The sequence below is a fragment of the Eumetopias jubatus genome, unplaced genomic scaffold (assembly GCF_037043125.1).
Source record: "Eumetopias jubatus isolate StellerSeaLion01/CBP00866 unplaced genomic scaffold, mEumJub1_p1.0 scaffold_5, whole genome shotgun sequence".
Classification (NCBI taxonomy): Eukaryota; Metazoa; Chordata; class Mammalia; order Carnivora; family Otariidae; genus Eumetopias; species Eumetopias jubatus.
The window spans coordinates 17,867,622-18,153,906 of NW_028274811.1; the positions used below are offsets into that span (position 1 = coordinate 17,867,622).

At 41.1% G+C, this 286,285-nt stretch overlaps 3 protein-coding genes and 2 pseudogenes across 6 annotated transcripts; 4 read left to right on the forward strand and 1 right to left on the reverse strand.

Annotated features, from left to right (window-relative positions):
* The first annotated feature begins 805 nt into the window (after positions 1 to 805).
* On the forward strand, positions 806 to 47,330 carry SNX2 (sorting nexin 2). 2 transcript variants are annotated; one of them, XM_028103518.2, is made up of 15 exons: positions 807 to 957; positions 12,981 to 13,098; positions 17,652 to 17,815; positions 19,125 to 19,191; positions 19,532 to 19,575; positions 20,908 to 21,049; positions 25,976 to 26,054; positions 33,150 to 33,225; positions 34,183 to 34,296; positions 34,552 to 34,645; positions 36,275 to 36,480; positions 43,233 to 43,376; positions 44,567 to 44,647; positions 44,739 to 44,810; positions 46,284 to 47,330. In XM_028103518.2, the coding sequence occupies exons 1-15, from the start codon at positions 850 to 852 to the stop codon at positions 46,332 to 46,334; spliced, it is 1,560 nt and encodes a 519-aa protein (XP_027959319.1). In that variant the 5' UTR covers positions 807 to 849; the 3' UTR covers positions 46,335 to 47,330. The 2 variants fall into 2 exon arrangements, with proteins under 2 accessions (XP_087879367.1, XP_027959319.1); XM_088023241.1 differs by lacking the exon at positions 43,233 to 43,376 and having other exon boundaries at positions 806 to 957.
* A 4,710-nt stretch (positions 47,331 to 52,040) lies between these two features.
* Positions 52,041 to 54,063, forward strand: LOC114209587 (protein FAM3D pseudogene; annotated as a pseudogene).
* A 10,390-nt stretch (positions 54,064 to 64,453) lies between these two features.
* SNX24 (sorting nexin 24) lies at positions 64,454 to 217,597 on the forward strand. 3 transcript variants are annotated; one of them, XM_028103697.2, is made up of 7 exons: positions 64,454 to 64,533; positions 143,273 to 143,356; positions 159,400 to 159,504; positions 208,499 to 208,593; positions 209,966 to 209,998; positions 210,538 to 210,602; positions 216,062 to 217,597. In XM_028103697.2, exons 1-7 carry the CDS (start codon positions 64,474 to 64,476, stop codon positions 216,127 to 216,129), a joined length of 510 nt encoding a protein of 169 aa, XP_027959498.1. In that variant the 5' UTR covers positions 64,454 to 64,473; the 3' UTR covers positions 216,130 to 217,597. The 3 variants fall into 3 exon arrangements, with proteins under 3 accessions (XP_027959498.1, XP_027959499.1, XP_087879368.1); XM_028103698.2 differs by having other exon boundaries at positions 210,538 to 210,678; positions 216,062 to 216,143; XM_088023242.1 differs by lacking the exon at positions 64,454 to 64,533 and adding an exon at positions 106,664 to 106,763.
* Positions 66,539 to 66,629, forward strand: LOC148164302 (small nucleolar RNA U3; annotated as a pseudogene).
* Positions 217,598 to 231,029: 13,432 nt separating the features above from the next.
* PPIC (peptidylprolyl isomerase C) lies at positions 231,030 to 244,016 on the reverse strand. Its single transcript, XM_028103643.2, has 5 exons — positions 243,900 to 244,016; positions 237,367 to 237,480; positions 236,751 to 236,844; positions 234,176 to 234,360; positions 231,030 to 231,158 (listed from the first exon to the last, which is right to left on the reverse strand). Exons 1-5 carry the CDS (start codon positions 244,014 to 244,016, stop codon positions 231,030 to 231,032), a joined length of 639 nt encoding a protein of 212 aa, XP_027959444.1.
* Between the last annotated feature and the right edge of the window lie 42,269 nt (positions 244,017 to 286,285).

Below are 286,285 nucleotides of genomic sequence, written 5' to 3' on the forward strand. Positions count from 1 at the left end.
TGAGTGGAGGATTAGTAACATTTCCATTTTGCTACTAAGGAAATTGAAGCCGGAAAGTCAAGAGACCGTCCAATGATGAAGCGCTAGTAATTGGCAGAGGGAATTAAGTATCACGCTCTTAGCAATCATCCACTGATTTTCCTGTTATTTGCTCCGCCTTTCTCTTACTTTATGGAGGAAAAATATTGTGTGGCTCATGAGGAAATTGGAGTAAACCTCAGACAACAAATTATTCAGGGCCTTTTCATTATCTAGAGCTGCCACATGCGGCTAAAATTTAAAACTCAGCTCCTCATTGTAACGTGAAGGGGTCAGTGGTCACACTTGGCCAGCAGTTACTCTACTACTGATACAGAACATTTCTATCACGTCGGAGGGTTCTGTTGGACAGCGTAGAGGCGTCTCTCTTCCACCAGTCCTCAATCTTGCCCTCAGTCTGTGTATAATCCAAGCCCCAAAGACTGGTCCCCAAACTCTTCCACTTCCTAAAGCAGATTGGAAAAGTGGTAATCCCAGTTTTAAACCTGGTAATACCGAGAAATCGTTTGGCCTAGACGTGCTACGAAGGTGAGGGTAAGAAAAGCCCCAAAGCCTTCCACCCAAGTCTGGCCGGCAAGCGGGCGGTGAAAGGCAGCCGAGACCCCAGACGCAGAGGTGGAAGGAGAAGCAAAGGGGCGGAGCTGAGCGCGGCGCGCTCGGGGCGGGTGCCGTCACGAAGCCGGGGGCGGGGCCACGAGGGGCGGGCCCGTGGGCGGGGGGAGCGGGGCGGCCGGCGCGCCAGCACTGCCGTGCGTGCTCACGTGACAGGTCCGCGAGGCCCCGCTCGCGCAGTCGTCTGGACGAACGAAGATGGCGGCCGAGAGGGAGCCTCCTCCGCTGGGAGACGCGAAGCCCACCGACTTTGAGGAGCTGGAGGACGGAGAGGACCTGTTCACCAGCACAGTGTCCACCCTAGAGGTGAGACCGCGTCGCCGTGGGTGCTGCGCTCCGCTACTGCCGCGCGTCTCACCTTTAGGTGCCTTTCCCCTGCCCGGACTTGTCTCTCCCCACCCCCCGGGTTTGCAGGAACCTGCTCGGGGCGACACCTGTGACGCGGGCCCCACCTCAGGTACCTGTCACTGGGCTGGAGCTTGGCCTGGACGGCTAGGCTTCCTCAGGAGACCAGCGCGCGGGCTGGGGGCCGACCTGATCCTCTCTGGGGGGGCAGGGACCGGCCCGAGCATCTCAGCGCCCTTTCCCCGCTCAGCTGGCCTTCCTTGGTGTCACTTGCACCTCTTCTCCAGACCAGGGAAGGGCTTGCCCTGAGTCCTGGTATAAACCTCACCATCCTCCCGGCGACCTCCGCAGTCCCTTTGGAGAGGTGCTTGCTTTTCCCTTCCCAAGAGAGGGTGTGCCCCTGAAAGGAGGGAGCACTGAACTGAGTGTTGAGTGGCCGTGGCTCTGCAGGGAGCGTGTGGATGCACTTTTCCCAGTCATGACCCTTCATGGACTGCTAGTTCCCCTTAAGGGAGGTGCCTCAGTATTCTACTGTTAAATGCATTTAACCGGTTTTGTCGTCTTTAGTTCCTAGACTTTTTAAGAATAAGAGTGTTTATAAAATATTAAGTTGAAGGGTGGGAGTAGTCCAGACAGATGCTGGTTTCGTTGTTGGTTTTGTTTTTTTTTTTTTTTAAGTTACCACGGAGAAGTAAAAACAGATCCTCACTCCCTTTTTCCTCTTTTCTCGCATGGTCAGCGATCTCTGAAGTTGAGTGTTCCTGTTTTTGTCAAAGGAAACACTGTTAACTGTATTGGCCTCCTAGATCCATTTCGGGTTTGAATTGCTTTGCATTTGGTGAGGGCGCCCACACCTCATAGCCCAGTTTTTTGTGTGTATGTGTGTTAAAATGTATGCAAATTGCCTAGAAGATTGTTTACCTTGGGCTGTATTTCCTTATAAAGTGCTCTTTAGTAAGCTTTTTTGGCTTATGCATGTAGCCACCAAAACAATTGGAAATTACTGTAAAATAGCCTTTATTCGAAATTCATTTACTGGGAACTTCCGGGAACCAGTTTCCACACTGACCATACTCTGCAAATTGCGTGTACAGGTTCTCAGTCAAACCCCACCTCTCCTCAGATTATATGCTTCTTGGGGCTGATAGTGCTTTGATCATCTTTGTGTTCCTCCCAGTCTTGAATACTTCCATTTAGTAAATGTTTGCTGGATTTATTGTCTGAACAGCATCCTAAGAATTAGTAAAAATTGTCTTGCATAACAGATCCTTTTAGGTTTAGTATGTTTTTAGCCCTTTATACGTACTGTATAACTATCTTAAAATGTAATGAGCGTTAGTGTCTATGCAGGATTCTAAGACCTGTATTTCCTTGAGGGCTGCAAAGGTTTTCCCCCAGCTAGGATCGAAACAAACTATTGACCTTGTTTAAACTTGACTACTTCGAACACTAACCATCCCTGTTTAATTGAGGTTTTTAGGAGTTGAGTAAAAGGAACTATAATCTGTATTTCCCGTTTGGTTGGGACTTTTTAATAAGGTATTTGACTTTTTTTTTCCAATAAAAGTCTACAGAAGTTTTGAGTATGAATAAATTGAGCTTGGTTAGTGCACTGTGAAAGTTGTAAATAAAGTTGGTTTTGATTGTTTATCTAAACCCCCTTTTTTATAGATTCATTCAGGTTATTAACTTTAGTATAACTGAGATTTGTAAATTCAGAATCTTTTTTGCTTTCCAAACTGTTACAGGAAGGATATGTAGCAGTGTTTTTTAGTATACCAAAAGTGCTCTGAAGGAATGTTCTTTTTTAGTAACTCCACTTTTGTTTTCAAAAGTGCTTCTCAAACCTCACTGGAGAAACCAGGGGATTCACGTTTGAAATGCAGATGTCTCTAGATCAGTGCTTTTCTAACTTTATACATAAGTTACTCAGGGATCTTGTTAAAGTGCAAATTATGATTCTGTAGGGCTGGGATAAGTCTATTATTATGCGTTTTTAACAAACTCCTCATGACTTTGCTTCTGGTCCATAGACAATAATGAGTTGCTAAGCCCCAGATGATTCTGATGCAGATCATCTGCTTTGAATAGTTATTACCTAAGCTGTAAATTGAAAGACATAAATTGATGTCTTTAAGGAAAAAGTAAGTCAGAGTTTTTAAAAATTATTTATGTAGAAACTTTTTCCTTTGAGGGTATGTGGAGGAAAAAATCAATTGAAATCCGTATAGGTAAAAATAAATTTATAGACATTTTCACTGTCATCATTGTTACGCTTGTGATGACCGTACAACTTAGTGTATGAGTATATTTTTAACACAGTATTAGACTCCTTTCCTTTCACAATTAAGAACAGTCACATAAAGCCAAATTCAGTTAATGAAGCATATTTAAAACTCCTTAGTGTTCATTTCTGTTCTGTGAAACAAGACACTGGTAGCCCCTAGCATAGGGGGCTAGGAATAGAGTGAGCAGTAGAAAGAATCTAGTGAAAGCATGTTCTTTTTGGTACCTGAGAGGCAAAGCTTTAAATTGTTTAGGAATACTGCTTTTTACTTAAATGATACAGCCCTAAGCTTAAAAGGTGCTTGCCCTAAAGCAGTATGGAGTAATAAGACAACACCTTAAATAGTAACGGGGCGCCTGGGTGGCTCAGTCGGTTGAGTATCTTCCTTTGACTCAGGTCCTGATCCCAGGTCGTGGGATTCAGCCCCACCTAGGGCTCCCTGCTCAGCGGGGAGTCTGCTCCTCCCTCTGCCTCTCGCCCTGCACGTTCTCTCTCTCTCTCTCTCTCTCATGCTCTCTCAAATAAATAAATTTTTAATAAAAAAATAAAGTCAGGAAATTTATATGTCTTGTTCTCTATTTTAAACAGTTATATTGAGGTATTACATACCATGCAATTCATTCATTTAATGTGTACAATTTGATGGTTTTTAGTGTATTTACAGATATGTGCAATCATGACCACAGTTACAGAACATTTTCATCATCTCAAAATAAAACTATCACCCCCTGCCCCCATCCCCTAAGTCTCTCTGTCCCCAACCTTCAACAACCACTAATTAACTTTCTGTCTCTATGGACTTCTCTTTTCTGGACTTTGTATGAATGAAATCATATAATATGTGATTTTTCATGACTGGCTTCTTTCACTTAGCATAGTGTTTTCAAAGTCCTTTTTACAGAATGGAATGGAATAATATTTCATTGTGTGGCTATACCACATTTTGTTATCCGTTCAGTTGATGGACATACAGATTGTTTCCAGGTTTTGGCTATTGTGAGTAATGCTGCAATAAACATTTGTGTACAAGTAGAATTACTGGGTCCTATGGTACATTTAATCATTTGAATAATTGCCAGACTGGTTTCCCAAAGTGGCCACACCATTTTACATTTCCATCAGCCGTGTGTGAGGGTACCAGTTTTTTCATATGCTCACCAACACCTGTTAATATGACTTTTTTTGGTTCTGTTCATCTTAATGAGTGTGAAGTGCTATCCTAGTGTGGTTTTGATTGCATTTTCTTGGTAACCAAAGATATTGCACCTCTTCATGTGCTTGTTGGCCATTTGTATATCTTCTTTGGAGGAATGTCTATTCAGATCCTTTGCTCATTTTTTAATTGAGTGGTCTATTACTGAGTTATAAGAATTCTTTATATAATTCTAGGTACAAGTACCTTATTAGATACATGATTTGCAGATGTTTTCTCCCATTTTCTGGGTTGTCTTTTCATGTTCTTGATGGTGTCCTTAACAATTTTTAAAATTGTTTGACAAAGTCCAGTTTATTTTTAAAATTTTTTTTCTCATGCTTTCACTATCATATCTAAGAATCCCCTGCCAGATCCAAGGTTATGAAGATTTACATGTTTGTTTTCTTCTAAGAAGTTTTTGGTTTTGGCTCTTACTTTTAGGTCTTTGATCATTTGAGTTAATTTTTGTGTATGGCATGAGGTAGGGTCCACCTTTATTCTTTTGCACATGGCAGTTCAGTTGTCTGAGAACCATTTGTTGAAAAGACTATTCTTTACTCATTTGAACGGTCTTGGCACCCTTGTTGAAGATCGCTTGACCATAGATGTTCACACCTGGTTCTCATACCAACCTCAAATACAAGGGTCAGTTGAAGTTTAGATGGGGGGACAATTGTGTCACATGAAGATGTGATAGAGCATTTCATATTGAATTTCCAGATGGTCTTAAAATTCCTTTTTCTTTAACCCCGTGCTCAGAAGATATCTTACTTCGTTGATTTCAACAAATACTTGGTTATTTACCCTCCGCTCTACTGTTTACATGATAATCAGAGTGCAAATATCAGCCAACCCCTACAAGTCTTTGAGAACAGAATAAAGAGTTGTACAGAAAACTCTGATACAGGTGGTGTTTATATGGTCTGAAAATACATCAGTCTTCACTGAAAGGACCAGTGAAACAGTGGGGAGATTATAATTCCTATCAGTGTTCTTGACACATAGTAGATGAACAGTAAATGCTTCTCTTGGTTGAGAGAAGCTCATTGAAGAGGTAAAAGTTAAGAGAGACCTTGAAGGGGTAATGAAATTTCCAAGTGGGAGAATAGCAAGGGTCACTCAAGGGTCAGTCCATATTCTAGGGAACCATAAAAAATTCTGTGGGTGGCTGAATATAGGATGTACGTTTACTATGTGGTGAGATTGTGAAGGGCTTTGGAATCTGTTATGTAGGTGGGTGAGAGCTATGAAAGATTTTTATGACAGTTAACATGATCACCTGGGAAGATTAATGTGCTAGCAGTCTGAGAGGTAAATTTGAGTGGACGGTATTACTGGAAAGTTAATGAGTTGGAGGCTATTTTAAGCCTGAAGTTAAAGACCTCAAGAAGGAAAGCACAAATAGTAAAGGAGAAAAGGAAATTGATGGAACAGTAGATAAAAAGTTAGACATCTAAAGACATCATTTATGTCTTCCTCTCTTCGGGTGATCCTTTGACAAAGGAATTACAAGTTTCATTTCACTTAGGGATACATTACACCAGTGAAGAGAACATGAAGCGGTTAGAAGTGCTGGATGGGCTAGAAATGTTGATTTAGAAATCTGTCATAAATTTATTGAGTGATTACATTAAACCAGACTGTGGACATCTAGTCCCTGCCCTATGGAGTATATGAAAGGAGTCAATGTAATAAACACAGCTGTGTGAACAGACACCTGCAATACCAGGTGATACACGTGTATTTGAAATACGCACGTGGCACAAAAACGGTATAGAACACTGGAGTGATTTAATTGCATAGAAATGATCTTTGAAATCCTGAAATTGGTTGAAATTATCAAGAGAGAATAAGTAGAGTAAGACAAGGGACTGTTGATACATACTAAATTAGTATGTACTGTGCCTACACAACAGGTAGTAATAGTGTATAAGTTGTTTTCTTAATTCTGTTTTCTGATCTCTGGGTAGACCTCCAACTTTAAATGTACTCATTTTTCTGAAAATTTCAATGTGAGTTACCTTTGTTTCAGAGAAACATTTTGTGATCAGGTGTTTAAAGGAAGTGAGCACTGGAAATCACTAAAAACTTTTATGAAGCAGTAGCACTCAGTTGACCACTTTCCCTTAAAACCATTAAATTTAAGGATTTTAGAATGAACTATTTTTAGTGCCTCTAAAAAATGCTATTAAATGTAGTTGCTTGAGGTAGAGTTACTTTCTTGCAGACTTTTTTCTTAAGAATAAAATTTCCCTTTAATGTCATTTTACAAATACCCACTTTCCTACGAAATGGAATTGTGGTTTTTTTCTTTTTCTTCTGTGATGGTAGTTTTTACTTGGGGCAAAATTAACCTCAATTTAGTAAAATTCACTACCACTTCAATCAAGATACAGAACACTTTCATCACCTAAAAAAATTCTCTCACATAGTTAACACTTCCCACTTCTAATCTCTGGCAGCCACTGATCTGTTAGATGGAATCATGTGGTATGAAACTTTTTGAGTCTAGCTGCTTTAATTTAGCGTAAAGTATCTGAGATTCAAATGTTGTCTGTTATCGGTAGTTCATTACTTTTTTATTGCTGAATTTAGTATTCCATTGCGTGTATGTATCACGGTTGTTGAAGGACTGTTCCGTTGTTTCCAGCTTCTGGCATTAATGAGTAAAGTCAATATAAATATTTATGTGCAGGTTTTTGTATGAACACAGTTCTCATTTCTTTTGGGTGAATACTTAGAAGTGGGATTGCTGGGTTATATGGTATGTTTGGCTTTGTAAGAAACTGCCATACTTGTGCCAGAATGGTCTATGAGAGGTGAAGTCATTTGCTTTTAGTCTCATGAGTTAATGGCTATAGTAATAATACCACTCAGGAACATACCCATTAGGACACTATTCCCCAAGTCTGAGAATCATTAATCTATGGTTTCATGTTCTAAAAAGCACGATGCTTCGATACAAAAGCATGTCACTGTATTTCGTGGTGTCATAAAAGTTATTTTAATACAGAAATTTTACCCTTATTCAGAGAGTTACCCTACGTATTATTGAATGTTTGAATCTTGAAAGCTTGCCCCGGGGAACCTTTTGTGCAGCTAGATTTGTCTATTTTAGTCTCTGGTCAGGTTTCTGTTCATTCCATCTTTGAAATCTAATAAAATTCTAAGAGATTAAAGGAAGGAAGGGAAAGAAAGCAAAGAAAGAAACTGCCAAATTCTTCCAAATCAGATGTATCATTACATTCCCATAGCAATGAATGAGAATACTAGTTGTTGCACATCTTGTGTGCACCTGTTAGTGTCAGTTTTTATTTTAGGTAGTGGTGAGCTTTAGGCTGGTTTATATTGTCTTGAAAGAAGTGATTGTTAAATTGTCAAGAATTTGTAAACTGGTTATTAAACACAGCCATTGTTAAAATTAAGTTACAAACATATTTAAATGAATTCTATTGAAAATGAAGGTGGGGCGCCTGGGTGGCTCAGCTGGTTAAACGGCTTGACTCTTGGATTTTGGCTTAGGTCCTGATCTCCAGGCTCCTGGGATCAAGCCTCGTGTCAGGCTCTGCACTCAGTGGGGAATCAGCTTCAGTATTCTCTCTCTCTCCTTCTGCCCCTCCCTTCACTCACTTGCTCACTCTCTCTAAATAAATAAATCTTTTTTAAAAATGAAGGTAATAAATATTCAAAGCTTGTCACTTACTAATTCCCTTACGGAATTTTATTATTTCTTATGCTCTTGAGGTCATATGTCTATTGTATTTGTATGGTGTTAAGTGCGTATCTTCCCAAGTCCACTTTCAGTGAGGGGTAATCAGCCACAGCAGGCATGTTTATGCCACAAAAATCAGCAGAAGCTGTCAGTCAGAGTCTTCACTCTCAAAGACATGGTTGCTAAACATTTACCAGCACAACAGTGATTTTTAGCCCTTCTAACAGGTTTGTAGTGTTCTCATTGTAGTTTTAATGTACATTCTGTAATGATTAGTGATGTTGAGGTCTTTTCATGTGCATATTCACCATCTGAAAATCATATTTGGTGATGTTCTTTCACATCTATTGCCCATTTAAAAATTTGGATCTCCTTATTGAGTTTTGAGAATTCTTCATGTATTCTCAATACAAATCCTTTGCCAGATGTGTGTTTTGCAAATATTCCTACCCAATCTGTGGCTTGTTGTTTTGTGCTATTAACATTACCTTTCACAGACTGAAAGTTTGTTTTTTGGATGAAGTTTAAGTTATCATTTTGCTGTTGTTGATTGTACTTTAGATGTCACATATGAAATCCTTTCTTAATGAAGTTTTATAATTTTAGCTTTTAAATTTAGGCCTAGGATTCATGTAATTTACATGTGAATTCAAGTTACGGGTTTTTTTGCATATAGATATCCAGTTGTTCCAGCACCAATTATTGAAAAATAATCACACTGTTAAGGTTTGTTTTATGGCTCAAAATATGGTCTTTTATGGTAAATACTATGTTTGCACTTCAAAAGGTTATATATATAGTCAGATGTTGATGGGTGGAGTGGTCTGTAAATGTTATTTCAAGTTGGTTGGTTGTATTTTTCAATATATACATCATCATTGAATCTCATATGCTTTATGCTGAGTTTAGAAGCTAAACTTAAAAGGTTTCTTGATGAGTTATTTTTGCATCTTTTTCAAAGATCACTTGAGCATATATATGTGTATACATCTATTTCTGGACTCCATTCTATTTCACTGATCTACTGACTCCTTTTGCCAGTTGTATGCTGTCTTAGTGTAACTGAGTCTTGAAATTTGTAGTGTGAGTCCATTGACTTTTTTCTTTCCAAAATTGTTTTCGCTTTTTTACTACTTTTGCCTGAAAGTTTAAAATCAGTTTATTGATTTCTACCAAAACTTCCACCTCAGATTTTGATTTGGGATTGTGATGAGTCCATAGATTAGTTTGGGGAGAATTAGCATATTAACAATATTGAGCCTTTAAGCCATAGGTTTGCTATTTCCATTTTTTTGGTTTACTTGATTGATTTTTTTCATCAGTGTTTGTAGTTTTCAGCATACCGCTCTGGCACATATTTTGTTAGTTTATACTTATTTCATGGTTTCTTTTTACATTTGCTCATTGGTGGCATATGGACCCTCTATCCAGCAACTATACTAAACACTCATTAGTTCTAGTTTTTTTGGAGCGTCCATGGGATTTTCATGTATATAATCATACTGTTTGTGATTTGGAGTTTTATTTCTTTGTTTCCAATCTGTGTGCCTTAACGTAGTAGCTAAGACCATCAGTATAATATTGGATAGGAGTGGTGAAAGTGGATATCATTTTCCCTTTTGTGAACTTAGGAGGGAAGTACTCTCTCTACATACGTTGTTATCTGTTTTTTTTTTCTTTTTTTAAGATTTTATTTTTAAGTAATCTCTCCACCCAACATGGGACTTGAACTCACAACCCCAGGATTCCGTGTCGCATGTTCTGCCAACTGAGCCAGCAAGGTGCCCCATAAGTTTTTTTGTAGATGTTCTTCATCAGGTTAAAGAAGTTCTATTCTTAGTTTTCTGAAATTTTGTATTACCGAATTGAGGCTGGTTTTGGCAGATTCTTTTTCTACGTTTAATGAGATAATTATGTAGTTTTTTTCCTAGGTTAATGATAACGTGCATTATATTGATTGATTTTAAAACACTGAATAAACCTTGCATTCCTGGGATAAGCCCGTCACAGTCATAAAACCCTTTTTATATGTTGCTGCATTCAGTTTGATAGTATTTTGTTTAGGTTCTCATGTCTGTTGCAGTAGATATTTGTGTAGTATTTTCTTTTACTTGTAATATCTTTGTCTGGTTTTGGTACCCAAAATACTGGTCTCATTAGAGGAATTGGAGACGAGTATTCCTCTTCTGTATTCTTGAAGAGATTGCGTGGAATTAGTCTTATGTCTTCTTTAAAGGTTGATAGGACTCACTAGTGAAATCATCTGACATGTAGTTTTGTTTTTGGAAGACTTTTAACTTCAAATTCATTATCTTTAATAGATACAGGGTTATTTCTTGTTGAACTTCTGTAGTATGGGTCTTTCAAGGAATTTGTCCATTCAGTCTAAGTTGTGAAATTTATGGACATAAGGTTTTTCATAATACTCTTTTATCCTGTGATCGTGTCTGTGAGTGTTGCCCTTGCCTTTTCATTCCTGGTATTGATAATTTATGTCTTCTATTTAATTATTTATTCATTTGTTTTGGTCTTGCTAGAGAATATCTTGGGATCTTTTCAAAAAATCAACTTTGCTTTCTTTTTTTTCTATTGTTTGTAGAGGCTTGGATCATTGATTTGAAACTTGGCTGTTTTTTGTTTGCTTCGTTTTGTTTTTGAGTATTAATTAGCTGTATATTTCTTTAAAAGCAAAGCTTTAGCTGTATCCCACAAATTTTGATGCTGTGTTTTGTTTTCTTTCAATTTAAACTATGCTCTAGTTTCCCTTCTGACTTACTGTTTAACTTATGGGTTATTTAGAACTATGTTAATTTCCAAAATTTGGGGATTTTCTCAGTATGTCTTTGAAATTAATTTCTAGTTTAATTTGATTATGGTTAGAAAATGTTTTATGATTTTAGTTCTTTTAAATGTGTTAACATTTGTCTCATGGCCCAGAATATGGTTTCTTTTGGCGAATATTCTGTATGTGCTTGAAAAGAATGTATATAATCTGATGTTACTATTGGAGTGTTCTATAAATGTTAAGTCAAGTTGGTTAAAAGTTTTTCCAGGTCTACTCTGTCTTGCCTTGTTACCTATCTATTCTATCAATTACTGTGAGAAGAGTGATGAAGTCTCCAAATATAATTGTAGATTTTTAATTTTTTATACTTTCAGTTCAGTTTTATCTTCATATTGAAGCTCTGTTGTTAGACACAGACTTAGCATTGTTATGATTTCTTGGCAAATTGATGATCCTTTTATCATATGATGTCCCTCTTTATTGCTGATAATACTCTGTCGGAAGTTTATGATGCTAAGGTAGCACTCCATCTCTTTTTTGATTGTTTGCATGACATAGTTTTTCCATTCTTTTACTGTTAAATATCTGTGTTTTTAAAAGTAGTTTTTTTGTAGGCAGCATATTGTTCTGTATTGCTGTTTTTATATCCAGCCTAGCTACTTCTGTTCTCTAATTGGTGTGTTTAATGTAATTATTGGTGTAATTGGATTAGATCTACCATTTTATTTGTTTTCAGTTTTTTTCTGTTTCCCCTTTTCTCCCTTCTTTTGTATTACCGTAATGTCTGTAAGTAATTTTAATTTATCTATTGGGTTTTTTGCTTTATCTTTCCTTCCTCTCTATAAATAGTTTTATAATACATGTATTTTAACGTATATTATATTTACATATGTATGTGGTTGCCCTTATAATCATTTACCTCCCTTCCTTTATGTTATAGTTTTCACCTATTATCTCCATATATTGAAAACCTTACCAGACAGTATTATAATTTTTGCTTTTAGTCATATACATTTTAAATAATGTAAGAGAAGAAAAATAGTCTATTACATTTCTCCAGTAACTGTTTCTGTGATTCTCACTGTATTCCTGAAGATCCAACTTGATGTTACTCACACCAGGTATCTTCAGGCTAACGATTGTCTTTTGGTCCCCCCACCCCAACTTTTTTAAAGAACTGGCCTAGTGATGACAGATTTAACTATTATAAGAAAACTATAATAAAGCTAAAAGATTCACAATCTAGATTCTCTTATGTTACTCATTATACTTTAGGGTTAAGAAATACAGAAACGGTCCCTAAACTCAGTTGAAACGTAAATGTTGGGAAAAGGGCATATTTTTAGGTTTTTTTTTTTTTAAGATTTTATTTATTTATTTGAGAGAGAGAGAGAATGAGAGAGAGCACGAGAGGGAAGAGGGTCAGAGGGAGAAGCAGACTCCCCGCCGAGCAGGGAGCCCGATGTGGGACTCGATCCCCAGACTCCAGCATCATGACCTGAGCCAAAGGCAGTCGCCCAACCAACTGAGCCACCCAGGTGCCTGCGTATTTTTAGTTTAAACCATGAAAATTTTATAATAATTGTAGACTTAATTCAGCTACTGTTAAATTTTTCTGTTAACAGTAAAGGAATACTTTGAACTTATTATACATGCAACATGTTTTCAAGATCTGATTTTTTTACTATTGTAAAATAATCAGTGTTATATATGGCTGTAAAACATTACATTTTTGTTAAATATAACTCAGCATGACAAATGAGTATCTCTAAAGGGATGACTGGAAAAGATTTTTTTAATCTTAAGTGCCCTTTTGTTAAGAAGGAAAATGAATAAAAATGTGGTTTTGGTTTATTCTTACCCTTAGAGGAGGTACTATGAATAGCTGTTCTTGTTCTTTCTTCCCTTTTTATCAAGAGAATGTTCTGTTTCTATAATGTAGAGAGATGTAATTATAACAGTTAAACCTGCTAATCCATCATCTATTATTGTTTTTTTTTAACAGTCAAGTCCATCATCTCCAGAACCAGCTAGTCTTCCTGCAGAAGATGTGAGTCCAGACTCAAATGGTCCAAAACCTGCAGAGGTAGTGCTAGATGACGACAGAGAAGATCTTTTTGCAGGTAATTATGAATATCTTTAATTTTTTTAGTAATAGTCTACTATCTCCTGTTACAAGATATTCTCTAAATACCTGAAAAACTGAAATTTTGTGTAAGGTATAGTGGTAGTTCTTACCAACTTGGAATGATAGGAAATTTCCAGTTAGATCACTTTGTGAAAAATATATAGACTATTGAGAGAAGTAAATATGTAGTCCTTTCTGGTTTTAAGCATTTGAAAATAAATCACATATTATAATTTGATGTTTTGATCAGTACTTACACTCAAAAAACTAATGGTTGTTGAGAAATACCAGTGATTGTAATCTTTGTTACAGGTGTCACAAGCAAAATTAAACTCTGGATTTTAAAGTCAGTTAAAATCTCTTTGTTTTAATAAAATACTTCAGTATTTACCACCTGTTGTATTTTGATTCACTTTTGGGTGAGTAAATTGATGGTTGAGGAATTTATTTTCCTGAGCAGGATTTGGTGTAGTCCTACCTTTAAAAAAAATTGCATTCTCTTCAAAACAGTTATATCTACTTTAACATTAAAACTTGGGTAAAAGTTAATGTTTGGGTATTGAAAGGCAAATCTTTTTTAGAATTAATGACTCAAAAAAGTAAGTAGTGAATCTTGTTTAACAACTTAATTTACCTGAACTGGTCTTCACTGGGTTAAAATTCAATAATGTGTCCTCAGCTTTTATAGTAGTTGCATATTTGAACCATTCTTTATTTTTTGTATAAATATGTTTGAAGATACGATTCTCTATGACAAAGGTCCATGTGAGTTCCTGCTTGATTAGGTTTATGAAAAGTTTTTACTACAGATGAATTCGTGTATTTCATGTCAGAAAAATTAAAATACCATACCAAGTACCAATCATATTTCCCATTCATTTTTTAGTTAGTAGCTACCTAACAACTTACCGTTTAACCAAAGTTGTAATATTCGTTTTTGTTTTCTTTTATGGACTTTTTCCCAGGCAGCCCTTAAAAGTTTTTTTATGGCATTTATGTGTTAAACTAAAAGATGACATGAGTGCTTTCTCTCCTTAGTGGGTACTAATCTAAAATTGTGTGTAATCCTCTAATAGTATAGAGTTATACATAGAAGTTCCAGATTATCCATTTCATAAAAGACCCTTTCACCTTGAAATCTTAGAATTTATACATAAGGAGTGTGCTGAAGCTAACAACAGAACTATGTGAGGGTTTTGTTGTTTTTTTTAACAGTATGCACAACTGATCAGTTTGCCAAGTGAGGACTGTACAAAGATATTTGCCCACTTGACTTGATTAGAAAAATCTTTTTCATAGTTTACTCTACCTAGCAATCTATACTAAATACTGTCTTTCAGTTATGGTTGCCAGCGTTAGTATTTGTTTTAAAAAAGAGAGGGGGACGCCTGGGTGACTCCGTTAAGCATCCAACTCTTGGTTTTGACTCAGGTCATGATCTCAGCATCATGAGATCGAGCCCTGCATCGGGCTCCACACTAAGCAAGGAATCTGCTTAAAGATTTTCTCCCTCTCTCTTTCTACCCTTCCTCCCACTCACGCTCTCTCTCTTTCTCTCACAAATAAACAAATAAAATCTTTTAAAAATAATAAAAAAGACACATGGACTGAAAAATAAACATAGTCATCTGTTTCTATTTCCTTTGCTTTCTACAAACATAGAAACTTTGGGAGTGGGGAGGGCCTCGATCTTACAATGTTAAGATAATGACCTGAGCTGAAGTCAAGATTCAGATACTTAACCTGAGCTACCCCGGCGCCTCTTATGTTTAATCTTTTATCTTAAACTCAGGTGTATTTCAAAATGACATCGTTAGATGTTCTAAGACCTAATCTGGTCGTTTTTATGTGAATGGATTAATACTACACTTGCCTCTTACTTTAATGCCTTTAAGCATGTATGTCATTCCTCCCTGGAGGAGTATGATTCTTAGAAACCATAACAAAGAGTAGCATATGTTATCAGGATGGTGAAGACTACTGTCAGGTAATAATAACATGTGCTTAATTTATTTCCCCTATCTTAGAGGAGAGAATATCAATATTGCTCTAAGGATCTAGCCATTTTGATTTTAGAACCATGAAGAGATTAGATAGTATTGGTACCTTTTGGGTAGCATTTCAGGTACTTTTTTGTTAGACATGGTACCAGAAAATTTGAGTGTGACATACTACTGTTACTGGTTTACTTGGAGAGCCTTCACCAAATAGACTTGACTACACAGCCCCTCCACTATTTGTTACATCCTTCACACTAAGCTTTACCGAACATCAAGAAAGGATCATAGAGGAGTAAGTGAGGGTGAGCAAATTGCCAATGTTGAAATGGTCCTGGACTTTTAAATCTTGTTTCTGCCAGAGTCCTTAGCTTACTTCACTTACACATTTCAGCAAAGGATACAAATTGTAAGTTTAATGAGTATTCCTTTGTTTAAAAAATTCTTTAGTATCTATGTTATGAGTGAAATATTTCTTCCCTGGCATTGACATCATCAGTTTATACTTGTCCTCAAAGTATCTCTTCCCAGGAAAAGTTCATCTTTATACTTAAAACCTGTGGGGCATCTCCTGGAACCTGCAGGTCTGGTTTAAATTAAGATTTGTGAATTTGTAGTATGTTAGTTTACTTAGCTAAAAGTTATGAGAAGACTTTAAGCCGCAGACTGTATTAGGATGCTGAATCTAAATACCCATTTTCATTTTCCTCCTCCAGGTTAGCTACTTAGTTCATATTTAGCTTTTTTTATTTTGAGGTTTCTTATTATTTATGAAACAGCCTATCAGAGTCCTTGCAAAGAACACAAAATCTGTTCTCAGTGAAGTAAAATGTGATTGAAAACTTAAAGTTAAATTTATCTGTCCTGATACATCAATAAAGTTAATATGCCTTTCCCTTTGTCTCTGGGTCTGTTGCCAATAGCAGTGCCTCTTTTAGAGAATTTTAGATTTCTCTTCGTTTACTGCTTGTTGTTTTGCTTGTTTATAGATAATAGATCTCACACCTCCTAGCTTTGATACACTGCTTTCTTATTTTCTTACGTTGCTCTTTGGTTTCATTTTTTTAAAGAACGAATAAATACTAGCCGTCTTAACTGCCTGATGGCTTTTAGTTTTTTACATTAGGGTCATTTATTGTCTAATTGTCTATTTTACATCTATCATCTGTTTTCCTTCTGGTTACCACAGTTGGAAAGATTTCTGGTTTACTATAAAAATATAAAGAGAGTTACGTCAAGTAAGGAACATGAGAAAACCAGTAAGAGTAGATTGATAAAATGTTGACCTGTTTACATTTAAATGTAAATGTTAACATTATTTACCTTATTTCAGGTAAATATGTTGTTACTGCTATACTTTTTGAGGTATTAAAATGGATCACTGACTGCCATTACTACCTTCCCAAACCTCTGGGAATCTAAGAACCTCAGGTTAGAAACCACTGGTCTGATTCTGTTTCCCTTACAGCCCTGCCTTTCTTTTCTTGTTATCAGTTCTATAATCCCGCAGAACTGTGGTTTTCTTCATGGCCACTGAATGTAATTTTCATTTTTCTGGTTTTGCTTTTTATTTGTGCTATTGTTTCATTTTCCTAGAATTCTTTCCTCATATTTTGTCTACCCATTCAGATCCTCTCAGATCAGTTTCATTAACTATTGCTGATTTCACCAGCCTAAAGTATTGTCTCCCGTCTCAAATTGTAGTGTTTGTTCTGTAGTTCATATAGCAATTAAATCTTTTAACATTCTTTTTATTGTTCTCTTGGCTATTATTTGTCTTTTATTATTATTTAACATTCCACATGCTTGTGTCTTATTTCCCAACTAGATTATAAACTCCCTGAGGGCAGGTATGATATTTTACATTTCTTTGTGTTTCTCCATTGCATTTAGCACAATGTTACATAGCTTGTAGACAATCAGTTTATTGATTTGATTTGATTTTAAATATGTTTAATTTTAGAACTTTCAAGTGGATGAGCATTTTAAATTAAAACTTAAACAGCTGTTTGCTTTGTGTCATATTCATGTCTTCAACTAATATTCAGTAATCTTTAGCAGTTAATTGCTTTAGATTGCTAGCTTTGTGGATTTTTGCATAACAGATTTTTAATCCCAGCTGGGATTGTTCTGGGCAGCCTATTGCCATAAAATTTGTGTTTGTATGTATAAAATAATCATGTTAGCCTGAATAAACAATTTTGAAAGGTAAGTTACCCCAGGCATAAGATATATTACAAACCCAGCACAAATGAATGTGGAATTATCCACACCATTGCTTTCCTACTAGCTTTATCCCTACCACTAGTATAGATAATTATGCTGACTTACTATAATTCTTCCTAAAATCAACAGTCACTGTTGGTTTTAAAGTATTGATGAACAACTAAGGAAGGATTCATTAAACTATTTATAACAAGTATTTTTAAATAACTTTATTGTGATTTTTTTGTGGGTAGTCTAAAAATATTTTTCATAACTCATTAACTGCAAATAGACTATTGGGGTTTGTTATCAGTGTCCTAAACTAACTTGTTTAATTTGTATCTAGAAGCCACAGAAGAAGTTTCTCTGGATAGTCCAGAAAGGGAACCTATCCTGTCTTCAGAACCTTCTCCTGCAGTCACACCTGTGACCCCTACTACACTCATTGCTCCCAGAATTGAATCAAAGAGTATGTCTGCTCCTGTGATCTTCGATAGATCCAGGGAGGAGGTATGGGAAAATGTTTGTATTCTAAATTAATATGTAATTAGTAAGCTTTTTGTTCCCCCACCCAGCATCACTCTCCTATTAGTCATCTCTAATCAAAGCCTTTAGACACTTTGGGGAAAAGGTATTGGACTAAAGAAGTCAGCTGATTTGGCTTCTAATTTTATCTTCATCACATTTTAACCCAGTGACTTGGGCACATTACTTTCCTTCTTAAGGATTTTATCATTTGTGATCTCATGATGCTTATTTATGACTCTCAGAGTTTCTGTGTTAGTCAAATGAGAAAATGTATGAAAGTGCCTTAAAAACTTTAATAAGGTGACATTATTTGTTGAATCATGCAGTAAATGTTAGTGGTTATGTTGGCAAGGTACAGGATGGGTTGTGAATGGAGAGGAAGCACAAGAGGGCCTTCCTGTGAATAATGGTGTTTGTGAAAGTTACTGAGCTGTATACTTAGGATTTATATAGTTTATGTTACAATTCAAATAAGGTTTAGTTTCTTAAAAATCTGTACAAGAAAAAGATTATGTACAAAAAGATTATGGTTAGAAAAACTCATTTTCTTTTAGATAGCCTTAGGCTATTAATACTACTCCAGAATAGTTTCAGTATTTAACAATTTCCATGCTCTCTTCTTGAGAATAACAAGACTTCCCTACAGAGCTGCCCCTAGGATTGCTTATTTATAATGGCATTAAAAAGTGCTTCTCTTCAGTCTCACAGGGTTAATTGTTTTTCCTCCTTACTGCTTTCTTCAATGAACTTTATAAATGCTTTCATTGGCTTCAAGAAGAGCATGTGTTTACTAGGTTATTAGAGAAATCATGATGCTAAAGATTCTAAGTGTATTATTTCTACAGATATGTAGCGTTCTACCAGCAAAAGTAATAGCTACCTCCTGGTCATTAAAGAGTAGAGATACAACTTTGAAAAGTGCTAATATTAAAAATAATTAAGGTGTTAGTTTAATGATCTGAATCTGAAGACTCAGTTTAGAGAAGAACAACAAAAAAATTCTGCAGTATTCCTACAGAAGACTAAATCTGAGGAGTTGTGAGAAAACAAGACTTTCTATAACTTCTCCAGATGACCCTTTTGTATATGTGTATTTGTGTGTTTTGTTTTTGTTTAAATATTGTAAAGGAAATGTGAAAGCTTTATTGTTTTTCAGAAACAGAGTGCTGAGTGGCTTTTTAAATTGTTATGACAACGACCCTCATAAAAGATAGATGGTAAAAATTGAAGTTATTAGTGTTATAATAATATAAAGTGGAATCTTTAACATCAAAAAAATTACCTTTTCTAGATTGAAGAAGAAGCAAATGGAGATGTTTTTGATATAGAAATTGGCGTATCAGATCCAGAGAAAGTTGGTGGGTCAATATTTACTATATTTTAAATTTGCTTCTTTTTGATAAGTACCTTGGTTGTTAATATGTTGTTTTTCTTTTTTAAGTGCAGTGTTAAGTATTAAAATGATACTTTTATTTTTAAGCTTGTGGGGCTTTTTTGTTTCTCATTTTATTTTTTTTTTAGCTTTATTGAATTTAAATAATTTTATATATTTAAGATGTACAGTGTGATGATTTAATATATGTACACGTTATGAATTGATAATCACAAGTCAGTCAGCATATTACTTCACATAGTTACCCTTTTGTGTGTGTGGTTAAGCTTATTGTTTTTAATAGTATTGCTTGACTTTTCTTATAGGTGATGGCATGAATGCTTACATGGCTTATAGAGTAACAACAAAGGTGAGTCTTCGCTCCTTTAAAAAAATAGTGAACCCTATATGTAGTATGAGCTTACAACAGGGATTAAGGTTTAAGGATTTCCTGTCTTTACAAAGGTTACCATCCAGTGAGATTTCAAATAAGTAGTTACAGTGAGTTATGAGCAGTTTGTTAAGTGTAATATTCTCTAAAGTAGAGGTAAAGTGTTATATGGCGGTATGCAGGAAGGGACTTAATATAGACAAAAGTAGAGGAAGTGATGGGGGGCAGGACACAGAGAAAGGAGAATGCTTGTTCCAGGCAAAGGGGTTTGCTTTTACAAAGGTGAGGTGTCAAGAAAACAATTGTGCTTTCCAGGATCTGCAGGAAGCGGTGCCTACTGAAAATTGGTGGTAGCCTCCCTATATTATAAACAGCCACATTAAGGAATTTGGGCTTTATCCTTAGTATAATGGAGAGTATTTGAAGAGATTCAGGCAAGCATGTGGCACAATTGGATTTTTGTTTTAGAAAGATCTCACCGACTACTAAATTGGGAGCAAAAAGTAGAGGTCAGGATTTCCAGTGAATTCCTTTGCAGTATCTAAAGGATTGTAGGCCTTAGATCTTAAAACAAGAGAGAGATCTACAGCAGTCCTAGCTGTGAGAAGTGATATTTTATACTAAGGAATTGATTCTGAAGCTAGAATGGTGGCTTCTTGAGTTGTGTAGGAGGAGGTAGAGTCATTAGGGCTTGGATATAAGGACTGAAGGAGAGACGCCTGAGTCACTGACTAGAGGATCTCCATGGTTGTCAGAGGGATCGCAGAGAAAAAGCAGCACAGTTTGGACGGGTGTGAGATTTATTAATTCATTGAAGAAATATTCATTAAACACTTACCATGGGCTCCAGCTCTATTCCAAGCATGGAGGTTTAGTAGGAAACAATACAAACAGGTGCCCTTCTCGCTTGGAGGTTATGTTCCAGCAAGAGATGTGGTGAATTTGAGGTGGCAGCAAGATTTAAGTGCAAGTATCCCTTGGGCATTTTGATATCTTGGACTGAAGCTCAGAGATTTGGGCCAGAGGGAACGATTTAAGAGTCATTAACATAAATAGAGTTGATGAGATGAGTCAAGGATAGAGTCAAGCAAACATTGTGTCTTTTTAAGTTTCTGTAAAAAAAAAAAAAAATGGGTAATGTAGGTTTTTTTTCGGTTAGAAATTTATCAACACATTAGCTACTGTGCATTCTTTTGCAAAGTAAACCAGAGTGTGTGTGTGTGTGTGTGTGTGTGTGTTCAGTTAATGTGATACTAACTTCTAAAAAACTGCTTTGTATCAGAATGTGAAATACCTCTTCTTCACTTGTAGACTTCTCTTTCCATGTTCAGTAAGAGTGAATTTTCAGTGAAAAGAAGATTCAGTGACTTTCTCGGTTTGCATAGCAAATTAGCAAGCAAGTATTTACATGTTGGTTATATTGTACCACCAGCTCCAGAAAAGAGTATAGTAGGTAAGTATGGACTTGTGACTGTTACTGGTTCAGTTGTAACTATACAGATTAGGATATTATGATCGTTCATTATCATGATAACTCATAATGTCCAGTGATACTGAATTTAATAAATATACCATTTATGATAATCATACATCAACTAAGGAATGTGTAAGCTAATAGTTTTATTTTCTAACATCTTAGGATTTTGATTTATATAGGATCAATTTAGGATTTGATTTATATAATCTAATGTTGTTAAATATTGGGTTAGAATTTGCCAAGTTGAAAGCAGTTGAAAACCCTAACATTTTAGGGTCATATTACTGAGTAACGCTCAAAAGATACTTAATATTAATAGCATATTAACATTTTTCTAAGAGATGGGGGTATTTGGCTTTCAGCTATTCATTGTCCAGAAAGGAGATTCCATCCAGTCTGGATCTTCTAAGACCTATCATGTTAGTGTATTTCATGCTTCACTTTAATGCTTAAAAAACATTTCTACCCGTGGGTACCTGGCTGGTTCAGTCAGTTTGAGCATGCGTCTCTTGATCTTGGGGTTGTAAGTTGGAGCCCCACATTGGGTGTAAAGATTGCTTAAAAATAAAATCTCAAAAAAAAAAATTCCTCTTGTACAAGTAATAAAGGCTTAGGTGAGAATATGCAGAAGGGAGCACCTTGTTGGCTCAGTTGGCAGAGCATGCGATTCTTGATCTCAGGGTCGTGAGCTCAAGACCCACACTGGGTGTAGAGCTTACTTTAAAAGTAAGGGAGGGGCACCTGAGAGGCTCAGTCAGTTGAGCTCCGATTCTTGATTTCAACTCAGGTCATGATCTCAAGGTCATGAAATGGAGCCCCTAGTCAGGCTGCATTCTTATTGGGAAGTCTACTTGAGATTCTCTCTCCCTCTCCTTCCTCCCCTCCCCCAGCTTCTGGGTGCATGTGTGCATGCACGCTCTCTAAAAATAAATAAATCTTTTCAGTTTTTTAAAAAAAGCAGAAAATTACAAAAGAGAATGATTTGTTGTCCCATTAACTGTCATCTCTTAAAATTTTGTAGTTTTTCCCAGTGTTTTCAGTTAGGAGTTTTTATTTACCATACTTTGTCTTTGTATGTAAGATTATTCAGAAAATAAAAAAATGAGTCTGATCTTTAAATTGTGGGGTTTGTTTAAACATTTTGTTTGTAAAGCACTTATTGGTATCTTTAATGATTTTGAGACCTGATATATTTAAATGCATTTGTTATATTCTCTGTGATTTTTTTTAATTATAAAAAACTTTTTAGGGGCACCTGGCTGGCTCAGTTGGTGGAGCATGTGACTCTTGATCTTGGCTGTGAGCTCAAGCCCCACATTAGTGGTAGAGTTTCCTTAAATTCATGAAATTTTTAAAAAACTTTTAAAAAAATGTGAAATAGTAGTAAACTCAGTATTTGTAAGACAAAAATAAGTTTAGTGATAAGAGTGGCTTGCTTTATTTTTTGTTTTTACAGTTTTCCAAATCTCATCTCCAGCTTAGTAGGAAATAGTTACGTTCTCCTGTATGTTTCTACATTCTGTTGTGATATAACACACCTTACAACCTTTGTAAAACTCCACTGAACTCTCATGAAAGAGTGAGAGTAAAAAAGACAATAGTTTAATATTATGAAAATAGCCTTTGGTGCACACTTCCCCACAACCATACAAAAAAGGGTCTCAGAAATCTTTCTGGTATTCTCACCATACTTTGAGAACTGCTAACCTAGTAAATCTTATTTCTTTTACCTCTGAACTTTTGCAGTGGTATCTTTTGGCGTCCTTCTGTGTAGGGAACTTAAGTTTCATGTATCACAAATTGTTTATTATTATCTTTCTTCCTTTGACTTTAGTTGTGCAACTATTTTTATATATCAGAGGGAAAAAATTATTTTTCTCATTTTGGTGGCTAACATGCTAATCTAGTCCTTAAACAGTGAGCGCCCCCCCAAAAGAAAATTGAAAAAGTAAATTTTAATGCCCACGTTTATTATGTTTCAGGCTAATATTTTGCCTTAGTTAACCTTCCACACATTATTACAGTATAACAAATAGCATGTGTAAATTTAAAGTAGAAGTGAGAAACTAAATCCTGAGAGCATCCTTTTCTGAAACTGATTCTGACAGCCTTCAAAGGGTTATTAGGGACCAGTCACACAGTTTTGTTTGTATTATCCATATACATGGCCAAGATAGCCTCTTACATTGTAAGGCTATCAGTTAAATTATAGGACTAATTAACATTGAGAGCTTACTGTACTATGGCCCTGTACTAAATAATGTGCTTTCTCTCATTTAATCCTCATAGCAACTTTATGAAGTTAACTTACTGTTGTCCTTATTTAATAGGTGTAAGGAAGCTAAGGTTCATGAAGGTTACGTGACATGTTCCGTGCCATTCAGCTACTAAGAGGCAGAGCTGAGCTTTGAATACAGGCCATCTTACTCTAGAACTTATATTTTTAATCACTATTCTAGTCTGCCTCTAATTTTGGTATTTTTAAATTATTGTTATGGTTTGCTTTTATTTTTTATCCAAAATAAAAAACTTTCCAATTTTAAAAATAATCTAATGCTGTGTTCTTGTAAACTTGTCTAATGTAATTTAAGGTGGATTGAGTTTTTAAAATTATTTATTTATATACCACTTTATTCCAAAAAGGACTTGAGACAACTACATATAATGCAGTTTTTTTAAAAGATCAAAGTAAAGAAATTAGCAAGAAAAATAAATAGTCACATAGTAAGATGAAGTCAAGGTAAACAGTTCCTTCAAAATGTATGCATAAAGTCTGAACAGTCACTAAAGGTGGATAAAAAATTGATCTGTGAACTTCCTGGCAGCCAACCAAATACAGAAGCAGTCATTTTTTCATACTGGCCATCAATTTTTTTAAATAAAAATGAATAGGTTGTCTTAAGAAACTGTTGAAATATGGGAGGCCTTTTTGATTATGTAGGCAGCGGTTTTCAAGTGATGAACACTTAAAGTGAGATAGCAGAAAAGGAACGGTAACTTGCCTTCATTGCTGAAAAGTTGTTAACTACCCCTGAAGGAAGAGGAGTCTTTTCATTAGCCCAAAACTGCTACCCCTTTATAAGATTAGTTAACTCAAAAACACCATTTCACTAAGCTTTTAGAAAAGAACAACAAAGTTGAAAAGTTTTATAAGTTAACTGACTAGAGTGTTTTTTATTTGCTGCTTTGGCCTGTATTGGTTACTTGTAGGAAGTAGCATGAGCACAAGATCCTTAAAGGGAAAGTGATAAGATATTTCAGGGAAACAATATGTTGAATAATTAACATCCCACTTCAGTTGGTCCATTCAGGATAGATAATTTTAGGTGTTTGGGTTTTCTTTTTCAAAGTTGTATTTCAGAAGAACTATGTTAAACAAAACATTATCGGGCGATATGTTTATTTACCAGATGTACCAGCCTGAATAAGAATTACATGGTTTTACATAATCCTATTTTTAATGGCTTTGTTGAGATATAATCCACGTAAGTGGATATAATTCGGGGCATCTGGTTGGCTTAGTTGGTAGAGCATGTGACTCTTGATCTCAGGGTTGTGAGTTCAAGTGCCATGTTGGGTGTAGAGCTTACTTAAAAAAATTATAAAGTGTATGTAATTCAGTGTAGTATATAAGGCTTCTAGTATATTCAGAGTTGTGTACACACCACCACAGTTTTAGAATATTTTTATTACCGCTTAGCCATCATCCTCTAATCCGCAAGCCCCTAACCCCATGCAGCCACTCATTTACTTTCTCTGTAGATATGTCTATTCTGAACATTTCATATAAAGGGAATTAGACAATGAATGGGTCTTCGTGACAAACTTCTTTCACTTAGCATTTTTTTTTTTTTTAGGATTTTATTTGAGAGAGAGAGCACGAGCACAGGGAGGGGCAGAAGAAAAGGGAGAAGACCTCCCACTGAGCAGAGAGCCGGATGTGGGACCCTGAGATCATAACCTGAGCCGAAGGCAGACGCTCAACCAACTGAGCCACCCAGGCGCGCCTCACTTAGCATGTTTTTAAGGTTCATCCATGTTGTAGCCTATGTCAGTACTTCATTTCTACAGAATTGATGTTGAAAGGAAAAAGAACAAGGGAAAAAGAATCTGCAGTCTGATACGGTAGTGTTAAAATTGAAATTGCCATTACAGAAATGATTAACATGATTCTAGTTTTTTAAATTATGAAAGCACTTGTTTCAACTATTACAAAACCAGCTATGATAAACATCATGTTCTCAGACTCTACAGTGGGGAAAATATTTAGCAAATTCATGCATTACACTTATTTTTCTAGTCCCCAAACTAAAGAACCTTAATTATTGCTTATAAGAAATGAAAATATTAATTGAGGGGCACCTGGGTGGCTCAGTCGGTTAAGCGTCTGCCTTCGGCTCAGGTCATGATCTCAGGGTCCTGGGATTGAGCCCCGCATTGGGCTCCCTTCTCAGGGGGAAGCCTGCTTCTCCCTCTCCCGCTCCCCCTGCTCATGTTCTCTCTCTCACTGTGTCTCTCTCTGTCAAATAAAATCTTAAAAAAAAAAAAGAAAAAATATTAATTGAGCTTAAATTTGCTAATGTGAATCTCTTTATGCATATTGAAATGCAAACACATTTTAATTTACCAAGAGTGTAGTATATCAAACAGATGAGGAACCCAAACGGGTAAGAAGACTGCAGACACAGCTCACCTCTGCTCTATCTGGTTTTGTGTTGTACTTGCCAAGTTGAGATGTTAATATAGCATGAGTTTTAAATCCTCAGAAGTATGATACTAGTGATAAATTTAGAGCTTTTGTCAAGTTCAAATTTAAAGTGTATTTTAAATATGCAGAAATGACAAAGAGATGTTTACAATAACATAAAGTTATCATGTGTCTCATTCTATTTTTTTTCAAAGGCATGACCAAGGTCAAAGTGGGTAAAGAAGACTCATCATCCACTGAATTTGTAGAAAAACGGAGAGCAGCTCTTGAAAGGTAATTGTGGACAGCTGTGCATTATTACTCTCATGTTTTTACTTCAGTAATAGGAGTCTAATTCCATTATGTGGCACACTGTATTTTAATGATTAATTTTTTTCACAGTACCATTTCATGACTGTTATACTAAGAGTGTTTTATACTTTTAAGAAAATTCTTTTAACAATACAATACTGTGTTCTGCTTTTATTAATCCTCACAGTGGATTGATATTTAGCAATAGTGTATCTAACAGAATAATACCTATTTTTGTACCCTGTGACATAAGCAGGACTATAAAGGCATGAATTAGTTGGGGATAGAATTAACGTATCTTGGGGCACCTGGCTGGCTCGGTAGAGCACGTGACTCTTGATCTTGGGGTTGTCAGTTCGAGCCCCTGTTGGGTGTAGAGATTATTTAAAATCTTAAGAAAAGAAAAGAATTAATGTGTCATAGCTATAGTCCACATGAGAAGTAAAAAACTGCCAAGCTTGTAAAAAGATACGAAAAGATTGATAAACTTTTGAATTTTTAGTATTTAGTAATATTTAGGTTCTTAGGAAGTTCTACCTGTATTCAAGTTCTGTGTTGCATAATTTGGCTAATTATAGTTCATTTAAAGTAATTTTTCCTTTGAATTATTACGTGGTTAGGAACATTATTAAATACAACAAAAAATTAGGTTTGCGCTTTCTCCTTTAATTTTGTATAATTGATTTTGACTTCAGTGCATAATAGTATTAGTCATTTATTGAGTTGACTGTATACTTAAAGTCTGATGTATTTCCTCTACCCTTTTTTAGAGTACTTGACACATTTCCTGTCGTTTTGAAGACTTGTCTTCAAAGACACAGAGTAAAAAGAGGAATGAATGGGAGGATCCCAATCCTAGAATCTTAACATTTATTCCTTATTTGCTATGCTGAAAATTGAGAAAATGAATTTGAAACTCTCTTAAAGCCCAACTTTTAGAACAGAAGTTGGTAACCACCTAGACATAAAAATTTTCTAACTTCATAGGTTTTTTTGGTTTGTTATTTTAATTGAATTTTGGACTAGTATATTTATCTCCAGGAAACACATTATTTTTTAACCTATTTTTTAAGACACCTTATTTCTGGGTTTTAGTTATAATTTGTTTACATTTTAAGAAAATGCCACAGAAAAAAAGGTTTGAACAATTTACAGTAAGAAAGCTAAAGAATATGCAACTTAATATTAGGGAGGACTTAAAGGATGAGATTATGTCTGTGAGAATTGCAGTTACTCAGGAAAAGGATTTAAACTGCATCAAGAGAAGTTTAGGTTAGGGGCGCCTGGGTGGCTCAGTCGTTAAGCGTCTGCCTTCGGCTCAGGTCCTGATCCCAGGGTCCTGGGATCGAGCCCCGCATCGGGCTCCCTGCTCAGCGGGAAGCCTGCTTCTCCCTCTGACCCTCCCCCTGCTTGTGTTCCCTCTCTCGCTGTGTCTCTCAAATAAATAAATAAAATCTTTAAAAAAAAAAAAAAGAAGTTTAGGTTAGGCATTAGAATTGTTTATGTTATGAAAGAAGTCATAGACTGAATGTTTTTAAGAGTAAAGGGTAGATAATGTTTGGTTTTGATTTTGCTTAGTTCTTCTTGAAAGTGTAACCATGACCCTTTGAGAAACCTTTCAAGTCCTATTTTTCTATGAGTAAATTTGAAATATTTCAGATGGCATCCTTGATAAGGAACTTAATGAAGATTTATTGTACCTAGGGCATATAATTTGATTCTACATTCACCTTTCTTGCAACTTGAGTGCATTGCATAGTACTTACCATAACATTATGCAATATGAAACATTGAGGAGAGTTGTAAAGAAATACTGAGACTTAACCTGCTAGATATTTGAAAGTAGTTTCTTCAGTGATAAATGTTACTTCTTAAATGCTACCTTAGTGGACTTTGCAGGTTAAAAAAAAGGAAACCGTGTAATAGGGAGAAAGTCATTTTGCCTTAAAAATCATGACTAAAGAAAATTTAGGTGTAAAGGTCTAGAAGCAGAGGAATTGGAATGCTTTTTCTAAAGGCAGGTTTCTTAAAATTTAAAAATTAGAGAATAGGCTTATCTGTGGGATACCTAACCTAGTTGAGTCTGGTAGGACAGGGAAGTATTTTTCTTTGTATATACTACGTATATACTATAACTATTTACGTATTTATTTGTTGGTTCCACTCAGAAAATCTAGATGACTGTCTTGAGTGAAAGGATGAACATCTAGTAATAAAATACAGGAAGAGAAAGGGAATGGTTAAGAAAGCTACTCTCCTGGGCACACTCACTAAAGTAAGCAGAAACTGCTTGTAGGAAGAATGTCCCTAAGACTTGAGAGTGCTTCACGTTTTACCTTAAGACCATATTGAGTTTATATCATAGGTAAGGATACAGTTCTGCAAATATAAACAGAAGTATAGAGTTGCATGAAAGGGATTTAGCATCCTTTTTTTGTTGAAGCCTGTACTCCACTACACACTCTATACCATGTGACTTTGGGCAGGTTATTGAACTTAAATACATTTTTACTTACCTTATGATGTGTCAGGATTGTGTTCACTCCAACCACCCAAAAATTCCACTGGCTTGGCCTAAACAGTTAGCATAGGTTAATTAGTCTACTCTTTTGTATCAGGAAGTACTTAGGATTATCCAGTTCATCAGGAAATCTTGTTGCTTCTTTCTGATATCTGTAATACAGCCATTTCTCACCAATACAATACTAGTCCAAATATTGGAATTAACTGCAGTAGGCTCCTAATTGGCCTCTTTGTTTCCATCCTTGAACCTCTACTTTTTTAATACAGCAATAAGAGTCATCCTTTTAAAATATAAATCAGATAATAATGCCCCCTTCCCCATTTCACTCAGTAAAAGCCAGAGTCCTTATAGTGGCCTACAGAACTTCACATGACAGGCACTGCTCACTCTGTTACCTCCTTGATCTCATACGCTCCTTGATCACTCTGTTCCAGACCACGCTGATGTTTTGCTGCTCCTCACAGATCCTAGGCATTTTCCCACCTTAAGAGTTTTTTCACTGGCCTCTCCCATTGCTTGAAAGCTTTTGTCCCCAGGTATCTGCATTGCTAATTCTCTTGTCTCTTTTAAGTTCGTGTGTTCAAGTGTCCTCTTTCCAGTGAAGTCTTTTTCTGATGATTGGCTTCATTCTTACCTGTTCTCTTTGAATTGCCACCAGCCATACCTTATATACTTGATCACATTTGCTCTACTGTTCTATCCTTTCTTTTTCTACAGCATCTGCCAACTTGTTACATAGTATATAATTTATGTGTTTATTGTATTTATAGTTTATTATCAGTCTTCTCTTACTAAAATACAGTTTCTACTGATAGACCGAGTGTTCAGAACAGAAAATGACATTTAGTAAATGCTTAATAAATATTTGCTGAAGGAACAAATGAATGTCATCAAAGATGAGGCTTTTTCTGCCTTTCTGTTCTCTCATTGTTAGCACATGTGTTTAAGTTTCAAGCAAGAGAAATATTTTTAACTTTGTTCCTCTGAATTTTGTATAACCTGCTTTATTTTGTTTTATTTTCAATGAGTAAATAGGAGCTTAAAACCCTCAGTGATTCTTTCCTTGGAGCAAATGTGAAAAACAACTACAGCTGACTACCTCTCGTTGAGTGTGATACTAACTTTTCATCATTTCCTTTATGTCTTCCATTTCTTTCTTCCTTCTAGTGTTTCTCTTCCTCCCCATGCCTCTTTTCATGTTTCTTCCTATATTTTCCTTTTTATTCTGCGTCCATCCTTTATATATCTATAACCTCTCTGACCTTACTACTGAAATGGTGAGTAACAAATACTCATTAATTTAAAATCTATCTTAGGATATGCACCATCACTCATCATCAGGGAATTGCAGATTAAAACTACAGTGAGATATCACCACACCTGTTAGAATGGCTAAAATCAAAAACACAAACAAGTGTGGACAAGAATGTGAAGAAAAAGGAACCCTCTTACACTGTTGGTAGGAATGCAAACTGGTACAGCCACTCTGGAAAACAGTATGAAATTTCCTCCAAAAATTAAAATAGAACTACCCGATGATCCAGGAATTGCACTATTAGGTGTTTACCCAAAGAATACAGACCCTAATTCGGAGGGATGCAAGCACCCCTATGTTTATTGCAGCATTATTTACAATAGTCACATTATGGAATTAGCCCAAGTATCCATGGATAGATGAGTGGATAAAGAAGGGTGGGTGTGTGTGTGTGTGTGTGTGTGTGTGTGTGTGTGTGTGTGTGTGTGTGTGTGTGTTTAAAATGGAATATTACTCTGCCTTTAAAAAGAATGAAATCCTCCATTTGTAGTGATGTGGTTGGAGCCAGAGTGTTATGCTAAGCGAAATTAAGTCAGCCAAAGACAAATACCATATGATTTCACTTTATGTGGAATTTAAGAAACAAAACAAGTAAGGGGGGAGGGAAAAGAGAGAGACAAACCAAGAAACAGACTCTTAACTATAGAGAACAAACCGATGCATACCACGGGGGTGTGGATGGGCTGATGGGTTAAATAAGTGATGGGAATTAAGCAGTGCACTTGTCCTGATGAATATGGAAGTATTGAATCACTGAATTGTACACCTGATACTAATATTACACTCTTTGTTAGCAGAGGTGTGGTAGTTGGGGGAATGGGTGAAATAGGTGATGGGAATTACAGAGGACACTTAACTATGATGAACACTGGGTAATGTAGAGAATTGTTGAATCATTATATTATACACCTGGAAGTATTATAACACTGTATGTAAACTATAATGGAATTAGAATTAAAAACTTAATGAAAAAAGTGAAAAAATAGACATCTTTATGAACATAAGGATTATGAAGATGAAGGATAGTTTCATGGCTCGTAAGAAATACTGAAATTGATAATGGTATTAAGATTGTGAAGGGAGAAAAAAATGCAGATCCGTTCCTTTAATTGTCTGATTTAAAAACACACCACTTACAAAAGGAATTTTCATATAAAATGTGCTATTGAGAAAAACAAAGTAGACATACTAGGTACAACCAATTCGAAGAACAAAGTTCCATTGAATGTGATAGTACTTTGCAAAGCAAAGTAGTGGCCATTGTAATATTAAAAAATAACATTATAGTACATCTATATGATAGAATTTCATGTGGTAAATAAAAATGGCATTAGAGAATAATATTTAATGCTACAGAAAGGTATCTACAACTTACTGTTTTGTGTAAAAGGGTACATGACTACAGGCAGCATAATGGTGTAATATTTTTGTTAAAACCAAAGCCTCTGAGTTTGTGTGTGTACATACTCACACTCTTAGAAAAAACATTAAAAGGTAATTATCTCTGGAACAAAAAATCTTTTATGTTTCTGGTCTTAATTTTAACATTATGTAAATATAGTACTTTTAAAGAGTTGGTTGATTGCTGTTTACTTTTGTGTAACCCTTCAGAAGTAAAGTTTTACTGTCTTTTTCTAGAATACCATTTTCCAAAATGATTCCTCAGAATATTAATTTGTGGTAGGGTGAAAAAAGGAAAATCTGTAGACAGTTGAGTCTTGTTTAACATAAAGTTTAACAAAGTTAAACCAGGTTTATTTCCTGCAAAACTTCTCACAGTATTTAACATGCTGCTGCTGTCCATTATGACCCAGAGGAATATGTATGTAATGTATTACAGACTTTATTGATTGTAAAACCATTCTTTTTCCTAGAATACTGCATGAGACTAGTATTCCACGGAACTCACTTTGGAAAGCTGTTTTAGAATATAAGTGGTATTAGGTAATTACATTTAGGTTTGAAATAATTGGGATGTTCCAAGTTTGGGTATGACATGTTTTGTCTTCTATGACAAACAACTTGCTGCTCTCAGCCGTACACAGTCTACACAAGTAAATAACAGTATTGAAGAACTTGAGTGTTAAAATTGCAAATAAAATTCCGGTGGGAAGATACCAACATTGTCTTTTAACACAGAATTAGTGTTCCTGTTGCATCTCGTTTTTAGCCTGATAATATAGGCAGTATATATATTTTTTAAGCCACGGTGTAGTTGTCTTGCACATATCAAATGCTCTATTTCTGTGGTAATATTTTCTTACTAATCAAGGTTAATGACTTGAAGTTTATTTGAATATATAAAAACAGAAGTTAACATGTAAGCCATGATAAAATAGTCATCTTAACCATTGTATAGAATTTGACTATAGAAAGTTACCAGTGTTTTTCTGAAACTTTAGGCGTATTTTATAATCTTATAATGAGGTTAGAAGAAGTTACTGATTAGATTTGTTCTGCAGAAATAGAATAAAGGTATATTAACTTAAGTAAAATACTGTAATTGAAATGCACATGTAATCATTGGGGAAAGAACAGTTTTTTTGAAAAATGGGATTAGATAAGTAAACAAGAATCATTAAATAGTGGACCTTTTTTCTTTTTATGGATGATGGAAATTTGGGCTTTTCTACTTTCTACTACAGGAAAACAAAGTTGGGCTAATAGTGATTAATAATGGTGTTGTGCTTGTCATTTTTATTTTGTGTGGTGTCATATAAGAAAAACATGATTCAAACTTTTAGCAAAACCTTTTTAAAAATAGAATTTTAAAGAAAATTTAGCCCTTGTCAAATAAGGATCAAAACTGATTTGATAATTTAAATCTGCTGACAAGGAAAAAAATTGGTAGTCTTTTCTCCATTTTGGTAATAATAGGAATAATAAAATAGTTGATTGGAATATATACAGTGATATGTGTGTTGGGACTCTGAAATAATAGCTGGGAACATGGTGACTCCACCAAAAGATAAAATTATTCATCAAATTCATATACCCTTTTACAACTCTTAATACTTTGCAGTGTGAAGTTTGGTAAATTATTCACCCTCTCCTGTATCCCCCACCTCCATGACCTACCATGTCTCTTTTTTTTATAATTATGAATTTGCAAAAGATAAAATGCTTTTTAATCCTTAAGTTGCTTTTAATTAAAAGTATAAATAAATTAATGTGAAGGCAGACTGAGGATATTGTTTTATTACCTAATTTTTATTGTTTTATATTTTCTTAAATCTAGGTATCTTCAAAGAACAGTAAAGCATCCAACTTTACTACAGGATCCTGATTTAAGGCAGTTCCTGGAAAGTTCAGAGGTATTATTTCTACCTTAAATTGTCATATGATATGAATGTTCTCATTATTTATGTTTGTTATTTTAATAACTTTTGTAAAAATATATGTTCCATAAATAGTTGGATTAGTAAATGGAATAAAATGATTTTTTTGGCTTAGTGTTCTACTTAGCTTTAATTATTTAAATTACTAGCACAATACCTTCCTGCATTGATAATTATAGGATGATCAGTTTCTTTTTCAGAAATTTTAAACCACATTTAGAAGAATAACTTACAGGTAGTCTAATTCTCAATGCCCAAGTTGTTGCTTTAGGCATTACGTTGAAATAATTTTATTGGGGCCTCCTTTTAGAGACATTTGAATGCGTTCGTATGTCTACATTCTGATATTCTTACTAAGGTTCTGAAATGCAAATGTGTGTCTTAGAAGAACTTAAATTATGACTGTGCTACTCCTTACATTTGAGATGTTTGGTACATTTGGGGCTCGTCACAGTTTGGAGTTTTAATTACTACCCTTTGAACTTTTTTAAAAAATTTATTTGAATCCCAGAATTTTTGAAAAATACAGAATCACACTGTCCTTAACTGAGCATAAGGAGATTTTTCTCAAGACTTTCTTCTTCTTTCCTTATAAACAAGTTTATTTCTGCAAGCAAACAGGTGGCCAATGTTAAAGTACTTGGCAATTTCTTAATATATTTTGACAAACAGTGTGTTGTTCCATCTAAATGTAAACGTGCAGAAGAAAAGCAAATGGAAAGTCTATTTTTTAAGTTTTCCTTTGAGAGTGTACAAGTAGTGTATTTGAGAAATTAGATCTCACTATTGAAATGTGTGAGAGTGAAGAAAATACGACCTTCTTTTTTTCTTTTTCTTTTTTCTTTTGGTGAGGGGGTGCAGTCCCTTTTGTGCCCAGTTAAACCTCCAGGCTTTTAACCGGTTTGTTTGCCCTTATTTGTCATTCAATCCCAGCTGCCTAGAGCAGTTAACACACAGGCTCTGAGTGGAGCAGGAATATTGAGGATGGTGAACAAGGCTGCCGACGCTGTCAACAAAATGACGATCAAGATGAATGAATCGGATGCAGTAAGAGCTGATTTTTCGACTTGAATAATGAGATGAATTAATGAGCCCAACAATTGCATTTTAAAGCTGTACAAGTAGAAAATAGGGTATTAATTTGCTTATTGAGTTTAGTTCTCAGCCACATCAGTTGACTACCATGGTTATACATGGTTAATTTGTTGCTTTAAAATAAGGAATGTGCCTTGCTATTGGTAACCTAATTTACAGTGGTTTGTTCTTGCTAAATTAGCTCCATTTCTCATTTTTTTTTCTTAGTGGTTTGAAGAAAAGCAGCAGCAATTTGAAAATCTGGATCAGCAACTTAGGAAACTTCATGCTAGTGTTGAAGCCTTGGTCTGTCATAGAAAAGGTGTGTTTGCCATGTTATTTATGTGCTAACACTGTAAGTTAATTCAAATATTTTATTTAAGTTTTATTAAAATGAACATTCTGGGGTTACTATAGAAGAGAGAGAGCAGTAGTTTAAGAGAATGTTTTCTGTTTGAATCTTGTTAATGTTTTTTGTTCCACTTTAGCCTCACTTATAGTTGAGAAGTAGAAAAATCCTGAGCTTATAAAAATATATTTTGAATTTTGGATTAAAACTTGTTCATTTGATTAACTCTTTGTTAAACATACTTATACTTTAGTGAGTGAAGATGTCTTATTAGTAAGTGATATAACTAAAAATATCAGATTAAAAATTTGATATTTGAAATTTATCTTTAAAAAATTTTTTGTGTACCTGTATTTCATAGAAAACTCTGAATTATTTTCTTCATTTTTGAACAACCATATTGAAAAGTCTGGGGAGAGGAAGTTTGTTAAAAATTGATAGAAAAATTAAGTTGTAATTTTTTAATTCTATCATGAGATTTTTATTGTTTTTTTAAGAATACAAGGATTTTAGTGTTAGGTTCTTAAAATACTCAATAAGTAATTTTGTAGGTGCCATTACCAGTAATCCGTTTCATTAAAACAATTACAGAAGTTCACCAATACACTCATTATTGAAAGTAGTTTATAACAGCTTTTGCCATTTGTACTCTACCTCTTAGGCAATGGCTTTATGGTTTCTTAGAGAATTTTATGTAATGTAGAGCAGTTTCTAGGCAATGTGTTATTAGTCAATGACATGTATTCTGTAAACATCTGTTTTTCTTTATTCAAAGTATCTGAAATGATAATGTTCAAAAATCTCTTTTAGAAATTTTTAGTATTTCTACTGAGCATTGTTCAAGCATTGTTGTACACCAAGAAAAGAAAGAATAAGATTTCTATAAATTGTATGTATAATTTTACCTGGCTTTTCTCTTATTAGCTAAGTAATATTTTCATTAAAAATTATAGACATTTTCAATTTCAAATAAATGTATAAAGCCAAAAAATATAGTATAAATTGATTGTAAAAGTGTTCCCATTGCTTTCCATATTAAAAATAAATCTTTTAGGGGCGCCTGGGTGGCTCAGTTGATTAAGCGGCTGCCTTCGGCTCAGGTCATGATCCTGGAGTCCTGGGATCGAGCCCTGCGTCGGGCTCCCTGCTCAGCGGGAAGCCTGCTTCTCCCTCTCCTTCTGCCTGCCACTCTGCCTACTTGTGCTCTCTCTCTCTGTCAAATAAAGAAATAAAATCTGTAAAAAAATAAAAAATAAATCTTTTATCTTTTGCAGGAATACACAAAAGCAGTGAGCACTTTAGGAAGAAAGGGGAGGCTGATTATTATATTAAATTATTAAACATAGTTCCTCCCCTGGGAATATAGGCAGTGGTTCTTCTTAATTTTTCTTTAGTGTTCTTCTTAACTTTCAGTAGAGCTCTGAGCAGTTGGCATTTATGCCAAAGGCATTTTAATGACTGCTTGTTTTATGTTAATTATTTCAGAATAATTATTTGAATGATGCACAAACTGATAAAATTTAGAGGGAAGGTAGAAAAACAATCGCAATATTTAAAAACTTTACTAGTGAACACTAAAAGTGAATCCTTTTTTGTTTTCAGAGCTTTCAGCCAACACAGCTGCCTTTGCTAAAAGTGCCGCCATGTTAGGTAACTCAGAGGACCATACTGCTTTATCTAGAGCTTTGTCTCAGCTTGCGGAGGTGGAGGAGAAGATAGACCAGTTACATCAAGAACAAGCTTTTGCTGACTTTTACATGTTTTCAGAACTGCTTAGTGACTACATTCGTCTTATTGCCGCAGTGAAAGTAAGCTTTATTCTGCAATCTTCTTGAGTTCTTCTCACTTTTGTGGTTTGCTTCTAGAAGAATTTGGTTAGCTATAACCAAAAGCTATAACATGTATTTAGGTGTGTAAGTTCCGTGTTCTACCAGTACATGTAATGGTTTCAAGATGATGATTTGTAGCCTAATATTTTCTTTCCACTATGACTCGGACAATACGGTAGATATAATTGATGTTTTTAAGAGATCTAAGAAATGCTAAATAAGATAAAACCAGTACAGATTTACTTACATATTTACATGTATAAGTTTACAACTAACTGGTAGCACTTATTGTTCGTTCTAGCATGAACTGAAACTAGTCATGGGCTTTGTTATCATTAGTAAAGGTATAACAGGAAGCAGAACAAAACCAGAGCTGATTGTTGCATGAATATGTTTAATGGTGGCTTTTAGCATGCTTTTGGACTATAAGCAGACATTCTGTGCATATACTGAAGTGTGTAGTTACTGTGTATTTATAGATGAAATGGGACTAGATTAGATAATAAGTTGTGTTTATCTAGTGGTAATTTTAAGGATAAACAGCTCAGTTTCTGAGTAGTTGGGAAAGTAATCGAGTTAACTAATGAAAATTGGTATTCTACAGGTATCTCCAATATTCAGACAGTTAAACTGCATGTTATTTTATCTATCCTGTGTTTCATAAGGTACTTTAAGATCTTATGGCGTCTTTCAGTTATTGTTACGAGCATTAATTATCATGGGGCGGAGGAACTGGGAATTTACCTTTTATTGAAAGTTATGAGACCTTGTTCCTCGCTTCCTTATGCAAAAATTTTTTTAGCTAAAGTCTATGATCAAATTAGTATTCATCTGCAGTCAGAACATTGATACACTGCATATTTATGATCCCTGTTCTCAAGCTAATGGTGACAATTATTGCTAGAAGGCTCTTAGCACTTCAGAATGGTGATATCTTGGGTTTGGTAAATTACCAGGTTTTCCTGTATTACTCTTTATATTCCTGGTGGTTAATTTTTCTTTTTAGTTATTTAAAGAAGTTAATATAGGGGTGCCTGGTGGCTCAGTTAAGCCTCTGTCTTTAGCTCAGGTCATGATCCCGGGGTCCTGGGGTCGAGCTCCACATCAGGCTCGTTGCTCAGCGGGGAGTCTGCTTCTCCTTCTCCTTCTGTTGGTCCCCTGCTTGTGCTTCTCTCTCTCTCTCTCTCTCTCTCTGTCAAATAAATAAAATCGTTTTAAAAATAGAAGTTAATATAGGTAGCAGTTATTAGAGTATACTTCATTGTATATCAGCAGCTTGTGATAAACAGAAATCCGGTTCACAAATAATGGTTCCTGCTTCTCTCCTACCCACTCTCAACCTCATTCCAGAATTCCCACTAGCATGAGGGCTGCTGTAAAAAAGTAGAGCACCTTTCAAAATAACTATGGGTCCACAAAGGGAAGCTGGGCAGTGTCTGTGAGAAGGAGTAGTGGCTGAGAAGAGCTATCCTGGGAGGACACTCCCTGGTGGGAATGGCCTGCTAGTGTCCTGGGTGATGAGCCCTTGCCTCACCTGGGCCGGCCTCATGCTGCCTAAATCTTCCTACGTATTTTTACATTTTCCGAAATTACACTTGGATTCATGTTTCCCAGCATAACAGTGACACTAAAAGAGGTGCCACGATCAACTGAGTTTGGGAGATAATATACAGTATCCCTGTCTTACAGGTTCACAGAGCGCTAAAATGCTCAGAGCTGTCTACAAGTAAAAAATAAAACATTTAACTTAGGTTAATCCAGAGACTTCCAAATTGATATGAACAGGAGTTCTTTTCCATTTAATATCTTTTTACATAAATGGAATGGAGTTTGGGAAGAAGTGAATTAGTGACTCACTGACTAAAAGGAAGTTAGAGCTGTGCTCAAGCTATACCTTGAGATAGAAAAGCTCTTTTATGTTGGTTTTGTGTGTTCTGCTGAAAACTAACCCAGGTCATCTGCACCACGGAGTTGAGAAATTACGGAATAGCATGACAGGGAATTTTTGTGCTCTTTACGTTTGGTTTGGTTTTTGTTTTAAACTGATTCATTTGTATTTGAAAAAGTGATAAATGGACATAATAAATCTTAGAGCCCAAAAAGGTCAAGTTCTCTATCCAAGACCGCTAGTCTCTCTTAGTCAAATGCTGTTAGATTCTTGTGTCTTTACAGAGTTAGCTACGCATGTGTATGAAGCTAATTTTCTTTTTTCTTCCCATCTCTCTTTTTCTTTCCTCCTCCCTCCCTCCCTCCGTCTCTTCCTTCTTGAAGAAGGAACACACTATATGCGCTGTTCTTTGCCTACTTTTTTCATCTGTTACAGTTTAGAGAGGCGTCCATGCTAGCATATGTTGATATGTTACATTCTTTTTAATGTTTGCATGGTGTTCTGTTAGATAGCATATAAAAGTACCTTAAATTATTTAATCAGTCTAGTTGTAAATATTGTTCTTTGAAAACAACTCTTTGGGCATATAATACCTAGAAGTAGAACTCTACTTTGGCTTGACCAAACAGTATATGAATTTTAAATTTCAATAGATATTCTCATATTACTGTCCAAAGAGATTATCATCAACATACGTGTTCTTTCTTCCACATATGATGATGAAGGTATTTTTTTTGTATACATTTAAAACTCTTGGTTAGGGGCGCCTGGGTGGCTCAGTCGTTAAGCGTTTGCCTTCGGCTCAGGTCATGGTCCCAGGGTCCTGGGATCGAGCCCTGCATCGGGCTCCCTGCTCAGCGGGAAGCCTGCTTCTCCCTCTCCCACTCCCCTTGCTTGTGTTCCCTCTCTCGCTGTGTCTCTCTCTGTCAAATAAATAAATAAAATCTTTTTTTAAAAAGTAAAACTAAAAAAATAATAAATTTCTTTGGTTAGTGTGAATTTAAGCATCTGTACAGATGATAAGCCATTTGTATTTCTTTTTGTATGTATGTATGTGAACTCTTCATGTCCTTTACCCAATTTTCTCTTGTGTTTTGTCTTATATATTTCTAAAAGCTCTTTAATACTACTTAGCTACATATCGAAATACTACATATCGAAAATACTTTACTTTTTTAAAAAATATTTATTTATTTGAGAGAGCAAGCACGTGCCCAAGCACAGTGGGGGGCGGGGGCAGAGGAAGAGGGAGAGAGAAACTCAAAGCAGACTACTTGCTGAGTGCAGAGCCTGACACAAGACTCGATCTCACGACCCTGAGTTCATGACCTGAGCTGAAACCAAGAGTCGGATGCTCAACCAATTGCACCACCCAGGTGTCTGAAAATACTTTTCTGATGATAAATTTGAAACTAAGAGTACTTTGAGAATTAGATGTAGAGCCAAAGCAGGGAAAGAACTAAGACCAATCGAAATTTGGGCCCTAAAGAAAGATAAATTTCAGCCATTTACAATATTACCTATGCCTGGCCTTATGTTCAGGAAACTCCTGCTTTCCTCTTTGTACAGTGCATGGCCTTTCATTTCCAGGACTCCATATTTTGGCTAGCACTGTTACCTAACATATTAAATAGTAAACTCGTTGCATGCATTCTCATGTATTGGCCTTCTGTGAACCACTAGAGTAGGGTCAGGGGTTGAAGATAATGGTTTTCAATGTGTTTAGCACTAGAACTTTTTTTTTTAAGATTTTATTTATTTGAGAGAGAGAGAGCACAAGTAGGCAGGGTGGCAGGCAGAGGGAGAAGCAGACTCCCCGCTGAGCAGGGAGCCTGATGCGGGGCTCCATCCCAGGCCCCGGGGATCATGACCTGAGCCAAAGGCAGACGCTTAACGGCTGAGCCACTCAGGCACCCCTAGCGCTAGAACTCTTAAAAAGAATTAGGGAATCTAAATTCATAAAATATATCAAATATTTTTTAAACCAGCCCAGTAGATGGGCACCCCAAGGAGTTGAAAAGCCTCGTTGTTTGGCTGCAAGTAATCAGCATCCTTTTAGGATTCCAGGAAGCTGAGCCATATACTTTCAGATTCAGTGAATTGGAATGTGATATTAATTAAAATTAAAATTGCAGTGTCTTGATGGGCCAGGAAAAATGTTCCACAACTGCAGACTTGTCTAAGCTAGACCATTTTGCATACAAATGTATAACATAAATTGGCAGGAGAATGGAGGTCCGTAGTGGGTTGTCATTGTAATAAATCTGTTCCTCTTAGAGGAGTGGCTGGTTCTACTAGAGCAGACTAGCATCTTGACATACAGTTATGATCTTTAAGGTGGCATTTTTAGATAAAGTATGGTTTTGATTCTTGGCGTGTGTGTGTGTGTGTGTGTGTGTGTGTGCGCGCGCGCGTGCGTGTTCCAGGGGTGGGTAGGAAAACAAACGAAAAAAAGTTATTTCTTACAGAACTAAGATTGCTTTTTTCTTCCAGAAATAACCTGACTTCTAGTAGTTTTACCTTTATTTTATAGCTCCTCCATCTTTGCCATAATAAACATGTGATGGTTCTGGAATCTTAGGAGTTAATAAATTGGACAGAGACCAAATGAGTTTAAATTAGTGTGTCACCAAAAAAGCCAATTTATTATATATATTGAGAACTTAAGCAAATACTGAAATTAAAGTGCATTTTGGTTACCTTTTGCCCTGTACTGGTACATATTTTAAGTAATCAAATTGTTATTACAGAGGAGTTTATAAACAAGGAACTGATATGGCCCCTTCCCCAAAAGACTAGGAATATAAATCTTAAAATTATTTTTTGGGGTGTGTGTGTGTGTGTGTGTGTGTGTGTAAAGAGTGAGGGGCGAGGATGTGTTTGTTTTAAATGGTAGTGACTTTCTGAATCTAGTTATGGTAGCTGTATTACTTTTATTTTTGTGGTTTTGTCCCAAGTTAATATGGCTGAGGCAAAATTAATTTATAATAACAAATGTCTTAAGGAAAATGTTGTCTCGTAACTATAAGAAAAGCAAAGGGGACAGTAAGATATACTTAGTAATGTGAGAAGAAAAAGTGGAATTTAAGTACTGGTAGATAAGGTGCTTTGATTTATCAGTTTGCCCAGGACATCTTTTATCCTGGTGAATATGAAATATGTACAGTTTTCGGAAAAAATACTTTGGTTTCTGGTGGATTTGAAGTTTTCAGTGCTATTGTCCACATTTTTAAAATACACAATATGATATGAATGCAATCTGATTATGGTCTTTTTCCATGTTACTAAGTTGTTATTTGCACCTTTAGTAGAAATCTCGAGTTAATCACCTCTAACATGTATGTGTGTGTTTAGAAGTCATCCATAATAGTACCTGCTAATTACTGAACATCTGCTAGGTTCAGTCACTGCTACATATTTTTCATTTTATTTCCAATCCACTAATACAGATCTCATTTTCATCCTTTTGTATTTGGGGAAGCTATGGCTTATAGAAATTAATTTATCCAGGTTCATAGAGTGACAGAGCTAGTATTTGAATACAAATTTGATTTGTTCCAAAGCCTACATTGTTTTTAAAGATTTTTTTTTTTTTGAGAGGAGTGAGCGAGAGAGAGAGAGCGAGAGAGAGAGAGCATGAGTTGGTGGAGGGAGACGGAAAAGCAGAGCCCCCGCGGAGCAGGGAGCCCGACGTGGGGCTCACTCCCAGGACCCTGGGATCATGACCTGAGCTGAAGGCAGACGCCCCAAAAGCCTACATTTTTAAAATAAACTATCTCCATAGTTTTCTCTTCAGCAAGTCCCTGTAAGAACATGTATTTATTTACTGTTTCTTGATCCAAAAAGTTCTTTGTTTGGAATAATGAAAATGACTCTGGTTTAGTGCTTTCTGCTTCTTTACCCCGTTTATTAACGCTTGCCTCACTTGTTCAGTTAGCAAGTACTGACATAATACCCGTGTCCCCAGCATCAGACTAGGAAAGGAATTACTACTGAATTTCCCCCATCCTGTCCATCCCCTTTTCTCCTGGAATTCTGATTGCTCTCATGTTCGTATTTCATTTCTTCCATCAACCTGCTCTTGTTTTGCTAAACCCTGTGAAAGGACTAGTGGATTTGGTTGACCTGGTCTGTTATGGTCTTTTTGTCCAGTTCTTCATTTGGTCCTGCCTCCTAGTCAGGTGGGGGTGTGTTTGTTTACGCACACAGACGCACGCACAAGCACCCCTGCTCCTTTGCCCTGCTCATTTTGTATAGGTCTAGCTCTCCTTTTTTCCTTTTCTTTCTTTCTTTCTTTTTTTTTTTTTGAATTGTGTTATATCTTTACTTTGTTTTATTTGCTGTTGGTCATCTCTTCCACATTTTTCTTCACTTCCTGTTGTCTTACAGGTTTTCTCATTTTATTTTGGCAATTTCTGGCCTGTTTCCAACACTTAAATCTGCTTTCGATATTATTTAGTAGGAAAACTTACAGTGTAGTTATGATACCAGCTTTTTCTTATTGATCTTTCTTCAAAGCATAAAACTCTGTTAGAAATCCTATCATAAGTCAAATATAAAACCCAAAAGGCTAGTAAAATGCATCTTGTATGTGGTTTTTGTTTATTCAGAGCTGTTCTGTTTCATCCGGTCACAGGAGCCTTTTTTAATTCTTGTTTTTAAGCAAATGAAAATGGACGTTTCTTTTATATCGGCATGTTTATTTTCATTATCCCGGTATATGAGAATAGTGTGTAAAATACTTGTTTTTTTGTGTTTGTTTTCAGTTTCACAGCACTTCTAGTATTTTGAAAGTATTTCAGTGTTAACTGTCACTTACTAGCATTATGTCATTCACTTATAGGGTGTGTTTGACCATCGAATGAAGTGCTGGCAGAAATGGGAAGATGCTCAAATTACTTTGCTCAAAAAACGTGAAACTGAGGCAAAAATGATGGTTGCTAATAAACCAGATAAAATACAGCAAGCTAAAAATGAAATAAGAGAGGTGATTAATATAAAATGCTTTACTTATCGCTTTACTCAGATTTTGCATGAGTCATTCATATATACATAATTTTTCATACATTTTTTTCTGAACCATTTAACACTAGCCATTTTTCCATAATTTTATGAACTGTTAGAATTACTTTAACATTTTGATCATCATTAAAATCTCCAGTGCCCTTTGTTATTTCCATGTGATTATGGAACAGATAAAGAAGCACACAAGGAAAAGATTTAAATTAACCTTTAATTTAATAATTACACAGTTCTTTTGAGATGGTCAGTTTGATTTCAGATAATTACTTATTTTGTATCTAAGAATAGTTTTAGAGCATAGATTTGCCCCACATTTAGCTTTCCAAGCAATATTATCCCCCATATATATGTACTATATATGGTATTTTAGTAAATTTGTATAAGTTATAATTATTATAATTTATACACTTTTTTTGCCATGCTTCAATAAGGAAATTGAAGAGGTAGGACAACCTTTATGTTACTAAAAGTAAATGTACCTGCTCTTTGAAGAGTATGTACCACTGTTTTGGTTACATGGTGGGAAAATATCATTTCATTGCTTTAAGTTTCAGTTATTTTATTTTAGCTACTCCATTGGCCACTAATCACAATGTTTTGTTGTTTCTGTACTGAGCTTTATGTTTACCAGTAGGTCTTCAGTAGACCATAATTCCACTTTTTTTTTTAAATCCGAACATTTACTATTAAAAAATGTTTTTAAATGTTTGTCGTATGGTTTTCTTAAAGTATTTCCATGGGCATATAAATTGTGGTGAACATGTATTCTTGAACTTGGCAGAATGTTGATACATTATGGAATACTTAATGATATCAAAAGGAAATGATAAAACTACCCCAACACTGCTAAATTGATAGTGAATTTTATACTCAAAATCTTTTCATCTGTCTTAGTTGTATTTAATTAAGCTGTGGAGATTGTAATTGATTTAATCTTGAGTATATCTGACAGTGAAATATTAATGAAAATTAAGCTGATAGGCATTTCTAGTACTGAAAAGTTAAATAAAAGTTTGAATGATCCTAAATTGGGCTTTGCCATTATTGAGCTTCCTCAGGGTTTACACACATTAAGTCAGTGATTGTGACAGCTAGTTCTATAATATTTTCCTTACAGGAATTAAAAATATGTGCATTTTTGTTTGTTTCTGTTAGTGGGAGGCAAAAGTACAACAAGGAGAAAGAGATTTTGAACAGATCTCTAAAACAATTCGAAAAGAAGTGGGAAGATTTGAGGCGAGTATAATGACGTCATTTTTGCTGTGATTTTGTAGTAAACTCAAATTTAGTTTTGTACTGATAGACTTTCTTCTTTATTGTACTACAGAAAGAACGAGTGAAAGATTTTAAAACTGTTATTATCAAGTACTTAGAATCATTAGTACAAACACAGCAACAGGTAAGCTAATTTTTTTTATAACTTAACAAACTTCTAGAACTTTTTGGTATACTTTTTCATTTTAAAGATGTCAGTGAAAGGAGTTTTTAGGGTGCCTGGGTGTCTCAGTCGGTTGAGCGGCTGCCTTTGGCTCAGGTCATGATCCCAGGGTCCTGGGATCGAGCCCCACATCGGGCTCCCTGCTCCACAGGAAGCCTGCTTCTCCCTCTCCCTCTGCCTGCCGCTCTGCCTGCTTATGCTCTCTCTCTGTCAGGTGAATAAAATATTTTTTAAAAAAAGGAATTTTTAAACTTAACGGAGTAAGAAATGGAGTAAACTGATAAGCACAGAGGAAAACATGGTAGTTAAATTGGAAATTCTCAGGTGGGTTTTGCCTCTGCTCCTGAACTCCAGTTGGGATACATTTTTCCCAGATTATGGCAAGGAGAAACTTGCTGAATAGCGTTTCCCTTTTTCTGTCTTCCTAGTTTTATTTCCCTAGTGATCACACCTGTTTGAGTAAATTCTTCAGTAAGTTCTTGTCCATAACAGAACTTAAATTAAGAACTGGCTTTTTTTTTAAGGCTGGGGTGGGGGTTGTATTCTGATTTTTGTTTTATTTTGTGTATAGTTGATGGTGATGGTATGCTACAGATGGCATTTGTCTCCTTAACTAGAGTACAGAAGACCATGGATTGTAATTAAAGTCTGTAACAAGATAATAGTATGCTTTAATATAAATTTGAGTAATCAAATTATTTAATGTCTTGAATAGAAGAATTTCTTTGGCTTTAAAATATGTGGATTAGGAACTTGCTTATGTAATATATAATACATTGATTTTTAATTGAGAGATGACATTATACCTTCAAATTATATTTAGTCTTTAAATACTTCATTAAAAAATAATTTATATGAATTTGTTTTTAAATGAATTGTTTTAAATGTAACTTTAGTTTATACTTTCGCTAATTCTATGGACTATGGAAGAAACACTGAAGCAAATTCCTTCTACTCTCAAAAGAAGACCACATGTCCCTTTCTTGCAATACTTTTTTTCTCCCACCTTTTTTTTTATTGTTTTTGGCTAGAGTAACATAAAATGTGAATATCCTCTGAATTAGGGTATATTAAAATTTTATATTGGAAAGGTTCGTTGCAATTTTATTATTTAAGATAGTCTCATTTAATTTACATTAACAGTCTGTTTCTATATACAATTTTGCATAAACAAAGAAAATCTTAAGTTATAAGGTTTTTTAAAAATTTTATCGTTTCCATCAAAAACTGAAATAAGCCAGTAGTAATTAATTTATACATGAATTATATTGACAGACTTCAGATAGGGAAATTTAAATGATCCCTCATAGAACTAGACTTTAGTAAATGTTAACCATTGTTAGTTACTCATAGAGACATTTTTATATGCTGGACGGAATATATGCATGTAAATGACAAAAAGGTAATTAGAATATCTTTGGTTATGATCCGCAGCTGATAAAATACTGGGAGGCATTCTTGCCTGAAGCCAAAGCCATTGCCTAGCGAGAAGATTTCTGTTATGAAGATCTTGGATGTTTGTTCCAGTTATGCTGAATTCCACAGTGAAATCATTTAAAACCATCTAAATAAACCACTCTATATTTTATGAATTACATGTGGTTTTTTATATACATATATGTGTATATATACTCTGACATTTTATTACAAGCTGCATGTCCTGACCCTCTCTGAACTAAGCGGACTGTGGCATGACATTCTGCAGTACTTTGCTGAATTGAACACTATTGTGTCTTAAATACTTGCACTAAAAAGTGCACTGCAAGGCCAGAAAATTTTACAGTATTTTTTCTTTACAATACATTCTGTAGTGTGTTCGCCCTCTTTATGAAGTGAATTATCAATGCATTAATGTTCACTTATACATTCCTGTACAGAAATTATGATTTCGTGATTACAGTAATAAAATATTTCTTGTGAAGTATTAGTAACAAATTATTTGGGTATGTAAACATGTTAGAGATCTTTTAACAGCATTTTTAATCACAAGAAATTCTTGTTGCTAGATATACATAGGTGATGCTGTTATCCATTATTTTCTTTTTTAGTTGACAGAAAAAGCTGAACTCTTTCGCTATAAATGACTAAATGAAGGTTAAGTTCTCTTCTGAAATCATCATAAACCAAAGAACATTTATCTTTTGATTCTACTCTGGGAAATGCTCTTGTCTCGAGTAAAGGAGAGAATGAATACTTCCCTTGTTTTACTCTCATCCCTATTACCAGTGTCCAATTTAGGAATTAGGAAAAAATGTATTTTTGTGCTTCTGTTACAAGTCCTGTGATTTTGCTCCTCTTCTATCTTCAAGGTCCTAGACTTGTGTGTATTTAATTTATTCTTTGCCTTTTCTGTTTTTCATTTTAAACTTAAGGTTAGATCATCTATGGTCGTAACTAATAATGAATGGTACCATGCTAAAATTCCCCATGATTTGGTGAATAACCAAGGATAACATAAAGCACATTTGAAGTAAAATGAAATTTGTCTTTGGCACCCTTCTTACTGATACTGTATCTTGTTCAGATGGCTGTTACCTAATCCTTGATGCTAACGAAAGTTTAAGTTATGACTGGCATCAGAGTTTGCATTTTTTGAAGTGTTCTTCAAGATGCCCCTCTTAAGCTTACCAGCTCCACCTCCCAGAGCAGTCACATATGGTTATGTGTAACTGAGTCCTCTCTAGCACTTATTGGATACAACAAATACATCAGTATTCTCAGGATATGTTTGCTTCTGCTTGTTTTAGCTGAAGTGTTAAGCCTACTGTAGGCATTACTGATTTTTAGACTCCTAGAACTCAGAAGAGTACCTAACACATAATAGGTTACTAAGAAAAACTTGATGAACAGGAAAAGAAGATCCGGAAAGATGCAAAATAATATATGCTCCCTCAAGAAGAAGAAACTGGAGCAGAAATAGGACTTCTGTTGCTTCTGTTAGAGATAACTTAGAAACTTTTGAGAAGTGAGCAATTCATAGTAATATATATCACATGCTATCTTGTCCCATTAATACTGAGCAAAACCTACAACGATGTTTTACTATTAACCTCGTTACATTACTTCCAAAGATACAGTTAATACAGTAGATTAATAACTTAGTTATTCCAGTCAAAATCTTCCATTCCTCTCTGGTATGTTCATTAGAATATTCAGCACCTCCAAATAAAATAATAAATATTTCCATTCTTCATCAAGCCAAAGAGAGTAACAGAGGCTGACCCCGTTCCAGTGTTCATTCCTCTTGACAGTCTTCACTGAAAAAGGAATCTGTTGGAAATATCAAGTAAATTATATGAGCCTCTGATACCTACCAACCTTTTTAGTATCTTCAACACTCAGCCCACCTCCACCTATCAATGTTAACATCTATTCATGTTACTGAAATACTTTCACTCCAGTAAATAGAACAAGGGCATTAATGGTGCTGATAACATAGTCTTGTATAGAGCTAAATTTTTTTTTTCTTAAATCAGATAAAGAAGGACTAAGCCTATTACGTGGGACAAGCTGAATCTGGAGTCAGCATACACGCGTTCAGTCTTCTGTCACTTTGTAACTACGTGACTTTGGCCTTATCACATAAAACTCATCTGTAAAACAAGGGTATAAGACTCCTGAAGTGCCTTTCTACTTTAAAATAGTTTGCTTAAAATACCAAACTTCAGTATCAATATTAACTCTATTAGAAAATCAAATTCTAATCAAAATCACCTATTAATAAATCAAAGCTAGAAAAAAAATGTGTGTAAAAATAGGATTTCTAAAACCTAAAAGGATGTTTTCCTGATGGTATTTTTTGACAAGCTATTTTCAACTATCCAGCTCGTTTTATACATGCATATGTATTTATACTGGCCTCAGAATACCCTTGTTTCATTTGTTGCTCTTCTTTAAACTTTTTTATTATCCAGATCTAGTAAAGTTTTACAAGTTCTTGTACAAGTTGTTTCATGAGTGGTTTTTTAAGAAGCCTTTTAACAAAATCCAGTTTTTCTGAAGGAATGAAATGAGATGAATAGAGAAGTAAGACTATATTCTTTTAAAAAATGCTTCTTGATGTCTAAGGGAATTATAAATACTTCCATTCTTCTGTCTTAATGAATATGACTAGTTCTGAGGCTGATGGCTACTTCACTTTCTTTGCTGTAGCTCCCTGCTTGGATAGTCACATGACTCACAAGAGTCAAGGATGGACAGCAGAAATTGAGTAACTACTGATAGGCCGAGCAAAAGTCATCTTGTTTTAAAGGTAGTGAGGAGGAAAGAGAACACGTGTAAAAAGTCCATTCACTGGCTTGGGAACTGTGCGGGCATTTTCATATCCTATTCATTAGTGTGGAAGTGTGTGTATTTCTCCATGTGACATAGTGTCTGTTTCAAGTATTGAAAAAAGACTTTGAATAGAATCACCATCCCCTTCCTTATCCAAAATCCAGAATCTGTTAAGAATCACTGCTAACCCTCACAGTGAAGAATATGGTTTTGAGTAATAAGGTAAATGGTTGGCCAGACAGAATTAGCAAGAAGAGGGGCATTACGGAATGTGAATACTTGCTGACCACTCTGCTTTTTACAATCAGGGCTATGAAGAGAGGTCATAGTAATCTGTGGATAGGGTCCTTCAGAGTTTAGACCAAGAAAAAATGCAATGTGAGCCACATAAGTAATGGTAAGTTTAGCCAAATTTTAACGAATAAAAGAAACATAAAGTTAATTTAAATATTTAAACCCAGTAGCTCCAAAATATTATTTTAACATGTGATCCAGTATACCAAGGATTACTGTGATATTTTACCTTCTGTTTTTCCTGTTAAATCTTTGATAATCCACTGTGTAATTTACACTTACATTACCTCTCCATGCATGCAACCACATTTTAAGTGATTAGTTGTCACATGTGGCTAGTGGCTAGAATACTGGACAGTGCAGGTTTGAACAATGCCTGTGGAGATGGAGGCTAAGTCCCAACAGCTGGTTTATTTACCATCTCACATCCAGTGAAGAATTTGAAGTGAAATAAAAGGGACTAGCTGGTGTTACTCTCAAGGGCAGGTACGATCTAGGTGCAAGACTTTGTAGTTTAGTTCCTTGCAGATAATGGATACTTGGTATCCACTGTGAATAAATTGTAGCACTATGTTGCCAGAAGCCACTTAAAGACTGTAGTACAACTTCTTCCTTTCCCTGAGGAGCAGATCCAGAGCTTAAGTCATTATGATTGAACCGATTTTTCCTGTTTTCCCTCTGTTAACCATCTGTGAACATTCTTCCTTGAAAATGTATGATAAGCTTTTCAAGATTCCTGTTCTAATCATTAACATATATAATTCTAGGAAGTCCTTTGGGATACAGAGAATTCATTTCTTCAAACTGTTAATTCAGAAGGGCCTGAGAAGATTGTACAAAACAGGAAAGCTGTGGCTTGCTGTCCAATTTTTTAACATATGTGAGAAATTAAAAATGATCATCTTCCTTTCTCGTGTCACATACTTTTTTTAAAAATTCTTTAAGGATTGAATAATTCAAAGTATTTTTTTAAATTAACTGGGTCAAATGGAAACTTTGTAATTAAAGTCAATTAAGGTGAAGCTGCCCACTGTTAATACACAGAAAATTATCTTTTATTAAGGCCAGTTAATGAGATATACTGCTTTAAGGGAGTACTTTGAGAAAAAGAAGATTCTATTTTAAATTTATATATATATACACACACCTATGTAACTGTTTAATAAAAACTAAAATCAGACAAAATTTAACAAAACTAAACAATAAATTGCCTTATTACTTCCATAGTCAAGTCTCAAGTTATCTCTTGATTTTAACTTATATTTTCTAGATCTTTATTTCAGATGTTCTCACTATATGAGTGTGTGTGGATTTGTATGTGTGCATAAATATTTGTGTGCATGCATCACAGGCTTTTCAAACAGCTTAGTCTCTAAATTTCAGTTAAAAATGTTTCCCAGCCTCTTGGGAAACAAGTTGAGACATAAAACAAGCTTTTTATGCTGTCGTTTACATTGCTCAAGTACCATTATTTTGCCAAGACCAACTTGAGTTGATTTCTGTTTCTGAATCTCATTCCTACTATTTCTCTCCCAGAGTCTGGATCTTGTGACCAGGTACCAGAACTGTCTTTTAAGTGTCCTACAAAATGCGCATTCTTTCACTCCCCCTGCTCTGTCAGTCCTGCAACAATCTGCTACTAAAATTACCTTTCTAAAGAATTCTTACCATAGTACCATGCACAGAAATTCTCAGTAGACCTCCGTACAAAGTTCCAAATGATAAAAAATCTGGTCTCAAACTACTGCTTTCCTGGTCTTACCCTTTACCTTTGCTTTAATCACGTGATGCCCCCGTCTTGTGAGCATGCTCCAAACTTCCCTGGGTCCGTGCTGTTGTTGATGTTACCTTGTCTGAGTTAACCTTTTCCCTTTTGCCAGCAATCGTTTAAATCCTATCCATTCTTTAGACTTTAAGGCCACATTTAAAAAGTCCACATCTTCCATACATCCTTTTTAGACTCCTAACTAGAAGGACTCTAGTAATAGTTTGTGCCTTTCAGACCATACTGGCAGATGGCTTTGTTGCATTATAGCTGATGGTTTTCTGGCCTTCCTGCTTTGACTAGTATGTATGCCCCTTGAGGAATGACTATGCCCTTGTTAGTTTTCGTAGAACCTAGTATGATACAGCCACAAGATGTATGTGGTTATGCATCTAGCCCACCAGTTTAAACTCTGGCTCAAGAATCTACGTCATTGACTTTGAGCTCATTATTTTCCTATAAAACTTAGTTTCTGTATCTGTAAAATGGAGAGTACTAATAGTACTTGTTTAGGTGCTCCTTAAGGGAATGAAGATAATTGGTGTGAATTTCTCAGCAGTAGCAAGTGCTTAATAAATATTAGCTATTACATATCCAGTAATATCTTAGTAATATCTCCAGCTGAGTGAAATACCTGCATTTTGGTTATTTCACCAGTATTTGGGGCTTCTTGAATAAAATGGGTGTGTGCTTGACTAGATAAATGGGCTTACCAGAAGGGTTTCCTCTCAGAACACCACCCTTGAGATCTGCTCTTGGAGCCCTGTGGCTGAAGGTGAGAAATGGAGTGGGGTTGGGCGGGGGGTGGGGGTGAATCCTTCTAGTTATAATCAGTTTGTATTCAGCCAACAAAAGTTCAGAACTATCCCCACTACAAATGAGTCTTGTCAAGAAATGAGCTAGAGACCTTCAAAGAAGCCCAGGGACAAAGGAAAGAAGGGTGACAGAAATGTGGGACTTGCTTAGGGAGAGAACTTTATTTCCACCCACAAGAAGTTTGTGGAGAACTTTGTATAGAATATGTCCCGTAGACCAAAGGAAGTAGTAAACAATGAAGAAAAAATACAGAGAATAAAAATGTGATAGTGGTTGATGGGTCAGCAGTCAGCCAGGTGATGGTGAGGGTCTGACCACTCAGTGGAAGTAGAAAAGGAGATTGTTCAAGCAAATGGAAATAAAAGTGGGTAAGTTTCATTCAATAAATATTTGTTCATTCTCTGCTTTGTGTCAGGCCCTGAAGCAATGGATTGAGATCAGGAAAATACAAGAAAGTTGTCTAGGATGATGCCCAGAGTTTGGGCTTTGATGACTTCCGATATTGCTGCTTTGCTTAACCGAGATCTTAGAGGGAGATGTAGGTTTGGGGAAAGATGAAATTCTTCGGGGCGTGTTGTCTTTGAGGTACTTTTGGACATCCAACATGAAAATATGAAAACAAGTCAGAACTAGATATTGTATCATCGTGGAAATGTGAACATGCTCTCTCCCTTCAAACCATGATTGTTCATGAAAGCAGCTTCAGAGAACAAACAGAATGAAATTAGTTTGCCGAGGACAAGTCCTGGGTAAAACTAATATCTAAGGTGAAAATGGAAGTTAAGAAGTCCAGTAGATGGAAAGAGTCTCAGTAAAAAGGAGAGATACTTCTGAATGAAAAGAAAGGGAAGGTTGCATGTATTTGGAAATTAAAGACTGAAAGCCCTTTTCTTGGGGAAGCAGGGAAATTAAGCCATCAGGGGGTGATATCAACAGGAAAGTCAAAAGATTGCAGGTCAAGGAAATGATAAGTGTTTAGAAAACAAACAGATGAGTAAGAGGGGTAAAGACTCAAATGAGTCTGGGGGTCCTGGAGCCCAAGGATACTGGAGCTGGAGCTTCCAGAGCACCCACGGGCTGGCAGGGTGAGCCGGTTGGGGACTCGGGAGACAGGAGAGCCCGGCAGGTGCTGAGGGGACAGTCAGGGACTCAGCCAGGAGGGACATGGGGCTGGAAGAGCCCTCACCGCCCCTGCCCCTCCGCACCCTGCTGCCCTGAAGCCAGAGTCCCTGCTTGGCATGGGCAGGACAGTGAGAAGCTAGCCCCTTACCTGGGCTAACGCTGACCCCAAGCCGCTCCTCACCTGGGCAAGATGAGAGTGTCAGGTGTGTTTCACCTCCTGGCCCTCATCTTTGCCCTGGTCGCTGCATGGATCTTTATTCGCAGCTACATCAGCTTCAGCATGAAGACTCTCTGCCCCGCTGGCTGGGTTTGGACTCCGAGGAGATCCAGGTCACAAGGACCAAGGGTGGCCTCAGCAAGCCCTGCCTGGACAACTTCTTTGCCTTTAAAATCAGCAGTGGAGCTGCTAACGTCATGGGCCCCCACCATGTGCTTCGAAAACCCTGTGATCGTGAGTCCTGTGAAAAACAACGTGGGCAGAGGCCTGAACATTGCCCTGGTGAACGGAACCACAGGAACAGTGCTGACAGGAAATGTCTGGAGTAAAATTCCTTAAAAGAAATCCCAGAGGGCACGCTGGTGCTAGGGGCCTCCCATGATGACCCAGGAACCAAAATGAATGATGAGACCAGGAAGCTCCTCTCCAACTTGGGCAGTTCCTATGCAAAGCAGCTGGGCTTCAGAGATAGCTGGGTCTTAGGGGCCAAAGACCTCAAGGATAAAAGCCCTTTTGAGCAGGCTCCCCACCAGAGAGGAGAGGTTTAGACCAGGGGAGCTGTCCCCTTCTAAGCTCCCTGTGGAGAGGATAAATTTGCATCAAGAGGAGGTCACGGGGGCGCCTGGGTGGCTCAGTCGTTAAGCGTCTGCCTTCGGCTCAGGTCGTGGTCTCAGGGTCCAGGGATCGAGCCCCGCATCGGGCTTCCTGCTCGGCAGGAAGCCTGCTTCTCCCTCTCCCACTCCCCCTGCTTGTGTTCCTGCTCTCGCTGTGTCTCTCTCTGTCAAATAAATAAGTAAAATCTTTAAAAAACAAAAACAAAAACAACTCGAATGAGTCTGGAGATCATGAATTTACAGAGAAGCCAACCAAAGAAAGTATCATTTCTCCAGCCATGAGAAAGCAGGACCTCACACAGATGGTTGGATTCATTCAGAACTAGGGATTGTTGCCGGGTGTGAGAGAAAGTCAAGGGGAAAGGGATTTCAAAATAAGAATTTAAAAGACTAATGAGACAGGCACAAATTGAGAGATGTAGATGCAATGATAACACTGAAAGAAGAAAGTAGTCAGAGGAAACCTAAGTTTCAAAAATGATATTGTTAGTGTTGTATGGGCATTTTTTCTTTTTTTAGATTTTATTTGAGTGAGAGACAGAGCATGAGCAGGGGAGAGGGGCAGAGGTCTTTGTGGGGTGCCTGGCTGGCTCAGTTAGTAGAGCATGCGACTCTTGGATCTCAGGGCTGTACATTCAAGCCTCATGTTGGGTGAAGAGATTACTTAAAAATAAAATCTTCAACAAATATGTATAAACCAAATTTTATATATAACGATGAGTGGGGGAAAAAAATAAACTAGCATTGGAAAGGTTAAATGACAAAATAGACTGTTTCTTTGCCCCACATGGCCCCAGTCTCCCAGTCTCTTTCCTGAAAAGATAAACTCTATTTTTAGCTGTTGTTCTACCGTTTATTTCTAAGTAAAGTGCATTTCCTGCTATTTTTTGAGTTGTCAATTTTAGACATCATCTACTTACCTTTTTTATGGCAAATGGACGTTTAGTTCCCTTCCTCTGCCATCTGACTGCCTCACACCCTCATGCCACCCCCCCCTTCAAGTGTAGTTAGGTTAACAATTTCCAGTTAAATCAGTATTTAATACTTGCAATATTGTGCCTATACGAATATTGTTCGTCAAGGAAAGTTGTAGTATATCTAATCATGATTTTCTTTCTTTTTTAAAAAAATAAATTTTTTTGTTTGCTTTGTGGTTTTTTTTGTTTTATTTAAATTCAAGTTAGTTAAAATACAGTGTATTATTAATTTCGGGGTAGAATTTAGTGATTCATCAGTTGCATGTAACACCCAGTGCTCATTACATCAAGTGCCCTCCTTAATGCCCATTCCCCAACGTTACCCCATCCCCCTCCCACCTCCCTAAACTTTATCTTTTAGAACAGTATTAGATTTATGGAATTTTGTGAAGATAATATATAGAGAGTTCCCCTCTACTCTCCATCTCCTTCACCCATTAACATCTTCATTAGTATAGTACATTTGTTAATGTATTAATTACATTGTTATTAACTAGAGTCCATAGTTTATTCACATTTCTTAGCTTTTGCCTTAAGTGTCCTTTTTCTGTTCCAAGATGCAATCCAGGATGCCCCATTACATTTAGTCTTCTTGTCTCCTTCTGTTCCTGTTTGTTGTGACAGCTTCTCAGACTTCCCTTGTTTTCAGTGACTTCCTGCTTTTTTCCTGAGGTAAAACATGCCTTGATTTTTTTCATTTGGTTGGTGCATTTTTTAAAATATATTGCTAATTTTTCCCATGTCTTCACATAGTCTCTTAGTCCATTTTCCCACAAGACCACTCACATCAGGTAATCTAGCCTGACTGTTTTCTGTAAGCAGAGTCTCCTGGGGACTTCTATTTTCTCTGGACCTGTTGTCTTCTTGGATGTCCCCTACTTTTGGCTTTGGAAGTGTCTTTAGCTTTCTCCTGGGGTTTAGTCCCTACGTCCTGGGTCTCATGCCTTCCTCTTTCTTGATTCAGCCCTCATTTTGGTGGATATACAGAGTATCCTGAAAATGGATGCATAGAAGCCATACTTTTGAGACTTCATTTTACCTAATTTTTATCACTTTTAGAGAAAATCACTTTCTCTAAAATTTTGAAGACATTGCCTCATTGTCTTCTAGCTTCCAGTGTTGCTGTTGAGAATTCCAAAGCCATTCTGTTTTGTTTTTTTTTTTAAAGATTTATTTATTTATTTGAGAGAGAGAGAATGAGAGCGATAGAGAGCATGAGAGGGAAGAGGGTCAGAGGGAGAGGCAGACTCCCTGCCGAGCAGGGAGCCCGATGTGGGACTCGATCCCGGGACTCCAGGATCATGACCTGAGCCGAAGGCAGTCGCTTAACCAACTGAGCCACCCAGGCGCCCGCCATTCTGTTTTCTGATCTTTTGTGTATAAGCTGTTTCCCACCCCCACCCTGCCCACCCTCTGGAGTCTGTAGGATCTTCTTTTATCGCCAGCGTTCTGAAATCTTACAGGGATTTGCTGTTGTGTATGTCTGTTTTCATCCAGTGTGGGTGCTTTTAATCTGGAAACATGACATTCAGTTCTGGAAATTTGCTTGAGTTGTTTTGCTCATGATGTCTTCCCTTCTGTATTCGTCTTCTCCTTCTGTAAGACCTATCATGTGGCTATTGGATGTCCTGGACTAGGGCCATTGTTTTTCTTATATTCTATCCCTGTTCCTACTCTCTGAATGTACTTTTTTGTTTTCTGGGCCATTCCTATTTGTAAGTCCTGTATCTCTCTGAGGATATTAGTGACAGTTTGCTTTTAAAATTATATTCTTATCTGTGTCTGTTTCCTCAAAATTATTTTCCTATTTTGGTCTCTCTTCCATGTTAGATGGTTTCCTCGGACATCTGTTAATTTTTGGATAACTCAGGCGCCTGGGTGGCTCAGTCGTTGGGCATCTGCCTTCGGCTTGGGTCGTGGTCCTGGGGTCCTGGGATCGAGCCCCGCATCGGGCTCCCTGCTCCGTGGGAAGCCTGCTTCTCCCTCTACCACTCCCCCTGCTTATGTTTCCTCTCTCGCTGTCTCTCTCTCTCTGTCAAATAAATAAATAAAAATCTTAAAAAAAAATTTTTGGATAACTCTTCCTGTTAGCAGTGGGAAGTGAAAGCTGATTAGATGCTCTGAGCATAGTCATGGGACCTGTGAAATTTGAGTGTCACTGAAGAGTGATATCATTGGGCAGTTTGTAGGGAACTTCTAATGTGGGTGCTTCCAGATTTTTCCTCTTGGGCTGCTCAGATTTCCCAGAGACTACTTTTCCTGTTTCCTGCCTGGAAGGTAAAGGTATAGCTGAAAGACTCTGTAAGTTTTCAACATTCGTCATTCGATACGTGTATCGTCACCAAACCCCAGACCTTAGCTATTTTTTGGTAAAAGTTTTCATGTCCTCAGCCAGTCTATCAACTTCCAATGCAAAGACTCTCTTTTACTCTTTCTTGAGGGCATACCCTCCAGAACAGTGTGGAGGTGGAGGGAGGGGATTAAGGGATTTTCCTGATTGTCAGCTTTCACTCCATCTTCCTTATTTTAGCCAGCTACCTCCCATTCTAGGGGTACCTGCTGTTCCCTCTTCCCTGTTGATGAGTCTTTTGACTTGTGCTGTGTAAATGAGGTTGGTTTTCAGCTTTCCCATTTAAATTTGGCTTTTTCTTGTTTGCTAAAACAGTTACTTCTCATCCATCTGCTTTCTAGCTTACAAAAATCTTGTTGCTGTTCCCTCTCTCCTGTTTTCCCTATTTTTATGGGTTTGAAAAAAAGGAAAAGCTCCTTGTCTTTTATTGGGGCTGGAGGAAGAAGTGAAATTAGTTATGGATGTTCAATTTGCTATCCTAACTCAACAATCTCTACATGGGGTTTTTTAACATTGTATTCATGGTGTAGATACACTAACATATTTTTTAATCCATAATATGATAGAATTTGTTTCCAATTTTTTGCCATCAAATTCTTGTACATACTTTTCCTGCCCTGCACATAGATAACTACTTTCAGAAGTGAAATTTCTTTTTTCTTTATTTTTCTTTTCTTTCTTTCTTTTTTTTATTTGTTGTTGTTGTTGTTGTTGTTAAATGCTAAAATAATGCTGGGCTCCTGAGTGTCTCAGTTGGTTAAACATCCGACTCTCGGTTTCAGTTCAGGTCATGATCTCAGGGTCGTGAGATGGAGCCCTACGTCAGGCTTCACACTCAGCAGGGAGTCTGCTTGAGATTCTCCCTCTCCGTCTGCCCTTCCGCTGGCTAATGCGCACTCTCTCTCTGTCTCTAAATATAAATAAATAAAATCTTTAAATAAATACTAAAATAATGCTTTATCTTTTAATTTTTTTAAGTTTTTATTTAAATTCTAGTTAGTTAAAAAAATAAAAATAAATTTTAGTTAGTTAACACAGAAGTGAGGTTTGTAGACTGACTATGTGCCTTTAGAACTGTAATAGCTCCTGTCAGCTTGTCTTTCAGAGACTTAACAGTTTATGGACTTACCAATAGTACTTATTTCCCCACATCCTTGCCAATACTGGAATAACCTTTGAAATTTTTGCCAATCTAAAAGTTGCAAAGTGATACCTCATTATTTAATTTGCATTGCCTTGATTACCACTGGATTTGAGCATCTCTTCTCAGTTACGGGGTAGCTAGCCTCCACAATGGCTCCATTTAATTCCTGCCTCCTGAGACTTAAGCCATTGTGTAGTCCCCTGCCACATGGAATAAAGTCAACCTGGGTAACCAGTAGCATATTACAGAAACGATGGAGTATGACTTCTGAGGGTAAGCTATAGAAAATCATGGTGACCTCTGCCCTGAGCTCTTGTGGATTTCTTGCCTTGGGGGAAGCCAGCCTCCATGTCTTCAGGACATTTAGAGGGGCTGATAGGGAGGTCCACGTGGTCAGGAGCAGAGGTCTCCCGCCAACAACCAATGTTAACTTGCCAGGCATGTGAGTGAACCAACTTGTGGCCCAGGAAGTAGACTCTGAAGATGACTGAGCCTTTGTGGACGTTTTGACAGTAGCCTAAGCAGCTCCAAGATTCCTGACCCACAGAAACTGTGGGAGAGAATAAGCGTTTATCGCTTTAAGCAGCTAAATTTGGGGGTAATTTGTTATGTGTTCATAGATAATTAATGCAGACTTTTGGGTCCATTTGCAATCTTCTGGGAAATGCCTATTCAAACTGTGTCCATTTCCTATTCTGCCATTTAAAAAATTATGTATTCTTAACATATAAAATACACGTTAATCCTTTGTTATACATGTTGAAATATCTTTCTCATTTTATTAAATGTTTTCTAAACTTTGCGGTCTTTGGTTTACATTGCAGTTGACCTTTGAATAACATGGGTTTGAACTGTGCAAGTCCACTTATATGTGGATTTTTTTTTATAAATACAGTATAGTACTGTATGTATATTTTCTTTTATGATTTTAACGACATTTTCTTTTCTGTAGCTTACTTTATTGTAGGAATACAGTATATAATACATCTAACATACAAAGTGTGTGTTAACTGAAGGTTTGTGTTCTGGGTAAGCCTTCTGGTAATAGTAAGCTATTAGTAGTTAAGTTTTGGGGGAGTCAAAAGTTATACATGGATTTTCAACTGCAAGGGAGGGGTCAGTGCCCCTAACCCCACTTCTATTCAAGGGTCAAGTGTAATTTTAAATCCTTATATAGTCTAAAATATCTTTCCATTAATGCCTTTGACATTTTGTATATTGTAATAAGAAGACTTTGTCCACATTAAGGTTTTATAGCTTTGGTTCTTCATAGAGATTTTTACTATATATGGAATTCATTTTTAAAACCTATTTTATTTTTCTTTCAAATGGATAGCCAGTTATCCATAAACTATATATTATACTTTTTATTTAAACACCATTTATTTTTAACATATAATAAAATTTTACAATTTAAACATTTATGAAAACTATGTAAACACCATATATTTAATTTTTTTTTTTTAACCCCCATGAGTTTGAAATAACACTGTTGTTCCATATTATGTCACCATATATTCAGGGTTATGTTTCTGGACTACTTGGTTCCTTTGATCATTTGTCTCATTCTGTTCCAGGATCACACTGATTTCATTACAGACTGTTCCTGACTTACCATGGTTTAACTCAAGATTTTTTGACCTTATGATGGTGCGAAAGCGATATGAATTCAGTAGAAACTATTCTTCGAATTTTGAATTTGCATCTTCTCTCAGGCTAGGGATGTGCAGTCCAATACTGTTGGGTGATGCTGGGCAGCTGCAGGCAATCACAAGGGTAAACAACTGTTATACTTACAACAATCTTTTTTTTTTTTCACATTCAGTACAGTATTCAATAAATTACATGAGATATTCAACACTTGATTATAAAATAGGCTTTGTGTTTGATGATTTTGCCCAAATGGAGACTAACAGAAGTGTTCTGAGCATGTCTGAGGTTGGCTAGGCTAAGCCACGATGTTCAGTAGGTTAGGTTTATTAAATGCATTTTTAACTTGATGCTATTTTCAGCTTCCAATGGGTTTATTAGGGCATAACCCCATCGTAAATCAAGGAAGATCTGTACTATGGCTTTATATGTTTTGATGTCATATAAATTAACTTATCCCCTCAATCATTTTTCTTCTTGTTCAAACTTGACCTATTCATTCTTTAAATGAATTTTAGAATCTGCTTGTCACTTTCTTAACCTGTTGGGGTTTTAATTGTATTAAATTAATAAATCATGTTGGTGAAAACTCATATCTTTAAAATAAAAAATTGATTCTTCCCATTCAGGAAGATGATATAACTATTTTCAGATCTTCTTTTACATCCTTTAATAAAGTTTTTTAGGTTTCTTCACAAGGTCTTGAATGTTTGTTGTAAAGTTTATCCTTAGACATTATTAGTTTTAAATACTGTTATTAATGAAATCTTTTGGTTTTCCCTATGTTATTTTTTAACTGATTAATGTTGGTGTGTAAGAAAGCTATTTTATAGGAAATCTTTTGAGTAGTATACATTGATTTAGTATATGGCACCTTACAAAACTCTTTTATTAATTCTAATCATTTTTTAGTTGACTCAGTTCTATGTAGATCATTTCATCTACAGACTTAGTTTTCTGTCTTCCTACCCAATATCTGTACCTCTTAAGTCTTTTGCTTGTCCTTTTTCACAGGTGAGGGCCTCCAGCAAAATTTGAAAGAATAGTTGTGATAAAGGGAAGGCTCAGTTGGCTAAGCATCAGACTCTTGATTTTGACTCAGGTCATGATCTCAGGGTGGTGAGATGGAGCCCGCATTGGGCTTAGCACAGAGTCTGCTTGAGAGTCCCTCTCCCTCTGCCCCTGCCCCCTGCTCATGCTCAATCTCTATCTCTAGTAAATAAATAAATAAATAAATAAAATCTTTAAAAAAAATAGTTGTAATGAAATTATTGGCACTGTTAGGACACTCCCTTATATGACGCTGAGTAGGGATATTTGCTGTGGGATTATGGTAGCTAAACTTTATTAACTTAAAAATGTTTCTTGCTATCCCTAGCCTGCTAAGAATTACTAGGAAGAATAACATTGAAATAATATCAATCCCACTTATGGCTGAGCTGATAAACCCTCCAGAACACACCCACATATTGAGAGATATGTAGATTTTCAGCAAGGCAAAATTAAATTATACACTGCTATTAGAATACAACAAATAATGTTAATATTCATATTAATGCATTGTTATATATTATATAATTACATATTATACAATATATATTATAAATATTATATACTATATTTATATTACAATTATATCATATAATATATATTATATAATTATATATTATATAATAATGTAATTAATATTAATATTAGTAGACTCCAAAAATTAGTAGAATACGACAAATAGGCTTCACTTGGACCATCTGTCAGATTTTTTTTTAAGATTTTATTTATTTATTCATAAGAGGCAGAGAGGCAGAGGGAGAAGCAGGCTCCCCGCTGAGCAGGGAGCCCGATGCAGGACTCCATCCCAGGACCCTGGGATCATGACCTGAGCCGAAGGCAGACGCTTAACCATCTGAGCCACCCAGGCACCCCGACCATCTGTCAGATTTTCATGGATCCACACATTTCTGCCTTTTAAGTTCAACAGGTAAATAGGTGAGCCATGCCAGACAAAAAGGTATATGCCAGGCTACTAGCAAGCTTTGGGGAAAGGAAGGTATAGAAAACATTTTAAAAGCTAGATCAGCAGTCTCTAGCGCGAGGACTTTAGGATTACATAGTCCTGGGTTACATTACCCACTGAGACTTTTTTTTTTTAAAGATTTTATGTTTAAGTAATCTCTGTACCAACGTGGGGCTCAAACCCTGAGGCCGAGGTCAAGAGTCACATGCTCTACAGACTGAGCCAGCCAGCACTCCTACAAACTGAGACTTAAACAAGTTGTTTCAACCAATCTGGAAATTGTTTCGGTCTTCTGCCATCAGCAGCCATTATTATTTTGTTTTATTTATTTATTTTTTAAACTTTAAGACTCACAATTTTTTTTTTATTAATTTTTTTTTTTTTAGTAACCTCTACACCCAGTGTGAGACTCAAACTGATGACACGGAGATCAAGAGGTGTATGCTCTTCTGACTGAACCAGCCAGGAGCCTCATCATTATTATTTTAAAAACAATATTCAGAAACACTCATTCTTAGTCTTTAAAGTCCTACTGCACATAACACTTCCTCATGGGGTTATTAAAAAGCTTAGTACTGAGACATGGTATGTAACAGTATCTGCTACAGTACCTGCTGCATTCTACTCTATTTGTAAAGATTGAATATTTAAATGCTTCTATAAGGGCACCTGGGTGGCTCAGTCCTTAAGAGTCTGCCTTCGGCTCAGGTCATGATCCCGGGGTCCTGGATCGAGTCCCGCATAGGGCACCCTGCTCGGCAGGAAGCCTGCTTCTCCCTCTCCCACTCCCCCTGCTTGTGTTCCTGCTCTCGCTATCTCTCTGTCAAATAAATAAATAAAATCTTTAAAAAAATAAATAAATGCTTCTATAAAGCTTTCAAGAACAATGTGCCAGGCAACAGGCCAAGCAGGGGATAAAAAAAAAAACTTTTTTTTTTTTTTTAAGCTACACACCCTAACACCTCCTGGGTCAGGCAGATAAATAAATCACACAGTACATTGTGATAGTCACCAGAGGCTTAAGAGAACCACAAGCCAGGCTCTGAACTCAGACAGCATGGTGTCCATAGAGCTGTTTCCTAGTGAGATGGTGCTGACCCGCAGAAGAGGAAGGGTGGTCTGGTCACAGCACAGCTTTCTGCCGAGGCACGGAGTTCTTGAGTGGCAGATCCTGGAGTTGCAAGTGTGTGGGCGAGGAGGATGGTCTTCAGAGGAGGCTAAGGCAGAAGGCTCCACAGGTCCCCATCAGGTAAGTTCTTGAAGGGCTTGATTCTTCCTCTTCTCCATGACTTAGGGGCTCAGCATCAACTTTAGAGTTTACCAAGTTGCAATGCCCCCTGGCCTCAAGAGCACACTGATTTAGAAGCCTCTGTGCGCCTGCAGCCCCAAAGCTCACTGCCTGAGGTCACTTTTCAGTGACCAGTCACTCCAAGTGAAACAAGTCACCTCCAAGTTTCTATTCTGCTCCATGCTCTGACCTAAGGAAGAAACTCGGAGTTTACGAAGGTAACCTGATAATCAAGTTTCCTTAAGTGGATCACTTCATCTTTTAGATACTTTCAGGTTATTTGGTCCTGGCCCAACAGGCAAATTCCGGCCCTCACCTTTCTTTTCTTTCTTTTTTTTCTTTTTCGTGTGTGTTTGTGTGTGTGTTTTCTCTTACGGTTAAAACACGCAAACAGCTACTCATTTTAAAACTGGAGCAAGAAGCCAGAGTGTGTGTCTCCGTGACCCGCTGACGTTCCGGTTCTATATGATAATACCATTCCCAGCTTTGTCTGCTGAGAACGAGACGTTGACCTTGGACTCAAGGGGAAATACAAAAGTCTTGGTAAAAGTTGGGAGGGTTCACTGCTGTGAATGCCAGCCGAGAGTTAAGACGAAAATGCAAACATCGGGAACAGCATCAAGGACCTCCCTTGCTTTTCAGCTCCACGCAGCCCTGCAATCGCTCAGGGCAGTGTCTGGCGAAATGCAAACGCAGCGCCAGCCAGCGCCCGAAGGGCAGGGAGAGCCCGGGTGCGGCCCGGTCCCCGGCGCCTGGCGCGGAGGCGCGCACACCCCTTTTCTGCAGACTCACAGGTTTTCAGGCCCCGCCTCCTCCGGGCCCAGCTCCGCTCCGCCGCCCTGTGGGCCCGGACCCAGGTCCCCGGAGCCCTGCGCCCTCCGCCGCCCAGCCCCCGGCCCCCGGCCCCCGGCTCCTGGCTCCCGCCCCGAGCCCCCGGGAGCGCGGCGCGCGGCGGGGGCGGAGGCGGCTCCCGGGCCCGGCGGCTCAGCGTCCGGCTCCCGGGGGCGCAGGGCAGGGAGGCGGGGCGCTCGGCCGGGGGCGGAGCTGCGGCCGCGAGCCCGCCCCCCGCTCGCCCTCCGCCGGCCGGCTGGCGCGGCCATGGAGGTCTACATCCCGTCCTTTCGCTACGAGGAGAGCGACCTGGAGCGGGGATACACGGTAGGCGCGGGTCGCGGCCGGACGGGGCCCCCGAGGCGGGACCGCGGCTGCTGAGCGGCGGAGGTGCCCCCGGCCGTCGCCAGCCCTGCGCGGGGGGGGTCCCCCTGGCTGCCCTCCCTTCCCCCGCGCCCCGGGGCCTGAGGCTGGGCTGCGCCCCGGCGCGGTTGTCAGGGAGACGCCCCCCCAGCCCCCCAGGCTCGGCGGCTGCGGGCGCCCGGGGCTCCTCCGGTTCGCTCCCTTCCCCCTCCCGGCCGCGCTCCCGGCCTCGGGGCTGGAGCGGCGGGAGTCAAGCCCTCGCTCGCGGCGCTCGCCATTCTCCCCGCCGCCCGCCCTCTGCAGCCCGGGGTGGGCTGCGTTCGCGTCTGGCACAGCTGCCCGCTCTGCCCAGACCCGAGCGGCTGCGCGGCGCGTCGATGTTGGCTTCCAAGTTCTGTGGGATTCATTCAGATGGAAAGCATGCTAATTAAAAAAAAAAATCATCATTTGTAGCTCTTTATTAGCCAGAGTGAACACGGGCGTTGCTTTCAGATGGCTTCCAAAGTTATTTTTTTCCCCTAGTTCTGGTGGGCCATGAAGTGGCATAATCAGGTACTTACTGCGCACCTGTTCCCTCCCGAAGCCTGATCCCTGAGAACTGAGAAACGGGGCTCCTGATCTCGAGAGTGGCAGAATGGGTCGGGAGGGTGAAGACCAGGGCCTGGGACCTTTGGACGAGTTTAGTTAAGTAAACTGTAGGTGGTGGATTTCCCAACGAACTTAGACACCTTCATCTAGACGGGCATTGCCGGAGGGAGACATGCCTCACGCTCGCTCGACCTTGGAAGAATTTACATCCAGTTGTTAAAGAGCAGGTAGGCAGAGGAGATTGCAGAGGGCAATCTGAAAGGACTGATATATTATTCATTTCTAACTCACTCACTTGCTAAACACCAGTTACAGTAATTTGGCAGAGTATTTTAACCTTCCTCTTCTCTAAATATTCTTGGGTTTTGGTGACAAGCGATTTGGGACCTACTGTGTTTTCATAGGGAGGATTAAATCTCCCTCTCAAGGGAGTTTTTAGAATTAAGAGTAGTGAGTGAAAAAAAAATCCAGGGAGTATGTGGGTTTTTAGGATTAAGTAGACCTCTGGGTTCAAGTGTTCAAGTGTCCCAAAAGAAGTACTGAGTGCCTTCCCTTGGGGAGGAAACTGCGGGGAAGGTGGGGGGGCATCTGAGGTCTGTTTGGCCATTATTTATATAAATAAGCCTTCCCAATGAATTAATATTTGGTTAAATACTCTGCATCTTCCTTAAAAAAAAAGAAGGAAGGAGAAATTGAACTTAAATTTGAACCTGTGCAAGGCCTTTTCCTTAAAGCCTTGAAACCTTGCTTGTCTTTCATTAGTCAAGGTATCACACACACACACACTCCACCCCGCCCCCCCATCAGCAGTCATGGAGGTATCTCTCTCTCTCTCACACACATACACACACACCCATCAGTAGTCATGGAGGGCCTGCCATCTTTGGGGCATTCTTTGGGATCTGAAGATTATAGCCTGCTTGTTTGGTCTTTTGATGTGTTTAGATGAAGGTGGTCTCAGTATTCCAAACTAAAAGTTACTTACCTCCCCAAATAAGGAATTTGAAGTAGATCCAAATTTGAAGTAGATCAAAATTAATGGCTTTTTGACCATTACTGATTTTCTTCTCTTACAGGATCTGTGTTTTCCCATATCTTTTGATTATTCGTATTACGACCGGGCATGTGCCAGGTTGTGACTTAAATTGATTTGGAAGGAGCTCTTTTCTTGGCAAACGTGGCAGTTTGGAGATTGCTTATATGATGAGAGTTTGTGTGCTTTTTAAAAGCTTGCTTTTTAAAAAAAATCCTAACTCATTTAGATTTGATAACCATATTGTTAAGATACCTCTGCAAGTGATTTTTTTCCTATGTGAGTCAATGAAGCAGATACTGGATACTTCTTTCCCTCTGAGCAGCTAGCTGTTTCATAATTGCACAGAAGACTATACTTTCAGGGATCATTTCTATAGTTTGTTATAATTGCACAGCAGTTATTAATTTAGGAAATATTAACTGATTGCCTGCTTGGTGTCTCTATTCTAGGTCCTGGGAATTTAGCAGTGAATAACATTTCATCTTTTATTTATTTATTTATTTTTAAAGATTTTATTTATTTATTTGAGAGAGAATGAGAGATAGAGAGCGCGAGAGGGAAGAGGGTCAGAGGGAGAAGCAGACTCCCCGCTGAGCAGGGAGCCCAATGTGGGACTCGATCCCGGGACTCCAGGATCATGACCTGAGCCGAAGGCAGTCGCTTAACCAACTGAGCCACCCAGGCGCCCCAACATTTCATCTTTTAAAAAACCCTCAGAATTTAAAAACATAATCTCGGTTTCCTGAAATAATGTATACTTCAGAGTAAAAAGCATTTTTTTTACTTAAGAATATTTAAGGAATATTGCATTCAAATAAATTCGGTGATTGGAGGTTTATAGTAAAGAAGTGTGGTTCTTCCTTGCTTCTAGTCCCATGCCCTGGAAACATAAAATGTGGGGGTGCTTTCTTAGAGACTTTTCTGTATGCCATGAAAACATATGTTTTTTTCTTAGAATAAATTGTAAGAATTTGACTATAACTGTCATCCTACAACATGAGTATCTTTCTCTACTGTTATGGATAGGTCTGTCTCCTAGCTACTGGCAAGGGGATCTTCCTCCTAAGGAACACGTCATCATTTGTTTACCCAGATCTCTTGTTGATGGCCGCTGACATTTGCTTCTAATTTTTAGCAACTGTGTCAGATGTTGAAATGAGACATCCCTGTACATGGCTTTTTTTTATGCCTCCTGCTAGGATTTTTGTAGAGTCTTAACTAGAAGTGGTACTTCTGGGCCTTTTGAAGTTTTCATAGATAATGCTCAATTGTTTCTTTTTTTTTTAAGATTTTATTTATTTAGACAGAGACACAGTGAGAGAGGAACACAAGCAGGGGGAGTGGGAGAGGGAGAAGCAGGCTTCCCACCGAGCAGGGAGCCCAATGTGGGGCTCAATCCCAGGACCCTGGGATCATGACCTGAGCCGAAGGCAGACGCTTAAGGACTGAGCCACTCAGGCGCCCCGATAATGCTCAATTGTTATTCAAGAAGTTTATACAAAGTTATGCTCGGATGTACAAGGTAATTTACCTTGAAAGAGTGAATTTTTGCCTTTTGAACCCTTAAACATTGGCTGTGGGCTTGCGTGATGTTAAGTGTGGAATTGAAAGGTAAAGGGATGTTGCTCCTGGCCTTAGGCATTCTCAGCCAGAGGGGCAAGGTAGGGAAGGGCTAGGGTGCCCTGATGTTATCTGGAGTCTTGAGGAGGAAGAGAGCATTTCTGCACTGCCTTAGGGTCATGTGTGGTGTGGGGTTGGGGGTTGCTTAGGAATGCTGACTTTTGACATCTGATTCGGTTTTTGCTGGCATTGTGAATTCTAGAAGGAAGTTCAGCACAAAATCTCATCTCAAGGGAAAGGCATTTTAAACTCCCAGATTCACCAAAACCAAAAAAAAAAAAGAAAGGAAAAAAAGGCGAGGGGGGGACCCTTCTGAGTCATTTTAGTTTACAAAGAATCAGGAGAGGATCTTCTAACAAAATTCACATGAACTCAAATATTACCTGATGGGAAGCCTATTCTCTACCTGTCCTCTGTCCCCATAGCTTAGATGTTTACTGTCTGTTTCTCAGCCAGGCTCTAAACTCCTTGAGACTAGCACAGTGCCAGTTTCTACTGCTGTGCTCTAGCACAGGGCCTATCGCATAGTTAAGAATTCAGTACGTGTGTGATGAATAAATAATGAATGAGTCTTCTAATAGGAGAAGAAAACCAGAAGAGCAGTGATTATGAAGCATGAAACAGCTCAGTGGGTGGAAGGGGGTCAGGGTGCAGACTGGAGTTTCCAGTAGCAGGAGGGATTGTGCAGGGGACACCCGACAGAGAGAGGTGGAGAGAGACCAGCTCGCTAGCCTGAAGAGCTGGAAAGGAGTACGGACTTCAGCCCCAGACAATGGGTTTGAGGAAGGAAGTAACGTGATGAGTTTTGTGTTTAGAAATATGACCCTGGAGTATTAATCATTTAAGGGATGCTAGCAGAAGGACCAGAAAGGAGAGGGAGGATGTGAGCTGGAACTAAGGCAACTGGGAAGGGAAGACAGCAAGAATCTCTAGGACCTGGTGATCAGAAGTGAGGCAGGAATGTGACTCCCCTGGATGCGGGTGCCATTGGCCAACTCAGAGCTGAAGCAAGGAGGAGATTGCATTTGGGGACCTGTTGGCGTTTTTCGTGATTGGTGAGGCTGTTTGATTTTGGAGCTCAGGATAGAGGTCTGGGCTAGAAATTCAGCTCTAGAGGGTCATTCAGCACAAAGGATGAAAAAAGCATAGCAGTTAATGCTATTCCCAGGAAGGGAATGTGGAGTGAAGAAAGTTGGTGGACTTAAGGGTAAAATCCTAGAATTTGCATGAGCAAAGAATTCTCAGCACTGCATCCTGGGGGAGGGGAGAGAAGGAAGTGCAGGGGTGGGAAGTGGGAAGACAGAATGGTAGATGCTTTACAGGAAATAAAGTGCTGGATGTGGCTGAGTGGTCTTGTAAAGTGAGGATGGAGAACAGTCCATTGGATGTGAGGGTGAGCAGGTCCGGGGTGCGAGTATAGGCTGGTATTTTCAATTTTCAGATATGTCATTGGTAAATAACAAAAGTAGAATTAGTACCTAGGCTGCAACATAAGGTTTGAATGTATTAGATTTCATTTTTTTATAGCTGTTAAATTCAAGGCATTGAATTAGATGGTTTTTCAAGTTCATTTTAACTGTCTGTGACTGTGTTATGGTTATACAAATGTATCTTTTTCTTGAATTCTGGTCTCTTTGATTTACTTGATGTATCATGCTTTTCACTACGTAAGGCAGCTTCATATATACATGATCATAATATTGAGACATGCAGGGATCATTGTTTTAATATTTTATGGATTAAAATACAAAATCAGAACAATATAAGGAACCATTTACCGATTCCTCACCTTCAGTATTTTAAATTATTACTTCACTTATCACCCCTTATTCTTCCATTTTTTAAAATTCTGGAATATTTCGAAACAAATCCAGGACATAATTTCACCTGTAACTGTTTCACTTTGAATATCTGACCGGTACAGACTTTTAAAAAAAAAAATAACCAAAATGTCAGTAGTGACACAAAACTAGCCATACCTTAGTATCCTCCCAATTCTTATTTGTTTTTGTTGTTTTTAGCGTGACCACAATGTAGACATTTCTTTGGAATTAACAGTGATCTGCAGGAAGTATTTTTACTGCATTTTGTATTTGTGAGAATGAGAGGTTGAGTAAGGGCAAACCTGCCTACCCAAGAGTAGCCCTCCTCTGTGCTTTCATCCCCAGAGTAGCTTCCATCTGGTGACAGAAAGCTAATAAGTTGCAGATTAAACATGTGTGTGTGTGTGTGTGTGTGTGTGTGTGTGTGTGTGTGTGTGTGTGCGTGTGTGTGTGCGTGTGCGCGCGCGCGCGCGCTACAGCTTGCAGAAGAAGAGAGGGTATTTCTTCAGAGTACGGGCACTGTTTTTCCCCAGGAGCTCTGAACAAATCCATCTCCTTTCATATCTTGTTATCCCCAGTTGGTTTTTCAACCCATCGTGTTGCCAGGGGAATTCTCTGTGGTGATTGGCTGAGGCCGGGGCCATCTGAACCAGTCGCTGTGGCAAGGCTACATTAACTAGATGGAGTTCAGATAATAGGCCTTTCTGGAGCTGGGAGTGAGGTCAGCCTCTTCCTGACACCTAACCCTGTAGGCACGACAGTGAGACCACAATGTCCGCCACAATATCTTCGAGTCACCCATTATAAGCATGTATGATGAAGGAGGCCTTTGTGTGACAAGGACATAGCTGCCCAAGTGCCTCACTCATGGTAAACTGACAGCATAAGCAAGTATTAAATGTGTGTTGCATAATTAAATCAAGTGTAGGGTATGTTCCTTACCCTTAAGGACAGGAAGTACAAGTGTGAAAATATTCTTAAAATCCTTTTTAATTTATTTATTTTAGAGAGAGGGAGAGAGAATGTGTGTGTGTGGGGGGGCATGGCCCTGTGCAAGTGGGGGGAGGCAGAGAGGGAGAGAATCTCAAGCACACTCCCCACTGAGCACGGAGCCCCACGAGGGGCTCCATCTCAGGGCCCATGAGATCAGGACCTGAGCCGAAACCAAGAGTCCCAGCCTTAACCGACTGAGCCACCCAGACTCCCCAAAAGTGAAAATATTCTTGAACATTAGCCAATAGAATGCTACCTTCACCTAAGAACCAAATAGGTACAAGAGGATTGAATTTTGCAAGTATGGTGCTTAGAAATTTGGAGACAAAATTAAGTTTGTTTTCATTGAGCAAGAAATACATTTTCATCTCTTTTTTTTGAATAGTTTTCACTTTGTAATTTATATGTTTTTTAAAATAAACTTTTAATTGTGAAATAATTTTAGATTTGCAGAAAAGTTACAAAGTTAGTAACTGAGAGTTCCTGTATACCCCTCTCCCCACCAGCCAGTTTCCCCTGTTTTAACATCATATATTACCATGGTAATGTCAAAACAAGGAAAGTAGCATTGGTGCATGTCTGTTAACTAAGCTCCAGGCTTTATTTGGATTCCATTAATGTCCAATCCAGGATATCATGTTGCATTTAGTTTTGTCCGACTTGATGTGCAACTAAGTTAGTAGTCCAAATTACAGCACAGTGTCTCAGAAATGAGGCAGGAATGGCATTAGAAATGAAGCCATACAGATCAAATCAGATTTTTTGTATTTTGGATACTTTATGTGTAATTTTTGCCATTTGGCAAAAGCCCACTTAGACTATTCCACAGGTTTAGGACAGAGGCTGACACAGTCTAAGGGCAAAGGCTCAGGCTATAGATTCATGCTGTCTGCATTCAAATTTTGCCTCCAACAAAGTCTGACTTTGGACAAGCCACTTAATCTCCTCTGTTTTTTTCCCCTGATCTGTAAAAAAGGAGAATACTAGTACCTACCTTGTAGAGTGGTTTGAGGATTAAATGACATAATTCTTGCAAAGTGCTAGGAATGAGGTGTCTAGCTATGTTTGTGATTATTCTTATTATTTTGAATAAGGACTGCCTTCAAGTTCTTTTTTTTTAAGCTTTTTAATGTCAGTAATATAAACAAAAGTCCAGGAGAGATACTTATGCTATATAAAATAAATTATTGGCACATACTTTGAAGTACTTCAGAAGTAACAGTTTACATGGAATCAACTGGTATTCTTATTACAACTTTCATTCAGTTCAGGTTTAGTTTTGTAGCCTTATTTACTGCCTGTGTGTGTTTTTTTCCCCTCAGGATGCTGAAGGCTAATATACTTAAATAAGTGAGTAGTGTATATCATAGAGGGCATGGAGATACATGCTTCTCACCTCCTGCCTTCTCTTCCATCCCCCCAGCATCCCTCCAAAACACAGGGGCCATCAGACTCATACCTTGCATTCTTATGATGGCTTTCCAAATACATTCAGATTTTTTAAAATAACTTTTTAAATAGATTTGATTTTATTTATTTGAGAGAGAGAGCATGAGCGGGACACGGGGACAGAGGGAGAGGGAGAAGCAGACTCCCCACCGAGCAGGGAGCCCAACATAAGGCTCGATCCCAGGACCCTGAGATCATGACCCAAGCTGAGGGCAGATGCTCAACCTACTGAGTCACCCAAGTGCCCCTACACATTCAGATTTGTAATGGAATTTTCTGTTATTTTGCTTCATGTCTTTTCTGTTTCAGTTTTCTGTTGTTTTCCTCCTCCCCTCTCTTTTGAAAGTACCTGTTTTGTTGTGGAAAAGGTCAACATACAGAGCAGTGGAGAGACTGACCCCTTTATTTAGCTTTTAAAATGATGAGCTCTTGGGGTTCCCTAGGTGGCACAGTCTGTTGAGATCCAACTCCTGATTTCGGCTCAGATCACGATGTCACTGAGATTGACTGAGCCACCCAGGCATGCCTTCCTATGTCATTATTAACACCTTTTTCAGTTCCTTACGCCATACAGTGGTAGAGGCTTGATCATTTTCAGATTTGTTATGTGATGCTAGCAACCACTGATGAACATTGCCTAGATCTTTACATTCCTTAGTGGTTGCTAAGTATCGATAGTTTAATTTTACCATTCTTTCTTCATTTATTGGCTTGGATACATGTATACAGAGCAACTTTGCCTCGGTAAGTTAGTTACTGTGAGATGTAGTTTTTAATAGGAAAAGCAGGATAAATGCCTGATTCTTTCTTTGATTATATACTTTTCTTTTTTTTTTTTTTAAGATTTTATTTATTTATTTGAGAGAGAGAGAATGAGAGATAGAGAGCACGAGAGGGAAGAGGGTCAGAGGGAGAAGCAGACTCCCTGCTGAGCAGGGAGCCCGATGTGGGACTCGATCCCGGGACTCCAGGATCATGACCTGAGCTGAAGGCAGTCGCTTAACCAACTGAGCCACCCAGGCGCCCTGATTATTTACTTTTCAAAACAATGAGCTGGCTGCCTCCAGAGATCACAAAGATTATCACAGAGGCTGGCTTTTAAAAAAAATCAGTATTGTTAGGGATCTGTGGATATCAGCACATTTGAGGTAGTTGGGTCCCTTGCATTTATCATTCTTATATACTTTATGTCCTTCTTTGGCCATTTTCGTATTTGGCATTTTCAAGTTGGGTTCTGTCCTTGACATAACCTTAGGGGTCTTTGGTAACTCCTTGCTTCCTGGCATAACAAGGTACATCTTTTACATTTCCTGCCCCAGATCTGGAATTAGGTTTTTCTCTAAAGATCCCTGGTTACTTTTAGTGGGAAATGATAGAGACTATGATCTGGACACAATGTATTTGTGAAGGTTTTGAAATCTTTTCAGTGGTTGGAGCAGAAGAATGTTTCTCTTAAGATCAAATACATGATATGTTGAGGACAGCAGGAATTGTTGTCTTGGTCTTTTATCTTCAGCTGTATCTTTCTCCTGCACTGAAAATCTCGATCCTTTAGATGCTGACATTGATGGAATATCAGGTGATTAGCAGTTTACTTTATCTCACATTATACGCATCAGTGTGTCTCCATTATAATACCAGTACTCCATCAACAACATGATTACTGAATACAGCTTAAAACTTTCTTTTTTAAAAAGTTCTTTTGGGGACGCCTGGGTGGCTCAGTCGTTAAGCATCTGCCTTCGGCTCAGGTCATGATCCCAGGGTCCTGGGATCAAGCCCTACGGGGGCTCCCTGCTCAGCAGGAAGCCTGCTTCTTCCTCTCCCACTTCCCCCTGCTTGTGTTCCCTCTCTCGCTGTGTCTCTCTCTGTCAAATAAATAAATAAAGTCTTAAATAAAAAAGTTCTTTTGTTCTTTGATCTATCCCACTAAGAGTGTACAATCAAGTGACTGTTTCAAAATCACTCGGATTGGTTCTTCTCTGCTCATAACTCCCAACGAGCTACCCAGTGTCATTTTCTTTTGTATACTTAGGATAGGAATTTTTTTAGAAGTTGATTTTGTTTTATATTGTGTAAAGTGTATACTGCATTAGGTTTATTTGCTGAAATCTAGCTGCTTTTTATATTCCCTTCATTCTGTTTTCGTCCCCTCCCCTGATGACCATTTAAAAAAAAGTTGTAGTTTATCTTTCCATTTAAAAAAATAGAAACAAGGTGCTCTTGGATGCTCAGTTAGAGGAGCATGCAATCTTGATCTTGGGGTTGTGAGTTTGAGCCCAACGTTGGGTGTAGAGATTCTTTAAATGAAAACTTAGAACAAAAAGAAACAAATACAGGTACATTTGTGCCCTTAGATTAAACAGTAGTCTAAAATTAAACAGTAGTATATGAAAACATTTTCTTCCACCTGTTTTTTGTTTGTTTGGTTTTGACTTCACAGTGTATCCTGTAGTTCACTCCCCAGGGGCATATATCAAGATGCACACTCCTTTTCTATAGCTTAGTTCTTCTTCATTGTTGTCTGTAGTCACTAGCCTTGTGCATATGTTTTTTTGCATTTTTGTCAGGGTATCTTTAGAATAGGTTCTTAGCAGTGGGTTATTGGATCAAAGGGTACATGCATACATACTTAATTTTGCCAGATATTGTCAGATCCCCTTCCTTAGGGATTGTGCTGTTTTGCATTCCCATAGCAGTTTATGAGAGTTGAATTCCTCACAAGCTTGCCAACTGAGTGTGTTGTCAGGCCTTTGGGTTTTTGCCAGTCTGATAAGGTGAGCAGTGGTGTCTCAGTGTAGATCCATTGTAATTTGCTGGCTCATTCTGATGACTAGCTTTGACATTTTTGAAACATGCTAGTGTCCCTTGAAGTTGCTTTTCTTTTTTTTCTTTTAAGATTTTTTTTTTTTTTATTTATTTGACAGAGAGAGACACAGCGAGAGAGGGAACACAAGCAGGGAGTGTGGGAGAGGGAGAAGCAGGCTCCCCACCGAGCAGGGAGCCCGATGTGGGACTCCATCCCAGGACCCTGGGATCATGACCTGAGCTGAAGGCAGACGCTTAACAACTGAGCCACCCAGGCGCACTTACTTGCTCGCTCTTTCTTTCTTTCTTTCTTTCTTTTGGTAGGTGGGTATTTGAAATAAGCTATTGTCCTCTTGTTGATTTTTATTAACAAGGCAAATGACTTAGGTTTTCACCTTATAATTCTTTTTTTTTTAAAGATTTAATTTATTTATTTGAGAGAGAGAATGAGATAGAGAGAGAGCATGAGAGGGGAGAGGGTCAGAGGGAGAAGCAGACTCCCTGCTGAGCAGGGAGCCCGATGTGGGACTCGATCCCGGGACTCCAGGATCATGACCTGAGCTGAAGGCAGTTGCTTAACCAACTGAGCCACCCAGGCGCCCCTCACCTTATAATTCTTACTCGAAGGAAGAACGAATATGTGAGTGGAGTCCTACTGGCCACCTTTCCTTAGCTCTTAGATGAATTTAGGAATTTAGGAATTGTTTTAGAAACTATTAGCTTCTCTCCTTCTTCACCCTCACCTTTCTCTCCACCTTGCTGGTGGATATTCTTCTTACTGTCAAGATTACGTATGGCACGTAGAGCAAGCATTCGTTCTTGTGATTATGTCTTATGGGCTTACCTCTCCCAGGCATTGTACTGGTATTGTGGGCTTGGGGCTGGCTGACATGAAGGCTTGCTCTGGAAGGATGAATGAAAATTTGCCAGTTTGAGAAAGGGAAGATCATTTCATTGATATCCCACAACTTAAATACTTTGATGTAAAAGTTAACAATACTTAAATTCTATGATATAAAGGCAATACCTCTTATGTTACATGATAAGGTGATAAGAGACGAAAGAAAAAAATATTTGCTATATATATGTTAATAGATATGCACATAAGCATACCGAAGACAAAAAAGGAGGGAATACTTTGGACAATTACAGTCCTCATTTCTGTAACTCGTCACATGGTCATGGCTGGTATTTATAACTACCTTCTTTCACTACTCACTGTGTATTCCCTTTGCCTTCAGCAAGCACCTATCTGGTTGTGGATCTATGCCAGGTAAGGAGACTCAAATCTTTATTCCTGGAGTGTCTGAGCCATTAGTAGTCCTCTTTGAATTGGGTTGTTGTAGCTTTCCGTTGACTTTAATCACAGGGCGTCTTATTACTAAGAGACTCCATCAGGGGTCTCTTGTGGTATAGACGATCTTCCTTGCCCCCTCCTCCCCACTGTGCTTTAGCAGTCCACTTTACCCTTGCTACTCGGGATCAGTCACCCCAGCCAGCATGCTCATGCCCTTCCTTGCTTTGTGGATTCAGAGACACAAGGAGTTCAAAGTGACCAGGTGACAATCTTGACTTTGAGTTCATTGGAATTCTTGCTCTTTCTCCTGGTAGAAGCATTCGTCCTTTTGGAAATAAGACCTCTAGACCAACAGAGCATTAAGTCACAGAGACTAGAAGCAAAACTTGTGCCAGTGGGCCACTAGGGTTAATAATGAATGATGTTGCTCCCATTTCCACCCCTTGATTCCTTGATGTGTGAATTCTGGTTGTGGGGACACAGCATCATGTTGCCACCCAGCTGGTAGTATAACTGAGTCTGCAGAAGGCCATTTCACCATTCTGTCAATCCAGCTGCTTGAGGATGGTAGGGAACATGATGAGACCAGTGAATTCCATGGTTATGGACCCACTGCATCGTTTCATTTACTGTGAAGTGAGATGCTTGATCAGAAGCAGTGCTGTGTGGAATACCATGGCAGTGGGTAAGGCATTCCATAAGTCAATGAATGGTAGTTGTAGCAAAGGTATTGCATGCAGGGAAGGCATATCTTTATCCAGAATAAGTATCTGTTCTAGTAAGAATAAAAACTGTCTCTTCCACGATGGAAGTGGTCCAGTGTAATCCACCTGCTTCCTGGTAGCTGGCTAATCACTTCATGGAATGGTGCCATATTGGGGGTTCAGAATTGGTCTCTGCAGATTGGGCCAACAGTCAATGGTGGTCATAGCCAGATGGGCCTCGGTGAGTGAAAGTTTATGTTGCTGAACATCTAAGCATAACCTACTTCCCTTTCACCATGGCCACTTCGTTTGTGAGCCCACTGGGCAATGACAGGAGTAGCTGGGGAAAGAGGCTGACTGGCATCTGCAGAATAGGTCATCCTATCTACTTGATTATCAAAATTGGCATTAGCTGCAGGCACTCTTTAATGAGCATTCACATGAGACACAAATAGCTTCGCTTTCTTCTCCTCCTCCTCCTCCTTTTGTTCAGAGAGGTCTACCGACATAATCCTCACCTTTCCACAGAACCAATTTTCCAATCATGTTCTTTCCATTTCCCCCGACCATCCACCCAAACCATTGACCATAGTTGGTGTCTCAGTATCTAATCTCACATCGGACCACTTCTCCTTTTAAGCAAAGTGAACAAGTAGGTACATTGCTTGAGATCTGCCCCCAGAGAAGATTTCCCTGGACTCTTGTCCTTCACAGCTGTCCCAGAGAGGGACTAGTGTGGTACAGGTGCGCAGTGTTGCAGACTCATCTGTAAACCAGGTCCAAGTCTTCCCTTCCTCTGTCAGCTAATTCTGGGGAATGCCTCATGAGGCCACAGGTGCAGGCTGGAGGAGGTAAGCAGTGTAGCAGGAGTGGGGACCATGGGCATTTGGGCCACTTTTTTTTTTTTTAGAATGTAACTTTTTTTTAATTTAAATTCAACTAGCCAATATACAGTGCATCATTAGTTTCAGATGTAGTGTTCAGTGATTCATCAATTGCGTATAGCACCTAGCGCTCATCACATTGCGTGCCCTCCTTGATTGGGCCACTTCTTCATGTAACTTACTTGTGCCTTCGGGGCCTGCTTGGGCCTGATCGCATATATGCCACTTCCATTTGGTAACCAAGTGTTGCTGTACCCAGCTTTATAGCTTGGTGGGTCAGATAACACCCAGTTCATGATGGGCAGCTCAGGTCACATGGTAACTTGATAGTCTATGGTCAAGCCTCCAGTCCCTGCTAAGGTGCAGTAGCAAGCCAAGAACTCTTCCTTGAAAGTAGCTATCCATGGAGGATGGCAAGGCTTTGCTCCGAAGTCCTAAGGACCTGCACTGTCCTTCACCTGTGGAGGCCAGCCAAAGGCTCAAAACAACATCCCTGTCTGCTTCTGCCACTTCATGCATTATTGGATCTGGTGGATCATAACCCAAGTGGCAAAGCAACTTGGACCTGTTGCAGAGCCTTCTCTTGGTCTGGACCCCACTCAAAAGTAGTAGCTTTTCAGGTCATTTGGTAAAGGGGTTGAAATAACACACCTGAGTAAGTTGCCTTCAGAATCAAAAGAGGCTCACCACATGATGGAGGGCAATCTGCCTTGCTCAGTCTGTAGGTTTAAATATTAATCTCACCCCAAACCATTTCACAGAAACACCCAGCACAATGTTTGACCAAATATCTGGGCACCCCACAGTAAAAATAACCATCGTACGTCCTTCTAAAATTGAAATTCACATTTCATTCTTCAATAAACATTGTGTTTTTCTCCCTTTTGTTTTAGTTCAGATGTAGATTACATGAGAAAATATGTTTTTATATTTTATTATCCGCTATTTACTGTAAACTATGTTTAGTCCTTCTTGCAGTTGGAAGTTGTTTTTTTCCTTCAGATGCATGTCCGTGGAAAGTTTGCATCTCCGTTTTGCAAATGTGATCATGGTGCAGGGAATAAAAGTTTACAGAAAAGGTCTGTTTACCTTGTTTATTATTAGTGGACAATTAGACCTCATTGTCAGTAAAAATTGATGACCGTAGCTTCCAAATTATTGAGCCTGTGCTAATAAATGCAACAGTTGTTCATAATTTGGTGGTAAATGACCTTTAAATGTAGATGTTTACGGAGGTGGTCCCTGGGGAACAATTTAACTTCCAAATGACACCCATGAGCCCTTGTTATCATTTAAATATGCTTCCTTTTGTCAATAACAGAATAACAAATACTGGTTAGATTTCTAATGTTGATTCAGATACCAGGGAACCTGCTGAATAAATTAGTGTACATTTGATTTATATTGACCAAAATTTTTAACATTGCTGTGTTGCAGGTCAAGGTGACATGCATTTAAATGCATTGTAGCGCAGAGGTCACGCTTGACTGACGTGAATGCTTACACTGTTTTTAATTAACTTTTAAATATTATCTTAAAATTCCTTCTCAAATACCAACTAAATTATTAGGGACAGGACTGAAATTAACTTAGTAGAGAGAAACCTTATTTTAAAGTCAATAATCTTGATCTTTCCCATAAAAATTATTGGAGTAAATTGCTACATTTTTATCTTATGATTTGTGAGGAAATCAGATCTGCTTTTTCCATCGTAGACTCTTAATTCATTATCTGTGGGTTTCCCATGGATAATTTTGCAGAAATAACCTGAGATAGTCCTGAAAAAAGATTTGCGAGGTAATCAACAGTCTTACCTAGTGCAGGAAGTACTTTATCAAGGAAATGCATTTTCTTGGTGCTATGAACTTTTTCACTGACGTTGTCGTGTGTATGTGGAAGGGGGTGGTTTGCAGGGTGAAGATGTGAATTAATTTTGTCATCACTCAGTAGTAGTACAAAGTAGTATATGTTTTAGGGAAGCTTTAATCAACACCTCATTTGCCCTTTGAGAGGATATCTTCACAATGAATGCTGCTTCTTTTGCACATAAATATTATTGGGTAAAAAGAATTTTACTATCAAATGTAAAATTTATTTCATGTCTGACCCATGCAGGAAGGTTTACCTAGTTAAAAAGTTTAGAACCGAAATGCACAAAGGTTTTTGTTCCTTTTTTTTTAATTTTAATCATGAAGATCTTTGTAGTTAATCAAAAAGTGTGCTTTGGGAATTCAGGATAACCTTCTGAGCTTTGCTTCTGAAGGAGGTACATGTAATCAAAAGGCAGCACAGAGCTCCTCTCCTTTAAAACTTTGCATCTGTCCAAACTTTTTCATGTAAAGAGAGCTCCCTTCCAAAGCCCGAAAGGACATCCTCCTCAGCCTGCCTGCAGTGAATGGCATCCATCCTGGGATATTGTTTCCTTTTAGCCACAGTGTGGTTCCTTAGCCTGGAGCTTTGTCCCTAGGTTTCTTGTACCCAGAACAGCACTAACCCCAGCTTGTCCAGAAGGGCAAAAGCAGTAACAGTGTGGAAAATACTAATAAGAGAGACAAGGCAGTGGACATTAGAAAATTGAAAGTGGTGAGAGAATGACAAATGTTGCATGTGCGCAGGGGATGAATCATGCTGTAGTAGGAATGCTTCTGAATGACAGAGAGAGAGAGAGAGTAGTAGGAATGCTTCTGAATGACAGAGAGAGAGAGAGAGAGAGAGAGTCATGTAGCATCTCTCCTAAGTGGGCACGCACTGAAGAAGCGATTGATGAATGGAAAGGCTTCTGGGTATCAGCCTGATGCTAAGAAAGGAGGCAGGGAGTTAGAGAAAACAGGCTGACTGTCAATGGGATGATGCCATTGGTGGATGGCACCACTGGTGGATGGGACGTTGGGACTCCATCCAAATGAGGGCGTGGCTTCTTGTGCAAATACCTGGTTGCCCAGGCTATGGTGCCCAGCCTATGCTGCATGCTGGGGATCATTACAGACTGCCAGTGTCTGGGTCCCACCCTTGGCGAGTCTGATGGTTCTTGGGTGTGGATTGGGCATGGGAATTTTTAGAAGGTCCCTGGATGATTCTGATGAGCAGTAGAAATACAGCACTGCCCTAAAAATGTCCCCAAGATGGTTGTGGAGATCATTAAGGTGGGTTACTTGCCCCGATACATCTTAATAGGATACATCATTGGTTCTTGGGAGTGATTAAATATACAGATTTTCAGGCTCTCTGCCCAGAGATTCTCATGTAACTGGGGGCTAAAGCTCTGGTATGGTTTAAAAGCTCTCTAGCTGATTTTATTTTGTAGCCCAGCATGCAAATTATGGAGTAGGTGACTTACCCTGTTTTGAAAAAGACACCCTACAGAGTGCATACTTAGCATGAAGGAGAAACGTCAGTTTTGTTTTAAAGCTTTAAAGGACCAGTTCACATTCTGATTCAGCAGAAGTGCATCTAGGATCTAGACCCTGAACCATGAACCACTCTTGAGTCTTTGGACTCATAAATCAAATGAACTGAAGATTTTCTTTTTGTCTTTCCAAAGATTTTTTTTTTATTATTATTTTTAAGCAATCTCTACACCCAACATGGGGCTCAAACCCCGAGATCAAGAGTCACATGCTCCATTGACCGAGCCAGCCATGTGTCCCTTAAACTTTTCTGACCTCAGTGGGTTTGAGGAACTTCTAAAGAGGGTCATTACTAAGCTTTGGAGCCAGTCAGACCTGGTTCCACATTCTGGGTTTGTTACTCACTAGTGAGGGGACTTGCACAAGTCATAAACCTCCCTGAGTCTCATTTCCCTAAAATGCTTACCTCATTTTTCTCTCAAGCCTCCCTTGTTCCAGGCACATGGTAGGAAGTCACCACATGTGCAGCTCTTGTTATTTCTAGTACTTGTAATTAAGTTTTTGCCAGTACGGATTAATATATCATGATGTATTTTACCTTCCTTTAATAAGAAAATTTTTCTTTCTTTCTCACTTTTGAGTGATTGCACATTTAATTCACTGCTTTAAATGAATTCTTTGAAAAAAGTAATATCAAAAGATCCTTGCAGTGGTTTCACATTAGAGAATGACATTGAAGTGTCCCAATCACCTCATCTGTAAGAACACATGAAGAACGTTGATTATGTGGTGAAGCAACTAATTGTTGAAAACTGCTATTTCTCAATCGCAGAACCCCTAGGGGACATTCCAGCCACTCTTTTTTGCTTTAGATGCTTAACAGTGTTCTCAGGTAAAACTTTAAATTCGTTTTCTACATTCTTCAAATATAAAGTTTTTTTGGAGGGACCAGACAATCAAACTTCTGTTTGTAAGTGTTTTGAGTATATGGCACTAGCTTGGTAGTGGGGGTGAGGCCAGTCCCTACCCAGATTCATTCTTGGTGCTTTGCTCTGAGCAGGAAATAGAACTTTTTTTTTTTTAAGATTTTACTTATTCATGAGAGAGAGACAAAGAGAGCGCGTGTGCACAAGGGAGGGGCAGAGAGAGAGGGAGAAGCAGACTCCCCGCTGAGCAGGGATTCCCCGGTAGGGCTCGATCCCAGGACCCTGAGATCATGACCTGAGCCGAAGGCAGACGCTTAACCGACTGAGCCACCCAGGTGTCCCCAGGAAGTAGAACTTTTGACTTCCGACTTGTCAGCGTTCGGCTTGAGCCAGGTTCAGGTGAGGCCAGTTTTAACGAATGACGTTTTGACGTAGAGTTTTGTTTTTGAAGCTGTGTTTTGCAATCAGGATTTGCTCCTTGAGTGAGCTCTGGGTCTAGGAAAGTTCTGGGGAGCTCATCTTTCTGTGGCCCAGAGGATTTAGCTGGCAGTTGAGTTCCGAGTCGATGTGATCTGCTGGGAACACATTTGCGTCCTGAGGGCCGTGTGTGTGGTCTGCAGAGGGGACTGCCCAGGAGAGCCAGGCAGAAATGCCAGACAGGAGCTCTAAGAGGTGGCGGTGGGTGAGGGCTGGGGAGAGGCAGAGAGGAGTGTGGGACACAATTTTATCAGCCCCAATAATTTACTTACATTCCTTTATTCAGCCAGTGGTTCTTGAAGGCCTGCAGTCTACCAGGCACTGTGCTGGGCCCTGGGGATGCCATCATTTTCCTCATTTTCTCTCCAAGAGCCTCAAGACATCCTGAAACTGTCTTTCAAAGGGATTCTCCCTGTTTATGAACACAGGATTCCCTAGAGCCATAGTAAACGAACCCTGTATTGCTCCACGGAGAGCTGAACATAAAAATACAGTTGTGTTAACAAGCTTTAGTAGGAACAAACTGTTAACCTTCGTTTCCTTACTTTCAAAATGGGTTAACCGTAGTACCTAACCCCGTGGTCTTTGCCGAGGACCCAGCCCACAGGGTCATTGCCAGGATGAAATGGAACAGTGCGTGTGAGATGCCTCCCAAGGAATCTGCCTCAGACGACAGCTTTTCCCAGCAGGCCAGACACTAACACAGTCTGGAAACCCATGTGAAAGACAGGAGGGTGTCTGGGAGAGGGGTCTCTGGACAGCTTTCCCCGCTGTCTAACACACTGGGGAAGCAGGGGTGGAACAATAAGGAGAGGTTGTTCAAGTGGAGAGGAGAGTATCAGCATGGTTTAGTCCATCTGCTGTTGAGCCATATAACATCAGAGAGCCAGCTCTGGTGAACCAGGCAGGAGCTGAGGTTTTGTTTGTTTTGTAAACTTGGCCTCTTTGGGAAGATGTTCTCTGGGAGGGGAAGTAGCATGGTGGTTGAAAAGTGCACTTTGGAGTTGATGACACCTGATCACTCCCTAACCGTGTGTTTAATGGTCACTGGTTGCTTAAAAGCTCCGAGCCTCACACCTTAAAGGGAGATAATAGCATCTGCTTCGTAACCAATAGGGATTGTTGAAGCAAATAAAAGAATATATGTAAAGCCCTTAACACATAGAGTTAGTTCTGTAGTACTTAGTGTTGACATTTGTTTCTAAAAACTGAAATCTTTATGTTGGATTTCTATAGAGAGTTGCCCCAGTGAGGATTGTGTGGGATTTCTGACTTGAGTACCCTTGAAACCATAAATTCATCTCCTGCTCCTTCACTTTTCCGCCAAAACAAAACAGAAACACCAAAAATAATGCCCGCCCAGTAAAAATTTGATAGAAATTTCAGTATGGCAAGGGTTTTGTGGTTCATGAAGTTGAGTCAGAGTTTGGCCCGTGTTGATTTTATCCATAAACTGTCTAGAACTGTTTCTTGTGTCCAGTACACACACCCTATCAAAACTAATTAATGATAGAGTTGTAACAGATGAAAAATACAGTGACATGGAAAGAGACTACCTAGAACACCAGAGAGCTCACGTATTAAAACTTCATTTTTATGGGGGAAAAGTACGTACCACTTTTGGATTGCTCAGGCAAAGCTGCACTTCTAAAGAAGTCTTCTTTGTATTTTTGCCATCCCTTGCCGGAGGCTTATGCAATCCAGGGGGAGCACCGCAGAGCAGAACCTGCCAGTGCTTGACCTGGCTTCTCTCCTTGGCTCATCTTCTCATGCTTCATTCTCCTCATTCATGAGATGGGGGAAAGGGGGCAGTGATAGCACAGAGAGGTGTGAGGATAAAAAAAGTAATGCGGATAGTAAATGACAAGCTCCTCGCACAGGGCAAGGCACGGACTGGAAGGTAGTTGTTGTTACTATCCAGGGCCTGGAACACGGGGAGAACGGTGGGTTCTCTTTACTGCCAGCCGGGCATGAGATTGCTCGTTTAATTTTTCTGGTGTCAGCTCTGTCTTTGGCCTAGGCATCTCTGCTCTGCTCCCTGGCGCCTGTTCCGGGGCCTGCAGTCTCATGGGTTTACGCTGCGTAGGGGGGAGCTGTTGAACCTGCCCGGTGGATTGCCTCTGGTGGACTCTGGGCTTTGGAGACTATAACGCAGCCTGCTGCAATTCTGGTGCTGTGCACAGTTACTCTGGACTGGCAGAGCCAGCAGCCCCATAGACTGGGACTCCAGTAGGACCATCTGGGGACTGAGGGCTCTGGTGTTGCTGGTGTCCGAGTGGTTCTGAGGGGAGGGCCATGCCAGTGCTTGATGGAAGGTGTTCCCAGGCAGGCCAGGAACAGATTCGAAACGTGCCCCCGGTTCACTGGGAGTTAACTTAGGCAATCAGAGAGAGTTTTCCAGTATTGTCATTAAGCTCTAGAGAGGACCTTAAAACAGAAACTCAGTCCTAAGGGTGATCCATGGTACAGTGGGTTTTGGAAATTTGAGAAAGTGTTCTGCAACCTTAAATGTCCAGTAGTGTATAGAGTTAAAATATAGGAAACATTTTCACATAAAAAAATGGATATAGAACCAAAATGCTGAGAACTGGCTCATTAAATAATAATGGCCAAAAAGGATTTTGTGTGGAAATGGACTGTAGCACTTCTCTTGTTTGATTTGCCCATTTTTGCTTCCTTTGGCTGCCCTGGGTCTGTTCAAAAGCACCTCCTTGTATGACGGAGCCCTGTGGGACTATGAACTTGCCTCCCGAACTTTGTGTGTACCATTTTGTATTCAGGTCGTTATAAACAGTTCCACTGGTTTTCTTCAGGTGATATACAGACTTATTAAACGAGTGTGGGTGGACACTGGGTTCTTAAGTTGACTACAGCACTGTCATGGTCATTGTCTTCTTCTTCCTCTTTTCTCTTCCTCTTCTTTTTTTTAAGTAGACTCCATGCCCAGTGTGGAGCCCAGCGCAGGGCTTGAACTCATGACCCTGAGATCAATACCTGAGCTGAGATCAGGAGAGTCAGACACTTAACCAACTGAGCCACCCAGGCACCCCTGAAAGTGTATATTTATTTTACAGGTTTTTTGTTCTGTTTTGGTTTGGTGTGGGTTTTTGTTGTTGTTGTTGTTTTTTGGTTTAGAGGTTTTGTTTTGTTTTTTTTTGAAGCAACATTTGCTTTATGTTACAGATACATTCATTTTTGTTGTCCATTGATAACAGCATCAGGTTATAAAAATGAAGAAATATCAGTCTTTGAAAGCACCATAACATATTTTGAACTGATCGTTTCCTTAATTGATACATTCGTGACATTGTATGATAGTGAATTTTAAGGGAGAGTTCCGTAGGAGACGGATGGGGAATTGTGAATGATCAGTGCCCTGTAACCTCTATGCTTTTAGTCTCAACATACAGTGGAAGCAAAGCCTTTATCTATTATAAAGAAGGATAATTAACAATGCAACTTAGTAGATCAAATATCTGAATGCCTACTTGGTGCCAGCCACCTATATACTGACAACTGTAAGGCCTGATTCCAGCCCTTCAAAGACTTTGCAGTTAAGCACTTGCACCCAGTGACAGTGTTTATGAGGCAGTAATGAATGCTTTTTGGTAACAAATTCGAAACAGTAAATTGCATTGAATGGAGATTTTGCAAATGAGATCAGAGGAGTAAACTACCTTCGAGAAATCATGCTTAAGCTGCATTTTGAAGGCTAAATAGGATTTAGATAAGCAACTGGAAAGGATAGGGCTTATGTGACAGAACACGGCCCCCCTCCACCTGCCCAGTGGGATAACGTAAATGAACATTATATGTTGGGGGTTGGGAAGGGAGCAGTGTCCTCTGTGCAGAAGGCGGTTGTGGGTAGAGACTGAACGTCTTGTGGACACACGGGGCAAAGCCACATGCGGAGGTCCCCGTGGGTGATTGCTTTTGTTCTCTCTGCTCCTGGAGGATAGGCATCGACCAGTGTGGAAGGTGTCAGAATCCTTTCCACTTTTGATAAGGAGTGGGAAGAGGAGGGCACATTCTAGTCGGAGAAATGTCTGCATTGCTTTGAAGGGAGAGGTGCGGGGGAGAGAATGTCCTTCCCTGGCATCAGGTGAGGGTGGGATCGGAAACTCTGAAATCTTTTCCCTTTGTGCAGAAATAAACAGGGCTGCATCACATGTTTCTGAACAGCCAAGCCAAATGGAAGTGAGGCAGTCAGGCTGATTACACTTAGCTTGCTGTTCAGACTGTTCCCAAAGGGGGTTAGTTGGTGTCCCCTCTGGGACTGTTGCTGTGGCCTAGGCCAGGCTGGGGGGAGGGGCAGATGACCCGGATGGAGGTTCGGACGGGCCAGTGGCACAGGGTGGTCATGAAGGATTCTGAAGAGAATGCCAGTGGGCTTCGGAAGCTCTCTGGAATTGGCAGCTAAAAGAAAAAGATAAATAAAAAATAAAATTTAGTGGCATCTGTCTCATCTCTCCTTCCCTCTTCACTTTCCCCCTGACACAGCTGAACTGCACCCCTCCTCCTTCAGTTCCTGGAGGTTCAGGGAGATTATGTTTAGTGAGGGCCAGAAGCCTCTCCCCCTGCCCCCACCCCTGACGTTGATTAGCTTGTGTTTTCCCTTCCAGAACCAGTTCTGGTTTCTCTTACTTCCTCCAGGCAGTGCTGCAATTTTCACTTTTGCCCAAGACCTTTCTTCTTACTTCCTTGTCTTCAAGCCATAAACCAATGAGCCGTGATTCTCCTCGAGAGCCCCCTGGCCATGCTTGAGGCTCCTCTGGGAGTCCAGCTCTTCCTAGATGGGAAGGGCAGGGGGGAGGGAGAGCACACAGCAGAAGCGTGGCCGAGCGGGGAGGGTCCGTGTCCAGCAGAGCTGCAGTGAGCCACGTCTGCCTTGAGCAAGAATTCCCAGATAATGAGAGAACATCCTCCTTTGGACCAGGGATGGGAGAATGGGGTGGGGAAATTGGTGTCTCTTCCAAGAGCCTGGGTGGTATTCAGTGCATGGAAGCACAGGGTAGGTGAGACCACTGTGTGGTCAGGGAGTTCTCGAGAGGGCAGAGCATTGGAACGAGCTGGAGAAGGAACCTGTGGGGGTGATGGGGGACCTTGGAGGAGCAGCAGGAAGGGAGTCAGGGTCAGGTAAAGCCTTTTTCTCACAAGAATGCAGACGGTGAGTGTTTCAAGGTCATGAAGAAGAGGCAGGAGTGTGAGAAAGGAGAAAGGAAAGGGAGTGAGTGGGAACGAGGCTGAGGAGGAGGAGGCCAACGGCAGTTCTTGGAATCGCTTTTCCTGTCCTGGTGCAGATTTGTGTTGAGGATTCAGCCCATGTCAAGTTTGGGTTTCAGGGATGAGTTTAGAGCACCATTGTCCAGTAGAAATACAATGTGAGCCACACAAGGATTTTATATTTTCTGGTAGACATATTTTTTTTAAAGATTTTATTTATTTATTTGAGAGAGAGAGAGAACTCGAGAGAGAGAGAGAGAGAGAGAGAGAGAGAGAGCACGAGCAGGGGGAGGGGCAGAGGGAGAAGCGGACTCCCGGCCGAGCAGGGAGCCCGATGCAGGACTCCATCCCAGGACCCTGGGATCATGATCTGAGCCAAAGGCAGATGCTTAACTGACTGAGCCACCCACGCGCCCTCTGGTAGACATATTTTAAAAGGTAAAAAGAAACAGGTGAAATGAACTGTAGTGATATATTTCATTTAGCCCAACAAATCCAAAGTATTATTTCTACATGTCAGCAGCATAAAAATTACTGATGAGACATTTTACATTATTTTTTTGTAGTAATTCCTTAAATGTGGCGTGTTTTTTACACTTACCAGAACACCTCTCTCGGGACCAGGCACATTTCAGATGCCCAAGGGCAACATGTGGCCAGTGCCACCATATTGGTCAAGATGGATTTAGGGACAAGGAGGGGTCCAGCTCTCAGCAAAGCCTATAGTGAAGCTGGAATAAAGCTGTCTAGTTGGGGGAGCTGAAATCTCAAGTGTTACCTTCTTTAGCTACTGGTGAGAATTTTTTTTTTTTTTTTTTAAGATTTTATTTTGAAGTAATCTCCACACCCAACGCAGGGCTCAAACTTAAAACCCTGAGATCGAGTTGCCTGTTTTATCAGCTGAGCCAGCAGGACACCCCGCTGTTGGTGAGCATTTGTTCTCACTGTATTGTGCCTGTGGTTGAGCTGTACTCAAGTAGGTGGGGAAGCAGTATTGAAGGGGGCTCCAGCCACTCTTGGGGCTCAATTCCCAGCACCAGCTGTGAGTTACTGAGCACATTCAGTACCTTTCTGTGCTTCCGTTTCCTGGTCTCTAAAATGGATAGTAATAACAAACTTTATTGTTGGAAATTCCATACCTACATCAGGGTTGTTACAAGAATTAAATGTGGAGGCAGTTAAGACTTAACAAATAAATTTAAAAAGAAAATGCTTAGATTAATTTATTTGAGTCCACGTTCATCATCATTGTAGATTAAAAAAAACTTTTCTAGGGACTGTAGTGTTATTTGAGGTTGGATTTTATTATTTTTAAATTTAGTTAGCCATTTATTTTTTTATATGACACTTTTTTTTTTTTTTTTAAGATTCCATTCACTTATTTGACAGAGTAAGAGAGAGGGTGCAGGGGGAAAGGGAGAAGCAGGCTCCCGGCTGAGCAGGGAGCCCAGTGTTGTGGGAACTCGATCCCAGGACTCTGGGATCATGACGTGAGCTGAAGGCAGACGCTTAACCGACTGAGCCACCCAGGCGCCCCTGAGGTTGGATTTTAAACAAAAAACTGCCTCCTTTAATCTTGCACTTTACTTCAGAAAAATATGAAGACATGAACTTTCACATCTAGTAAATTAAAATTTATGGAGCAACAACCAACATGTTATTCTTAGGAGCTGCCTTAGGGTGGCTGACCCACTCTTTAAAGTCTCACAAATGGAGTAACACTCTTGAATCCGAGACTCTGGGGTTTTGGAGAAGCACAGCACGGACACAAGGCATCTTGGTTCTCAAGGCATTCCAGGTTGGAAAAACGTTTTCATTAAGAATACCTGATTGAGGGCGCCTGGGTGGCTCAGTTGGTTAAGCGACTGCCTTCGGCTCAGGTCATGATCCTGGAGTCCCGGGATCGAGTCCCACATCGGACTCCCTGCTCAGCGGGGAGTCTGCTTCTCCCTCTGACCCTGCTCTCTCTCTCTCTCTCAAGTAAATAAATAAAATCTTTAAAAAAAAAAAAAAAGAATACCTGATTGAAGAGGCTGGTAGAATGGAGTTGCGGAAGAAGGGGAGGGGAGCAGGGGAATTACTGTAGAAACCTACAGAGCTCCTGCCCACGTGTCCTTTATCTGTCAGTCAATGTCCTGTTTTTTAGATGAGCTTCTACAATAACCACAGAGCTGGAGCACATCCCTACGTGAGGAGGCAGGAACCTGCCTGCCTCCTTGTGTCCAACTCAAGCCTTCCAGCTGAGCCCAAAGTTGACTTTTGCCTGTAAAAAAAGTGGAAAACTGGCCTGATAAAAATGTTTAGTCTGCAGGGCCTCGTTTTATTTATCATATCAGGAAAGAACAATGTTTTGTTGTGTTGTGGTCAACATAGAAGCCAACCTTGCTTGTTCACAAAAGCTCAACTCCTGGAGATAAGGGGGGCAAATAATAGAGTACAATGGAAAGAGTAGAGTGTAATTATTTGTAGCTTGTCAAGTGAAGCCCTTTCAAGGCCCAAGTGATTCAAATCTGGGAACTCTGCTCAGTTCTGTAAACGAACTGCAGCCGGCATCAGAGAAATCTCCCCTGGCCCGCAGACAGCCCTGAAATTGCATCAGTTTGTCATGTACTGAGCATGCCAGCCTCACACAATATCATTTGGTTGCAAATGGGCCTGCCCCCAAAGCCCCAAAACACATTCTCTGGTATCTGACTCTTGGCCTGTGATTTGTCATGTCCCGGCTGCTATCAGTGTCCAGTAATTTTAATAGATTCTGATGGTTTCCTTGTAGAAACACAGGATGCATCTGGTTTGGGCCTGGGACGTGGGAGAGACTCCACTGGCTGAAGACAACAGGGGTGTGTGCAGAAAAACCGGAGATTCATTTTATTTCATTAAAAAACTGGTTTTAGGCTTTAGGGTGGTGTGTTTGGAATCTTAAAAAAAAGTGAATTCCCCGCACAGTTGAATAGCTCCAAAAACACACTGCGTGTTTTTATCTGTAAAGTGGTTACCTCCTTAGGAACGGATTGCTGCATCAGTCTCAGTGTTTAGAAGTCACAGCGGTTAAGTGTGGAATGTGTCGCACATAATGGTTTGTTGAGCCCCTTGCTCCTCAAAATGGGGTCCAAGGCTGAGCAAGCAGTGTTGGGAACTTGTCGGAACGCAGGCTCGCAGGCCCTAGGCCAGACCTACCCGAATCAGCGTTCTCACAAGATCCCTGGGGCATGTGTGTTAAACAAAGTTTGAGAAGATGAGAAACTCAGGCATGGAACACAGGCTTTGGAGTCTGAGGGATCTGTGGTTAAAAAGCCCATCTTTCTGACTTCGTTATGTTTGACTTTGGGGCACTTCTGTCAATTGTTGGTTCTCATCTCAGTGGGGATTGCCTAACTACATCATATGGTTCTTCTGATGATTAAACTGTGAATACAGAGAGATGGAAAGATCTCTTCCTATACCTCTACCTAGTTTTTAAAAAATATTTTATTTATTTATTTGAGTGAGAGAGAGAGCACAAGCAGAGGGGAGGGGCAGAGGCAGAGGGAGAAGCAGACTCCCCGCCGAGCAAGGAGCCTGATGTGGGACTCGGACCCAGGACCCTGGGATCATGACCTGGGCCAAAGGCAGAAGCTTAACCGACTGAGCCACCCAGGTGCCCCTCTCACGATAAATCTCTTAATCTCTGTCTGCAAATGTAAAATTTTCAGCTCACCAACTTTTAAAATTAGGAATGACAACATAAAAATTCCGTTTGTTGAGTCACTCAAAAATAGAGTTTATTTCCATATCTGGAGCAGTTAAGAAATTGGAAGTGGGAGAATATCTATGGAGAAACGGGGGTGGGCCAGGAACTGGGAAAAGCAGGGCTGAGAGACAGAGGGCTGGAGAATAGGAATGGATGTTGCAGATCAAGGGCAAAGGGGAGAGGACAGGAGAAATGGGAGTACAGAGCCTGGGAGTGTACAGGCTGAAAGGAGAACTCAACTCAGTTACTAGGTTTGTTCCGTAAGAATCAATTAGCTCATCAGTGTTTCAAAGGTAGGAGGTAACTCTTCTTCAACACAGGTTCCTCATCTTGAAATTGCATGGGAAATTTTTCTTTTTTTTAATTTTTAATTTTTTTGAAGATATTTATTTATTCATTCATTCATTCATTCATTCATTCAAAAAAGACAGGCAGAGGCAGAGGGAGAAGCAGGCTCCCCATGGAGCAGGGAGTCCCATGCGGGGCTCGATCCCAGGACTCTTGAGATCATGACCTGAGCCGAAGGCAGATGCTTAACCGACTGAGCCACCCAGGCGCCCAGCATGGAAAATCTTGCATAAATATATGTTTCCACGGAGATCCCACATTATCAGATCTGTAACCCCAAAAGGTTTGAGAGTTAGTCCAAATCACCTTCCTGTCAAAGATGAAACTGTTCTCTAAGTTGTATTTCTGTATATTTAAGGGTCTCCTTATTTGATAAGCACTGTTATTATGTAGTACCGTCTTTATTTGCTCATTGGTTAGTATCTGTTAAATCTCCTGATGTGTCTTAAAATGAACAAGTGGCATATTTTCCTGAGTATCATATTTTTTCTTTTCAGATTTTAAGCTAACATGATTAATTGGTTGCTTTAGTGATGGTTAGCTTCTGCCATTACTCTGTGAACTTCTGTTAATGTTTATGCATTGCATTAAAGTGTTAATGCATCCAGTAAGCTTTCAGAACTGTCAGAAATGTATTACTCAGTAATGTCATATCATTGATTCTTATGTTGGAACTTTGCTTGGACGGATTGATAAATATTTTCTGTGGTCATGTCATTGGTTCTGGAGAAGAAGCAAATTTAGTGTCAGAGTGTTAATGAACGCTACTTGATTTATTCAGCTGAATATATAAATGTCCGTTTTAACTTACGAAATTAGAGTTTGGATGTGTTAGATAGGAAACACATTTTCTAACTTTTCCTTGGGTTCCTACAGGAATAAGTTGGTGTGGAATGAATTATGGATTGTCTCTCTACTTATTATTGCTGTATTGAATTACCCTCAGTTGTTTCTTTATCTGACAAAACATGTCAGACAGTTCCTTTCTCTCAGTCAGGTGTGTATTCAGTAATTACAGCCCCAACGGCTCTTGACTCACCTTAAATAATAGAGGATAAGCAACAGAGACTGACTGGGAAGAGTGTCAGGTGAGGATTAAAAAGAAGATTCTGACCGAAGGGTGGAGAGGAGGTCTGAAGTTGAAGAGCAGGTGTCAAGGAGTTGGGGAGCCAAGAGCATCTCCCTGCTGAGAGGTCTGTGTTCGAGTGGAAGGTTTGAATGCAGAGCTAAGGATCTATCCCCAGCTTCTCAGAAAAATGCATCCACTACAGAGAGCAAGATACTTTTGTTCCAACACTTCTGCTACCGACCATGGTAGCAGGTGGACACCACACATCTTACAACTCCATTGGCCATTTCAGAAGCATTTTGACATTTTGCAAGCTATAGATTTTAGAATATTTAATATTTTTTAAAGATTTTTTATTTATCAGAGAGAGAGAGAGCACAAGCAGGAGGGAGCAGTAGGCAGAGGGAGAAGCAGGCTTCCCGCTGAGCAAGGAGCCCCATGCAGGACTCGATCCCTGGACCCCAGGATCATGACCTGAGCCGAAGGCAGGTGCTTAACCGACTGAGCCACCTAGGTGTCCCAGAATACTTAATATTAACAATTTAATATTATCCTTTGTCTTACATATTTCCAATAACATCTAAAATTTCCTATTATTGGGGCACCTTGTTGGCTCAGTTGGTTGATTTCAGCCCAAGTCATGATCTGGGGGTCCTGGGATCGAGCCTACCTTGGGCTCCTCACTCAGCCTGAAGATTCTGTTTCCCTTTGCCCCTAGCCCCACTCACGCTTTTTCTCTCTCTAAAAGAAAGAAATCTTTAAAAGACAAATACCTTGTTTTTCTCCTGAGCAAGGCGAGAACTTTAGCATACCTTAACACCTCTACCCCCGCCCCATCCCATTTCCCTTTATATTGGGGGGGGGAATCTAGAATTTTTGTTCCAGTTTTTTTTTTTTTTGAGATTTTTATTTATTTATTTGAGAGAGAGGAGAGAGAGAGAGAAGAGAAAGCACAAGCAGGGGGGAGGGGCAGAAGGAGAAGCAGGCTCCCCACTGAGCAGGGAGCCTGATGAAGGACTCGATCCCAGGACCCCCAGATCATGACCTGGGCCAAAGGCAGATGCTTAACCAACTGAGCCACCCAGGCGCCAGTCTGTTCCCATTTTTAAACAAAATTATTTTAACAAACATTTTATCGATATCTGTATTCACTCTTCTCTTGCATCGTAGTTTTTCCCTCTGAGTTTACATTTTATTTGCTGTGAAGTGTAGTTCATTTAATTTTCTTTCTGGATGGTACACATTAATAAAACTAAAATAATAAAAAGAGGTCTTAATTTTCCTCATACTCTTGGATAACAGGTTAGCTCCATTCACAAGTCTGAGGTGACTGTCCTATTTTATCTGCACCTTGGATATATTTCTTGGTTATCTTTTGCATCTTTTGTTGCTGATAATGTCTGCAGTCAGCCTAATTGTCATTTAGCTATAAATCTGATTTTCTCTCTAATGGCTTGTGAGACTTATTCCTTATCTTTGCCGCTCAATGTTTTCACTATAGTATGTCCAAAACAGAATTTTTTTTCAGAATTTATTTTTATATATTCTTCTTACACTGCACTTTTTTCATTCTGAGCATTCATGTCTTCACTGAATTCTGGAAAATTTTTTGCACTGGGAACAACTGTTAGATGTCTACAGGGGCTTTTTAGTCTCTCCTTCACACCCTTCTGTTACTCTTTCATACTTTTATGTCATTATCTTTCTGGCTGTGTTCGGATTTCTCTTCCATGTCACCCATTCTCTTTTCATTTTTGCCTAATGTGTTGTTAAGCTGATGCCCTGAGTTCTTAATTTCAGTGACTATGTTTTTCATATCTGAAATTCATATTTGGTCCTTTTACCTGCTCACCTCTATATGTTTGATTTGATGGGCTTTTGTTTTTTAATTCCATTGTGCTTTTGTGTTATAATTTTTTATCTTTTCTAATGGATGTTGATTCTCCCTTTCTTCATTTATCCCATTGAGCATATTAAGTGTTCTTTAAATTTTTTGGGTTGTTCTTTTATTTGCATGCCAATGAAGACATGAATGCTTCAGTTGTCTGGGGCCTGACATCCTGAGTTCAAAACCTGGTACTGGTGATTACTCTTGTATTATCTTAGGGGTATTATTTAACATTTCTGCATCTCAATTCCTCATCTGTCAAATGAGGATACTGTTAGTATCCATGTAAAATGGTCCTCTTGAGGGGAGTATCTGGCACATAGTGAGCGCTCAATAAATGTTCTCATATATTGGGAATATTGGAGATCCAGAGAAAGCCAACAGGATTTTTCCTGGTGGTTTGCTTGACTGCATCAGCTACCTTCTGGTGCCTGGGATATGTAGCTTTGTTTATGCTGTAGCTCTGGGTGACAGTAATAATCTTCAGTTTCAAGCAGCGAGTGATCCTTGTTCCCCAACCCTGTTTTCTCATTATGGGCTTTTGATCCCCGTTACACCACAGGAAATGAACCTCAGCCCCGTATGTCTGCCTCTGCCCTTGGCATTCAGCAGGTCGTAGATATGAGGAGACCAGAGAGGAAATATTTTTAACTGTATTCTGAGATAATTTCAAGTGTACGAAAAAGTTGCAGAATAATACAAAGAATTCTCATTTCTGTGTGACCAGATTCATCAATTTTTTTTTTAAGATTTTATTTATTTGATAGAGAGAGGCACAGCGAGAGAGGGAACACAAGCAGGGGGAGGGGGAGAGGGAGAAGGAGGGGAGTGGCAGAGGGAGAGGGAGAAGCAGGCTCCCTACAGAGCAGGGAGCCCCACGAGGGGCTTGATCCCAGGACGCTGGGATCATGACCTGAGCTGAAGGCAGATGCTTAACGACTGAGCCACCCAGGGGCCCCCAGATTCATCAGTTTTTAACATTCTACTGCTTTTGCATTTTCCTTCTTCTCTCTGCCCTCTGGCATATATGTATGTAATTTATTTCCTGAACCATCTGAGGGTAGGTTGTGTACATTATACTTCTTTAACCCTCATTATTTCGGTTAGTGTATAAGACAAGAATCTTCTCTTCCCTACAGTAAAATTATCAAAACAGGAAATTTAACATTTTGTGGTTTATATCCCAGATTCATCAGTTGTCCCAAATAATATTCTTTATGGCATTTTTTCCCCTCCGGGTATAGGATCCAGGTGCACATTGTATGTAGTTTGTTAGGTCGTTTAGTCCCCTTTGATCTGAGCTGTCATTCTTTCTTTGTCTTACAATGACATAATGATTTTTGTAAAAAGACAGGGCAGTTTTTTCAGACTCTGCTTCAATTTGGCTTTTTCCTATGGCTCCTGGTAGGTAGACTCAGGTAATGGGTTTGGGGCTGGAAAGCTCCATCAGGGTTACTGTGTCCTTCCTAGGGGATCTCATCCAGGGGCACATAGTATCTGTTTGCCTCTAATTGGTGATGCTAATTTTGACCCCTTGGTTAGGTTTTGGTGGTTTTCATTGTTGTATAGTTACTATTTTTTCCTTTTGTAATTGGTAAGTTACATTTGGAGAGACACTGTAAGATGATGTAAATACTCTCTCATTGAATGTTTCCTCCCTGATTCAACATCCATTGACGATTCTTCCTAAGTTTTTACTGTGATGCTGGCCAAGTGGATTTTCGAACTCCATCACACCTTCTCTGTTAAGGAAGTTTCACTTCACAGAGGTTTGGTTTTTTGGTTTTTTGGGTTTTTTTTCCAGAGAGGATATTAAAAGCCTGAGTTCACAGCCCTGTCTTGACCATTGAGCCCCCAGTGTGATCCTTTCTTTGACTATAGTTGCTTATTTTTAAGGAAATGAGCCTTAAATAAGCAGTGAGTTTAATCCTCTTCCTTTTTGTACATATTCAGAAACATTAATTATTAGTTAAAACCTTTATTCCTTCAATAACTTTCTGTAAAAATTAGAAAATAAAACTTAAATAATACAGAAGTTTGTGAAATAAAAACTAAAACTCTCTTTTCTTCCCTTTCTCTTACTTCTTGGGGGTAATAGTTTGGTATATGCCCTTCCAGATAAAAGTGTAGTCATGACATAATTACTATCCTGCAAATTGTTGTTGTTGCTTCTAATTTTTAAAAACATTTATTTATTTATTCGAGACAGAGAGAGCATGAGTGAGAGAGTGTGAGAGCACAAGCAGGGGGCAGCTGCAGAGAGAGAGGGAGAAGCAGACTCCCCACCGAGCAGGGAGCCCAATAGGGGCTCAATCCCAGGACCCTGAGAGCATGACCTGAGCTGAAGGCAGTCGCTTAACCAACTGAGCCACCCAGGCGCCCCCGCAAATAGTTTTTTTAAATGGAGAATTCATTTATCACATATCTTGACTTTAGGGAACTTTGCCCAATAACTTTTTACCTAAAGATATATTTTTCTGGTTAAAATTGTTCTAGAGTGTTGACTTTAAAGTGCTTATTTTATTTATTCTAATATTAACATTTAAAAAAAATACTGATTGGTAGGTAACTTCAAAAACTCTCTAAGACTGGGTGCCTGGATGGCTCAGTCAGTTAAGTGGCTGCCTTTTGTTCAGGTCATGATCTCAGCATCCTCGGATCCAGCCCTGAGTTGAGCTCCCTGCTCAGTCAGGGAGCCTGCTTGTGCTATTTCCCTCTCTCTCTTCTCTCTCAAGTAAATGAAAAAAAAAAATCTTAAAAAACAAAACAAAACAACTGTCTAAGGCAAAACGTTAAATAAAAAAAAGCTGTTACCAAATGCTGTGTACCGTATGAGACTAGTTGTGGGGAAAATTACTGAATCAGCTTTATTTCTGTAGGTGCACACACACCAAGTTGACAGTCTTGGTTGCCTCTAGGGAACATACTATTTTAGGGGAGGGAAAATGTAGGCATTTTAACTTAGTTTTGTTTGCAGTTTTTTAGTGATAATTTATCTATATTAAAAAAATACAGGGGTGCGTGGGTGGCATAGTTGATTAAGCATCTGACTCTTGGTTTCAGCTCAGGTCATGATCTCTGGGTGGTGAAATTGAGCCCCACATTGGGCTCCACGCTCAGCGCAGAGTCTGCTTGAGATTCTCTCCTTCTCCATCTGCCCCGCCCCCCGTTCATGCACACACACTTTCTCTCTCCCTTACTCTCTCTAAAATAAATAAATCTTTAAAAAAAATACAGTCCATTTTTTGAAACTATAAGTTTTGCATTATTATCTGAAATTTTCAGCTGTCTCCTCCCACCCTTATTGGTATTCCAGCAATAATGTGTCTCCCAAAAAAATGCCTCTCATTATTCTGGACGAGTATTACTCTGTCTTCAATTTTATCACATTACATTTGTGGCTCTGAATCATCTGTGTATAAACTGATTTTTTTTTTCAAACTCTTGTCGTTTCATTCAGCAATGTTATTCTCTGAGTAGCCTTTTTGGGCCAGCCAGGAAAATTGTTTCTTTGCAGAAGTGTGTTTTGAGTGTTACATATTGACTTCAGAGCAAACATATAAGAACAAAGTATGTGTGCAAGTTGGAGACTGTCAAGTGACCAAAACTGCACTTCTGTCAGTGAAATAGGAATGCTAAGCGTAGGAACAGAAGTGTGTTGTGAGGTCAGGGGTCTAAGTCTGTGTATCACAGTTAGGTAGTTCTTATAGCAGACTTCTTTTTGTTTTTTCCCCCAGTGATTAATTTTGAAAAAATTTAGATCTACAGGAATATTGAAAGCAGAATACAAGGGGTACGTATATTCACTCAGATTCACCACTTGTCACGTTTTGTCACTTTTGCTTTATATTTTCTCTGTGCCTCTGTCTTTGTCTCTTTTTCTACACACACTCTTTATTTTTCTTGGATGAATCCTTTGAGAGTACTTTCACCCCTATATTACAACATTTCACTCCTTTGACTTATTGGTTAACCAGAGTAATGATCATTGCCTGAATAAGCTACTACTGTTAATAGTTGTAAAATGATGGTTTTCTAATTTTATCATTTTTTCCACATCTTTTATTTGGCATTCTTTTGTCAGGAGGAGCTTCTTCCCTTTCTGCTTCCTCCTTTGTATCTCAAAAAAAAAAAAAAAAAAAGACTCATGGCTTTTTTTTTAAATTAAAAGTGTTTTCTGGTATTGTCATTCTTTTTAATGCTCAAATGGTCACACATTTGTCCCATGGAATCTCCTTCAGTTTGACTCTTGTGTCGTTTTGACATGACCCTGTTCGTCTTTGATCAACATTTCTTTCTGTCCAATGAGATATGGAGGTTCGCTACCTACTTTCCCAATTCTGGACTTTTCCAAGGACCCTGCTCCTTTTTAGTGGGGAATGGTATTTAGAAACCAAGATCTGGATGCTAAGTGTGCTGTGGTTTATCGTTGCTGCTAGATCCTTCCAGTAGATAGAACTGGGAAATAGCTATATTAAAGTGTGAGCATATACACATTTTAAATTAGGACTGCATTTTATGTATGTTTCTTCTTCATACATAAAAGTTTTGGCTTCTTAAGACCAACATTTTTCTAACAGTAAACTTAATAAAATGTGAAATTTTTATGCAAGTCTTTCTGTCTTAGAATATTTCCCGTTGTGTTTGTGTAGGTACTATTTTTATTAGGTATTTATTATACCTCCTGTGTTTCTCTTTTGTACATGCTCACACACTTATCCATAAATATCTCCATCTCTTGTTATATCTCCATTCCCTCTTTTCCCTTCCATAACAGCTAGTAGCATACTATGTATAATCTTTCTTCCATGATTATTTTTTTAGTCAATATATCCTAGAAAACGCTCCATCTGAGTTTGTAAGAAACCTTATTTATAATGGCTGCACGGTACTTCCTTGTGTGGGTGTACCACATTTGATCCAGCCAGTCTCCAATGGTTGTGGATTTGGGCTGTGTTCAGTGTTTTGCTCTTACAGAAAATGCTTCCACAAGCAAATGTTTTGTGAGGAACTGCTGTGGACAAGGCATTGTCTTAGTACTGCTTGGTGACATTAGTGAAGAATAAGGTGCATTTTCTACCCTTGAAGTGCTTACAGTCTTAGTGGAGGGAAGTTGTCTTAAGTGGGCTAGGAGAGGAGTGGGCCTTATTTAATAGTTTAATATAATTCAAATGTTCTCAGTAATTTGGAGTCTCTGCACATGCTCATAGAAGCAGGATGAAACAGATACATGGAAGTACATCTTATGCTGGAATCTGGCTTCCAAGTAAAAATAAAAAGAAGCCTTTTTAAAGTAGGCTCCATGCCCAGCATGGAGCCCAACATGGGGCTTGAACTCATGACCCTGAGATCAAGACCTGAGCTGAGATCAAGAGATTGAATGCTTAACAGACTGAGCCACCCAGGTGCTCCTTATAAAGAAGCCTTTTAAGTTAGGGTAAATAGTCTTCAATAAATCCATGTTGGGGCGCCTGGGTGGCTCAGTCGTTAAGAGTCTGCCTTCGGCTCAGGTCATGGTCCCAGGGTCCTGGAATCGAGCTCCACATCGGGCTCCCTGCTCTGCGGGGAGCCTGCTTCTCCCTCTCCCACTCCCCCTGCTTGTGTTCCCTCTCTCGCTGTGTCTCTCTCTGTCAAATAAATAAAATAAAATAAAAAATAAATCCGTGTTTAATAAGCTAATTTAAGCTCCAAATGCTAGGTTTCATTAAGTCATTTCATTTTAATAGCACTTGCTAAAGGTAAATAGTGTTAGGGAACCTTTTCTCTTACTGGTATTATCCAGCTAAAATACTGTCTGTTTTATCGATTTTGTCTTTTTTTTTTTTTTAACTTTATATCTAACTTTCACTTCTTCACAGTAAAAACAAATATCGTTCCACAACCCATTCATGGTTCTGGGGCACCTAGTTACCCTGGTTTTCAGATGGTTTGTTTGATTTTGTTTTAGAGTCCCCACGTTTATTGCGTACTCCATCAGAATTCCTTTTTCGTTCCATGCATTTATTGTTTGGTATTTCAGAATATTTAATATAGGTGTAGAAACCTGTAAGGAATATGTTGGCATTGTTACATTCATTGCAAATTATGTGTAGTGTGTTATTCATATATGATAATTACCATTTTGGTTTTTGGTTTGTGGTTATACCTGAACTATATATCTGGGTTCAGGAACTTAGAAGTTGAGCACGCAGACCCGCGTGGACTTGATGACAGTTTTCTAGCTGACTTGAGCAGTATTTAGCCTCTCTCTTTTTGAGTTCCCCTGTCTTATTGTGTAGGTTTGGAACTGCCCATTGACTATTCCCACCTTGACATTCATTCTGCAGTGGTCAGCCCCCCAAAACCTATATGTAGTCATTTTCAGAGGAAGTTTCTGATAAATATGTACTATATCTGAAGGACAGTTTTGTAAATTTTAAAAATTTGTTTCAAGGATAGCTTACATTTTATTCTAATTAAGCCCCCAAGTCATTCCACAAACTTTCCAAACCCCACATTATAAAAAAGCTAAGAGTTTATGCAGTTTTTAATAATTGTGCAGAAATGGTCATCTTTTGTTTCATCACATATTAATATGTTTTTCCTTTACTGCTTTCTCATAATTCTTTTCGTAATAGTGTCTTGCCTTTTTGGTGCTTAAGTTTTTAAATGGTTTGTGTAATTGTAAGTCTAGCATACTACTTTGCTTTCCAATACATCTCATTTCAAAATATTGCAAACCCTGCTGATTGGTTTTCAGCTTTTAGAATCATTGTATGGATGAAAGAAAACTTGCTGGTGATGTCAAAATATAAATGTTAAGAATTTTTGAGAATACGAAAGAGCAGCTGTGGATGACAGAAAGAGGTAAGGAGAAGTTCAGGGAAAAGTTTGATAGTACTAATGAGTACTGACAGAGTTATTTAAAGTTGCAAAAGTAACCATCAGAACAACTAAAAATAAAATAACTCTCAGATACTGGGGAGGAATAAGCAAAGTGGGGAGTAATGTACTAAATCCTCATCTTTCATATAGAGGTCATTAGATACTTTTTAAGGTTGACAAATCAAAAAGTAGAAGAATATGCATATTGGTCCACCTCCAGAGGTAACTACCAGATCTAAAAGTAGAAACATTTAAAAGTTGCCTCCTGGCTGGAGCAGGGAGCTGTTGCTTTTCCTTAGAGTGACTGGTCTTACATGTTTGGTGTGTTACTATGTATACCAATTACTTTACTTAAGGTTTAAAAAAATAGGTATTTGTAATAGAAAGGCTCTAAGAAATCTACAGAGGAGAAAATAACCTAGAGGATAGGTTTAGCTACTAACTTAATCGTGATTAACTTATTCCATTTTCATTAATGTTAAGTAAAACATGTTTTCATTTTAACATGATGTCATCTCTAACTAATGGAATATTTTGCACGCAGGCTTAAAGGCCAAGTAATGTGCTGGTGGAGAGTTCAATGCCATTGAGATTTATTTAGGAGTTAGCACTGCTGAGGTGGTTCTCAAGCATCTCATATCCAACATCTTGGGCCAAGGGTGCAGGCACCTTTGGATCCTGGTAATGTGACACCAAGCCCCACCTGCGCTGTGTGGGCTTAAATGCCCTCAGCGGGGGCATCGCCTGTCACTCTGGTAGAGGAGACTTCTGCAGAGTGTGTCTCATGAGCACCCCCAGGCCCTCCCTTTCCGGGTTAGTGTGCTGGCTTCATCCTTGCCACCCTCCCCGTGCCTCTCCAGCCGGCCAAGGAAAATCTCCCCTTCTTATTTCAGCTGAGGTGGGGCTGTTTTCAAAATAAATTTCCCTGAGAAACAAAGGGAAAGGACAAATACACAAGCAAAACATGCAGCAGGATAGAAATGGGTGAGGTTATGAAACACAGTTCTTTGTTTTTAATCTTAGGGTAATGAGGTTACATATCTTTGTCCTTTCCCCTCTCCGTACCCATGACAGACATGGCTAATTGATCCCAGCACTCATTTCTGTTGACTCAGCCTGGGAAACCTTAGCAGTACTGTGGACTGATCCTAGTCAGTCAGATTTGGCATGTGGGATATGTATCCTATTCTTAAGACTTACATTCTCTCAGCAAGTTTGTGTGGAACTTACCAGGCACAGATTCATGGTATTCTGTCTGGGTCCACTGGGTCTACTCTCATACCTTGGTGCCTCCAAGACAACCACCAGTCCGGCACCAAGGTTTCTCCTGTCCTGTCCCAAACCCTTCTCTTTCTGTTTTAAAGTTAGACCACCTATAGTTTACCAGATAATTGATGGGCACGCTACTAACTTGTCCATATTTTTTCCACCTGCTTCATCTTGAGCTTATTTCTTTCCTTATGACCAACAATTGCGCTTACATAGTCAGGAAAAAAAAAAGTCTTACAAGTCTGGTCTTGTTTCTGTGATAGACCACAGCTTATTTATGAAAGGACACAGTTTATTTATAATAGGTCCACCTTGTTTATACAGCAACTAATGCCTCCCAGCTACGATTTTCTTGGTTTACATGATTCTTAAAAATTATCATGTTATGTGATTGCTCTCAACCAAACATACTGACTTTAGTGAGGTCTGAGGTTTAACTCCAACCACCAAAAATAAATGCTTATGGCTTTTGGAAAATGTGGACTGAATGCTGAAGGAAAGCCTCCCAAGGACTGTGTGTGTCCTTCTCATGGTGCAACCTGAAATTGAACACCAGAAATGTGGGCTTTCCTGTAGCTTATTTCCATCTTAGTTCGATACAGTGTTGCAGAATAGTGTACTTAAGTCAATGTCATTTAACAGGAGACCCCTGAACATACATATCTCAGGGACCTCTGCCTGTATGTGAGTTTTCAGATCTTGTCTGCATTGCCTCATCAGTATGCCAGTAGGTGTCACTGTGTTCATTAAATGGAAATCAAAGATGTCATCAGTGCATTTCCAAAACTACGTATCATTACAGGTCTTTCAGAAAGGGAGAACACAAAGCAAGAATGTTTTCTCCCTTCCTGTTTTTATGTTTAAAAATTGCCTTCTTAGGCTATTTTAAGAAAACATGACCGCATTCTTTCTTTGCCCCATCCTGCTACCTTGCTACCTTGCATGAGCTCTTGCATATGTGTAAAAATACCTGTTTGGGATGAATTCATAAGACTCAGATGACAGTATATAGCCATATTAACGGAAAGAGTGAATTGTTTTGCACATGTGTATGTCATTCGTAGAGCTTTATTGCTAGAAACTTTTTTCGCCAGGGAGGGGCAGGATTTCTTCTCCAAATATTTAGGTATAACCATATAAGTTTTCCTGGAAATAGCTGTAGTGATAAATCTTTGTACATGCAAGTACATCCATGTTTGACACCTGAAGATTTTCTTATCAAGTCTTTTTAATACTCTGCAGATTTATTGGGGTTCTCTTCAGATCTCTAAATTTTTCCATAACAGAAAAAACTGTTGCCCCACGATGTCATATAAATTAATGGGACTTAATTAAGTATTTGAGGCTCTCTCATTCTTCTGCTCATCCCTTCAAAAAAGGGAAAGTATTTAACTTTGTGTTTTCTGTTGTTTGGGGGGAAAAAAAGAAAGGTGCTCGTTATTCATTTACAAGTCTTTGATGTTAAGATCAGCAGTATCATAGAATGCATTCTTCATTTCAGTCCTACAGATCGAGACTGTACAAATGTTCTGGAAAGCTCGCATGTGTGCGCACGTGTATATGTGGGGGTGCATGGATGTGAGTACATATGTGTGTGCATGTATTGTGGTCTCTTGTCAGAAATACTTCAGTGTGATTTTTGCATTCTGAAGGAAGTTGGTGTTATTTTCATTCAGTGCCTTAGAGAAGATTCATAGTACTCAGTGTACCTCTGTGAAACTTGAGGGCCTAGGTGTGCTCCTGTAGTGTTAGTCTTAAATTATCTTCAGCCTGATTTTCCCCCATGTACATAATACAGATGGAGGTGTGCTAAACATAATATATATGCATTTAAAACACAGTGGGGCGTCTTAAAAATTCCTTTCCATTTAGAATCTTCTAAATTAATAATTGAAGTCCGAGTGCCTGCAGGCCGTGTGGTGCTGGGCGGAGAGCTGCGTGCAAGGCCCCAGGGGAGTGGGGCTCAGGCCGGTCCACCAGTGCTCCCCTCTGTCTGTTGATGGGCAGAAAAGGGGAACAAGTGTTGTAAAGGTTAAATGTGGGTTGTAGCTGAATCAAGGATACATCGGTTCTTAAAAGACAAAGTGAAATCAAAGTAAATATGGAAAAATATAAACATCTGTTAAATCTTGATAATGGGTAGGTGGATCTCTCCGTATACTGTTTTCTAGCCAGAGACCAGTCTAATCGGTCTGGCTGGGGACGTGGACATTGATCTTTTCAAACCATTCTGCAGGTAACGGGTGTGCAGCCAGGAGGGGGCACGGTTGGTGTCCAGAGCTTGTTATTATTAAGCAGTTCGGCCAGACGTGGTTGGTGGGGCAGTTCCCAAGTCAGAGTCCACGAATTGGAGTCATAGAACCTGTGTTTCGCATCCTTTGGTGGATAGTGCATATTCTTTGTTGGCGAGAGGGTTACGGTGTATATGCATTGGTGGTTGGGGGGCTGTCCTGGCCTTTTTTGAGAGCTGCTTTCTCTGGATGCTGTTGCCCTTGACTTGAAAGGTTTGCTCTTGGCAAAGGAGTAGCTTTTGCTACCTGCTGCCAGCCCACACCCCAACGGCTCTGCCCCACCTGAAGGAGCACAGTCTTCTCCACTCTTGTACTGCTAGTGTTCACCACCCACCTGCTGGGGAGTCCGGTGACTTTGGAGCTAGAGGAGGAAATCCCTTGCCGTTGGTAGGATTCTGGCAACAGAGGTTCTAAGAAGAGGGTGGGCACTGGCTGTAGCAACAGTAGCTTGAGGGAACTTATTGTTGTTGCTATCATAAAGTGAATGGAAATTTACCATTTGCACCAGAAAAAAAAAGTTGTTAACATATAGTCTGTCAGGAATGCTTCTGTTGAATAGTATAAAGTTCCTTCAACACTCACTTGAGCATTGACTCTGCTAGGCACTTCCTACAATGATGAAGGAATTCAGTGAGATCTCAGTTTTCAAGGACAGCATACGCATTTAGGATAGTTGTCTTGGTAGTGGTAGGGGTTCCTTACAACCAATGATTCACTTCCGGGTAGAAAAACCACTGGCCTTAGTAGAAGCAATTTTTTTTAAAAGATTTTATTTATTTATTTGAGAGAGAGAATGAGAGATAGAGAGCACAAGAGGGAAGAGGGTCCCTGCTCAGCAGGGAGCCTGATGTGGGACTCGATCCCGGGACTCCAGGATCATGGCCTGAGCCGAAGGCAGTCGCTTAACCAACTGAGCCACCCAGGCGCCCTAGAAGCAATTCTTAAAATGTGAAATATAAGACCTTGTTTAAAAAATTAAGAGCATGGGGTGCCTGGGTGGGTCAGTTGATAAAGCGTCTGACTTGGTTTTGGCTCAGGTCATGATCTCAGGGTCGTGAGATTGAGCCCCACATTGGGGGGGGGCGGTCCATGCTCAGCGGGGGTCTGCTTGAGATTCTCCCTCCCTCTGCCCCTCCCCTCTCACAGGCATTCTCCCTTTTCCGGGAAATAAAGAAATAAATCTTTAAAAAAATTAAGAGCAGGGAACACGGAAATATATGCCTTCGAAAATATGTTCAATTTCAGTTCTGTATGGCCATATGGAAATGGGTATTGTGTGGTATTAGAAAGTGTAACTGAAGAAAGGTAAAATCTTATCTGTCAAAGACCTGAGAGCCATGCTTTTATTCCTTTACTAATAAAAGTATTGCTCCTTTATTTTTTTAAAAGATTTTATTTATTTATTTGTCAGAGAGAGAGCAAGAGAGAGAGCACACATGTGGGGAGTGCAGCAGGCAGAGGGAGAAGCAGGCTCCCCGCGGAGCAGGGAGCCAGACATGGGACTCGATCCCAGGACCCCAGGATCATGACCTGAGCCGAAGGCAGACGCTTAACCAACAGGTATCCCATATTGCTCCTTTATTAGGGGGGATATGATCTAGATATTTTAAAAAGACAAAATACTGCTAGTGTGTATTATGAGGGACTATTCCATGCTACCTAAGTTTTGGATTGCTTGAAATTGAGCTTTCCTTTTCATTTAGCAAGTATCTCTTAGGTTTTCACTGTATGCCTTGTACTGTGGGTGACACTAAGTTAGGGTGTCAAAGATACGTAAAATGCAGTTTCTTTCCTGCAAAAAAAAAAAATGTTCTTTTGCCTTCTGTATCTGAGTCTAGTCGCCATCGTCTGCTCAGGGGTGCAACATAAAACATAAGGATGATCATTGTCTCTCCCTCATTTGGGCATTCAGCTGTTTACCAGAAATGTCTATGGCCTCTGGCCCCTGCTTCAGTCTCCTGCGCTTTCCCTGTGTCGCTCCCAGAGAGTGTCACCTCGCTCTTCTATAGGGGGCTTTCCTTTGCTTGGTCCCTGCACTTAATGGTAAAATTTGAATATGCCTTTCTGAATATTTCGGCTGCCTCCTGGCCGTCTCCAGTCCAAAGGTGAGACTTGTAGGTACAGTGAAGAAAAGCCCCTTCCCAGTCTTGTCCTACTCTGCCTCTTTCACCTCCTCTGGACCAGTCTCCCTCCCTCCGTTCCCTCCCCCAAGACTCCGCCAAGATTCAACTCATACCAGCTTGTTCATGTTGCACAGATGGATCATGTCGATTCTGGCTCTCCATCTTTGTACTTGTTCCCTAGTCCTGGACTAGCCCTCAGCCTCTCCATTTATAGGGCCCATGTGAGCCCTGTATATGGAGAACCCATTGCCCAGCTCAGAGACTTGCTCCTCTGAATCTCCTGCCTCCCTCCCCCAGATGGAGTTGGTTGCACTCGCCTCTGTGCTTTCCATGTACCCTGCTTATGTCTCTTTTATACCAACTCTTGCACTGTTGTAACAATCACTGAACAAGCCTGTCTGCCACTGGTCTGGGAAGCTGTGACCTGCAGTTTGTGCTTTATGCATCCAGTGATCTCCAGTGTACTGGGCACCTACACAGTTCATCATTGTGGGATAAAACAGGGGCCTCATTGAATGGAATTTTAAAACCTGGAAGGTTTTTGGCCATGTAGTTAATGTTGAATTTTATTTCTTAATGATCCTTAAATTTTGGTGCACCATAGTATATCTGCCCCATGCTCCTATAATTTAAAACAAAATTTTTGGGGCGCCTGGGTGGCTCAGTCGTTAAGCGTCTGCCTTCACCTCAGGTCGTGGTCCTGGGATCGAGCCCCATGTCGGGCTCCCTGCTCGGCGGGAAGCCTGCTTCTCCCTCTCCTGCTCCCCCTGCTTGTGTTCCCTCTCTCGCTCTGTCTCTCTCTGTCAAATAAATAAATAAAATCTTAAAAAAAAAGAAATAAAATAAAATTTTTCTGTGAATCTGTTTGAGAAGAGAATGTTTCTAAATTTTTATGCTTTAGATAACCTTGTACTTTCTACATTTGTGGTGTCATTCCTTTTGGTGGACTCTTGTTTGTAATTAAAATACTCCATTTTCCCTACAGGTATGTTCTGGTTCTCTTCTTTTCCTAGGTATACAGTACTTTCCAGTAACTACATTAAAAGATGTATAAATATAATGTATATTAAAGTTAAAAAGAAAAACTTATGAATATTATATATAGTTGGTCCTAGAGTTAAATGGTATAGTAGGGATAGGAAATACTATGTTTGTTTTTTGCATCCTTTGTAAATTCTTGAGTTATGTGGGTTAAATCTAACATAGTTTTTTTAAGTTTAAGTAAGTTTTGTTTCCATTGTGGGGCTTGAACTCACCACTCTCAGATCAAGAGTCACATGCTCTACTGATGGAGCTAGTCAGGTGCCCCAAGTATAACATAGTTTTGGAAACTAGAGCAAGAAAAGCTTGAGAATGATAGGTTGTTGAAATTACACAGTCACCAAAAGGCATGCCCAGTCTTTAAAAAATATGTGTCTATTTCTTAATTATTTAAGGTTATGACATGTTTTTAAAGGTTTATTTATTTGAGAGAGAGAGAGTGCATGCATGAGTAGGGGGAGGGACAGATGGAGAGAAACTGAAACAGACTGTGTACTGAGCAGAGCCTACTGAGGGCTCAATCTTATGACACTGAGATCATGACCTGAGCCAAAATCCAGTCAGATGCTTAACTGACTGAGACATCCAGGTGCTCCTTTATTTATTTGAGAGAGAGAGAGAGCAGGGGGAGGGGCAGAAGGAGAGAATCTCATGTAGACTCCATGCTGAGCGCAGAGCCCCACATAGGGTTCCATCCCACAACCCTGAGTGGAAACCAAGAGTCAAATGCTCAACCAACTGAGCCACCCAGGAGCCCCAGGTTATGAAATGTTTACATGCCTTTTCATAAATCTAAAATTATATGCTTCTTGGTTTGAAAAAATGATCATAAAATTATGCTTTTGTCTCTATTTTATAGACTCTTAAATTATTAGTGATTTACATAGTCATCAGATAATCCAGCTTCATGTGTTTAATCCAACCCAACATGCTGTTTAAAATGAACTCCGTGGGGTGCCTGGCTGGCTCCATGGGAATAGCATGCAACTCTTGCCCTCGGGGTCGTGAGTTCAAGCCCCACGTTGGGCATAGAGCTTACTTTAAAAATAAAATAAAGTAAAATAAAATAAAATGAACTCTGTGACCAAGGGAACATAATAGAGAATGCTAAATATTTTTTCATCGATAATAAATCAAATTAGTTTTTCGTTTGACTTTGACTTAAACTTCGTGGAGTTTAATTGGAAAAAATGCCTCTGCTTTTGCCGTGGGTGCATGTTGAAGACATCCCGGTGCTCCAGGCATGTTCTGAGTGGCCGTTGGCATCTGCACCCCCCCTCCCCAGCCCTAGCTGTCACACAGCTCCTAGCGGCCTGGGGAAGGTGTTAGTTCCCAGGAGGCATTTTAAGTAAGTGTGGACGAACAGAGATGTTTCAGTTCAGTAAAGTTCTTCCAAGTCCTGAATGTCCTCTGTGGAAGTATATGCTACTATTTATAGCCCCATTCTGGCCCTGTAGATGTAAAACAGGACTGCTGTAGGCGTGTCTGATTTCAGGGTTGTTGTTGTTTTTTTTTTTTAAATAGGCAAGGATCCTGATTTCATCTTGACGTCATCTGCAAGGAGTGGAAAGTGGAGGGAGGTGGGAGACTGGTAGGTCGATGTGCCAGAGGGTTAGTTCCTGACAGTTCATTCTGCCAGTGCCCATGAGAAGCCCGTGATTCCAGATCTTCACTCTGTCGGTTAGGGCTTGCCCTGAATCAACTACTCGTTTAGGAGGTTTGGTAAATACAGGTACTGCTGGTTAACTGCATCCAAAAATCTTTATAATAGAGCATCACAGCTTAGCCCTGCAAACACCTGGTTGGAGATGTGCCCAGATTTTCTGAGCACAAGTTTAATCTTCTCACTTTCCAACTCAGATGTAACTCCTGTCTGTACGATTATGTGTGTAATTATGGTTTTCAGGTTCCAGAACATTCCTTCAGATGTCAAGTTTCAATGAATTTCACCTGACCATTCTTTTTCCCTTGTTAAACTCAGACCTATCAGCTGGTCCACTGAGTTGGGGATGTCTCAGAATTAATCATTCACCCACAATTAAGTACCTACTACGTGGCAAGGCCTCACTTATGCACTGGAGACAATTGGAGTAACGGTTAAGCGTCAGGTAGAGGACATGTGTATAAAGTCAGTTGCATATAAGGCAGTGAACCCCAAAGACAGCATGTATTTACGAAGAACTCTAAGACCACCGAACGTGCATGGGGTGGAGTTCTTCTCCATGGTTGGGGTGACCGCATGACTTATCATCTAAACTGACGTACTTTTGGAAGTAAAAGGTGGCAGCCTTGATCGTTGTGCTGGGATAGTAGTGGTAAGTCTGGGGGGCAGTCGGGGTACATGGTCACTCTCCCCACGTATCACCCCATGCCTGGCTTGCCCTGCTTTCCACCACGCCTGCTGTGTCTATAGTATGTCACCGTCCACCTTACACGATTATATTCCCCAGTTGTTTTGTACTTTATTAATTGCGAGTACAGCAAGGCGGATTTGATTTGAGTCAGTTTTTTGTTTCCATTCAGGCATAGGGCACGATGTGTGTGAAGCGAAAGTGTTTGGAAAATAACACGTGGTCTGTGGTTCAGAAGCTCTGAGTTTACATATGCCCTAAGGCATACGCTTTGGTCTGGGTGATTGAGAAGGAAGATTTTCTTCTCGTGATCTCACAGTACAAAAAAATGCAGCTGAGGCTTTTTATAATGGTGTGATTTGTGAAATGGCAAAACTTAGACTATTTCTTGAAAAATCTAACGTGTTTGAAATAAACACACTTAATACTTTCCTGCTTTTCTGTTGACTGTTTTTCATGATGGAAGCTGGTACTGTAAGTAAAAAGTCACTACGCCGAAAAGTCCCTTGTTCAGACCCCCGTAACCTCCCCGCTGAGGCCTGGCTGGTGCCGGCATGGCGTCGGGCAGGCAGATTGGGCGGTGTGTCGTCATCGAGACAGCTCTGCTGTGTGTGTGCTGGCCGGACCCTGTGCTCGGCCCTGGGGTCCCCACAGGAGACATGGCTTCTGTCTCCAGCCAGTCTCAGGCCTGAGGGGGAGGCCACCGCACAAAGCAGATAACAGCTTGAACGGAGTGTTACTGGAGCCCAGAGGAGAGTAGTGGCCTTCACCTGAAAGAAAAAAGAAAAGGGAAAAGGGAAGGGAGGGAGGAAGGGAGGAGGGAGGGAGGGAGGCGGAAGGAAGGAAGAAGGAAGGAAGGAAGAAGGAAGGAAGGACAGAAGGAAAAAGAAAGAAAGCAAGGAAGGGAGAAAGAGGAAGGAAGGAAGGAAAAAAAGAACTTGGTGACAACGAGAAGCTGTTGCAGTAGGTCTGAAGACCCTCCTGTTGCTCAGACTATTTTTTTCTTGTTAGTCTATAGGATTTTCTTTCCTTTTCTCTCCACTTCTTTCTTTTCTTCCTGTGCCCTATGCCTTGAGTTTCTCCTGCTCTCTACCCTAAAAAAATGTTTTTAACCAAAGTCTCTTTAAGGAGATGGGAAGAAATAAACCATAGTGATTTAACATTTATTAACTACTTCCTTAAGTTCAGATAAGATGCGAGGTACTTTATATGCATGATCTCATTTACTTCTAAAAGCAATTATTTAAGGTTCGTATGCTCTCAGTATTTCCTTTTATAGATGAGAAGTGAGTGGGGTGGTCTGTGGAGGTTATACAACTTGGCGGGGGTCACGCAGTAAGTGGGAGGGACAGAATTCGAACCTACAGCCCGCCGTGGGCACCTGACCATTCTTTGTCCCATAGCTGCATTCCCAGTGTTTGGATACAGGCTGTTGGTGCTGCGGGGCAATATTGGTGGTGCCTGCGCTTTAAATCATACTGATTTGTAAGTGAGAAAGTTATTCCTTCTCGTGTAACTTTTAATCCTATACCATGTCCTCCAGTCCCCTAAAAAACTCTCCGGAAGCTTTAACTTGGCTTTACTTTCGGGCCAGTCTCTCTAAGGAAGAGAGCCGGCTTCAGCCTCAGAACGTTCAGCAAGAAACACACCTTAAAAAAAATGAGTATCTCTTTTCATACTCCCCTTAAAGTTATCTTTAAATTTTACTGAACTAGAAAGGCTATTTAATGAAAAATATTAAGTCCAGAGAGGATGCAAATGTGGCCAGGTTGGGAGGAGCGTGATGTCTGGGAATTCCTAATCTAGGAGACCACTCTCACCTCAAAGGAGGAATTAAAAAGGAAAGATGAAGGCCAGACAACCCTCAGGGTAAAGTTTTCAGATTTTTTTTTTCCTCCTAGAAGTCCGGGAGGGCTGGTAATTTTGTCCCTTGTGGTGTTTTCCTTTTCTTATGTTTGTGGCAAAATATTAGGAGCTTGGCTTAATGACCCCTATTCCAGACATGTACTGATTTAAACTTTACACTCCTCTGTCTTCATTGGCAATGAAAATAGCAAGTGGTTAAAACTGTTCTCTTCAGAACTACACTATGTATGCAGAGGGCCTTCATCTGGTATTTTAGTTCTTAGAAATTCCTATATTCTCCCATTTATAAGTAAATTTTGAGTGTTTTTCAAGTTACCCATTTTTTTTTCCCCTGACAGTGTAACAAGCATCAAAGAAATGCCCATTTAAACTTCTTTACCCAGTGGCGTAAAAGTTTTGAACTGAGCAGTTACAGCTCACTAAGTGGTAATTCCATTTTTCTTTTTGAAAGGACAGCACAATTAGATTTTAGGAAGATTGAGATTTCAGTGTCTCTAGGTGTATTCGTCAGGACAGATTCACAAGTAGTTTGCAAGTGTTCACGAACAAATCAGGTTAGTAATCCATTGATACCAGCACAAATAGATTGTCCTCATCACCACATAGACAAAACAGTCGGGAGATGGGGTTGGGGCCATAAGTACTAGTGGCAGGATATAATGAAGTTGTATTCCATTAAGCTCTTGTGTACGGGGGGCAAAATGTCATCACCTGAATGTGGCTGCATTTCTATGGTACAACCTCATCTGCTCCGTCAACTAGTTTTGCTCTGATCAATAAGCAGTTTTCTGTGGCCTTTCACTGCTGTCAGATGTCATTGAGTGATGTAAATGCACGTCAGAAACTAGAAACCTGACAGCTCACCCAGAGTGGGAAGGGAGGGAGAAGAGGGAAATTGCTGTGGGAGATGTGGTTGACAGCTGACATCTCAGGGTAACTGATTGGATGCTAGCAGCCGGCACTTTTCCCATATAAACACGGAGGAAAATGATCCTGGGACATGTAAAATACAGAACAGATGTTTTAAAATAATTGAGGGGGGAAATTATTATTGTAAACCGTAGCATAGTGCTTGTGTAGATTGTTTATATGAACTATACCAAAAATAATTAGTTGCTGTTAGTTTTTGACTAAGAACAATGAAGTCGAATGAAAATACAGTATTTCTATCCATTTTCTCCATCACCTACTGCCAAAACTATAATTAGGAAAGTTTGTGTCAGTCCAGAAAGAGATGTAGCCAAAAAGACATTTATTATAACAGTATCCATGCAATAGGATATTATGGAACAGTAAAAGGAGGGAAAGGACAGTGTATGTATGTCCTCATGTGGAGAGACTGCCAAGGACCATTGCTAAGTAAAAAAGCAAGAGATAGATGAATGTGTAATGTGGGCCTTTTGTGTAGAAGGGAAGCATGTAAGACTGATTCAGCTCACACATGTACACAGCCAGGCTGGAAGGACTGTTTGTGGTGGGCACCCAAAGGCAGAGCGAGGCGTGTGTTTTGATCAAAGAGTGATCTGGGTTTCAAGGGAGAGGTCACTGTTTATCGTTTCATATCTTTTTTTTTTAAGCTTTTAATATCAAAAGAATGTATTACCTATTCGAAATTCTGATTTATTAAGACATTTATTTAATTCACATTGAAAATTGTCTTCAATACACAAAAAGATACACGGTCATTACCATATTAACAAAGAACACGCTAAGAGCACTCTGGGTAGATCCTTTATTAAAAAAGACATTGGGGTATATTAGAATGAGAGGTCATTAAATACTAGTTTAAATGATTTTAATATCATTGACTAAAATTCAGGGACACATATAATAGGTTATGATGAAAATCATAACCTATTATTTGCTGAGCGCTTACCATATGCTAGACACCATACCATGTACTTTATAAACATTATCTTATTCAAATCCTTACAAGGAAAATACTCTGTATTTAACAGATGAAAAAACGGATGCACAGTGAGCTTAAATAACTTACCGTAGGACACATGGCCAATAAATGGGAAAGGTGGGATTTGAACCCACATATTTGGTCTCACAGGATAAGTGCGGCATGGGTGTCAGAGTGGAGAGAGCTATAAACCACATGGATGTGTGTGTGCTGTGGGGTTGGTTGCCTTAAGCTGGTGCCTGCCCTCACGAATAGAGTGCAGTGTGAAATCTCTGGGTGTCCTTCACTGTCCCAACTAGGCTGGTTTCCCTGTTAAGATGACTTTGGCACCATCTACACTTCCTTCCCGCGCCTACTTCAGCCATCATCTTGTACTTAACAATTGGCTAATCTCTTTCTTTTCTCCGAATTCCATGGCGGAGAGACGGTATCTCTTTTGCTGCCCACTGTGCTCCAGCTCAGAGCCTGGCTCACAAAAATATTTAATAAATACAGTTGACTCTTGAACAGCACAGGGGTTCGGGGTGTCGACTTCCCCCACACAGTTGAAAACCCACGTATAACTTTTGACTCCCCAAAACGTAACTTCTAATTACCTGTTGTTGCCCCGAAGCCTTACCGATAACAGTCAATTAACACATATTTTGTATGTTATATATATACACTATTACAATAATCTAGAGAAAAGAAGACTTTAAAGAAAATCATAAGGAAGAGAAAATAAATGTATTGAAGAAAATCCACATGTAGGTGGACATGTGCAGATCAAACCCCATGTTGTTCCAAGGTCAACCGTACTTGCTAGAGGGATGACTTACATTCAGAGGCAGACCCTGTAGTAATGACAAGATTACACTGGTGTGGTTATCTTTTGCAAGCTACCTAATGGAATAATTCTTTCTAGGGCTTGGTTTTCCCCGAATGAGGAATGCAGCATTGAGGCCAGAGTGGACTGAGAGCTTGTAGGTTCAAGACTGAGAGATAGCAGTTTATTCTATAAATAGTGAACCATCACTTTACTATTAGGAGTAACAGCTGTAAAGGCAGGAGATTAGGAAGTTAAGAAAATCACCAGAGATAAGGTTTACTTTGACAATGGGAAACTTAATTGAAAAAATCCAGTAGAACAAAGTTGCCTTAGGACATTAATCTTGCCATGGTGATGTTCAGGATTTGAGATACTCTGCCTAGTGTCTGAGTGCCTTGAGACCTTCCCCTTCTGGGCTACAGGCCAGGCTGTTCTGTTCGTGTCCACTCCATTTCTCTTCTTGTTTATTTTCATTTTTACTTTTGAAATTCTTTTCCTCTTAATTTCAAGGCCAAGGTTGTAAGAATATGGGAAGAGGTTCAAAATTAGGGCCATCCCCACTACTCCTCCATCCTGGGATCAGACAGGCTTTGATGACTAAGTGGCGGAGGGAAGGGATTCAGGTAGGGGTGGCTCTAGTGAGGATGGAGACAGAGTGGGGAGTCCTGACCATCTCCCCCTGCAATCAGATTTCTGTGGAAGTGGGGGGGAAGGCTGCTAACACATACATGGGAAACGGCTTTTGTTATATTCAGTCTGTTCCCCACCCATCCCCTCTCCTAAGACTGGCCTAAAGAACCTTCAGAGTGCTCAAGGCAGTTTCTACAATGCATGAATAGGCTGCAGGTACATTTACTGAAGCTCCACACCCACGTCACCTTCTCCCACGGGTAGGTACCCGTGGTTGGTACTTCCTGCTTAGGCATCGGAGTCCTGTCACCAGCCTCGTCATTATCATGTAGTTTTGACTGGAACCCAGAGTTGACCATTGTAACATGCAGTCCCAGTCACTAAGAGAATACGTGGCTTTATCCTGATGAACCCTAACCTTGGGGATTGTAGATTATGGCCCAGCTTTATGTAGATCCCTATTACTAGATTCTTAGCCTGTGGAGCTAGTCTGGGGACCTCACCGTGCTCCCCCACAGTATCCTTCATGGGACAACTCAGATAGTTCACCTCATTCACAATTCTGCTCTCTCAGTGGGTTTACAACTCACTGGTGATTCTGGTATTGCTGTATCCATTTACTTTGTTCTCTCGTCCATTTTACGTGAGCGGGCTCCTGACATCACCCTTGTTCCGGCACGGATAGAGCCCTGTGGATGCCTTTGCCCTTCTGGTGAGACCAGCCTTTCTAGTCCCTCTGCCTTTCCTCTTGCTTGTTGGCACTCCCCCACCCCTACTTTTTCTTGAATTGTTTGCTCTGAGAACACCTGTAGACTGCTGAGTTGCATTGCCTTCATCACCCTGGAGGGGGCTCCACACCTAGTGGGTGAGCTGGAGGACCCCTGGCTCCCTCCCCTTCCCTCCTCAGACCAGGGCCCACAGACCTAGAGGGGTTTGCTCTGTCCTTAGAAGCAGAAGAGCAGCCTTCTCTGGGTCTTACATAGATGAGGACAGGAGAAAAGCCTTTTGACGAGAAGGCTCTTAAAACTCCTGGTGACTTCATTTTTAAAATGTCTAGTATCTAGTTTCTTTTCAAACTTTTAAAGGCCCAGTTTTTAAAAAAAAAAAAAAAAGATTTATTTATTTATTTATTCGTTTGTTCATTTATTTATTTATTTGACAGCGAGAGAGACAGAGCACAAGCAGGGGAAGCGGCAGACAGAGGGAGAAGCAGACTCCCCCGCTGAGCAGGGAGCCCGATGCAGGACTCGATCCCAGGACCCTGGGACCATGACCTGAGCTGAAGGCAGGTGCTTAACCAACTGAGCCACCCAGGCGCCCTGAAGGCCCCGTTTTAAACTTGTTATATGACTGAGTCCATTTTTAAGTCAACATGGTATAATTTTTAAGTGCTTACATGAAAAAAAAGTTAAGAAACATGAAATTTCCAATGTGGAACTTTGGAAAAGACATCAACGCCTTCCTACTCCATCTTCCCCACCCACTCTGAACTTCTCAGAATCCATTATTTTGCAGCCAGAAGGACTGTTGTGCACATCTCGAGGCTTTCCCTGCTCCTTTGGTAAAGGCCAGTCAGTCTCCAATGTGGCTCAAGAGGCCCAGCATGGTCTGGCCTCTGCCCACCTACAGGCCACTCTCCATCCTTCCTCCCCTTTAACTGCCATGTCCTCAACTGCTGGTTCCTCAAGTGCATCTTAGGCTTTTGTTAAACAAACCTTCTCCTCAGCCTCAACTCCCCCTTAGGTCTCTGGTCTTCATGGCTTTCTCAGAGACTGAGCCCTAACTGGCCACGCTGTTTGATGCTCTCCTGGCGGTCTGTCCTTGCCCTGGGAACGTTTGTAAGACTGTGCGTTGTGCCGTCAATTCACCGTACCCCCAGCATTGAGCACACGGTGACACACAGAAGTGATCCATACATTTTTACTGAGTAAGTAAACTGCAGTCAAAATTGAGAGCAAATGATGTATTTCATATCCATGGCTACTTAATATTGGAATTAAAACAAAACTCACAGCACTTTCCACTGTCTGGTTTTTGTTTCTTTATTAGTAGTCTGTGTCCACACATGTGACTTGTTCATTCTGATTGCCTGAGGAAAATGTGCTCCTGACATTATTTCCAGGGAGACCTGGATCTCTGTGTCCTGTTTCCAGCTCCTCTGTGGGGTGGGTTCCTTCTGGCACATTCTTTGTATTCTTTTTTTTAGGCTTCATCACCAGAGCTCTGCTTTGCTCTCTTGGTGTTTTAAGGCGAGAAGTTAATTTTTACCCATTTGTCTTAATTCTTTAAAGTGACTATTTCGGATTTCGTGTTTATAATTGTTTGTGCTTTTGTATCTTAGGAGCTTTTACTCTGAGTTCCAGTCTTGGTGCTTCCTTGTAAAATGCTTTTGTTTTGAATAGTAGGCCTGGGGCCTTGACTTTATCCATCTCAAATTCTACGTTAGCTATTTCTATGGCTTAATGACACCCTGCCCTGATTGACTCACTTTAAAGAAAGAGGCTGTTTACTTAACAGTGGCATGTCATCTGTTTTCCCAAAATACAATCTCTGACCAGAAACTGGGTTGAATTGTAATCCCTCCTTACATAAGCTGCCTGGAAACTGTCAGTTCAGCCTTATCTGGTGGGTGATTTGGGATGTGGGCTCGTTATGCTTGCATGGCAAACTCTAAGTCATGATTCTTTTTCTCAGCTCTAGACTGTACAGAAAATTTACTGACTGGCCTTAATTTTGTTATTGGGATCGACAAAACTTCACTGCAGTCCCTTCTCATTTGCTGTACAAATACTTACAGACTGCTCCCCTGGAGTAAACATCGCTCCATGTTCCTCAGATGCCATAGGGATAGTCTTCTGGTCTTGCAGTGGCTTCTCCATGGAAAAGACTCTCCCGTGTGACAATGACATTCTGAAGATGTGGCAGCCAGACCGAGCACAGTACCCCTTTAGAAGGGTGATTCAATACGGACCTGGTATACAGGTTTTCAACTTCATTTTAGAATTAAAGGAGGAAGCGTGTTTGTTTGCCTGCTTGTTTCTCTTTTTAGTTTTTTTCCCTTGGCTTCACACTTGCTTGTCCGACCTTCATGGAGGAGGATTTGAAGAAACCACTACAGGGTGGTTTTCATTTGCAGATAATGGTGGTAGTGATAACGCTCATCATCACTTTCTACTCCTTGATGTAAGGACCCTGTCCAAAATCCATTAGCCTAGATTCTAGAAATCATGAGGGTAAGTTCTTTGCATATCATCTAAATTAAGAGTTAGAATGGTTGCTGTAGCTTTATGGTGTTCAAGGTAAATAAGTGGCACTATTTTGAATGGTGCCAACAAACGAAAATGTTAAGAGCAATGAAGACTTTTCCAGAAAGTGAAAAAGTCACTATGGTCTCATTCAATAATTAATTTTGCAAAAACGCTGCCCATGATCATATTGTGGAGGGAAGGCTGTTGAATGGTTATGAGACTTTTGGAAAATCATTTATTTTTCTGATCCTTAGTCTTTTTATCTGCAAAATGATGACATTCACCTGCTCCTTGTGCCTCTCATGAATTCTTAAATAATATCACCATACTGAGATAAGGATGGTCAACTGTTCAGTGTCTCAGGGGCATGTTGGCTTGGGGATGGTGGTTCCATTCACAGAAACTGTTGTTTGTCCAAGAGCAGTGTTAACTGACCACATAGTGAATGCTCCACTATTTACCGATAGATGGAAAGCCAAAGTCTGTAATTTGGATGACTGCCAAAGAAGTTGTATTCCCCCATTTATATGTACAGCTATTGCTTAAGACATTTTGGAAAGATAATTTGGTTTATATCATTGGGGTAGCACTTTTATATATTGGTTTATTATTATCTTTCTTCTTGACTAAATTTTAAGCCTTGGAAGTTCTGTCCTGTGTGTATTACTGAATTTAGCACAAGTTAGGACTTTAAGAAATATTTCATAGCCTGTAGAACTGAAAGAGTATTTGTTGGCCATTTAGTTTAACATTCTCATATATTTACAGATGGAGGGAAAAAGGAAATCCAGGAAATGAAGTGGTTTACCAAAGTCACAGACCCCTGGAGAAAGAGCAGAAAGACATTTCCGAAAAGTCATTTCCTCCTCATTAGAACTTACAGCACTGCCTTTGAATAAAGTTTAAATGAAGATGAGGACTTGCGTTTTAAGAGAGCACACTTTATATACTATTTTAAATATGTCTCTCCACATATAAATTCAAGGGTGTGTATGTCTAATCTGTTGAAAAATTTATTTTATACTCTGGGTGCAGTTACAACTTTTTGCCACTTATTAAGACTTCAGAGATACAAACCAGTAGCTCAGTAATTGCTTTCTTGAATCTGCCTGTAATAATTACATTTAGTAAAGCTGTATCGAAAATTAGAAAGGCAGAGACTAATGGAAAACTAGATTTTTCACTGAATTAGAAAGCAAGACAATCCATATATTGACAACACTTCAAGTTGAAACAGATCAGGAAAACTGTTTTGGACTGTTTGTGCAAAGTGGCAAACCCGGGCCTGATGGGCAGTGGCATCCGCATTTTATGGAAGCAGAGAAACTCCAGGAGATCTGTAAATCGGCCTGTTGCAAGAAGAGAGTCCAGGTCTGATTTAGATACAAGTCATTTGAATCTTTTAAAGCCTGGAATTTCTCATTGGTACTAACAAAGAAGTAAAAAATGAAGAACTGTGTTAATGAAGTGAGAATACCTTCAAATTAAAAACAGTACAAAACTCACTTGGGGTATCTTGCAATCAGAACGATGCCCAGACAGGAAAATGGTGGATGGGCTTCACGTGGCTTGCTTCTGTGGTGTTTGGTGTAGTGTTTTGACTTCATGGCCAGAAAAACCAGTTATTTTAGTTTTATTGCATTTGAGAAAGCATATTAAAGAGATCCCAACCAGATATTAACTCAGAGTGGTTTAGATATCACGAAAAGAATTAAAACTGAGATACAATGACGTTAACTAAAAAAAGCAAAACAAAATTGATACCTCTTCTTCAGCTGTCAGGCGGACAGTACATTTTTGCACAGTGGCCGAGGCAGGGTCCAAGTCTCGGATGCTCCAACTCCCCTCCTGGCACCAGGCTGGCCACACATTTCACAGGCAGCAGGTCAGTGAGCCCTTATCCTACGGAGGCACAAGGTTATTACAGCTTTAGAAAAATGCCTTTAAACGGGCTTGATGTTACGTGTCACGCTATCATGGATATCCTCGGTGAGTCCTTTTGATAGCAAACATGGCCACATCCATCCCTTCCTGAGAATGAATGCACGTGTTTGTTTGCTCACAGCCTGTGACAGTGGGATGTGTCCCACTAAGATAAGAGGAAACATCTAGAAACTAGAGAATTCAGGTAAATAGTCACATGCAGACTATAGCATTTGCTTTCAGGCCAAGGAAGAGAGAAGGGTGAGCATTGTGCTGAAGAAAAGGTAGCCATTGGGACCTGAAATTGACCAGAAGGCGTGTGGTCTAGTCTTTCTGAAAACCACAGTCTGGTTCAGATCAACCTGGAGCTTACATTTCACAGAGCCCTCTGATTTCAGAGCCAGAAACTGCACACAAGGTAGAGGAGTAGGGGAGGAGCAGGGTTGTCTGCTTTGAGAACTGAGTTTGCTGTTTGGTAAGGGAGAGGTCGTGGAAGGCAATTCACTGAACAGAATCTGATCCTGAAGATAGTGATTTTGAACAGTGAGGTAAGCATGCACGATTAGTTGCAGATGAGTTACGATTTGTTTGCCCTCATCACTGTGTAAAGCATGCACAGAAATAGGCACGTGGCACAGTCTCTACCTTAGAGCAGACTTGGAGAAAAACACCTGTGACAGAGCAATACACAGGTGTCATACATAAGTAAAATAGTAAGATGTCCTAACTGATGAACAGGATTGAGCTGAGAAATGATTTTCCTGTCTCTATGGCTAATAAGTGCCAAAGAGGGACTTGGAACCCGAGATATCTGATTTACAACTTTTTTTTTCATTTTGACTTATTTTTTTTTCATTTCGAACATTTTCACTCAGAATTTTATTTTATTTTTTTAAAGATTTTATTTATTTGTCAGAGAGAGAGCACAAGCAGGGGAAGTGGCAGGCAGAGGGGGGAGACTCCCCACTGAGCAAGGAGCCCAGTGTGGGACTTGATCCCAGAACCCTGGGATCATGACCTGAGCCGTAGGCAGAAGCTTAACCAACTGAGCCACCCAGGCATCCTTTTACTCAGAATTTTAGAGAAGGCTATGAGATACACATCTTCAATAAGGAAAAATTGGTGGGAAAAAAACCCTGAAAAGTGAAGAAGAAAAAAAAACCTTATCTGTTCCTTTAAAACATTTGGGTATTTTTTTCTCCCACCTTTTTTGGGTTTATATGTACATACACTGTTATGATCATGTATTCACCTAATTTTTTAAGTTTTTATTTATTTAAGTAATCCCTACACCCAGTGTGGGGCTTGAACTCACGACCCTGAGATCAAGTCACATGCTGCTCTTACTGAGCCAGCCAAGTGCCCCGATCATGTATTCACTTCAACACAAAATAGTGTACTCCTTTATATGCAACTTATGAATCACTGAACTCTGCCTCTGAAACTAATAATACACTATATGTTAATTAATTGAATTTAAATAAAATAAAATTTAAAAAAAGCATTGTACTCTTTGTGTAGCCTGTGCTTCTGTTTAAAAATTTTAACAAGGTTAACAATACCATTTTATGTTAATAAATCTGAGACATGATATGAATGTGCTATCATTTATCATCCTTCTAATTATTAGGTTGTTTATAGTTGTTTCTAATTATAAATGTGCTTTTTCATTTTTATTTTTATTATTATTATTATTCTTTTAAAGTAATCTCTACACCCAACGTGGGGTTCAAACTCACCACCCTGAAATCAAGAGTCACATGCTCTATCGACTGAGCCAGCCAGGCGCCCCTTACTTTTTCACTTTTAATAAAAGTCGTATTCTGGGGCCCCTGAACTGATGTTGAGCAAATAATTCATATCAGTGTATGTGCATACATTTGTTGAGAAATAGTCTTCCTTGTGCATTTTTTATTCTCTTCCCATTCATATGTATCTTTTCAGATTAGTTTACTTTTGCAGTATAGCTCATGGGAAGTTACTTAATGAAACTAATATAACTCTTCTTTCCTTCTGCCACTTCAGTTGGGTGTACTATTTATCTCTGATGGCCAAGCAGCTCCCCTGTCTGGAAATGTTTTCATGTGTTCAGATTCCACTGCTTTTGTGAATTTTAGTCTGTAAAGGGCTAACCTTGGCAGAGCCATGGCGAGGAGTAATGGAGACTTAGTGAATATTGGTTTGTAGCGAGTGGATATTTGCTTTCTCAAATGAAACTAATGAACTAATCGTGGTTGGAGGTATTCCTTCCCTATCTTGTGTACTTTTTTTTTTCTGTGTCCAGGAAGGGACTTCATCCAAAAGTTGCCTTTAAATCTGTTTGTTGTACCCTGTAGGAAATACCTGGCAGAAGGTTCTCGGTTGCACTGGCTCTGTGCATATGGAAACACTATGTAGAGAGAAGAAAAGTGCTCATTAGTAGGTGATGTGGGTGATTTCATGGTGAATGTCTAATATATTAAACCTTGGCAAGGTAAAGCAGAAAAGCTTTATCCTTGCTACTCTTGAGAGCGGTGTAGGAGTCTTAGATGTCGGCTTCATTAGGTTTAGCTCAGGCTCTTGGGAACGGCAGGAATTAGAGTTAAGCATTTTCAGTTTCTCTGCAGACACCACGTATGTGATATTACTAAGAGAAAATGACCCATACCAACAACAAAAAAAAATCTGCAAAATGTTTATATTTTTCCAAGTCAACACTTTTTCTTCAATCCATTGTTCCTTCTTTAAAGGACTCAGACAAATTAAGTGATTATGATAGATCCTGTAACTAGGAGAATCTCTTTGGGATAAACAAAATCAATATGAGAAGCTCTTGGAATGGCCTTCCCCCACCCCCTCCTCTTCAGCGGCTCCTTGTAAATGGGCTTAGAAATGCTGATTCTACATGGAGAATGTACATGCTGGTACATGCTGAGGCCCAGCCTCGTTAGGCTCCAGACTTCTCCCTGAGTGTCTTTGGTACCCGTGTGTGTTATATAGATTTAGAAAAGATGACGATCGGTTAAGTACAGAAATTTAGTTGTACATTTTTCATTAGGTAGACTTAGTTTGTAAACATTCATGCGTCAGTGCATTTTAAAGAGTGAGTTAAAGATAAACAAGAAATTAAAAAAAAAAGATAAACAAGAAATAAAAGCCAGTACCGAGTTAAGTGCTGTGATAACAACTTTCAAAGTCTTGATTTCCATCTTCTCAGTGAAGCTAACTCTGAGCATTTCCTTTAACATTGTAACTTCCCTGTAGCATTCCCAGTGCTTTTTCCTGGCTCTGCCCCCCTCCCCCATACCAGGTAATCACTTTCTGAAACACACTGTATCTATTGTTTTACATCTATTGCAGCCCGTCTCCCCCTGTCTCCCCCTGCCCCAGCCATCTCCCCTGCCAGAATGTATGTTTCTTGAGGGGAGAGCTCTTTGTCACTTTACTTCACTGGTAGACTTCAGGCACCTTGAACAGGGCTTAGCACACACTAAGTCCTCAATAAATACTTGGGTAAAGAAGTACCATCATCATCATTGTCTTTACAGTGCGATAGTTTTATTATTTTTTAAGCTTTTATTTATTTGAGAGAGAGAGATAGCAAGAGACAGCACAAATGGGGTCAGGGAGAGGGGGAAGCAGGCTCCCTGCTGAGCAAGGAGCTCGATGCGGGACCCAGGACCCTGGGATCATGACCTGAGCCGATGGCAGACACTTAACCAACTGAGCCACCCAGGTGCCCCAAGTGTAACAGTTGTTTTTTTTTTTTAAATAATAATACCTTTTTATTTTTATTTTTTTAAAGATTTTATTTATTTGACAGAGAGAGATAGCAAGAGAGGGAACACAAGCAGGGGGAGTGGGAGAGGGAGAAGCAGGCTTCCCGCCGAGCAGGGAGCCCAATGCAGGGCTCGATCCCAAGACCCTGGGATCTTGACCTGAGCCGAAGGCAGACGCTTAATGACTGAGCCATCCAGGCGCCCACCAAGTGTAACAGTTTTAAACCAAGCTTATATTGGGACAGTAAAACACTTGATAAATATTTTTTCTTAAGAAGGATTGAAATTCTGAGCTTTGAAAGAAGGCTTAGAGTTCTACAGTCTTTAAGAGCTTACTTTCTTCTTGTAGGTGGGCATTTTAAAAATACAGACAGATCCTCTCTAACACCTGTCAGTAGAACAGAAGAAGCTTCTTTGCCCTCAACGGGAACAACGGGGTGTCTTTTTAGGATCTTAAGTTGTAGAATTAACAACATGGTCTGCATCCTTTCATGGGCATAGAGCTTGTCCCTCTCTACCTGCTCTCTGCCCATATTTCAAAACCAAGCAGCCTTCCCTTTCTGAGGTCTAATAAATGTATTGGGAGTATTGCGAGAACACAGGAGGATCTTGGATCTCATCTTCTTGGTCCTATAGAAATATGGAGCCTGACTTATCATGAATGAGGCCAGTAATTCTCAGCCATTCAAGCTTACTCTTTACACCTTTTTGGTTAAAAAAATTGTATCTGCCTACATATCTATCTATATACATAAATGTACATGTACTTGTGTGTATGTATATCTATATAGAGAATGCTTTAAAGTTTTTGATCTTTTGCATGGCTTTTTTGTTGTTAAGAATATGTTTTTTTAAGAAATAAGCCTAGTGCATCATGGTACTTCATGGTGTGTTGGAGAAATAAAGGCAATTAATAGCCTCAGATTCCATTTAGATTTGTAAGAAACCCAGTGGTACTCAGGAAGATACTAGAATGTATGGGGTACCAACCATATGCCAGGCTGGGTGCTAAGTGCTTTATATACCTTGTCTTATTTATTTACTCCATCACCAGCCCCAAACAGTGGGTATTATCTTCTTTATTTTACATATGAGGAGATTAAGGCTCAAAGTGGATAAGCCACATCTGTAAGGAAGCACAAGTAGCAAGTGGCAGATCTGGATGTCAGGTGTGTCTGACTCTGGATTGGTCTATCTGCCATATCGTGTAGCTTCTACAAAATGGTACTAATTATTAAGACTGAGAGTTTCTTTATTTTTTTTTAATTTTTTTTAAGATTTATTTATTTATTTATTGGACAGAGAGAGACACAGAGAGGGAACAGAAGCAGTGGGAGAAGGAGAGGGAGAAGCAGGCTTCCCGCTGAGCAGGGAGCCTGATGTGGGGCTCGATCCCAGGACCCTGAGGTCATGACCTGAGCCGAAGGCAGACGCTTAACGACTGAGCCACCCAGGCGCCCCTCTTTATTTTTTTTTAAGATTTTATTTATTTATTTGACAGAGAGAGACACAGTGAGAGAAGGAACACAAGCAGAGGGAGCGGGAGAGGGAGAAGCTCCTTCCCGCTGAGCAAGGAGCCCGATGTGGGGCTCGATCCCAGGATCCTGGGATCATGACCTGAGCCGAAGGCAGACGCTTAACAACTGAGCCACCCAGGCACTCCAAGACTGATAGTTTCCTTAAAAAGTGAAATACAAACTAGAAAAAAAAAGACTACCAGTTTCTTTTTAATAAAAGAGTTCTATTTCAAAACTATCTTCATCGCTTTCAGGTCCTCATGAACAGTATTCTTTTGACCAACTACAACAGATTTTCTGTATAAGAAACCATCTTATTCTGCACAATCTGCCTCTGTCATGCCTAACTTACTGATTGTTCTTCCTAACAAAAATAACTCATCTTACGTTTTTTGCAATAAGACTGCTGAGCTGACCTGAGGTGCAGTCATGTTCATCCCAGTGTGTTGTCCTCCTGTTAATTACTTGCTCACGTGTTCTTTCTCTCTTTCCTTCCTCATTTACATCGTAGATTCAGCCTGTTCTGTTGCCCGGTGCTGTTGAAGACAGTGGGGCTCTAACAGTGAACAAAATAGGTGAGGTGCCTGTCCTTAGGGAGCTTGGAATTTAGTGGAAGAACAGACAATAAACCAACCAATGTTGTGTGATTGTGCATGTGTGTGTGTGTGTGTGTGTGTGTGTGTGAGACTGCTAACCCATGGTACGTGCAAAGCGGAAAAATAAGGCCAGGTCTGGGGATCAAGAATGGGGAGGACTAGAGTCGCTGATTTAGATGGAGTAGTGTGACCCCTCAGATAAAGTGACTGGGAACAGCAGTTGAACAAAATGAGGGGAAAGCTTTCAGGTAGAAGCACTTCAGATCCTAGAGTTGGGAATGTGCTCCATACCTTTGATAGTCAGCAAGGAGGTTGGCACAGCTGGGCCAGGGGGAGGAAGAGGGGTGTGCTAGAGAAATGGGATGGGCTGTGGAGCTGAGGGGTGTGGGGCCTGGTAGTGCGGGGTAAGGACCTGAATTCTAGGAGTGATGGAAATCCACTGGAAACATGTCAGCAGGGGAGTAGTGTGATCTGATAGAGGATTGCCAAGGGCCGCTTTGACAGAGAAACAGTTGCAGCCATGACTAGATGTTGATAATGACTTCAGCAGGTGACATTCTTGTTTGGATTCCTGCTAAATGCCAGACAGTGGGGCAAATTATTTACATTGATCATCACATTTCATCCTTATGGTAAACCTGTCTGAAAGGTACCTTCAGAAGCTCTGTGTTGTAGCTGAGGAACTTGACATTTAACATTGGGACATGTTAAATAACTTGCCCCAAATCATGGAGTGTTAATAGAGCCCAGTGGAGAGCAAGAGAACACACAGGATTCAAACCCAGGCAGTTTGATTCAAGACCTAGAACTTTTATTTTTATTTATTTATTTATTTTAAAGATTTCATTTATTTATTTGACAGAGAGAGACACAGCGAGAGAGGGAACACAAGCAGGGGGAGTGGGAGAGGGAGAAGCAGGCTTCCCGCTGAGCAGGGACCCCGATGTGGGGCTTGATTTGAGGACCCTGGGATCATGACCTGAGCCGAAGGCAGACGCTTAACAACTGAGCCACCCAGGCACCCAAGATCTAGAACTTTTAACCACTGTGTTACACTGCGAATCTGATGGGCGAAATGATAATGTTAATACTGTAATTTATGCAGATTATGGGCTAACTAGGGGTTTTTTAATGGGTTGGAATCTTTTAGACTTATTCTATGAGAAAATCCTTGCTGAGATTTATACCACTTCAACTATGGACTTTGGAGATGCAATCCATTCATTAATTGGGGAATGCCTGTATTTCCTTACATCTTGGATTCAACATTTTAGAAGAAACAGTGCCAAACTGTGTTTTCTCCAAAGATGGTCATAGTGCAGGACCGGAACAACAGGTCATCTGAAGGACAGCTCTAGGAGCTGGAGAAGTTTAATTTGGAAGAGGAAAGCTTTTTAAAATGCAGCAGAGGCTTCTCATTGCTACAATGTTAAAACCATAAACCCCATTATGATCTCAACACCCCTAAATAAGCATCTCTTCCTACGTGATCAGATCCGGTCTTCTGGCTTTAAATTACATTCACACTCTGATGACTTCCAAATTTATATCTCTGAGACCCAGGGTCTACATTCATTGCTGCTCCATATCTTCCCTTGGTGTCTCACACGCATCTCGGACTTACCATGAGCTCCCTTTAACTGCCATAGATTGGTTGATGCCTAGTCTTCCCAGCTCAGCATGGCACCACCATCCATCTGCTTGCTCAGACCCCAGAGCTCACCGTTATATTTGAGTCCTCATTTTGTAAACAGACTCCACTTTCAGTTACCAGGCTGCCCTCTTGTTTCTGCTTTCACTCACCTCTCCGCACCACTACTCAGACCTCTTTAACTAACCCTCCTCCCTCCTGATCGCTCCAGGCTCACAAACATGTCAGGGATTTGCGTGGAGCCCCTCTGCCCACCCCCAGATATTCTCACTTCCTTCAGGCCTATGGAAAGGGAATAATGGACCTCCAAGGATGTCTGCATCCTGGTCCCCAGACCTGTCACCTTCTGTGCAGAAGGGGCATCATAGATGTGGTTAAGGTTACAGAGCCTGTTTTTGCATTATCTGGCTGTGCCCAGCATCGTCACGTGAGTCCTTAAAAGTGGAAGCAGCAGCAGAAGAGCAGATCAGAGAACACCTGAGAAGGACTGTTGTTGCTGGCTTTGAAGATGGAGAAAGGGGGCCACAAGCCAAAGAATGCAGGCAGCTTCTAGAAGCTGGCAGCTGTGTACTCAGCTGACAGCCAGCAAGGGAACAGGGACCCCAGTCCTGTAACCACAAGGAAGTGGAAACCTTTTCTCCCAGTGACCCCCAAAGGGAACGCAGCCCCACCAGTACCTTGATTTTAGCCCCGTGAGACTTGAAGCAGAGAAGCCAGCCAAGTACACTGGACTTCTCACCCCTACAAATATGAGAGAAGAAATGGAGCGTTGTGTTTGTACAGCAGGAAGAGAAGACTCATACAAGTTCTCTACTCAGATAGGACTTTATCTGTAAGACCTTGCCTGACCACCCCGCGTAACAGCCATTCCCACTCTCCTCCAGGCCCTCTCTGTCCTCATTACCTGGATCTGTTTTCCTTGGTAGCACTTACCAGCCAATCTGCATTTACCTCTGTGATTGTCTGTGTCCCTCTTCCATTTAAATGTAAATAAGCTTTGTTGGGGATCTTAGGGTCTGTCACTGTTGCGTCTCCAGGGACTAGAACGGAGCCTGACGCATGCTAGGTAATTGTCCTTGTCAAGCCATTGAATGGAGCTCACTGTCTTCTGTCCAGCCTCTAACTGATGCTGACCTTCCATGCTGGCTGCACTGCACTCAGCTGCTCCCTCCTGTCACCTGCTGCTTCAGGGCCTTTGCACTTGCTCTGTCTAGTGCGTCCCCTTCCTCTTTGCCTACCTTTACTCTAGGTCTGTTCAGAAACATCAGCTCTTGAAGGAAAGCTTCCCGGATTCCCGAGAGTAAATCCTATTTTCCCTTAATGCACATAGATTTTTAAAAATATATGTTTTATATTGAGTACAGCTCAGAGAGCTTTTTATACCTTGCCTTTATAGTTTGTATCATACATCAGAATTATATATTGTTGGGCGCCTGGGTGACTCAGATGGTTGGGCGTCTGCCTTCGGCTCAGGTCATGATCCCAGGGTCCTGGGATCGAGTCCCGCATCGGGCTCCCTGCTCCTTGGGAGCCTGCTTCTCCTTCTGCTTCTCTCTCTCTCTCTCTCTCTCCCTCTCTTTCTCTCCTCCTCTGTCTCTCATGAATAAATAAATAAAATCTTTAAAAAAAAAAGAATTATATATTGTTTTGGCTACTTTATTAATTGCTTTCTTTCTAGTGTTCAGGCACCTGAACTAGGCTAGGATGAGGGGTTTGCTTGCCACTGTTTCTATAGCTAGTTGATGGTGGACTGTGGAACCAGACTATGTGAGTTTATAAATCCACTCCATGGTTTGGTTTCCTTGCATTTTGAGTGGGAATAATAATAGTACCTACCTCACAGGGTTTCTTATAGGTTAAGCCATTTAATAAATGAAAGTGCCTTAGTGCACAGTACATAGGAAGCACTCAAAAATGTTAGGGGCACCTGGCTGGCTCGGTAGAGCATGCAACTCTTAATCTCGGGGTCTCGAATTGGGCATGGAGCCTCCTGAAAATAAAAATAAATTAATAAAAGAGCAACATTTAAAAAAAATGTTAGTTGCTGCTATTGCTCTTGTTATTAATACAGAGCATAGCAAGGTACTTGGCATATAGAAGATGTCCAGTAAATATCTGAGGAATTACATAAATGAATTTTGTATGATCTTGATGTTTGTGTTAAAAAATGAGTAATTGTTGGGCGCCTGGGTGGCTCAGTTGGTTAAGCGACTGCCTTCGGCTGAGGTCATGATCCTGGAGTCCTGGGATTGAGTCCCGCCTTGGGCTCCCTGCTCAGCGGGGAGTCTGCTTCTCCCTCTGATCCTCTTCCCTCTCGTGCTCTATATCTCTCATTCTCTCTCTCAAATAAATAAATAAAATCTTTAAAAAAAAAAGACAACATTTAAAAAAAATGAGTAATTGTCATTTATTACATTTACTCCAGTAGGACTTCAGAAGGCAGAATTAGATACAATTTAGATAAAATTTTTCTAATTGTAAGAATAATGTATGTGTGCTCTAATGAAAAAATGTAGATTATAGGGAAAATTATAATAATTTGTAATTCTGTCTCTCAGACATCCATTTGACTGATGTCCTTTGTCATCTGTTATGCGTATTTTATATAGTCAACAGCTTTGTATGGATAAAATATTTTCTCCTGCTTTTTCAATTAGTGTATATTATAAATGCTTCCTTATAACAGTGTTGTAGGTTCTTCTTGGTGATTATTTTCTCCTAAAAAAAAGTCCAGTTTATTTGGGGCATATAATACGTATAATATGAAATAGTTGATAGGAATACATTGGCTGAAATTTAAAGAATATGACTGCACTTTAAATAATAAGATTATGCCATTTAGATGATCTGTTTAAGGGGAAGGTATGGAAGACAGTGATGCCTAAAGCTGCAGAAGGCTCTGGAGTAGAGGCTGGATGGACCCTAGGATGGGACTCCTGGGCCTGGAGAGGCTCACTTGTGAGTGGAAGCACTAGGGTAGGTGAGCATGCTCTGTGCAGTTGGTGCCTCGATTAGGGAGGACCTAGGATGGAGTTGTCTGTGATTGGCTACAGGACAGCTTTGGAACACAAGATGGGTTGATGGGTTGGGGCAGATTGTGGAGGATTTTGGAGGCAGATGGAAGAGTTGCTTCTTTTTGTAGAAGCTATGAGCTTGTGATAAGGAGATGCAATTTATAGATAAATAATTTGAGGGAAATATGATGGATTCTTTTTGCTCTTCTATATATGACAAGCTGTTTCAACCACAAGTCTCTTCCTCAGGCAACCCGTGAAGAAGGCGGTCCTCAAATGCTCATGAAGACCATTCTGTGCTTCCTGCTGGACACTTTGTTGCCCCACTTCATAATTAGCAATCATTCCTTCCATTTCCAAGCATCTCAGAAAGCACCAAGCACAATTTATTATCCCACAAACTAATACAGTGTGACATCCTTTTATTATTCTTATTTTATTAATGGAGATATTATGGCTCCAGGATATTTAGAGATTTGCCCAAGTAGTGCAGATAAAATTTATCTCTTTTCCTTCTTTCAAAGCAGGATATAAGAGAGAATAATAGAGCTTACAAAGCATCTGTCTTTCAGAATGCTTGTTTAACATAATATTTGATGTATTGTCACGACAGTTCAGGTAAGCAAAGAACCATCACTATTCACTTTCTACAGAAAGTCTAAGTCAAAGTTATATGATATCAAAACTAATGAAAAACTATGTTAGCCAATCAACATGTATGACCTGGTGTATTTGAGTGCATTTTTCCCCTCACCCTGAAGTGATTGATTGGATTTGTGTCATACAGATACAGCTTAAGAGGAAAAGAAAACTGAAGACTTCATAATCAAATGATCAGTCGGCTGCAGCTAAAATTAGTCAGTACTAGGGTTTAGACTGAAAACCTGTAATTCTATAAATATCACTAAACTCAAAAAAAATTTTCCCTTTATAACCAGAGAGATTTAAAACTAAAACATTTAGCAGAGACAATGTCATTATTAGGATATCTGAAAGCAATGTATATACACATGGAAAAACTTCCCATACTACATAAACATGTAAAAGGAAAGACAACATGTATCTAACACCTTCTAGAGCCACAAGTTAGTTAAATCGTTGCTAATTTGTTTTAAGCACCCAGACTCTAAATAGTATATCCAAAGCTCTGTTTTTTGATGTCTCAGTCTTGGAAAATCTTTAGTGTCCCTCCACGTTGAAATGCAAACTGAGTTTACACACCCCTGTATTATCTCCCCTCCCTACTCAGTTCCCACTATGTATTGATTTCAGTTTCATCAGTAAAAATGAACATCATGACTTTATTACATTGTAACTTGAAGCACTTCCCTCACCAATTTTTAGCAGTATCCTTTGACTACCAGTTATATAAGATGAAAACAATTTGTACCCCATTTGCTTTCTTTCCCCATTCACCTCCTGTTTTCTGCTAGTTACATCATTACCTTTTATATTGACAAAAAAATGTTTACAATCTGTTCTATGAAAAGAATTGTGTTATGTTGTATAGGTTGATTCTAAAAACTGAGTACAATAGTTGGTGTTCCCAATATTATATGTGTTTGTACGTATGTTTATGATATTTTCATTTGTGTAATCAAGTGGAGGATGAAATGTCCCCTTATAAATTACAAAATCTGCTCAGTGGAGACTGTTCCCAGCATTATCTCAAACAGCCACTCTTCTCTGGGCTGTACCAAATCTTGTTACATTTATTTTGCTTTATATTTGGAATTGTATACTGGAATTGTATTTGGAATTGTATCCATTTTGTTTGGTTGGTTTTCTTGGAATTTTTAAGCGGCTTTTTATTTTTTTCCTTCACAGAGGTGAACATCTTGACACCATCACTAGAGGCTTATTATCTATAATTGATATTAATCATACCAATTTTCTTCGGCATGCTTCTTGGAACCCTCTGGCTTCTTACTCTAATTTGAATATTTTTCAGGCTACCAAGCTGCCATTTTAGGATTTTTCCAGCATTTTCATTCTAGGTTAGGGGCACAGTTTTTTGGCTTCTCCTTTAAATTCCATTTTTAAGAAGTAACTTCAAAGAAAATGTCATCAGAGTCTACATAATCTGTAAAATGTTCCTGTGTATCTGAAAAGAGCACTTTACCTTCTCTTTGTGGAAAATTTGCCTGGGTGTGGAATTCTGTGTTAGAGATCATTTACCATCAAACCTTGAAGGCATATGAAACTAAAATTTCAAACCAGGTTTTCTGTGGATTTCTGGAGACTCTTATTTGTCTGTGTACCAAATACTTCAGCCACAAGTGCTTTCTGTGTAGACTCGAGCAACAGAGTAGCCTGTGAGGAAGCTGTGTCCATGTGATCATGGAACCCTTGTGTGCTTCCTACTGGGGGATGTCCTCAGCCTCCTCCTGAGAGTAGGCACTGGATAATGTTGCCTGCCTCTGTATTCATTTTCCGTGTCCCCGCAAAATAGTCTTTAATGGTGACAAAAACAATGGCTAGCCTTTTGTATTATTTTTAATATACTTTTTGATATATACTTTGGTATATATTTATATATATTTATTATTTTATTGTATATCATATTTTAGATATCAAATATGAATTATACATTTAAAATATTAAAATATATTAAATATATTTAAAACTATATAAAGCATAAATATATAAAATAAGTATATATATTAAATATATAAAAATATGTTACTTTTAAATATTTTTGAGTTCTTTGTTGTGCTTCATCTATCCATTGACAATAATTCTACATCTTCAATAATTTTTTGCAAAAAGTTTGTGGGGGGTTGGGGTGTCTGGGTGGCTCAGTTGGGTAAGCAGCCAACTCTTGGTTTTGGCTCAGGTCATGATCTCAGGGTTCTGGGATCAAGCCCCAGGTCCCTCAGCAGGGAGTCTGCTCAAGGATTCTCCCTCTCCTTCTGCCCCTCTCCCCACTCGAATGGACCATGCGTGTGCGCTCTCTCTCTCAAATAAGTAAATTAAAAATCTTAAAAAAAAAAAAAGTACGTGTGGGTTATTCATTTTCTGAGTTTGCCCACAGCCAAGGTGGCCTTTTTGTGCCTTTCCATGTGCATAATAACTTGGATGATTATGAAATAATTCTCTAATAAAACTTTGCTGACACTGGTCCACATTTTGTAGGGGAGGCATTTAGGGTGGCAGAGAGAAAGTTTGGGGTCATCTTAATCTTTGTTCCTGCTTTTTTTATCTGTATTTTGCCAGTGTTTTTTTTTTCTTCATTATTGTAATTAAAAAAAAAAAAAACCCAGAGTAGGTAGATACCTTATTTTTCCCTGTGATACGGTAAATACTTTTGATCTTCCCAGCTTAGGAAACTTAGATTTCTTTTGTCTTTGGTATTTACTCTTGTTCTAAGTTTGTTTTCTTATTATTTTTTGTTCTTTCATCAGAGATTTTTCTTATTTGGGGGGGTTACCCCAAAAGATGTCATGAATTTTCTTTGCAAAGAAGCATTTTAAAAAAATAAACACATTTATTCATGCCCAGTTCTTACAGAGATGTTCTCTAGTGGCAATTACTTATAGAACTGTTCTTTTTCCTTAAGCAGTGGTTTATTTGAAACAGTTTACCTTTTTCTTAAAAACATTTTAAAATTCATGAAATTTACATGTTTTCTAAGACATGAAGAAAGCTATTAGCAGTTTCTCTGCAACCAAATATAATAAAATTAATAATGTCTCTCAGTTGATCAATGTGGCATCTTGGATTAGAGGAAATATGATTTAAGGCTCAGAATAAGAACAAATTAAATTTTTACACTGGTTTTATTGAACTGTATACCTAGTCATTGAATATCATAATAATTTATAATTAGAGGGTTTCTGACGATCTTTCCCTCATAAAAGAACTGTCATGTGGGGCGCCTGGGTGGCTCAGTCGGTTAAGCGACTGCCTTTGGCTCAGGTCATGATCCTGGAGTCCTGGGATTGAGTCCCGCATCGGGCTCTCTGCTCGGCAGGGAGTCTGCTTCTCCCTCTGACCCTCTTCCCTCTCGTGCTCTCTATCTCTCATTCTCTCTCTCTCAAATAAATAAATAAAATCTTTAAAAAAAAAGAACTGTCATGTGAATTCATACCTGCTAAGAGCCTGGCCCACAACAGGCACACAGTAAATGGGTCTTTTAGAGGTATAACTTTTTGTAAGTGAAATAACAACCTTTTAAATTTTATTTTATCTTTCTTGCTTATTCCTAGTCAAGAAAGAGACTATTTCAAGCCCAGAGTTGATTTCAAGCCCAGAGTTAATATTTGGGGCATGTTGTTCTAAATGAGCAAGTATGAAAACATACATAAGAAGAGTCATATTTGAAGCTGGTAGTTGTCCTTTGTGTATGTCTCATGTTCTCAGCATAACAATTTTGTGACCCAAACCACTTGGAGCACTGGACTTTAAGCTTGCTTTATTTATCTATCTATCTATCTATTTATTTATTTATTTTGTATGTGCTTTTTAAAAAGATTTTATTTATTTTTTTGACAGAGAGAGAGAGCATGAGCACAAGCTGGGGGAGTGGCAGACAGGGAGAGGGGGAAGCAGACTCCCCGCTGAGCAAGATGGACATGGGACTCGATCCCAAGGACGCTGGGGTCATGACCTGAGCCAAAGGCAGATTCTTAACTGACTGAGCCACCCAGGCGCCCCAAGCTTTACTTGTATATAGAATCTCCACTGTAGTTGGAAGGCATTTAAATTATTTATTAGATATTTTTAGCCTGTTAAAGGAAAAACTTTGTTTTTGCTTTGATTAGAAGTGAATAACTTTGTGAAGTATGAGCTTCTGAAGTCAGGAGGCCATTCAACTTAGAATATGGGTTAAGTCCTTCTTTAGCTTAAGTTTATTTCTTAAAATATATCCGTGGAAAACTGGGTGTAGACCCAAATTTTGAAATATTTTATCATGGACTTCCAGTTTAATTGCAGAGATACTATCACAAAGGAAAAAAATTGGCTCGAACATGTAATCAAAACTGCACTTAGGAATGGAAATCTTGTCCTTAACATATCTGTTTTCCTTTTCAACTTAAATTTAATGACTTAATAATGTTCCCAGGACTATGGCTAGAATTTAGTCACATGAATAATATAATTTGTGATGTGTGTGTGTGTGTGTGTGGTTTTTTTTTTTTTTAAGCAAACCTAAATGGAAGCCTTAATCTGTCTTTATAGTTACGTGAAGCCTTCCTTGCTTTATACAGAGGGATTTCTGGAAATCTTTGAGGACAAGCCTCATCTCCAAGAATAGACGGTGAGACAGGGAGGTGGGACCTCTGTGTGATTTTATATGAGATAGTCGGAATGGAAATTTACGCCACTCTACACACTGGTTAAAATACATCCAATTAATTCTCATTTCGCTTATCAGCTTCCAAAGTGACTAATATCAAGTGTTGGTTAGGATGGGCCAGGCATTCCATATCCTGTTAGCTGTTGTGTAACTTTGTAGATTTGAGTGGGGGGTAAATTTGGCAAAGTTTTTGGTAATTTATCGTGTGTGTGTGTAAGTAATTACATTTACAGCAACAATAAAATACATAAACATATACAGTTGGCCATGGAACAGTGTGTATTTGAACTGTGTGGGCCCACTTCTTTTTTTTTTTTTAAAGATTTTATTTATTCATTTGAGAGAGAGAATGAGAGAGAGAGAGAGAGAGAGCATATGAGGGGGGGAGGGTCAGAGGGAGAAGCAGACTCCCCACTGAGCAGGGAGCCCGATGCGGGACTCGATCCCGGAACTCCAGGATCATGACCTGAGCCAAAGGCAGTCACTTAACCAACTGAGCCACCCAGGCGCCCTGTGTGGGTCCACTTCTATGTGGATTTTTTTCAATAAATGTAGTATAGTACTGTAAATGTATTTGTTCTTTTTGATTTTTTTCCTTTTTTAAAAAGATTTTATTTGACAGAGAGAGCACAAGCAGGGGGAGCAGCAGGCAGAGGGAGAGGGAGAAGCAGGCTCCCCGTGAGCAGGGAGCCCGATGCGGGACTCGATCCCAGGACTCTGGGATCATGACCTGAGCCAAAGGCAGACACTTAACCGACTGAGCCACCCAGGAGCCCCTCTTTATGATTTTCTTAACATATTCTTCTCTCCAGCTTACTTTATTGTAAGAATACAGTATACAATACATGTAACATATAAATAGTGTTAATCAACTGTTTATGCTATTAGGAAGGCTTCCAGTCAACTGTAGGCTATTGGTAGTTAAGTTTTTGGGGAGTCAAAAGTTATACATGGGTTTTCGATTGCATGGGGGGTTGGTACCCCTAACCCCTGTATTGTTCATGCATCAACTATATAAACATACACATATACATACATATATAAACATATACTTATATATGTATATAAACATACATGAATATGTATGGTACAAAATAGTACAGTGACTTAATATCTACCTTAGTGTCCTGATTAAATAAAGTATGGTAACAATTATACATAGTAGTACTAGGTAGCCATTAAAGAGTTAGGCATTGCAAAATGCGCTGATAAGATGTTCAACATGTACTAAATAAATAAAATAAGGTAAAAAAATTTGTAGAAGAAGTGAGGTATTAGGACTGTATGATGTGGCTACAGTTGTGTAAGAAAGTAACAAATTCTGTATACATGTGTACATACAGAGCTTATATGCATGGAGACAGTTCGTGAAAGGATATTTAAGATCCTTCTTGAGTTGGCACGGACTTATACAAGTCTCTTATATAAGAAACTTATACTTTTAAGTTTACAGTCTTTGGAATTTTTGAAACGTTTTTTGATGAGTACATACTATTTTTTTTTTTTTTAAGCGAAAACCATACAAGCTAACATTTGGAACCACAGTATAAGGAGTTTGAGGGGGCAGTGTGGGCACAGATCCTGACAGGAGGAGGTAATATAAAAAAGTACCCTTCTACTCTACAAAGTTGTATGCTTTTTATAGAGATCGGTGGTCTGGTTCCATTGAAAGGAGCACAGCCTCCAAAGAGTTGAGGGTAAAGACCTCATGACACCACAAGCCCTGTCCTTGCCAAGTGTCTTATGCTCCTGAGAAGCCCATCTAGGGGACAGAACCTCCAGGGAGGAATGAATGGAAGGTGTTGTCCTTACTCCAGAACATTTCCCCCAAGAAATGGGGCTATCTAAAGAACTCTCTCTGTTCATTGGGAGTCAGTCAGTATTGTGCAGGGGTTAGAAGGGCAGGTTCAGGACCAGGTTGCTGGGTTCAAAATGCAGCTCTACTATGGTCAAGTTACTTAATCTTTGCCTCAGTTTCCTGACCTGTAAAATGGAATGCTACCTATTTCATTTGGGGTGGTGAGAACTAAGTGAGTGGTTATTATGAATGAGCAAAGAGCTCGGAGCAGTGCCTGCACATAAAAAGTGCTAGAAAAATCCTTGTTGTCACTCTTGTTATTGCTATTTGACTAGGGAGAAGTACTGAAATGCTTTAAAAATAATGATTAAAACTTTGGCCTTAACTCGTACATTTTATTTTATACATGCTACTTTACATAGAAGATATTACTATGACAGTAAAACATAAGTGGAATATATATGCATTTAATCACTCTTATATGCTTGGTTATTTATGGAAATATTGAAGAAATATGGTATCCAACTTACCTTTCTTTCTTTTCTACTTGATGTCTCTTTTTTTCCCATGGCTGCTTTTCAGATTTTCTCTTTCTTACTGGTTTTAAAGAATTTAGTTATGATTTGCCTTGGATTTTTTTTTCCCCCCATGTTTCTTGTATTTGGATCCATTGGTCTTTTTAGATCTGTGGGGTTATGGTTTCCATCAAATTTGGAAACATTTTGGTCATGATTTCTTTAACTATATTTGTCTTTTCTGCCAGCCCCAGTCTCCTATCTCTGCTCTCCAGTGGGGACTCCAATGATACATATATTCTTCTCTTTCAAGTTGTCCCATAGTTTACTGATGCTCTGTTTAGCTATTTTTTAGCTTTTGTTCCCTTTCTTTCATTTGGGACAGTTTCTGTTGCTGGGTCTTTAAGCTCACCTACCTTTTATCCTGCAGTATCTAGTCTATTATAAATCCCATCCAGTTTATTTTTGTTTTAATCATAGATGTTGTTGATTTCATCAGTGGGACCCAGACTTGCTGTGTGTCTTTTTAGTATCTCCCATGGTCATCGTCACCCTTTCCTCTGGATTTTTGAATATAAGAACCTGCCTTATAATAGTGATTTTAATGCTTTCATCTACTAATTTTATCATCTGTGTCATTTCTGGATCAGTTTCTATTGATTGGTTTTTCTTCTTATTATGAGTTGTATTTTCCTGCGTCTTTTTGATGGGATGCCAGATCCTGTGAATTTTGTCTTGTTAGGTCCTAGATATTTTTAGATTCCTAAAAATATTCTTAAGCTTTGTCCTGGCATATGGTTAAGTTACTTGGAAACAGTTTATACTCTTTAGGTCTTGTTTTAAGATTTTTTACACTGGACTAAAAGAGCCTTTAGTCTACTGTTAAGTTTGCCCCACTACTGAGGCAAGACATTTCTGAGAACTCTAACTAATGTTTCAGGAATTATGAGGTTTTCTACCCTGGCATTTGGTAACAGGCTCTATGCCCAGTTATCTGTGAGCTCTGAGCACTCTTCTCTCTAATGTCTTCCTGTCCTTGGGTAAGTTTACCCAACCCCACGTGTTGACAAGGGTTCGGCTGAACGCTGGCGGGAGACCTCTGGTAGGTCACAGGAGTCCTCTCTGTGTGCAGCTCACTCTTGCCCAATACCCTGTCCTTGGAACTGACTTCCCCTCACTTCCCCTCAGGGCTCCGACTGGGTGACCATAGGGCTCACTCTTCTTCATTTCCTCATGTCTGATGTCTTGAGAGCCACCATTCCCACAGATTTCGAGTTGTTTCTGGTGGGAGGGTAAATCTGCTCCCTGTTACGCCATCTTGACCAGACATGGAAATCACCCTGCTCTAGGCTCTAATTTAAAAAAAAAAAATTTTTTTTTTAAACAGAAATGAAAAAGAAAGCCTTTGTCCACCCACTCCCAATCTGAAATTCCAGAGAAAGCCACATTCAACTTTTCCCTGGTATTTGTGTACAGATGTTGTACCTCTCGCCGCCGCGCTGCCTGGGGAGACCTTTTCTGACGCTGTGCTGTCTGAAACCACACCCTCATTCAGCTCTATGTCATTACCCTGCTGCCTTGTTCTCTACAGGACTTTTTTATTTCCTGACTTCATTGTATTCATTCATGTGTTTATAGTTGGCCTCCCTCACCAGATAGGATATATGCACCTCGAAGCCTGAGCTCTTGCCTCTTTTGTTCACTGCTGAATCCCCAGAGCCTAGAGCAAGTCCTGAGTACGTTGTAGTCGCTCAGTAAATATCTGCTAGATAAATAAATGAATGAATGCCAGATACTGTGCTGCATGCTTTCCCAGCATCTTCTTGTGCTGTCCCTATCTTAGAGGTAGGTAATAGCTGCTCAGAGTTTGCCAGAAGAACAAAGCAGGAAAAAGATTTTCCAGGGAGCGGGACAACATGTATCAGAAACTCTTAAAAAAAAAAAAAACTGCTGTGGAATTCAGGAAAAGAAGATTTATTGAATTGGTTCCATTTCTTGCTTCACACTGTCCTGGAAATTCTGATTAACCAACTTCCTTTCCAAGATATTTTCCCAGAATTTAAGTCTGAACAATGTAAGGTTTATTGTACATTTTAGAATTGGCAACAGGATAAAAATATTAGCATGAAAATGCACCACGCAGGGTGCGTGCGTGTATGTGTACAAACCGCCCCCCTCCCCGCCACCTCCATGAATTGAGTGCCTGAAAAGTAACTGTGGAGCTTGGTAATGGAGCCATCTGGTCGATAGAAGGGATGACATTCCACGAGGCAGCCGCTGTGTAATGTGTCTCATCCCTGGCCTTCAAGAGGGTGACCCGGTAGGTTGAGCCTCTCCGAGTCTTCAGCTTTCTCCTTCTGTGGATTCTGCAGCAAATGTGCCAATTAAAGTGGTGGGTTTTAGGATGTCGCCTCATGTAACGAGACTCGGAGCATAACTTCATTTCTTTCCTGCCTTTCAGCAGATGGAAAGTACTTCTGCTCCCACATTGTCCTGATTTAACTCCAGGGCCTGACACTAAAAAGGGACTCTGTGTCCTATTAACCAAGCCCGTGTGTTGAAGCTGAGCTTCTTTTGTTAGTGTTTCTCAGGGTGTTTTCCTCCTCCCATTCCTGGCAGTGTCTTTGAAGGAGAAGAATTTTCTTTTGTGAATTAGTAAACAGAATATTTTTCTAAAAAATAGTATACATACCTCTGAGACTTTGAAACGTATGGATCTGTTTTTAGAAGAGACTATTTTCACTAATTGACCAAAGAAAAATATTTTTAGGGAGGTTTCTTGAAAAACTAAATGTTAGTATAAGATATTGATTAAACTGGTAAATATTTACCATTTGCTTTAATAAAAGCAGGTTTCTTAAGCTGCATCATACAACACAAGATTTTGTTTCTGATTCAAAGAAGTACAAATCTACAAATACATTTTGTGTTTGATGATACAGTTGTCAAAAAGGTCATACTTACATATGAGGTAGAAATGTAGAGCCGTAGGGGGTCTGTTTTCATAATGACAGTGTGTGCCCATGTGTTTTCATGTGCTAACTTTAGTTTTCTTTAAAGTTAGCATGCTTTTAATACTTTCTCGTGTCCTGTGACCTCAACTCTAGTTTTTTCCAAAAGGGCAACTGAAACAAGAAATTAGGCTTACTAACTCATTGAACAGTATTCCATCATCTTGGCATTGTCCACATCTTGCTCAGCGAAACAGGAGTCAAAGACATACTCTTGAAAATAACAGATCGCCTTCTCTTCCCTTCTTGCTAAGCATCCTGCCCCCACCCCATCTTAACATTGTATTTTCATGAGCATTTCATGATATTTCTCATCCCTTGTTCCCAGTCTTGACCCACTGACCTAAGAACCAAGAAAATGTCATGTTAGTGCTTGCTAATTAGTGCACCCAGAGAGCCTTTTCTTCTGGCCTTTCAACCTTCTGGAGGTGGGAGTGCAAGCTGTCACTGGCATCATGCAGGGAAAATGAGCCTTTACTACATTTTCCTTGTTTTGCAAACAGCAGAATAGGCCCAGCTGAGACTAGAGATGAATATGCAGGTTAGGAAGAAATTAACCTAAAATGCACTGCTGTTTGCCTGATTGTCGTATAGATGACACAGCATGGCCATCATCATAATACCCAGAACAGAATGCTGGGGCCTGCCATTTCTCCCAGGCTCTTGCTGTTGTCGAACACTTTATTTCAATACCATCATGCTCATCTGGCGAAACAATTTTAAAGGAGGAATGTGCTCTGATTAGAAAGTTAAGGAGCCTGTGAATGCGTTTAAGTTTCTGTTGTTTTTAGACACGTTAAGGGGATACTTCAGTTTGTACTAACTAAAGCATTTGGCTTGAGTGCTCATTAATCAGTGCTGTTGGACCAGGGTCTCCTGAGCCTTCTGGGTTTTAGGGGATCAGCTACTGTAATTAAAGGGATGAAATATATCATGGTCACAAACTTACCACATCAGACATTTGAGGGTTTTGAACTGGTGGAATTAATCTTTTTAATTTTTTTTCCTTAGGTATTTAAGATAGAAGTGCTAATGAATGGAAGAAAACATTTTGTTGAAAAAAGGTACAGCGAATTTCATGCCTTGCACAAAAAGGTAACTTTTTTTTTCCTTTTTCCTTATATGGTAGATGCTATAAGGTTAAGACTGCTTTCTCTGTTTTCTGAGAGCATGAATAGTTCTTGGCACAGTAGGATTTCTTTGATCATGAATTAAGTTTTCTTTTAAATTATTCAGTCTCCCGAAGGTGTGCTTTCTGAGGAGGTGGGTTTTCTGTTAAGATCTTTTACATAAATAGATAGGAGGTTGCAAGCTTTTTTGCAGGTGAGAGGCTCACAGAGAATCAGACTCAGACCTCACTCTCTCCATAAAATAGACTTAATGTGCTTTACCAAAAGGAGAGAAAGTAGCAGATGATGATTTTACGGGGAGAAATTTATTAAAAGCAACTTACACTTACATGTTCCTGGAAAAGGTAACATACAGCACATGTATTCATGGACTCTTTGGTGAATGGGTATAAGGAAAACATGTATAATTCTTTTAATTCTTTTGAATTGTAAAGGCCACTTGACAAGATGGGTGTTCGAGTTCTTGGATTCATTTCATTACAAGTCTTAGAGAAAAGACACAAGAATATAGAAGGAATAGCTGAGTTTGGGGAGAAATAGTAAAGAATAGAAGAGTAAATGTTTTTTTTTTATTTTCTACCAAAATTTAATGTTTTACAGGTTAGGAATTGTTATTGGGGTGCTGACATTACCTTAATAACTAGACGTAGCTTGTGAATATATATACAAGTTTATGCGTATATACACACATACATGAATGTACATAAGCGCACACATAACTGTATGCCCTAATTCATTTTCTTCACTTCTGTCACTTTATTAGGTAAGAAGTTAGGTGGGAAGATACTAAGTAAATATATGAAGAAATATGGTCTGTTCTTTTAATTTCATTAAAGACCTCTTAAATTTTCTGGGAACTGTTAGTACATAAATGACAAGACAATGTGCTTATTCTGTATTAAAAGTTCTTTAGTGTTTCTTTAAAAATTAAACGTCCCCACTTTTTTTTTTTTAGTCAGGAGAATGAAATATTGAGTATAAACTTTAACAGGATATTATGGAGAAATTAGTGAAACTCTTTCCCTCTCTATACTCTTCTCTGACGATGGCAAGGAATAATATACATGTCATTCTGCAGTTAAAATTTTGTTAAGTCCAGATTTGCTTCCAAAAGAAACAGTGCAGGTGGATATGGATTTAGACCAGATGTTGCTGTTAGCCTTTACAAAAGCTCCTACCCGGGGGTCTTAAAAAGAACAAACCTGGAGTCTGGGTCTCGATACCTTCTCGAGGGATTCTGTTTTTGCTTTCTTGTGTTTCAAGGAAACAGATTCTAGGGAGATTTCCGCGGGGTACTTCATGAAATAAATTCCTACACTAAGATTAAAACCAGAACTCCAACCCCTGCTCAGCCTTTCATGAGCTGAGGATGGACTAGGGGGCCTGTCACATGCAGGCTGCCTTCCTCACCTCCCAGCTCACCATGACCTCGACACAACCTCGCTGTCCCCACCAGATACCGGGGGACCGGCTCCACACCAGGCACAGCAGGTGACTGCCAATTAGGCCCGCCCTGGACCAGAGGTTCCCATGCCTCTCACCGCTGCAGGGGCATTTCTCCTGCTCTCTAATGTGACTTTATTTTCTCCCCAGTGATGATAGGCAGTTCTCAGATACTCAGAGTCAGAAGAAAGTCCTAGGTTTTCTTGAACTCTTCCCTCAAATTCTGCAGTTCCTGTTAATAATTTTAGCTATTCTGGGGCACCTGGGTGGCTCAGTCGTTGAGCATCTGCCTTCGGCTCAGGTCATGATCCCAGGGTCCTAGGATCAAGCCCTGCATCTGGCTTCCCTGCTCCGTGGAAAGCCTGCTTCTCCCTCTCCCACTCCCCCTGCTTGTGTTTCCTCTCTCGCTATGTCTCTCTCCGTCAAATAAATAAATAAAATATTAAAAAAATAATTTTAGCTATTCTTATAATCATATAATCAGGCCCACTAGAGTTGAGGGTAGAAATTGTCAAATTTCTCAGTTTTGCGTGTTTAAAACATCCCGCCAGGGACATGGAGAATAAAAATGGCTTCGTGAGGCAGAGTTGTAGTTATGTATTGACTGACTTCTATATTGTAGCCCAGAAAGCAGCTCCCAAACGTCTCCTTGCCTTGCCCCAGTGCAATTGTATGTGATTTGGCTAAACGATGACTATAGAAGATAGTTAAGTATAAATCATGGTAGGGTGTGAAAAAAGCAGAAGTCTGTCATCTGGACTGTAAAATTGTGTTAAGGATGGAAATCAGCAAAAAATTTACTCAGAGTGAACGAGTTTTATTGATTGCTCCTGCAGTGTTGTAGAACTTGACCGTTTTAAGACCATTTGGATACCCCCGTTTCCATATTTGAATTTTGTGATGTGTTTTGAGTGTTATGTTTTTATGTAAAATATTTTCCTTTTACATTCAGTCAAATCTCTTACTTAATCTTCTTGAAATACTCACCTGTTTCGGCCGTGTGTGCAATTTGCCATGTTGTCAGTGTCCTGGTTTTTCTGACATTTTACATTGTATTTCTTACTTGTGAAGCGTGTTTGGCCAGTGTCCCCATGTTAATTCTAAGGTGATACACATGAGTTCTTAACCAAGCACTTTGCATCTTTCGAACAATAGGTGCATAGCTCTTCTCCATAGTCTGCAGACAGACAAATACGCCTCCTGGCTTATTGTCAGGCTAATTTTGAGGCAGAAACTAAGACTGTTACCCATTTTACAGTTCTTCTGGTTGTCTAAGGAAAGTTCTTAACGATTATTACTTCTCCCCAATTTTTATAATTGTTGATACTAAAATGCAAAGATAATATCCCAATTGTTTACACATTTCTTAGAATTTCTATTTTTTGTTTATTTTGGTTTTTTTTTTAAGATTTTTATTTTTTATTTATTTGACAGAGAGAGAGAGATAGCAAGAGCAGGAACACAAGCAGGGGGAGTGGGAGAGGGAGAAGCAGGCTCCCCGCTGAGCAGGGAGCCCGATGCGGGGCTCCATCCCAGGACCCCGGGATCATGACCTGAGCCGAAGGCAGACGCTTAACGACTGAGCCACCCAGGCGCCCCAAATTTCTTTCTATTTTTTGGGAACAGTCAAGAGGTGTTTTGTTTTTTTCCCTTCCATTAAATTCCTATTTTCCTCCTTTTCTTGAAATTTTTTTAAGATTTTATTTTTAAGCAATCTCTACACCCAACCCAGGGCTCGAAATTGCAACCCTGAGATTAAGAGTCGATTACTCCACCAACTGAGCCAGCCAGATGCCCCTCTTTTCTTGAATTTTTTTAGTAAAGCGAATGCTTCTATGCTAACCATGTTCCTGCATGGTAGTAATTCTGGTGTAGAAGTTCTGTGTGTAGGCTTTAGAAGCAGAATATTCCCGAGCCTGCCTTTACCTCTGCGTGGCTCTTAAGTCCTGGGAGCAAGTCACATGATCTTTCTGTGTCTCAGGTTCCCCATTTGTAGGATAGGAATAACGACAGTACTAACTTCATAGGATTATTTTATGAACTAAATGAAATTGTGTGCATCACATGGTAAATTTACAATTATTTTTTGAAGATATTTATTTGAGAGAAAGCGAGAGTGAGAGAGCACAAGCCGGGGGAGCGGCAGAGGGCGAGGGAAAAGCAGGGTCCCCGTTGAGCAGGGAGCCTGATGCGGGTCTCCATTCCAGGACCTGTAGATCATGACCTGAGCCGAAGGCAGACACTTACCCGACTGAGCCACCCAGGCTCCGTGGTAAATTTCCAATTATTGATCTAATCTTTTAGATCTGTTCTTTTAGATCTAATTAGACCTAATCTTTTCTGTACTCAAGATGGTTTCCTTATACTAAATTATAAAAAGAAGCATTCTCTATCAAAGCGTTTGGATGTTTTTACAGCCCCTGATGTATGTTGCCAAATTATGTTATGGTTATAATGGGTATAAAATGCAACCAGCACATTTGAAAGTATCACAAAATCTTAACAGGTTTGAATGTTACCCCCCCAGTTATAGTTGTTTACTTAGTAAACAACGTATGTGGCCTTGCTGCTGTTTTCATTGGTAGGTCTTCAGTCTGTTTAGGAGTTGTATTCCCCCTTTTGGAATTGTGTTTCTGCTGCGGTCTCATTTGTTTTTGCCCATTGGTTTGCTTGGCCTGTTAATAAAATATTAGCCAGTTGCTGAAAGTATTTTTCACACAGGACCTTTTGGCTATGCTACTTATTTTAATTTACAAAAGCTTTAAATTGGTACGTTATCTGTTAGGTCAGTTTTTCCCTCTTTCAGATTTTGGGTCACATCCGTCATTTCTCCCAGAGCTATGAGGAGTATTTGATTCCATTTTCTTTTAGCTTTTCCTGATGTGTGCGTTCCATAGTGTGCACTTTGGACCCCCAGAGTCAGCACAGTGTTGACTGAAATGCAGATTCTGGGTGCTACCCAGCCACGCTGAAGCAGAATCTCTGTGATGGAGCCCAGCCATCTGCCTGTTCAACTAGCATCCCACATGGTGAGGCATTCCAGTGCCTCTTGAAGTTTGACAGGTCCTATTGTGTGGTTCTCTTTTTAGATGCATCTCTTTGACAGCCCTTCCCACCCGCCGTCTCCCCGTCACAGGCACTGAAGCCACAAGGTTTGAAACCTTGAGGTGTCTCTCCTGCGTTTCTCTTACCTTCCGTATTTGCAGGGTCATCAAGTCCCATTGGCTGATTCCTCAAAATTTTGTACTACGCACCATTTAACTTACCCCTTTCTCCTCTGCCCTCCCCAGCCAGAGTCTTACTATTTTATAAGTATTGCTTTAACTGTTTCTGATCCTTGTCTTCTGATTCATACTTTGCTACGTATCAGTTTCCCTAAAGCACCACTTCCTTCTTCATTCTTTTGCCGAAATACATTGAAATGGGTCCGTATTGTCAACCATATCATGGACCTTGACCCTCAAGGCCACTAATCTTAAACTCTCTATTAGTTTCCTTTTACTGGTAGGATTTGTTACCACAGACATAGTGGCTTAAAGCAACACACATTTATCTTTTTATTTTTTTTAATTTAATTTAATTTTATTATGTTATGTTAATCACCGTAGATTTCATCATTAGTTTTTGATGTAGTGTTCCACGATTCATTGTTTGTGCATAACACCCAGTGCTCCACGCAGAACGTGCCCTCCTTAATACCCATCACCAGGCTAACTCATCCGCCCACCCCCCTCCCCTCTAGAACCCTCAGTGTGTTTCTCGGAGTCCATTGTCTTTCATGGTTCGTCTCCCGCTCCGATTTCCGCCCCCCTTCAAGCAACACACATTTATTATATGTCGACAGGGCCATGTTCTTCCTGGGAGGCTTCGGGGGAGAGAATCCATTCCCCTGCCTTTTCCAGCTTCTAGAAGCTGTTCACAGTCTGTGGCTTGTGGCCTCTTCCGTCTCCAAAGCCAGCAGTAAGGCCCCTGCAGGTTCTGTTCCTATCATCATCTGTCTGGCCCCCACAATCCCCTCTCTGAGGGTGACACTTCAGCCTCTCCCTGGAGATTACGTTGGCCGTACCTGCATAATCCCAGATAATGTCTCCATCTCAAGGGACTTGATTTAATCCCACCCTTCAGCCACGTAACATGACACAGTCTCAGGTTCCAAGGATCAGGACGTGGACGTCTTTGGGGAGAACCATTATTGTGTCAGCCACAAACCCATTTTCTGGTCGACCTTATTTCTCACTTTCTCATAAGAAAACAGCAGTGGCCACCAAACCAGTCTCCCCATTCACCCCAGTGTATGAAAATCACTTTTTCTGTCTCTTTGCCATGCCGTATGGCCTCCCCTCTGCGTTCTGATCTTTCCAAACCAAAGGAAAACATTGCACGTTCTCCTTTTCTTGTGTGGGTTTCTTTTATTCCCTTGTGTCTTTGTTCTTGGAATTCCTGTTCCTTTATTTTTATGTGTTTTTTTTTAAAGTAATCTCTGTGCCCAACGTGTGCCTCGAACTCACCACCCCAAGATCAAGAGTCGTGTGCTCTACCGACTGAGCCAGCCAGGCACTCCTCCTGTTCCTTTAGAGTAGACGTTTCTACTTAACTTAAAAACATCTAAGACGTCATTAAAATTTAGTTGGCCCTAAGTCTTTTCCCACTAGGAGACACATTTTTTTATAAAAGGGACAGTATCTTATCTTTTCTATCTTCCTCGCCGCCTGCTAGTGTTGGGCTCTTATTGAGCATTAAATAAGTATTTGGCAAATGGGATGTTTGGAGGACATTGTGGAGGAATATTTGGGGTGAAAAAAATGGTGTTTGGGCTCACTGTAATTTCCATCCCAGGTTACACCGGGAAGTCCTTTGTAGCTCTCCAGTCCTAGATGGGAACACCACCACCAACACCACACTGAAACCCAAGCAAGCCTACCCTGTTCTTCTCTGTTCACTTTTCGCATAGTATCCTTTTTAAAAATGAAGTTACACGGTTCCCTCCATGCTGCTCAGGCCCAGACCATGGTGACAGGGAGAGCCTGCAGCTTGCACGTGCTTCCCCTGTGCCCCAGCAGCACCTGCCCGCATCCCCTAGAGACAAGCAAGTTACCACTTTGAATGGTGGTCCTTGAGAACAGCTTTACCTCCTTTACGCCTGCAGTCACGGGAGTGAGTGGGGAGAAAAACCTTCCCTGCATGGCCAGCTGCTGAGTCTATGCCTTCCCAGCTGTTTGCTCTCAGCACCAGCCCAGAGGTTTCATGGAAATAGGGTGCTGGTTCATTACTAAAATTAACTGTCCTCATTCTTGTTATTGCCTCCTTTTGGCTTGAATAAAATATTACATTCTTGTATTTGAATTAACGAAGTACACATTTCAGAGGAACCCCAAAGCTGCCTTATGGGTTAAACCAGGACTACAGCACCACATGTAGTGTTTCTAGAGGGAAGCCCAGGGATGTAGGGATGCCAAGGTGGAGTAAAAGGTTGAATTTTACCCTAAAGGCTCCCCACTTCTTTCCTTAACTTTTTTGTTCCATTTCCGTCTTCTTCTTCATATGCTCTGGAAAAGTATTTGTATTCCTTTCTGTGGAAAATGGTCACTATTGGAGCACCTTGGTGGCTCAGTCGGTTGAGCATCCAGCTCTTGGTTTCGGCTCCAGGTCATGATCTCAGAGTCCTGGGATCCAGCCCCTGAGACCGGCTCCAGGCTCAGCAAGGACTCTGCTTGAGATTCCTTTCCCCTCTCTGTCCTTCTGCTCTTCCCCTGCACTCATGCACATGCTCTCTCTCTCTCTCTCTCAAATAAATAAATATATAAATAAAATCTTTTTTTTTTAAAGATTTTATTTATTTATTCGAGAGAGAGAGTGAGAGAGAGAGAGAGAGCATGAGAGGGGGGAGGGTCAGAAGGAGAAGCAGACTCCCTGCCGAGCAGGGAGCCTGATGTGGGACTCGATCCCGGGACTCCAGGATCATGACCCGAGCCGAAGGCAGCCGCTCAACCGACTGAGCCACCCAGGCGCCCCATAAATAAAATCTTAAACAAAGAAAACAGTCACTGTCACCAGCGTATCTATGACATGTCTGTGTGGAGTTCTGAGTTTACTCTTCTCATGGTATAAAGCGGAAAAGGAGGGGGCACTTGGCTAGCTTAGCCTTGGCTCTTGATCTCGGGGTTGTGAGTTCAAGCCCCGTGTTGGGTTGGGTGTAGAGATTACTTGAAAATAAATAAATAAATAAATAAATAAATAAATAAATAAATAAATAAATAAATAAAATATTTAAAAAAAAAATAAAAAGGAAAGGGAGTGATCACTCCAGGAGAAGGGGACTGTGCTTGCAGCATTGTGGAATCTGGTGGCTACCTGCGTGGATCAGAAAGGCCATGTGGCTGGGTGCAGCATGGCCAGAACAGTTAATCATCTGCTGGAATGGCAGAGGAGTATTTATCTTGTGAGCAGCTGAGCCCTGCTGGAAACATATTGTCTTGGGTTTGTCTCTCCTCATCTAAAGCAATTCATTACTCACCTACAAATGCTGTCACAGATCCCCGCAGCTATGATGATCGGCTTCCTGCACACTTCTGACATAAATAAAAAGGAAAAGTGTTTTCTGTACTGTATCTTCAAGATTTAAAAGAGAGAGAGAGAGACAGATAATGGAGTTGATTTTCTATTTTACAATGTAAGAAACGTCATGATTCGGTAGTTTTAAAGGAAGTTTCTTTAGCTTTAAACTGAAACCGAATAAGCTTATTACCACAGAATAATTTAGCATTTTTTGCTTTGTTCCTGTTTGAGGATTTCCTCAAATGGTGTAGAGGTGAGATATGTATTTATTCCCTTACAGACAGTCATAAATTGTTTCTCTTTCCCTCCCTCCCCCTCCCCTTCCTCAATATTGGATCAGTTTCATCAATAAATGAACATGTCGTAGCATTTCCCATTTAGCACAATAAAACCCGCCTTTGAGTCCATGCTTCCCTCCCGTGTTGCCCCCGTTACTCTCCTTTCTTGGTAGAATTCCTTGACAGAGGAGTCTCTGCTTTCCCACTTCTTACCTGCTCTCTACCCAGTGTTTGACTTTCCCAGGCTCGCTGGGCGCAGTCTGACCATGCCCACTTCTTGGAACACTTTGCTGCCCAAGCACGTGGTTTCAGCCCCTGCTCAGTGAGGGACTGACTGCCTGCTTCTCTGTCCTGCCTCTCAGAGTTGGAGGTCTCAGCCCTTGTATCAGTGCCCTGTTGGAGTGGAACAGATCACCACACACTCAGTAGCATAAAACAAGAGGCTGTATCTGCTTGGAGTTTCTGCGGGTCAGGAGTCTGCACACAGGTTTACTGGGTTCTCAGCTTAGGGTCTCACCATGCCGACATCGGGGTGTCTTCAAGGCTATGGTCCCATCTGGGGCTCAGGTTCCTCTTCCAAGGTCATTTTAGGGAGACTCCGTTTCTTGCTGTCATGGGACTGATCTCCCTTTTTGCTTGCTGACTATTGACCAGACGTAGCTCTCAGCTCCTCGAGGCCACCCCCAAGTCCAAGCCATGTGGCTGTGACATGACAAAGCCAGCAGTCTGCTAGGACTGGGTCTCATAAAAGGTAACCTGATCAAGGGAGTGACTATCCCCCACCATGTTTACAGATGCCATCTGTACCCAAGGGGGAAGGGATTCTGTAGCACATGCACCCGGAGACTCGGGATCTTGGGAGCTGTCTTAGGATTCTGCCATGACAGCAATTATTTTTCTGTCTGTGCTAGTGGAGAAACTCCCACTGTCATCTAGTTCCATGGCTCTAGATTCCACTTAGGTATCTGATGCCCAGATCTACAGACCCCTATCCACTTGCCTATACTTTATATCCATTTGAGTGCCTAGTGGGCCTCTGTGACTTTAAATCCTCAAAACCAAATAGTGGGTTCCTTTTGACAGGATTATTTTTGGTTGGATGTAATAGGCACTTGACTAGGTTTCTTAAACGAGTGAGAGATGATTCTCACACTACAACAAAACTAAAAGCAGGCAGTCCAAGGTGATGTAGCAGCTCCACAGTATCCATGTTCCAAGCTCCTTTTTGTCTTTCTGCTTTACCGTCTTCGTGTTCGCAGGTGCCTTGCCCCCTTCTGGTTACAATATAGCTGCTGTCTCTCCAGTCCTGGCTTCTGCATTTCTGTCAGGAAGAAGGGCCTTTTTCTTTTTTCTTTTCTTTCTGTCTTTCCTTTCCTTTCCTTTTCTTTTCTTTTTTCTCTTCTTTTCTTTTCTTTTCTTTCACTTCCTTTTTCCTTTTCTTTTTTCTCTTTTCTTTCACTTCCTTTCCTTTCCTTTCCTTTCCCTTCCTTTCCCTTCCTTTCCCTTCCTTTCCCTTCCTTTCCCTTCCTTTCCCTTCCTTTCCCTTCCTTTCCCTTCCTTTCTCTCTGAGGAAAACAGGAGCCTTACCCAGTAGACTTAAACTACATTTCATTAACACCTCTGTCACATGGCCATCCTGATTACAAGGGAACTTAGGAAATCAAGATTTTTTGCCCAGCTTGTTGGCACTCTGAATGGCATTGGGTTTTTGGTTTTGGATTTTTGGGGTTTTTTTGCAAGAAGAAGGAAGGAGTGAATATTGGGTAGGCAGCTAACAATATCAGCTGTAAGCCCTACTTATATGAGATTAGACTTTGCTGCAAGTAACTCTAGAGCCAAAATAATGGTGGCATTCACAGATATCTTTCTTTCTTTCTTTCTTTCTTTCTTTCTTTCTTTCTTTCTTTCTTTCTTTCTTTCTTTCTTTCTTTCTTTCTTTCTTTCTTTCTTTCTTCCTTCCTTCCTTCCTTCCTTCCTTCCTTCCTTCCTTCCTTCCTTCCTTCTTTCTTTCTTTCTTTCTAAAAGATTTTATTTGAGAGAGAGAGAGCACGAGCAGGGGGAGGGGCTAAGGGAGAGGGAGAAGGAAACTCCCCACTGAGCAGAGAGCCTGACGCCAGGCTCAGTCCCAGGACCCTGGGATCATAACCTGAGCCGAAGGCAAAGGCTTAGCCACTCACGCGCCCCACAGATATACCTTTATTTTTCTCATGTAAATGTGTAGGACTGGTGTGGCTGTTTCATGATCATCAGAGGCCCAGGCTCTTGTGCCTTTACCATTCTCCAGGGGAGGCTTCTACCTCATGGTTGAAGGTGATGGTCGTGTGTCTCTCTAGCCATTACATGGCCAGGTCAGGCAGCAGGATGGAGGAAAGGAAAGAAGGAAATCGTCCTTCCCTGTAAGAACACCTCCTGAAAGGTGCACATACATGTCTGTTTACCTGCCTTCCACCAGAATTCAGCCATATGGCCACACACAGCTTCAAGGGAATTTGGGAAATGTGTTATTTATTCTGGTCGGTCATGTACTCAACCTGAAAATCCGTTCTGTTCTGTAGAAGGGAGAGACCGTGGATTTGAGGAGATAACTAGTGTTCCCTGCCACTTTCCCTGAACCTGGTTTTCTAACACCCTTGAGTAAACAGTAAGCGAGTCACTCAAACATGACTGCCAGGCAAAGCCACAGACCTGAAACAGCTAGGGACTTGGAGTGGTTCTGAGCATCTCTTCTTTCTACATACCCCTGCAGCTTCTACCTGTCGCCGCTTCCACTGCCAGGACCACAGTCCAAATCACCCTGGTCTCTTGCCTGCATTTCTTCTGTAGAAGCTTCTGAGCAGTCTCCCCACATTGACTCCCGTCCTATTATGGTGCATCTTGCTTATGGAATCTAGCATGACCTCTTTAAAGTAAATTTCTATCAGGTCATTCCCTTGCTGAAGACATTCACTAAGCTTCCCATTTAAAATGAACACAATTTCCTGCATAGCCTCCAAGGCCCTACCGTGTGCGAGGCTGCCACCTGTCTGAACCCGTCTCCTCCTTGCTGTGTTTTGACCACCCATTGCTCCATCTGCTGTAATGTTCCTTCCCCGGCTCCTTACCTGGCTCCCTCCCTGCGTAATTCACATCCCATCCCACACAGGCCCCCAACTCCCACCCCTTTCTGTTACTATCTGCCCCCACCCTGTTTTATTACCTCGTGTACTGTTTCTTGTCTTTGCCTGGTGTATAAGCCCCGTGTGCCCCAGGAGTGTCTTTGGCACTAAATTAACAGATAGGAGAGGCTCAGTGTCTTCTGCTCCATGACCACCTTCAGGGGCTCTTGCTTCCCCCTGGAACTTATCTTTCCTAAAAGACAGAAGATAATCTACTTGAACAAAACCTAAAATGTATTCATCTTCCCCAGGCTATCTACTGCATGGATCAGCCTTCTCCCAGAAGCTCCCTGCTCCAAATCTGCTGTCCCAGAATTCCCTTCCTCACACCGATGGGACAGAGCTGGGAGTCCTGATCCTCCTCTTTCTCTTCTCTGCTTTAAGCTGCTTTCTGGAGTTACATCCTCAACTTCCTTTGTGTAAAAGAAGCCACAGGAGGTAAACTTTTTGAGGTCTTGAATGCCAGAAAATGCTTTTGTCCTCCCACACGTGATTGATGGTATGGCTGGTGATAGAAATCCATGCTCAGGTTACATCTTTGCAGCGCTGATGTCCTGACATCCACCATTGGCGATGAGCAGTCAGCTGCACCTGCCGGTTCCCTTCCTGTGCTCGTCACCCAGTGTTTTCCCTGGGTCTTCCCTCTCTCCTTGTTTTCCTGAGAGCTCACAGATAAATGTCAGTAGCCGTGGGGCTTTTAAAAGTATATTACGCTGGTGCTTAGTGAGTTCTTAATCTGAAGATCTATATGAAGTCACATAATTCTTCTGTCATTCCTTTGAGAATTTCTTTTCTCCTTTATGGAATGCTTACTGAGTTTATATTAAACTTCCTGGATTAATCCTGGTGGTGTTTTTCTTTTCACCTAACTTTGTTCTCACTCTCTTTGTTGGACAGTTTGAGAGACGTCCATGATTTTATATTCTACCTCTTTTAATTTTTTACTTCCGTATCATGTTTTTTAATTTAAAAAAAGCTCATTCTTTTTTCATAGCACTCTCTTCTTGTTTTATAGAAGCAGTATCTTCTCAGATCTCCCTGCAGTTAATAGATAATGTCAAAGATCTCTTCTGTTACTTGTTTTCCTTTGGGGTTCATTGTTGCGCTTGTTTTTCTTGTCCTTTTTCATAGTGCTGTCTTTGCTGGGGTAGCTAGCCTCAGTTGCCCATCCAACAGGATGAATTATTCTTGGTGTTTGTCACTCGTACCTTGCCTCGGGTACGCAAGCCTGGTCCCTCTGTAGGGTGTGTCAGCTGGAGGGCTTCGTCATAGGGAGTGAGAGGAGAGAGCCAGCTGTTAGATCGGGGACCCCACGACAGGATGAATAGAATGGCAGATGCCGTTGTTCCAACCAGATGCCTCATTCATTTTCCTGAGGGACGCTGACCCTTTTTTATGGGGTAGGGGTGTGAGTGCAGCCAGGTTACTAGTCCCCCCCGCTTATGGGGGTAGGGGTAGAGTGTCCATTGGCACGAGCCATGGACTCATGGTCTTATAAGAGGGTCTTACCCTCTTCTTGGTTCCCCCTGCCCTTACACCAGTCCTGAGCACAAAGCTCTCAAGTCTGTTGAGAAGACGGGGGTACCTGCTCTTTGCGATCCTCTCCTGAGGTGGCCTGGCTGGGGGCTTCCTCCTCTCTGTTTTCTTCATTGACATACTCCTGCTTTCTGTCTTGTAGAAAGTTCTTGATCTCTCAGTTGGTAAGTACTTCTCTGCCCCTTTGTTTTCATTCTTCTGTGTCCCATTACCTTTGGCTTTTTGCCTTTTCTTTTCTTTGTGGATGTCTATCTGGATTAAATTCAGGTACATAAAACAGAAAGTCCCAATACCAGTAACCTTTAAGAAAAAAAGGGGGGGATGATTTTTTTTTTCCTCTCAAAACACAAGTCTGGGGGTGGGCAGTCCAGGGCTGTTGAGGCAGCTCCTGAAGGCTCCCAGGCACGCAGCTGCTCCTTCCTTTCTGCTCAGCCATCTGAGCTCCCATCCTCAGAGTTGCCCCATGGTGGCAGATGGGCACTGCAGCTGCAACCATCACGGTTACATTCTAGGCAGGAAGAAGGTGGTGGGGGACGGACGTGGGTGGGGTGCGAGGTACGGTAGAACAGAAGGTGCAAGCCAGCTGAGTCTCTACAGCCAAGTGGGGCTCGAACTCACAACCCCACGATCCAGAGTTGCATGCTCTACCGACTGAGCCAGCCAGGCGCCCTGAGTCTGTTCCATTTTATGAAAAGTCCTCAGTGTCTTCGGATTACTACTGTCTTCCACTCTCTGCAGGGGGGTTTGGGAAATTTAGCATTTTGGCTGAATTTAGCTGAATACATGATTATTTCTAATAATACAGGAGCTCTATTGGTGAGGAAAGCAAGGAGAGTGGATTTGTGGTTTGCAGCTAACACTTTCACATTAGTATTTTAATGGCACTTAAGGTGTGGAGGGACGTGGCAAATCCAGGCTCAGCCTGGTGGCTTGAACTGGAAGTGCTGATCTGGGAAATGTACAAAGACCTCTTCTTTTTCGGTTAATGATAAATATATTCTTCTGTACAGGAAGATGTTTTTATTTCAAGTTTAGCTGCTAGGCTTTAACTGTGTGCATTTTCTTAGTGATTATCATGCTCCTTATGTGCATGTGTAGTGAGGAGTCTGTGATGAGAAAAACTTTTGTTTGTCTGAGTTTTTGGAACTTTGAAAAACAATTTTGATTTTCTGAGCTGCTGTCTAGGCATTTTACAGTATGATAACCCTGCTCACACCCAGAGTCGGAACATTTAGGTGAGGACTCGAATTCAGGATTTCTGCCATAAGTTCTCACTTGGCTTTCCCTGGTACCTTTTAAAATAATCTTTTGGAGTTAAGCCCTCGACAAGTTAGTGACCTCCGTCCTGACCACCTGTAACTGATAGGTGCTTGCTCTCCTGCTCTCTTATCTCCTGTTTGCTCATAACCTGCTACCCCTCCCTTCCTTCTGGGATCTGTAATATGTCTTCTGACTCTATGTCCTTTCCGTGGGGTATAATGAAGCTGTGCCTTCATTCAAAACAAGCCCATGGCGTTCACTTCCCCAGCGTGGGAGCTCAGATGCTCAGGGCTTGTGCTCCTTACTCAGCAGGTCATAATCTGTATATTCTTAACCAGCTCTGACTTGCCACTACACAGTCTCAGTAGGTTTTCCAAGTTTTTAATTAGAATACTAACCTTCATTCCACTTTAGTTAGTGTATCAGCTTCGTATTACTGCTGTAACATATTAGCACAGACTTAGTGGCTTAAAACAAGACAAATTTATTTTTTTAATCCTTCTTGAGGTCAAAAGTCCGAAACGAGTTTCACTGGGCTAAAATCAAGGCATCACGAGGCTGGAAGGGAGCATCCATTCCCTTTCTTTTCCATCTTCTAGAGATCACCTGGGCTCTTGACCCTTCCTCTGGGGTGGAAGCCAGTCATGTAGCATCTTCCAGACTCTCTCTGACTCTGACCCTCCTGCTTTCCTCTTATAAGGAATCTTATTATTACACTGAGCCCACCTGGATAATCTAAGAGAATCACTACATTTTTAAGACCCTTAATTTATCATCTTTGCAAAGTGGCTGGCCATGTAAAATAAAGTAACATTCACAGGTTAGGATGTTAATGTCGTAGACAGGATATACCTACCACAGGCAGCTCTAACTTAAGTTCCAGGAGAATTTTTCTTTTGTATGTGGTTCCTTCAGACTGCTGCCCAGAAAGGCTTAGCTGAGAACCATGATTTTTCTTGAACAGAATTTGGACCTAATTCTTAGGAGCATTGGAAGCATCAGTCTTTCTCTTTTAAAAGCTAAAGTTCATCCTGTTACCTTTTGAGAAACTTTCCAAATGGTGTGGTCTAGTTCATATGGCATTTCCAGTGAGATGGTTATAAACATTGCATTTTATTTTGACTTTTTATGTGAAATAATATGTAGAAAGTCTTTTTCACCAGAAAAATACTTCTTCTGAGCAAAATTTCTTTCTATTAATTGACTTTGGAAATTATAAACTACTTTACCTCCATTATGATGCATTTACTGAACTTTTTTTTTTTTTTGCATTTACTGAACTTACAATTTTTCAGAAAAAAATAATTCTGGTCTGAAATACTAGATGATGTACAACCGTAACAACTACCAAAAACACAAAACTCTTATCCTAAAACCTGAACATTTAGGACAGCTAAGTAAAGAATTTTTTTTAAAGATTTTATTTATTTATTTGAGAGAGAGAGAGAGAGAGCAAGGAGGGGGAGAGAGAGTGAGAATCTCCAGCAGACTCTGCTCTGAGCATGGAGCATGACACGAGGCTTGATCCCAGGCTGCTGAGATCATGACCTGCACTGAAACCAAGAGTCAGACGCTCAACCGACTGAGCCACCCAGGCACCTCTAAGTAAAGAATTTTTTAACAAAATTTCAATATAATTATATTTTCTTCTGCCTTTTTATTGGAGATAGTAGTGGTTCATTTTCTTTTACTGGCTTTTCCCCTCAAAGAATGTCTTTATAACTGAGACATTTTCTGTTTTTGTTTTGTTTTTGTTTTTTTTTCTGTTTCTGTCTTTATAGCTGAAGAAATGTATAAAAACTCCAGAAATCCCTTCTAAACATGTTAGGAACTGGGTCCCAAAAGTCTTGGAACAACGACGACAAGGTTTGGAAACATATTTACAGGTAAGATGTGTTTAGATCCTCAGTTAATATAACGTAGCTTACATAAACTTGTATCTCAATATTTTATTCTCACAATTTTTGAGTGAGATGCAAAATACTTCAAGCAGTCAAACATTCTAGATTAAAATAAAGAAAGTTTAAAATGCTAAATACGTTGTTAGTTGGTTCTTTTAGCTTTAATTAGCTTCTGTTTATCATGTGGATCGAGGAAGTGAGGGTTTTGTGGAAAGGTAAAAACTGATGGAAAGCGGGTCTGTCCATTTTTTAATTCAGCTCTACAGATTGCTTTGTTTTTGTGTTTCATTTTCTCTCCAAGATTTGTTGCTTTCTCCTAGCATTTGCCCAGCCTTTAGGTTTTGGTTGTTGAGGACATAGAGAAACTGAATTTTCGCTGGGCCTGGCTTGTCCGTCTTTGGAATCGCCTTGAGAACGAGTGTATAAAAATTGCCTCAGATGAAGTGCCTACTTCTTTGAAAATTGGGATGTGTGTTTTTGAAGGAATTCGTTTGGATGTTCTTTTCTGCCATTGAGAGGAGCCGGCAGAACTACAGAAGCAGGATTAAATGACACTTGTCCGAAGTAAAAAGGAAAAGCAAAGGAAAGGATGGAACAGTGTCAGCTCTTCTCAGTTTTAAAATACAAAGAGCTAGAGGCCTTTGTACGAATATTCCATGTAGTTGTGGATCCACAGAGTACCACAGAGGGCAGGTGCTGGGATGGCTCAGGCTGGGTGCTCAGCCAGGACACTGAGCACTAGAGAGGCAGATGCGTGAGAGTGATCCAGTGAGTGTGGCTGAGAGGAAGTGAAGAGCTGGACCTCACCCAAGGGTCCATGATCATCTCTCCTCCAAGACATGTGACATTGCAGAAACAACAGCTCATACTGTGCTTTCCATTAATAATACCTCTGACCCCTTTAAGCTTTCACGCTAGGATAGGTTCTGTGTAGGCAGGTAGCTGGAGGCTCTGGGAAGCCCACACACGATGGCGTGTGTGACAGACTTTTTCTGGCTGGTTGTGCCTGATTCACCGTTGGTTAGAAGTTGCAGAGAAGCTGTCCCCACAGGCTTGTACTTGGTGATAAATTCAGATGACTCTCTCCCGATGAAGCCCATTGTCTCTTGGTGGCCTTGTCTAGTTTTCCTGTCTTGACAGCGTTCAGCAAGGAAAGCTGATGTGCTGAAGGCCTTGCGAGCATCTGAGGAGGGCTCTCTGTACTGTTTTTATTCTTCTGCTTTGGGGCATTGTGGACAGACCCTTCCCTGCCTCCCTCTGGAAGCGGGAGATGAAAGGAGACGGGGACCACAGATGACAGGAACGTGTGTGGCTGTGTTCCTTAAGGCTGTGTGTAGGGGGCTGTGAGACTTCCAGAGCTCCTGGCAACACCGGCGGGCAAAACCAAACCAAAAACCGAGACTTTAGTCATTGTATGCAAAGGGTAAGAATTCATGTTCTCTGTAATTAAATGGAATAGGTAAACAATGCATTCTTATAGGCCACACTTTCCACAGATATTGTATATCTTCAGGCTTTCTTTGTGAAGAATGCTCTCTCTTTTTCCTCCCATTGTGTTTGACACATGACTTCCATTACTCCTTAGTGTAAACAGTTTAAGTTGTTTGTACTTTGGATATAAATATGCAGATAAAATCATCTGGCACAGAGAGGAGTTTACAGTGACTCTCAAATTGAGCTTAGAATTTTCTATTCTCAGAAATAGGACTTGAAAGATGTGGTTAGGGACCAAGAGGGCTTGCTTCCTGTCGTGCATTTAATGTTCGTTTTCTTGTCGCTTAGGTCACCAAGGAGGTCCAGGGAGCTCTGTCTTCTCCCTTCTCTACCTGATTCCGTTTGCGGGCAGTGGGAGCTAGATGGAATTTGCAAAGATGAGTGGGAATGCTTTATCAATCCCAAGTGAAATGAAAACCCTGGGTCACATGTCAGTTTTGGATAACTTTTGGTGTTCAAGTCTCTGTAGGAGTAAGACAGTCTCAGCATGCGCTGGATGGGGTGGCTCTGCTCTGGCCCGTAAACCTGAGAAGGTATCCACACACCCCACAGCCATAGCGTCTAAAGCTCACGGTGACATTAGAACGTTTTCCAGTCCAGCCCGCCTCCTGCCCTTCGGTTATGCTCAGGATTATTCTTCTGGCCTCAGTTTCCCACCCATAGAACAGGCAGATTAGCACTTGATAGGGCCACAGAAAAGAACTCTTCCCCTTGTCCAAAGATCAACTGGTAACTTCGGGACCGTGGGTGAGTGTGACAACGTTCCCTAAGGTCGCCCACACTGCTCTTTTATTTTAGTAGTAGAGAAACTGAGGTCTGCTGTGGTTACGAAGCCTGCCTCACTCCCTAGAGTTTATTAAAGACATGGACTGAAATTTTAGTTTCTTAACTCCCTGGAGGCTCTTTTCACTCTGCATTGTAGATTTTCTAATTTCTCAACCTTGACGTAGTTTTACTTAAGGATATATTAATAATCATAAAAGAAAAGTCCTTATAATTATAAACTGTTTATGATTGATAAACAATTAACTATCTATCCCCCAACTCCCTTGATAGATTGATTAGTGATTTTTTATTTTTGTTTTGTTTTATTTTGATTGGTTATTTTTTAAATCTGTAACTTGAATACTTAGAATCCTGTGAAAACTGTCAGCATGCATCTGTTTTCCGTGTTACGTCATCTGCAGAGAAACCCAAATCTTAAGAATATATTACCTGGGGTGTCCCAGACTGATTTGACGCTCAGACGTGGTTTATAGAATACATCCTGTTTTGTTTTTTTTTTAGAGAGATTTTATTTATTTATTTGACAGAGAGAGCACAAGCAGGGGGAGAGAGAGAAACAGGCTCCCTGCTGAGCAAGGAGCCCATTGCAGGGCTCAATTCGGGACCCCTGGGATCATGACCTGAGGCTAAGGCAGACGCTTAACTGGCTGAGCCACACAGGTGCCCCCGAATATATCCTGCTTTGAGATGACTTCCCGTTTTTCTAGAGACCCCTCTTAAATAAAAGTACAAAAACTTCATAAGGAATGAACCTCCACAGTTAAGTATTGGATAGGCGGGGGAAAAGGGGATCATCCGAGGAAGAAAAATTTTTAACAACTTTCGAGAAGATGGAATGTTCTGGAAGTGCACGAATGGATACAACAGAGAGCAGAAGGCAGTAGCCCCGAGAGCCTGCGGTAGAGGCAGGAAGCTACCTGCCTGAGGAGGTAGCTGGAGAATTTCTGGACTCAGCGTCGGCAGGTGAAACTGAAAACCAGTGGGCCCATTCACAGTGCACACATGGGACCAATGTCTCGGCCACTTGTTCTCTATAGAATATAGGCAGCCTGATGTTTATGACTGGGCCAAAACTATTTTTAAAGACTTTTCTCATCAAAACAGAACAATACACCAAGATATTAAATAGAATGACCATGGAGAGCTAAGGCTTCTCATGTAGCTATTAGGGCCCCGAGTTCACAACACCCTTCCCACCAACTGAGCCCAGAGGAGAGTTGACCAGATGGCATCCTCCACCCACGTTTTCTTTCCATGTGGAAGGAGGTCTGACAGAGCCGCAGAGGAAACCCACCCAAGCCCCCCACACTGCTTTTTTCAGTGAGATCTGATAACCAAAGATCGCCTTTGAAGAACAAAAAGACCAAGATGAACTGAAACACTGAATTGTCAGGATAGAGATAATTCACAACACAAAATATGTCCTAAAGATTCGTTTAATAAGTCTAGAGAGCTGCCCAAAGGCATTACATCCAAAAGATGACACTAGGAAACTGTAAGATGAGCAGTCGGGACACACAAGAGTTCTTGGGATTTGTCGAGTCCCCCAGCTGGAAATATTCAGTAGCTGCTGTCCAGTTGGGAAACTGTTCCATAAAGTACAGATACAAAAACTCTCCAGCAAAAGACAAGACACATGGAGGATCTTTCCAGGCCTAACATCCTGGAGTCCTAGAAAGAAAGAAGAGGGGAAAATACAAAAGTAGGGGAGGGAATAATCAAAGGAAAAGTAGTTGACCATTTCCCAAGCTGGAGGCTCTGAGCCTTTACAAAGACAAGGTGCTCCAAGGCAGAGCACCAAGAATGATAGAAACCTGCCAAGGCTGAGACACAGCGGCAAAATTTCAGTGTGTCAGAGATGAAGATCCATCTGTATGCTTCCAGAGAAGAAAAACAAATGGTGGGCAAGGTTGAGGTTCACTTGGGTCTCCATTTCCTTATCTGAGGCTGGCTTAAAAGGCAGGTCCCTCTCTGTTCTTCGGTAGCAACATGAAATTGCCAGCTGGCTTGGTTTTTAGACAGCCATTTTCCTTGGGAAGTTTGCATTCAGCCCTCCTTGCATCTGTTGCAACACTGTGAGATTTATGTTTCTGAGAAAGGGACCCACGTCCTATGTCACTTACTTGAGAACAGCAGAGGTTTATGTTTTCATCTCATTTATAAGGAGGGAACAACAGTTAAATATACAGGGAGGGGCAGCTGGGTGGTTCAGTTGGTTAAGCGTCTGCCTTCAGCTCAGGTCATGATCCCAGGGTCTTGGGATTGAGCTCCATGTTGGGGTTCCCTGCTCAGCGGGGAGTGTGTTTCTCCCTCAGCCTCTCCCCCCTCCCCGCTCATGCTTGCTCTCTCAAATAAATAAAATCTTTAAAAGTATATGTACAGGAAGTGTCGGGAGCTAGAGTGAAGTGGCTCATAGAAATCGTGATTAAGGATAATCTAATCTAAAAGAAAATGCCTTAAAATTCGTTGGTAGAAGACAGTTGCACAGCTGGTGCGGGGTTTTTTATCCAGTGCATGCAGGATGCTGTTTTCAGAAGATCCAATCACCTGACTAGCCTGCCCCTCATGTGTTTTTTAAAATTATGCAAGGCAGTATAATGTTCCATTGAGCCAGGAGTCTGCAGTGGACCAGAGTATTATATTTTTAACTCTGCCAGTAGTACATGAAGCATTTATTAAAATTGACGCTGTGTGCTTGAAAATGTGTACTCGCTAATTCTTGAGTGCAGTGAGCTATATATAACGGGATGAAGTTTGTTAAGCACGCTATTCAATCAGACTTGGCTTTTTGATCTCTAAGCAGAAAGGTGTGTTAAAATGTGTCCCACTTATATTTCTATGATTACTCCTATGATAGAGCTTAGGTCGACCATCCCCGCTTTCTGTTGATCCCTCTCTTTCTGAGTTTTTGCTTTTCTTGCTTGCTTTTGGATTGGTGGCAGATTTTTTTCCCTCTTTTTCTCTTTCCATTTTCTCTCCTCTGTTAGTTTATATCTGTTCTTGTTGTAGTTACCTATTTTCTTCAGTCTCCTCCTGAACATGACAAGGACCTTAGAATGTTTCAAGTCTGATCACTCTAGATATAGGATTCTAGGTTGACAGTCTTTTTTTCAGCACTTGGAAAATATTGTGCTGCTCCCTTCTGGCTTCTAATAAAAAAAAATCCACTGTCATATTATTGTTTTCCCTCTCTATGTAAGACGCTGTTTTAAGATGTCTGTTTTTCAAGATTTTGTCTTTGCCATTAGAAGCTTAATTGTGTTGTGTCACGGTGTGCACTGCTTTGGGTTTTTCTTGTTTGGAGTTTTCTTCTTCCCGATTTCTCCTGTCCCTCCAGGACTATGATAATTGGAATATATGGGTTTTTTTGTTTGTTCGTTTTTTAAGATTGTATTTACTTGACAGAGAGAGACACAGTGAGAGAGGGAACACAAGCAGGGGGAGTGGGAGAGGGAGAAGCAGGCTTCCTGCTGAGCAGGGAGCCCGATGTGGGACTCGATCCCCGGACCCTGGGATCATGACCTGAGCCGAAGGCAGACGCCCAACGACTGAGCCACCCAGGCGCCCCTCAGGAATATATGGTTTTTTTGATCCTCATTGAAGATGTGTATCTCATAGCCTTCTCTAAAATTCTGAGTGAAGGGATGCCTGGGTGGCTCAGTTGGTTAAGCTTCTGCCTTCGGCTCAGGTCATGATCCCAGGATTCTGGGATCAAGTCCTGCGTCGGGCTCCTTGCTCAGTGGGGAGTCTCCCTCTCCCTCTCCCTGCCGCTGCCCCTGTTTGTGCGCTCTCTCTCTCTCTCTCTCTGACAAATAAATAAATAAAATCTTAAAAATATATGTAAACCTCCTGTCTTAGCTGGCCTTCTCTGACACTACTCAGTCCAGGGAAGGTTGGGTTCAGGGGACTCTACCTCCTTTCTGCTGGGTGAAGGTGGAACACGAGATTCCCCACTTGGCCTTCGCTGACCTCTGGGCTGGGAGGGGTGTTCTTCATGACTGCTCAGAGGATGGGAGCTCCAGCTCCCCACCTGGTCTCCACTGACCTTGGAGATCTTGGATAGGGTACATTACTGGCTTGGGGTGGGGGGAACAAGAGTCTTGGCTCCCTACTCAGCATCTCTGATACCACCCTGCATTGAGTGCCTCATTGCAGCCTCATGAGGGTGGAAATCTAGGCTTCCCGGTGGGCTTTGGCTGCCTTGAGTGGAAGTGTTTACCCGACGGAGCCACCCCAGCACCCCCTGGCTTCAGTGGAGGTGGACCAACAGTCTTTTCTGTGGTGTTTGGGTTGAGTAGAGTGGTCAGTGTCTAAAAGTTTTCAGTCTTGCTAGGCTGTCTCTTTTCTGGTCTTTTTGCTAGAGGAAACGGGCTTTTATTGGGGCTTGATTTGTCTGCCTCTCTTGGTATTTCCTGGCTTCCAGCTTTTTCTGCTCCAAGTCGAGATACATGAGGCAAAAGGAAAACCCAGGAAAGAGAAAAACTCACCACTGTGTCATTACTTAGGTGCTGGCAGGTTTCATTTCTTCCCTTAACTTAACTTAGATACAATGTCCAGTATAATGTGTGAGTTGTATTTGGCAGGAGGAAGAGGGAAAAGTGTATCTCTTCCATCTTAATAGAACTGGAAGTCTATCCTGTGACTTTTAAGTTTTAATATCACACTTTTTTTGTTTGAGAAATTCTGTTTGCTCTTTTTGGATTTTGTTTTGTTTTCTAATGATTATTATTTATTTCATTATCTTGGTACACAAACATCATAAAAAGTGAAAAAATAGTGTTCCACATTCTTTTCGCAAAATGAAATGGTCCAAGTTCTTGATGCAAAATAATGTGTGGTGAAGTTCTTCCTATTGAATGAACAGATCCAAAAGAATACTGCATTTCCTTTTTCATCATTTTTCTTTCTTTTTTTTTTAAAGATTTTATTTATTTGAGAGAGAGAGAGAGAGATAGAGAGCATGAGAGGGGGGAGGGTCAGAGGGAGAAGCAGACTCCCCGCTGAGCAGGGAGCTCGATGTGGGACTCGATCCCGGGACTCCAGGATCATGACCTGAGCCCAAGGCAGTCACTTAACCAACTGAGCCACCCAGGCGCCCGTTTTTCATCATTTTTCATCATTGATCCCTAGGTGTGAGAAAATTCATCTATGATGGCATCTGAAGTCTCATGATCTGTGATTTTACCTTTGCAACCAATTTTGCTATATATTATGGAAGCCACTAGTCACATGTGGTTAATGAACATTTGAACATTTGAAATGGAGCTAGTCTGAATGAAGGTGTTCTACAAAATATACACAGATTTCAAAAACTTGGTACAAAAAAAGAATGTAAAATATCTCAGTAGTTTTTATTTTTGAAGTAATATTTTGAAGCAATATTTTGTATTTATTGGGTTAAACAAAATATATTTACTTGTTTCTTTTTACTTTTTTCATGTGGCTACCAGAGAATTTAAATGTTAAATATACATTTAAAATTATTATAAAGTGTGTATGTGGCCTACATTGTACTTCTTATGGAGTCTGTCTCTGTTGTCATTGTCTGGGTCTTCTAATAATCGGAAAACACTTCTCCTCTGTTGATTTTTTTTTTCTTTACTATTTTGAGTAGAAAATTAAAATTTCTGAACATTTAACTGTGTTCATTGAAAACTTTACAAGTAACTTCAAAGATGATGTCTTCAAACTGAACAACAGATGAAAACTCCACGAATAGATAAATATGGTACCAGCTTAGCTTCAACCTATATTCTTATTTATTCTTCCCCAATTTTATACAGTATGTATGCATTTTTCCTTAGCTTCAAAGGAAAGTTGGAAAAAGAAAAATAAAGAGAACTGGGAAGTCTACTGACAAAAAAAAAAAAAAAGATGTCTTCGGGACATCTGGGTGGCTCAGTCAGTTAGGCGTCTGCCTTCAGTTCAGGTCATGATCCCACGGTCCTGAGATTGAGTCGTGTGCTGGGCTCCCTGCTCAGCGGGAGCCTCTCCCCTTGTCCTTCCCCCTGCTCATGCTCTCTCTCTCTGTCAAATGAAAAAAATAAAATCTTAGAAAAAAAAAAGATATCTCTAGACATTGAAAGATGAGTACTTTGGGCAACACAGTAAGAAAGCTAAAGTGTTTTATAATGATTATTATTTATTTCATTATCCTTCCAGTCGATCCCATCATTCTTCAGTTTTCTTATTGTTTCTGTATTATTTTTGTATTTTCTTAGCATAGTTAGGAATAATTGATGAGTAATGATGAAATGATACTTAGGATCATGAAGTAGCAAAGTGTTGCCAAGTATTAAAAAAATAAGATCACTAAGATTCCATAATATATTTTAGAAAAGAATCCAGTAGATGCACATGGTAATCCTAAAATGAAGGAATTTGATTGTCTTCTTTAAAGATACACGAATCTTCTCTGTTTTTGGAAGACATATAAGATATAATAAAAGTCATAGAATACAAATTCTTACAAATAGAAATGCTTAGGGGTACCTGGGTGGCTCAGTCAGTTAAGTGTCTGACTCTTGATCTCAGCTCAGATCTTGATCTCAGGGTCATGGGTTCAGTCCTGGTGTTGGGCTCTATGCTGGGCATGGAGCCTGCTTAAAACAAACATACAAAGAAAAAACAAATAGAAGTGCTTGATTTTCTGCCTTTTAAATGTGATCTGTCATTTTTCTCTTATTCTCTTAGGGTCATCTTTTCATCTTTGATATTCTTCTGTTTTTCATCTTTGGTGTTCTTCTGTTTTGCTATAGAACTTTATTACTATAGTTACTATAGTTATTCTGTATCTAGGTGTAGATTTTTTAAATATATATTTTTGAGTATTTTGTGTGTGTGTATGTGTGTGCACATGCACGCTCTCTTAATCTGCATGTAGGCACCTTTCAACATTTCTGGAAAATGCTCAGATATCATATCTTTGAATGTTGCGTCTTCCCCTTTTATATTCTATTTTTTTAATTCTCAGTTTCATAATTATAATAACTGATGTCTTCATAGGTCTTAGTTGTTTCTGCTGGTTCTTGCTAATGGTGCTTTGTTTCCTCTTAGGTGTGTATGTATGTGTTTTTGTTTGTTTGTTTTTATTTTTAGCTGAGTAATCCATTTCCTTGTACCTTTATCCTTGGGGATTTTTTTTTAAGTCAAGGATTGAATTAAATTTGTACCAGAGAGAATTTTTGCTTGATTTTGCTAATCACCTAGGAACACTATCAACTAGGACTTCTTAGCTTGAAAGTTTTTTGGACTGCACGCAAGGTATCAGTTTAAGTTACAAACCTGTGAAGGGGATTATTTTTTTCCCCTTCCTCCAACTATGTTTCCTTCAGCAGCTTTATTTGGACCTCTTTTAGATCCCCCATGCCCACCTCCCTTAGGCAGACCTTAGGCTTTATCTTCATCTCTTTTTTTTTTTTAAGATTTTATTTATTTATTTATATGACAGAGAGAGACACAGCAAGAGAGGGAACACAAGCAGGGGAAGTGGGAGAGGGAGAAGCAGGCTTCCCGCCGAGCAGGAGCCCAATGCGGGGCTCGATCCCATGACCCTGGGATCATGACCTGAGCCGAAGGCAGACGCTTAACAAGATGGAGCCACCCAGGTGCCCCTTTATCTTCATGTCTTCTGTCCATGCAGCCCCCAAAGTGGATGCTTAAAGTCACAGGGTTCATGATTCACCCATGGAACAGAACCAGCTTTGGTGCTTGCTTATCTGTCAGGATTTCTATTTATATTCAGTTTAAGGATGCTCCTGATTCCTTACTTTCTTACCACCTCAGTGATGCATTTTTAAACATTTCTTATATATATATATATGTGTGTGTGTGTATGTATGCATATATATTTTATAATATATATTTAGATTTTAAAAATAATATATTTGTATTTACTTTATAAATATAAATTATACAAAATATATTTAAATGTACATATTGTGTATATATATATTGCATGTGTGTGCGTGTGTGTGTGTATAACATTTTTAGGATCCTGAGCATTCCTTCCCAAGAAAATATGGCCTAGTGGGGTGTTCAAGTGCTAAATCATTCTTCATGGTTAGCCAATTATTATTACCAGGATTTACGCTGCAGACTTCTCTGTGCAGTGACATACATAATTTCCTATAACACATTCTTCAAACAAGGAGGGGTTTGGAAAACAGGTTTAATTATTTTACTGACTGTAAGATTCTATTTGACAGTGTTTGCTTCCCAAATCAAAATGGATTTCATATCCTGTTCATTCAGGGCTGGGATCATGATTGTGCAGGAGTGTCTGGGAGGGCCCACCAGTGGCAGCACGTGACTGGTCGTGGATGCAGTGCGCTTCACCTCAGGTCGTCCTGGGGCATGTGACTTTATGAGATGCCGTCACTCCTACACCTGTTTTGTAAAATCGACCTTCCACATTCCTACAAGGCAGTTCCCAAAGAGGTTGCATCATGACCTCAACTTGTTTTTCTTTTCCTTTTAAAATTACATGGCCAGTATGTAGATTTAATGTCTTGGGGTTCGTTGAATAATATTTTTTTTTAATCTGCCCTTGGCCCTTTATTCAGCCACCACCCTCCCCACCCCAGTATGCTTAGGAAGATATTTTCTTCCAAAGTACGCTGGCTTCCTGGTTCCACTGGGCGTATTTTCCAGCGTATTGTCTTTCTTTTCCAGGAGCTTCTTTATTCTCTAAAGATTCTGTGGCTAGAATCTTTGTCCCATTCCCCATTTTGCAGTAAGACACTACTGCTGAAATGTTGGAATGGGGTTTTATTTGGGGAATTATTGGGTGAGTGACTGCTTTGCTGCCTCATCACCTGTTGCTACATGAAAATGCTCGAACAAGGTCCCAGTTACCTCCAGAATCACATGGTCATGAAGTGTCTGGTACCGTCATGGGCTTTTCTCAGAAATGTCCTCTTTCATTTAATAAGCATCTTCCATACTAGTTGGAGCATGCCCCTAAACCTTTGTGCATCACATTTTCTGACTTCCACACAGAGTGTATTTGTAGATTTACTTTTTCTTTTTTTAAGATTTGTTTATTTATTTGAGAGAGAGAGACAGAGAGAGTGCACGTACATGAGTGGGGGGTAGGGGCAGAGGGAGAGGGAAAGAATCCCAAGCAGACTCCTGCTGAGTGCAAAGCCAGACACAGGGCTCGATCCCAGGACCCTGAGATCATGACCTGAGCTGAAACTAAGAGTTGGACACTTAACTGACTGAGCCACCCAGGCGCCCCACTTTTTCTTTTTCTGGAGTGAAGTATAGTTGACATACAATGTCATATTGGTTTCAGGCATACAACATAATAAATCGACAATTCTTTACATTATGCAGTGCTCACCACCATAAGTGCATTCACCATCTGTCACCATACAACGTTATTACAATGTTACTGATTATGTTCCCTATACTGTACTTTTTGTTCATGGACTTACTTTTTAACGATGGTAAACCACTTATAAATTGGATGTTTTACTCTTACATTACATAAAATGTCTATTTCATGGCCAAAAGCCATTTTTTAGATACATTTTTTTCACTTTTGGTTCACTTCTTTGACGTGTACTAGCATTAATGTTCTTTTGGGGGAGCCTTTTCTCCATGTACTATGCAGACCCCGAAAGTTTATTTTTAGTTTTTGTTTGAATCACTCTGTGAGAATTGTAGGATAGGCAGAATTGAACTGAGAACAACAGAGTAAATGAAACTGAACTGAGTTTCAGGTCTCATGTTTTCAAGGTTCACTTACCAGAGAGGGGCTTCCTCTTGCTTTATCTCAGCCAAATTGCAAAGCACTACACATCATAAACTACTGGGATTGTGAGTGGTCAGAACTGGAAAGGTAAAGTTTCGAACAGGTTCCTGTTTAAGATCTTAGCGTTATCTTTAAGTCAGTTTTTCTTCGTAAAGCAGTTTTCTCATAATTATTCTCGTTTATGTATTCATCGATATTTAAAAAGGTGAAAATTTTGTTCATAAAATATTTTCATCCTTTCTTATTCTCCACCTTCCTCTTTGGTGCTCTTTTTTTTTTTAAGATTTTATTTATTTATTTGAGAGAGTGAGTGAGAGAGAGAGAGCATGAGCAGGGGGGAGGAACAGAGGGAGAGGGAGAAGCAGACTCCCCGCTGAGCAGGGAGCTGGATGCAGGGCTCCATCCTGGGACTCCAGAATCATTACCTGAGCTGAAGGCAGTTGCTTAACCTGCTGAGCCACCCAGGCGCCACGACTTTGGTGCTTTTAAGTCATACATATGTATATCTCTTCCTAGCCATGCAACTCTGACTGAGGAGTAATTGGAAATTTATCTTTGCATCCACCCCTGACAGGGTAATGTCACTGATGAAGGTGTGTAATGTCAGAGTGTAGCAGGGGAGCCCCATGCCGTGCCCATGGCCACCCCACACCTTACAGCTTAGGTCCTTAGAGTTCTAAGTTTCATTCAGAAATTAAGAAGTGGTATAATGGCAGTTTTGCTTCTTACAAAGGTCTTCCTTTAAAATGCAACTGAAGTAAAGAACAAGATCTTAATGTTTTGGGGGTGTGGGGGGTATGCTCATGAAAGAGGGATGTACAGTTGGAACTTGACAAAATCACCCGAAAAGCCTATAGAAGTAACAGTATCTATGAAGGTCCTGCTTATAACATGAGACACACTGTTCTTTGTTCTCGTTAAAGATTGTGAACGGTGTGTTAAATAATATTAATGGCTAGGACTGTCAGTACTTAACAGTACTTTCCTTGTACAAGTGATTTTATTGATCGATACCGACTCAGTGTAACGGGGGCAGATTATTTTCACTGATTTTATCGAAACCTTAACCAAGTTTGTTAGTGTGCCACATATCTTTAAATAGATCTAGATGGTGATGTAGATTAAGAAAAGCAAACCACCATCCATCTCTTTTTGATCTGTTAATAACTTAAATCCATCATTGCTAGCGAGTGTTTTCAGATTCTCTTTCGCATACATTTCTGTGGTGCCTGCTTAGAAATCCTGGAACCCTGTTTCTGTGGTTGGTTGTTCCTACAGGAAAACCCTAACCACCAGAATTTGGCAGACAGGTTTGTCGTCATAATTGGTGAAATAATTGACAAAACAGGAAGAAGAAAAAAACTTCACAAGTCTGTTCCCTAAATTTCGTTTTTGTCGACAGTGACCTATAGATTCTTAGGTTTTGTGATAGTTCTTTAAGACTTTTTTTGTGCTAAGCTGAAAAAACTATGAAAGCTGTAAATACTTAGCACAGTATGTGGTATTTCTTCTCATATATTTTAAAGATTTGTATTTTAATTATAGAGAATGCTGGTACTTATTCTCAAATGTGTTTTATTTTTCTCTGTGATTTGCTTGCTTCCCATGATCTCAAAATGACATGGACTTCATTTAAAATAATTCTTAGGACAGAGCAGTTTTTGAAATTTTTGAAAGTAGCCATATATATTAATTCTTTAAAGAAAGCAGTACCCTTTCCTTTTGATGAAATAAATTAAACCAGTATTTTTAAAATTCAGATAATACATTCTTGCTTCCTTTGGGTGGGTGAGCCTGGCAGCTTTGACCTATAAAGCTATGGATATAAAGAGCCTTCAGAGGTAATACAGGTCAGTGGAGGTAAGGTCACTAATGGCAATTTGAAAAGCTCTTGGAGGGCGTTTGGGTGGCTCAGTCGGTTAAGCATCTGCCTTTGGCTCAGGTCATGATCTTAGGGTCCTGGGATCGAGTCCCGTGTTGGGCTCCCTGCTTGGTGGGGAGCCTCCTTCTCCCTCTCTCTCTGCCTGCAGCGCCCCCTGCTTGTGCTCTGTCTTCCTGTCTCTCTCTGTCAAATAAATAAACTCTTTAAAAATAAAAAAAGAAAAGCTCTTTGAACCTCAAAAACATCCATGGTTTCATGGAGAGGAATCTGTGTGGAAGAAGGGAATGGATTGGAAATATGCACTCTAATGCTCTGGGGCCCCAAAGCTTGATCAGGGTTAAAACATAAAACTTCGGGAATTTTAAGACTATGAATTATCAAATATTGACCACCTGGTTTATCAGTCTGTACTGATTAAAAACAAACAAATGAACAAAAAACGTCTCAATAGTCATAAAGTTAGGTTTAGTGCCCTCAACTAGAGTCCTGGGTTAATAAGATGAATGTTTTGGGCTCAATCCTCCAGTAGAGCTGTCTGGGCTTGTTGGCAGGCTCATGGCTGCATGCTGTTTCTAGAAAGAGAGAGGGCAGGTGAGATGTGGGGTATTATCACACAGACTTGGACTCATTTCTGGAAAGCCAGCTCAAAGCGCCTTCTAGAAACAAGTAGTCACTAATGTCATTTCATATATATGGACCCAAAGATAGCCACATACTGCTTTTTCTTCACATTCAAACTTACCTGAAAATGTGGATGCTTTTTTTCTGATAAAAACTTAACACCCTGAGCTAGCATTCCGTTTCTGTATTAGTTCTTTTAAGATGGCTGTAGTGGGCTTGAATCCCTCTTCGGTACTACAGTTTTCCATTCGGAGAAGGTTTTAGGAAGGCTGACATTATTTTTGAGATTCTTCTGATTTGTATTTTATCAAATTTGTGTGTGGTGGACTCCTGAGTTTTGAAAGAACTGGCTTTTTTAGTGAGGTTCACTTTTAGCTTGAGGACTCCACCTTAAAGAAAGATCACTACCTATCTGTTCCACAGTAATTTCTTTTCTTTTTTTTTTTTTTAAGATTTTATTTAGAGAGAGAGAATGAGAGACAGAGAGCATGAGAGGGAGGAGGGTCAGAGAGAGAAGCAGACTCCCTGATGAGCAGGGAGCCCGATGCGGGACCCGATCCCGGGACTCCAGGATCATGACCTGAGCCGAAGGCAGTTGCTTAACCAACTGAGCCACCCAGGTGCCCCACAGTAATTTATTTTCTGATATAAATTGTCTGTTTCTTCACAGACATCAAGAGTTCTCTCCTTGCAGATGAATATATTTTTATTATGTCAGTATTTTTGTTATTGTTCTGATTTATACCTGTGTGCCTATTCAAAAACTTTGAAAAACATAAAGAATAAAAATAAAAATAGGGCCACCTGGGTGGTGCAGTTGGTTAAGTATCTGCCTTTGGCTCAGGTCATGATCCCAGGGTCCTGGGATGGAGTCCCGCATCAGGCTCCCTGCTTGGCAGGGAGTCTGCTCCCTCTCCCTCTGCTGCTCCCCCTGCTTATGCTCTCTCGTGTGCGCTCTCTCTTTCTCTCTGTCAAATTAATATAATCTTTAAAAATAAATAATTAAAAAAATAAATGAAATAAAAATAAATTAAAAAATTAAAATAATTGTTTGTAGTTCTTCTCCTTGGACCACTGTTAAGGAACCAGGGGCAATTTTTCCTCACAGAGGACATTAGATGATATGTACAGATGTTTTTGGTTGTCAGAATTTGAGGATGGGGTGCTCATAGCATCTAGTGGGTAGAGGTCAGGGATGCTGTGAGAAATCTTACAATGCACAGGACAGCCCTCAACAAATAGTCATTTGGTCCAGAATATTCATAGTGGCATGGCTGAGAAACCCTGATTTAAACATCTCAAAATCTTGGTGTGCTTCCTTTGCCTTTTTTCTGTGTGTATTTTTAATCTGATATTTGATATGTTACCTCTAATCCTTTATAAGTTCTTCTTTTAATTTAAAAATGTATCACAAATCTGCATTGAGAAAAAAATAGAAACATAAAACCATATCCCAGGCGTTTACCATAACTGTGTTAGGTATTCCCCCAAGACAAGGTTTTTAAAAATATCTTAACTTTTTTATTACGGAAATTCTCAACATATAAAAAATGGAATAATATAATAAAATTCCAGATGCCCATCATCCGTCTTTAATAATTATCAACTCAGGGGCAATCTTACCTATATTCCCAAACATACCCCACCTTCCCATATTATTTTGAAAAAACTCACAGATGTCTTTTATCTATAAATATTTCAGTATGTATCTCTCTAACAGATAAAGGTTCTTTTAAAACACTATTTTAATAAAGGCTCTGTAATATTCTATCCTATGGATGCATTATAATTAAGAGCCTGCTCTTAAGTTTTTGGATTGTCTTTAATTTTCAACCTAGAGTGTTTGGGGGGTTTTTTGTTGTTGTTGCTTTGTTTTGTTTTTGTAGATCTTCATATGGCGTATTCTCCTTGTTCTACAGGTGAAATAGAAAGTGTGCAAACTAAGCAAGGGAAGAATAGGCACGAGACCCTTAATTTCATTAAACACTGTGTAACTGGTAAAGATTAATGTCCATATCTCTTGCTAATTCTTTCCAATTACTTAGTTCATATAAATCCCCAAGCCTGGTTAATTATGCTGAAGTCAGGTAGTAATTTTGAACAGTGTTCCGACAACAGGGAATTTTCCTGGTCTAACCTTGCCCTCTCCCACAGACTCTCAGCAGATTAGGCCCTCAGCCCGGAGTCCATTCATTTTCTGCTCAGGCCTAATTGCTGCCGACTGGCTGCCACAGGTACCCGGAAAGCCTGCGTGTAAGGAGGCAGGGACTTCTGAGAACAAATAAGGAAAGATTAATTGTTTGTTTTGGTTCCTCCCAAGAGAAATGTGGGTGCTTAATCAAGAAAAATAATTTCTTCTGTTGATTTGGCTTATTTGGAGAAAAGATAATTGTGTAAAGGTAGGTGCAAAATGATGCCTTTTCTAAGAGGTATTGCGACTTACCTACACAAGAGACAAGGGTACAGGGAAATAAACGGAAGACACGCATGAAATGGATGAGGGTGGCCCACATTTCTCATAGTAAGTAATCTGGCTGTTGGGCTTTCATTTGGACCAATAGTGCTAGCTAGAATTGTCATTTGTTTTGTCTGGATCTTTGGAAAACTAATCAGGGAGACAATAGTGTAAAAAAAAAAATCAACAGCACTTTTCCAAATTGTTCTTAATTGCTGGAGTACAAAGTGAGCTAAATGCTGTGATGTTTCCAATTAAGGAACTGTTTCAAGCAAGCACTATTAAATCTATCTTCCCCAGTCTGATAAATAAGCGATCAAAGAGTGGAGGAGATTAATTGAGAGCAATTAGTTCCAGATTCTTTAAAATAGGTAATGGGAACCAACATTAGTAATGGTTTCTGGCAATTTTGGGTATGGTAACAGTGTTACTCCTTCTAGCCAATCAAAAAAGGAAATTGATGAAATGTTATCATATTGCTTATTATTTTTAGTATTGAAAACTGTTTGCTTTCCCAAATCTCAAGCTGTGTGAGAAAGACTTTTGATATGTTCTAAATCAAAATTGACCCTTGAATTTAGTGAATGCATTAAAAGAGAAATGTATATTGTCCCTCTGACAGGAAGAAATAGAGTCGTAAACACCAGAGTCTCTACACTAGGCAGGAGTCAGCCTAATTTTTCTCTAAAAGACCAGCTGGTAAATATTTTAAGTTATTCAGGCCATATAGTCTTTGTCACAACTACCCAGCTTTGTCATTGTAGTGCAAAAGCTGCCCTAAGATGTTAATAAAGGGTACTTAACAAAGGAGAGGGCCTGTGTTCTAATAAAACTTTATTTACAAAAGCATGCAGCAGGCCAGATTTGGCCCTCAGGCTATAGCTGATCCTTGCATTTAGAGGCCAGTGCAGATTGGAGCAGATGGCCAACAGGAGAGGGCTGGAATGGAAGAGCAAGGCCTGGCATCAGGGGGATGTGGGTTCAGAGTCCTGAACCTCCCCTCACTGCTGTCTCAGCTGGGGTTGTAACTTAACCTCTTTGGACACTAGTCACCTTTTCTGTAAAGGGGGTAAAAAGGCAGACCTCCTAGAGTTGTTCAGGAGGACCACGGGAGCTAATAGACACAAAGCACCATCTTCAGGATGATGCAGGATGTTGTCACTAGAACGTTCTAGTGGAAATCTTTTATCCATTCACTGACTTACTCATTGATTCATAAACACCTTTGAAGGGCCTGTTCTGGGCCACATACTCTACATGGCGCTTTGCATGTATTCCTTCCTTGTCCTCACCTCCATCCTCTCTCAACAGCATCATCTGGTATTTGAAGTCAGTCTGCCTAAATATGGACCATTTTGTATATGACAACATGCACTAAGCACCTCTGTTTTCCTCAGTAGAGCAAATAGTGTAAAGCACCTCTGTTTTCCTCAGTAGAGCAAATAGTAGCAAGTAAATCAGGTAAGTCAGCTTGAACCTTTTTAAAGAACCTGCTTGTCAGGGGAGACCATTTGAAGAGTACCTGTGTGGGGATCTCATCCCCAAGGGAGCGGTGTGTGCAGCCCTCCTCCCAGCAAGTGTCCAAGGCCAAGTGTGGTCGTGAAACTTGAAATTCTGTGTATTTTTTTTATATGGCAGGGAAGTGAAGTGGGCTTTGTTATTATTGCCGTTCATACGGCTTCCGGCCCTTTCACGAGTCCAGATGTCAGACAGCTTGGAGTCCACCACCAGGGGCCTCTCTCGGGCACACTGGCTTGTGTGTTCACCATAGCCTCTTGCACTCTGAGGTGCCTGATGAGGTTATATTACTTGCTTCCACAAAACCCCATGGGTTGCATGACCTGCTTCGAACGAAACCTCTCTGAAGGTGCGAGTCACTTGAAAAGGATGCCTTGCAAAGGAACTGCAGACTGAAGACAAAACCAGAAATTGCTTCCCAGATGTACCATGAACAGCAGGAAGGGGGCAACCTGGCTGTCCCTGGGAACCCCAAGTAGAAAAGCCAGTGGCTTTTGAAAGAACACAGACCTGGGAGAAAATATTCTGAAAATGGATGTTCGACAAAGTTTCTGTCATTATGGGATTTGGTTGCCAGGATTAATGTGTGTAACGTAAAAATCTCTCTACTTCCCTTAAAACTTGGAAACAGAATTTTCTAGCCTGTTTAGAAACCTTTCACAAGAAGAGTTTTGGTGGGTCTTGGATCCAGAATTTTCTAAATGCTACGTTTTCCCCTTGTTCTCCAAGAACAACTGTGCAGCATCAGGAAAGAAGGGAATTTCGTGGCCGAACCTCTTTAAAATGTCTTTGTGTTATTGGAGGAATGGCACTGGAAGAATTGGTATTATGACTTAGTAAGTGCAGCCGTTGGATCTACCTGTCTTTGTGAGATAACTCTTTTTGACAAAGGCAGTTCTTGACGCCAAATATTTATGAAATAAACAAAATTCTCGAACACAGTGGAGAACAGTCACTGTGTTCCACCTTTAGACAGCACACATTGTTCTCATGTTAAAGTATCATTTGTAATTTTTAATAAAAACATTCTTTCTGTCATTGATAAGCATAATAAAATTTGTTTTAAATCTTATTTCATCTTTATATTACTTTCAATTTTCCTTTCGGGTGTGTTTTACATAGCACATGATTTTTTTTTTTTTTTTTTTTTTTAAGTAGGCTCCATGCCCAGCTTGGAGCCCAATGCAGGGCTTGGACTCATGACCCTGAGATCAACACTTGAGCTGAGAGCAAGAGTCAGACACTTCACTGACTGAGCTTCCCAGGTGCCCCTACATAGCACATAATTAAAGCAGTGATAGCTTTATATGGTGTATGATTAAGTAAACACATGTATTTTAGGGTGAGGGCTGAACTCTTTTTCATTTGAGAGGCGTATGATGAAAGCTGTTTGGGGTATACAGCTCCCTCTTTAGCAGATCCTCTGTTCCATTCATGCCAACGTGTTTTAAGTAAGTAAAATAGTGTCATTACAGTGTGTTTAGAACTTTCAAAATATATATATATTCTTCCTGTAGGACTTACTTATAATTTATTAAACAAAGTCCTGTGTTTCCCAAAATAAAATTTTTTTAAAGGCCTTTCTCTATTCAGAGCTTGGCCAACTCCCATCTTGCTTTTGGACTCTAAGTGGTGGGTTATTTTCGGGCTAGACGAAGAGCTTCACCTCCACATCCCTGAATCCAGAGTGAATTCTAGTTGTGGCAATAACCTTAAAGTCTAAAGAATGTCTAATACTTTCAAAATCATTCCCTAGCTTTGCCTTCTCTCCTTCTCTTGTCCTCGTTCACAGAATGGGCAGTGTCTCGTTTTGTCTTTAATTTTACTTCTTCCACAGAGGATGTTTGCTTCTTCGGCGGGGATTGTGGCTTTTATCCCGTTTTCTGTATTCCCCGGCTCTCATAGTGATCGGAGAAGACTTGTCATTGTGTCCTGCCCCAGAGTGCCTTTCATGTAGCAGATACATAAATAAATTGATTTTTCTCCCTCATCCGCCTGGGCAGGAAGGTAGGGCAGTGACATCTGAGCAGAGGATATGTTGTTGGAACTCTCATTGTCTGTCTCTGTTACTGTTTCAAACCATTCACCGTAGGAGACTCACCCTGGATGCCTTATGCTCTACTGAGGCCTTTTTCCTATTCCATTTATTCTAGATCCACAACTGAATTCAGCACCATCATACCCGGGATGCTCCTTGGGCTTCTTTCCAATATTACTCACCATTGCCTTGTCACTCCCTTGGTGGAGACTTTTCTCTCCAGAGCCTCTCTTGTACTGTTATGGAAACATCTGGGCCATTCTGGGCCATTCTGGGCCATTCATAGGTTCCTTTATAAAATCATTCTTCCCACTAGTAATGTCCCATGACTCTGTGCTGCAGGCTATTTGGGATGAGTCAGAGAAGTACTTTCCTTGGTCCTCATTGCCAACCCATTGTCATTGTTCACAGCTCTCGTCCCTTTCTCCAAGATCCTCATGGTAGTTTCCTCATTAGCTTGGGCTACTCGAGTTCACCCCGAGATGAATATTCCTACTCAACTTCATTTCTGGCCATGATACCCACCTGCCAGACAAGACTTGCTATTCCTGGGCCAGGTGTCCAGAATTCCAGCCTTACTCTGCCTGTCTCTAATGTGCCAGCCACACTGGCTTACTACCTGCCCCTCATCTTGGCCCTCTTGTTTTTCATACCCTGTACCTGGCACATCCCTTTTTCTCATGTCTGTTTACCAGAGCACCCCAGAAAGTTCATTTGCAGTACCCCCTCTTTCAAGGGACCTTTCTCGATTCTCCATATCCCGATGTGATATTCTAAAACCCCCGGGTACTTAGCTGACCGCTATGCGAGCACATCTTACCTTCTGTTGCAGCTCCTAGGGTACTGGTCTTACTTCCCCCTCCCCCGGATTTCCACGCCTGTCTGCCCCCCAGCGGGGCTCCCCCCAGCATCTTCCAGCTTCAGCCCAGTCCACCCTGATTGCTGTCCAACCCTGCCAGAGGGATAGTTTGTTTTAATGATACCTGATACTATTCTAACCCTTTCTTTTGTTATTTTTTTGTCCTTCTCTGATAGTTTAGAACATAATCTTATACTGAAATAAAAGTAGTACCCACTTTCATCATGCAATATTTTATTGCATCATGTTCTCCGAGTTGATAGTGGTATTTCTGTATTATTAGGTATGTGCAACATTTAAAATTGGGCTGTGAGGAAATTTTAAATTGTATACAGCAAAGAAGTCACCACAAATTCAAATGATAAGACAAAATGACTGAAAAAAGTAGGCACAGTACATAGGACAAAAGTCTAATTTCTGTGGTATGCAAAGAGCTTTTACAAATCACTAAGAGGAAGATAATCTAATAGGAAAATGGACAGAATTCATTCATTTAAAAAACTGTAAATGCTCAGGAAACTCGAGAAAAAGATACTTCATTATTAATCACAGGGTACTAAATTAAAATGAGATACTTACTTATGGAACCATCAAGATTAAAACAAAGCATTTGTACTCAGCGTTGGTAAGGAATAAACATTCCCGTATTCTTTAAGGCGACTGCCAGGTACAGCTACCTTTTGGAAAAGCAGTTTGGCAGTTCCCTCTCTATGAACTGATCCTACAGTTATTCTTGCATAATTGGGCTATGCTGTATGTCAGGCATGTATTTCACTGCAATAGAGTTATAAAAATTGCCCGTTAAGGTGGGAATTGGTTAAAAACCTATTGGAATATCCATACATTCGAAAGGTATACAAAATGCCCCATAGCAATGCAAAAAAATGCTGTAATATAGTGACAGGGAAAGATGTCTAAGACTTACGGACTGATAAGAAACAAGGAGGGTTTTCCAGAGACAGAAATTTTTCTAATGCTTTGTCTTAAGATTAGTAACATTCACGATTTAAAGCTCTGTGAAGACCAAAACACAGGGAAATCTTGTCATCGCTGGGAGTTAGCAAAAACAGACAAATGGAAGATCTTATCTTCTTATGACTAAAGTTTGTAAAAGCCTTAGTTAAGTGTAAGAAATCGTGATACTTATTTATTCTTAGAACCACAACTTTCTATTGCTGTTCTTACTGACAAGACAGATCACATGAGCTTCGTATCCTGCCGTATTACCACTAGCCGAGTAGGAAAATTTGCTGTAGATGTGTGAGCCTGACAGTCACTCTTCCAGATAGGTGCTATTTATTTTTCTTTGGCACAGAAAAGGTGGCTGAGCATCGCCTGGTTAGCTTCTGCCGGGCCTTTGCCACGGTAGTTGCATTGTTCCACGTCTTTATCAAGGAATCCCTTGCCAGTAAGTTTTTGGGAGGGACAAGTGTCAAGGATGAGAAGCCACAATGAAGTACTCGAGACTAAGCAAAGATGACACTGCTCAGGTCATTCTACAAAACTTGTCAGTTTGCTGCCCAAATAAATGCCTAGAGTGCATAAAACACGGAGCGGAGTGACCCCAGGAAGAAAAATCAATTGCAATTCATATTTCATATGTCTATAATTGCTTGTGAAAGCATGGCACTGGTCTGTTTGCAAGGCAGCTTTGCCTCTCCTGTTGTTTCTTTCCTCATTTCTAATGGACGTGTCTCTCACATGCTCTGATTTTCAGTGAAGCAAAATTTGGGGCCCTTTTTTTCTCGGTCACATTACCATCCTTATTACTGGCGCCCGGCCCTGCATTTGATCCGTGCACTGAACTGTAGACGGGCACAGCCCATGCACTGGACATGGCTATTTTGATGTGAGGTTCTTGAAGGTTTGGGTGTTTTTATTATTTGTTGATTCCTTTTGCTTTGAGGTCGAGGGGCAGGGGGGAGTGCTGTTGAAGAAATCATCTTTCATTGGGAGAGTTGTTCGTTTATTAGGATTTTAAACATCACAGTTGAATTTTTGTGTGTGTGCTTTGTTATCAGGACAGAGGACCCATGATGCCTGCTAATTTTGAAAATCACCCAGTCTGTCCTATCAACCCTTTCTGGCTCCCGTCTCCCCATCCCCAAATCCTTATCATGGGCTGCTACTTTTGGATTCGTAGCCCTTCCGTGGACTGAGATGTCATAGGCATAGAGAAAATGCTGCTCACTTTATGGATTACTGTTAGGTCAACAGAACTTTGGCAGCATTGATTAACTTGACAGTGAGTACAACAGTACATTTATCACTTATGGCTGTGCTGTAGAAAATCTAATAAGAGGCAAACAATTCCCTTTAGAGCAGTAACAGGTTCACTGTGGCTAACGGTGCATGCACTGGAAATTTCTGCCTTTAAATTACACCCTTGCCGCTGGTTGGGTCATTGACTCAAAGCTACTACACTTCTAGAGTGATGTTGTTGTTATTAATTGCATCACTGTGATCTGACTTAAATAAGTATTTAAATTGTTCTGTATATGTGGTGTTTTGAAAATGAGTGGATGTATTAGATACAGTTCTAGAATGATGATTTTAAAGTAATGGCTGGAAATAGAGAGTTCCATGGTATGAAACTAGGGATATGACAAGGAAAATTACTTCTCACAATCAGTGCTATGTAACTCAGCTTGTTTCATAATGGAGAAATTTGGAGACATGTTAGCCTCACCTAAATAAATACTTTGTAAAGAAAAGTCTTTGTGAAATAGTCTTGGATGTGGATTGACTACAAACATGTACTGACAGAAATTTGGTGGGATTTTTCTTTGTTCTTTTCTTCATGCTAAAGATAGGCCATTAAGACTTTTAATATTTATTTATTTCCCTTCCTTCTCCCTATTAAACAGCATTAGTCATTTTCCTTATATTTCACTTAGATTTTTAACAGTGCACTTTGGTATACATGTGAAAAATAGGACACGATATGTTTATTGGAGAGCACACATTCTGTCCAGGGATGAGGGAGGTATGTGTAAAGTGTGATGAGTTCAGTAGATCACAAGGAGTAAGAAAAGGGTTAGGTTTTTAAACTGTTAGCAGTAGTTATCTGGACAACTGAAGAGTAGTTGATCGATGGGTAACTTGTCACTTTCATGGTACAGTATACAGAAAATCCGAAAACATGGTAAAAACAAAGCCACCTTCTCGGGCAATTCTTATTCACATAACAGTGCTTTTTCTGTCTCTTAAGCTGCCTTTTTAGACTTTCTGGAAAGCTGTCTAATTTATCTTCATTTTTTTTCTTCTTCCCGTGCCATGCTGAAATTCACAATTCAGCTGGAGAGATCTGGTGAAAATGGAAAAAAAAAATCCAGTTTTTTGTTTTGTTTTAGTGCTTTGTATTTTGCTAGCAAACAGTCTTGAATGGAGGGCTTTTATACGGTAGCATCTGTGAGATGATATAGTTTTCTTTGTTGGAAGAAAAATATTCTGCCTGAATCAATTGTCAAGAGGTTTAATATAATAAGGCATCTTGTGGTATAACTAAAAGAAATACCGCGTGCAAGAAATTCCCACAGCAGTTTGTTTTTAGAAGAAAAACTGAGCTCCCCGGAAACATGAATACATTGAAAACCAAGACTTAATAAGACAGACCTTAAGAAGGAGCGGAAAGGGTTGCTGTCCAAAGGTCCGTGTCAGTGATCTCGTCCAATATTTGTCTCTGAGATTCTAAAAGGCATATAAACCCACATTACTTTTTCTTGAGCTTTGAGAAGGCCTGGCTTTGAATCAGTAACATTCAAGCCTGTTGATGTTAGTGTTTTGATTTAATTCCACGAGACCGTGTTCTCCTGTTTAATCTATAGGGTAAATGTAACGTATCTCCCTTCCAAAAACTGCCTTTTCGGGAAGAGCCATGTCTACCGCCGTGGATTTCACAGGTTACAATAGGAGTCCCCCCGCCGCTTGCCCTAGTGAACAGAGGCCGGGTATTGATTAACTATCACGCTGGCATCAGAACTACTCTTAGGATTCAATTTTTTTGTTGTTTTGCATATTTTATTGATCAAAGTGGTAAATGAGCATCAAGCGTGCAAGAAGACGATGAATTGTTTACTTGCATAAAATAACCTTTCAATAAGGGAAGATGCATGGCTTACGCTTTGGTTCTGTTCTGCGGTCCGAAGCAGATGGCATTCAGCTGCTATTGATTTGCTTCCATAGTTAAGGAGCAGCCTGCAACCCTGCATGCCCACTGCATTGTGAAAAGAGGTGTAGATTTGGGGACCAGGATGGAAGCCAAGATGGACTGACTAGCCCTCCCTAAAAGCCGAAGGAGGAAAAAAAAAATCGTATTTGAAAAACCATGAATATCCACTTAAATGGAAACTTGAATTAATGTGATCAGATGTGTGCTGGTGTTTTTAGAGGAGGAACATTTGTGGTCATCACTTATGCAGATGTCTCCAGTGAATAACAAATTGGGGAATAATCAGAGAATACTAATTTTAAGCATGTCGTATCTAAAGAAAACTGAATAAAATCTTTCCTTCTGCCTTTGGGGTAGAATGGGGTGATCTTCAGATAGATCACGTCACATCCACAGCCGGGCCTGCTGACCTTAAACACAAATGTACACATAAGTTGCGCTGACTGTCCCCTTCTTCTTAACACTTATCTCTCTTTCTACAGTAGTCCTCCCAGAGCCTTTGTCAGCAATCACATTTGGTTTTGAAATGTCTTTCTATAATAGGTAGTTACAGATGTTGAATTTCTAAATATTTTCCTTGAAGCTGCATCCAACAATGACTTTACATCTCAAAAACTAAGGATAGGGGCTAACCTACCCAGGGTGGCTTTTTTCCCCCTTCCGGACTTATTAAATAAATACTGAAAACCACTTGTCAAAAACAACTTGAACAAATAGCAAATATGTTTACATAATAAAACACGTATTTGTTATTCAGGGATACACAGATGAGTGAGGTTGAGCTAAATAACTTAATTTTTTTTTGCAATTTATAATTTTAAATATAAGTAAAATACCCGCAAGAAAAATTTATAATGAAGCTGCTCGCCCATTAAAGCAGAACTTTGCAGATTTACTTTGCTGGGTTCTTTCTCATAAGTAAACTGTTATTACAAATGACAGCCCTGAAAGCATTCCCATAACTGTTATCCTTTATCATGGAAACCTTTTCTTATAGGCTGTTTGTGGGGAAAGGGGCAAGTTGGTTTTGTTTGCAGGGAGAGGGGAAGTTCACCTCACTTGGTCCCAGGAAGAGTCTTGAGTGAATGTGAGCTCCGTCTCCTCCAACCTCTCCCCTTACCTTGGCCATAAAGATTTGGGGAGGTGTATTTTATTTATTTGCTTCCATAACAAAGAGCATATATTCTTCACATTTCTTTCTTTTCTCTTTTTCTCGTGTGAGAAAAGCCACCTTGGAGAGCGGGAGAGTTTAGGGGGGAAAGAGGCGTTTGTGCAGTGCTGGTGTGTTGAGTGGGTGGTGTGCCCTGATTGGCCATCAGCACATTTTAGCTACTCCGCGTCCCTTCCACAGTCCAGTGCAAGGCAAGCAGTACCTATTCGGTGCTTTTTCTATGAAAAATCAGATGGCGTTTCCAAGGTAGGGAGAGAAGATGAGTTGGCATCAGATGTATCACAGTAAAAGGAGAGTTGCAGACCAGGAAGTCGAGTGGGACAAGTCTGGGAGAGGAGACTCAGGGCAGCACCTTGGATGTTGGCAGTGCCCATGCCTTGTCTCCCAACAAGCGAGAGCGGTGTCCACGAGGTCAGAAGGTAATCAGGAAGCTGAAGGTGCAGATGATAGTGTAGGGGAGAGAGAAGAATGCTTCAGAACCAAGCTCCCGGCACTCATTTTGCATGGCAGTGTGTCGATTGTGTGAAAAAAATGAACACAAGATTATGAATGTTGGGGGGCGCCTGGATGGCACACTCAGTTAAGCTTCAAATTTTTGGTTTCAGCTCAGGTCGTGACCTCAGGATCATGAAATCGAGCCCCACATCCAGCTCCACGCTTAGCACCCAGTCTGCTTGAGTTTCTCTCTCTCCATCTCCCTTTGCCCCTCCCTCCTGCACACACTCACTCTAAAATAAATAAATAATAAATCTTAAAAAAAAAGAGATTATGAAGGTTAGGATTGATAGACTCTATTAGACAGTAGGTTTTTGAAATCTGCTACAAGTTTCTCATTTTGGACTTGTCCTAATTTGGATAAAACCTGTAATGTGGGCTACTTTAGTATGTTTGTAGTAGGTAAGTACTCTTTCCACCTGACATACAATTATGTATACAAAAAGTGGTGTGTTTGATTAGTCTTTCATTAGAGAGACAGATGCCTCCCTATTCTCTTGGCAACATCTGACACCAGCTATCAGCCATATTTAACAATATTTTTGCTGACCCAAGAATAACTTGGTTAGCATATAGTATCTATTTAGACAAATCAACTGACAGGCACACTCCTGAATGTCACCTGCAGGAAAGTGAAAAGACAGAAAACATGCACTTTTTAATGACTTTACTGAGTGAGGTGTCAACTGCACACTATGAAATACATTCTACGTGGACAGTCATTTTTTAGTAAACTCACAGAGTTGTGTGACCACTAGCACAGTCCATTTCTTAGGACATTTTTCTCACCCCCCTAGATTTCCTTCATGCCCACAAAATCTGTTTTTTTCCTACACAACTTGAGCCACTTTTATTATAAATTTGAAAAATTTAATGCGTGGTAACAGTTGGTGATGCCTCCCTTTTCTCTTTCATTACTCTGTATGCTCAGTGGTCTGCTTCAAGTTCAGAAAGTGACTTATCTTCACAGTGGAGATGGAAGGTGTAGCTGCATCTTGAAATGTAGCTTTTGGAACTTGCACTCCGGGGACAGTTGGGGAAAAGAGACAGAAGGTAGGAAGTGGGGAAAAGGAAAGACAGGAAGAAAAGAGTTGAGCTTTTATTTGTGTCTGGTCATTTCCTGTGGCACACATGTGTCTTTTCCAGGGAAGAATGGCTAGTAGATAGTAGAGACCTCTTCCATGTTTATTTCATTCCTGATTCCCCACCCACCCCCAGTCCCAGACTAGTGGTTTGAGCAGGAAAGGGAAGGGAAACTTAAAATTGGTGAGCCCCTCCTGTGTTTCAAGGACTCCGGTAGCTTCCTACATGTGGTGGGATTGATCTGAAGGAGCCCTTGTGTCATACCCCCTACTCCTTCCCCCCACGCCCCCCACCCGATGAAGATTGCTGTCCCCTTCCTTTTGAGCAGTTGTCTTAGCTCATGTTTGATCATCTTCAGTATAGCATGCCAAATGTAGTGTTCTGCGAGTTAAACTGGTTTATGTATGACAAATCTTTAGAATTATAGACAACCTAATTATTTGTGCTTCTGAAAAAAAAGAAGCCCTAGGGTCATCTAAAATAGAACTGATAACAGAAGCATTGCTCATGGCATGAATTTTGTAGTTAATCAGAATATGTAGCACACCTGTCAACAACTGGGACTAAGTTCCCAGTATTTGGTAGGTATTTATTGAGCACCTACTGTGGGAGCTGCCTGGCACAGAGCAAATTATTAGCACATAATCCTTGACTTTGAGAAGTTTGATTTGGCCATTCAGATATCTAAAGAGATAACTACAATGTAATATGTGTGTTTGGAAGAAATATGTACAGTACTACACAGATACTAAAAGGAGATCATTTTGGTTTCTTTTGTGGGTGGTTCAGAGAAGTTAGTTGGCTTTCAACAAAGCATCTTAATAGAAAAAAGCTGGTATTAAATTTAAAAGTAAGATTAATAAAGAATCAGTCTCTCCTCAGGACATTTTCCTATATTATCCACAATGAGTAATACATTAGGTGTTTGCCTATTCATTAGATGTGTCAATTTGGAAAACTATTAACTTTTTTTTAAAGCTATTTCAAAGTAATAATAGTAGTGGTGATGATGATAATACAGGATATCACCAGTTACTGATCTGCTTCCTCAAAAAGAATTTTGATTATTTACTTCTAAAACTTGACTGTCAGCTTCACTTAGAAATTGAGGAAATCAGACTAAAGGAAGGTTATATTTTCAATAAGTAATATTTTCTTCTCAATCCTTAAAAGAGTCCCAAAGACAGAAGTAAATGAAATTCATATCCGTTCTTAATGAGGAGCTCAAGCGAACGTTGCTGGCATTATTGTGTGGAAGTGCAACAAGTTAGGTTATGTTTTGATCATGCTTTCACTTCCCTTCCCTTTTTTCCTTTTAAATGAAATAGCATTTATTTATTTATTTATTTATTTCAGGGGGAGAGAGAGAGAGAGAGTGGAGGGTGGGGAGAGGGAGAGAGAGAGAATCCTAAGCAGGCTCCATGCCCAGTACGGAGCTTGACCAGGGGCTCAGTCTCATCCCTGAGATCATGACCTGATCCGAAATCAAGAGTTGGTTGCTTAACCAAATGAGCCACCCAGATGCTCCTTAAATAGAATAGCATTTAAATTTTGCCTATTCTGTTGACTTTTGCATAACTAAAAGGCTTCTTACAGTCTTCTCCTTTGATTCCCTTAGGGCAACTAGAACCTGTGATTTTTAAGCATTGTTGAATGTTTGGCTCTACCATATACCATATACATAAAATACAAATGATTTTCTTTAGATTCTGTTTATCTCAGTCAAATAGATTTAAGTCATCAATCAGGGCAGACTTTCAGGCCAAGACCAGGAATTAGCTTATGGCGTTAGCATGACTGGCTACTCAGATTTCATCAAGATTCTTCAAATGCAAGCCAGCAGAGTAATGAGCAATTATGTGACAACTATTTTTATATTGCTTCTGCTTTTATTTTTAGTGAAGTTGATATATTTGAAAGGGGTACTTTTGGGTTTGCCAAATATTCATATTAATTGTGATAGTCATTCATCATATTAGTAACAGAAGGCCACTGAAAAATCATTGAGATCCATTGGTTTGGGATAGCAATCAGCATCACTGTTTTTTTTCCAGAGTAATCCCTGTTTGCATTAATTAGTGAAGAAATGCCTATTCTACCAAAACTGGGTTTACTCGTGGAGACTTTAAATACAGGTGCAGGTCCATCACCCTTCTCTGTCGCCCTTCCCCACTGATGGTCTGTGTGATCCTCACAGCAATCTGTGGAGAGGCTTAACTTGAAAGGTAGTTTTTTTCCCTGAAAATATAATCAGCCAATTTGTTTTTAAGCTCTTAAACGTATCAGAGTGTATTTTAAGAGCAGCGACTGCACACCCCCCACAATTGAATTTTATCATTTTTTATTTCAGTGTATCAGATTGATCCTTCTTTTATCTCTCCACAAATGACACAGTTAGTGGAGTTGGGGATATCTAAGCTTAAAGACGCTCCTAAAAAATGAGAGCATTAACCCCAAGTGCACTGAATTCTCTGAACGTCTTGCATTCTCCTGCTCAGACTTGAAGTGGGCACCTGCTGTTTAATGTAATTAGTTTCAGAGGGAATGTCAGATCAGTCCTCAGGAGTTTACTCTGACCCAAAAACCCTCGTAAGAAAATATCAGTGAGACAAAACCAGAAAAGTTAGCACAGTTGGGAAGCTGCTTCTCACCACATTATTTGTTATTTGGGGGCATGTTTTAAAAGATTCCTATTTGCTGTCTGGCTCAGTTATTTTCTGGTTGCAAAATTGTGCTCAAGATTGCTGTAGCAAGTAGCTGTTTTCCTTCTCCAAAAATGAGGACGTGGTGGGCTGTGTTAAAAAGAAAATTAGAAGATAATTGGAATTACAACTATAGTTTTTTGCACTTGTCATGATAGATTAAAAAATTAAAGACAAATTAAGCTTGTTCATTTTCAACCTACCCTTTCCCATTAAAACGTGTACTGAACAAGACTGTTTCCCATTTCCCTTTTTATCCCTATCAATGTTCAGCTTATAATGAGCTGTAATAAAGGGGTCAGAAGGGTCTCATTTGAGTAGCAGGGTAAATCTGAAACACCAAATGGCAGCATCACTGGTCTGTTTGGCTTATTTTTCACAGATGAGCAGTCGCTTATCTTGTTGGTAGTTTGTAAGGCACCTCATCCAGTCTCAGGACGTTCTTTGTTTATTTCCCTCTGTCATCCTCCTTGGTTGAATCTTGCTTATACATTAAGCCGCACTGTGGCTGTCCTGGGCCCACCTCTAGCCGGAGGTTGAAGGGGGAGCAGCTGACCCTTGAAGGATCAGACAGTTGTGGAAGAAAGAACCGAACCACAAGACCCCTTAAAAGAGAGCACAGCCAGGAGTTAGTGCAAGACCTGGATCCTCGGCTCATCCACCCCCAGGGGCCGACTGTCCACCTTGGAGGATCTGGGCTTGGTGTTGCTGAGAAGGGAAGCAAGCCATTTAACATCTCAGCTTTCTCATCCACAAAATACTTTTGATCTGTCGACCTCAAAGGTGGTAGTGAGGATTAAAGTGACCTAGGATATGTGGAGCCACTTGGCAAGCCATTAAACCTTACGCAAATATTGGATATTGCTGTTTTTTCTCAGCAAATGCCTTATTTAATTTCCTACCTATTGATAAATCCTCGTTGCAACATTCTGTAGCAAGTGGACCTCCAGCTGCTTTTGGTAATATACTTCCCGCAGAGGTACTGGTTACCTCCAGCAAGCACAACATTCCTGGCCGGCTCCTGTGACAAAGTTTCTCTTTATAGTAAGCCAAACTTTGCCTTCTCAGTATTTACCTTTGCTGACTCGTATTGGGCCTCATGCATCCAAAGCCGGGTCCTGGATGTAGAGGTAAAAGGTGAATGAATGAGACAGACCCCTTTGGAGCTGGAGTGGAGTGGTCGAAAGCCAAGTAAACATTTAAATGAAATAATTGCAAGTGCTGTACAGGAAACACCTTAAGGGAGCCAGAAGAAAGTTATCAGAGAGGGAGTGCTTGGGTTTGGGTGGTCCGGGAGCACACCTCCAGGGACACTTCAGACTGAGGAGCTTTGGGGCGCCTGGGTGGTACAGTCAGTTAAGTGTTCACTCATGATTTCAGAGTGGTGGGATCGAGCCCCACTTTGGGCTCCGTGTTCAGTGCAGAGTGCTTGAGACTCTCTGTCTCCCTCTGCCCCCCCCAATAAATAAATAAATCTGTTTTAAAAAAGACTGAGGCTCGTTAATCTTGTTGAGCATGCGCACAGGGCCGAGGGACCAGCCCGGGCAGGGGCTGTGGGCGGAAGGGGTAAAGACACATTTGTGGCTCTAGTGACCCCGGTGGCTGTAGCTTTATGAGTGAGTGGCAGAGGAGCTCCAGATGATGCTAATGAAAGGCTGGATGTGGAGCCAAGGGAAAGGAAGCTTTCAGCTTTGGCAGCTGGGTGGATGGTGCTCCATCCAAATGCTGAGGTGAGGAAGGGGGGGATGGCAGTTGGGGGTGGGGGTGTTCTTTTTTTTTTTTTTTTTTTTTTGGTAAGGAAATACCAAGTTCTGCTTTGGACCTTTTGAATCGAGGATGTCTGTTAAGAAATTCAAGCAAAGATGTTAAGTAGGTATTTAGTTCCAGGAGAGAGGGCCAGCCTGGAGAAGTGAATTTGCACCTCATCTCCATAAGGGTCTTAATATCCGTGGCAGTTGGGACTGCTTGGTTAGGGGGAGAGTGTGGGGAAAACAGAGGCTGCTGGCTAAGCTCTGAAAAATCCCAACATTTTGAGGTCAGGTAGAAAAGGAAGAAGCAACAAAAGAGGATAAAAATAAAATAGGAGAAACACCGGAGGAGTTGCCCAAACAAGAAAAGTGGGTGAGTGGTTGGTGGAGTGCTGGCTGCCCAGAAGTTGAGTGGGGTTGGGACAAAGGTGGCTGTTGAATTTAGCAACGGGGTAGAGATCTGTGATCTTGACAAATGGAGAGTGGTGAAAGCCAAAGCCAGTTTGTAGAGGGTGAAGTAGTGGATGGACCGAGATAAGAAGGGGAAGCAACATCTGCAGAACGTTCTTGAGAACTTTGGCCATGAAAAGAAGCAGAGAAATAAGCTATATCCTCTGAGGGGGGTTTTATGGTTTGTTTTTGTCCTGTTGTTTTAAAATGAGATACTAGAGTATGTTTTACATTCAGATAGGAATGATTCAGCAGAGATGATAGAAGGATGGATAGATGGGTGGATGGATAGAAGGAAGGAAGGAAGGAAGGAAGGGAGGAAGAAAGGAAGGAAGGAAGGAATTAGATCCCAAATATGCAGAGAAGGGCTGTAACTAAAGAAGCAAATGCTTGAGAAAATCAAGAAGTGGGCTGAGAGCCAGAGCATAACTAGAGGAAATGACCTCTCATTTCAGAAGGGGCACCTTTTCCATTAACACAAGGAAGAAAGAGAGTTTGATGGAAGAGAAATGTAGATAGAGTAGGTAGGGTGAAGATAAAGGACATCAACTCTGGTGGCTTCTGAATTCCCATCCAAGCCTGCATGAAGAACGGTTATCAGCTGAGAGGGAGGGTAGAGGAAAGGCTCAGGGAGATTCAAAGAGAAGAGAACATGTGAAATGGGTAAAGGTGGTTCCTCCAGAGCAGTGGTTCTCAAAGTCCTGCTTCCGGTTGGCAGCTTCAGCATCACCTGGGAATGGGGAAGCTTTTTTGAAATGTGAATTCTGAATGCTCACCCCTAAACCTACTGGATCAGAGAGTCTAGAGGTGGGACCCAGCAATCTTTGTTTTAACAAGCCTTTGAGGTGTCTACTGCTGGCTGAAATTTGGGAACCACTGTTCTAGAGAAAGGTAGCAAGACCATATTCTACGGGTAAGAGCTTAAATTTAAAGCGAAAACAACTTGTTGGTATTGTGTGGTTTTCTTGCAGTGTTCAGCAACTGGGTTGAGGCATGGGTAAGAGATGCTAGGATTCAACCAGAACTGTGGTGTCCTGAGTACAACAGAAGGAGGGGGAGTCATGGGGTTGGAGGTGTTTTAGGGAACTGATCATGATGGTAGATCATGGAATCTTAAGCTGGACAAGGAGGGCAGAAAAGTCAGAGGGGGCTGATGGAAGTGAGAAAGTCCAGGTCAATGGATTAGAGGTCCCACACATAGTAGAGGGGCGACTCCATTGCAAGAAAGGGCTCTGTATAGCAGCGCGAGGTCGTGCGTGAGCTTACTGGCCCATAGAGATAATGCTTTGAAGATCTGACTAAATGAGTTCTGCATAGAAATCATAGAAAGTCCTTAGAACAAATACTTGGCCTGTGTGTGTGCATGCATTAAGAGGCCAGGAAGTTACAACATAGTTGGATTACATACAAAGCACAAGCTTTTTAAAATAATAACACAAGTAAAACTGTGTTAGAAAATGTTTCCTTTCTTTAAATCAGTGATTTCAATTATTCGGCTTCTGTAAGTCTTTTAGATTTCCCAGGTCCAATTCCAACAGGGGGGAGGGGGTTCTCACTGCACACACACTAAGCAATTCTCAGATATCAGCAGGTGTCCTGCAATCCAACTCAGTTCTGACACTACCTCCCGAGGGATGCCATCAGATCCCACAGATTCTGTCCTACAAGACTACTCCCCACCCTGTACTTCAGACATCAGTTAAAGCTCTTACCTGTACTCAGTGGCTGGCTACAGATTGGAGGTTCCAAGGACCTCCTCCTTAGGTTCACTTAATTTGCTACAGTGGCTCAGAGAACTCAGGGAAACACTTACTTACATTTCCTAGCTGCTTAGAGGATATGATAAGGGCTACCCATCAACAGTCAGATGAAGAGATATGTAGGGCGAGATCTCAAACAAAGAAGCTTCTGTCCTCTTCAGCTTGGGGCCCAGCTCAGCAGCACATGGAAGTGTTCTGGTACTCCTTTTGGTACTCCCAAAAGGACTGTAAAGCTGTCCTCTTGGGTTTTATGGGGCTTCATTACATAGTCATAATTGACTAAGTCATTGGCCATTGGCTCATTTAATCTCCAGCCTCTCTTCCCTTCCAGGAGATTGAAGGATGGGACTGAAAGTCCCAACCCTCGGATCGTGTGGTTGGTCTTCCCGGCAACTAGCCGCCGACCTTGGGTGGGTCCAAAATTCACCTTCATTAATAACAAGACACCCATTTCAACTTTATGGCTCTGAAGCATTTTCAGGAACTATGGATAAAAACCAAATATATCTAAGAAATATATAGTCATCTAAAGTAGGAGTATGAGATGAATATATATATATATACATTATGTATATATTAAATCTATACTTCTTATAAATCATTATATCACAGTCAGAATGTATATTTCTTATAAATCATTACATCACCAATTGTTTTTGTTTCTCTTATGCTCCTACTCCTACTACTACTAAGGAAAATAATAATAAATACTAATATTTATTAGGTCCTTATGGTATATCAGGTACTGCAGCAGTTTCTTTATGGGCATGAGTCTTATTTCGTCATGACTACAAGGTTTGTGACAGAGACTATCATTGACCCTCTTGAAGTACAGAGAACCCAAGAAACTTGCCTAGTATGAATTTTAAGCAATTTAGGTAGATTACATGTTTAGAAGTGCATACAGTCCTTGTAAACTGAAACTACCTCGCTTTCACTTCTCAGTAGTAACTGTGAAATAATGGGTGCAGTTTTCCCTTGATCATTGGCTGCCCCCCCAGGTGATCACCCCTAGCTGAACCTTGTGGAAACACATCCAAAAGATTTTTTTTTTTTTTTACAGAAAAAACTGGGAGCTTGCCTGTCAGCTGCTCCCAGGTACCTCCCTGGCTCCTTTTCGAGGAAACCTTTGGGACAGGCCAGGGGTGAGGGTTGTGGGGTAGACCACAGCCTGGGAGGGTCGGTCCGGTTGACTAGTGTGCTTAGTGCATAGGACTAAGAAGGTATCTAGGTTGTCTCCATTGGTCCCTCTATTGTGTTTGTGTTCCCCTCCCTACCATTGTGTTTCTCCTCTTGCATCTCTACCTACCCCACTGATGTCTGGCTCCTCAGCAGCCTGTGTATCAGGGACAAGCCATGGGCAGGGAGAAGAAATGAATGCAAAAGTGTTATTTTGGACACCAGAGAAATATCTTTCAAGCTTCTCCTTCCTCTTCTTTTTAGAAAAAATAAAGTAGTGTTTCTCCCTCAAACTTAGCTAAGATCTTGAAGATATACACTGCTTGAAGATGTATATAGTCATTTTAACTTGCTAGAGTATTAGTGTAAACCTTTACTATCTTCCTTTAATTGCTCTTAATAGAAAGCTATTAAAAGATCATAAAATTTGTGATTAAAAGGACCTGTTTAAGTAGAACTGTATTTTCTTCCACCAGCCGATGCTAAATTATTCCCTGTGGCTCATTCTGCAGTGATTTGGACAATCCTTTGTAAAATAAGTTTAATGAAACACTTTCCATTTCCACAGGGATAGTGTCTATGATTTGTTTAATAGACCCAATTTAGTAGGATATTTTTCTGGATAATCAGCTTACATTTTTCTTTGTTTAGTTTCATCTCATTAGGTGTATGCTTGATTTCTTCCATGTTCCATAATATGTGTTCTTGGCACCTGCTGTGTTAGGTGGACAAGTTTTTCATATATTGGTCCTTTTCTTGCTTTTTATAGATTGTGCAATATATGCGTGAGCCTAATTGCTTTTTCATTTTTCATAGGCTATTCTTTATGGTATGGACTTCTCTAAAGTCGTAAGTTAAAAACAGAATATCGGGGTCACTTGGTTGTTTCTCCTCCCTTCTTTCCTTCCTTTTCTACTCAGTACTGGAGTAATAAATTAAAGGTAGAATAGCAGAGTTGGGTTTTTTTTTCTTCTCTTCTCTTTCTCCTTTAAAATAGTCTACCCAGGACTCTGTTCTATGAGCCAAAAATAGGACTTTATGATCAGTAGAAGCAAGAGGTTTATATCAGTAAGGGTTTCTGTTCTACCGCAGATATCAGCCCAAATAAAAGGGCTGAACTAAAAGTGGGGTTTATCTTTCTCAAGCATATTATTTCTGAAGCACCACTAGTGGTAGATAACTGTGGGTTTGGGTTCAGTGGCTCAAGATTATCAGGGGTTGGATCTCTGATTCTTTTGGCCTCTCATGATCGTAAGACGGCAGCTGAGCTCAGAGATCATGGTTGCGTTTCAGGCAAGAAGAGAGTGGGAGCAGGTAGAGAGATGAGCAAAAAGATGAGGGAGAGTCAGCGGAAACTGCCCATTCACTTTTGGGCACCTCTTTGGATCTTTCCCATCCGCAACTTCTACTGACATCTTAGTGGCCATATCTGTGTCTCATGGCAAGGCATTTTGGAAAATGTTGGGGGCAGGGGTGTTGTGATGGTTTGTTCTTATTGTTGTTTGCTTCTATAACCTTGGCCAACCACCCCCCCCCCAACAAAACTGACGTTCCATTAATAAGGAAGAAGGGAAGAATGGATCTTGGGTAGCAACTGACAGTCTGAACCACGGCTTCCATTGGCAGACGACTGAGCAGAGATTTCATGTTTCTGCCTAAGTGTAGAGTAGCTTTCCGTGCAGTCATTCTGTTCCTACTTCCTGGGGATCCCTGGGAGTTTATCAGGAAATGCCTGCTCTAATGTGAAAAATTCCAGGAAGGGGTCCGTGTTCGTTGTTGAGTGTGAGTCCCTAAATAAACATCTGTAACGTAGTTCCAAGATACGGGAGCATTTCTCTCGGTGTTAGATTTAGGAGAAGGGCTAGAATAGATAAGTTCTTTCCGTGGACTCAAGACCGGGGTCTTAACTTGGACGTCCTGTGAATGATTAACAGCCATGTACACATAGGCCTACTTTCTCCTCTTGTTACTGTATTCCGTCCTCCTTGGTGTCGTCCTGCTGGGCTACTGTTAACCCACCCGTGTGGTTTAGGTGAATAGTTGGATTGACAGCATTTTTTGTTGTTGTTGCAGCCAGGAGGTCAAGGGCCAGTTTCCCCCTTTCCTTATTATTTGCTGCCTAGATGTGTTTTTAACTTGAGACCTCGGAACTGTCTCCACAAGGGCCACTTTCCATTGCTTGTGTCATTTCTCCAAGGACTCATTCCTGCATCTTGAAGTGGTCTCTGCCCACTCTCTAGGCTCTTCCTGCTCAGTCCCATGCACCATGCGCTCCGCTCATCCACCGGTCTGAAATTCCCGTAAAATACTCACTGTAACACAATAACTGTAGCATTTAAACAGGAGATTCAATGCAGTATACTGACAATTTGACAAATATAAAATGGTATTAGGGGTCTTCGTGTAAACACACAAACCAAAAAAAGATATTTGCCCGGTACCCTATGTCTTCACTGCTGTGTCGCGAGAACGTGTAGGCCTAGGAATCCCTAATTGATCTGACTATACCACATGAAACCCGCAGTGTACAGTACGTGAAGAAGGAGAATGCTAAATAAATCAGAGGGGTAAACTAGGCGGTGGGAGGGACATTGAAGGGACTTGAGAGAGCAGATTGTTTTCAAGCGCTTTAAACACTTTAAAAACATCAATTCATCAACATGCAGAGGCTATGCTAATTGTAAATCTTTCATTAAAAACCAGTCTCCTGAGGCTGTCTCCAGCCAACATCTTACAGCCACAGTTCTGATTACTATTTCTTCCTTAAATAATAAGATCACCTTTCCATAAGCATATCCTATGATTTGTATTTAAATGAGTGTTGTACCCCCCCACCCCCATTATTTGAATTCCTAAATCAGTTTTGGTTTGCTTTGTAATACACTGTTTTATTCAAATGTGTTCATAACTTTTGTGGTCTTAACTTTTGTCTTAGAGATAAGAAGTTAGTTTATAATTGCTTTTAGAATTTGTTTTATTTGTTTGTTTTATTTTGTTTTTATTGGATCATCAGGGAAATGCCTCATAAACTTCTGGTGTTACCTGTAATCTGTCATTGAGTCACATTGTTATTCAACATATAATTAGGTAATTGGATCAAAAGTACATAAAATGTGGCTTTAAAGTATTTCAACCAGTCAAAAAAGAATGGAGTTGCTCAGAGATTGTCAAATAGGTTTTGAAGTGTTATGAGGCCAGATCCTTTTGGATTATGCTTTTGTTTTTTTCAAGTTTTGTTTGTTTGTTGTTGTTACTGTTGTTTAAATATAGGGCAGAGGGGGCGCCTGGGTGGCTCAGTTGGTTAAGCGACTGCCTTCGGCTCAGGTCATGATCCTGGAGTCCCGGGATCGAGTCCCACATCGGGCTCCCTGCTCAGCAGGGAGTCTGCTTCTCCCTCTGACCCTCTTCCCTCTCATGCTCTCTATCTCTCATTCTCTCTCTCTCAAATAAATAAATAAATAAATCTTTAAAAAAAAATTTTTTTTAAAAGTTAAAAAAAAATAAATATAGGGCAGAGGTTAATGGAATTTATTGCCTTCTTAGAGTTTTTATATACTTAGTTGAGATGTTAAGATACGTGTAAAATCCAAAGAAAATCAGGAATGTATTTTAAGAAAGTCTATTTCATTGGCTCCTTTAAATTTATCTATGGGATAAATTAAATTTATAAATATAGTGAGAAAACATATATTGGGAAAGATTAGGATTCCAGTTGAATTCACTAAGAAAAAAAAAATTCACTAAGAAAAGAACCACACAGTGCTGTTGTACATGCAGTAAATATTTATGGAATGAATGAATGAATGGAGACATCAGTTGAGCAGTAGTTTTGGAGCTGGAGAACTGATCCTGACTGTCCCTCTGCTCTCTGAGAAACCTTGCACAGGTGTTTAGCCTTTGTGAGCCCCTGATTTTTCATCGATAGAATTTGGATAATGGTAGTGTCTCACAGTATTGTGAAAATCAAGTAAGATAGGGAGCTTGGCACAGAGTAGGCATTAAATAAATATTATTGTAGTTTTAAACCACCTTGGAAATTTCCTTATTTGGTAGGTTAAAATTCTTGAAAGTTAATATGACTCAGAACACGATTAATCATCACAGCGCATGAAAGGATTCTGTTTTGTCATAAAGGTAACTTAGTCTGTACTGAGGGTTTGGGGAAAGTTTCCTACGGGAATGCTTGAGCTGAGACTTGAAGGCCAGGTAGGAGTGAGCCAGTTGGAAAGAGGTGGGAAGGGCATTTCCAGTACTGGAGCCACACTCTTAGTGAAAGATAAGCTAAGTAGACTATTTCAAAAGTGGTGTTTGGATAGATTGTTTCTCACCCCCTCTTATATATAGTTAGGGGCAGGTTCCCCTGGCCCAGGATCCTTACCATGAAAAATATTTGAGCATAATGCTCCAGTATATGTACATTTAATAATAACTTACATGCCTGTGCTACTATATGAAAATGTACATCAAAAATTAGAAAGGATAGATTTCTTTATTTTTTAACTTAAAATAAATAGAAATTCTAATACCTGTTTTCCTGAATCATAGTTGGTGATTTTCCTTAATTTCCCATATGCCTCTAACCTACTTTAGAGACCGCTGGCCTAGGAAAAATGTACTGAGCATGGGCAGAAGTTTTCCTCATGCTTCCCAGCCATGTTTTATGGGAGTTTAAGGTTTATATTTTCAGTATCCGCAGGGTCTCATAACTCCTTATCTAAAAGAGTTTACATAATCATTGGCTCACTGCTGACTGTATCCCGGAGATCCTAGTCGGGGATCTGTTTCCTAGGAGCAGAAACAGAACCACTCAGAAAGGATATACCTTGAACCTGGCCTGACCTGTCCCACAGGTAAAGCCCTGCTGAGATGAGCTCATGAACCAAAACCACAGAACACAGAAGAAAATAAACAGCCATGAGTGAGAGTCAATGGACACATAACAGCAGGATTAAACCCCAAGAATTTCAAGGAAAGGACAATTTGATGAAAACCAAAAATAAAAATGGGTGACATAATGGAAGGCACAAGAAAAGAGCGAGCATCAAAGAAAAACAGACCAGGCAGATGTGGAAAAGAACCAGTAGAAATGAAAATATAGTCATTAACATTAACTCGATAGCTTGATTAAGGAGTGGTTTAGAGACAGCAAGAGAGAGAGGATTTAATGCATGGTCACTGGGTGTGAGGGGCAGTATTGCTGTTTCAGTCATAGTCAACATATCAGTCAGATCGTGTCATGTGTACCTAGATCCCCTACCTACCACTTACCGCTAACACTGCTCACTAGACCCCTAAATCCACGGAGGAGAAAGCAAAATCCTTGAAGTGATCCAGAAGCCCCACCCAGCCTCTCCAGCCCAGGTTCATTGTCTTCTAAGGCACAGCCACACTGGCCATGGTATTCTTAATACCACCAATGCTTCTATCTTTGAGCCTCCTGTGCTGTGTGTCTGAAATATCTCATTCCCTCTACCCATCAGCTCATTCTTCCTCCAGCTCCAGTATCACCTTGCCAGGGAAGCAGTCCTTCACCCCAGGGGTTCATAAGGGGGCTTCGTTACTAACAGTTAAAACAGCTGGCTACTTGCCTGCAAAGTCCTGGTTTCAGTTTGTAATCCCACATTCATGGCTGTGATTATTTGAACACCATTCATTTTCCTCACTGGACTATACGTCCTAGGTGGGCAGAACCATGGTTGTTTGGCCAGCCATCGTGCCAGTGGTTGGACATAGTAGGTGTGAGATAAATATTCCAGAAATACCCAGAACATAAATTTTGATATTAAAATAGCTCAAGAGATGGTTGATGTTTCAATTTCTCTTGTTCCACAATCAGTTTTGTCTTTTTAGCTATATTATCAGAAACAGTATTTCTTCTTTCAAATCTGCCTTAAGCCATATTACAGTATTTCTTTTCACAGATTTTTTTTTTTTTTTAAGATTTTATTTATTTATTTGACAGAGAGAGACATAGCGAGAGCAGAAACACAAGCAGGGGGAGTGGGAGAGGGAGAAGCAGGCTTCCCGCAGAGCAAGGAGCCCGATGTGGGACTCAATCCCAGGACCCTGGGATCATGACCTGAGCCGAAGGCAGACGCTTAACGACTGAGCCACCCAGACGAGCCACCCAGGCGCCCTCACAGATTTTTTTTTTTTTCTCTTTAGCATTTTAAAAAGGCCCTTGTCAGCAATCAGCTTTTAGTGCACGTCCTCAGACTCTTGCAAGATAGTCCATAAAGCCCTTTGAAACCATAGCAGTTGAATTCTTTGAATAGTGCAATGTTTTCCAGGCACAGAGTTAGGTGTGTCTTGAGAATGGTGTCATGCCCAAAAGGAAGGATGCGTGGTACGGTGGGTTCTTCCGACGCACATCTGATTTGTAATTTTTAGGTGGTCATCTGACTTTTTTAAAGTGCTCCTTTGATAACCTTACTGTTGTGGCTCATTTTGCGAAATTGTGAGCAAGTGCTGGGGTGTGGGTGAGCAGAAGCCTGAGGACTGCGTAGGTTCTGTGCGCTGGGAGGCTTCCATCCCTGAGGACAGGGACACTGCCGCCCACTTACTGCGGTGAGGACACATTGATTTTTCTCCCTCTCTGTTTTTCGCTGCACCTCTGAAGTAGGTATGCTATGAAGCGTCTTTCCTAGTGGGCAGAGGAAAAACCGTCATGAACTTTGTCACCCCAGCAATTGGGCATTTCAAACCCAACTAGATGGAAGGGGAGAACGGGGCTTTAAAGACTCCTGAAAACCACCCAACTTAGTTCAGCCTCCTGGCTGTTGTGGCTGAGAGGTTCCCTGCAGTTTGTAACAAATCCTGATAGACAATGGGGCAGAAATGTGCGGGGTTTTTTTTCTTTCTTTCTTTACTGTTTTGAGGAGAGAATAAAAGGATCAAATCGGTGAAAACAATGCAGCTTTGTGCAGCAATCTGGGAAGGTTAGCAAAGTGGTCTTGTCCAAGTTTTCAACAAGATGTTCCGTTCCTGTTATAATTGGCTGCTGGGTAGGTTTGGATGTAACTAGAATGCCAGTGTTCGATTTCACCGTGTCCTCGGTGGAGACGTGTCACCGTTTATGCTCGCCTTAGTGACAATTTTCTAAAATGGAAACTCGTGGGAAATCATTACAGTGTTTATATGTCTCCCTTGTCGGACGGCGTTATCCTGTGATATTTTACCAGTGTTTTCCACTGCATGATGGCATCTAGCGAAGGTTAAGGCAGAACAGGTCCCTCTGTAATTTTGTGACCGCATTTTACTTACTGAAGAAGAAAAGATAACTGACAATTAAGTATTTGGGATGTCACAGAAAGAACATGTGCAACTAATCAATGTTATCCTTTGGGAACATGATTTTATAAAGCTGATAAGGTAGAAAAATCGGGATTTTGTGATTTGTGTTACATGATGATAATTGCACCTTTTCAATAAAAAAGACAGATTTCTCGAGTAAACACTGAGCTTTCAGGGGATGCTGGTAGAAATGCTGTTGTTTTTCTGCCCCCATCCAGGCAATTTTTTTTTTAAATGCTTTTGTAGACCAGGAGATTTTTTTTTTCCCCCATTCTTTTAGAGTGATGTTTCTGAAGGAATATCTGGTGTGTTTTAAGGAAAGTCATTTATTATCCTGAAAGCAAGTAACACTGTGTAAAGAATAATAATTATTATTTTTTGCTTCTTACAGTTCCCCAGTTTTAATGTTTATCAGAGTTGAATACAGTAATAGCAGTCTGTTACATAGTATGTCACACACTTGTTACAGTTCTTTATTTAACCCCATTTCTTATGTGCATCTTAATAATAACCTGCTTTTTAGTCTACATTACTTCCAAGTGATAAATTGCATGGAAATTTCTTTGATGCATTCTTCTGTTAATTCTCTAGCTTCTCCCATGTGCATGTGTATCAAAGAGCAACTAAAAGACATTCAGAGCCCAGGCTTTTCTAGAAGCTTTTGCAATGCAGGCTTTTCCCATACATGGGCCACTTTTGCTTGTTGTTTTTTTTTTTTTTTGCACTGGCTTCAATTAGAGGTAGACACCTTCTCTGCTGGTTAGGACAGTCCTTTCTTACTGTTCCAACAGCTTTGAAAATCTCTACCCTCCTTAAAAAAACATAAGTTAGGGACTCCTGGGTGGCTCAGTCCTTAAGCGTCTGCCTTCGGCTCAGGTCATGATCCCAGGGTCCTGGGATCGAGCCCCGCATCGGGCTCCCTGCTCTGCAGGAAACCTGCTTCTCCCTCTCCCACTCCCCCTGCTTGTGTTCCCACTCTCGCTGTCTCTCTCTGTCAAATAAAGAAATAAAATCTTAAAAAAAAAAAAATTTAGTTAACTAAACAATCAGACTCCTGGGCCCTACAACACCTCATTCCATGCTCAGTACCTGCTATTGGGTGACCTTCTGATAGAAACTATTTTGAATCTTCTGTTCATTTTCATTGCTCTCCTGTAGGCCTTTCTGCATTTATTCTTATTTCTCTTTCTTTGGGGGCTAGATAATATTGCATTAAGTGGAGCCAAGAGGATCGCTCAGCTCAGTTTTTTAAACCTTCTGGAAACAACACTTCTTGCTGACCTACCACTTGAAACCAACAGCACTTGTATATAAACAGCTAGTCTTCATCCTACATCTGGGTACTTAATTCTGCCTCATGTAGTATTTGACTCAGTCCTTATACCTGTAAAATTTAATTTAATGGGATTTTTTTCTGATTTTTTTCTCTAATTTGTCATATTCATTATGAATTCTGATGTTTTACTCTATAAATTGGTTGCCCAGCCATGTGTCCAAAGTTGGACCTAGGGTCGGGACTCTACCATCAGAGTTATTAGTTAATTGATTAGATAGTCTGGGACCCATCATAGCCCTCCGTTTCAAAATGCTCCTCTCCTAACAAATGTAGGGTTCTCGTGCCTCCTTGGCTGGACTCTGACCCAGCAGAGTTTAAATAAGAGTTTAAATAATATTTTCCTCCATGTTTTGCTAACTTTGGGAACCATCAACCCTACAGGTTGTTAAATTCTAGAATTTCATATGGGAGGCACAGAAGCCATGAATATGATTGACTGTCTAAATTCAGTGCAGTAGTAGATTTTGACCTACCAGAAAGAATCCTGCAGCCCTGTAGACTCCCTGCCAGACAAATATTCTCAAGCACAGCCCAGAGCTGAAAGCACTAATGAATTCCAATCCCAAGGCAGCACACACTCCGGAGGGGTTGTAATTGACCAAGAGGTAGAAAACTAAAACGGGAAGGCCGGCCCATCCTTTGGGGAGCTGGTATGTGAGGGCTTCAGGCACCAGGCCAAATGAAGACTGTCCCCAGCAGCATCACTGCCACATTGGAGCTAAAAGCATGTGTCCTTGGTGGGGCTGTCAGGGGCCTCAAACCCCCTGCCACTGTCAGCACAATTATATATGGATGCATATTTTTCAGCAAGCGAGATGCTCCGCTTTTATCCATTTTTCAAAGGGATCCATGAATCATAGGGGGTTAAGAAGCCCTGTTTGCTGGATGGACAATAATCCAAACTTCCAAAACCGATAAAATAGGCTGTTGGGGATGGATAGAACGAAGAGATTGTAAGGAAACAGTGAACATTTATTGAATGCTAATTGTGCACCAGAGACTCTTGAGGACATCATCTTACCCTCACACTAACCCCATGAGGTAGCCAGGGGGTGTTGGAACTCAGCCCTGGCTCCAAATCTCCATACTTCCTACCACACGGTCTTGCCTCTAAAAAATGGAAATGACTAACCATTGAAGATTAATCAAAAATCATGGTAAGCAAGCTAAAACAATGGGGAAATATGGATTTGATATTCAAGATGTAATTTATATCTATTTTTATATATTTATATAAAAATTTTTTATTATATGTTTAAATACATTTATTTACTTGTTGAATAAAGTTGGATAGTTAGACCAGACAGGGGTGCCAAGAAGGTGGAATGGACCAGGGCTCAGCTTTAAAAAGGAGGGATCTTCTTGAGTGAAAGCTTCTCAAGAAACAGGAGAAGATGGGGCACCCGGGTGGCTCAGTCGGTTAACCGTCTGCCTTCCGCTCAGGTCATGATCCCAGGGTCCTGGGATCGAGCCCCGTGTCAGTCTCCCTGCTCGGTGGGGAGCCTGCTTCTCCCTCTCCTCCCCGCTCATGCTCTCTGTCACTCTCTCTGTCTCTCTCAAATAAATAAATAAAATCTTAAAAAAAGAAAGAAAGAAAGAAACAGGAGAAGATGTAAATGGAACAGACCCACATCACTTTTGGGTTTCTCAGGGAGTGAGATCATGTGTGTATGAACCAAAAGATTTGACTAAACTAATTTAATTTCTCTTGTACATCTCTGTACTAATCAATGACAGTCATTTCTCTGGTACATAATAAATTAGGTAAATTCTACCATATGACACTCTAGCTCTGGACTTAAGTATGAATGATTTTCTTACAAGCCTTCTTAGCAGAGTTTAGGAAATCTTGCCACATGTAACTGAATGCTTAACTACCCCCCCCACCAACGCCACTTTCTTTTCAACTGTAAGTCCTGAAATCCATATTGGTGACTCTTTTATGAAAAATATTTGAGAATTTTCAGGGAACGTTTAACAAAAATGCTCACAAATTTCTGGAGTTTTCTGTATTCCTTTTTTTTTTTTTTGGCCAGTATATCTTACCTTAAAAAATGTGATCATCCATTTGGAGTGCTCTGTTTGGGGAGGCTGGACAGGATTAATTCCCGTCCTGGTGTTGCAGTGTAAACAGCTTTTTGCCTGTCTTTTGTCATTAATGATCATGCTGTAGCTGTAGCCAGTGCATTGTAAGCCAATCTGTCAAGGCAAATAAACAATTCACCTTGTTAAAATTCCCTAAATCTTGCATTAATAAAACCAAACTAACCCCCTGAACACTCAAGAGATGTCTTCCTCCATACTGCAGTGATGGATGACATGTCTAAAAATCCTGGAAATTAAGTAGTTCAGGTCATTAAAAGTGTCCCACACTTGTTATTGATTTAATTTATTTTAAAAGGTGGGGGTGGAGATAAGAGTGTTAACCCCCACCACCACCGTTTTTGTTTTTTTTTTTTTTTTTTTTAATCTGAAAGCTACCACTTGTACACATAATTAAAACTATTGCCTGGGTGAACAGCTCTGTATTTGTTACAACATCAGGCTTTATTATTTAAATAGGTATTGTGTCATTCTCTTAAACAGATATCTAGAAACATGGAGATAATCATTACAACTTATTTTATGGCAAAAATTCCCTGGAGCTTCATATATACAATGATCCTTACAACCTTTGAGTTCTGGGCACTGAAATAATGACCTTATGGGCACCCCCAAAATTTCCCTGAGTAGATGAAAATTTAGAAGGTCATTGAAAATAGTAGTGAAAGCATGCCTCTGGGAAGAGGAGCTTTTTTCTATTTTATGCATTTTTTGTTTTCCTACTTTCTGTTTACTTTCCTTAAGCCTCAGTGGGTACAAGCAGCTCTGTAAGGAATAGGAAGAGACTAAGGCAGGGCTGGGTTTCCAGAGGCCTCCTCTCGAGGAACTGAACAGCAGGAGGGTTGAGTGCTGGTGTAGCTCAGGGCTCAGCCTGCTTTGCTCATTCCATTCATATGTCCTGAACTGGGTAACTGTTTTAAAACTCTGCTAGAAATGGGACCACTCAGTATGTAAATTAGGACAAAAAGCAATAGGTTATATAGAATTAATATTTCAAAATATACATCATTTGACCTTTTGTCATTTGTGCCTTATGCATCACATTGCATAGCTATTCCTCATCAGCCATGTGGGTGATACTTCACCATCCCTCCTCATTGTTCTTTAAACAACATGTGGGAGGAGGACCATGGTAAATGATAAAAATGACCTTTGAAAATAATTCTCTTACTTTCAGAGATTATCATACAATCTTTGATGTTTTTTCCATGGTCTTTGTAAACAAAAGGAGGGGGGAGGGTGGTGGGAAAGAGGGGCAACTGTTTAATCAGTTCATACACTGTGGCCCTCTTTTTTATAAAAATAGATACCCACGAAAATGCACTCTCTCGTTCTCCATTAGATTTCACCTTGCACTTGCGTAATTTGGATAGCCGAGAAAGGACATGGTTATGCCATTATGCCAGCTCTTTAGCAGAGCTCCCTAAATGGAAGAACCGTATAGATTTTTTTTTTTTTTAGTATATACACTGATTTACACTTAGTGGTAAAGTTGTTACTGACCCTTTAAGTGGAGCTGTCCAAATGGCCATAAATGTCAGTTGATCCTAATGCCGAAAGAGGTGATAGCTGAGGGATCTTGGCTAAATCTTCCAGTTAAAAAAGCCGTGTAGTATTTTCTAAACAGTAGTGGTCTCTTGTAGACACACACATACACACATGCCCAGACCACTTTATCACCCAGTAAGGAAAATTTGATGTACATATCTTAGCGGAATTATTGAGGCTCCCAGGTTTTTAAAATACTCTAATCAGAATCTCCATGAAGGCAAGAGTTCTGTCTACCTGGTGGCCCGCTGTCTGCCCCCCTCGTCAGCATCTGACGTGTCGTAGATGCTCCATAAATGCTGGTTGGGTGAGAGATAGATAAAATGGAGTATTTGGTGACACTGAAGAGCATGCCTGTCCCCTGAATTCTTGGTGGGTGAAATAGGGACCACCCCACCCCTTACAGATTGTGAAGAATGATGCTGGTAAGAACTTAGATGGGCGGTCATGACTTTTTGACGTAGTTCATTTGATTATTGATTGCCTAGTAAATTTCACTTTCTAAGTTCTCTTTTCTCCTTTCGCAGGCTGTCATTTTGGAAAATGAAGAGCTTCCCAAACTCTTCCTTGATTTCCTAAATGTGCGACACTTGCCCTCGCTACCAAAGGCAGAGAGTTGTGGGTAAGGAGTGTTGTTCACCTATCGGACATGTATTTGAAGCTACTCTGCAGTCACTTGTTGGCCTAACCAATAACCCCAGTGGTGCTGGAAGGGTCAGCCTGGCCACACCCATTCTCTGTGCTAGGACAGCACTCACTGGCCCCCTGCATGTGGTCAAAGGAATTCCTCTGCAGTCCTCATCCCTATATTGCGGCCAAATGACCAAGGCTCAGTAACTCAGGTTTAGACTTACGGAATTGCCTTTTTAAAATATGCTGCTTCATGGAGTGATGTTATATCGTGGGAATTATGAATCTAGATAGCCTATTGAGGGACTAACAGATTTATTTGTGGGTACTTGAGCAAAGCTTATATGCCCATGCGTATGCAGTCATATTATCTAAAAGCTGTGAATGACCTTGGAGGTAATTTTAGCCAACTCCCTTATTGTTAACTTGATCAAACTGAGACACAGGAATTAAGTGTCTTTCCCAAAATCTCTCGCCTTGTAGCTGGCAGAGCCCAGGACTTCCCACGTGAGCTCTCTTTCCCTGCTCTCTTGCTGCCTCTCCCACAGGACCTTCTAATGCAGGGCTGTAAATGCCAGTCCCTGTGTACTAAGGAACCAGACATTTGATATCATCAGCAACTGGGAAGTGTTCTTCTGAAGAATGAACTCTGAAGCCACTTGCCCAGCTCTGGGCCCCCGACTTAGGTTGAGCTGGCCTCCAAAGGCCATCAGCAATACCTCTGACATATTAAATCCATTTACAGAGAAACGCATCATTACAAAGTCTCTGCAAACCCACGCAGGAGAAGGGGTTTTGTTCATCCTCTTGTTGCCTCCAGAGCCACCTGAAGGATGCACACTAGCTACAAGACATTCACTCAGACCACACCCAGAGTCGTGTTAAACCCCAGCCATCTTCAGGATGAGAGGCTGCAGATACCAGCTCCCTCACTGGTAGTGTTTGCTCAAGGCCACGCTCCACTCACCCCAGAGAACACAGGTGTTCTCCAAATAATAGGCATTGCCCGTCTGTCCTGTTCTGACTTGAGTGCATTTGCTAGGAGGTTGGGCTCTATACAAGGGTGTTTTTAAGAAGAGATTTTAGGAATGACAGAGTGAAATCTTTTCTCCATTATATAAGCCCAAAAGTAAAACCATAGGGTGTGTAAGTGATCTTCAGGAAAATTGAAGTTCAAGAATATGGTGGTCTTAAGATTCTTTAGAATGAGACATCAGTCATGCTATGACATTGTCAAGACAGCTCTCTCTTCAAAATGTTCCCCAATTCAGAGCTCTAAGAATACTGGCTCTTTTTCCCTTGGTTTGCAGCATCATTTACCCAACTTACATGGTCTTCCTCTTCTTCTTTTAAAAAAATTCTAGATCTTTTGATGAGACGGAATCTGAAGAATCAAGGTAAGAGCTAATACTAGTCAATCAAGAGTTATATAAAACCAAGAATAGGACTATGGTTCTGTTGAGTGTTTAATGACTATGGTATAAGTATATCAAGTCATGATCTTCTTGATAATATTTGTTAGGCAATTAATTTATAAATATTTGATAGGAAGTTAGAGAAGTAACCAGTTGTATCTAGGAATGAAGGGATGAGAACCCTACATTGTTTTGTGCAAGTAATAAGAATACTATTTTATCAATAATTGTGCTGTGAGATTAAAAAAAAAAAACAAACAAACAAAACCCAGCACTTTTCAGCAATGATTTATCGTATAGATTGTATATCTGTTTCAGATTCCACAAAGAAATGTTGAGAAGGTGAGCGCAGTGCTGGTTCGTTTCCTGTAACTCTGCTCGCTATTAGTCACCCACACGGTTAGATACATAAACCTTGAGATGTCCCCACACAGCAGTTTGATCCCCTCAAAGCTAGTTTGTCGTGTTTTCTGTTTACCGTCGTCCCCTGATGCTGACATGCCTGTTCTTGACCTTTCCAGCAAACTGTCCCACCAGCCGGTACTGCTGTTCCTCAGGGATCCATACGTCTTGCCTGCAGCCGGCGGTAATCAAACCTGTCATCGGCTAACAGCTCTTTACTGATCTGACCCTGCACCACATAAACCACGTTTTTAATACAGGTCTAACAGAGTGACATTGGTCCAGGGCTTAATAATCTGCCAATAAACCAGTGCTCTTGGTGTAAGAGACATTCAGAATTTTAATTGGGGCAGGCCTTTCAGCACGAAATGTAATTTTTCTTTCTACCGTACCAGGCAGTTTTGAATTAGAGTAATAAGGAGGAAAGATATTCATTGTCTTTTCTTTGTTTGTTTTTGGTGGTGTTATATTTTGGTCTCTGCTTGTTTTTATCCAGATGCTAAGGTTTGATTCCAAGACTCTGGTTCTTTTTTTTTTTTGAAATGCTTTTCCCCCCAAAGCGGTGTATGTATATTACATGTATATCTTTACTTCCATTTAGGTTATAGCATTTCAGATGGTCAAATGTGTATTTTTAGGAGTTATATCCTTAAATATAATGAATTTATGCATAAGTGTAATCAATATTTTAGCCTTGGTCCTTTCTTTGTGCCAAGAAATTTAAATTCCTCAGAGTCCCTCCCAAAATGGTCTGCTCTACACCTCTTCATGAGTACATTCTCAGACGTTTTCTCATCTAATATTTTTTAACAGCCCCATTTAATAGGCAGGGCAGGTATCCTCATTGGCTAATGAGAGAATAGGGGCCTGAGGAGGTCCCTGAATTGCCCGGTGTCACAGGGCTGATGGGCAGACCCCTTGGTGCCTAATTTCTCCTTGTGTGCTCTTTACGTAGAGTGAATGTTCAGCCCTTGTTCCTGGGAGTAACTAAATAGCATAGCAACTCAATAGCAGTAGATAAATTATCTGTTGAAACCGTTCCTGCATTCTGACAATAAAACCTTATCACCAGCAAGAGGAGGGGACCGTTCTGTGGCAGCAGTGTGTGTCCTGAGATCAGTGACTTAGCTGGCAGAGTAAAGAGGGACGGCCAGGACCCAGCCCGGCTCCATGGAAGGACCACTCCTGGAGCCCTGATCCGAGAGAGCCGCCTTTGCTATATAGGAATATGTTCTTATAGTATTTTCCCTATACAGTCCTTTCAGTGGGGAATGATTGCCTTTGTCTAGCATTTGCTTCGTGTTTTAAAAAAAATGCATATTAGTTGACATTAGGTTAACAAAATGTTACAGTTAACAGATACGCATCATGTAATCTAGGCTAGAGGAAATAGGCAGCGTTCTCTAAAGCATTCTTTTTATCTTCTGAACGTGGTTCTACAAGCACTTTTTCCAGGTATTGTGGATGGTCAGAAATTTCGTGCATTGGACCGATGACACTCCTGTGGATGTGTGGAGAATGGAATGATCGTTGTGATCATAGCCAGGGTGCTTAGTGGAAGAGGGAAGATGTTTTATGATCTGTGCACCTGGTTGGGCAACAAAGAACAGGAGGAACTTTGGCAGGGAAAGAACTTCAGGGGCAAATATCTGGAACTAGAGAGGGTAAAAGTGTGTATTGTTGGTAGAACGTTGGCGTGGACGGATGACTTGTGCAAATGGGAGATTGCCATTTGAAGAGGACACGAAATCACAGGTTTTATGGACAGGATGGTACCAGGTATGGGAGGGCCCATCACCGGATCTGTTTTTGTGCAGTTTGGCCAACCCACCTTCATAAATCGGATCCCCGTTATCTTACAAGTATGAGCTGCTGATAGGCTCTTGCAGATCTTTAGCATTTAAATGAGAGATAAATTTTACTGGCCTCACATTTCTGTGTTATTTAGGCCTCTTAGCAAAAGTGGAGGGTACTCTTCCAGAGGAGTCTGATGGTGGAAATACCGTCACAGGTGAACTGACAGTCAGACATTATCCTTTTATAAAATGCTAATAATCAGTCTTCTCTGAACATGTGCTTGTTGGCCTCTGTTTGGATTTCTCAGGGGAATGCACAAGAGCTCTTGCCCTGGTCCCCAGCATCTGCAGCATGGCTACACTCTGGATGTTTTTTTATCAGCTTTCATCAGACCTTCCATCAGCTTCAGCCACCATCGACCACTCTCCCCTTTCATCCACCGTCTCCCCTGGGCTTTCCCCCTCCCCCACTTTTCTTCCCATCCCCAGCAGCCCACCAGCGGGCTATCATAGACCGTCTTGTCTTTTCCTTTGCTTTCTTTTGGATGATCTCCTTGCTTGTGGTCTAGATGACCTTGTGTATACAGCTGAGACACAGGCTTGGGTTTCCATCCCCACCCTCTCGCTCTGAGCTTTGACCCCTATGAGGCTCTCACGGCCCTCGATGCTCCAGCCCCTGCTCCTGTTTCTAAGAGGAGCCCCTCCCATGCTCTGCCGCATGCACCCTGAATTCTTTCCGGGCCTCCTGGGTGTGCAGTCCATTCCCCCACCCCAGGGCACTGTTGTTCCCCCTCCCATCCCCGGGAGCTCTCTTCTTACCCCCACACAGTGCTGTCTCTGCATCTTCCAGGTGCAGCTTGAGAGAGCCTTTGCCTGCTCTGCTCTCAAAGACCCCTCAGGAGTTCCCCCCTCCACCAACCCCATTGCCTTTTTTTTTTTAAGATCCACAGTAAATGTTCACCAAAAAAATGAGCACCAACAAAAAATGACAAGTAAACCTTTCCTAAATCATCCCCTCTCAATGGGAAACAAAGGTGGGGGCAGCATTCAAGCACTAATGGACATTGAATGAAAATCCTACGTATGATGAAGCCGAAATCCAAAGTGTTGAATGGAGTGGAACCAGGGCGCCTGGGTGGCTCAGTTGTTTGGGCGACTGCCTTCGGCTCAGGTCATGATCCTGGAGTCCCGGGATCGAGTCCCCCATCGGGCTCCCTGCTCAGCGGGGAGTCTGCTTCTCCCTCTGACCCTCTTCCCTCTCGTGCTCTCTCTCTCTCATTCTCTCTCTCTCTCAAATAAATAAATAAAATCTTAAAAAAAAAAAAGAGTGGAACCGGATGAGAAAAAAATGACCTCTGATAATCTCCTCGTTGGTCCCTGGTTGGTGGACCTTGTTATAAAACACCTCTGTTCCATTCACTTTGATCAGAGTCCCCCCGTTTGCTTCCTTTACTGTAGTGATCCCACACACTGTTCCTTTTTCTCTTTCTGTTGTGTTCACCTTCTGAATCTCCAGCCTCTGGCACATGTTCAGCACTTGCTGGACCATGAGCACAGCGCCGTGGCCTGCCATCTTCCCTCTGCTGGGAATGCCCCTCGCCCGGACACCCTGGTGGGTGGCCGCTGCACCCTCATTCCCGTGGTGCCTGCCCGCAGAGGTCTTTCCTCGCCTTCCTGTCCCCTCACCCTCAAGCCCTGTGCCCTACTTCAGTTTTCTCCTTCTCTTGATTTATTTTTTTAAAGATTATTTATTTGGGAGACAGAGGGAAAGAGAGCATGCTGAAGCAGGGGGAGGGGCAGAGGGAGAGGGATAGAGAAAGAATCTCAAGCAGACTCTGTGCTGAGCATGGAGCCCGATGGGGGCCTCCATCTCACAACCTCAGGATCATGACCTGAGCTGTCATCAAGAGTCAGACGCTTAACCGACTGAGCCACCCAGGTGCCCCTCCCCTTGCCTTTAAATCACTGCTTGACCTCTTCAGGTGATGTAGCATTACTCTGAGTAATTAATGGTATTTTCCTTTTTTTGTCCTTTTTGCTGAACTTACTTAAATCCATTTAAGCTGAATATGCTGATGATGGAATTTCACTAACCTTCAAATAAACTTTTATATTTTGGGTGGCAAAGGATAAATGTCCAAATGCTAATAAAGCATGTTGATGTGTTCTGTTTGGGCATTTAATTGAGAATTGATCAATATCTCCATTGATGGCTCTTAGTTTCAGTACACTTCTGTGGGCGGAGAAATACTTTTAGAATTAAAATGAACTTAGCAAAATCATTGCTCTTGTTTGGGTTCAAAATACATAGATTTAAGTCCTATTACAGATTATTAAAGGTATGTTTTATGGAAAATTATGTTATTTCATACTGGATAAAAGCAAACGCTAAGAAATCGAGTGTCATCACCCAAAAGTAATTGAATTGCTCACGTACTGGAGATATTTTTAAAGCGTATTTTGTTGGTGTATTCATTTGCTTGTCTCCCTGACTAGCATGGAAGTTCCCTGGTGTGGGCAGGGACTGTTACTGACTTACATTCCCGGTAATTAGACCATACTTGGTCTAATTACCGTACGTGATGGTAGCCAGTACTTACTGCGTGCCCAGTTCAGGTGCAAGCGCTCTGTTTTACCTCCAGTTTGTACAACAACCTTTCAGGCAGGTACTGTTACGAAATCCCTCGCTCATCACGGGGAACCCACCACCACTTTGAATTTGTCCCCGTGTACCCTGAATGACAGCCAGAGCTATCTTTTCCAAACACGATTCAGTTCTGTGTCACTCTGCTTAAAGTCCTTCAGGAGTTCTCACTACTTTTCAGACAAAGCCAGAATTCCTGGGCTTGCCTGGGCCCTCCGGCCCTCAGGCCTTCCCCTCCCTCCCTGTCTACACTGGCCTCCATTCCAGCCTTTGAACCTTCCTGGCTCCCTCCTCCCGCAGCCTTGCCACCTGGTCCGCTCCTCCAAGAGCCTTTCTGCCCTCCCTTGCGAGTGGCTTTACGTAGTAGGTACTCTATAGAGGTTGGATTAATAAGTGAACATACTAGTTTCTGTCTGAAAGTATTGGACCAACTAATTTCCTTACCTAATAACTATATTTATTGAAAGTGTTGGGCTTTCACGTAAATCCTGGATATAATTATGTGCAGATTGAAGTTGAGAAATTGAACCTCTGGGCCGTGTGATGGATGGGGTCCCCCGTGCAAGGTATCCGTTCATATTTCACCTGCTCTGATAACTGGAATGCTCCACGGCGGATGCACACCTCTGGGTTTCCTTTGTATCTCCTCTAAAAATGTGGCTGATTTTTCCAGTTTGACAGGATGGTTTTTGTCAGGAATGTGCCCTTTTAAGTTAGGAAGACGGTCCCTGTTCCTCCTGCTCCCTGGAAGCTCGTGCAACAAAACGATCATCCTCAAGACAACTTGGACTAAACACTGCTGTAAACCACAATGGAAAAACTGCAGCCAAGTATTCCCAGTAGAAATCTTGGAATCCCTTCAAGTATATTGAGATTTTGCTAGAAATTGAATTGCCAGTGTAATCCATCTTCCTTGTGAGAAAACATTCAGATAAAGAGCTGGGGCCTAGCAGCATTAACCATTAGAACATCCCTTAAATCAATAAGCTACAAATCTGGCCGTGCATTCCTGCAGAGCCTGGTCGTACACTGAAGTGGCTTTCGGCCGAGGCGACATGACAGATAGCGCGTCCTCAACAAGAGCAGGCTGCACGGTGATGCGGGTCCCTAAGTTACGAGGGGCCTCACCTTGTTCAAGTCTGCAAAATGCAGTTGCATTTTATTGCTGTGCCTAAGAAAAGCCGTTTTCCTTTTGTTTTTCAGATTTTCCAAATGTGGTTATTGAAGGAGTCCTCCATGGGATATTTTACCCCCATCTGCAGCCCAGGTAGAAATCCTCCATGGCTAGAAGAAGCTGAAGCCGGTTTCACGGAAATCGATATGTACCAAATTAACCTAAACTCTATGACATAACAGCTCTAGCTAGTGGTAAAATTCACAGTCCCAGCTTAATTCAGGGCAGGGACATTTCCATTAGAATGGTGCTTTTAAAAATAGAAACTGAACCAGGGCGGTGCTGAGGTTAAGGCCAAGTGTTTGAGAAGTAGAAGGTAGCTGCCAATTTCAAAACTATAGAAGATACTGGGAGCAGCAAGGGTAACAAAACAAAAGTTACTCTCTGCTTTAGTTGCACCATTTGCTAATTGAACATCTTATCCTGAATCATACTGAGACTGATCTACTTTGGTAGCTTGTTGTTGTTCAGATTTTAGGAGACACTAATCTTTTCATCATGAGAGTTTCTCGGTCAGTGACAGATACATTCTTCCGTGCTGGCACCGTGGGAGTATCACAGATACATGCAGTGCTAAATGTGAGTCAGAACTAAACTGGAAATTAAACGATGCTGACAGTGTTAGGGCATTTTTAAAAATCTTGTCATTGCTACTCACACTGCAGTGGAGTTGCATCCTACCTAGGGATTAGCTTCTAGTGTCAGGACACAAGATAAAATGGAGTATGGAGATTCCCCTTGACAGCCGTTTCGAAAGGCGCCATATTGGAAATCTGTGCGTCCAACACAACCAGATTTTCCTCTGGTGTTGGAAGAAAGGACTGTTTCTTCCGTTGAAGACCATTTGACGTTGTTGATGTTCGTTTAGGGCAATTTTGTATAGAACCACATACCTTTCAACACTAGAATCACCCTTCGTCCTGCAAGTTGCTTGTCTTCTGAGAGACAGATGTGAACTGACTGTACCCGAGGAGATGCCACAGTGGTAGCACTTGATTTCCTCAAGGTTCTTCAACCCTCATTAGGGTTCACTCATTCATTAAACTGGTGGAATTATCACGGGATTCATTGTTATTTTCCTTATTGTTTCCTTTTCGCTGACCTCCTATATGGAATTAATGTTAAGTTCAGTGAATGATCTAACTCCATTGTACATCTCACTGACATTCATATTTTGAGTAATAAAGGACAAAAGCATATATGCAAACTTTATGTACGTGCTGTATTTGGGCATTTCATTGAAAACTGATTAACAGCTAGCCTGTTTATGGTTATTCATTTTACTAAGCTTCCGTGTGGGAGAAAAATATTTGGATTCAGAATGAATAACTAAATCATGGTTTTTGGTCAGGATCTAAATATACAGGTTTAAAGCCTGCTGCAGACTTTGAGGGATACCTTTATGATAGATGTGTTACTTCATGCTGGAAACAGGCAAGGACTCCGTAATCAAGTGTCATGAACCAAAAATAACTGAATACTCATGTGTGGGAGATATTTTTTAAATGTTTTGTTGTTAGCTATTTTGAGTTAAATAAAAACAAAGAACAAGAAGTATTTGAATTTGTCTTCTAGGATTTTACTGGAAACACAAATTGTGTCTTGTCTCTTTATACACACACACACACACACACACACACACACAAAACTTCTCGCATACTCATAGGCACTTATTTTTTTTAATTTTTTATTGTTATGTTAATCACCATACATTACATCATTAGTTTTTGATGTAGTGTTCCATGATTCATTGTTTGTGTATAACACCCAGTGCTCCATGCAGAGCGTCATAGGCACTTATTTCTAATCTAAGTATTAAATTGCCTCATCTTTAAGCCAACAGGTACTCATTAAATAGGTGATGACTTACAAAGAGGGTAGGAATTTTTAAGATTTTATTTATGTATTTGACAGAGACAGCGGGAGAGGGAACACAAGCAGAGGGAGTGAGAGAGGGAGAAGCAGGCCCCCCGCGGAGCAGGGAGCCCGATGCGGGCGCTCGATCCCAGGACCCTGGGATCATGACCTGAGCCCAAGGAAGATGCTTAACCGACTGAGCAACCCAGGTGCCCAAGAATTTTTTTTAAATATAAAAACCAAGCATTTTTGATGGCGCACTCCTCAAGAAATCTCTTCTGATCATTTTTTTAGTGATGACTTTTATTTATTACTTAATAATTTTTAATATGTAATTTCATATTCCGTTTCAATTCCATTATAGGAAATAGAAGCCACAGTAGGTATTTTAAGGAGAATGGACTAATAAGAAACTGGATGCTCATAGAATCTTTTGGAAGGGTGAGGAGAGTGAACTCCTAGTGGGTAATCCAGGAGTGACTTCCAGAATCCTCCAGCAACATCTGGTACCCACCTGCCAGGGGAGGTACAACCTTTGCATTAAGCAGGAATTCACGTAGTTAGGAGGCTGCTCCTGGAGCTACTGAGGTCAAAAACACCACTGCAGCTGTGATCCAGGTACCGGCAAGTAAGATCAGGAAGTCACTGTGACCACCGTTAAGTGCCTCATAGCAGCACCCAGGAAGCTGGACCCTGGGCTCTGGAACAGTGTCCAGTTGATAACACCTACACTACAATTGCTTCTCAACACCCATGGCCTTGCTTGCCCACAGCTACAGCCCCACGCAGCGGGAAGATGGTCCTCACCCACTTCCATCTTCCACTCTGACTCACGAAAGTACATCCACTTGGCAGAACCTTATTATCGATCCCCAGCTTTGAGGGAGTCGGAAAGGGGCTGGAACTTTCTGGTCACTGCAGTTCAGGAATGGACATTGCAAAGATGACGGAATATATTTCCACAGTTGAAAATGTAGTAACGACACATGAAAGGATATGTAAAAAAGAAGAATCTCCCACCCTCTCCCTGTATTCCCACTGCCCACCCCCACCGCAAACACCCACTGTGCTTAGTGTCCGTGTACACTTGCAGAGAGATTTCATCCACATGCAAGCAAATAGTGGACATTTAGTGTACATATCCCATCCCCCCCCCCCATTTTTTACAAAACATGGATTTTTTTTTTTTAAGCCTGGATTTTTCAAAGCATGGGTTCATAGACAATAGAACAGTAAAGAGTAGAGGAACGGAAACACAGTAAAGAGAAGGAAGAGAAACCCCATTGCCATAGGAGGCAATGCTCCTAGTTGTTGGATTTGCTGGTGTGCCTGGGCCTGGTCTCAGATTTCCCTCAGTTCTTCATGCAGAGCCCCTCTCGGGCCTCGCCTCCACCACGCGGCCATTTCCGGACCAGCACCCCCTCGGTGTCCTTTCTCCCCCACCCCAGGATTTAGACCCCTGGGCATCTATACAACCCCGATAACACTTACCATCCCTACCTGGTAAGTCCTTAGTCATTTCACTTCGAAAAGCACAGAAACCTCATGATCACAGTTTAGAAATAACAAATGGCTGTCACCTCGTTGGTCGCCTTTGATCAAATGGTAATGACTGCCTAACGTGCTCAGCCGGGTGTGCCGGTACAGCCATTAGAGTGGCGACTATCAAAAGCAGCCAATGACAAGTGTCGGCAAGGATGTGGAGACCTTGAAACCCTCATACGTTGCTGGCGAGAATGGAAAATGGTGCAGCCTCTGTGGTCTGGCAGTTCTTCGAAAGATTAAAATTACCATGCGATCTAGCAGCTCCCCCTTCTGGGTGTATACCCAAAAGAAGCCAAGTCAAGGGACTTGAATAGATTATTTGTACACCCCAGTTCTTGGCAGTATTCATGAATACCAACAGGTGGAAGCAACCCAAGTGTCCATCAGTGGATGAATGGATAAACAAATGTGGTCTGTGCATGCCATGGGGATACTTTCAGTGCTAAAAAGGAAGGAAGTTCTGACACATGCTACAGCATGGATGAACCTCAAAGACATGCTAAGTGAAAGGACAACTCCAGTGTGATTCTACTTCTGTGAGGTACCTAGAACAGTCCAGCTCCTAGAAACAGAAAGTAGAATGGTGGTTGTCAGTGGCTGGGGGAGGGGGGGATGAGGAATTAATGTGCACTGGGTTTCAGCTAGGGAAGACGAGAAGGTTCTGGAGTTGGGGGATGGTGATGCACAATAGTGACTGTACTTTATGCCACTGAACTATATACTTTAAAATGGTTAAAATGGTAAATGATGTGTGATGCATGTTTACCAAAAAGTTTTTCAAGTTTTATTTTTTAAAAGATTTTCAGTGAGTATGGATGTAATAATGCTAACCAATGAATGATACTTGCCAGGGAGCAGGAGGGATTTGGGCACACATACTTGGTGCAATGCTCCTATCCCCGACAGCCTCTCAAACAACAGTTCTCCCTTGGGGATACATACACATCACAGTCACCTGGGTCTCTGAATCACTAAATCTGGGCTGGATGGGGCCTCTCTCTGGATTGAAAAACTGCCGAGTTGATGCACCACCACATTGAGGATTAGGTTCCAGCATATGAATTTGGGGGTAGGGGGTGGGACACCGACTTTGAGACAGTAGCAGGACTCTGCAGAAGCAGCGAAGGTGACAGACCCCTGTGAGTCCTGGTCTCATTGATACCCTTTCGGAATATGTATTCAGTTACTCATCCACTCCTTCACTGACATGCATTTGAGTTCTCTCACCGGATTAAGGCACTGGTTAGGCATCTAAAGAATAGAGACATAATCGTTGTCTTCTCTTGGAATTTTTGGCCATTTCCTAGAGAGTGTCTTTCCTTTTAATTGAATTGGTTATAAAGTTCCGGGAATAAGGCTGTCTTCCACAGTCTCTATATACGCAGCTTGGAAGCCAAGCGTCCTTTTCATCTGGGCTTTGTTGTGGTTTTCATCCTTCATCCTTGATGGTAATTACAGATTTTGAATTCAGCAGTGGAAACCCAGGGAAGAAACAGACACTAACTCAAAACTGGTATTTCTGCACCATTTATGTTTTCTGCCCCCACACAGACATCGTGAAAGTCTGGGCTCTGGTGAGGGTGAAGAGGCACTTATTTTTGTGCGAGGGGGAGGAGGGTACGTTAAAATGGTAAACCTCTGGAGTCCATGTAATTATCTAGAGAAGAACTTGGTTTTATATCCTAGGAGTAGAACTGTAAGTCTGACCTCTAAAATGTGACATATTTTCTGTCTCCACGACTCTCCCATCATCAGTCAGAGAGACCTCAACAGTGTCTCCAGCTTTGATATTCTATTTATTTGGATACTTCTGTGTACTGAGCTCCTACTGAGTGCTGCATATTGTTGGATAAGGTTTTTTCAGACCTCATCCCATTATAACTTTACAAACTTTTTATGAGCTTTTATTGAAGAAGAAAGTGAAGATGGGCGGGATTGGTAAGTAGCAAATATGACTGAGCGCCAATTTGGGCGCCGAGAGGTACAAGGCTAAATGCTGTCCCTAGATTGTCCCACTGAAGCCTCACGACATCTTTATGAGATATGTATTCTTACCATTCCACTTAACAGAGAAAAATGAAGGCTACAAAAACAGAACAGCTTGACCAAGGCTACCAGATAATAAGGGAAATCAGAATTTGAAAATTTTATCTCCCAAATTTAGGCTAATGCACTCCCGCAGCATCTTCCCATTACAACTGTTCATATTTGTGGGCCTATTTGAACCACACCACACATGAGTACTCAAATGGGAAAGAGCTAGGCGTGTAACAGTTGCTGATCTTTCTACACGACTTTGCAAGTTATCGGCTGCTTCCCCATCCCACATGATTAAACCAAGCTCTGCGCGTGCAGCTGCAGCCGCCTCCTGCGTCTCTCTGCGTCCGCTTCCACTGCAGTCTGTTCTGCACACCACAGCCAGAGATGTCGTCTTATTGTGTCCCTCAGATCATGTCACTTGCTCACAATCTTCCAGGAGCTTCCATTCCCACATGAAGCTGAAACTCCTGCCACCCTCTCCCAAGTTCCTTTGCTCTCCTCCCGTGGGTATTCATCTAGCTGATGACACTGGCGTTTCAGTCCCCAGGACTTGCCAACCCAGGTCCCTCCTTGGGACCTGCTGGTCTCTGCCTGAAACACCCATTCTCCCCTGAGAAGATGCTCATTCTCACCTGTTAGGTATCAGCTTCAACATCCCCTCCACAAAGAACCCCTCTTTGGTCACCGCACTCTGCACCATGATTTTTAAACATTTTTAGTATTGAAGTACAGTTGACATATATTAGCTTCTGATGTGCAACATGACTGAACAATTCTGTACATTACCCAGTGCTCACCATGATAAGTGCAGTCACCATCTGCCACCATACGTTATGACAATATTGTGGACGATATTTCCTGTGCTGTACTTTTCATCTCTGTGACTTAGGTATTTTATAACTGGAAGTTTGTATCTCTGAATCCCCGTCACCTATTTAACCCATCTCCCCAACCCCTCCCATCTGGCAAATGCCAGTTTGTATCTGTGAGTCTGCTTGTGTGTTTGTTCCTTTGTTTTTTGGTTGCCCGTATAAGTGAAATCGTGCGGTGTTTGCCTTTCTCTGCCTTCTTGTGTATCAGAGCAAACTATTACTTCATAGCAGTTTTCACCATCTGTAATTATCCTCTTTGTTTATTTGTTTACTCTCCCTCCCCCGCAAAGAAGGTGAACTCCTCCTCCAGTGTGGGGCCAGGAGTAGATCTCAGGAGACACTGTTGAAGGAGTAGATGCCCAGCGCCTGTGTTCCCACCGAGCTCAAGGCTGGCTCCGTGCTTCGCAGCAGAAACTTCATAAATGCATGTGGAGTCAGTGACCTGAATGAGGATGTGCTAACATCTTCCCAAATTTCCGTAATGTTTCATTACATCCTGATCTGAGAACAATGATTTCCTACAGTTGCTCACTAATTTGATTGGATTGGGTAAGTACACATTTGGATGATTTCTTCCACTATCCTTCCTAACAAATGATGAAGCTAATTCAGTGATTAGAAGCCATGGTTGGGTGACGCCCTAGGGCAGTGGTTTTCAAAGTTTGGACCTGGGGCCAGCAGCAGCAGCAGCATCCAAAAACTTGTTAGGAATATAATTTCTCAGGTCCTGCCCCCGATGTCCAGACTCTGATGCTCTGAGCGTGGGGCCTGGAGATCTGATAAGCCCTTTAGGTGATTCTCGTGCACGAGGAAGTTTGAGAACCGCACTAGGACATTTCAAATTATTTTCATGTTGCATATTTTTTAAATGTTTAAACTTTTTTTAAAACTCTTTGTTAATTAAAAAAAATAACCTCAATACTTTTAGGGGGAGCACACCCAGAGTCAGACATTGTCAGGATGGCTACAACAGAAGGCTGATGATACCTTTAGGACAACAGTCCAACACATCAGCATCTCAACAAAACCAATAAGGTATTTTATTTTATTTTATTATTTTTTTTTATAAAGTGTTTTGTTTTTTTTTTAAGATTTTATTTATTTATTTGAGAGAGAGAGAGAGAGAGAATGAGAGAGAGCACGAGAGGGAAGAGGGTCAGAGGGAGAAGCAGACTCCCCACTGAGCGGGGAGCCCGATGCGGGACTCGATCCCGGGACTCCAGGATCATGACCTGAGCCGAAGGCAGTCGCTTAACCAACTGAGCCACCCAGGCGCCCCCAATAAGGTATTTTAAATGTAGTTAAAGAGAAGAGCTATCACACTTCGCAACTATCTTCTTTCACATGAACTTTTGTATCTGGTTATCATGGTAATTTTTCTTCACAGAAGACAACAAAAATGTTTTTCGAGATCCTTGGTATCTTTCTAAATTTGATCTGAATTTGAATGTGACTTCATGGAACTTACAGAATAATGTGATATTGGATGGATAAAAATCCCTGAACTTTGTCATTATGAAGTGTGTTAAGTGCTATGAGGAAAAATGAATACTTATGTTGCAAGGAAGATACCTAATTTAGATAGGGGCAGGGCAGGAACCTTCTCTAAGGAAGTGGCATTGAACTTGAGACCTAAAGAGTGCTGGAGGAATTCGTAGTGCAAAGAATGGGGGAGGGGAGTGTGTTGCAGAGACATCAGCAGGCTCTAAAGCCCTGAATCAGGAGAGAACTGTGTCAAGTCTCCACAAAAAGTCATTGAGTGTGGAGGAGAGTGAAGGGCTGACGCCAAATCCCACAGGGCTCCCCCTCAAGAGGTGGCATTCAAGACTTTGACTCATAGCCTACATGCAATGGGAAGCCATTGGTGGGTTTTACACAGAAGAAATATGATCTATTTTATTTTCTTGTATTCAGCTTTACTGAGGTATAACTGACAAATAATTTTATTTTTTACATTTTTTATTTTTTTATTAGTCATGAGACATTTTAAAATTTTTTTCAAGTTTTTTTTTTATTATTTAGGTAATCTCTAAACCCCATGTGGGACTTGAACTCATGACCCGGAGAGCAAGAGTTGCACTCTCCTCCGACTGAGCCAGCCAGGTGCCCCAGGCATGAGACATTTTAAAGCATGAATTTTAAAAAAATCCTTCAGACAGCTTGCAAATATCAATGAACAATAAACCTTTTAGGGTAATGCACATGATGTATCACACTTGAGCCAATTTATTTTTAAAAGATCACTCTAGCTGCTGATGGAGAATGGACTGGTCAGGTGCAGGATCTGAAGCAGAGAGACTGTTAGGAGACCCCTTGAATAATCTGGGTGAAGAGGATAGGATGTGGATATTTAAGATGTATGGTACAGCTTACCAATGACCTTAGTGATGGATGTAGAAAGTAAGGGAGAAAGAAGTCAAGGATGGGTTTTGGGACTGCACAGTGGTTGAAGGGCGGTGCCGTTCACTGACTGGGGCTGAGAGTGGGAGGTTGGGACTTGCTATAGGCTGAATGTTTGTGTCCCCTCCCCCAAATTCATATGTTGAGACCTACTCCCCAGTGTGATGGTATTTGGAGGTGGACCTTTAGGAGGTGGTTAGGTCATGAGAGCAGGGAATTCCCTTGCCCCATGCACCATGCAAGGATACCACAAAAAGATGTCAGTCCATGAACCAGGGAGAAGACCCTCACCAGTCCCCAAATCGGCCACCATCCTCCAAAATGCTGTTTACAAACCACTCAGTCTATGGTACTTTGTTGTAGCAGCCTGAATGAAAACAGGACCCCTATCCCCAGGGAGCTCCAGGTTTTTTGGATAAATCCTTTCCTTCTTGGTCTCTCCTCCGGTGCATGCACGATGACCCCTCCTTCGTGACTTATGTTGCAGCAGCATGAAAGCAAAACTAGATGCATCACTGACCCACCCACAGAGGGAAACTCCCGTGGATTTTTCCCATTGTGGTGATAGATTGGTGCTGAATTCTTTCCCACTTTTTGCACAAGGGTCGGGAAGATGCTCTGTAGCCAGGAACAGAGCAGAACACTGAGAGCGAACCTGTAAATGCACGATGTTGATACCCGCCTGAGTTTCCAGGTGGTATGTGGTGTGATCGTACACACTCTTCTCATTGACCGCCCCACCCCCTGCACCAGGCAGGCCACATGAATCCCCCAACAGATGAGGATTCAAACGTGAGGCTTTCTAGGGTGGACAACCTGACTTGCATAGTATTTACGACTGGAGAGTGCAGTTTCTCATCCCCTCTCAGGCCGAATCCAAAGTGCTCCACTCAGGACTGGGCCTCCACCATCAGATGCCAGCAGCCGGCCATGCTCACAACCAAGGAATGACATGGAAGCCGGCTACCACCCACCACAGACACTGCCACTTAAATCTTTTTTTTTTTAAAGATTTTATTTATTTATTCGTGAGAGACACAGAGAGAGAGCAAGAGAGAGGCAGAGGGAGAAGCAGGGTCCCAAGGAGCAGGGAGCCCAATGCGGGACTCGATCCCAGGACTCCGGGATCATGACCTGAGCCGAAGGCAGTCGCTTAACCATCTGAGCCACCCAGGCGCCCCTTCCACTTAAATCTTATCACCACCTGGATCTTCCCTTTGACTGTTGGACACCCACCTCATTTTTTGTCAATCTACTTCTACCAGACCCTTCAAACCTCAACTCCGAAGATACATATTTTTTAAAGGCAACAGTCTTTGAAAAAGAACAGAAACAGCCGAAAGATGAATGCCAAGGTTGAACAGTCTTTTAATTGGGAGGATAGTGGCATGTTGGGTTCTCTCCATAGCCTCCCAATCCTGACTCTTGAGTCTTCTGTTGGAACTAGTGATGGGATGAAAATTCCAAGTATGGATTTTGTGATGCATTTAGTGTTGACTTGAATATTTGTCAGTTGGACATTTTTTTCTCTCTCTCTTCCAGACAGGACTCCTGTGACTCGTCACTGTTGTTCTCTTAGTGCCAGGTGCTTTTCCATCACTCAAGAACATCAATAAGGCCAGCAAACCTCCAAGCAGGTGAGGTTATATCACACCTAAAACTTAATGCTTGGCCGAAATCTGAAGTCCACAAGATGAATGACAGACTTAAGTAAAAGCCGTTATGTACTTAACAGCACAAAAATTTTCCGTTACAAATACTGTTTTCACTCTTTCTTAATTAAAAAAAAAAAATGCCTTAAGGGGACTTTGAATTTCCAAGACTTCCAGATCAAAGATTTCTTCAGTTGTCTGAAATACAGGAATGTTGAAAAACAAAAACAAATCCTTTTCCTGCTATAAAATCCTTGCCATGTTTTTGTCTTTATGTAACTCAAACGGCAAAAAAAAAAAAAAAAAAAAAGTTTGGTGAGTTCTGCTCAAAACCCAGAATCTCATCAGAAACGAAGTAGTTAATAATTTTGAAAATGTCCTTCTAATCAGTCTGTCCAAATAATAAATTTTACTAAAATTTATCTTATTTGAAGATCCCCAAAATTGCTAAATAGCACTTGGAATAAAACAACTTAGGGCTCAGGACACCAAAATATTTTAAATTGTTTATTAAAGTGATTCAGGACCAAATTTTAATAATTAGGGCACGGTGACAGTGGTGGCCAGCATAATTTTCCTCTGATTCTGCACACGCCCTTGGCTATATGTGTCCTTTTGACAGCACAGTTGCCAAAAGGGCAAACTGTTGATTTCAAAAGCTTTTGCAGAAAGCATAGGCTTTTTGTAAAGTAGTCGTTGATAGTTGTGAGTTTGCTGCTGCTTTTGGTCTAAGGCGTGACCCTCCATGTAGGAGAGACAAACAGCTCTGAGCAGGAGGTGCGTCCTTAGCTTATGGGCTGTCTGGTATGGTAGACAGCCTAGCAGTTTACTCCCTGTGCGCTAAGTGCTCTCAGAGTTTCAGCCCTTTGAAAATGAACCCTTTTTGGCTTCGTCACTAGCGAGATATCATTATGCTCATATTAATTAAAAAAACACTACATGGCAAAAGTATGTGTCCCTATGCTCCCGGGGAGCAGCAGCTCACATTCCTGCCCTCTGACACAGAGACTTACGGCACCTTTTTGTGTCTCATGCATATTTGTTTCCAATTTCCTCCCATGTTACCTTAAAAACATTTTTTAAATACATTTATTTTCCTAATTGTTAGAAAGAAATGCACCTTAGAGGAAAACCGGAAGACCAAAACAAGCAAAAAAAAAAAAAAAAGATAAGAGTTTAAAAATCCCATTTGCATTTGCTTCATGACAATTTATATTTTGTTGCAGTTGCCTTGTGAGAATGTATTTACACACTTGAGATCATGCTGTGCATGGAAATTCCTACTTTTTTCTTGAAAAGGGCCATTTTCTCATGTTGCTCTAAGTTTTCTATCATTCATCTTAATGAATGCATGCTATTCTATTATGGGATATATGACTTATAACCATTTTGGGGACATTCAGGTGGCTTCAGTATTTTGCTAGTATAAATAATTCTGCAATTCACATCTTTTTTTTTTTTTTAAGTAAACTCCACCCCCAACATGGGGCTCAAACTCAAGTCACATGCTTTATCAATGGAGCCAGCCAGGTGTCCTTGCAATTCACATTTTTATACATAAAACTTTTCAATATTGCTCTGTTAGACAAAGACTTTAAGTTCCAGTCACAAACATTCAATCTGCCCTGGCTTAAGCGATAAAAAGGAAATGTATTAGCTTGCGGAGCTAAAGAGTTTGGGGTAGAGATGTGCTTCAGGCATGGCTGGACTCAGGGGTTCATTGGTGTCTTCAGGAACACATCTTTCTGTTTCCTGGATCAGCTTCCCTTTGTGAGGGTTTCATTCTCAGGCTTGCTCCTTTACAGCCTCTGAGAAACAAGATAGCAACTATTTCCCAGTATTTCCATTGGAGGTCTCACAATTGAGACTCACTACCATGACTCGGGTCAGATTCCTTTCCCTGAGCCAGTCACCCGGCCCAGGACATCTCTGCTCCCTCTTCCATCTCACTCCCCCACCACCCTTGCTTTGCATACCTAGACCCTGATCTTTCTTGAAACCACCAGCCTGACCATGGCCCAGGGCCACGGCCTCACACACCCTTCCCTCCATGTCCCCGTGGCTTGCTGCCCCCTCACTTCCTTCAGCCTACACTCAGGACTTCCCAGCAGACTCTCTGTCCTCTCTCCATGCTGTGTCTCTTCAGAGACGTTATTACTCCCTGATGTCCTGTTACATATTCATGTGGTATATGTTTGAATCATTTGTCTCCTTTCATGGGAACCACAATGGCTGTCTCTGTTAGCAGCTCTACCCAGCACTCAATAAATAATTATCAAGTGAGCTAATAAAGGAGTTTGCCAGGCCACGTATGTACCCATCCGTAGGGTCGTCCTCCCCTACTAAAAAGAAGCGCTTGAGGGAATACTCTGATTCCCCGAAGAAAATGGGTGGCCATCCCCAGGCCACGGGGACTAGATGCTGGACTGGCCAATGAGGCCCATGACAATTTGGTGTCACGTTCCGCAGCAACGTCCCAGGTAATAGGACGTCAAAAGATGTGAGTGTTTTGAGTTTCTGGATGTGTATGCTAGCTCCCCTATAAAAATCCTCCTTGTGGCAGACGAAATCATCTTTCTGAGGTGCATACCAACTCATGTCCTGCCCCAGCTTAACACCGATAGCTCCCCATTGTACTGTGCGTCAGGGAAGAACTCGACCCTGGCACCCAGGCCCAGAACAGTCCAGTCTCAGCCTGGGCCCTCTGACCTCGCAGGCTCCAGCAGGCCCTGGAACCTGCTCCTTCTCACCTCAGGACCCTCATTACTTCAGCTTCCCTCTCTGCCGGGAAGGCTTGCCGCACTGCCGGACTGCTCCCTAGTCTCTCTGCCCCTCAGGAGGCCTCCCCAGACCCCTCACCCAGCACTCCCCTCCCAGCTGCTCTCCCGGCCATCCCCCACACTTGGGCATGTCTTCTACACACCATCTGCACGCTTTTTGGCACCTTATTTATTCTGTCTCTGCCTCTAGAATGTAGGTTCCCTGAGGTCCTTTTGTCATTGTCATCTGTGATATTCCAAAATGCAAAACTGGTACCTGGCATATCAAAGGTCTTTAGTAAATTTTTTGTTAGAAAATAAATTGCTCACCAAGAGGGTTGTAGTGATTAACTGAGAATGCTCATTTCATCTCATCTCCTGTTTAAACAGTTTTTCTTAGAATACAGCTCAAGAGGAGCGCCTGGGTGGCTCAGTCGTTAAGCGTCTGCCTTCAGCTCTGGTCATGATCCCAGGGTCCTGGGATCGAGCCCCACATTGGGCTCCCTGCTCAGCGGGGAACCTGCTTCTCCCTCTCCCACTCCCCCTGCTTGTGTTCCCTCTCTAGCTGTCGAATAAATAAATAAAATCTTAAAAAAAAAAAAAAGAATACAGCTCAAGAGATGGATATTTTTTTTTAAAGATTTGAGAGAGTGAGTGAGAGAAAGCGCTCATGAGTGGGGGAAGGGGCAGAGGGAGAGAAGCCAACTCTCTGCTGAGCAGGAAGCGCAACTCTGACTTGGTCCCAGGACCCTGGGATCATGAACTGAGCCAAAGGCAGACATTTAACCGACTGAGCCACCCAGACGTCCCATGGAGATGGAATTTTTTAAAAAAGGTAGTTGTCAAAATTTATTTACTTATTTCTTTTTTTATTGATGAGATGGAATTAGATGGAATTCTTGGGAGTCCTCACTCCACGGGTCCTAGAGGAGAAGCAACGGGGCTGTTTTCAAAGAGATACCACTCCCATTTGAACAGAGATCAGGTGCTCTGTTCCAGCCAGGTATGTTACAACAAGGCCCCAGCAGGGTTCCACTTTCCCATTTGGTTTAAGTACAGTCCGAATCTTCATGCTCCTTGTGTAAGTGAAAAAAAAAAAATGATGCCTTTTTGTTACAGCTCAACTCAAGGGATCTTGTTACAGCGAGTAAAAATTAGTAAATTAATCTGCTCAGGTATCTGGGATGTGGTTAGGCATCATTTCTGTGCATTCCTATCCCAAATTATCCCCAGTTGTGTTAGCTTCTGATTGACAGAACCCTCTCTAATCTGTTCATTGTTAACATCAGAGTACATATATTTTTGTCATGAATTTTTTAAAGAACTTAAAAAAAAAAGACTTGCAAAAAGAGTTGACCTATATAAAAAGCATTTAATATAGAGGACACAAAAGCACCTTTTATCAGGTAAAAGTTCCTATGACATATATCAGATTACAGATTACACTCATCAAATCTCCCTTTACCTGCAAAGAATTTGTTTGAACACAAAATAACAAACTTTACATCCCCAGTCTTCTTCAGACAAATCTTCAGCGTCAATCAACTTGGGAATCACAATTAATTCAGCAAAATAATGATTGTGTTCTTCAAAAGAAAACAGACAATACAAAGTTTTCTAGTTTAAAAATAGCACCACTGGAGGAAGGGCATAGGTCTTTTAAGTGCCAAGTCCCTAAACAAGTGATTTACCACAATTCATGCAAACTAAACACGGAGTGGTTGATGTTTTGAACTTTCCTGTGATCGGGGGTAAAACACAGGAGTGAGGAAACTAAGCAAAACAGTAACTTTGGAGAATTAAAAGACACACACACACACACACACACACACATCCCTGCCAGAGTGTGTTTCTCATTTTCCACCCGTTGTATCACCAGTCAGCAACCTCAACCACAAAGGGGGTCTTCACGTCTATCTTGCCGCTATTGATGATGGAGCAGTCGGTGAGTGGACGGTCATGCCCATCAGTTGCCTGGAGTTCTATGGAGTGGACCACGGTCTGGTGAGAGAAAAGCAGACCCCTGGTTCACTTCTCACCAGTAACTGTGGGGATCACAGGTGAAATCAATGCCTAGTCTGAAAGCCCAAGTAGGAAACCAGGTTTGTTGTTGTTGTTTTTGGTATGATGCAAAAGTCATGCAAGCCAACTATGGAAAACTTAAAATATTCAGGAAAGGTATATATAACAGAATAATGCTTACCCACCACCTTGCTACTGAAAGAACATATTTCCTCACTTCTTTTAATTAGCATTTTATATCCTAAAAATAATATTTTCATAAACACATAGCTCTAATAAAACGTATTTTACCCACTTTACACCCCAATGTAAGAGTTAACATGGAATATGAATCAGCTTCAGTGATACCCTGTAAACGGTGTAGGCATAAGAACCTGGGTCAGAAAGTAGATTTAGAAGTGGAGCTAGTTCTGGGTTTGCCCATTTTAAAGCTGACCCAAGCCATTAATCTACAGGTGGAGTGAGAGACCCCAACCCCACAGTGGTGTGAAGGCTCTTTCTCTACCCTGGAGGACTGCACATCCCAGGTACCACCTGGAGCTTCACACTGAAGGAGGGAGGACTGGTCCAGGACTAGGAATGATGGCTTCTGACCGGTTTCCCAAACGGGGCTGAGACAAAAATAGCAACAAGCTGTCTCTTTGCCTTGGACATGGTGCCACCCAACCCAATCACTGGCCAATTTAGGTTAACTTAAGATAAAAGACCAGCATTCTTCTAATAATACTCATATATATTGCTAAACATTGTGTCTGTGCACACATGTACACATGTATGCCTAAAGCAGTGGCTACCCATCCGATGACCTGTGGAACATTTTAAAAAATGCTCATTTCGAGTTAAAGTGGAAATTTCTATGTATATTTTCAAAAAGTTTTTAAAAATGCTTATTGGAGGGCCCACCTCTGGACGTTCTGATTCTGTATGTCTGAGGCGAGTTCAAGAAAAGTGTAGCATTAACAAAGCAGCCCAGATGATGTCTGCGTTGGAATTCAGGAGATTCTGAAAATTCCTTGAAACAGCATAAAACACACACACATACACACAACTTTTTTCCTCCTGGAGAGAAAGTCTATAGTTTTCATTAATTTCTCAAAGAAGTCTAGGACTCATAAAATGTTAAGGACTGTTCCTCTAGGCCCAGGCAGCGGGTCTCCCAGGACGCAGCCCAGCGGGGGGGAGGAAGTTGGTACGGTCGGGTAGGGCAAGAAGACAGAAGATCTAGAGAATGAGAGGAAAAACCATGACCGGAAGAAGAAACCACAACACTTGCACTCTTCATTTCTTACAGGTTAGCACGACGTATTCAAAAACACTCGTCGCATGAATGTTTGAACCTGGTTAAACTTTTTAAAACCCGGTTCAGTCCACTGGTCAAAACCGCTAACTGATGGAGCACAGGCACGTGCAGGTTTAGCTCACTTCACGGGCATCATTCCGTAAGAGACTTGAGGAGTGCTGGCATTCATTACTGTGTGAGAACAGATGCCTCGAAGGACAGTTATGGCTCGTGAGAATATAGGCCTGTCCTTTATTGTGATAGGATGGGAAGTGATCTATGAAGTGATACGTGTCTGCCCTCGCTCCCTCTCCTCTCACTTGCCAACGAGAATCCTGTCTTCGGTGGCTCAGGCTGAACACTTCCTTGCCTTGTGAGGGAGGTTCTGAGTGGGTCAGCTCGGTTCCTGGCTTTTTGATGGGTGGAATTAGGATGGGGGTAGAAGTTGTGGAAGAATTGTCGCAAGTGAGCTTGGTTCACTTGCATTTGGATGGAAGAGACAGAACGGCTCACGTGAAAATAAAAATGGGGACACCTGGGTGGCTCAGTTGGTTAAGCGTCTGCCTTGGGCTCAGGTCATGATCCCAGGGTCCTGGGATCAAGCCCCGCGTCGGGCTCCCTGCTCAGTGGGGAGTCTGCTTCTCCCTCTCCCTCTCTCTCCGTTCATGCTCGCTCTCTCTCTGGTTCTCTCTCTCTCTCTCTCCCTCAAATAAATAAATAAAACCATTAAAAAAACAAACAAAAGAAAATGAAACCAAATCAAATACGGAAGGGGGGGGTGGTCAGGAATGGTCCATAGTTGGGCTGGGCAGACCTTACACCTGCTAGTTTAGGAGCTGGGAGAGCTTCTGTGGGCAGCTGCTAGGAAAGAGAAATGTTGGGAGCAGAGGAGAGGGATTTTAAGAAGTGTTTCTCTGGATTGTGAATTGGACCCCTGAGATATTCTTTGAGACACACCTGCAGGAATTTGAATTGCTTCCAGTAACGGTGTTTGCTCTCCGACTGTGTCTTTGGAGGGGACTTGTTTCGGTATGCAACCATGTGGTGCTCGAGGGATTTTTTTTAGTATTTTATTTTCAATTTGTGGTAAGAAACCTAAATGTACCACCTTATCTATTTCTGAGTATACAGTGCTGTAGTCTTAAGTATATTCCCATTATTGTGCAACTCATCTGCAGAACTTTTTTTCTCTTGCAGAACTGCAGCTCTGTACCCACTGAACACCAACTCCCCGTTTCTTCCTTCCCACCGGCCCCTGGCAACCTCCATTCTACTTCATTTTACAGGTATTTGACGACTCTAGATACCCTTTAAAAGTGGAATCATATGGTCTTTTGTGACTGACTTATTTTACTCAACATATTCAAGGTTCATCCGTGTTGTAGCATGTGACAGGACTTCCTTCCTTTCTAAGGAATAATAATCTATTGTATGCACATATGGGGCCCGGGTTTTATTTGGGGACGTTAAAAAAAGTTTCCACTTATATCAGGTAGTGAGATAGATTAAGCCCTCGATTTTTCCATGGCAAGTCTCCATCTTCTGCCCCAGTGCTCCTCACGATTAAAATACCACACACAGTTCACCTTTGAAGAGGCAAGTCAGCATAGAATGATGGACCTCTACCAAGCATATTTTAAGATTAAAATAAATCACTGAAGATACTCTCGCTCTAAATATAAAGTTTTGAATGAGGCGTAATAACATATCACATTACCATTCCATCAATGACTTTTCCAAATACCACATGTTTGCCATCCAACCAGGTGGGCTTCGTCAAGGTGATGAAGAACTGAGAACCGTTGGTATCAGGCCCAGCATTGGCCATGCTGACCCACCCAATGCCATAATGCTTCAGTCTGAAGTTCTCATCTGGAAATGTCTCACCATAAATACTTATACCTGGGTGAGACAAAATTAAAAAAGAGAATCACCAGATGTTATATGAAAGTAAATTCTTCAAAGGGAACCATAAGGTTTTTTTTTTCTTCCTTTAAATTTTTGTTATGTTAATCACAGGAACCATAAGGTTTTAATAGATTTGGTTAATAGAACCCTATAGGACATGGGGATGGGTAAAAGATGGTCAAGCATAAGGAGAAATAAAGGAAGTGATAAATTCACTCCTTTGGGAAGCAGGGCACCAGAGACTCAGATAAACACACAAAAAGCCTTAAAGATGGTACTCTCCTTCTGGCCTCAAGGCAAGACCCCAACCAGACAAGTCAAGGATTTCACTGGGAAATAAGCGCGGGCAGGATGACATCGTTAAGCCACGTGGAACGCGGGATGAGCCGTCTTACTGGTGCCATGTCTGTCCCGAGCTCCACGTCACTCCCGCCTCAGCACCCAACCCTGGTGCAATCAGCACTTAATAAACACCCTTAGCTAATTCTCACAACCCTGCAGAACGGGTCTTCTCAATCCCACTGTAAATGAGGAAACCGAGGTTTCAGAGCGTGAAAACTGCGCCGCAGAACCTGGCAGTCACGTGGCTTTCGGACCCTACAGCGGCGGCTCTTGCCTGCGTCGGCGCCGGAACCAGGGCAGCCCAGCCGGGCCGTCGCAAGGCACGACACCTTCCAGGCTCACCAGGCTACAGAAGGGCCCGGCAACGGGAGCGCCCAGCGATCCGACCTGCAGCGGAAGAGCCAGACGCGGCCATGGGGACCGGAGTTCCAGCTCAGCAGCAAGGAGAGCAGAACCCGCTTCTCCCCTAAGAGAACGGTACAGACCATGAGAAGCGACTGCTCTATCCTCCAACACATGGAATGTGTGTCATGCCGCCGCCTCCCTTTCTGCTTGGCTCTTCACCCATAGGTTGCCAACCTCGAAATCCTGGCTTGGCTGGACGGACCAGAAGTGGCTATCAAAGGCAGGCAATTTAGAGCGGACTGGTCAGTGACAGATGAGGTGTCCTGGAAGGAAAGCTCTGCTCACAGAGAGGTCTAGGCTGAACGTAAGTGACCCAAAAGGTCCTTCCTCCAAACCTCAGAGAATTTTAACGCCAAGACCTGCGCGCGCGCGCGCGCGCGCGCACACACACACACACACACACACGGCAGGGAAGGCAAAGGGAGACAGACACGTCAGAAACAAGGACACAGGAAAGCTCAGTCACTGCTCCTGCTGGGCCCCAGGGCGGGAGCGTGGGACGCCAGTGTCCAGGGCATTGCTACTGGGAGCTGCACACTCCTCCAGGGAGACCCAGCTCTGCAGCAGCCGGGGGAAGGCTGCTCTCGTGGGCATCCTCCCCCACCCCAGGGACCCAAGTAACCTGACCGTGTTTCTCTGCTCCATTCTCTATCCCCATACCCTGCAGCGTTTTTGCAAGGGCTAAAAGTAATTCTCCTGAAGGCCCTGGCAAATCAAAGGGTTTAATGGCAGCCTTTTTGTTATAAGTAAATCATTGCAATAAACATAAAATTAGCTGTCCTGCTTGAAAATGGGCCCAAGGGTTTCTTTAAAAAGTTAGCAATTTCATACCCATCAGAATATTTGCCGAATTAAAAATTTTAAACCTGAAGTAAATTTAAATCCTAATGTAGTTAGCTATAGCGTGTGTGTTCGGGAAAAGGACTCGCTACAGTTCTGAGGGAAAGCAGCCCAGAGAGCTTGGGTGTGCACAGTCCCTCGTGAGGAACAATCAGTTCAGGGATATGTGATGGTCCATAAATTTTAATTATTTGTGCTTCACAGAACTCTAACTTGGCTTATAAAAATGTATATTATAATTTTGACAACTCACTGATTACTTTTATTATTATTATTGAAAAAGCGGGCAACAGTATGAAAGAATTTGGAAAAAAGGGGGTAAATCCACCTGCAATCCTGCCACCTCAACTCCGGTCTCTCCCTCCGGGCATGCTTCCCCCAGCCCTTCTCCACCACATCCATGTCGGGAGCCGGCCGTCCCCCCAGTGTGCGCACACATTCGTATTCGACCTTTCCTTTCTGTGCCGGGCCTCTTTCCCTTACTGCTGCCTCCTGGGAGTCTAGCATGTTAGTAACTGCACAGCCGTCTCCTGGATGACTGTATCTCCACTATGGAAAGAAAATGAACCAGAGCAATATTGTTTTAAGTGAGGAGGCCTCCCTCATTCGTACCCGTAATTAGATTTTGGGAGATGAGGCCCCCCCCCCAAACCCTGTCCTTCTGAAGAATTAGTTTGGTGGTCATGAGGAATTTGTTTCATACGTCTGGGAATTCAACTCAGGGGGTGAATGCACGGACTTGATCTTGGGTTTCAGTTTGGTAAGCAGAAAAGGAGAAACACAAAAGACATGGTTACCGCCGGTGCCGTCCCCACTCGTGAAGTCTCCTCCTTGAATCATGAAATCTTTGATGACGCGATGAAATTTGCTTCCTTTATAGCCGTATCCTTTCTAAAGAGATTATGTCAATTGAATATACGAGTAGATACAACCCATACTGCAAGATGAGCCCCAGTGTTTACTTGGATGTGACTAAATGAGAAAATGACACAAACTACCTACAGAATTAGGTCCCTGCAACAATTTTCTGGTAGAAATTTATCATTGATGGACCCAAAATAAAGAAATAAATCAACTGTGTTGATTTATGAAGTAGGATATTACTTGGATATGAAGTAGGATATTATATGATCCTACTTTATGAAGTAGGATATTAATGTGAATAAGTGAAAAGAGAGCAATCTGCATTCTCACGTGCTGATTGCTTCCCCTCAATTTCTAGAACCTCGAGCACACTGAGCACCCAAAGAGTAAGATTTGGTAGTAAAATAAAGTAAAATATTGTAAGATGTCTCAGGTTCATCAGACCTGCTCAATCAACACTCATTTTCCCGGAAGACATCTCTATGCTGGGCTTCAAAGAAGGAAGACCCCCTACCATGCACATTTAAGGGATCCAAAACTGAGACATACCTCCCCTGTTGCGAGCGCGACAAAATTTTCCACAGTCTTGGGGACAACCTTTCCAAAGAGGCCAATCACAATTCTGCCAACATCTTTGTCTCCAATCCTCACATCGAAGAAGACCTGCGTGTGGGTGAACAGCAGAGCAGAGGGTTACAACGGGGAAAAGCCACGAGTAGGAGTGAAATGAAAGGTACAATCTGAGAATGCATCCAGATGCAAGAGCCCTTCCCCCCCTCCCCAGCAGGTGACAAAGGAGCTCTACAACCATGGTGTGGCTGCATTCCACCTGTAAAAATGTTCATTCCGCCAACACTTAGTGAGCACCCCCTATGGGCCAGGCACCACACGGAGGCGCTGGGTTTGAAGTTTGACTCAGCAAGGTCCCTAGTCAGCCAGTGAGGTCTCTGAGAACTCCACGCCCAGGGCAGCACTGCGGCGACCTCCCCCGTCCCAGCTTTGTGCTCTTCTGAAAGGTGATGCTCTTGATCTTGGCAGGAGAGAACAACAGGTAAGGAGAGACTTATTTTTTTGTAACTTCGACCCGTGCCCAATTCCCAGGGAGTGCTCAGTAGACACCTGCTGTCAAGGGAACAGCAAGACATCAAAACGCACAGCAAGTCCTCCGAAAGGCCTGCCACTCACTTCGGACTCCGTAAGGCTCCAGGTCCCCAGCCTCGTCCAGAGCCCCGACAGAGCCGTCTGCCCTGCCCACTCCGACGCCCAGCTCAGTTCTCATGCCCCCAAAGTCCTGCGGGGACACTGTGGTCTCTGCGGCATAACACGTTAGAATAGATGAAAGAAAGCACGTACCCAGAAGTGAGTGTGAGTCATGTTGTGTGCCGATGAACCCTACATGTTCCCTGAAACGAGTTTTAAAAAACCGTTTCATCCGAAATGAAATGATACACATTTTGCTTCACAAATCACCGTGTTAGGATGACACAGACGGAATGCTTGAAAAGGCTACGGAGTCGAAGGGCATTCTATTAGCGGGTTTAGATGATATGAACCAATTTACTGTTTGAATGGGTAAAAAAAAAAAAAAGACATTTGAGAGATGGCTTTAAAAAATATAAGAAGGGTTGTCAAAGAAAAAAGATGTCTTACAGGTTAGAAAAATCATGAAGTAAAGACTGTCAAGCTTTAGCGCAAGACAAGAGCTTCTGCCAATACATCAGCACGTCTGTCACGGGGTGATGTGATATTTAGTGCTCCGTGTGGCATTTTTGAACGTTCACATGGCCACAGCAGTCGCAACTGTATTATTATTTATACAGCAGAACTTTATAGACTGTATCAAAGACCGTGCCCTGGAGATGAGGCGGTGCACTTGAGGACGGTGCACTTGAGGGCGACAGTTTGGCATGGCCCGGGGACAGGCTGCCACAAGCTGGGTCACGCAGGGCTGGTGTTAAAGAGAAGCAGCTTCTCCAAAGGGATTCCCAAGCCCAGGAGTAAATTCAGGAACAGGGAATGATGAAGCAGCCCCGGGAGAAGAATCAGGGAACATCATCTTTTTTTTTTTAAAGATTTTATTTATTTATTTGAGAGAGCGAGAATGAGAGAGAAAGAGCACATGAGAGGGGGGAGGGTCAGAGGGAGAAGCAGACTCCCTGCTGAGCAGGGAGCCCGATGTGGGACTCGATCTCGGGACTCCAGGATCATGACCTGAGCCGAAGGCAGTCGCTTAACCAACTGAGCCACCCAGGCGCCCAGGGAACATCATCTTAAAGGAACACCATACAAGACACTAGAAACGCCTGCCAGACTTTTAACCTACAGAAGAGAAAATAAAGCCTGTGGATGTTTGGACAGCAAGAAGCATAAAACGCGGGAGAGCAACAGGAGAAGGCACAGAAAAGGGGCCTGTCACCCAGCAAAACTCTTCAATAAAAATCTGCCATTCTGATGCGCAGCCTCACACACATACTAACACGATTTTTCCCCCCCAAACTTCAGGGTCCTTCCACTTCGTGACTGACGGCATGAAAATACAGCAGAGTTTTCCTGACTCCGGTGGAAATGAGAAAGTCACATCGTCCTGGGTCACAGGAATGCAGTATCCCCAGACTGGAGGGACGCTAAGGGTGAGGGAAGGCATCCTGGAGAAGGGAGGGGAGCGGCCTCCGGGACAAGAATGGGCATGAGCCCTACCGGGCACGGTTCTTTCTGGAGCCAAAGCACCAGGGCAGGAAATGGGCTCTTTGTGCAGGGGACCCAAGGTGGCTGTCAGGCAAACCCTCTCCCACTGCCCTCTATCACCCTGAGAACATCTCTGACTGCTTGCGTGCCCTTGGAGACAGGCCCTTTTCTGGACATGGGGTGAGGCTGCAAAGCCTCTAGCCGCAGGGAGTTTACAGTCCCAAAGAAAACACATATGTAAGTAGCTATAATATATTGGAAAATCTGGTTTTATAACAAGATAAGTACAGATGAAATGGATAGAGGTGATGATTATCTGTGGGGAATCAGGGTGGGCTTCCTGGCAGAGGTGGTAACTGGATTCCACACCACACTTCAGGAGTAAGCTCAGTCATTTCTTTTTCCGCTGAGGGCTGCCTTTGAAAGTCATTTGAAAATGATGGGCCACTGGAGGTAGAGAAAAGAGGGAAGAGGAAGCAGTCACTCACACAGCCTGATCCTAACCCCTGTAGGGTTAATTCTGCTTCCTTCCATTTCCAGAGCAGCTAGGGCAGACGCCAAGTACAAGAGCTAACTGTTCTCACACCCCCACTGCACCACTAACTGGCTACAGGACCTTGGGCAACTTAATTCAACTCTGAGCTCCTGTTGCTCATCTGTTCCACAGATGACCCTTCTTTTCAGGGCTGCAATTTCACGGGAGCATTAATAAGGTAACATAAATAACACCAACAATTGACCTCTTAAATCAAGGCTAAGCACTTTACCTGCTTTATCACATCTAATATGCAAAAAAACCCAAAACCCAAAAAACAAAAGAAAAAAAAAACCCCTGTAGGTAGATATTATCTGTCTCCACTTAAGGAGAGGGAAATGGAACCTCACACATTAAATCACCTGCCCCGGGGCACCAGGCCATAGCCACGTGGCCACTTCATGCTCTAGAAAGTGCTGGCAAGTTGGGCCATGCATGAACGCAGCTGGAAAGATGGCAGCATTATTCTTTCTAGTCTACGTGCCTGACCTTGCCCAGAACGCCTGGCATCTGCTGAGAAGTGCAGGGTGGCAAATGCCTATTCGGGGGATGTTGAGACCAGTGAGCCAGAGCGTGGACCCGAGGCTCCAGGGCTGGGCTGCTCAGGCAGCTGCGGTGGTGGCTGCTGAGTGCCACTGAAGGCCCTGGGGGGACAGTGCCTCACACCTCTCTTATTCCAGATTCCAATTTTAAATGAAATCGGAGGAAAAAGGACGGACTGCTGCGGAAAACATGAAAGCGATGGCCAATTTATCGACTTTTCTGAACTCAGAGAAATAATTTTTTTTTTTTTAATTATATTTATTTGACAGGGAGCTAGAGAGAGCAAGCACACAAGCCGGGGGGGGGGGCAGGCTCCCCACTGAGCCGAAGGTAGATGCTTAACCGACGGAGCTACCCGGGCGCCCCTCAGAGAAATAATTTTTAATGTCTCTATTTTCCCATATATTGACTTGTTTTAAAAAGTCCATTGAAAAAGTCATTCGACAGGGTCAAATCTGTAGAAGACTCGCCTACACGATTAGCTTTTAGAACTTCATAATAAATATGGTAGGAAGGGAATGGAGATCTATTACTAATTCTGACAGTTGAGTGCAGGAAAACTTGCTCAGTGACAGCACCCTAGCCAAGGGGCAGAGATGCTCCAACTTCCCCTCCTGGAGCCACCAGCTTCCTCCCTTCTTGGCGCCCCTTGTAGACATTTCCAGCCCGGGGTGACACACAGATCGTGACTGACCTCATCTGGGGTGGGTCTCTGCACTGAGTAGGTTTAAAAGCTTCCCTGGTGAAGTCTGTTCCCAAATACTGCAGGTGATACACTCACACTAGGAACTGATTCATGTTTTTTTTTTTTTTTTAAAGATTTATTTATTTATTTATTTGAGAGAGAGAGAGAACGAGAGACAGCATGAGAGGGAAGAGGGTCAGAGGGAGAAGCAGACTTCCTGCTGAGCAGGGAGCCCGATGTGGGACTCGATCCCGGGACTCCAGGATCATGACCTGAGCCGAAGGCAGTCGCTTAACCAACTGAGCCACCCAGGCGCCCTGATTCATGTTTATCTGAAAGTCACACCTCACTGGGAATCTTATATTTTGTCTGGCAATTCTACCTCCTTTCCCCCACCCCTATCTAAACGATCAGCAAGTCCTGTTAGTTATACTGCAGAACATCTATTTCACGTCCCTCCGCCTTGCTCTCCATTTCCACGGCCACCACCTAAATCCACGCCATCGCCATCTGGACTCTGACATGGAGCCTGAATGAGCTCCCACTTCACTCTCGCTGAGCGACCACAATAATTGTTGAAAAGCATGTATGAGATGATGCCAATACCATGCTTAAAACCCAGGAGCTCTAACTGCACTTAGACTAAGACCTCAAGTTAGAAGATTAACTGCCGCAAGACCTGCTCCTAACTGTGGCCTCCAAGGCCCCGCACGGTTTTGCAGCGGCTGACCCTTCCAGCCTTATCTCAAGACAGGCCACCCACCGCTGGGCTGGAGCCTGTCCCGTCTCTCTGTCCTCTGAACACTGATGGCTTTCCTGGCCAGAGCCCTTGCGCATGCATTTCCCTTCGCCTCCCAAGTGATGGCCAGGCTGGCTTTTCTTATCCTCCAGGTACTTTTCAATGTCACCCGGGCTAGAGATGGGTTTACAGAAGTCCCCGCCCCCTTATCCACGGTTTCCATTTTCCCAAGGTTCAGTTATTTGCCTTAACCGTGGGCCAGAAGCAGGTTCTCCTTGTGAGCCGCGGTCAGAAGATGAGGAGGAGCCTAACACCTCAGTCACCTCACTTCATCTCATCGAGTAGACACTTTATCACCTCCCGCCTCGCAAGAGGAAAGGTGAGTGCAGTAAGATATTTTGAGAAAGACATTCACATAACTTCTTACAATATAGTGTTATAATTCTATTTTATTATGTTATGCTTGTTAATCTCTTACTGTGCCTAATTTATAAATTAAACTTTCTCATTGGTATGTATGTATAGGAAAAAACATAGTATATGGGTTCGGTGCTCTCCTGGTTTCAGAATCCACTGGGGGTCTTGGAACTTAGCCCCTGCAGATAGGAGGGGTTTACTGTATGTTCTTCATCGTTTTAGGAATGTTATGCTTACGTTATATCCCGAGAGACCCAAATTGTATCTGCAGACTGAAAGACTCCATCTCCCCCACCCTTTCAGCTCTATGGCCCTGGACAAGCCATTTCTCAAAACTAGATATGCCCCAAATACCAAGGGGCTGGGCAGAGAAGGAGGTGCTCAAAACAGTGGGGCTAAGTTTCTCTCTCTCACACACACACTAACTGCAGCCTGGTATGTTCATTCTCAGGCTACATCAGACGTTGGGGTGACCTCCCTCTCCGCATGGCCCTCATTGTCCGGACCCCCTACCCCAGCTGGGGTCTGTGGTAGAGGACTTAAACACTCTGCTACTGGTTCAACGGTATCATTCCCACTGGCAAACACCGGACTTACCTATTAAAACAACTTGCAGCTGCCCCTCCTTCCAGATTCCAAGACACTGCTGCCAGTGGGTTTTCCTAGAAGTGGTTATCAAGGGCACCAAGCATTCCCTCCCTTCCTCCCTCCCTCGCTCTGTTTCTCCCCACACCCTCCCATTATCTTCTAACCTGGGTAAATAGCTGGAAAAAAGCACCGAAGGTGGAGAGAGGCGGTCCAAGGCAGATTTCCCCGCCCCCCATCAGTCCCCCCGCCCATCCCCTATGGAGATTAAGAGGCTGTGCGTGGTAGCACCTTCCCAAGCTCAGGGTCCAAAGTCTAAAAAAGTCCAAGTGTAATTGAGCGCACCTCTCCCCCCAGCGGGAAGACAGCCTCTCGCTTACAGCAGGGTTGCGAACGTTTCCCCGGACGCCCGCCCCCCCTCCCCCCCCAGGCAGGGGCTGGACCCGGGCTCCTCCAGGCCGTGTGACAGCGGTGGCGGCCTCCCACTGCACCCCCGCGGCTCGGAGCGCGTCTCTTCCGCCCGCATTCTTCCTGCATCCATTCCCGGGTCCTCGCCACGCCGAAGGAAGTACTCGGGCCGCCTCCTTCCTGGAGAAAGGGCCCACTGGTTCTGGAAGCTTCCTCCAGCCCCCCCCCCCCCCGCCCCGGGCATGTCACGTCGGACCACCGGCCCAGAGACTAAGTTCAAACTGCTCGGCCCATTGCCTCCAAGTCGCCCCGGACAGCGCGACCCCCGCGCGCCGGCAGCCCCCTCCTACTGAGCCCCGCGGCCGCGTCGCGTCCCCCGCGCCCGGGAAGCCCCCTCCTCGCCGCCGCGCACACCGAGGACCCAGTCCCCAAAGCTCTCCCGTCCCCCTGGCCCGCGCGAGGGCAATTTGCTGCCCGCCAGTCACCTTGGCCGTCACGGTGGGGCCTCGCCTGCTGACGCCCGAGGCCCCCGCAGAAGGCGCGAGGGCGCCGAGCCCCACGCAAAGCGCAAGAGCGAGCAGCAGCCGGGGCCCCGGGCCCATGGCGAGCAGTGGCAGTGGCGGCAGCTGCTCGGGCGCCACCTCAGCCTCCGGGACCGTTGGCAGGATTCCCGGGCCGCTGCGCCTGCGCGCTCCCGGTTGTGGGGGGGGGAGTTGATGGGATGAGGCGGTCGGGGCAGGACGGAACCTGGGGCGCGCTCCTCCCAACTTCAGCCCAGCGACCGGCCAGGGACTGGGCGAGGCGCGCTGCGGAGGCCGAGGCCCGGGCCGACCGACGCTCCAACGGCGGGGGCGCAGGGCGCTGGGGGCCGGAGCAAGTCCGCTTGGCTGGGGCGCGGTGCCCCAGAGAGGCGCGGACGCTTGGCGCCCTGGAGCTGCGGGGTGCGCGCGGGGCATCTCCGGCAACTCACCGCCGTAGGCGCGTGTTAAACCTGGCCGAAAGTTCAGGACTCTCGGCGCTCCGAGTCCGCCTGGCAACTTGCGCGCTGCGGGGCGGAAGGCTCTGCAGACCGGTTGGCGTCTCTGACCGCAGCTGCCCTTGGAGGAGCCCCCGCCGCACCTGTCAGGTTCCTGAGAGCTCTTCGAGGACTTTAGCCTAAAATATTGGACGCCTCTCAGAGCTTTGGGGCCCCTGGATGGCTTGACTCGATTACATGTGATGAGTGACCCTTCACTGAGATGATTCAAGTTGGAGATACAGTTTTTACAAACTTATGAATTGGGTTTAGGAAGATGATTTAATGATATGAGAAAAGTTCGTTGTATTTTTTAACGGAAACTCAGGCTGCAAAATCATATAGAAATTTTGATTCAGCTGTGAAAATAAATACATAAAGCCTTTTTTTTTTTAATGGAGAGAAACGTACCAAAACATTTACAGAAACTATCGTGATAGAATTATGGATTTTTGCTTTCTTTGTAATTTTCTGATTTCCCAGGTGTTCTATATTGAGCATGTAAGTATTTTATAATAAGGAAAACGTTATTTTAAAACTCAGTGCTTTCCGAATTAGGGCTTAAAACTTTTTAATGCTAGAGTACTAGCTCCAAAATTAACTACAAATTAATAATAGTATTCTCTTGGTTTTCTGATTGGCTGCCATGACCTTCAAGCCAAGATTTTCCTTGGGTAAGCAGATAGGATTCCTATGTGTAAGCGTAGATCTAAAATTACACTGGAACCATTTCTTTTTTTTTTTTTCTTTTAAGATTTTATTTATTTGAGAGAATGAGTTGGGAGAGGGACAGAGGGAGAAGCAAACTCCCCACTGAGCAGGGAACCCCACGCAGGGCTCAGTCCCAGGACCCCAAGATCATGACCTGAGCCAAAGGCAGACGCTCAACCCACTGAGCTGCTCAGGTGCCCCAGAACCATGTCTTATATATAAAAGGAGTGACTGCCACTTTGGAGGGATGGGTAGAACACATCCAAACTACTTTGATAATTCAGTCCAGTGAAAGATCTAAAGGCTGTCCTCATAACCTCCCACCCCCAATAAAGAGTATTCTCTATAATATATATATAAAAGTTATTCTTTGGTAGCGATCTAAGGATATCAAAGCACTTATCCCACTAAGTGATTGTATGCACTTTTCTGTATTCATTACTCTAATTGTTTTTGTCTGCCTCTGTTACCAAAATGTAAGCACCACCAGAACAGGGAGCATACCTGTTTTTATCCCTGCTAATGACCCAGATCTTTCAGTGTCTGGTATATAGTGATTTCTCAGTAAATATTTGTTCAGTGAATAAATGTGTCTATCTATGGACTTTTTAAAAATCACTTTATTGGGAAGATTAATACAAATAAAGAAAAGTGCACAGAATGTAAACCAGTGAATTATCACAAAGCAAACACAACGAAAACCGCACCTCCCCAAAGAAATGAATATTCAAGAGCTCCCTGAAAACTCCTCTTGTACCCACTCCCAATTACTAACATTTTCTTTTCCCCAAATCAACCATAATCCTGACTTCTTACATCGTGGTTTAGTTTAACTTCATATAGATGGAATCTTACAGCTTGTATTCTTTTACTCAGATTTATGCTTGTGAAATTCATCTGTGTTTTTGCACATAGCTATTTTGGTGCATAGCACAAGGTAGGGGTCAAATTCCATTTTTTGGGGGGGGATATCTGCTTATCCCAGCACAATTTATTGGAAAGTCTCTTCTTTACTGATTGCTCTGTAATGGAACAAGGGTCCCTACATGCCTGGATCTGTTTATGGGCCCTCTCTTCTGTCCCACTGGCATCTTTGTCTGTCTTGGTACCAGTACCACATTGTCTTAATGAAAATAGCTTTATAATAAGTCTTCATTTTTAGTAATGCAAGTACTATCACTTTGTTCAGCAGATTCTTGGCTCTTCTTGACCCTTTCCGTGTCCATATAATCTTGAGAATCAGCTTGTCAGTTTCCATAAACTGGGATTTTGATTAGGATTGCATTGCATCTCTAGATCATTTTGAAAATACTTAGCATATTTGTAATATTCCAGTTCATGAGCGTAGCATATCCCTCCATTTATTTAGGTCTTCTTTAATTTCTCTCAGTAAGATTTTATACTTCTCTTCCTAAAGGTCTTATTCATATTTTGCTAGATTGACTTCAAGGTATTTGGGGGGGTTTTTTGTGCTATTGTAAATTATACCTTTTTAAACATTTATTTTCTTGTTTGTTGCTATTATAGTATAATTAATTTTGTACATTATTTTTGAATAAACCAACTTTGTTAAACTTATAAATTCTAATAATTTATCTGTGAATTATTTAGGATTTTCTACATAGTCAACTATATCATCCAGGAGAGTTTTATTTCTTCCTTTCTAATCTTTATATGTATTTCTTTTTCTTGCCCTATTGCATTGGCTAGGACCTTCAGTACAAAAGGATGAAACAGTAGGGGGAGTCATTGTTTTGTGGGTTACGTTGTGTTCCCCAACAAGATATATGTTGAAGTCCTAAGCCCCAGAGTCTGTGAATGTGACTGTAGTTGGAAATAAGGTCTTTGCAGATGTAATGAGTTACGATGATGTCATACTGGAGTAGGGTATGACTGTGACTGGTGTTCTCATAAAAAGAGGTGAGATAAAGGCATACACAGAGAAAATCACCGTGTGAAGGCAGAGACAGAAATTGGAGTGATGCATCTAATGCCAAGGATCATTGGCAACCACCAGAAGCTAGGAAGAAGCAAGGAAAGATCCACCCCTAAGGCCATCAGAGAGAATGGGGCCCTGCCAATGCCTTGATTTCAGACTTGTAGCCTCCAGAATTTGAGACAATAAATTTCTGTTTTGAGCTGTCCAGTTTGTGGTACTTTGTTATAGCAGCCCTAGGCAACAAGTAAACATGTCTTGGTCCCAATTCCAGGGAGAAAGCTTTCAATATTTCACCATTAAGTCTGATATTTGCTGAGGTTCTTTTGGGAATGGATATCATTTTTCAGCTTATGAAAATTCCTTTCTAGTCCTAGTTTGTTAGGAGTTTTGGTGATGAATTTGATCAACGTCTTCTATTGAAGTCAACTGAAATAATGTTTCCCCTCAGACTGTGAATGTGGTGAATTGCATTGATTTTTAAATCTTAACCCAGTGTTGCATTCTGGAATATGCCCGACATGTTATTGGCCTTTTTATATATGGCTAGATATGGTGTGCTTATTATTATTATTTTTTTAACAAACTTACTGAAAACCGGGAAAAAAACGCATTTCTCCTGAGGTTTGGGGAAAAAACAATGGGTAAAGTGGCTCTAGCTTTCTAGTTGATATCAAGCTCGTCTTTAACATTCCATTTTTATGTTAATGGATAAGTTTGCAATTCTTATTTTCAGGATATCTGCGTCTATTCATAAGTCAGACCAGCCTGAAATTTTCTTTTCTTGAAATTTCCTGCCAGTTCTTATATCAGGGTTATTCTGGACCTCTTAACAGGAGTTGGCAAATGGTAGTTGTCCTTCCTGTGCTCTGAGTGAGTTTGGGCAAGATTGACTTCATTTCTTTCTTGAACGTTTCTTAGAATCCCCCACAGCCTGGAGTTTTCTGTATTTCAAAGCTTTAATTATAGGTTTAATTTTTTTTAAAATAGTTGAAGGATTAAATTTTCTATTGTTCCATCAGTGTTTACATGGATATTTTGAGGAAAATTTCTCTATTTCATTTATATTTTAAAATTTGCATTGTGTAAAGTTGTTTAATACATCTTTTTATAATCTTATAGGGCTGGAAGACTTACAGTCATGTCTTCTGTTTCATTCCTGACATTGTTTATTTCTTTTTCTTTGAACAGCTTCACCAAGGGAGCTGGTAATTATATTTATTTTCATTTCATTAGCTATGCTCTTAAATGTATTATTTCCTTCCTTCCATTTTCTTTTGAGCTTAATTTACTGTTACTTTTTTTCTGTCTCCTTGAGATGGACTCTTTTCTCTTTCTTTCTTTCTTTTTTTTTTTTTTTACTCAGTAATATGGATTTATATCTCCTCTGTGTCTTTTCATGGCTTGATAACTCATTTTTTTTATTGCTGAGTAATACTCCATTGTATGCTGTTTCACTGTTTGTCCATTCACCCAAGCAAAGGAAATCTCTTTGTTGCTTCCAAGTTTTTGACAGTTATGAATAAAGCTGCTATAAACATCTGTGTGCAAGTTTTCGTGTGGACATAAGTTTTCAACTCCTTTGGGTAAATACCTAGGAGGTAATTACTGGATCATATGGTGAGAATATGTTCAATTTTGATTGAAACTGACAGACTGTCTTCCAAAGTGGCTGCACCAATTTGCATTCACCCCTTGACATAAATAACAACTCCTGTTGTTTCACATCCTTGGCAGCATTTGGTGTTGTCAGTGTTTTGGATTTTAGCCATTCTAATAGGTGTGTGGCGGTAGTATTTTAGCTTTTAATGTTGTGTAAGCCAAATTCTCTCTCTTTTTTTTAAAGATTTTATTTATTTATTTGATAGAGAGAGACAGTGAGAGCAGGAACACAAGCAGGGGGAGTGGGAGAGGGAGAAGCAGGCTTCCCGCGGAGAAGGGAGCCTGATGCAGGGCTCTATCCCAGGACCCTGGGATCATGACCTGAGCCGAAGGCAGACGCTTAACGACTGAGCCACCTAGGCACCCCCCAAATTCTCTTTTTTAAATCCATGAAGATCACAACATCTCCAAGGAGAAAGAATCCTGAAAAGTAAGACACAAAGAAGTTAGGTTTTTTAAAATTTATTTAAACTAAACAAAAAATAAAAGTTTACTCATTTGTCCCCCAACCCCAACTACCAAGTCTGTTCTCTGGATCTAGGAACTTAATTTTTTTAAATATATTTTTTTTAATTTCCACATGTAAGAGAGATCATACAGTATGTGTCTTTCTCTGACTTATTTCACTTAGTTCATCGGGTTTTTTTATCCTTTCTTCTTCTGTATTCTTCTGTGTGCCATTATAATGATAAAGTTTCCCTTATTAAGCCCAGCTTTAAATGCTTCCCACAAGTTTTGATATGTAGTATTTTCTTTAAAGATTTATTTATTTTTAGAGAGAGAGTACGCAAGCAGGGGAGGGGCAGAGGGAGAGAGAGAATCTCAAGCGGACTCCCTGCTTAGCGTGGATCCCAAAGGCATGGGACTCGCTCTCTTGACCTGAGATCATGACCTGAGCTGAAACCGGGAGTCGAATGCTCAACCGACTGAGCCACGCAGGTGCCCCTGATATATATTTTCATTATTATTCCCAGTTAAAATTTTACTTTTTAAAACCCATGTGTTATTTAAAAGTATAGTAGTTTATTTCCAAAATATCACTTTAAAAAATCTTTTTGTTAGTGATTCCCAGCTTAGCTCTATTCTTTTAAAATGTGTAGACACTTGCTTAAGGATGTAGGACCTGATCATATTTTTGCAAACTGTTTACTGTGTATTCAGTGTATTATTCTACCCTTGTTAGATTCTCTATTCTCTATCTGTCCGTTGGATCAAATTTGTCAATCCTCGATTTTATATCTCTCTCTTTACTGACTTTTTATCTACTCGTTATGGGTTACTGAGACAAGTATATTAAAATCTCTCATTATGACTGTAGATTATCTATTTCTCCTTATAGTTCTGCAAGTTTTTTCTTTATGTATTTGTTCTGTATATGTTTTAAGGCAACTTTATTGAGTGCCAACAAATCTAACACTATCTTTTGATGAATTGAATTTTTTGTCATTTTGAAGTGTCATTCTTGACTCCCAGTAATGCTTTTTGCCTTAAAATCTAACACTACTGTAACTCACCATCCTTCTTTTGGTTACTGAATTCATGGTGTGTCTTCTTTGATGATTGTACTCTCAGTGCTTCTTTCCTTCTGTTTTCATATATCTCTGGTAAATAGCATAATTTTTAAAATACAGTTTGGTTATCTTTATCTTAAATAGAATGTAACCTGTTTACATTTAATGTATTCCCTTATATATTTGGATTTAAGTCTAACATCCTAATGCTTCCTTTTTCTTAGTGCCCTGTTTTATGTTCCTCTCTCCCACTTCCTTTACCTTATCCTGATTTGATGGGAAAGATTTTAATATTCTGTATTCTTTCTCTACCAATGTAGTAGTTACACATTCCTTTTAATACTCTTTCAGCAGCTATAGTAACAATTAAAACATACATTCTTGATTTTCCAAAGCCTAATATTTACCTGTTACTTTTACTCTCCTTTAACTAATGTGAAACCTCAGCACCCTTTTCCTCCATTTGTCCTCTCTGGAATTTTACAAAATTTTTGTCATGCATTTTATTATTTTATTCATATCCCCATAGCACATAATCACTATTGCCTAGTAAAGTCACATATACTTAGATTTATGCACAAATTTACATAATCATTACTCTTCATTACTTCCTGTATTTCTGACTTCACACATGTGGCCATTTTCCTTCTGCCTAAAGAACTCCATCTGGTATTTCCTTAAGTACTAGTCTGCTGGTGAGAAGTTATTTTTTGTCTAAAAATATCATTCTTTTTTTATTACCTTTTTTAGATTTCATTTATTTGAGAGAGAGAAAGAGAGAGTGAGCATGAATGGGGGGAGGGCCAAAGGGAGAGGGAGAAGCGGACTCCCCGCTGAGCAGGGGGCCTGATGCAGGGCTCCATCCCAGGACCCTGAGATCATGACCTGAGCCAAAGGCAGACATTTAACTGATGGAGCCACCCAGGCGCCCCTGAAAATGTCATTCTTAAAGGATTTTTTTGTCCAGTATAAAACTGCTTTTTTCAGGGGCGCCCGGGTGGCTCAGACGGTTAAGCGTCTGCCTTCGGCTCAGGTCATAATCCCAGGGTCCTGGGAACGAGCCCCGCATCGGGCTCCCTGCTCCACGGGAGGCGTGCTTCTCCCTCTCCCACTCTCCCTACTTGTATTCCCTCTCGCTGTCTCTCTCTCTGTGTCAAATAAATAAAATCCTAAAAAATAAAAATAAACAAAACTGCTTTTTTCAGAAATATGAATATGTCATTTCTTTTGACTTACAACCTCCATTATTTCTAATGAGAAATCTGCCATTATTCTGTTACTCCTTTAAAAATAATTGGGGTTTCTTTTTTAAAATTTCATTTTTAAGTAATCTCTACACCCAGTGTGGTGCTCAAACTCATAACCCCAAGGTCAAGAGGTGGACTATCTGCTGACTGAGCCAGCCAGCCCCACATCTGTCTTTTTTTAATCTTGGTGATATTAGTACTTTTCTCTCTATATTTGTTTTTTTAAGCACTTTTACTAGAATTTGCTTAGGTGTAGATTTCTTTTTATTTATCCTGCCTGGGATTCATAGGGCTTCTTAACTCTTATGACTTGATGTCTTTCACCAATTTTGGAAAATTTTGTCATTAACTCTTCAAAACTCACTTATAATTAATCTCACTACCTAATACAGTTTTCATTTGTGTACCTTCCTTTAGAGTCTCTGTCACTTGTTTCAAAAAGCATTTGAAGCAATTATAGTGTAAATTGTACAATTAAAATTATAAAATATAAAATTAATATTAAATCTATGCAAATATATTGCATGTATGAATTATGAGAGGAATTGGCTAATCTTTTGGCAGTTATCTTCTGTACTATCCAAATAAACCATGGAGGTGTAATCCTGTTATATAACTCACCACTTTTGTTGTTCTGGTTTTCATTCATTACCAAGAAGGACTGCCTGTGTTCCATTTATTAATGATTTATGAGTACCAGAGAGTACGGTTTTGTCATTCCATCCTAGTATATAAGAAGCGAATTTTAGATTTCTGCTACTTTTAAAATAAATGTGGCTCTCAAAGCTACATTTCAGTGTCTTTCAAAACCCTTTATTTTTTGTGCACTGTGTTAATTTTTTCCTCATTTATATGAATAACATCTTAGTTGAGTCAGACATTACTTTCCCCTCAAACTACAACAATACTGGCACAATACCTTTGTTAAATTCAGTTCATGCTTAGCAAATAAATGCCTGAGGCTTTTGTCAATGACTAGCTTATGTGAAGGGTGAGTTTTTGCCTTGACCTTTCTTTCAAGGGTTATGATGAGGAAAGGAAGGAGCAGTCACCTTCGCTCATAAGGAGGCAGTAGGGTCTACTGGCTGGAGCTCAGGAATGGGGTGCAATTACTGGGACTTTCCTATTGTTCTTGTCTTCATGTGCATAGCATATTTTTCTGGAACTAGTCATTTACCCAGGAGTTTTCCCCTTCATGGACTGCCTTGCCAAACTTACAGGGACAGAGTCTCCAAGAAATTAAAAAGTCATCTTGCTTTTATTTGCCGCCCTGAACAAAACTGACCAACGCTCTTTTTTTTTTTTTTAGTTTTTATTTAAATTCCAATTAATGTACAGTATAATATTAATTTCAGGTGTACAATATAGTGATTCAACACTTCATACATCACATGCCCTCCTTTCATCCCCATCTCCTATTTCACCCACCCCTCCACCCACCTCCTTGCTGCTGACCAACACTCTTAATGACAGGTGTGTCCCCCTTCTCTCCCTCTCTGAGCTCCTTCACCAACCAGAGAAGAAGGGATACCACTGACATTTGTTGGCACTTACTCGTGGTAGGCCCTGGGGTACAAAGGCGAAGATGCACAGATGCATGGTTCCTGCCCTCAAGGAGCTTCAGGTAGGATGTGGACATGGAAAGGGCTTAAACGATGTAAAGTCACATTTGTTGCGTGTCAGTCAATGGGCCAGAGGGTATGAGGTGGGACATTCTGCCCTGTGAGAAAGATTGCAGAAGGGAAGTCTAACAGTCACTCAGTTCCTACTGTGTACAAGGCACCTTGGACACACTACCCTTTTTAAGCCTGTGAGGTAGATACTGTTAGATAAAACCGAGGAACTGAACTGGACCTGAAACTTCAACAGTCCTCCTTCTGTGAATTTCAAGTGTGAGGGGGACCTCACAAATCTCTAACTGAAAGTCAGTGGTCAAAAGTGGTTAGTATAGGGGACATGGAAGCCTAGTTGGCTTTGAGTATGAGAACTGGGAAGCCATGAGAAGTGGCGAGCCAATGAATATAGTGCTTGCCACTTAGAGTGACATCAGAGATTGATTAAATATTGATTATATTCCAAAAATTAGGGAGAGTCCTTTTATGCGAGGGCACTACAATCAACTTGGATGATTCCTACTTCGTGCTGCATTGATGTGAGTGCTGGATGGGTCTACCTTGACGGTTCAGGCAACCTTTTGCAAAATTCTTCAGAGACCATCTGTTATTTGATTGATCTGTAGATTTGTGTTCTCTCCTGTTCTCTATTGTTTACTCTTCACCAAGGCTGCCAACTTTTAAACAGTCCTGGTATAAATGTGTGTTCCTAAACCTTTGTTGATAGATGTGTTTTATGCAACAGTTATGAAGTCCATTAACACCGAGCACTAAAACACAGAAAGAAACCAAAGAGATTTATAAGCATACGGAATGCCCTCACCAGATCCAGTTGAAATAATAAATCTAAAGTCAAGGGGACATTTATGAATTTACCATGAGCGTATTTATCTACTTCAAAACATGTTCTGTGGAACTGAATCATACTATATATGAGACTTAATTTAAAAGGTAAAACACAAATTAAATCATTTACTGGTAAAGACTTATTGTGTTTAAGGAAACCACACAGTTGTAGAAGAGAAATCCCACTTTAATACAGCTACGTCAGTTGCATTCCTGGAGATAGAAATTGCCTGAATGATTTTTCTTTTTTTTTTTTTAAAGATTTTATTTATTTATTTGACAGAGAGAGACAGCGAGAGCAGGAACACAAGCAGGGGGAGTGGGAGAGGGAGAAGCAGGCTTCCCGCTGAGCAGGGAGCCCGATGTGGGGCTCGATCCCAGGACCCCGGGATCACGACCCAAGCCGAAGGCAGACGCTCAACGACTGAGCTACCCAGGTGCCCCTGAATGATTTTTCTTTAAAAACTGGAAATTTGGGAAAGCTCAAACAATTGTATTTTTAAGAGGCATGGAAAGACCCCCAGCCCGACTGTTTAACAAAAACACCCAATCCCTGGTAGCAGCAGTAGTCTAGAGGGCAATTTTTCCTTGGCTGCTGTCTGAGATATAATTGGTGTCCTCAGACACATCCCCCACCCCCACCAAAAAAAAAAAAAAAAAAAAAAAAAGAAGTTGGCAAAGTGAAAATGGCGGCATCTACCTCCTCGTTAAAACATCAGATTGACAAAATCCATGTACTCCTCTGTTTCAAAAAGTTCCAGCTCTTTTAAACATTGGCATTCTTATCATTTTCTGTGCTCAGTGCTGGCCACTGGCTAACAACATCTGTGTGGATTTCTCCTCCAGTATCTTTCCTCCATCAGTTGATAAGCCAGTCACTCCAAGGATTTCTGGTCAAGAGCGCTGATCAAGAAAGCAAGCCGATAGTACATATTTGAAATTGTTACAGAAAATGTTCCTTCTCCTCTTGCTCTGTTTGTTTGTTTGTTTGTTTGTTTGCGCCTATTCAAAGGTAGGTCTGAAGGGCAGAGAGCTTTCAGGTTGATGAGGCCTGGGTACCAGAGTGGCAGTTTAATGTGCTTTCCTGGGAGAGAAAAGACACTGATATTGTAAATCTAGCCTGTATTCACTGTCGTAGGGCTAATCCGTGGCCATAAAATTAGAGTCAAAGAGAAGATAAACTGCAGGCCACTGTTTTCATGTCAATCCAAACAAACACGCTAATGCATTATTTTAGGAGTGAAAACAAAATTCTTTAATTACTCCTTAAATATGGGGCTCTCAGTATGGGCCTACTCTAACAAACAATTTTGAGCAAATTAATTTTTCTTGTATGTAAAAAAGAATTTTTTTAACAATAAAAAAGATTATTACACTTCAGGAAAATGAAGGGGAAAAAGATTTTTCAAAATCCCAATTCCCCCCAGTATAAACACTGTTAATATATTGGTGTTTTTCCTTTCAGGCTTTTGGTTCCTCTGCTCATCTAACTTTGCCTTTTATTTTATTTTATTTTTTTCAATGAATTCAGTTAACATAATGTCCCGGGATGTCCTTAAACAGTATTGTCTCTTCTGAAATACAAAAAAAAAAAGTTGTTCAAAAGACAAGATTTTCAAATCTTGTCAACACCGCACAGTAGTTTCCAAATGTAGCAACTGAAAATGGAACTGGAACAGGGAGCAGGGAGCAGGAAAAAGAATCTGGGCCTAAGCAGGAAGGCTCTGGAGCTCCGCCCGCCTCTCAGGTGAGCCCTCTGAGTCCCCACCTGCTCGCAGGGCCCCACCAGCCCCTGGCAGCCTCACGTGCCTCCGCGGTGCCCCCCACCAGCCAGCGAGCCAGGCCCAAGGAGGAATGTGGCCGGGGGCGGGGGGGGGGGCGCTGGCAGAAATGCCCTGCCCCTTCTGCCTGGCTCCTAGGGTCTTCTGTATCACAACAGGGGCGCCTTTCATCTCGCGCCTGCGATCTAACAGATAAGCGTGCGAGGTCTGGGCCAGGACATCAGTCAGTGCTGGGCTGGCTCTGCTACCGCAGGGCCACGCGTCGCCCCCTCCACAGCTGCTCTGAGCCCCTGGCCACCCCTGCAGACGCCGTCCCAGCAGCTGGGGCCACAGTCGGACTGCCTGCCCGCGTCAGCCCCGATGAAAGTGTTGAAATCGGGGAGAAGGAGGCTTTTTACCTCTCTTTCTACCAAGGGCACATCGGAAGCTGTTGGGATTGATTCTGCAGAGCCTCTCAGGTTTCCGTTCACTGAGGGAACGTGCCAGAGAAACTTGGACACTATGGGACGTTTTCAATAACAGGACCCAATAAAGTGCCTCAAGGCTTGATGTAGGTGCTGGAATTCCGGACTCTGGTGGCTTGAAGGGGCTTTTTTCCAATGACGTTCTTCTTAGGAGTGGATGACTTCTAAGCCTAGTTCCAAAGAAACCAAGGAGGTTGTTAATTCCATCCTCAGCGGTCACTAAGATTCCTGCCTTCCACGGCAGTTATTACAAAATTCGCATTTCAAGTCTTCTGAACTCCCTGACAACCAGTGGGAAATTAGTAATCATAATGAGGGGTGTGTTTGCCTTGGTAGGAAGACGGTGGCATGTCTGTATTGTCACTGAATGCTGAATTCTATCAGTTCTGATTTACCCACGTGTGGCGGATCATTTAATGACAATGAATCCTAAAATCCCAGCTCCCATCTCGGGACCTAATGTCACTCTGCTGCTCATCTCCTCCAGGGATGGGGTCCATTTCTCCATCTCTTGAAGCCGGGCTAGCCTTGTTTGCTTTGTCCAGGGGAATGTGGGGGAAGTGAGGTGGTCCCCGAGGCTTGGGGCTCAAGTGGCCTTGCACTTATGCCCTCCCGTCTGGGGGCACTGAGAGACACTGCCCCAGGACACTGAGCGGCCACGTGGGGCGGAATCAGGCACCACCACCAGCACCAAGGGCCGGCCCGGGTTGGGGGGCGGAGCCAGCGGAGACTGTCAGCCCCGCCCCCAGCGCGGGCACGCAGCCTATGCGCAAGCGCGGGGCAGACTGGCGGAGGGGCTGCGCGCAAGTGTAAGACCGTGGTGAGTTGTTCTTGCTTACGGACGCTAAGTTTTGGGGGCTGATTTGTCCTGCAGCAATCGATAACAGCTACACTCTGTCACAATCTTGGATCTGTGATTATCATATAGGAGCTGATTTGCTTCAAAGAATCCCATGCAATTCCTGTGCAATCTTCCATTATTCCTCATGCAGAGTGACAGACTCTGTGTAAGGAAACCTGTTCACTTTCTTTTTTTTTTTTAAGATTTTATTTATTTATTTGAAAGAGAGCGAGAACACGGGCAGTGAGAGGAACAGGGGGAGAGGCAGACTTCCCGCTGATCAGGGAGCTCCATCCCAGGACCCCAGGCTCATGACCCCCAGCCAAAGGCAGATGCTTAACCGACAGCCACCCAGGCGCCCCTGTTCACTTCCTTACTAAAAGAATACTCCAGCCTTCCCAGGTTAAGTAGTAAGGAGAGAATCTCATATAGGAAGGGCTGTTCCGGTTCTCTGGTAGCAGTATCACCACCCTGGCATGGATACAGTCCCTTCTCCAGGGGAAATTGGACACCAACCTCCGTGCCCCTCCCCCCCAACACGCAACACTCCCCCCCCCCCCCCCCCGCCAAGGTCAAGCAGCTAATAAGGAATCAAGCCCAGCCGACTGGCTCCCAAATCTGCAGGTCAACAACTATACTCCACTGCCGCAAAGGGTCCTCCTGTACCCTGGCTCCTATATGCGGCGCTCTCGGCTATCTTGGGAGCCCTGGGGTGCGCACAACCCTCTCTAGTGAGTTTCCTGCCGTACTAGCTCCTGATCTATTCCGCAGCCTGCCTGCCCGGCCAGACACTGCCCTCCACCGCCTAGGAGCACCCCTCTTGGGATAGCCCAGGCCCCAGGGTGGGAGCGTCTTCATCCCAGCTGAGTAATCTTGGGAATTCCTGTTCCCTTCAGGGCGTGCCAGATAATGTGAATGCCTCACTCTCTACCTTGCTAACGTCCCTCTCTCGGTTTTCCTTGTGGTGCTCTGAAGGCTGGAATGCTGAAACTACATTCCCCAAGACTTCCTTGTGGCTAGTGTCCACGTGTGACCTAGCTTTCACCAACAAGACATGCCTTTTAGCATTAGAGGCAGAAATGACAAATGTGAGTGGTGGTCCCTGCAGGGAGAGCTCAGATCTGGCAAGCACCATGAGTAAGACTCCTGGATTTCTTGGTTCAGCTGTGCTGGAAATTTTGGAATCTGTCCCTGGTGTCCAGGGTGTGGCAGATGGCAGTGGTGAGGAGGTTTCACTAGAACAGTCCAGTAGAGTGGTTGGCCATTCCTCCTGGCTGCTTTGAAACTGGCTGAGTCACCAGCAAGCCCAGTACTCTAACCTTTCCAGAAATTCTATAAACTACTTTATACCTTGTAATAAGCTCCTCTCTGCTTAAACTACGTGAATTCTGTTGCCTGCAATCAAAAGGCCTGACCAATATAAGGTTATATGGCACCCCCAACCATAGGAATGTGCCCTACAAACAAAGCACATTGGAATGCAGTAGCCCAGCATCCATATAAGTAGCTGCAAGGCCATTTCCTTTTAATTCCAATCTCCACCTGCCAGCCCCACTGTAATGGTGGAAATTCAGAGGTCATACTGAGGAGAAAAGGACGGGGGTCACAAAACCTGATCCAAATAGCAAATGTTGGGTTGGGGATAGGCTGAGGCAACAGTGAAGTCAAACTCACAGAGACCTCGGGTTTTAGCAAAAATGAGCAAGAGAATGCACATCTGAAGAGCAAGATCAAGTTGGTTGGAGAAGTAAAGCCAGGATACCAGGTCTACATCAAGTTTCATGGGCAGCACTTGGCTGAGTCAGGAGCCCTTTATGAAGAATCCTAGCCTCCTACCACAGGCTTGCATGTACTAATCTTAGTGGCACAAGATATAGGATACATCTTAAAATATAATTAGTGACCTTTTTCCCTGTGGCATGAGGGAATGAGGAAATGATATCTCCTGCGAGACATCAGAGATTTTTTTTTTTTTTAGAGATTATTCTTTGGATGAATGAAGGAAATTTCATACTGAATAAGCTAACATCAGATGGTGAATATATTTTGGTTTAAGATGTAAAATGAATCAGAAGTAATTTGGCTCAGTCAGCCAGAGTATCATCAAAAAATGTTTTCATTTCAAGTATTACTTTAGTTCATCTTTGTAAGATCAAGTATAGTCCCTGAGAAGAAACAAAAGCAAACCCAAGTGAAGTTATTGCTTCCGAGGAGGCAAACCATGTCCAGAGGAACTGTGAAGAACCGGTCCTTCCTCTTATTGACAGGTGGGAGGCTTTCAGAGGGGAGGAAGCCTTACGGGGCAAGGGAGGGTAGTGCTGCAAAACACGGCTTGCTTGTCTAAGTGGCACTCTGAGCCCCGACTCAATCTCCATGGCATCCACCTTGGGACAAGCCCAGGCAGCTAACCAGCAGAGAAGGATCTCTACATCATGCCTGGCATTGGCTTCACCTGTCTGAAGGGAACATGTCATTCCCTAGGGCATCTTCTTTAGCCTCTTTGCCCACAGCAATGCAGTGAGTACAGTGGGGTCGTTTTTCTTTTCTTTTCTTTTCTTTTCTTTTCTTTTCTTTTCTTTTCTTTTTTTTAAGATTTTATTCATTTATTTGAGAGAGAGAGAGAATGAGAGACAGAGAGCAAGAGAGGGAAGAGGGTCAGAGGGAGAAGCAGACTCCCCGCCGAGCAGGGAGCCCGATGCGGGACTCGATTCTGGGACTCCAGGATCATGACCTGAGCCCAAGGCAGTCGCTCCACAACTGAGCCACCCAGGTGCCCCTCTTTTTTTTTTTTTTAAGATTGATTTATTTATTTGAGAGAGAAAGAGAAAGAGTCCTCGAGTGGAGGAAGGGGCAGAGGGAGAGGGAGAGAGCGTCCCAAGGAGACTCCCTGCTGAGGGCAGAGTCCGACGTGGGGCTCGCTCCCACGACCCCGAGATCATGACCCGAACTGAAATCAGGAGTCTGACGCATAACCGACTAAGCTGCCCAGGCACCCCACCAGGGGTTTTGTTTTTTCTTAAGTTTTGAGTATTAAGAACAATCTATTTGACTGAAGTTTTTTCATAAACTCTTTCCTCTTGCCTAAATTCTTCTAGAGATTCCATTTGCCAGGCCCTGTGAAACTGACTTTCTAGCAGGTGTCTTTGCCAAACTTAGGGGGAGACATGAGAGGAAATGCGACCTGTCATAGGAGGTAGCCGTCATGTGGCACTTTAAACACAAATTCCTACTATTTTGATGAACAAGCACTGAAAAAGTCATTGCTCTGACAGACCATCTTCCTCCACTTGTCCTCATGAGGAGACATACGTGCTAACCACAGGGCTATAGATTTCAATATTCTAATATTGACTTTATTTCAATATTGTAATTCAATATTGCAATTTTATAATATTCCAATATTATAATAAGGACTTTTGTTTTTTTAACGTAAAATACATGAAAGGGGACTGATTAGGGTTTGTTTATATCAAATACTCAATAAGGTAACATTGACCAGTTGTCAGGTTTTTTTCTGGAGCTTCCTCTCTCCTTAGTAGTGTAGTTACCATTTAAGGGGGATTTAGTCTACATTTACCTTTTTTTTAGCTAGTCATTTCTGTCTTCCCTGTTGGAAGCTGGAACTTACAACGTCATGTGTAATACATTAAAATTCTTTCTCCTCCTCCTTCCTTTTCAGCCATTGCTTCCTTTTAAAACTCACAACCTCTGGTCCTTCCCTCATGGTTTTCTCTGATATGGTTACTCTAGCTGGTGAAGGTGCTTATTCATACAAGCATCACGGTTATCTTTATCCTATAATCTTGGATTACACACTTTACACAGCACAAATATTTATAATGGACTAGAAAAAAAACGCAGAAGAGCTTTCTAGATGACATGACAGATTGAACACACTTGTCTAATTTTGCTGCCTCCTGAAGCCCTATGAAAACTACAGTAAAGAGATAGATTTAAAATAAAAGATAAACTTTCCAGGGGTGGGGTCGCTACAACAGGAGGCAAGAACATTGTGTAAACTGGAAAACAGATGGACAGGAGGCATCTTAGCAAATGCAGGAAACCAGATTCTCACCCTGGAGCGGGGCGGGCTGAGACGCAACCTCGCTTCTCTGCTCAGTCCTAGAGGCTAGGAATTGGCAGCACAGGGGGCTTCTGGAACCAGAGGGGGAGGGCTGGAATGCAGAGCAAAATCAGGGGGCCTGATGAGTTGTTGTGCAAGTGAGCCACCCCTCGCTGTTGCCCTCTCCATGCTGGGCATCAGCCCCATTCCAGCCTGGCAGAGCCTGGAGATTTAGTCCCTTTAGAAGTCCAGAGGATGTCTGGACTGGGAGATGCTAGGCAGTGCTAAGTGGGAGGGTGGGGAGGGGGGCCACCATTTGAAAACAGCAAAAATAAGCAAATGTTTGTGCACTAAATAATGAATCCTCTTAGCTTTTTCTGCTCTTTAGCTCTCTGAATCCAGGAAGCCAGGCTTTTACCTTCTAGGCAGGAGAGAAAGAAAAGTATCCCAGCTGGAAACTGACGAACCCTAGAGGAAACACCTACACCTGCGGATATCAGGAGTCCCCCCCCCCCCCCACAGTCCAGCCAGATCATTCAACAGCGAAGCTCAACATGGATAAGCCCAAATCAAACATCTCAAAACTTCCAATCAGCTTTCGGGTTCCCCATGTTAAACATAAGCAGACAGCCAAGGATTGCCAAACATCTGCAGGATGTCACTAACCCTGAAGATTGCGTTACTAATAAGATTATTTTTTAAAATAATAATCTTCAATAATGAAAATAAAGTTTTATGAAAAGAAAAAAAAAGATAGAAGCTAAAGGCAACTAAGGAGAAAAGCAACTTGGAGACATTAGAAGCAATGCAGAGAGAAGAGCAGAAGAAAACACACCCCAAATCATGACTATCCTCAGAGAGTTAAGGGAAGGTACTGCATTTAGGGATCAAATGCCAAAGAACAGTTGGCCAAAAGAACAAAAGAGAAAATGAAACAAACAAACAAACAAACAAAAAAACAAAACGAAAACCCAAGTACTTCCAAAGAACAAGGAATCATATTTTGAAACTAAAAGCATAATAACAAAAACGGTAACAGGGTTGGGATTAGAAACATTGAAAAAGAAAGTTAAATAAAATTTCCAGAAAATAGAGGAAAAAAAGATAAATGGAAGCTAAAAGATTAAAGACAATAAAATTAGGTAACTAGTATAGACGTTTCAATAATAGCTTAGAAAAGGAGAGAAAACATAGAAAAAAGAGGGGGGGGTGCCTGGGTGGCTCAGTTGGTTAAGCGACTGCCTTCGGCTCAGGTCATGATCCTGGAGTCCTGGGATCAAGTCCCCTATCAGGCTCCTTGCTCAGCAGGAAGTCTGCTTCTCCCTCTGACCCTCCCCCCTCATGTGCTCTCTCTCTCTCTCTCTCTCTCTCTCAAATAAATAAATAAATAAATAAAAAGAGGGGGGGAAGCATCAAAAAAATTTTTTTTTAAGTTTTGAAAAGTTTCCCAGAACTGAAGAACATACATCTCAACTGAAGGAGCCAGTAGGTATCCGGCATCATGAACCACAGGTGATGCACAACAGAGCATGTCATTTTAAAATGTCAAAATAGGAGGAAGAGTCTACAAGTTTAAAAAAAAAGGCGGGGGGGAAACGAGTCACATAAAAAGGTGCGGAATCAGAATTCACATTTCTCAACTGCATCACGGGAAGCCATAAGGCAATGGAGGAACAACTCCAAATTCTGAAGCGAAGTTATTTCCAGCCTAGAATGCACTGCCAGCCGAAATATCAATCAAGTGTAGAATAAAAACATTTTCAGGTGTGAAAGCTTGAACAATTTTTGCCTTCTGGGCACCCTTTCTCAGGAAGCCCCTGGAGACTGTGCCCTACCAAGGCAAGGGAGTAAATAAGCCATGAAAGAGGAAGACACAGTATGTAGTATGCAGAGCCGGAACACAGGAACACGGTGACAGCAATCCTAGGATAATTGGGCACAGGATGCCAGGATGACAGCTGCACAGCAGGTGAGGAGGGAAACCAGTCCCGACTGGAGCAGCGTGACTCAAGAGATAGACGTAGTCCCTTATGCTCCCCTTCTCTCCTCATGAACCTATTAGAGACTGTGTTCTGCCAAAACAAGGGCATACACCAAAGCATGAGAATCGGGAGACAGGGAATCTAAACCTGGAGATAGGCAAAGGCAGTTCAAGGATGGCAGCCAAGGGAAAGGAGTGTTCTCTAGGATATATCTATCTATCTATATAGATATATATAGGCTTTTTTATATATACACTTGTGTATATATATATATATATATCTATATATATAGTTGAAATTGGTCTCTGAAATGTTTTAAAAGGCTATTGATGGTATAGGAAGAATTAATAAGAAACTAAGCAAAGGCAGTAAGCAAATGAAAAAAATCAAGGCAATTATTAATTTCAGGAAAAGCAAAAAGTATACAACATTGAATATATTTAACCAAAAATTATACTATAATGGTACTGGGAGGATGGGGGTTGTGCGACAGATGGATGGTGATGTAAGAAAACTCAATCCTCAAGTCCCATAAACAGAAAGTCACATGATAATGTCTAAAAGAGAAGAAGGAAAGATAGCATAATTTACATATAGTATTTAGGACTGAAGTGTCATGATGGTTTTAATTTACTTGTTAAAGAATTCATGAGCAATGTGAGTGTCTAATTACAAGGATGTATATATATATATACTTTTTGTAATTTTTCATAATCAAAATTTACGAATAAAACTATATGATATAGAAAAAGTTGTGTAAATGCTGGAAGCAACAACTCAAAGCGGTACTCCCTGAGGACAGAGACCAGAGGTGTGGTGAAGAGGTCAGTTAGGGACCCATGTTTTTTTTGTTTGTTTGTTTTGATTGGTTTGGTTTGGTTTTTGTGAGAAGCCTTTTAGTTGTTACTTTCTGACCTTGTAAACGATGAGCATGCTTCACTTAGATAAAAATAAAAATTTACTTAAAAGTTTGAAGAAAGAAAAGAAAAAAAGGACTCATGGTCCAATTACGTTCTACCACTACCAGTTATATGACTGGGCAAGTCCTTAACTGCCGAAGACCGCAGGGTTCTGAACTGTTCTGTGAAGTTCAACTAGCCCCTACTTCAAGTCAGACCCGCCACTTCTCTCATCAGATACAGCTTGTTTGTTTATTTAAATGTTGTCTTCTTCATTACTTTAAATTTTGTATGTCTAGAGGTCCAAAACTCTTTCCTGATTATCCATTCTCATTGACTAGAAAAATAACTCTCAACAGTGATGACTTTAGCTGTTGGTCACAAAAATTGGCACTTGCACCTGGGTTGATCGTCTTTACCATCAACAAGAAAACCTGGTCTTCCTAGATTCCCAGTCTTTAACGTGGAAAAAAATATGGAGCATGTGGAACAAAAATAGCTCAAATGTAGAACCACTCAGGGAATAATTTGGACTTACATAGTTAAATGAAAAATCTCCAAAGTCATATTCACCAGAATTACATCCAAGAACAACGTTTTATTTAGCAACTAACTGAGATGAATAGCAGCTTCAGTAGCTCTAAGCAAAGGCTCTATTCATCAAATTTAAGGACACAGGCAGAGGAAATTGATTCATTTCTGGACCTGATTGAGTTTCCACAGTTGGATGCATTGGAGGGAGACATGGCCTGAATGCTTCAATTCTCTGGTCATTGCCTGCATGTCATCTGGTCTGGAACGCCCTGCCCTTGCGTCCTCAGGTCTGACCAGTTTCCCCACAAGAGAAGAGACTCTTAGCGCCATACCACTTTTATGACAATCAATGAGATCTTTAAGAAATACTTGTGATCTTTCAATGGAAGCCGAGCCTTCTCTGCGGAGATGCCTGTAGGTGGGAAACTAGAGATGCATGAAATTTTGGAATACCTTATGAAAAGGAAGGCTTAGCTTGGTGCATTGGGCTCCGTTGGTGCTCCAGCAAATGCTTGTTAAATCAGTCAAAGGTCTCATGTTAAACTTACTACATTTGACACAGTTACAAGATTTATTTCTTTTCACCTCCTCCCCCTCATCCTGTGTGTTCTTGGGAACCAGAAGGTCCTTCTCCTATGGCATGTTATCACGGCTACTTCTGTTCTTTTGAGTCACTGAGTCACACTGGCTTTAGAGATGTCTTAACTTATCTCTAGAGTATGAAGGCAGGGACCATGTCTGCTAATTCACCCTTCACAAGGCACCTAGCAGGTGCTGGGAAAATACTTGTTAGAGGAGCAGGCTTGGTTCTGGCTTTGTAGTCTCATCACCCAGGAGGCTTGTTGGATGTCAGGATGCTAGGTTCCTTAGTTAACTCATTAACTTGGGTTTGGAAGCCTTGCCCCTGGAGTCAAAAGACCCTCGGTTTGAACCCCAGCCTGACCTACTAATTATGGGACCTCAGACCATTTCCTTAAACTCTCTGAGCTTCAGTGTCTTCAGCTCTAAAAAGGAAGTGATAACCTTCCCAAGATTTTGATGAGAGTTTAATGAAATTATGTATCTAGGATGGTCTAGGATAGAATCTAGTACATCATAGGTACTCAGTAATGCTAGATCTTTTCTGTTCACAGATCACGTTACTGATCAGTAGAACTTGAAAGTAAGAAGGAGCTGCAAACTTTTTAATAGTTCAAAAAGACCAATAGAATTGTTACATTGACTTATAATATTAACAAAAATGTTAAGCTTTTTAGGGAAATGTATCAACTTACTGTCTCGTGGTAATCTTTCTTGGTACATAGATGTCTCAGATTAATTACAAATGAACTATTCATATATGTAACGTAGTACGTAAAAACTCAAAATTGGGACGCCTGGGTGGCTCAGCCGGTGGAGCATCTGACTCTTGATTTCCGCTCAGGTCATGATCTCAGGGTCGTGAGATCGAGCCCCGCCTCTGGTTCCACCCTCAGCAGAGTCTGCTTGAGATTCTCTCCCCGACCCTCCCCCCCTGTCCCCCACCCACTTGTGTGGATGGGCACGCGCATGCTCTCTCTGTCTCTAAAACAAATAAAATCTTTTTTTTTTAATAAAAACTCAAAATTTATGAAGTATCCTTTGTTTCTTGGAACTCAAAACCTATGAATCCTTGGTTCTTGGAACTTGGATCTTTGGTTATTCAGAACCACCTGTTTTTGGGGCCTGGCTCTCAACTCTGTAATTATAATGGGCTTACAGAATTTGGGGGACTGAGTGTTCAATTTGAGTGTATTTAGTCATAAAGTGAAGCCAATCTGACAGCAATAAGAACACATTCTGGGAAGACAAAGCAAGTATAATTTTGCCTGAAACATAACAACTGCATATGTCTAGTTTTTGTTAGAGGATTTTATTGCAAATCGCTAAATAGTGGATGACGAATCATTTTACCACAGGCTTTTATTATCAGATGGCTGGAATCTTGCAATGGCATGAACTGACTAAGACATTCTAAAGAAAAAGAGAGTTATAGTTGAACAGTCCAGATTATTTGTGAAATCCTCAAAAACCCTCAGCTCTCTTGCATTTTACTATTTAAAATGTTTCAAGAAATTACCAGCGAGAATACTTTGGGAAGATAGTCTAAAGATAAAAAAATCAAAGAAGAGTAACTATTTACCAGCCTCCTGAATACACTATAAAAACCCTAATGATTTCATAAGATAGCACCTGGTTATTTGTTTATTACCAAATTCCAATGGGACTGTTTATGGCATGAGAAAAAAAAAAGCAAAAAGAGGAGGAAGAGTTTTTTGTTTTTTGTTTTTTTTTTAATCTTATTCATTTGAGAGAGAGCGAGAGCATGAGCAGGGGGTAGGGCAGAGCGAGAGGGAGAAACAGACTCCCCACTGAGCATGGAGCCTGGCCCAACATAGGGCTGGATCCCAGGACCCGGAGATCATGACCTGAGCCCAGGGCAGATGCTTAACTGATTGAGCCACCCAGGCGCCCTGAGAGAGAGAGAGCTTTTGATGCCTTGGTAGTATTTCCTGACTTCTCTTATAGGTGGATGATTTTTATGTTGTTTTGTATTTTTAAGTCAAATTTCCCATGATCCTGGTTTGAATTAGACTGAAGCTGGACTGAAATTGGGGGAAGGCTTTTTTTTTTTTACTAACACAGTAAATAAACATTAAGCTGCTGCAACCATGAGATAAATCCTTGTATATGTTTTCTTAAACCAAAGATGTATTTGCTGCCCCCCTCCCATATTTTTATCACTACTCTGTTGATAACATGAAAACCTGCTCTAGGGAAAACTGCAAGGAGCCATGTGTCTTTTGTGCCCGCTGGGCATGTAAAATGACTCACATTTCCATCACCTGTCCCCAAAGAATGTGTGTTGTGTGTTTTATCTTCCCCCACGTAGGGTCAATTCCATGATGAGGTTTGATATCCCAGAGTAAATCTTGAAGGTCTTGCCTAATTATTTGGACAAGAATTGTCTCTCTTAATCCTTTGCTCACAACATATAAAATAATTAAAAATAGAACATTGTGAGTACAATTACTGCAACTTGGATCTTGCAAAAGTAGGAAAGGAAGCTCTCGATTTTCTTACCAAGTGTACATTTTAATGGCTAATACCTCAATAATAATATCTAGCATCTCATAATACTGTTACATGATATTCATATGTCATAAACAATATCTCGTTTTGTTCCTACAATAACCCTATGATGTAGGTGGTACAAATATGATGAGTGTCGCTTTACAGATGAGGAAATCAAAGCTCAAAGGGAATTTAAGTGACGTGCCTGTAGTGAAGTGGCCAGTAGGTAGTGAATCACAACTCAGGCTCTAGTCGTCTTCTCCCTCCTTCTGTATGTCTTTTTCAGCTTTTAAAAAGAATGAGGTGAGGAACACCTGGGTGGCTTAGTCAGTTAAGCGCCTGCCTTCGGCTCAGGTCATAATCCCAGGGTCCTGGGATCGAGTCCTGTGTCAGGCTCCCTGCTCAGCGGGGGGAGTCTGCTTGTCCCTCTCCCACTCCTCCTGCTTGTGCTCTCTCTCTCTCTCTCTGACAATTAAATAAATAAATAAAATCTTTTTAAAAAATGAGGTGAAATTCACGTAGCATGAAATTAACACTTTTAAAGCGTACAATTGTATAGCATTTAGTACATTCATAATATTAATCAATCAGTACCTCTATCTGGTTTCAAAATATTTCATCATCCCCAAAGAAAACTCTGTACCCATTAAGCAGTCATGCCCAGCGTCTTCCAACCACCCATCGACCTTCTGTCTCTATGGGTTTACCCGTTCTGGATATTTCATATAAGTGAAATCATACAGTATGTGACCTCTTGTGTCTGGCTTTCATTGAGCATGTTTTTGAGGTTCAGTCACATTGTACTGCATATCAGTAGTTCATTCTCTTTTAGGGGTGAGTAATGTTCCATGTGATGCTTATATTATAATTTCTTTATTCGTTGATGCATAATTGAATTGTTTCTACTTTCTAGGTTTTTTTTTTTTAAGATTTTATTTATTTATTTTAGAGAGAGTGAGTGAGAGAGAGCCCAAGCAGGGAAAGGGGCAGGCAGAGGGAGAAGCAGACTCCCCTCTGAGCAGGGAGCCCAATGCAGGGCTTGATCCCAGGACTCTGGGACCATGACCTGAGCCGAAGGCAGATGCTTAACTGACTGAGCCACCAGGTGCCCCTCTACTTTTTAGTTTTTGTCAAAGGGCTAAGAACATCTGGACATTTGTTCAAATAATGCTAATTGTTGCTAATGGCTATTTAGATTGTTTCCATTTTTTGACCGTTATGAATAATGCTATAAACATTTGTGTGCAGATTTTTGTGTGGGCATACGTTTTCACTCATGTATATACATAGGAGTAGAAATGCTGGGTCATGTGATCATTCTATGTTTAACTTTTTGAGGAACTGCCAAACTGTATTCTTCAGTCACTGTACCATTTTACATTTCCACCAGAAATGTGGGAAGGTTTGAATCTATCCACATTCTCATTGACACTTGTTACTCTGTGTGTGTGTTTTATTTTTTTTTATTTTTTTAAGATTTTATTTATTTATTTGACAGAGAGAGAGCAGAAGAGCACAGGCAGGGGGAGCAGCAGAGGGAGAGGGAGAAGCGGGGATCCTGATGTGGAGCTTGATCCCAGGACCCTGGGATCATGACCTGAGCCAAAGGCAGACGCTTAACCGACTACGTCACCCATGTGCCCTGTGTGTATATGTTTTAATTATACCTGTCCTAGTGAGTCTGAGTGAGGACCTAGTAGCATCTCATTGTAGTTTTGATTTGCATTTTCCTAATGACTAATAATTTGGAGCATCTTTTCATGTGCCTATTTACCATTTGCATATCTTCTGTGGGGAAATGTTTATCAAGTCCTTTGCCCATTTTTGAATTGGGTTCCTTCTGTATTTCTGTTTTAAGAAGTATTCTGTCTCCCTTAAAATTCCATACTCGCTCCCTTGGAAAACTTACCTTCCCACTCTATCGGTGCATAATTACATAGAGAAAATACAATTGCACATTCCTGAGATATTTTTACGTGTGTATGTTTGTGTTCGGGGCTCTTTGTTACCTGTGCGAAGCGTCTATAGTTCTCCACAGGTAGAACTCATAACCTAAGACTGGAAGGCTGAGATCATTCTTGGGCTTGTGGTTCTCATTCATGGTCATTTGCCAGTCACCAGGGTGCTGTCCTCAGCAACAGCCCCGAGGAACCAGGGCTGAGTGGTATGCTGGATGGCAGCTTTGGGGACGTGGGCTTCGATTTAACTGGAACCAGAAAGAAGAGGAGTCGCCTGGTTTGCTGTCCTGTGTCAGACGATAATGTGACACCTGCTTTGGAGTGAAAGGTAAGGCTGGGGGTAAGTGACAGCTGGGATGGCAGTAAAGAGAGAAAGCCAGATACTCTTCTTAGCAGGCTCTAACAGCCTCTTGGGCCAGAGGGTATGACCACGGTCAGACACTTGCCAGGAGTCACGATCATGTTTATGCTCTTTGTATTTGTGTACCTGTTCCCTTTTGTCTGCCGTGGTGCTGAGTGCAGCTCTTTGTGAACATGCCAGCCTGTCTTAGGTGCGCTGACAGAAGCACAGGCGAAGGTTCTGTGCAGATTAGGGCCACTGTTTTGAAGGGGAGGCTGGGTGCTTTCAGAGCCACGCAAGCTGGTGGCTGCAGTCAAAGAAGGGTGACAAGTGGCCAGAGGGAGAGAGAGGCTGGGGAGCCACACTTCAGGCTGATTTCCTTTGGGGCCCCTTCCTGACACGGCTCTGTGTTTATCCCTCACACGGGTCTGTGTTCTCTTGCAAATGTGACTGGCTGAGACTCAGAGATATTAATTTACAGACTCTTCATGTTCTCCCTTTCACCTCCCTTCTTTTAATCAGATGGTTGGCTCTGGTTCATGATCTCAGGAAAAGGAGGTAACTGGCCACAGCGCAGAAATTCCCTATAAATGACTTATTTCTGTGCTCCCATAGCCCACATATTGGGGGGGGGAGCTTAGAAGATTTTGTATCTGAACACAATGCCTGGGTGAGAGGGGGTGCTTTCCTCTCACCCCCAAACTCGAAAGAAGATTCTCTTGGGCTGACCTGGGGAGGAGGAGAGCTAAGGTGGGTATGTGGACACGAACAGGGAGAGGGGTGGGGGTCCCTGAGCAGACGGGGCAGTGCCCTGCTCTCCGGGAGAGCCTGGATGGCGATGAGGCCCCAGGGAGGGAAGAACTCAGTGAGCTGTGCTAGGCTAAGTAATGGCCCCTCCTGAAATGTCCCCATGCTAATTCCAGAAGCTTTGCACGTATGTTACCTTCCACGGCAAAGGGGACTTTGTGGATGGGCTTAACTGCAGGATCCTGAGATGGGGAAAATGAGCCTGGAGTACCCAGGTGGATGCAGTGGGACCACTGGAGGCTTGCAAGTGGGAGGCAGGTGAGCTGGATCCCTGGAGATGTGATGATGTGATGCTGCTGGCTTGGAAGATGGAGGAAAGTGCCGGGGGTCCAGGCATGCAGCTGGCTTCCAGAGGTGGCCAAAGCACGTAAACGGATTCTCCCGTAGCGCTTCTAGAAGGAACCAGTCCTGCTGACTGTCACTTTCCTTTTAGCTCCTCACACCTATTTTGGCCTTCCGACGTCCAGAACTGTAAGGTAATACGTTCGTGTTGTTTGTGGTGATTTGTTCTAGCAGCGCTGGGGGACGGGGATGAGGCGGGGCGGGGGGGACGCAGGGGGGCTCAGAGGCTGTGTCGTGCATCTCCTAAGCCCCAGGTGGGGCCCAGCAGCAGCAGAAAGCCAGCAGGATGGTTTAAGGGACCCCATGCAGGGCCAAGGGAAGCCCCAGGTCTGACTGGGTGGACTGATGACCAAGGACCCAGTCCCCTGGCAGGTCAGCAGCACCCCGGAATTTCCTGTCACAGTCCAAGGGAAGACTTGCTCCCTCCATGCAAGATTAAATGTGTGTCACCCAAGCCTCAGTGAGAACTGAAAAATGAAATAAAGTAGGTGAGCATTCTCCCACACCGGGCAGGGGGACTGAAATTCCTACTTTCTACGTAACGTTTCCATTTCAAGTGGAGGGGATGGAGCATCTGCCGTGAGCTCTGTGCTTGATATACGCGTGTTCTAGTTAGTTGTCACAGCCCAGTGAGGTCAACATCCCTCGTCGGCGTCAACTTAATTTGCTCCTGAAAATGTGCCAGAGAGAGGACTTGCGAAATGAGACTCTATTCCGTTATTTTAAATACATAACATTATAGTGAGCTCCAGTCTTATCCAAAAATTACAGTCACCTCGCTCCAGATATCACTGAACATCTCTCAAGCAGCGATACAACCACTCTTCACGGATTTCTGTATCATATAAAGCATTAAGAACACCAACTGTCTAATTATTAAACACTGGGCATTTTGTGTTTGATACACAATACTATGCAGTCTTACACACCAACTACATTTTCCTTCCACACTGAAAGGAACGGTAGTGAAAATAAACAATAAGCAGAAATGTTAAAGATACACAGTGAGTGCCAGGAACGCTAATGAAGGGCGCAGGTCTGAGAAGACCATGGTTTTCCTTACAGTGTCCCGGCCAGGGGCAGGCGTGCACCGTCACTTGGTCTCTGCCACATCCATGAGGAGCCCTTGAAACCTGGATGACCACAGAATGCATGACCAAGTTGGGACAGTTGTTGGGAGGCTGTTGATAATCACGATGGGATAATGGTAAGAACTGGAACACTCTGGAGCAAAGTGGCATTATGTGGTCATTCCGTTTAGAGTAGCTCTGCACTTCGGAGAATGAATTTTGCGTTTTATGGTAAACATATGGAGGGTAAGAGTCCAGGGTGTTCTTGTTTCTCTTTTTCAGGCAAGAGAAAGCAGGACTGAAAGCGAGTAAGCACTGGCCCAGGGTCCCACGGAGTAGAAATTCAAACCGTCTGTAGGCTTCCTGCTGTGGTTTTTGTGAGTGGTTTCAAAGCCTTTAAACTTGGACCTCTTTCCTGAGACTCCAGAGAGTTCGTTCCAGCCCCACCAGAGGCACGGGGAAGCCGACGGCTGTCCCTCCTTCCCGCCCCTGGCTTACAACCTCCGGGGCTGATTGGAAGGCGCCAGTCTGAATGGTCCTTCATCTCTAGTGTGCGGGTCTATGTCAGGGGCCTCCCTAGAGCAGGGGAGATGGGACACCGTCATTGCCCCTCATGCAGAGCCATTGATCCAGCCATCCATTCTTTCAACTGATATGATTGTGTTTTGCTTCTAACTCATGATTCCTCTCAAGAGCCCTCTGTTGGTTTGCTAGCACGCTGTAACAAAGTAGCCCAAGCCGGGTGGCTTAAAACAAGAGAAACATACTGTCTCATAGCTCAGGGGCCAGAAGTCTGAAACCAAGGTATTGGTCGGCAGGGTCATGCTCCCTTCAAAGACTCTAGAGGGGAATCCTTCCGTGCCTCTGCCACCTTCTGCTGGTTGCTGGTGTTTGGTGGCTCTTGGCAGCCGGACTCCCTTCTGTGCCTCCATCTTCACATGGCTGACTTCCCCGTGTGTCTGTGGCTCTACCGTGGCCTCCTTAGGAGGATATCAACCATTGGATTTAGGACCCATCCTAATCCAATATGACCTTATCTTAAATACTTACATCTGCCAAGATCCTATTTCCAAATATGATCCCAGGGTGAAGTTTCTAGTGGAGACTCACTTGGGGACCTGGGGGGTCACTATTTAACCCATTGACACCCCCTTTTACTTCTCACAAAATCTCCACCTCTTTGTTCTTGCCAAGGCATGATCAAGAGTTAAACATCACTGGAATATCCATATGGGAAAAGTCTCAGGTGCCACAGTGTGGTGGCAAAAGATGGGGTGGGGGTCGGGCCAGGGGACTTGTCTAGAAATTGCATTGGCATGGCTCTTTTTACCAGATTGGGGAAAAGTCCATTCCTTTACATGAATAGGGGTTAAGGGGTCAGAGTTTCTGGTGGAAATTTGGGAACCTTAAGACTCCAGAGCCGAGGCACCTGGCCCACTCAGTCAGTAGAGCCTGCAACTTTTGATCTCAGGGTTGTGAGTTCAAGCCCCACATTGGGCTAGAGTTTACTTAATACAAACAAACAAAACACAACTCTCCAGAGCCACTTCTTGCCATCACTGCTATTAGGAGAGTTCTTTAGAAAGAAGAAATTCTTCTCCACTTTAGTTTTAAAAAGTCAATCTTGGGCGCCTGAGTGGCTCAGTTGGTTGAGCGACTGCCTTCAGCTCAGGTCATGATCCTGGAGTCCCGGGATCGAGTCCCGCATCGAGCTCCCTGCTCAGCGGGCAGTCTGCTTCTCCCTCGGACCTCCCCCCTCTCATGCTCTCTCTCTATCTCATTCTCTCTCTCAAATAAATAAATAAAATCTTAAAAAAAATTTAAAAAAAGCAACCTTTAAAAAACCAATTTAAAAAATCCATCTTTATATGAATGGGTTAAGTTGAATACATATTACTTAAGTGATTTGATTTTTCAACTTACGGAATTTGAAAAAATTACTTTCTGTGTTTTCCTCTCAACTTGTTGAAGTCAGACCCTCACCTGTGGAGTCTCATCTTACACCGTTCCCTATGTGTATTTTTAAATTTTACATTTTCTTACATGTATATTCTTGCCCCATCCAGCTCTCACCGTGTCATGAGCCAAATGCCTTGTGTATCACTTAGTTTTCCTGATTTGCTTCAATGCCTCTGAAGGAATGTGCCAGATCCCTTGGTGCAGTGTACCCTGGGCTTTAGTAGACTGTGCACATCTTGTACACCCGTACTGTCCCTATTCATCTTGGCATCCCCTGTAGTGTACAGCAAAATCTGCTTGGCACAAGGATGGGACTCAGCCGCATGCTTTTTGAATGAGGGAATACCCCATGTGAGAGAGAGACAGATTTCACCTCCTCTGCTAACTGGATGAGCTCCCTTCCTTCCCATTGGTGTCCCTCCTCTCTCGAGGCTGCCCCGCGGAATGACACATCTGTTCCTCTCACTGCCCAGCAGCCTCTGCTGGTACCTTCGCTCCTCTGTTAGCGTGGGTTTCATGCCTCCACCCAGCAGCCATTCCTGCTCTGTGGACCTTACACCAAGGAGAGCGGGATCTGCAAGTTAATCATGATTGGAACCTTCGAGATCCCAGGTGCATGTTCAGATGTAAAGCACCTCATAAATGTGTAGAGATGGCTTGACGCAAGGTGCATGAGATGACTGCTCCGATTCCATGTCTTATAAAACTGCCTGGGTTTTTATAGTTAAGAAAACAGCATACAGAAGCTCATGCTCCACCAAGAGTACAAACTTGCTCCATGAAGAGAGACTGTGGGTCGCTCATGACCCAGTTCTAGAACAAAGGACAGATCCTTCAAACCAGTATGCCTCGGTCTAAGCTTTCAACGCTTTCCACTTTGGAATCACAAATCTTCAGTCGTCATACTTTTCAAGCAGGCACGCTTCAAGCATTTCAAATCCTAGTTCCTTGGGGGAAGGGTTCACAGCAAAAGGCTCTCCTAACCTTGCTAGGTGTCTAGAGAAACACTAAGGATTCTTCTCCTTTCTCACATCGCTGTCATATCAGCCCCCATTCGTCAAATTTTGGGATGGTGGAGGGGTATCCTGAACAGTACATCGCATATATCACTTTTCAATCCAGATAAAGAGTTGATGCTACAGACAATCAAATGAGTTATCCAACTTCCTCCTTTTCTTGTGCTCCCAATAAGCTCTCTGGCAACTTTAGAGTGGTGAGGGGAATGTTTGGTCTTTATCTAGATTCCTTCTTTGATCTTATGTAACAACCATGTGCAGAGACTTCCCTAGGATTCCAACACCCATGTCATCGCCACCCTTGACCTTTGTGCCACAAGATCTGTAGAGAATTGTATGGCTGAGCCATTGGGACACAGCCGATCACTTCGCGTAACTGGACACACTCTCCATTCAGTTTTCACCGCATTTCATTGCTCCAAATGCAGTCACTTGCACTGGGCCACTCAAGGGCCAGCGTGTGGCCCTTCATACTGGGCAGCCATCGTGTGGTTACCCCGTGGCACGTGTCTGTTCCCACTTGGCAGGGGCCGCATGGTCCCTCAGTTCAGAGCTGGTCACTGGAAGCATGACAGAGCCCAATGGGAGACAAAGCTCTAGAACTTCTGCACCTCACCCCATCGCATATTCATTCAAAATTCAACACACGCTCATCGAGAGCAAGCACTGTTCTAGGCACTGGGAAAGAGCGGGAAACTAAACAAGCCAAGATTCTGGCCCTCCAGGAACTTACCTTCTCTTGTGGGAGGCAGACACTAAACAAGATAAATAACAAAAACATACACTATATGAAACGATGATACACACTGTGGAGAAAAATAAAGCAAGGAAGGTGGATAAGCAAGAAAGGAGAAATGGAAGCAGGCCTCACTGGGAAGGTGACATTTCCATAAAGCCTGAAAGGGAAGAGGGACTGAACCTTGAGGATATCGGGGGGAAAAGCATTCCAGCCAGAGGAAAGAGCAAGTGCAAAGGTCCTGAGGTGGGAACACGCTCATGTGTCCTGTGGAAAGTGAAGACACCAGTGTGGCTAGAGTAGGGTTGACAAGGAGAGTGGAAGGAGATAAGGCTTTTGAAAGACTTCAACAGTAATGGATTTAGCATTCCCTAAGAAAATTTCATTTTTAGCATTAAAAAATAAAGAAGAAATGTAAAGTATTTGGTGGAGAGGAGAACAGATGTAACTGTCCTTGATGAGATCTAGTTCCCTTTCCTTAGTTCAAGAGTGACAGTGGTGGGAGAAGAAGGGGAGGGGGCAAGAGTAGAGAGGAGTAGTGAGAGGAAAGGAAGGAATAGGGCGAGCTCGCCCAGCCCAGCCCGGCTTCGTCCAGTCTCCCCACCACACCCCAGATCTCTGTGTCAGACCCCCTCCGCCCACAGTGGAAGCACCTGTACAGAACATCCAGAAACCACACGGAACTGACCCGTCCTGGAAGGAGCTCAGCAACTACTGCGACGCATCTTCCGTCTGCCCTGCCTGTGGACTCACCTCTGACAACCCACAGCCAGCTCCTAGTCAGAAGGCAGGATGGGGTCCTATTTGCCTGACCCTAATGGAGAGGAAGAGATTACAGGGGACACGGTTTATTTATCCAGCGTTTGTTCATTGAGCAAATATCTCTTGAAGTCCTACTATGTGCCAGGCACTGCTACCTGGGATCAGACATTCTTGCCCCTGTGCCCAAGGAACCTACAGACCCGCCACAAGTAAAGGGCACACTCTTCAGGTGTTGGGGCCGCATTTTTTTTCATCTGAATGAAAGGGCTGAAATGAGCACATGAAATGCTTGAACAGCCTCTGTGCAAGCCCCAAAGACCTACGCGTTGGTACTTCAGGCAGAAAAAAAGGAGACTCCACTCAGGATGCCTTAAAGAGCACAGGCCGACTAAGGCTGTGCTGTCCTTTAAGAAACAGCACAACTTTAGAAGATGGGCCAATATGTTCCTCAACAGCTAGCATCCTTTCATTCCCCGCCCCTCTACTATGCTACTAAGGAGGAACTCAGTTTCTTGCTCTCTACCTCCAAAGAACCTGCTCTTTTTTTAAAAAAAATTATATTTTATTTATTTATTTTAGAGAGTGTGAGTGCAGGTAGGGGGAGGGGCAGAGGGAGAGGGAGAGCGAGAATCTCAAGCAGATTCCACACTGAGCGCAGAACCCAACGCGGGGCTCAGTCTCACGACTGTGAGATCATGACCTGAGCTAAAATCAAGAGTCAGACACTTACCTGACTGAGCCACCCAGGTGCCCCTCCAAGGAACCTGCTCTTAAAGACCCAAAGACTATGTCCCAAATTCACACCCCCTGAGAGAAGAGATCTCACTGGTCAGCCATTCCACCTCCTGCGCAGTGTGCCTCTGGGCCGAGATCATGGGCAAGGCTGCCAGGGTGTGGATAGGTAGCTATTACAGGGTCAGGCTCTCATTCCCAGCTGGATTAGCTCTGGGCAGTGCACTGGTTTCACATGATAACATCTAGATGTTACCTTTACCCATAAGGAAGCCCTCACACAGGAAGTGGTGGAAATGACAGGCATGGTGAGGTTCCCTATCAAAATTCCTGTGAGAATACAAAGTGCCTAGAATAATAAAGAGAAAAAAGTCTTGAAAAAGAAGAGCGAAGTTGGAAGACTTAAGACTTCCCAATTTCAAACCTTGCTACACATTCGTAGTAATCAAGACAGTGTGATGCTAGCATAGGGATAAACATACACATCAGTGGAATAAAATTGAGAATCCAGAAAGCAACCTCACCTTTATGGTCAGTTGATTTTCCACAAGGATGCCAAGACCATTCAATAATGCAAGAATAGTCTTTTCAACAGAGCATGCTCAGCCAACTGGCTTTCCACATGCAGAACAACGAAATCGGACCCCTACCTCACATCATATTAAAAAACCAATTCAAAAGAGATTATAGACTTAAATGTAGGAATTAAACCATAAAACTCTTCAGAGAAAACAGAAGAGTAAATCTTTGTGGGTTTGATCATAATATGACACCAAAAGCCCCGTGACAAAGAAAAAGAGATAAATTGTACTTCATTAAAATTTAAAACGTTTGTGCTTCAAAGGACACCACCAGGAGAGTGAAAAAACAACCCCCAGAATAAGAGAAAAGATATGCGTGTTATAGAGCTGAGACTTGTATCCAGAACACCTAAAAAAGAGTTTGAAGTCAACAATAAGAATGCAAACAACCTAATTTTAAAATGGGGAAAGGATTTTAAAGATATTTGCTCCAAAGAAAATATACAAGTGGTCCATAGGCATATAAAAAGATGCTTCACATCACTGGCTTCAAGAGAAAATCTTGATACATTTACATAAAAATAGTTTTGAATAATCTGCATTGCAAACACCACTGTAACAAATTTAAATAGCAAACAATATTCTGGAGAAAAGATACAGGCAGTTCATATCCCAGAACAAGGGCTAATCTCCTTAACATATTAGGAGCTTTTACAAGTAACCATTATAATAACAAATTCCACATTTTAAAGGGGGAAAACAGTTGAAGGAATGAATAGAGGTTTTTTATAAGAAGAAATTTTGTTTTCTCCAGAGAGATAATATGCCCATGACAGCAGGGGGGTGGGGAATGGGGAGAGGGGCCCCTCTTAAGCAGGCTCTACCTAGCATGGAGCCCAACTCAGGGCTCCATCTCATGACCCTGAGATCTTGACCTGAGCCGAAATCAAGAGTCTGACACTTAACCGAGTCACCTAGGCGCCCCTGTGGAAAGAAATTTTAAAACTACCTGTAAAAAGATGTTTATTTTCAATAATAAGTGGTATAAGTATTACAACCTCATTGAGAAACCACTTTCCCTGGTCAAAGTGGCAAAGATCAATAATTTTCATAACACTGTTAGAATTCAGGAATAACTTTTATACATTGCTAGTAGAAATCCATGAAGGGTGATTTGGCTAGATATATCAAGATTACAAGTGCTACATAGCCTTTGAATCAGCAATTCCACTATTGGAAATGTGTTCAGTAGAAGCTGTACATACTTAACAACCAACTGTCCCCCAAAATAAGGGAACGGGCCCTTTATCTATAGACATTGCCAGTTTTAATGGTATAAATACTTCCACGTGGTTAATTTCAAGCTATTCTCCTAACATCAACCAGTGCTCACAGGTCCTGAAATTTTAACAAATGGCTCTCAAAAAGCCCATGTGAGCCTGCAACACCACACTATTAAAAAGTCATCAGAATATTGAAAAGAACATATGCAAAATTGTGCCATTATGTGTAACAACAAAGATTTGAACCATTCTAAATGGCCATCGGTAGAGAACTGCTAAAATAAATGATTAGACCATAAAGTTATTAAAAAATTTTGAGAAAGCTCTTTATTTATAGATCTGGAACAATTTCTAAGCTATATTTCTTAAGTTAAAAAGAAAACCAAGGTACAAAGCAGTGTGTGTCATCTAACATTTGACAAAAAGGGGGGGAACACAATCCATAGAATGTCTCAGGAAGGGTATTTAAGAAACTGGAAGCATTGATTTCCTCAGGGGAGGGGAAATCGGTCACACACACACACACACACGCACACGCACGCACACGCACACGCACACACGCACAGGTGCACTGCTCAGCACTCTGCTGAACATTCTAGGGGGTTCTCCGCAGATCTCTGGAGTGCCTTCTCTATGTCTTCCGACTCCTCTGTTCTGCAGATTCTAGCTGCCTTGGACTCCCCAAAATCTTGGCTCTATGTCCTCAACTCAGCAAGTCTGCTGGTCTCCACCTGATTTCCTCCTGTCTCCAGGCAGTAGGCTGGGGCAGGCGGAGAGCTCATCTCCTTTGCTTCCCCCTTCTCAGAGATCACGGTCTTTCACTGCCTGATGTTCAGTGTTTTGACAACTGTTGCTTTACATACTTTCTTTGGTTCCTTAGTTGTGTTGGGCAGAAGGGTAAATTCAGTCCCTGTTACTCCGTCTTGGCTGGAAATAGAAGTCCAATAATGTTTTTAGAAAGAAATATATAGTAGAATATATTTGTGGCTTCAGGGTAGGGAAAGATTCCTCTCTCTCTCTTTTTTAAGATTTTATTTATTTGAGAGCGACAGAGAGCATGAGTGGAGAGAGGGAGAAGTAGAGTCCCCACTGAGCAGGGAGCCTGACATGGGGCTCATTCCCAGGACCCTGAGATCATGACCTGAGCCAAAGGCAAACGCTTCACTGGCTGAGCCGTCCAGGCACCCCTAGGGAAAGATTTCTTAATGAAGCCTTAAACATAGATCATACAAAAATGACTAAAGTTTTATATTAAAATAAGGCCCATCAAGAAAGTGAAAATAAAAGTCACAGAAGGGGGAGAAGATTGATCTGCAGTGCATACAATAAACGAACAACCCATAAGGGGGAAAAAGTTGCAAATCAAGATCTAGAAATCAGATAAAACCCAAGATAAAACCTTGCAAAAGTCATTAATAGGTGCCACCCAGAAGAGAAACTCTATAAATAGCCAGTGATCCTATGAAGTGGTGCTCAACTCATAATCAAGGAAATGTAAGTTAATACCAAAATGTCAGAATTTGCCAAGATAGACCAAAAAATGTAAAAACTAACAACTCCAAGGGTTAACAAAGTATGACACAGCAAGAACTCCCTTCCTTTGCTTGTGGGAGTACAAACTAATGTAACTGTTTTAGAAAACAGTTTGGTACTTTCTAGCAAAGTTTAAGATATACAAACTTCATGATCCAGCCAATCCACTGATGGGTCTATACCATTCAGAACCTCATGCATACATGTAACAAGATATAGGTTAGGGAATGTTCATAGCAGCATCTTTCATAATAACTAAATAATAAAAACCATTCAAATGTCCATCAACCTAAAATGGATGAATTATGGTATCTATTCTTATGATATATAACCTTAACATTCAGGGAGCTAAGTCATATACAATGTGAAAAAAAAACTTTATAATTTTGAGCAAAAGGAGGCCAGATTCTAAAGAAAGCATTTGGCATGATTCTGTTCATAAAATTCAGAAACAGGTGAAACGAAGGATATTAGTTAGAGATGCACTCTTAAGTAGTAAAACTGTAAATAAAATAATGTAAATGTTTTCCTTAAAAAGTAACTCATGTCAAAATGAAAATTCCATGAAATGATACAGGAAAAGCACTTAACCCATTACTTGGTGCATAATCTGTGCTCAATAAATTTTAGCTAAAAGTGTTTATCTTTGTCCTAAAACCCAGTCCTTTTCCTGGCAAACAGCGTGTACTTGAGTTGGGGGTGAGGAGGTGGTAAGGTAGCCGATTAACTCCAAGATGAGAATCCTAATGATCAAGACAGTGACCTACCACTTAGCTTACTTGTTATAGACTCTAAAATGGTATGTATTTCTCCCGAGGCATTTCTTTCTGTGTGAAATATATGTGTTCTCAGTCATAATTATTGATTTCGTATCCATCCTTTTCTTACAGTCAATGAGAAAATATATTCAGCCAAGGCAAGTAAATGTACATTTAAGAGATTGGCCCAAACGTTGGAATAAATTTCTCGAAAGTGACTAGAATCAAGTTGGGAGAGAAAATATGAGGTCTGTGGTCAAGGGGAAATTGGAGATGGCACAGATTGTCTTGACAACGCCATCTGTGCATGGATGGGTTGTGATTCATAACTAGAGGTAAAAACATAATCAACCTTGGTTTTCAGCTAGAGTTGAATAAGGATATTGGTGGCATAATTTGGGAAGTGCTCTATGGAGGTGGGAGGGGGAAACAAGACTGCAAGGAGCTGGAACAATTAGCCATCAATGTCTTCATTCCATGTGCTCGTTGCTGAGCCGTATGTATTATCTGGAGTTATCTCTAGAATACCAACAATGGAGGAGCCATAGGATTTTAAACACATTTTTAAAAGGCAATATACATAATAAGCTAGAACCTATAGAGAGCGCTTTCTATGTTGTAAATATTTTTCCAGGACTAGCACATTGAATGCTCATGACACTAGGAAATTGCAGATGAGGTCCTTGAGGCAAGGAAAAGTTTAAAGAACTTATCAAAGGTCACACGATTACCAGTTACAGTGTTGGAGCTAGGTTTGAATCCAAACGTTCTGACTTAGTTAGAGCCCCTAACTCTACCGTCCAGCTATACTGCCTTTGTAGAGGGTGATGTCTTCGTAAAACATGAAAATCATGAGCTCAGCACCTAGATAGCAAGAATATTTAATAAAAATTGAGTCACCAGCTATGCCTCATTAATAAAACCCTTCTGTAAACCACATCGTGAATTACACAGATGATTCAGAGGTTTGTATATTAGTTAAGATTGCATTTGGCTGCCATCAGAGGGTTTATTTGTCTTGCTTATCAAGAAGGCTAGGGGCAACGACGTGGATGGAACTATGCTAAGCGAAATAAGTCAATCAGAGAAAGACAATTATCATATGATCTCACTGATATGAGGAATTTGAGAAACAAGGCAGAGGATCACAGGGGAAGGGAGGGGAAAATGAAACAAGACGAAACCAGAGAGGGAGACAAACCATAAGAGACTCTTAATCTCAGGAAACAAACTGAGGGTTCCTGGAGTGGAGGGGGGTGGGAGGGATGGGGTGGCTGGGTAATAGCCATTGGGGAGGGTATGCGCTATGGTGAGCGCTGTGAATTGTGTAAGACTGTTGAATCACAGGCCTGTACCTCTGAAACAAATGATGCATTATATGTTAAAAAATAAATAAAAAATAAGAAGGCTAGGGGCAGACAATCCAAGGCTAGGATTGTAGCTTAGTGATTCCACATGGGATCTGGGCTCCCTCGGCATTCTCGCTTGTCCCTGAGTCGCTCGTAACTTGCTTCCTCAGCAGTGCAAGATGACTTCTGTCTGTCCACTCACAATGTTTGTGTTCCAGGATGAAAGAAATGGGGAAGAGGTCGACACAAAAGCCAGAAGTCTAAAGGGCATGGCAACTGAACCTCTCTCTTCTTAAAAGCTTTCTTAAAAGTTTCACCCAAGGATTTCTGCTTATATGTCCTCGGCTGCTTCTAAGTCAATCCTCGAAAGTGCATGGGGAAACAGGGGGTGCAAATGGGAGCTGGGCTGGTCAAGTACTGGTGTGCGTCGCAGGATGACTTGATAGTTACAGCCCTGCTCCTAGGAGACATTTATGGTGGTTTCAGGACGGAAGGCCAAGTACTCCTGCCTATTATCCAACGAATGAATACAGATTTGCTGTCACCTGCCTGGGCTTGTCAATGGCAATATTCCCTATAAAAAGGTACCTGTAGCTATTGGCAGGCAAAACCATCCTAGGGGAGGGCCATCTACTTTTACTTGTTCAGCATTCATTCCCAAATCTTCTGGTAACAGCACCTAGTTTTTCTTTGAATAACTTGGTATCCCAGTCTCAGGCTCTGGATGTGGTTAGGGCCAATGTCCAGGCTTAGCTAGTCAGTATACACCATTTCCTTTGTTGCAATGATTATAAGTTCAGGGATAGCTGAGTGACTCAAATTAGCTCGTTAGGACTCAACACTAGAACTCTCTCTTTTTTTTTTTAATAATTTATTTATTTGAGAGCGAGAGTAAACGAGAGTGAGGGAGCATGAGCAGAGAGGTGGGGGAGCAGCAGAGGGAGAAGCAGACACCCCCCACAAGCAGGGAGCCCGATGCGGGCTTGATCCTGGGACTCCAGGATCATGACCTGAATCGAAGGCAGGTGCTTAACCGACTGAGCCACCCAGGTGCCCCTCAACACCAGAACTTTTATTGGAACAATTGGAATGATTGAACTTTTCCCCTCGGATTGCTATCTAGAAGAATAAGGTGAGCTTGAAGCTGCTGGGAGCAACCACATGGCAGATTTTGCATGAAATTAAAGTCAGAATAGAGGGAAGTGTCTGGATGGCTCTTGATTTCGGCTCAGGTCATGATCTCAGGGTCATTAGACTGAGCCCAACATCAGGCTCTGGGCTGAGTGTAGAACCCGCTTAAGATTCTCTCTCTCCCTCTCTCTCTATGCCCCCTCCCTCCCTCATGCACACATTCTCTCTCTCTCTCTTTCTCAGAAAAATAAAGTCAGAACAGAGGAAGACCGAACCAAGAGATCAAGAGAAATACTGAGACTTCATGATGTTGTTTGAACCCCTGAATCCATCTATACCTGAAAGTCCATAACCTGGTTTTTTTTTTTCATATGTAAGTCACAAAATCCTTTAAAAAAAAAAAAGCTATTACTAGTTGAATTTAATTTCTGTTATCTGCACTTGAAAGAGACTTCAGTAATACACAGCCAGACTACATCATCGCCGATTCTTCAAATCCCACTGGTCCTCTGTCTTCACACACACAATACACAGTCACTCTGAGATTCACATAGGCTTGAGTCTCTCCTTTTTGTCAGGGAGAAGGGAGCAGAGGGGCCCATGCCATCCGCTTTCACAACTCTGTGTCTGGAAACCAGAAGACAAATAGTGCCGAAAATCATATCACAGGTAAAATGGCATCTACACAGATGAAACATTGCTAAGCATGCATTTCTTTCCACTCCCTTTCTACCAAGAAAAAAAAAAATCATCTTGAAAATGCTTGCACTTTTCTTACGGAGCATTTTGGGGGCTAGCCTTGCAAAGCGACCCACGAAAATCTGTGAGAGAATGCGACCAATAGAAACTCTTGAAGGTGACGAAATTTTTGTGATGAACGTCTTGAAGAGATTTACTGGAATGCTTGGCCTTCTCTGCTGGCTCCAAGATAAACATTTGTTTGAGGAAACAATTGTGAGAAATGCTTCTGTTTGAAAAACATTTGCTTATGGAGCAAACATTTGATGTTGAAATCTATACTTAAACAATTAGGTTGCTGCCAAATAAAATACTTGTCCACCCAAACATATGTTTCAATGGAAAAATGCTTGCCAGTGTAGATAGACAAGAAGGAAATGCCCGAAACTTGGTCATACTCAAAAATATGTTCAAAAGTCAGGTTGTTAATTACTGAATTTTCAAAATGTTAATTTTCCAATCAATGTCCCAGGGTCCCTTGTCAATTACTATATTATAAAGATGGCCTAAGAATGTATTACATGAGCATGCATAGCCTTTTTAAAGTTTCATTTAAGAATCTGGCAGTCTTGGGCGCCTGGGTGGCTCAGATGGTTAAGCGTCTGCCTTCGGCTCAGGTCATGATCCCAGAGTCCTGGGATCGAGTCCCGCATCGGGCTCCCTGCTCCTTGGGAGCCTGCTTCTCCCTCTGCCTCTCTCTCGCTCTCTCTCTCTGTGTCTCTCACTAATAAATAAATAAAATCTTTAAAAAAAAAAAAGAATCTGGCAGTCTTGTCAATGAAAAAATGATTATTTTTCTTTGAGTCTCAAGAATCTTATCATTGTTCTGTAACTTCTTTTTTTTTCTTTTGAAGGGGGGATTAACAATTATTAGTCTGTAAGTAATCCTCAGGAAATCTATCTGCCTATTCTAAAACATTTTCCTACATGGTTTTTACTTCAGAAGAATCTTTTAAACTTCTCTCAGGCCTAATGTATATATATATACACACACATATATATTTAAATAAAAAAGTATGTTTATATTAAATTCTATATAATAGATAATATATAAAAATATAAAATAGATAAAATATATTTATATTAATTATATATAGGGGTACCTGGGTGGCTCAGTTGGTTAAGCATCTGACAATTGATTTTGGCTCAGGTCATGATCTTGGGGTCATGAGATGGAGCCTCACGTCTGGCTCTATGCTCAGCAGGGAGTCTGCTTCTCTCTCTCCCTCTACTTCTGCCCCACTCTGCTCACGCTCTCTCTCTTTAAAAGAAATCTTTAAAAAAATAAAATTATATATATATATAAGATTCTATATATAATAAGATTCTATATATGTGTATATCTTTTTTTTTTTTAAACATAGTCCTTTATAGTTTGAAAAAAGCAGGTCAGAGAGTCCTAGCTTGTACCATCCAGAACCAGGAAGTGGCATTGCTGAGCTTACCAAATCATGGTCATTGTATTTTCTGCTGAGCTGCTGGCTTTATACCGGAGCTCTCAACAGTTTTTCACTTACCATACTTGTAAGTGAACTAATGTTCGTTCAGGACATTCTCATAAAAACACTGTTTTGGATCTACGGAATAGAAGTGCAGGGCCCCCAGGGAGTGGCGTTCTGCCTCTGACAAAGGGCAGCC

What these genes read in the sequence shown, in the direction of transcription:
- SNX2 (XM_028103518.2), top strand. Translation starts at nt 850, where the DNA reads ATGGCGGCCGAGAGGGAGCCTCCTCCGCTGGGAGACGCGAAGCCCACC. An exon ending in TCCAGAAAAGAGTATAGTAG is followed by an intron (nt 21,050 to 25,975) that starts GTAAGTATGGAC and finishes TTTTTTTCAAAG; the next exon opens with GCATGACCAAGGTCAAAGTG. An exon ending in CTTGGTCTGTCATAGAAAAG is followed by an intron (nt 34,646 to 36,274) that starts GTGTGTTTGCCA and finishes TTTTGTTTTCAG; the next exon opens with AGCTTTCAGCCAACACAGCT.
- PPIC (XM_028103643.2), bottom strand. Translation starts at nt 244,016, where the DNA reads ATGGGCCCGGGGCCCCGGCTGCTGCTCGCTCTTGCGCTTTGCGTGGGG. An exon ending in TCGCGCTCGCAACAGGGGAG is followed by an intron (nt 236,845 to 237,366) that starts GTATGTCTCAGT and finishes TAATCTCTTTAG; the next exon opens with AAAGGATACGGCTATAAAGG. An exon ending in GAGTGGGGACGGCACCGGCG is followed by an intron (nt 234,361 to 236,750) that starts GTAACCATGTCT and finishes TGTCTCACCCAG; the next exon opens with GTATAAGTATTTATGGTGAG.
- SNX24 (XM_028103697.2), top strand. Translation starts at nt 64,474, where the DNA reads ATGGAGGTCTACATCCCGTCCTTTCGCTACGAGGAGAGCGACCTGGAG. An exon ending in ACGGAATCTGAAGAATCAAG is followed by an intron (nt 209,999 to 210,537) that starts GTAAGAGCTAAT and finishes TGACCTTTCCAG; the next exon opens with CAAACTGTCCCACCAGCCGG. An exon ending in CGTCTTGCCTGCAGCCGGCG is followed by an intron (nt 210,603 to 216,061) that starts GTAATCAAACCT and finishes TTTGTTTTTCAG; the next exon opens with ATTTTCCAAATGTGGTTATT.